General features: G+C 40.0%; 1 protein-coding gene and 1 pseudogene across 2 annotated transcripts; both read left to right on the top strand.

Moving 5' to 3' along the window:
* Positions 1-54791: 54791 nt before the first annotated feature.
* TMEM131 (transmembrane protein 131) lies at positions 54792-246906 on the top strand (the record flags this gene model as incomplete). Its single annotated transcript, XM_079721265.1, has 41 exons — positions 54792-54972; positions 108174-108235; positions 119907-119947; positions 129658-129726; positions 145095-145218; positions 164766-164882; positions 167342-167464; positions 172436-172516; positions 176670-176820; positions 176919-176975; positions 177913-177974; positions 186436-186544; positions 189579-189687; positions 190359-190512; positions 190604-190774; positions 191840-191950; positions 192042-192176; positions 194680-194784; positions 196099-196185; positions 199703-199855; positions 199958-200033; positions 200196-200313; positions 202167-202305; positions 203010-203119; positions 203570-203636; positions 210333-210484; positions 210889-211031; positions 211992-212178; positions 213232-213417; positions 214226-214384; positions 214772-215349; positions 229454-229629; positions 232088-232215; positions 238375-238499; positions 238699-238848; positions 241358-241523; positions 242339-242460; positions 242564-242660; positions 243509-243606; positions 244324-244484; positions 245844-246906. The coding sequence occupies 41 exons, from the start codon at positions 54792-54794 to the stop codon at positions 246126-246128; spliced, it is 5625 nt and encodes a 1874-aa protein (XP_079577391.1). The 3' UTR covers positions 246129-246906.
* A 10993-nt stretch (positions 246907-257899) lies between these two features.
* On the top strand, positions 257900-258310 carry LOC307064386 (ATP synthase F(0) complex subunit C1, mitochondrial-like; annotated as a pseudogene). The gene has a single exon. The product of its transcript is annotated as an ATP synthase F(0) complex subunit C1, mitochondrial-like (transcript).
* Positions 258311-288358: the final 30048 nt, after the last annotated feature.

Here is a 288358-nt window from a genome sequence, read left to right as displayed (position 1 = left end):
GTGTTCACAGAAAAAATTAAAGCACAAATGAAGAGCCTGCCTCTGTGGGGGACCCCGAAGTGACTGGAGGCTGCACCCACAGCCAAGCTCACTATGGCTACAGTCCTCCGGGTCCCTAGCAAATGAGCTCAGACAACTTAAGATACTTGCTTAACCCACTTCCTCAAGTCACAATAAAACAAATGCTCCAATGGGACTGATGCAAATGGGTATGAGGGATTTTACTGGGGTGATGGAAATCTTCTAAAATTGAATTGTGGTAATGGTTGCACAACTCTGTACCTTTGCTAAAAGGCATTGAATTGTACACTTAAATAGGTGACTTTTATGATACATAAATTATACCTCGATAAAGCTCTTTAAAGAAAAAAAGAGAAACATATACTTTCTCATTCCCTTGAGAATTCCTGTCCATTCAGATCCCAGCTCCAGATTGCATTTATGTTCTTGTTTTTAAATCAATTTTATGGAGGTATAATTTGCATATAAATAAATGTATAGCTTGATGAGTTTTGACAAGTGTATATATCTGTGTAGTCACTGTCACAATCATGATATAGCACATTTCTGTTCTCCCGAAAAGTTCCCTCTGACTGACTCACTGCAGTCAATTCAGCCCCAGCCCCAGGCCAACACTGATCTGTTTTTTGTCACTGTAGATTAGCTTCGAGTCTTCTAGAATTTCATATACATGTACTTTTTCGTGCCTGGCTTCTTTTGCTCAACATGTTTTTGAGAATCATCCTTTGCCCCTCTTTAAAAACCAAACAAAATAAACTTGTGTTGGTGGTTTCTTTAAAGTGAGACAGCATCTCTTTGATGTCTCTTTGATAAGATCAAGTTTTCTGACTAAGAAACAACTTTCCTTCGTTAGCCTAAGGCTCCTAGCTGATATTTTTCTTAGTACTGAGTTCGGAAGAGGAAATAGCACTTTTAATTTAGAATGAATTTTTATATTATCTCTGTTCAATTTTTTAAAAAGTGAAAGAGAAAAAGGGTCAGGTTGGAGGGAAAGAAACACACTAAGACAAAAGTATTTTAAACTAAAACACCTCCCTAAAGATGTCACACATTTAAAGCTTTCAAGCTAGGTGAGTAATTCCTCAGGAAAGGCAGAATGTTTCATGTTATGGCATGTAGTAGACATTGTTAAAGGTTGAATGAATTTGAAAAAATTTATAGTACTCACAGGAACAGACAATGTCTCTCCAAACCCGCCTAAATTGCTGAATGAAGCAGTCCGTGTGAAATCTGCCTTTCATCGTGGGCAAGTTTTGCTCACAAGATAGCAAGCGGTCACTTTGAAGATGCAGAGTGACGTTTAAAAATAGCCAAACCAGGGCTTCCCTGGTGGCACAGTGGTTGAGAGCCCGCCTGCCGATGCAGGGGACACGGGTTCGTGCCCCGATCTGGGAAGATTCCACATGCCGCAGAGTGGCTAGGCCCGTGAGCCATGGCCACTGAGCCTGTGCGTCCGGGGCCTGTGCTCCGCAACGGGAGAGGCCACAACAGTGAGAGGCCCGCATACCGCAAAAAAAAAAAAAAAAAAAAAAAAATAGCCAAACCAAATGGAACAAAATGTGGGTGTTGGCTGACGTAGAAGGAGTCTGCTGTGTCGAAAGTGAGGCCACGAGCTGTTATTGAAGCCAAAGGGTTGACCTCAAATGGTTTAAGCCACTTGGGGAAGGAGATGAGACCATGAGAATGAGCAGAAGTGGAGTCCAGGCAGAGCACACAGGCCCCCATCTCTGCCTCCCACCAGAGAAGAAAATCGTTCCATTGATACTTTCCAAAGAGGTTAGGTGTTTCTCTGTGCTGTACCCTAACAACACACTCCATCTCCAGAAGTTTCCAAGAATGTGCTCCCGGAAATCTGTTTCCATAACTAGCCCATATACTGGCATCTGAAGCCTCTGCTTGGGCTTCCCTCTCCCTGCCATTCTAACTAATTGTATCATTTTTTTCAAGTGTTTCAACTTAGAGGAGCACCTGGGAATCTAAACTCGCTGATTTATTTGCTTTCTTTGTTCCCTGCTGTTCCCAGCCTCCATTAGGGATCATCCTCCTTGGACAATCTAACTATTGTCTTTGATTCACTTTGGGTCACCCAGATTCCACAGCCTCCTTATTCCTTTTCCCATGACCACTTGGAACCACCACCTCACTGACTCATCCCATATCATCTCCAGGCCCAATCACTGCTGGCAGCAAGGGCAGAATTGTTCTCCACCTACATGAGTTTACACAGGCACTTTCTACCCAAAGAGCCTTTACCCAATCCAGGACCTGCTCCTGTTCTTCCCCGGGTATTGTGGATTGAATTGTGACCTACCCAAAGAAAATTTGTTGAAGTCTTAACCCCCAGTACTTCAGGGTGTGACTTTATCAGGAACGAAGATCATTGTAGATGTTAGCAGTTAAGATGAGGTCATGTTGGAGTTGGCTTCTAAACCAATGTGACTGGTATTCTTGTAAGAAGACAGCATGTGAAGACACAGACACACAGAGAGAATGCCATGTTATGATGAAGGCAGAGATTGGAGCTATGCAGCTGCAAGCCAGGGCACATCAAAGATTGCCAGCAACCCACGAGAAGCTAGGAAGAGGCAAGGAAGGATGACTCTCCTATAGGCTTCAGGGGTGCATGGCCCTGCCCACACCTTGATTTTGGACTTCTAGCTTCTAGAACCATGAGACAATAAATTTCTATTTTTTTAAGCATCCCAGTTTGTGGTACTTTGTTAGGGAAGCCCTAAGAAACTAATACAATGAGTAACTCTCATTTGCACCTGACTTTCACTGTAATAGGGAAGAAATAAATCTGACTCCAATTGGATCTGTTTCTTTTACTGTAATCTTTGTATTCTATTGCTTTTGCTACAAGTTAAAAATGTTGCCTATGGCCTGAAATATACAAGAGAGCCCATTCTCAAGGCTATAAACTTTAAAGGTGTAACATTTTTCCATCCTTACAGAGATAAAAAGTTGAAGAATAGAGAGTAACATATTTCTTGTTGTAGGTTTATAGGAACATCGTGACCTGACCTGTGTGGACAGCTGCAAGAAGGAAGGAGTCTGATGCCAAGAAGTTTGCAATAACCAACCCCACCCTCTCCCCTTTTAGTATAAAAGAAGCCTGAATTCTAACTCAGGTAAGATGGTTCTTTGGGACACAAGTCCACCATCTTCTCTGTCTGTTGGCTTTCCAAATAAAGTCACTATTCCTTGCCCCAACAACTCATTTCTCAGTTTATTGGCCTGTGGTGAGGTGAGCAGTATGAGCTTGGACTTGGTAACACACCTTCTCCAGGAAGCCAGTCAGGGTTAGGAGCCACTCCTCTGAAATTGTATTTTATCCTCTGTTTAACCCCCTAGTAAAATAAGATTTCTTAAATTATATATATATTATATATATAATATATATATATATAATATATATACATGCACATATATATATTTTTTCTTTTAAATATATATTTATCTTTTTTCACTTTCCTGGTAATTCCTTCCAAGTAAATGATCAGCCCTGATATGGTCAAAGGTATGATAGAATAGGGGAAAAAATACTAGCAAGGTTCTTCCCGACTTTTAGATTCTAAAGCCTGGGTCCTTAGGGGAATGTGGAGGACTGAAGCATAGACATCATGTTTGGGAGGAGTGAGGTTTGAGGAATGGTTCGAAAATATTCCCCCTGGTATGGAGGGAGGAGGATGAAGAGGGGAGGAGAGGAGAGCAGAGGGTTGGAGCGTTTCAGGGAGAGAGGCTGCAACTGGCTTCCCTAGAAGAGTCATCGGTAATGTTTGTCCAGGGTTGGGGAGGGGGAAGCAGCTCAAACCACTTTATAAGCATTTAATCTCCACAAATTCCTGAGAGGTGTTATTGTTTATAAATGAGGGAAGAGGTCTAGACAGATTAGTGACTTGCACAAAGACAAACCCCAGGTCAGTAGGTGTGGTAGCCTCCAGGGTGGCCTCCACTGAGCCCAGCTTCCTGGTATTCATGACCTTGCATGGTTACAATATTGAATCAGGATTAGTCCATGGGACCAAGACAATATGGCAGAAATGATGGTGTTTCACTTCCCAGGCTAGGTCATAAAAGAGGGAAACATGAGAGCAAGAGTTTGAAGGCTGGTTTTGGAGACACTTTCCCAAGGACAGAGGGATGACTTGAGGTGTCACAGGAGTCCTTGCCTCCCTGGGAAGTGGTACCTGGTCTGAAAAGATTGTGGAAAATTCAGTCCAAGAGGTAGAAAGCAAGTTCATATCTGGTGGGGGAATCAGGAAAGGCCTGTGGGGCTTTGAAGGATAAGCAGGATTTTTTTATTAGCAGAGTTGATAGGAAGAAAAGAATTCCAAGTGGAGGAATTAGCATGAGCAATGGACTGATATGGGAAAGTGTGAGGCATGCTTGCTGAGCAGCACACACAGTCATATATGGAGGGGGAAGAGGAGGGAGAATGCTATCAAATCATAGCAATGTCGACTGAAAAGAAAATGCATAATCTAAAAGTTGAGAATTATGTTTTATTAGGAGGACAAAACTGAGAACTTAAGCCTGGAAGACAGCCTCTCAGATAGCTCTGAGGGACAGCTCCAAAGAGGTAAGGGAGGAGCCAAGATATATAGGAGTTTTGCAGCAAAAACTAGGTAGTCAGAACATCCAAAGATTACTGTTAATTAAAGAAAACCAGGGTCTTCCCTGGTGGCACAGTGGTTAAGAATCTACCTGCCAATGCAGGAAAACTGTCTTCGAGCCCTGGTCTGGGAAGGTCCCACACGCCGCAGAGCAACTAAGCCTGAGCACCACAACTACTGAGCCTGTGCTCTAGAGCCCATGAGCCACAACTACTGAGCCCACATGCCACAACTACTGAAGCCCATATGCCTAGAGCCCATGCTCCGCAACAAGAGGAGCCACCACAATGAGAAACATGTGCACTGCAATGAAGAGTAGCCCCGCTCACCACAACTAGAGAAAGCCCATGTGCAGCAATGAAGACCCAATGCAACCAAAAATAAATTAAATTAATTAATTTTAAAAAAAGAAAACCAGACATCTCAAGTTAATGAATGTAGCACTTTTCTATGTATGGGTAGATGCAAGAGTCTGGCTCATTGAAATCGTTCCTTTTATATGCATCTTAGCTATCTAGGGCTAGTGTCCTGGCTTTTCTCCATCCTCAGGGTGCACAGTGGGGGGGGGCTGCAGTTGCTGATGGCTTGATGGATGTAGCATCCTTTGTTTACTGATATGGCAGGGGACATTCTTTGTCCATAGAATGAAAGAGATTTGACTGGTCATTTAACCCAATTCCTTCAGTTTAGTTTTGTCTTCATGGGGTAAAGGGCTTTGAATGACAGTCTGTGGAATGTAACCATTGTTCTATGGACAGTGAGAAGACAAGGTTTGTTGGACAGCTGGGGGTAGGCTTCATTCTGAGTTAAAGAATTGGTTTCCTATTCAATAGAAAAAGAAGTGTCATGTGCTCTAGAACTCTATTTTCCTTCCCATTTGGACTATGTGCTGTTTGATTCCTAAACCCACGCTAAAATTTCAGCCTTTGCAAAAATTGATGCTACTCCACAGAAGGAACTCACCTTCCTTACCAGCCAGTTGGATTCTAACCATTCTTCAGGCTCAGTTTAAATGTTATACACCATTTTTTCCAAATTTTTTACTAGCTTCCAGGCAGAGGATTATACTCTGATAGGATTGTCACTGCCTGCACCTATGCAAGTTTAGCCATGTGTGACTGTTTCTGATAATTTGATTGTCTCTTTGATTGAGTTATTTGCATTGGTAACACCAGGCAAGACTGAATTTAAAGTTGAATTCAGTTCCCTAAGCACCGTTTAATACAACTCTGAAAGATCATATGTGATGCAGAACTGAAACTAAAAATAATGTAGCATGCAAAAGACTCCCTGAGGGTGAGACTTCTGGTTTTAAAATGTGACATATAGAGGGCAATTTCCCTCTTCTCTGAGAAATCACCCAAAAGCAAGAAGGAGAATAAGAAACAGGAACAAAACTCTAGCTTGAAAGAAATAAAGAGACATCTGTAACCCTGAACCAAAATAGATGAAGTGCAGTGAAGGTCAAGTAGGCGTGTGGGAAGCTAATGAGAGAGGATAGCCACTGTTGGAAATGTCACTCAAACCCAGGAAAGCCTGGTTCCTCAAAGTAAGTGACACACCCTAAGGGACAAAACCAATGACCTCTTTTTGGAATAATGGGAACAGTACAGGTTTGTGGCTGGAAATTCTGTAGAGTGGTTAAATCTAAAGCCTTGACAAATAAGAAAGGTGGAACTGGATGAGGAAGGACACAGACGGGCCACGTTTGCATTCTGACCGTGATGCAGAAGGGTGTGAGCAATCTAATCTGACTGAGGAGAGATAAAGGATATAAGAACTCTCACACACAACCACGTTTAGCCTGGGAAATGGCACCAGCCCTTCAGCCATTTAAACCTCCAGGCAGACTCCATCTCTTTATGAAAGAGTATTAATTTTTTTTTAAGCCACAGAATCTAAACAAAGATAGCACATGAAGATAAAGATGAAAGTAACAGTGGGAAAGTGGCTGGTGAAAAACAATTACCAAAACGACTGTTGCCACAGAACAGGTGAAAAGTTTACTAAACATAGTTCCAGGAATTTCAGAAAGAAATGAGTGAAGTATTTCCTCATGAAAAAAGAAGAGCACATGGGCTTCCCTGGTGGCGCAGTGGTTAAGAATCCACCTGCCAATGCAGGGGACACGGGTTTGAGCCCTGGTCCAGGAAGATCCACATCCCATGGAACAGCTAAGCCCATGCACCACAGCTACTGAGCCTGTGCTCTAGAGCCCGTGAGCCACAACTACTGAGCCCACGTGCCACAACTACTGAAGCCTGCATGCCTAGAGCCTGTGCTCCACAACAGAAGCCACCACAATGAGAAGCCCACGCACCACAACGAAGAGTAGCCCCCGCTCGACACAACTAGAGACAGCCCATGCATAGCAACGAAGACCCAATGCAGCCAAAAAAAGAAAAAAGAAAAAAAGAAAGAGCACAAAGCAAGATTGAAGAGCCCAGGAAAGACAAGGTAAGGCACAGAGGAAGACGGAATATGAGTCAGCAAAGCATAGGCAACCAGAGGAATAAAAAGCAAAACCACTACAGAAACAAAGACTCAAACAGATACGACACACAAGAGAAGAGGGCTTAGCTGGAAAATACAATAAGGTAAAAGGAAGAGAGAATTGAGAAAAGCGAGCTAGTGAAATGAAAATAACCAAATAATTTTAAGTGATTCGGAGATATTGCCAGTATGATGGAGTAGTTTGTATCAGATCACCCTTCCCCACGAGAACAATAGCAGATTACACACAGAAGAGGGAATTAGGAAATTGAAAAATAAGTCAGTTGAAATTCTGAAAGAAAAAACAAAGAATAGGAGAAATAAGTGTAAGACACATACGGGACATGGTTAAAAAAAAAAAGAAGTCTCATGTACATGGAATTCAGGTCCCAGGAAGAGAGAAGAGAGAGGATGTGGCTGCAGAGAACTGGTTATTAATTTTCCAAAAGTGATGAAAGGTATCAAGTCATAGATACAAGAATCCAAGTAGGATAAGTACAAAGAAAACCACACCTAAGCCCATCATTAAAAGGCTAAAGGCTCCAGATTCTGTCTATGGAATGAGTATCTCTCTAAATAAATCCACTTCTTACCTTGAAAAAGAAAAACCAAAAACCAAAAAAAAAGAAGGCTGAAGGCCAAAGATAAGAAAAAAAATAGAAAGAAAGCATAAAAACACCAAAATAAAGATCCTGTAGACATTAAGGAGATAATGAAAAGATATTAAAAATAACTTTATGCCAATAAACTTAGACATTTAGATGAAAAGGGACAATTCCTTGAAAAAGAGACTTTCCAAGATTGTCTCAGAAAGAATGGAAAATATAGGGGGCGCCTTCAAGACGGTGGAGGAATAAGACGTGGAGATCACCTTCCTCCCCACAAATACATCAAAACTACATCTACATGTGGAACAACTCCTACAGAACACCTACTGAACAGTAGCAGAAGACTTCAGACTTCCCAAAAGGCAAGAAACTCCCCACGTACCTGGGTAGGGCAAAGGAAAAAAAGGAAAAACAGAGACAAAAGAATATGGACGGGACCTTCACCAGTGGGAGGGAGCTGTGAAGGAGGAAAAGTTTCCACACACTAGGAAGGCCCTTCACTGGCGGAGACAGGGCGTGATGGGGGGGAAGCTTCAGAGCCATGGAGGAGAGCGCAGCAACAGGGATGCAGAGGGCAAAGCGGAGAGATTCCCACAGAGGATCGGTGCCGACCAGCACTCACCAGGCTGAGAGGCTTGTCTGCTCACCCGCCGGGGCAGCTGGAGGTTGGGAGCTGAGGCTCGGGCTTCGGAGGTCAGACCCCAGGGAGAGGACTGGGGTTGGCTGTGGGAACACAGCCTGAAGAGGGCTAGTGAACCACAGCCAGCTGGGTGGGAGTCCGGGAAAAAGTCTGGAACTGCCAAAGAGGCAAGAGACCATTGAGAGGGGATTCAGAGCACCTCCTAAACGAGCTCCAGGGACAGGCACGAGCCACGGCTATCAGCGCAGACCCCAGAGACGGGTGTGAGACACTAAGGCTGCTGCTGCAGCCACCAAGAAGCCTATGTGCAAGCACAGGTCACTATCCACACCTCCCCACCCGGGAGTCTGGGCAGCCCACCACTGCCAGGGTCCCATGATCCAGAGACAACTTCCCCGGGAGAACACACGGCACGCCTCAGGCTGTTGCAACATCACTCTGGCCTCTGCCACTGCAGGCTCGCCCTGCATCTGTACCCCTCCCTCCCCCCTGCCTGAGTGAGCCAGAGTCCCCTAATCAGCCACTCCTTTAACCCCGTCTTGTCTGGGCAGGGAACTGATGCCCTCAAGTGACCTACATGCAAAGGCAGGGCCAAATCCAAAGCTGAACCCTAGGAGCTGTGCCAACAAAGAAGAGAAAGGAAAATTTCTCCCAGCAGCCTCAGGAACAGTGGATTAAATCTCCATAATCAACTTGATGCACCCTGCATTGGTGGAATACATGAATAGACATGAATCATCCCAAAATTGAGGTGGTGGACTTTGGGAGCAACTGTAGACTTGGGGTTTCCTTTCTGCATCAAATTTGTTTCTGGTTTTATGTTGCCATTTGCCTTAGGTTTCTGACTGTCCATTTTTTGTTCTGTGTTTTAGTATAGGTTTTAATGCTTGTTATCTTTGGTGGATTTGTTTTTTGGTTTGGTTGCTCTCTTCTTTCTTTCTCTCTTTTTTCTTTAATACTTTTTTATTATTTTATTTTATTTTATTTTATTTTATTTTTGTGGTACGTGGGCCTCTCACTGTTGTGGCTTCTCCTGTTGTGGAGCACAGGCTTCAGACGCGCAGGCTCAGCAGCCATGGCTCACGGGCCCAGCCACTCCACGGCACGTGGGATCTTCCCGGACTGGGACATGAACCCGTGTCCCCTGCATCGGCAGGTGGACTCTCAACCACTGCGCCACCAGGGAAGCCCCCATTTTTAATAATTTTTTTGTATTTTAAAAACTTTATTTTATTTATTTATTTATTTTCTTTCTTTCTTTCTCTTTTTTTCTCCCTTTGCTTCTGAGCTTTGTGGCTGACAGGGTCTTGGTGCTCTGCCTGGGTGTGAGGCCTGAGCCTCTGAGGTAGGAGAGCCGAGTTCAGGACATTGGTCCACCAGACACCTCTCAGCCCGACGTAATATCAAATGATGAAAGCTCTCCCAGAGATCTCCATCTCAATGCTAAGACCCAGCTACACTCAACGACCAGTAAGCTACAGTGCTGGACACCCTATGTCAAACAACTAGCAAGACAGGAACACAAACCCACCCATTAGCAGAGAGGCTGCCTAAAATCATAATAAGTTCACAGACACCCCAAAACACACCACCGGATGCGGTCCTGCCCACCAAAAAGACAAGACCCAGCCTCATCCACCAGAACAAGGCACCAATACCCTCCACGAAGAACCCTACACAACCCACTTGACCAACCTTACCCACTGGGAGCAGACACCAAAAACAATGGGAACTACGAACCTACAGTCTGCGAAACAGAGATCCCAAACACAATAAGTTAAGCAAAATGGGAAGACAGAGAAATACACAGCAGGTGAAGGAGCAAGGTAAAAACCAACCAGACCAAACAAATGAAGAGGAAATAGGCAGTCTACCTGAAAAAGAATTCAGCTTAATGGTAGTAAAGATGATCCAAAATCTTGGAAATAGAATGGAGAAAATAAAACAAATGTTTAACACGGACCTAGAAGAACTAAAGAGCAAACAAACAATGATGAAGGGCACAATAAATGATATTAAAAATTCTCTAGAAGGAATCAATAGCAGAATAAATGAGGCAGAAAAAGGGATAAGTGACCTAGAAGATAAAATAGTGGAAATAACTACTGCAGAGCAGAATAAAGAAAAAATAATGAAAACAATTGAGGACAATCTCAGAGACCTCTGGGACAACATTAAACGCACAAGCATTTGACTTATAGGGGTCCCAGAAGAAGAAGAGGAAAAAAAAAAAGGGACTGAGAAAATATTTGAAGAGATTATAGTTGAAAACTTACCTAATATGGGTAAGGAACTAGACAATCAAATCCACAAAGCGCAGAGAGTCCCTTACAGGATAAATCCAAGGAGAAACATGCCAAGACACACATTAACTAAACTATAAAAAATTAAATAAAAGAAAAAATATTAAAAGCAGCAAGGGAAAAACAACAAATAACATACAAGGGAATCCCCATAAGGTTAACAGCTGATCTTTCAGCAGAAACTGCAAGCCAGAAGGGAGTGGCAGGACTTATTTAAAGTGATGAAAGGGAAAAACCTACAACCAGGATTACTCTGCTCAGCAAGGACCTCATTCAGATTCAATGGAAAAATTAAAACCTTTACAGACAAGCAAAAGCTAAGAGAATTCAGCACCACCAAACCAGCTTTACAACAAATGCTAAAGGAACTTCTCTAGGCCGGAAACACAAGAGAAGGAAAAGCCTTACAATAACAAACCCAAAACAGTTAAGAAAATGGTATAGGAACATACAATCAATAACTACCTTAAATGTAAATGGATTAAATGCTCCACCCAAAAGACATAGACTGGCTGAATGGATACAAAAGCAAGACCCATACATATGCTGTCTACAAGAGACCCACTTCGGACCTAGGGACACATACAGACTGAAAGGGGATGAAAAAAAGATATTCCATGCAAATGGAAATCAAAAGAAAGCTGAATAGCAGTCCTCATATCAGACAAAATAGACTTTAAAATAAAGACTACTAGAAGAGACAAAGAAGGACACTACATAATGATCAAGGGATCAATTCAAGAAGAAGGTATAGCAATTGTAAATATTTATGCACCCAACATAGGAGCACCTCAATACATAAGGCAAATGCTAATAGCCATAAAAGGGGAAATCGACAGTAACACAATCATAGTAGGGAACATTAACACCCCAATTTCACCAATGGATAGATTATCCAAAATGAAAATAAATAAGGAAACACAAGCTTTGAATGACACATTAAACATGATGGACTTAATTGCTATTTTTAGGACATTCCATCCAAAAACAAAAGAATACACTTTCTTCTCAAGTGCTTATGGAACATTCTCCAGGATAGATCATATCTTGGGTCACAAATCAAGCCTTGGTAAATTTAAGAAAATTGAAATCGTATCAAGTATCTTTTCTGACCACAGCACTATGAGACTAGAGATCCATTACAGGAAACAATCTGTAAAAAATACAAACACATGGAGGCTAAACAATACACTACTAAGTAACCAAGAGATCACTGAAGAAATCAAAGAGTAAGTTAAAAAAATACCTAGAAACAACAATGAAAACACGAGTACACAAAACCTATGGGAAGCAACAAAAGCAGTTGTAAGAGGGAAGTTTATAGAAATACAATCCTACCTCAAGAAACCAGAAACATCTCAAATAAACAACCTAACCTTACACCTAAAACAATTAGAAAAAGAAGAACCAAGAAACCCCAAAGTTAGCATAAGGAAAGAAATCATAAAGATCAGATCAGAAATAAATGAAAAATAAATGAAGGAAACAATAGTGAAGATAAATAAAACTAAAAGCTGGTTCTTTGAGAGGATAGACAAAATTGATAAACCATTAGCCAGACTCATCAAGAAAAAAAGGGAGAAGACTCAAATCAATAGAATTAGAAATGAAAAAGGAGAAGTAACAACTGACACTGCAGAAATACAAAGGATCATGAGAGATTACTACAAGTAACTATATGCCAATAAAATGGACAACCTGGAAGAAATGGACAAATTTGTAGAAATGCACAACCTTCCAATACTGAATCAGGAAGAAATAGAAAATATAAACAGACCAATCACAAGCACTGAAATTGAGACTGTGATTAACAATCTTCCAACAAACAAAAGCCAAGAACCAGATGGCTTCACAGGTGAATTCTATCAAACATTTATAGAAGAGCTAACACCTATCCTTCTCAAACTCTTCCAAAATACAGCAGAGAGAGGAACACTCCCAAATTCATTCTATGAACACTCCCAAATTCATCACCCTGATACCAAAGCCAGACAAAGGTGTCACAAAAAAAGAAAACTACAGGCCAATATCATTGATGAACATAGATACAAAAGTCCTCAACAAAATACTAGCAAACACATTAAAAGGTTCATACACCATGATCAAGTGGGGTTTATCCCAGGAATGAAAGACTTCTTCAATATATGCAAATCAACCAACGTGATAAACCATATTAACAAATTGAAGGAGAAAAACCATATGATCACCTCAAGCAAAAGCTTTCGAAAAAATTCAACCCCAGTTATGATAAAAACGCTCCAGAAAGTAGGCATACAGGGAACTTACCTCAACATAATAAAGGCCATATATGACAAACCCACAGCCAACCTAGTTCTCAGTGGTGAAAAACTGAAACCATTTCCACTAAGATCAGGAACAAGACAAGGTTGCCCACTCTCACCACTATTATTCAACATAGTTTTGGAAGTTTTAGCCACAGCAATCAGAGACAAAAAGAAATAAAAGGAATCCAAATCAGAAAAGAAGAAGTAAAGCTGTCACTGTTTGAAGATGACATGATACTATACATAGAGTATCCTAAATATGCTACCAGAAAACTACTAGAACTAATCAATGAATCTGGTAAAATAACAGGATACAAAATTAATGTACAGAAATTTCTTGCATTCCTATACACTAATGATGAAAAATCTGAAGGAGGAATTAAGGAAACACTCCCATTTACCACTGCAAGAAAAAAAAAAACAAACTAGAAATGAACCTACCTAAGGAGACAAAAGACCTGTATGCAGAAAACTATAAGACACTGATGAAAGAAATCAAAGGTGATACAAACAGATGGAGAGATATACCATGTTCTCAGATTGGAAGCATCAACATTGTGAAAATGACTATATTACCCAAAGCAACGTACAGATTCAATGCAATCCCTATCAAACTACCAATGGCATTTTTCACAGAACTAGAACAAAACATTTCACAATTTGTATGGAAACACAAAAGCCCCCGAGTAGCCAAAGCAATCTTGAGAAAGAAAAACGGAGCTGGAGGAATCAGACTCTCTGACTTCAGACTATACTACAAAGCTACAGTAATCAAGACAGTATGGTACTGGCACAAAAACAGAAACATAGATCAATGGAACAGGATAGAAAGCCCAGAGATAAACCCATGCACCTGTGGTCACCATATCTTTGATAAAGGAGGCAAGAATATACAATAGAGGAAAGACAGTCTCTTCAATAAGTGGTGCTGGGAAAACTGGACAGCTACATGTAAAAGAACGAATCAGAACACTCCCTAACACCATACACAAAAATAAACTCAAAATGGATTAAAGACCTAAGTGTAAGACCAGACACTATAAAACTCTTAGAGGAAAGTATAGGAAGAACATTCTTTGACATAAATCACAGCAAGATCTTTTTTGACCTACCTCCTAGAGTAATGGAAATAAAAACAAAAATAAACAAATGGGACCTAATGAAACTTCAAAGCTTTTGCACAGCAAAGGAAACCATAAACAAGACGAAAAGACAACCCTCAGGATGGTAGAAAATATTTGCAAATGAAGCAACTGACAAAGGATTAATCTCCAAAATATACAAGCAGCCAATGCAGCTCAATATCAGAAATACAAACAACACAATCCAAAAATGGGCAGAAAACCTAAATAGACATTTCTCCAAAGAAGATATACAGATTGCTTAGCACAACAAACAAACACATGAAAGGATGCTCAACATCACTAATCATTAGAGAAATGCAAATCAAAACTACGATGAGCTATCACGTCACACCAGTCAGAATGGCCATCATCAAAAAATCTACAAACAATAAATGCTGGAGAGGGTGTGCAGAAAGGGGAACGCTCTTTCACTGTTGGTGGGAATGTAAATTGATACAGCTACTATGGAGAACATTATGGAAGTTCCTCAAAAAACTAAAAATAGAGCTACCATACGACCCAGCAATCCCACTACTGGGCATATACCCTGAGAAAACCATAATTCAAAAAGAGTCATGTACCACAATGTTCATTGCATCTCTATTTACAATAGCCAGGACATGGAAGCAACCTAAGTGTCCATCAACAGATGAATGGATAAAGAAGATGTGGCACATATATACAATGGAATATTACTCAGCCATAAAAAAGAAATGAAACTGAGTTATTTGTAGTGAGGTGGATGGACCTAGAGACTCATTCAGAGTGAAGTAAGTCAGAAAGAGAAAAAATATCTTATGCTAACACCTATATATGGAATCTAAAAAAAAAAAAAAAAGGTTCTGAAGAACCTAGGGGCAGGACAGGAATAAAGACGCAGAAACATAGAGAAGGGACTTGAGGATACGGGAGGGGGAAGGGTAAGCTGGGACGAAGTGAGAGAGTGGCATGGACATATATACACTACCAAATGTAAAACAGATAGCTAGTGGGAAGAAGCCTCATAGCATAAGGACATCAGCTCGGTGCTTTGTGTCCACCTAGAGGGGTGGGATAGGGAGGGTGGGAGGGAGACTCAAGAGGGAGGAGATATGGGGTTGTATGTATATGTATAGCTGATTCACTCTGTTATACAGCAGAAACTAATACACCATTGTAAAGCAATTATACTCCAATAAAGACTTTTTAAAAAAAAGAATGGAAAATATAAATAGCCCTTTATTTGTTAAATAAAATTGAACATATAATTAAAACTCCTTTCACAAAGAAAATTCCAAGCTCTAATGACTTCAATGGGAAATTTCTGCAAATAACAATAGGATCAATATTACACAGACTTGTCCAGAGAAAAGACAAAAAGTTGAGGCCAGCATAATCTTGATCACAACCTGACACTTCAATAAAAATGTTTATCACTAGAACAAAATATAAATGTTCTAATTACCAGAAAACACGTACACACACACAAACACACGAAGTCAGACAACATGGTGAAAGATTTCAAAAGGAGCAATCAAAACAAAAGCATAACATAAAATAGGACAGAATTGAGACCAAGGGTCTCAATTGAAAATTAAGTTGAAAATTCAGGACAAAAAGCATTTACAAGCTAAGGAAAAGCACTTCATTATAGCAAAATTGTGCAATTCACAAACTGTCATGAACTTCTGTGCTTCAAATAATATCATGTAGTCAGTGTTTCCAATTGACTCACTCAGCACAACCTCAGTCAACCTCTAGTACAAAAACAGCTAGAAAGCGTGGGACTTAAGTTCCTTTCATCAGACATATCGACAGGAGAATTGGAACACAAATGAGCAGCGGGAGATGATCAACCACGCACAGGGATTGGCATCAACTGGAAAGCAGCAGTGGAAGCATTTGGTTCTTCTGGGACAGCTGGTGGAGGTGTTCCTGTCTTGTCCCTGGCATTTTGCATAGCAAGTGTCAGATGGCAGCAGCTGTGGAGTTTGGGGCAGTGGTGCAGTGGGCATGCTCTTTGCCTATCCTATGCTTGTTCCCTCACTGTATTTAGTTAGAAGATAACTTGTTTTCTCATCTTCACAGGTCTACAGAGAGAGGAATTTTGCCCCAGTATGGACCATACCCCGGGTCTTACTCATAGATTTAGAGGTTTTAGAAGATGAGATTTGGGACTTTTTGATGAGATTTGAGACTTAAAGTTGATAGGGGAACAGGTCAAGACTTTGGGAATCTTAGGATGGGCTGAGTGTGTTTTGCATATGGAACAGACTTGAATTTTTTAGATGCCAGAGGGCTGACTATACTAGGTTGAATAGTGTCCCTCCAAAATTCACATTCATCTGGAACCTTAGACTGTGACCTTATTTGGAAATAGTCTTTGCAGATGTAATTACTTAAATTAAGATGAAGTCATACTGGATCAGAGTGGGCCCTAAGCCAATGACTGGTGTCCTTATATGAGGAAAAAACAGACATACACACATCAGAGAAGGCCACATCAAGATGGAGATAGAGATTGGTTTGATGCATCTACAAACCAAGGATCACCAAGGATTGCTAACGACCACCAGAAACTGGGGGAGACAAGGAAGGATCCTCCCTAGAGCCTTCAGAGAGAGCATGGCCCTGCTGATACGTCGCTTTCAGGCTTCTAGCCTCCAAAACTGTGGAAGAATACGTTTCCGATGTTATAAACCACCAAGTTGGAGGTAACTTGTTTTAGCAAATCTAGGAAACCATTATAGTGATCCTCTGGTCTTTTTTCTATACATACATACTTTTCTTGAATGTGTGTGTAAAATTAAGGTGTGTACACACTTTTTTAGATATAAAGTATCTTTCTATGTGATCAAGTAAACCCCATAGCTGCATACTTAATGGCCATGTGCATACCATTTCATGAATCCCACAGAATTTAGTTCACCTTTTCCTCATGGCTGGACATTAATATTCTCCTTATTGTCCCATCTAACATCTCTTTAAAGTTCACCTGCCCCTGGGACTTCCCTGGTGGTCCAGTTGTTAAGACTCCGCACTCCCAATGCAGGGGGCACTAGTTCCATCCCCGGTCAGGGAACTAAGATCCCGCATGCTTCATGGTGTGGCCAAGAGAAAAAAAAAGGTTCACCTGACCCTGTATGAGAGGTAGCAGCAGATGGTAGTTAGAGCTCAGAATCTGGAGCCAGACTGAGTTCAAATCACGACTCTACATCATACCAGCTGGCTAAGAGTGCCTGAGTTATAGAACCCCTCTGTGCTCCCGTTTCTTCCTGTATGAGGTGGGAACAATGTCTGTGCCATCCTCATAGGTTATTGTGAGGACTGCTGGGTACAGGGAAAGCCCTTAGAACAAATGGTGCTAACAACAAGTCAGGTGTTCTATCTAACCCTAACCCTAACCCTGACCCTAACCCTGACCCTGACCCTGACCCTGACCCTAACCCTGACCCTAACCCTAAGCCTGACCCTGACCCTAACCCTATCGGTACTCCTGCCCCTCCTCCTCCACAGTAATGACCTCACCTTTCTTCACACAGAACCTTCCATTGTGAGGAGGAGTGAGAAAGCCCTGGAGAGTGTGTGGTACAACTTTAATGCCCTTAAGTTCTGAGAAGACTTTCAAACCTAACTCTCTCCCCTAATTCCTCTGAGATGAGACCAACGTCCAAAGGAGCGGGAATGACACCATTCAGTGGAAACACCTTCTGGGAAAGACACACGCAGGTGGCCAAACTCTTCTCCAGCTCCTCAAATAGTTCTGTTCAAAGAATGCAACAGATTGGGCAGATTACAATCCAACAAAAATGTGTTGAGGGCCTACTACATGCTAGGCCCTGAGCTGGATGCTTTCACAGTTATTATCTTTTTAAAAAATTTTATTTTACTGAAGTATAGTTCATTTACAATGTCATGTTAGTTTCTGCTGTACAGCACAGTGATTGAGTTATACATGTATATATATATATTTTTTTTTCATATTCTTTTCCATTATGATTTATTACAAGGTATTGAATATAATTCCCTGTGCTATGCAGTAGGACCTTGTGGTTTATCCATTCTATATGAGTCTGCATCTGCTAATCCCAAACTCCCAATCCATCCTTCCCCACCCCTCCTCTCCCTTGGCAACCACAAGTCTGTTCTCTATGTCTCACAGTTATCTTATTTCATCCTCACAATAGCATCATCATCTCACAGCAAACAAATACACAAATCTATACTAAGCTATAGAGGCTAAACGTAAAAGCCAGAGGGAGTAAACCAGTGGTTCTCAAATTAACCACGCAACGGAATCACCTGGGGAGTTTGTTAGAACTCAGGTTGACGTCAGAGTTTCTGATCAAGTTGGTCCGTGGAGCCTGAGAATTTGCATTTCTAACAAGTTCCCAGGTGATGCTGATACTGCTGGCCCCAGGGGGCATACTTTGAGAACCACTGGAGGAAATGCTGCAGTCTCTCGGCGACCATCCTGAATGCCCCTCTTCCCCGCCGGGGATGTTGCGGTGCTCTCAGAGGGCAGGTGCTTTGGACGTCTACATGTCTGCTTATGCACCTCCCTTCTGCTGCTTCCTTCCTCGTCTAACCCAGTAGTGCTTACACTTGGGTGTCCCTGAGGGTTTCTGGATGGGGTTACAGAAATGGAACCCAGCGTGCGTGCTCTATGGCAGATTTAAGAGAATTTCAAGGGCAGTTTTTGTTGTACTTGATCTTGCCTTCTGTGCCAATTACAGAACATACTCTGCTCATAGATTCTGATGCCACTGCATAATAATACATGGGATAGACTGTGAGAAGAAAGGTTTTACATACACACACACACACACACACAAACTGAGGGGGAGGGGTGGGAGAGGAAGGATTTATGCCTGTGAAGGCATGTGTGCTTACACCTGAAGACGTCAGGAGTTCTTGTTACGGCGGGCATTCCAGGCAGAGAAGTAGCAAGTGCAAAAGCACAGAGGCAGAAATGCCTAGGTTTGTTTAGGGATTGATGAGGGGATGTGTCATGTCACCTATGTTCCTCTCTTTATTGAGAGGCATTAGCTCCTGATACTAATGGAGGGCTACACTGCTTACATTTTCTCTTTTGTTCCCAGGGCTAAAATGAGTTGGCATAGCTCTGATGGTCTAGGAGTGCAATGGACAAACACCAAGTGTATCCTGGCACTGGTTACACAATCCTCTTAGGCCAGCATTGTCCAGTAGAACTTTCAGTGATGATGGAAATGTTCTAGAGCTGTGCTGTCCCAGGTTAGTCATAGGTGGCCCATGAAACACTTGAAATGTGGCTAATGGAATGGAAGAACTGAATTTTTAATTTCAGTTAATTTAAATTCAATTTTAATTTTAGATTGAAATAGGTACATCTGGTGACCTGTGATGGCAGCTCCAGAGGCAGGCCACTAGGGATCATAACTGCTATGGTCTTCCAGCTACGGCTATGGCGACTGCCTGAAAGCAAGATTCTGAATTCGATGCTGGTGGGAATAAATGATGAAGGAGATATGGTCCCTGTCCTTGAGAGAGACAGAAATAAACATGTGACCGGAAAGTCAGGAGGTGAGTGCAGCAAGACAGGGAGCCCAGGATTCTGTGAGAACACATGGAGAGCCTCGTGGTCCTGTCTGTTGCTCAGAGATGGCGTCTCAGAAGGGTGGCGGCTGGGCTGAGGGTGAGGACGAGCTGGAGTTAGTGTGAGAGGCTGGGGAAGGGCCAAGTGGAAGCGGTGGTGCCCTGGGGTTTTCATGGCGACACTGAGGCCCTGGAAATCACAGCGTGCCCTTGGGCTGCTATTTAATTAAGCCACCAAACCATGGCAGGGAATTGCCATATATTTATTTTTATACTTTATTTCATCCCCAAAAGAATTAAGGAGGATTGTAGGAACAAACATAGAGCACAGCAGGATAAAAATAGAAAACCCTTAGAGTGAAGGGAAAGTAAGGGCAACTAGTAAGATGAACCCAGAGGGCTTCTGGGTTGTCTCCATCCTTGATGAGCTGTCAGCTGCTTTACTCACATGGAGGAGTCCCTGCCCGTGCTGACATCTGGGATCTAAGGCACTTGATATCACAGTAGCTGGGTCCTGGGCAGGCTTCCCCAGGAAGCGCCTGACCAAACAATTGTCCGAAGATGGAGGTGATTTTGAAGAAGGCGGCACCACGGAGCCCTCCCAGTTCCATAAGTGCAAGAAGCAAGAACATATAACTCAGATCTGTGACCTAACACCCTGCTATGGATTGGATTGTGTTCCCCCAAAACATAATTCAAGTCCTAACCCCCAGCAGCTCAGAAAGTGACCTCACTGGAAAATAGGGTCTATGCAGATGTAATCAAGTTAAAATGAGATCATGAGGGTGGGCCCTATTCCAATATGACTGATGTCCTTACGAAAAGGAGAAATTTGGACTCGGACAAACACACACAGAGGAAAGAGGGTCACGTGAAGACAGAAGATTGGAGTCATGCACTCATAATTTTAATGAGTGCCAAAGATTGTCAGCAAACCACCAGAAGCTGGCAAAAGGTTTAGGAAGGGTCCTTCCCCTACAGGTTACAGAGGGAGCATGGCCCTGCCAACACCTTGCTTTTGGACCTCTAGCCTCAAGAACTATGAGACAATAAATTTCTGTTGTTCTAAGCTACCTGGTTTTATGGTGTGCTGTTATGGCAGCCTTGAGAAACTAACACAGACCTTGACTCTGAACATGCTGCTTGAAAGGCAGTTAGAGTCAGAACTAGCTTGGGAATGTGTGAGGTTCCAGGTAGGGTTCTCAGGGGGACTGTGTATGGGAGAGGCCCTGGGTGAGAGGTGAGTGCTTCAGCAACAAGGAACTCTAGGAACGCTCACCATTTATTTAATTATTACTGCACCACATGGAACGGGAGCAGACCACGAGCGCACGCGCGCACGCGCACACACACACACACACACACACTTCAGTCCATACGCAATCTTAGAAAGACTTCCCATTTCCTGATTGATGTGCTACTTATTTCTGTTTTGGGTTTTGTCTTGTTGTTTTTTAGTTCCTAATGTCTTTGATTAACCATTTTTCTACATACTCTGTAACATTTTACTTTAAAATACAAACAGCCAATTATAACTAATGTGCACCTTTCATTCCACGTCAGGATTACAGCATCACTTGTCACACCTGACAGAAAGTTTAGACTTGCCCTTAGGTGACTAAATTCACTGAAAATGATACAAAGGAATAATAAAAAAATGTTTAAAGTGGGAGTAAGGCCAACTAGTCAGTTTGTCTTAGTGTATAAAAAAGCTTCAACATTCATTGTGCAATTTTTTTATTTCTAAATTTGTTTTGATAACAGCATTCCAATGTAAGTTGGCTTTGATTTTTTGAATACTTTTCTGGGCCTTATTTTCCTTATCTGTAAAGTAGGGATGATAATAACGCTATCTCTGAGGTTGCTGAGGCTTCACAGTTAACTTGGAAACATGCCAGGCACATACTTAGTGCTTCAGGGTGTTAAGTCTGAAAGGTATTTCAGGCCCAGGTCCTGCCCTCAAGGAGTTTATAGTCAACTTTGGGATACCAGCAAGTGAGGCAACACTGGGTTTCTTCCTCTCCCCAGCCGCTCCCCCTAGCCCTTCCTTTACCTGGGAGAAAGTCTTTTCTAGAAGGTTAAAAAGACAGAGACTGTGATAGCAAAAGAGTGTTAAAGATAGATTAGCATCTTTCAGGCTTCTCCTTAGCTCATTCTCACTACAGTTTACTAAACTTTACTGGAGCTCTTTGTTTCTTCACGTGGATCCAGGTAACTGTTTAGTGTCCTTTATTTCTGTCTGAAGGACTTTCTGTAGGCAGGTTTGATAGTGATGAATTTTCTCAGTTTTTGTTTATCTAGTTATGTCTTAATTTCACCTTCTTTTTTCAAAACTATCTTTAGAAAGACAGTTTGCTAGACACAGAATTCTTGGTCAACAGTCTTTTTCTTTCAGAACCTTTGACTATTTCATCCTACTGCCTTCTGGCCCTGTGGTTTCTGATGAAAAATCAATTGATCTTACTGAGAATTTCATGTTTATGATGAATTGCTTCTTTCTTCCTGTTTTCAAGATTCACTTTTTGTCTTTAGCTATCAATAGTTTGGTTTGATATTTGATATTTCTAGTTTGATATTTCTAGCTGTGGATGTTTTTAAGTTTATCCTGCTTGAAGTGCGTTGAGTTTCTTGGATGCGTAGATTATTTTTCATCAAATTTGGAAAGTTTTGAGCCATGGTTTCTTAATATATTATTTCCGCCCCTTTCTCTTTCTCCTCTTCTTCTGGGACTCCAGAAAATTCGGGGAGTCTCTGTTCATTTTTGTTCACTCTTTTTTCTTTCTACCCTTCAGAATAGATAATTTAAATTGGCCCATTTTCAAGTTCACTGATTCTTCCTTCTGCCTGCTCAAATTTGTCTAGCACTTCTAGTGAATTTTCATTTCAATTACTACACATTTCTATATTTTTTCATAATTTCTATCTATTAATACTTTGTATTTGGTGAGACATTATTGTCACACTTTCCATTAGTTCTTTAACAGGTTTCCTTTAGTTCTATGAACATATTTAAAATAGCTAATTTTAAACCATTATCACCATGATTCTGGGCACTTGGTTTTCAAGCCTGCCACAGAGCTGGGCAGGGAAATGGAAATAGGGCAAGTTAAAATGCCTGAAAAACCATTGTTCTTACTCTATTTCAGCCTTTAAAAAAATAAATAAATAAACACTACTTCTGGATTGCTAAAAGTCTTTGGTTAATTTCCAAAGTTCTGAAAAACATTGATTCGAAAAAGTTTGCCACTTTTTGCTTTTATGGAGTTCTGCCTATCCTTACTTTGCTATTTTTGCTGACATTACTTAATTTCATTGATTTCTGGTCTTTTATTATTTTTTTTTCTCAGCACTGCTTTAGAAGCATCCTGCAAATATTGATAAGTTGTATTTTATTTTCATTTAGTTACATGGACTTTTTTCCATTGAGACTTCCTCTTTAACCCATGGATAATTTAGAATTCTGTTGTTTTATATCCAAGTGTTTATAGATTTTCCTATTGACTTTCTTTTATTGATTCCTACCTTGATTCCATTATCTTCAAAGAACTTACTTTGTATAATTTAAAATCTTTTAAATGTGTTCAGGTTTGGGGATGGAAAAAGATATTCCATGCAAATGGAAATCAAAAGAAAGCTGGAGTAGCAATACACATATCAGATACAATAGACTTTAAAATAAAGACTTTTACAAGAGACAAGGAAGGATACTACATAATGATCAAGGGATCAATCCAAGAAGAAGATATAACAGTTACAAATATATATGCACCCAACATAGGAGCACCTCAATACATAACGCTAATGCTAACAGCCATAAAAGAGGAAATCGACAGTAACACAATAATAGTGGGGGACTTTAACACCTCACTTACACTGACGGACAGATCATCCAGACAGAAAATTAGTAAGGAAACACAAGCTTTAAATGACACAATACACCAGATGTAACTGATATTTATAGGACATTCCACCCAAAAACAGAAGATAATACTTTCTTCTCAAGTGTACATGGAACATTCTCCAGGATAGATCACATCTTGGGTCACAAATCAAGCCTTGGAAACTTTAAGAAAATTGAAGACATATCAAACATCTTTTGTGACCACAACACTATGAGATTAGAAATCAATTATGGGGAAAACAAGTGAAAAACACAAACACATGGAGGCTAAACAATTTGTTACTAAATAATCAAGAGATCACTGAAGAAATCAAAGAGGAAATCAAAAAATACCTAGAGACAAATGACAATGAAAACACAATGATCCAAAACCTATGGGATGCAGCAAAAACAGTTCTAAATGGGATGTTTATAGCAATACAATCCTACCTCAAGAGACAAGAAAAATCTCGAATAAACAATCTAACCTTACAACTAAAGAAACTAGAGAAAGAAGAACAAACAAAACCCAAAATTAGTAGAAGGAAAGAAATCATAAAGATCAGAACAGAAATAAATGAAATAGAAACAAAGAAAACAATAGCAAAGATCAGTAAAACTAAACACTGCTTCTTTGAGAAGATAAAGAAAATTGATAAACCTTTGCCCAGACTCATCAAGAAAAAGAGGGAGAGGACTCAGATCAATAAAAATAGAAATGAAAAAGGAGAAGTTACAATGGACACTGCAGAAATACAAAGCATCATAAAAGACTACTACAGGCAACTCTATGCCAATAAAATGGACAATCTGCAAGAAATGAACAAATTCTCAGAAAGGTATAACCTTCCAAGACTGAACCAGGAAGAAATAGAAAATATGAACAAACCAATCACAAGCACTGAGATTAAAACTGTGATTAAAAATCTTCCAACAAACAAAAGTCCAGGACCAGATGGCTTCACAGGTGAATTCTATCAAACATTTAGAGAAGAGCTAACACCCATCCTTCTCAAACTCTTCCAAAAAATTGCAGAGGAAGGAACACTCCCAGACTCATTCTATGAGGCCACCATCACCCTGATACAAAAACCAGACAAAGATACTACAAAAAAAAGAAAATTACAGGCCAATATCATTGATGAATATAGATGCAAAAATCCTCAACAAAACACTAGCAAACAGAATCCAACAACACATTAAAAGGATCATACACCATGATCAAGTGGGATTTATCCCAGGGATGCAAGGATTCTTCAGTATGCACAAATCAATCAATGTGATACACCATATTAACAAACTGAAGAATAAAAACCATATGATCATCTCAATCAATGCAGAAAAACTTTTGACAAAATTCAAAACCCATTTATGATAAAAACTTTCCAGAAAGTGTGCATAGAGGGAACCTACCTCAGCATAATAAAGGCAATATATGACAAACCCACAGCAAACATCATTCTCAATGGTGAAAAATTGAAAGCATTTCCTCTAAGATCAGGAACAAGACAAGAATGTCCACTATCACCACTATTATTCAACATAGTTTTGGAATCGTAGACACGGCAACCAGAGAAGAAAAAGAAATAAAAGGAATACAAATTGGAAAAGAAGAAGTAAAACTGTCACTCTTTGCAGATTACATGATACTATACATAGATAATCCTAAAGATGCCACCAGCAAACTACTAAAGCTAATCAATGAATTTGGTGAAGTTGCAGGATATGAAATTAATGCACACAAATCTTTTGCATTCCTAAAGACAAACAACAAAATATCAGAAGGAAAAATTAAGGAAACACTCCCATTCACCATTGCAATAAAATGAATAAAATACCTAGGAATAAACCTACCTAAGGAGGTAAAAGACCTGTACTCATGAAACTATAAGACACTGATGAAAGAAATCAAAGATGACACAAACAGATGGAGAGATATACCATGTTCCTGGATTGGAAGAATCAACATTGTGAAAATGACTATACTACCCAAAGCAATCTACAGATTCAGTGCAATCCCTATCAAATTACCAATGGCATTTTTTACAGAACTAGAAAAAAAAATCTTAAAAATTTTATGGAGACACAAAAGACCCCGAATAACCAAAGCAATCTTGAGGGAAAAAAATGGAGCTGGAAGAATCAGACTCCCTGACTTCAGACTATACTACAAAGCTACAGTAATCAAGACAATGTAGACAATATGGTACTGGCACAAAAACAGAAATATAGATCAATGGAACAGGATAGAAAGCCCAGAGATAAACCCATGCACCTATGGTCACCTTATCTTTGATAAAGGAGGCGAGGATATACAATGGAGAAAAGACAGTCTCTTCAATAAGTGGTGCTGGGAAAACTGGACAGCTACATGGAAAAGAATGAAATCAGAACACTCCCTAACACCATATAGAAAAATAAACTCAAAATGGATTAAAGACCTAAATGGAAGACCAGACACTATAAAACTCTTAGAGGAAAGTATAGGAAGAACACTCTTTGACATAAATCACAGCAAGATCTTTTTTGACCCACCTCCTAGGGTAATGGAAATAAAAACAAAAATAAACAAATGTTACCTAATGAAACTTAAAAGCTTTTGCACAGCAAATGAAACTATAAACAAGACAAAGAGACAACCCTCAGAATGGGAGAAAATATTTGCAAACAAATCAATGGACAAAAGATTAATCTCCAAAATATATAAACAACTCATGCAGCTCAATATTAAAAAAACAAATAACCCAATCAAAAACTGGGCAGAAGACCTGAATAGACATTTCTCCAAAGAAGACATACAGATGACCAAGAAGCACATGAAAAGCTGCTCAACATCACTAATTATTAGAGAAATGCAAATCAAAACTACAATGAGGTATCACCTCACACAAGTTAGAATGGGCATCATCAGAAAATCTACAAACAACAAATGCTAGAGAGCGTGTGGAGAAAAGGGAACCCTCTTGCACTGTTGGTGGGAATGTAAACTGATACAGCCACTATGGAGGACAGGATGGAGGTTCCTTAAAAAACTAAAATTAGAATTACCATATGACCGAGCAATCCCACTACTGGGCATATACCCACAGAAAACCATAATTTAAAAAGACACATGCACTCCAATGTTCATTGCAGTACTATTTACAATAGCCAGGTCATGGAAGCAACCTAAATGCCCATCAACAGATGAATGGATAAAGAATATGTGGTACACATATACAATGGAATATTACTCAGCCATAGAAACGAACGAAACTGGGTCATTTGTAGAGACATGGATGGACCTAGAGACTGTGATACAGAGTGAAGTAAGTCAGAAAGAGAAAAACAAATATCATATATTAATGCATATATGTGGAATCTAGGAAAGTGGTACAGATGAACCAGTTTGCAAGGCAGAAATAGAGACACAGATGTAGAGAACAAACATACGGACACCAAGGGGGGAAAGCGGTGGTGGTGGTGGTGTTGGAATGAATTGGGAGATTGGGATTGACATGTATACACTAATATGCATAAAATAGATAACTAATAAGAACCTGCTGTATAAAAAAATAAAATAAAATTCAAATATAAAAGAAAAATGTGTTGAGATTTGTTTTATGGCCCTGGATATCTATCTCTGTGAATGTTTCCTTGGCACTTTAAAAAGTATGCATATTTTGCTGTTGTTGGGTAGAGTGCTCCATAAATGTTAATTAGATCTTGTTGGTGGGTGGTAGTGTTCAGATCTTCTATATCTTTGCTGATTTTCTGTCTAATAGCTCTATCAATTGCTGAGAGTGGAGTGTTGATATCCCAAGTATATTCATGAATTTATTTTTAATATTCGTCTACTATATATATACATAACTTAACACACTCTATTGTTAAAGATGTTTAATTGCTTTTTTGGTTTTATTTCATTTTATTGTTTTATTGAAGTATAGTTGATTTATAATGTGTTAATTTTTGCTGTACAGCAAAGTGACTCAGTTATACATATATATATACATACTTTTTTGTATTCTTTTCTATTATGGTTTATCACAGGCTATTGAATATATTTCCCTGTGCTATACAGTAGGACCTTGTTGTTTATTCTGTATATAATAGTTTGCATCTACTAATCCCAAAGTCCCAAACCATCCGTCCCCCATCCCCCTCCTCCTTGGCAACCATGAGTCTCTTCTCTATGTCTGTGAGTCTGTTTTTGTTTCGTAAATAAGTTCATTTGTTTCATATTTTAGGTTCCACATATAAGTGATATCATATGGTATTTGTCTTTCTCTTTCTCTTTCTTTTTTTTTTTTTTTTTTTTTGTGGTACGCGGGCCTCTCACTGTTGTGGCCTCTCCTGTTGCGGAGCACAGGCTCCGGACGCGCAGGCTCAGCGGCCATGGCTCACGGGCCCAGCCGCTCCGTGGCATGTGGGATCTTCCCAGACCGGGGCACGAACCCATGTCTCCTGCATCGGCAGGTGGACTCTCAAACACTGCGCCACCAGGGAAGCCCTTGTCTTTCTCTTTCTGACTTACTTCTCTTAGTATAATAATCTCTAAGTCCATCCACATTGCTGCAGATGGCATTGTTTTATTTTTAATTAACTTTTTAGTTATAGTAAGAATACTTAACATGAGAACTATCCTCTTAATAGATTTTTAATGTACAATACTATATTGTTATCTATATGCATGTTGTATAGCAGACCTTTAGAACTGATACCATTGATTAGCAACTCCTCACCTCCCTCTCCCCCAGTCCCTGGAAACTACTATTCCTACTATTCTATTTTTTGCCTCTGTGAGTTAGACTATTTTAGATACCTCATATAAGTGGAATCATGCAGTATTTGTCCATCTGTGATTGGCTTATTTCACTTATCATAAAGTCCTCAAGGTTCATTCCTGTTGTCATATATTGCAAGATTTCCTTTTGTATGGTCAGGCCATTCAAGGTGACTGTTCTCCGAAATTTCACCCTTTGCAAAAACATGGGTGGACTTGGAGGGCATTATGCTACGGGAAATAAGTCAGAGAGAGAAAGACAAATACTGTATGATATCATTTATATGTGCAACCTAAAAAGTACAACAAACTAGTGAATATAACAAAAAAGAAGCAAACTCACAGATATGTAGAACACACTAGTGGTTACCAGTGGTCGGGGGGCCCGGGGGAATATAGGGGTGAGGAAGTGGGAGAAACAAACTATTGAGCATAAGATAGGTTCAGGGATATATTGTACAGCATGGGGAATATAACCAATATTTTGTAATAACTGTAAATGGAAAGTAACCTTTAAAAATTGTGTGGAAAAAATTTTTTAAAAAGATGTTCTCCTACTCTCTGTGCATCACTTGCTCAACCAGTCCCTGCTTCACTCACATGACTATCCAGTTCTCTTAATTATAGGGCTTAATCAGTAACTGCCTATGTACTTGCCCAGTGCCCCAGCTGCTGGTTCCCTGGTAACTGATGAGCCAACCTGATATCAATTCCCCCATAAATGGTAGGTTTCTTCTTCGCTCCCCATCCCGCCCATCAGTAGTGAAGATTGCTGCCATGTCCTAGCTGCCAACTGCTGTACTTGGTGGAGTATCGCCTCAGGACATTTTGCTTCAGACTGGTAAGCTTCCCTATCCAATAAACCATTGATGTCTCTGTCACTATAACTGGGCTCTTTCTTAGGTCTCAGACTGGGCAACTGCAAGGCTCACAGGCTTGCAGCGTGTAACCCAACACCTTCTTTTTTAAAGCTGAATAATATTCCTGTGTATGTATATACCACATTTTCTTTTGCCATTCAACATCAGTGAAAATTTAGGCTGTTTTCCTATCTTGACTCTTGTGAATAGTGCTGAACATGAGGGTGCTAATATCTCTTCACGATCTTGATTTCAATTTTATGAAAAAATAAATTCATAGAAATGGAATTTCTGTATCATATGGTAGTTCTATTTTTAATTTTTTTAGGAACCTCCATACTGTTTTCTATAGCAGCTGCATCATTTTACATTCCTACCAACAGTATACCAGGGTTCCAATTTCTCCACATCCTCATCAGCATTTTTTTTAATAGTGAAAACACTATTATTTTTTAATAATAGCCATCCTGACAGGTATGAGGTGACTCTCATTGTGGTTTTGATTCCATTTCCCTAATGATTAGTCATGTTGGTCATCTTTTCATATACCTGTGGGCCATTGGTCTGTGTTCTTTGTTTTTCCACTTTAAGAGAAGTATAGAAAACTTTCTTCTATCTATCCACTTAAAAATATAATTTTTTGCTATTTCCTCTATATACATGGAGCACTGCATCAGATAATATTATGATTTTTGCTTCAACCACTGAATATTATTTTTAAAACTCATGAGAAATAAAATAGCCTATATTTATTCCCCTCCCCACTTTGTGTGTTTATGGTTTTTTTTGTTTGTTTTTCGTTTGGGGTTTTGGGGTTTTTTTTTTTTCATTGTTATTTCCTTTCTACAGTTCCATGCCTTCTTCTGTTACTCTTTCCTTGAAAAACTTCTTTTGGCCTTTTTTTAAGGCTAGATCTGCTAACAAAAAGTTCTCTTCATTACTCTTTGTCTGAGAATGTCTTTATTTCCCCTTCAATCTTGAAGGATAGTTTTGCCAGATGTAGAATTCATGATTGACAGTTTTTTTTCTTAGCACTTGAAAAACATTGTGCCACTTCCTTCTGGCCTCCTTGGCTCCTCAGAAGAAATCTGCTGTCATTCGAATTGTTTTTCTTATGTAGGTAAAGTGTTTCTTTCTGGATGCTTCAGATTTTTTATTTGTTCTTAGGTTTGACTATGATGTGTCTTGGTGTGAATTTCTTTGGGTTTATCCTGTTTGGGGTTCACTCAGATTTTGGAATGTGTTGTTTTATGTTCTTTGCCTAAACTGGGAAATTTTCAGTCATTATAGCTTCAAATATTTTTTCATCTCCACTTTCTTTCTCTTCTCCTTCTAGGACTCCAATAATATGAATATTAGATTTTTTTCATTATGGTCCCACAGGTCCCTGAGACTCTGTTCTTTTTCTTTTTAGTGTATTTTCCCTGTGCTGTTCAGATTGAGTAATTTCTATTGTTATATCCTCAATCTCATTGATTCATTTCTCTGAAATGTTTTTTTCTGGCATTGAGTCCATGCAGTGAAGCTTTTTTTTTTTTAATTGGGTTATTGTATCTTTAGTTCTATAATTTAATTTCCCTTTGGTTCTTTTTTAAAACCTTCTACTCCTTTTCTTAGATTTTCTATTTTTTTCCTGTGTTTCAAACATGTATTTAATTGCTTGTTGAAGCATTTTTAAAATAATGGCTGCCTTAAAGTTCTTGTCAGGGAATTCCAACATGTGAGTCATCTCAGTGTTGACATCTGTTGATTGTCTCTCTAACTCAAATTGTGATTTTCTTGGTTGTTGGTATGATGAGTAATTTTCAGTTGTATTCTGGACATTTTTATTATTATATTGTGAGACACTGAATCCTATTTAACTTTTTCGGCAGACAGTCACCCGTTTTAGCATACAGGTATAGCATACAGGTCAAGGTGTGGGTGGGTTTTCAGCTCCCTGCTGGACCCTGTTGACAGCATCCTGACAAAGGCTGAGCAGTGACTCATACCTCCTGTGAGTACAAAGGAGTGGGGTGGAAGTTCAACAACTCTGTTAGCACTGACTCACACTACCTCATTGTCTCCAAGTGGGGTGTAGCTCAGCTCCCTGCTGAGCTGACACCAGGGTGGGGGATGTGATGGAGCGTCTAGTCCCCCCACAAACTGCCTCCTTGCATTTCACTGATTCCAGGTGGAAGTAGATGTGCAGCTCCCCACTGGGCCCCACTGACAGCTCCAAAGCAGGAAAATCAGAGGACTGCCTGCTTCTGCTGGGTTCAGATAGAAGGTTAGCTCCCTGTTCGGCCCTGCCAACACCACCAGCTGGATAAATCAGAACTTCACTCCTGTTTCCTTGAGGCTGTCAGGGAAATGGAAGACTAGCTCCCTTTTGGGCCTGGCAGAAAACTTGGGTGGGGATATTTATCCACTGTTGTTTGGCTGGAGTAGGGGAGGTATCATCAAAAAGGTTTTCTGTTCTCTTATGCATCTCTTTTCTTGGTCCTTTATTCAGGAGGAATAGGCTTTTCTTGGAGTCTTTTTTTTTTCTTTCATTGTTCTTGTTGGTGCTTCCATTTTTCAGGCTTCACCAATGCTCCATTCAGAATATATGGGAGGCAGAAAAAAAACCTATTGCTTTCTCAAGTCCTGTTGTTCTTAGGAAGTCTGCCTTCTATCTTTCAGAGTCTTTTTATGCTTGTTTGTTGTGTTGTGTGTAGGGATTTTTTAGTTGTAAGAGGGAAATCCTGGGAGGAATGTAACTATTCCATCTTGGGTGGAACCAGAACTCTGAAATTACTTTTTGTGAAGATCTGTAATGATGTGGGAAATGTTTCCTGTTAAGTAAAAAAGAAAGATATAATTTACATCTATTACATAACCTTGACCATGAGTGGATGAATGGAATTAACATTTGTTGGGCAGATGGATGAATTAATTCATTAATATCCTCAGTCAATGCTGTACCACCTGATCCCCCAAATTTGATCACTTTCTTACTCCAAGCCTTAACATTTTCTACAAGCCTCTGTATGTACACAGCTATGGTCTCACTGAAGTTTACCTTACAAATCCTGAACACCCTTGGAAATGTTATGTTTGTGAGTCCTGATTTTAATCTTTTGTCCACTTTTATAATATATATAGTAGGTAGTGAAATTTTAGGAATAGATTTTTAAATAAATTGGTTGGTCATTTTCCTGAGACTGACTAATTTGGTCAAATAATTTTTCCTGGCTAGGAAAAAAGGCAATCCTCATTACAATGAGGCATCTATTTATCCATCAAGTAGATATGAAGTGAATGAGAATTAAAAAGACAGCTTTTTTTTTAATTTTTATTTTTTTTACAGTAGTTCCTTATTGGTTATATATTTTAAATATAGCAGTGTGCACATGTCAACCCCAAACTCCCAGTCTATCCCTCCCCCCAACCCTTTCCACTGGTAACCATAAGTTCATTCTCTAAGTCTGTGAGTGTTTTTGTTTTGTAAGTAACTTCATTTGTGTCATTTTTCATATTCCGCATATAAGTGATATCATATGATATTTGTCTTTCTCTGTCTGACTTACTTCACTTAGTATGATAATCTCCAGGTCCATCTGTGTTGCTGCAAATGGCATTAGTTCATTCTTTTTAATGGCTGAATAATATTCCATTGTATATATGTACCACATCTTCTTTAACCATTCATCAGTCGATGGACATATAGGTTGCTTCCATGTCTTGGCTCTTGGCTATTGTAAACAGCACTGCAATGCATGTATCATTTTGAACTATGTTTTTCTCTGGATATATACCCAGGAGTGGAATTGCTGGATCATATGGTAGCTCTATTTTTAGTTTCTTAAGGAACCTCCATACTGTTCTCCCTAGTGGCTGTACCATTTTACATTCCCACCAATAGTGTGAGAGAGTTACCCTTTCCAGCATTTATTGCTTGTAGACTTTTTGATGATGGTCATTTTGACTGGTGTGAGCTGATATCTCATTGTAGTTTTGATTTTCATTTATTTCTCTAACACTTAGCGATGTTGAGCATCTTTTCATATGCCTCTTGGCCATTTGTATGAAGAGACAGATCTTAAAGCTCAGAACTATTGGCTGACCAGTGAAAGACCTTAGCAACATCCAGGGGGTGGTCAGGATCCACTACGGCCCCTTACCAAAGCCTATCTTCCCACTTATACCAAAAGGGTAGCATGAGTTGTCAGCATGTTCCTGCATGCATTTATCACTACATTCACCTAGAATGCTTTATGCATAGGCCCCACTTACCCCTCAAGGCCAGATTAGATCTGAATCTGCCCATGAAGCTTTACCAACTCTTAATTTTTCCCTTCCCTTCTGCAGTATTTGTCTGGTCCATATGATTTGACATTTAACTGCGTACTTCCATTATTTCATATATGTAAGTGCTCTTACCTCAAGAAAGAGTATGGTCCTTCTGAGCAGGGACCTCAGCTCATTCTATTTCCTTCTGTAATGACCTCCTAGATGCAAGATCCAGGAAACGGCCATTGCAGGATACTTGGAGTGCAATAGGGCATCAGACCATCTCTGTAGATGCCTTTTGGGGTCTCAATGATTGTACAGCAGAGGTTACACCCTCTCAGCTGCCTACAGAGTCCAGGCAGCAGGTTTGTGTGTGAGACTCTGAAGGTTTAGATAACTAAACATTATAAGTCAGTAGGGTCATGTGTTATCTAAAAAGGTTTGATAGTGTTAGACTACGTGAATAGAGGATAGGGTCTAGGACAAGGGCAAGAATTTTGTGTCCTCTCAGCTGGTGTGACATATTGTGTTTTATCCTTATACACTGATAGATTCTAGAGGCATTTCCAAGTGTATGCAAAGGAGGTAAGCAAGGATGTTTAGTAATCTAGAAATGGCATCAGAGGATGAACAGCTGGAAGAGTTGAAGATATTCAGTTAAGAAAACATACGGCTTAATGTGGTGTCCTTTGATAAAGATTGTTAGAGTTTTTTCTAACCCTTGAAATCTAGCCTTGGTAGTGACATGGCTATAACAACTTAGCAAGAGGCTCTTTATCAAATCACTGTTAATTGAGTGATTTAGAAAGGTTCTTTTGCCTCTGTTCCCCCATTCCAACCTTAATTATAGAAAAAACAGCCCACGGTATTCTCCCCAAATCAGAGCTTTAAAACAACATGAACTATCTCATACAAAATGGAGTTCTAGACATCAGTAAAACAATACTCTCAACTGAGTGTAGGAAGTGTAGTGAATGTTAAGTGTAGGAAGACAGTGAATATTATCCCGCAATATTGGCATTACGTTATTGCAGACATGTTATGTTACTACACACGTCTACTTGAGATCGTAAGGAAGTGACTCAGCAAACACTCCAACAACTAATGATCATAAAACAGTCTGAGAGATTTTAAATGTTCAAAAGGAACGAATGGAACTCACAAGGCAGGAAGAGAACATTAGGGAAAATAAGGACGCAAGTAGAAATTTTAGACATGAAATATATAGTCAGAAAAGTTAAGAACTCAATGGACAAGTTAACCAGTCTGGACGACTAGAGAGAGAACTAGTGGTTTGGAAGATGAGTCTGAGGAAGTCACACTGAAGCACAGAGAGAAGAACAGAGATTGTGAAAGTGAAATCAATATAATGTGAAGAATAGAATAACGAAATCCAATATGAATCTAATAGGAGATCCAGAGGAGAGAACAGAGAGAATGAAGGAGAGGCAACACATTGAAGAGGTAATGGCAGAGAATTTACTCTGGAGGACGATGAATGCTCAGATTGAAAAAGCACACTGGGACTTCCCTGGTGGCGCAGTGGTTAAGAATCCACCTGCCAATGCAGGGAACATGGATTTGAGCCCTGGTCCTGGAAGATCCCACATGGGGATGTATTTTGTATTGCAGGATGTTTAGCAGCAACTGTGGCCTCTACCTAATAGAAGCCAGTGGGAACCCCACCCACAGTTGTAACAATGAAAACGGTCTCCAAATCAATCTCCCATTGTTTCTCAGATTCCTTTGACTACGATCCACAGCTGGACATTCTCACATACCTGAAACAAGTTTCAGAAAACATTTCTTATGCTTAATGTTCTGGTCTTTTCCATCCTTTTCTATTTCTTTTCTTTCTTTAATGCTCATTGTGACTTACCTGTCACTTCAGTCTGACTTCTGCCTCAGAACTTCATCAAAACTGTTCTTGGTGAAGATCAGCAATGAGCTCCTCGTCCAGCAGACCCTTTGCAGTCCTCAGCTTACCTGTGCCCTCAGTGGTACTACACGGCGTGGCCCACACGCTCCTTCTGAAGTTGTCTCTTTCGTTAGCTACCATGACATCACGCCCCCTCATTTTCCTCTGCCTCCTCTGGTCTATTTGTCTTCATTTCTGGATATTCCTTCTTTGTCTGATCTCTATATTGTGAAGGCTCTTAGAGGTCTGTCTTGTCGTTTTCTCTCTTGCACTAGATGATCTTCCACATTCTATGGCTTTCAGTACCAACCATATGCCAAAGACTGCCAAATTTATGTTCAGCCCAGACCTCTCTTCTGAGCTTGACACCCACGGATCCAACTTCCTTCTTGACATCTGCCCTGTGATGTTTCACAGCATCTAAAACAAAAACTCTTGCCTTTTCTCCAAATCTTTTATTCTTCCAACTTTTTAAATCTCAATAAATGGTACCACCAATCCACACAATTTCATAAGCCAGAAACCTAGATGTCATACTTGACATCTCCCAGATGTCCAATGGATCAGGGTCTGTCAACCTGCAAAATACATCCTGAGTCTTTCTACTTCCCCCCGTCCTCAAGGCCTTCATCTTATCTCCATTATCTTTCACTGAGAGCACTACGATGGACTTCTAATGGTCTTCCTGTTTCATTCTAATCCAGTCTCCGGCCAAGAGAAAGCAATACTCTTAAAATATAAATTTGATCATATCTCCTCTCTGCTTAAACTCCTTCAGTGACTTCCCTTTACATTTGGAATCAAGATCAAAGATCTCATCCTGGTCTATGAAGGTCTCCATGACTTCACCCCTGCCTGTCTCCCTAGACCCACTTAGCACTGCTTACCTAGTAGCTCATCAGCTGTAGCCACACTGGCCCACCTTCTTTTCCTTCTATGAATCGCTGCCAATGCTCTTTCCTGCCTTGGGTCCTTGACTCTTCTTCCTCTGCCTGGAACACCTTTTCCTCACTCTTTGTAAGCCACTTCCCACTACTGCTTGAGGTGTCAGATTAGCTTCCACTTGCTTAAAGAGGCCTTCCTTGCTCATCACCACCCCCTCCAATCTAAATTAGGTCCCTATTATAATCTCTCCTGATGCTCTCTACTTTTCCTTGATTGTACCGAGTAAGTAGCTGTGTGATTAGTTGTGCTCCCCGTCAGAAAGTAAACTCTATGAGATAAGGACTGTCTTTTTTTTAAATTTATTTTTTATTGAAGTATAGCTGAACTACAGTGTTGTGTTCATTTCTACTGTACAGCAAGGTGGTTCAGTTATACATATGCATTCTTTTTCATATTCTTTTCCATTATAGTTTATCACAGGATATTCAATATAGCTCCCTGTGCTATACAGTAGGACCTTGTGGTTTATCCCTTCTATATATAATGGTTTGCATCTGCTAACCCCAAACTCCCCATCCATCCCTCTCCACCCCCCTCCCCCTTGGCAACCACAAGTCTGTTCCCTATGTATGTGAGTCTGTTTCTGTTTTGCTGATAAGTTCATTTGTGTCATTATTTTAGATTCCACATATAAGTGACATCACATGGTATTTGTCTTTCTCTTTCTGACTTTCTTCACTTAGTATGATAACCTCTAGGTCCATCCATGTTGCTGCAAATGGCATTATTTCATTCTTTTTTATGGCTGAGTAGTATTCCATTGTATATATATACCACATCTTCTTTATCCATTCTAAGGACTGTCTTTTATACTCACCTTGAGCCTAGGTCACTGTCTGGCACGAATTCAGCACTTTATAAATATTAATCAGATGAATGAATGAACAGTGTTATTTTGCAGAAAGAGATAGTGGGATGAGACCCAATGGGATGACTAATAGGTGTTGAGGAAATTAAGATGTCGAATTTGCACTATTCTTTTGAGAAAATTGACAGTAAAGGGGATGTTAGAAAATAACTGCTTGGAAAGGGGCAGCAGGGTCGAAGGAAGTTTCCTGTTTTAAACCATTCAAAGAATGACATCAATGGCATAGATGAGCCTGGTGTTGGCAGGCCTCTCTCTCTATCCATGTCCTCAAGGAACTCAGCCAGTGTGCCCTCAGGATGTGGCAAGTGCCTTTCTGAGTCGTGTCCTTTTCGGTTCAAACGTCTATGACAGAGTTGCTGGTCCCCTACTCTCAACCCTCTTCTAACCATGGTTGTGTCCACTGCTCATCTCTTACCCCTGTTGCCAACTCAGCCCCATCTTGGGTGGGACTGCAAGATGTTTTCTTTCTAGACAACTCTGGCAAAACGTTAAGTATGACCTTTGAGAAATGCTAGCCTGAATATTGGAGGGTTGGTTCCAAAAGAAACTAAGAATTTCTTCATTTTTACTTACAGAATTACAAGGTGATAATGAAAGTTGAGTTTTGTAATGAGTTTTAAATATCATCACCCAGAAAAGCTTTATCTCTGTCCACAGAGTCATAGCCTGTTGGAATATACTTGATGAACTGCCTCTTTCGCATGAGTGAGGTTGGATAAACCACTTTGTTTTTCTGAAGCTTCAGTTTCTTCAACAGTAAAATGAATGAGGGGCTGGATTAGACTCAGCTTGCAGTCAAGGATACATACATGTTCAGACCACATGATCCACCCTCCAAATCAGGGTATTTGAGGGTAGGACCAGGCCTATGTATTTTAGGAATGCTCTACAGATGATTCTGACATACACTGCTGGTTACTGGCTTAGATTCTTTTAATTTCTAACATTTTATATTAATACCCCCCATTTGCTTAAAGTAAAACCTGTCTAATAATAGCACTAAAATTTCCCTCACAAAATTTTGGCTACAATTGCATATAAATTGGGATTTTCTTTTTTTCTCAAGAGATACTTTATTCAGATGAATAATTCACTTATAATAAAAGAAAACCAAGTACTAATATCTCATTAGTCTATATGGCTATAATACATTCCCATGATTTAAATGAAATTAAGTACTTGATTTAGGGAGAATCCTACTGCAATAAATGAGATATCTTAATTAGGAAATGTCTATAACATTCATAGGAACAAAGGCAGTGTAAGAGTCTCCAAGCAAAACTACCTCATTTTACTACCAAACCTTTAGGCCTGAGAATCAGAGGAAAGTTCTCATACGGGGGATGAGAATAAAGAACTGAAACTTGCCATGGAATTGAAAACAGAAATTACAGGCATGGTTAAAAAGCAGAACATAGTTGTAGGGAAATCACCTTCTTGTAACAGAACCCAGTGGGTGAGTCAGAAAGCAGATGAATGAGAAATCCTGGTGGGACAGGCTCAGAACAGTGATGGGCCCCAGTCCCTCCAGTCCATGCAGACAGGCAGGAGCAGCCATCTGTGGATGAAGTCAACCCTCCACCCCACCGCAGGGAATATAGACCTCCCACTACTGGCAAAGGTGCAGCAGGACAGTAATTCTACTGCTGCTAAGTGCCTCCATCATGCCAAAATCAAGCCTCAAAATCAGAACTGGCCTGAGTTATAGAAAGTAAAGTTGTTTTTCTTGCACACTCAGGTTTGTGAACTGCAATCCACCCCTGCCACAGACTTGCTATTGTCATTACCTTCGTTACTGTTATCTCTGCCTTCATGTTGGGAACCTTTCTCCTCTGCTCTGTGGCTGGAGTGTAGATAACTAACACATCCTGAGTCCTTCCTTTTCAAGTCACCATCTCTCCTCCCATTTCTCTGGGTATAAATTGCCCGCCTCCCTTCCTCCCTTCACTAATAGCAGGAGAATTCATTTATTCTCTCCTTCATTTCATTCAGTCATTCTAAAAATGCCATGTGTTAGAGACCACTTTAGGTAACAGAAATATAGCAGGGAATAGACAAGCTCCTTCTCTCCTGAAGATTGCATCCTGAAGGTGAGGGACAGAGAGTAAACAAATAAATATATAATGTGTCAGGTGGTGACAAGTGCTCTGAAGATAAATATAGTAGGGTAAAGGAATGAAGAGAGACAGGAGACAGATGCTATTTTAGAGGTGGTCAGGGAGGCCTCTCTGTTGAGCTGACATTTAAGCAGAGAGTTCTGGGAACTTATAAAAATGCTTTATACACATGATAACCAGCCAACTGGCACAGTAGGGGAACTGTTCTCTTGACAGTATACCCAGAGCCCTGTCACAATCTAAGGCTAAATCAAATGACTTCTAAAAGACCGGTAAACGCCACCCAGATGCATGGCTTCACTGATGAAAGAGAAACTGACCAAAAATAAAAACTGTAGCAGCAGAAATGGGCTTCCATTTAGGGAACAATGTTCCCTAAAACACATGTAAAATTACTCAGCAAAAGAATAAGATTGTGACAAAACCTAAAAACCTAAAACTATCCAATTGGCATTTCCGAATAGTGTTTTCCCTTATGCAGTATTGATTTGGAAATGTTAAGAGAAGGTTGAGAAGTTCATGGTCCCACATTTTCCAAGCTTCCATAGGGAAATGGATAGTATAGGCTCTCAATTGCAAGTGAGGGAGGTGACTAGCTAAGAGTAACTAGAGATCCTCGTGGTGATGGAACAGCCCTGTATCTTGATTGAGATGGTGGTTACATGAATCTACATGTGATAAAGCTGGATGGAACTAAACACACACACAAATAAATAAATGAATGCATTAAAATTGGTGAAATCTGAATAGGCTCTATGGATTGTTCCAATGTTAATTTCTTACCTTTGACAGTATATATTCCTGCAAGATGTTACCATTGGGAGAAACGGGGTGAAGGGTACACAGAATTTCTCCTGGTTTTATTTCTTGCAACCACATGTGAATACGATTATATCAAAAACTAAGTTAGAAACAAACAAACAAACAATTCAGGCATTCTGAGCCCTGAGCCTAAGCCTTAACGATGATGTAGGGCCAGTGGTTGCGAATGTTTTATGTGTCAAGGGATTCTTTAATTAAACAATATAATCTTTTTTTATTTTTTATTTTTTTTTGCGGTATGCGGGCCTCTCACTGTTGTGGCCTCTCCCGTTGCGGAGCACAGGCTCCGGACGCGCAGGCTCAGCGGCCGTGGCTCACAGGCCCAGCCGCTCCGCGGCACGTGGGATCTTCCTGGACTGGGTCACGAACCCGTGACCCCTGCATCAGCAGGCAGACTCTCAACCACTGCGCCACCAGGAAGCCCAACAATATGATCTTTTAAAATTTCTGTTATTCTGAGATGTTCTGTTTATATCCTTTTTTTTTTTTTTTTTTGCGGTACGCGGGCCTCTCACTGTTGTGGTCTCTCCCGTTGCGGAGCACAGGCTCCGGACGCGGAGGCTCAGCGGCCATGGCTCATGGGCCCAGCTGCTCCGCGGCATGTGGGATCTTCCCGGACCGGGGCACGAACCCGTGTCCCCTGCATCGGCAGGCGGACGCTCAACCACTGCGCCACCAGGGAAGCCCTCTGTTTATATCCTTAATGGACAAGAAGAATAAATCTAATTTAAAATAGGTTTACATATATTATTTTAATTAAGTCCTTACTTTCTCATGACATAATCCACATAAAACATCCCAATTCAATGTAGGAGGAAAAAAAAAAAACCCAGACTCTAAAATATTGTATTCCTTCCACAATTTCCCATTAAAATACAAACTTCTATAGATAGAAAAGTAATCAAGAGGCAAAACAGCTTTAAGATGATTCCCAGTGTCCAGCAACACAGCTTGAACTCCCCCGCATACTGCTTGCACGCGCTGTGCACTCGGAAGCTTTAGGAAGAAAGAAGTATCTTTGCTCTGCGTCCCAAGAGCTTCGCTCCAAACCCATAGGAATAATTCCCTTTTGTTTACCTTTGTTGTTTTGATTTATCTGAAATTTACAAAATAGGCACTGGAGGATACTGCATCACATTTAATTTTTTTCACATTTATTTGTTTTTAATAATCTACACAAAATGTTATGCTTAATTGTGGAAAAATGGATTTTTGAAAACGTGCATTTGAAGAACAGATTGGTTTATCCCAGGATGATGACCTGGCTGCTGTCTGGATAGTGGTGGGCCGGCTCTGCAGGGACCACGGGCGGGGGGCAGGGGGTGGTCTACAAGACTGTGTCTGGGAACCGCAAACCCAGGCCTGAGAAGCTGGAGAGGAAATTTCCCAGGACACATCAGAGCTCAGAGCCTTGGGGAACTGGAGAGTAAGAAAAGGGCGAACCTGACCTCAGAACTCGGGGCAAGAGCTGAGCGGGGGCAAGAATCCTCTCTCTGCCGCAAAGTGCGGTGACCCAGGGACCATCCCACCCGTGCAAGAACCCAGCCAGTGAGGCTCTGGAAAGCCTGTTTCTCCTTCACCTCCTCTGCCTGACCCTTCCCTCTTTCTATGGTAGGAATGGACTAGTCGAGAAAAAATAGAAAGAATATTTTAACTGTAACTTTAAAAAATTATGGATTTCCCAGCCCAAGGTATATCATTATTATTATTTTTTTAATCAATGAGAAACATTTTCCTCGAGCATTTTCTCATGCCCTTGGGCCTTTGGCTGCTGCATGACCCATCTCCCAGGAGTCAGGTGCCAGGTGACAATGACAATAGCTTTGACAGGTGCAGTGGTGTCTCAGAGCACAGGAAAGGACAAATTTTGCAAAGATGTGAGGTGCAGCTAAGTTAACTTGCTGCTTTTTAGCGTTCATATTTGATTCTAGATTTTTCTGTTAAGTTACGCAGAACCCAAATCCGGGTGAACGTCACTTATTTTGTAGCCTCCAGCAGTAAGTCCAAACACTATCAGATTCCTGTTTGTGCAACCTAGGAAATTAGTATAATATTTAAGGTATCAACTCAGCTCACAGTGATCCTCTTACTGCCCCTCTTACCAGGGGTGGAAGAGCCCCAGGTAACCTTGAGTATCCCGAAATACTCCCCCACCCTTCCCATCCACCCCTGCACCCACCCAAACACATCTAATGGGTCCTGCTTCTCCTTCCTGAGAATTGACAGTCTGAAATTCTGGTTCTGTCTGTTCTGTGTTTTGAACAGACACCGCAGCCCAACATGTTTTATGCCATGGGGCATAACAGAACACACATCTTCAAGGGTAGGAGTGAAGCACACGAGAGGCACATAGAGGGAAAATGTCCTCCGAGACATTCCTCTTCCAACTCCCTTTCTGAAACCCAGCCGTAGCTCCAACTCGGAGGTCTATGAGACACTCCATTTTTCTTATAATAATGTCTGCCTTTCTGGCTAATCTGGCCTGAGTCAGTTTATTTTACCTTCATTGGAAGTGTACTAATGAACCCTGGTAGGGTCTGCAAGGTCAAAGACTGCTGATTTGCTGTCACAGTGCCTGGCATGTAGTAGGGACTCAATGAACATATATTGAATTAATGCATGAAGGATACCCTGGCCAAGCATGCCATGTGTGGGAGGAAATGTCAGGAAAGCAGCATTCCCCTGCTTTGTGGGAATGACGGAGGAATGGTGGAGCTAGTTATACAAGAGAACATACTCAGAGGAGAAGAACTGGCAAGCGGGAGTCTATCCAAAATCCTGTAAACATCCTCTCCATATTTTGATGATTTCCCAGATTGTGAATTTACCTTCAACTGTAGAAGCCAGATCTTAACTTTTCCAGCCTCCCTTTCCACTGGAGTACAGATATTTGACTTGTGAGACACCGCTTGGAAGCCAACTCCAAGAGGCAAGGGGCAGGACCTAGGGCACCCACATTGCCTGTGTGCTGGGCAGAGGCAGAGGCAGGTTCTGGGGATGGACCTTCCTGACCAGGTTGGTTCTGTGAACAGATTGTGGACAATGTCCATAAAAGTTCAGCCCAATATGTCCCTTTAGCTCTACTAAGGACACTGTGATCTTTCTAATACCTCTTAATAAACTGACTAGAGTGGATGCAGGGAATAGAAGCTGGAGTCTTCATCATGCAGTCACAGCTGAAAATCACGTCTGAGAGTCAAGATGAGAATCCAAGATGAAAGCGAGGAAAGTAGGCAGCCAGGAGAATGATCTTTTCTTCTTTTTAAAAAATTTTTATTGGAGTATAGTTGATTTACAATGTTGTGTTACTTTCTGTTGTACAGCAAAGTGAATCAGTTATACATATAACCACTCTTTTTTAGATTCTTTTCCCATATAGGTCATTACAGAGTATTGAGTAGAGTTCCCTGTGCTATACTGGATGGACCTACAGATTGTCATACTAAGTGAAGTAAGTCAGACAGAGAAGGACAAATATCGTATATCACTGATATGTGGAATCTAAAGAATGATCTTTTCAAACAACCAATTTTGAGATTAATTGATTTTTCTCTATTGTTTGCCTGCTTTCTATTTCATTAATTTTCATTCCTATCTTTATTATTTACTTCTTTCTATTTTTATGAGCTTGATTTTCTGTTTTTATAGCTTCTTAAGGCAGAAGCCTACATCATTGATTTGAAACTTTTCTTCTTTTCTAGTGTAAGCATTTAAAGTTATCCTCCTTCTAAGTGATACATAAACTTCATCCCACAGATTTTGATATGTTGGGTTTTCATTATCCTTTAGTTAGAAATATATTCTAAGATTTCCAGTTTGACGCATGCATTAATTAAAGTGTTTAATTTCCAAACATGTTGGGGTTTTCATATTCCTGATATCTTTCTATTATTGATTTTTATTTTAATTCTATGGTGGTGAAAGAACATACTCTGTATGATTTCAGTCCTGATGAACTTATCGAGGACTGTTTTATGGCCCAGGAGATGGTGTATCTTGATAAACTCATAAGCACTTGGAAAGATTGTGTGTTCTGTTCTTCTTAGGTGGAGTGTTCCAGAAACATTGATTAGGTCAAGTTGGTGGAAAGTGTTGTGTAAATCTCTGTTCTTATGATTTCTATTTACTTTTTCTATTAAATACTGATAGAGGAATATGAAAATCAGCTTGGTAACTTTGGATTAGTCTAGTTCTCCTTTCATTTTCATCAGTTTTTAAGATTTTCTTTTTCTTTTTAATATTCACAACCCCTTGTATCAGGTATCTATTGCTGTGTAACAAATTAGCCCCAACTTAGCTGCTCAAAACAACATGCGTTTGTTATCAGGAATCTGGGTATGGCTCATCTGGGTGCTTCTGGCTCAGGTTTCTCACAAGTCTGTCATCGAAGGGTCAGCCTGGCCTGTATTCACAGTCATCTCAAGGCTCCCAGTTATCTTCCAAGCTCACTCATGTGGCTGTTGGCTGCCTCAGGTCTTTGCTGGCTCTGGGCTAGAGCCTTGACTAGGGGGCCTATCCACAGAGCTATTCAAAACATGGCAGCTTTCGTCCCCCTGAGGGGACAGAGAGAGACTTTTGTAACCTAATCTTTAAGTAAAGTCATATCACGTTTGCCACATTCTGTTTATTAGAAGTGATGTTAGACTCAGCCCATACTCAGGGGTGGGGGGTACAGAAAGCTGTGAATAACAGAATGTGGAGATCATTGGAGGTAATCCTGGAGGCATCCCACACACTCTTCAAAGCATTCAAAACAGAAAGAGATCTCAATATATATACCTATGGAGACATATGTAAAAAAATACATGTACATACATAAAGATACATGTGTAAATATATACATATTTGGTGGTACTGGATTGTCTCATGGCCTCTGGAAATGCTAAGCAACCAGTCCTCAGGAGAGTGAGGCTCAAGGCAGCTATGGGGACTCTGCAGCAGGAGTTTTTCGATGGTCCTATGTAAGCTCTGTCATTTACATAACTCAGAATTCATCCTCCATGTCCACATTTCTTTGTCATAAATTTCAAGAGAATCTGATTGGACCAGCCTGGGATAGGAGTTCATAGCCAATCAACTGTGGCAGGGAAACAAGATCATGGAGGATAAAACCCATGACCAGAGGTCCACCCCTGTGGGCAAGGGAGCAGTGCTCATAGAGGGAGGATGGGTTATATGCCAGGTATCACCCTGGTGATGCTCACAAGTAGTGCTTCCGTCAGAATACATTGGCAGTGGCTGAAGCTGAGAGTGGACTGGCTCAGGGGAGAAGATCTGACCTGAAGACCAGGGCTCTTAGGGGGCAGAGGAACATTCATAGTAGCCCTTGTGTCCTACCCTGGGTCTTTGTGTGGCCCAGGCTCAGGCCCTACACCTTTCTGTACACCTCAAAGAGATCACAGGTCTCTGTGCACCCTGTTAATGACCAAAGGAACTTTGGTGTCCTGCCAGGGTCACAGAGTAACCTAAGAAGAGGAGTTTGGCTCAGGGTTGGACTCAAGTCTTAGGTGTTGGACTGTGCCAGCAACTGTGGCCTCAGGAGGCTCTGAGCACTTTGGCCTCCTCAGCAGGCAAGAGGAAGTGGTTCTGTGGTCCCACCAGATGTTTCAAGGCATGGGCATTATCTGCTGCCACCCTGGGTTAAGTTTGGTTGTTTCAAATATTTGGCAAGTGCAAGAATTCTTTGAATGAAATATGACCCAGGGCTTGATGACTTGATCTCTCTGGTCAGGCCTCACTGGCACAAGTGATGGTCTAGGATGCCTTCGTAGCCATATGTAGAGAAGCTAGATCTGGGGCTGAAGCAGCTGAAAGCCTATTATTGATTTTTTTAAAAAACAGAAAATTCCAAGCATACCTAAAAGTAGAGAGACTGGCATAATGAACCCCTGCACCAATCACCCAGCTGCAACTGATCAATTCATGACTAATCTTTCCTCTAAAACCCTACCCACTGCAGCCATTTACCCTGTAGATTATTTTGAAGCAAATTCCATCATATAATTTCATTCATAAATATTTCAGGATGTATGGCTAAAAGATAAATTCTCATTTAAAAAAATCAATAACCATTATCACATCTAAGATAATTAAAAATTCTTCATCAAAAATCCAGCCAGTATTCCAATAGTCCCTGTTATTGCCTTTTTAATGTACAAACTCTAAAAATTAACATTGGAATCCCCCCAACTGCTTTTAAAAGCATTCATTGGTGATAATATTCACAATAAAATATATTAAACCATGAAACAAAACAAAAAAAAGCATAAAGGATAAAAAGTTTAAGTTGTTCTTTACAATGTGATAAACCATGAGAAACTGAAACCAGTTTCCATCATCTTTTTTCAGGCTGCTGCTTCTTATTTTCCAAGAAGGAAAGAGAAAAAGGTTAAAGCCTGACGTTGTCATTAGGGCTATTAAATTGTCCCACCCTCTCTCCTTGCAGCCACAGGAAGAGATTACAGTTCGTCAGTCCCTTAAAGTGAGGTGTGGCCACATGACTTGTTCTTACCGAAAGCTGTGAGTGGAAGTGATGAAGTGTCAGTTCTCATCAGATAATTTAATTTCCATTATGAGCCCCTCTGAAGCATTCTTTTTACCGTGCTATAGTGAGTGACTCAGGTTACTCCATCACCTGGGGTCCTGGAGGAACAGGTAGCGGATGAGAGAAACAAATTTGTTGTTTGAAGTCACTGAGAGTTTGAGGTCGTATGTTATCGACGCATAACCTGGCCTGCCTTGACTCATGCCAAGTGTGTAGGCTTGAGCAGGTGATTTCAGGGAAGGTCAAGCTATGGCTAATAACCTTTTAGTGAGAACCCTCTTGAGGGATCATTGGATTCACCTCTTATGATTTTACTGAATTGATCTGTACTGTCGTTTAGGTAGAGCAGTGGAATCTTAATTCTTCGGGCTTTGACATTATTATAAGAGGAATACAATAATGAAAAGAGCACCCTGACAAATAGAACACCTTAGATGTATAAAATATTAAATGGACCTGAAATTGAAACAAAAGATGAAACCCTGGCCTGCAGTGTCATGTCTCTGCCCTTCCTTTACCTTGGACAGCTCCCTTCATTTCTGGGCCTCAGTTTCCTGTTCTGTAATGATAATCATTATTACAAAAGTGACACTACTGGGCATCTTACCCGGGCTAGATAGTTCCGTGGAACTTAATTTCTTTAATCCTTACAACTAGCTTTCAGTAGTTATTTTTTTGTACCATTTTTAAAAACACAAAACTGGAAACATATTTAGAGAGGCTGCATAATTGCCCAACAATAGCTGCACGTGGAGGGGGTACTTCCAAAGCCATCCTCAACTAAAGGTTTAAAGTCCATTTCTTGTTCTAAAATCCTGTGGATTTTTTGGTGTACGGCTATTCACAACTAGTAAAACCACATCGTCAAAAGGAGAATAATATTTTCTCCAACAAAAGGAATCGTTCTTTCATTTGCAATCATATTTTCCATCATGTGACAGAGCACATACTTTATGAAGATCAAGGACTCTGCTATTAATATTCCCTGGCCTGTGTACTATCAAAGGGGTTCAAAGCGTCAAATCTTTATGATAGAATTCAGATGCTGACCATAACGTAGACTAACTCTGAAACACAAATATTCCCCCGGAGAGCTTGCGCAGACTTTCTTTCCTTTTTTTCTTTTTCTTTCCTTCTTTCTTTTCTTTTCTTTCTTTTCCTTTTTTCTCTTTCTTTCTTTTCCTTTCTTTCTCTTTTTCTTTCTTCCTTCCTTCCTTCCTTTTTTTTGTAAATTCTTTTCTTTTTTATTGAAGTATAGTTGATTTACAATGTTGTGTCAGTTTCAGGTGTACAGCAAAGTGATTCAGTTATACATACATATATATCTACTTTTTCAGGTTCTTTTCCCTTATAGGTTATTACAGAATATTGAGTAGCGTTCCCTGTGCTATTCAGTAGGTCCTTGTTGTTTACCTGTTATATATATGGTCGTGTGTGTGTGTTAATTCCAAACTCCTAATTTATCCCTCCCCCTTTCTCCTTTGGTAACCTTAAGTTTGTTTTCTGTCTGTAAGTCTATTTCTGTTTTGTATATAAGTTCTTTTGTATCATTTTTTTAGATTCCACATATAAGTGACATCATATATTTGTCTTTCTCTGACACAGACTATTTCTTTGCTGACACTTTTCTTTTCAGAATAATTCAGAGACTTGTTAATTCATGGTCATAAAGACATTTTGCCAGCCACGTTGTATGGTTTTACAATACCAGACTTACAAGACCAAGTTTAACTTGTGGTTAAAATATTGGAAATTAAAGTAATGATGTTTAGAGAAGGTAGAATTCACTTTATGGAAAACACTGCTTAGGCGTGTGTGCATGTGTGTGTGTGTGTGTGTGTGTGTGTGTGTGTGTTACAGCTATGATATCTGCTCTCGGACCACCATTACCAGCTCCACACATAATGGCCAATTCTTGGTTCTCCATTTAGGGAACTCACACTAGACTTGGCAGAGAGAATTGTGTCTCTCCTGCATCTTCATCTCAGCTAATGTTATTATTTTACTGTCATACATTAATGTTTTAATTTTGTTTTTCATCATTTCTGGTCTCCATCTGAGCATCTTAAATATATTGGTCCTCATCTTAACTGAATATTCCTGAAATCTTTACTGTTAGGTTAAATAATAGGGAGAGGTAGGAACACCAAAGTCTGTCAATACATTGTTCAATGTCATTCCCCCCGCCTCCCAGCGGCTTTCCAAGGCTGCTAATTAACATCCGACCATAATATCTTAAGTACAGGTGAATGATTACTGAAATAGGTTTCTTTAATAATGGTGTTTAGGAAAGTTCAGAAAGTCAGGGCAGCCTAAAATTCCATATCAAAGTTCTTATTGAGTATGAGAGAGGACAATGGTACGGGAGGTGAGAGGAGCGGGGAAAATACCGGAGGTACCGTCTGTCCTCAAGAATATTATTTTCCTCCTTTGAATGGAAAGACCACCAAACCACATGAAACAGCTCAAAAAGTTATAGGATTAATAGTAATTCTAGGAGAGAAACAGGTACTGGAGTCTGTTGAGACTTTGAAACGGCAGGCTGAAATTTTGGTTTAATTCAGACTAGGCTGTTTGCCATGGAAAGGTTTTTTGAGAATGCTAGAAAGACGAATATAGGCTTGTAAAATGTGTCAGTCAGCTCGGAAGGAAAATGTTGAACAAAACCATAGTTAATTCTAGCATTTAATGCAAAATGCTTATTAGTAGAGCTGTAAATATGGTAGCAGTTACAGTCATCGATGAGGCCTTGGTTCAAGTAAATTTGGAAATTGCAAAGGCATCTAGTTTTCTTGGAATATCTGAGTAAAAAGCTTCCAATAGGATGAAATCCACATAAATAGTGGGCTCAACCCACCATCTTCCAAGCTACTATCCTCATCCTGCAGCATGAACCTGTCTGGGGTTTATTTGCCTTACCCTAGGCTACAGCAATTTACCTAATAATTGAACAGACTTAAACCTGGGGCTTCATGAATTGGGTTTTTTTCTTTTTAAGAATAATGCCATGGAAAACCTACGAAGGAATAAGGCACACAGCAGACAAAATGAGCAGATTACTCTGTATATTAAAGAAGATTGTCAGTACGCTACATTTCTTCTTATTCCCTTATTGCTGTGGGCTTTATTCATACTCTGAACTAGATGAAAGAGAACTGAAAACAAAGAAAAAACAGTAGAAGAAGTTGCAAAGGCTGGATAAATAAAGATATTGGTGGAACCCAGAGTTGCCTTCATTTAATTCTCCTCCTCATCTCTCCTTTGGTTCTCTCCCTCCTATTACATTTTGTACCTATCTATCTTATCCACTAAGACTTTAAGTTCCCTTGAGGGAAAGGACTATGTCCTACCGATCTTTACCTTTTGGTATTATTCATTCATCCATCCATACATCAGTCATTCCAGAAGTCTTACTGAGAGCCTAATATATTCCAGAAGCTTGGGATACATCAGTGAACAAAACAGATGGAGGTGAAAGACAGATCAAGACAACACATAATGAATAAGTAAATGAAATAGTATTATAGAAAGTGATAAATTGTATGGAAAAAGAAAAAATGAGCACAGGGTGAGGAGGATTGGGACTTGGGGTTGGATATCGTATTAAACTGCAGTATTAACAATGGTGATCAGAGTATGCTTCACTAAGAAGGTGATGACAGAGCTAAGACTGAAAGGAGGTGAGAAAGTGAGCCAAGCAGGGAACTGGGGGAGGAGAAAGCACTTCAGACAGAGGGAAGAGCTGGGACACAGGCCCTGGAGAAGAAGCATCCCTGGTATGTTTGAGGAACACAATGGAGGTGAGTTCAGCTGAAATTAACTGACCCCAGGGGAGTGCAGTAGAAATGGAAGTCAAAGTTCATGGGGGGCCAGGCTATGTAGAGCCACGTGGGCCAGCAGAAGAGCTTTGGTTTTTACCCTGAGATGGGAGCCACTGCAGGAGGGCCGGAGGTATCTTACGCTTTAAATTGTCATTCTGCTGATGTGTGGACAATAGACTATAAACATGCAAATTTATGTCAAAAAGGAAAGCAAATACCACCAGAACTTAAAAAAATAAAATCAAAGCTGAGTTTATGTACTTGTCAGGCAAGGAAACACATCAGTGAAAAAGTTTACTAATTCATGAATTGGGAAAAGTCAGGGTTTTTTAAGTGCTAGAAAGAGGAACGGGGGTTCACGGGGGTGATGCTAGTCCAAGATTGAAAACCAGCACCCTCACAGGAAAGAACAGTGCTGGATCAAACAGGGAACCTTGTTCAATGGGCAGAAACAAGTCTTCACTTAGGTCTAATAAGGGTCTGGCCTAGGGGTCACTCAAAGTTCACAGTCCTTTATCAGTTTCAGTTGGTTCGAACCAGTTGCGGTATAACATAGCATCCCATTTTGATATCCCCTAGGCAACGGCTGTAAGTGGACAATTTTCCTTTTACAGTTGGGCACAGAGAAACCTGTTAGGAAGTTCTTGCAGAAATCCAGGCAGAAGATGATTGGGCTCATCCCAGAGTATACCATGGAGGTGATGAGACGCAGCAACTGATGGTTGGAGTTGCCCTGGAGACAGGAAAGGCTGTGGGTGGAAACGGTTTGGGGAACAGATTAGGAGTTCATGTGAGTTTAAGATGTCAAATAGATGCAGTAACAGGGACAGTGAGGTCTGGCTGGTGACATAAAGTTGGGACTTGAAAATGAGTATAGATGGTGTCCAATGCCAGGAGCCCATGTGCAGTCAACCCGTGAGCCAGGGAGACGGAGCCCTGGGGACTCCAACAGTATTTTCCCCTCCAGGTCCCAATTTTTTTTTTTTTTTTTTTTGCGGTACGCGGGCCTCTCACTGCTGTGGCCTCTCCTGTTGCGGAGCACAGGCTCCGGACGTGCAGGCCCAGCAGCCATGGCTCACGGGCCCAGCCGCTCCGCGGCATGTGGGATCTTCCCAGACCGGGGCACGAACCTGTGTCTCCTGCATCGGCAGGCAGACTCTCAACCACTGCGCCACCACGGAAGAAGCCCCAGGTCCCAAATTTTAATTCATATATATTTTTATTACAATGAAAGTATTCTTGTAAACCTCCTCAAATATTTTGTGGAATGAAGTGGGAGTATAAATCAATGATCATTGGAACTTTCACTGTGCCTCATATGGTGTTTTAATTTCCCCCAATTTATTAGATATCATTTTACAGATAAGGAAACTGAGGCCAGAATAGTTGAGTAGTTTGCCTAGCATCATGTAGCTAATAAAGGCAGGGCTGGGATTTAAGCCTGAGTTCACCTGAGTCCCTTTTAACTCTGCTTCCGATAGTTTACTAATCTGGGTAGAGAACAAAGTTGACTAGAAGGTGAGGAGTCCCAACTGTTTGTAGTTCCTGGCATGTTCCAACTTAGTGCAATAGTCTTTAAACTTGAGCATGTATCAGAATCACCCAGTGGCTTGTTAAAAGACAGACTCAGGACCTCAACCCAGAGGTTCTGATTCCACATGTCCGGGATGTGGTCTGCTAATGTGCATGTCTGATAAGTTCCCAGGTGATGCTGATGCTGCTGGTCTGGGGAGGACACTGTGAGAACCACAGGTTTAGCTGCTTTTCGCTGATTCTGCCAGTGAAATAGCCTGCCAAATGCCCAGGTGTCTCTAATTCCCCATAGGGGATTAGAGGGGTGTCTGCTGCTAATTGGAACTTCAGAAGGGTCCTTGGTGATAATTCCTTCGCTTTTTTTTTTTTTTCTTTTTTTTGGCCGCACCGTGCAGCTTGCGAAATCTTAGTTCCCCGACCAGGGATCGAACCCGGGCCCCGGCAGTGGAAGCTCGGAGTCTTAACCACTGGACTGCCAGGGAACTCCCAGTTCCTTCAGTTTTAACGTAGTTCTCTCCTTCCCAAGGTACATGGCTGTTGGGGGGGAGGGGATGATGGGGTGATGGCTGTTCAACTCCAGGTGCTCTCCAACACAGTTTACCAAGCTGTCCAGTAAGTTCTTCTTTTATTATTATTCTCCCAGCAGTCTCGTTGCCCTTTCCTGGGAAGAAACTGCCATCATCACCCCTGTGACTCCCAACATCCATCAGGCACAGGGGGGGTTCAGGTATGGTGGGCCCTATATGCTTACACAGCTATTGGGGATGGGGGCCTTAAAGAACAAGAATACAAGCTTATAAGCACACAATTAGATGCAGGGCCTTGAAAGAAACTTGTGCAGGAGAGGGGCCCTAAAGCTTAAGCTTCATTAGCTTCATGGGGAATCAGCCTCTGATCAAACAGGTCTGTATATGTCTAGGCTCCAATTATAGCCATATGCTTAGTTCCCATGGGGCTCTTGAGCCTCAGGCTAATCAGAGGATGTGGTCGATTCCTGTGTAAGAGAACCTGAGCGTTTCATGGTTGAAGAGACTTGTCTGCCCTGAACCTGGTAGTCGGTGAAGGGCTGCTGAGTCCTTGTGCTGCACCTTGAAGGTAAGTTTTGACCCAGCTAAGGCACTCAGTTACTTATCCTTGGGCTTGATTTCTTCGGTGAGTTAAAAGCCTTCCAGATACAAACATGGAAAAGCCAACTTAGAGATAATACTAATTATACCTATTTAATTCTATCGAGAACAAAATTCGATTAAATTCTGACTCTAATATTCAGAAAAGTAAAAGTGCTTTTCAAAAATCAGGGTAAGGCTATTAAAATATAAAGTGCTTGCTTGACAAAGAAGACTACTGCATAGGGTAGCACTTTGAGTTTCTTTTGTAAGTCTTCCTGAAATTTTATTTTCCCATGTAGTTTGTTCCAAGACGTATTAGGGGTGGACTTGGCCTTCATACGAGGATTCACTCAACAAATCCTGCTAAGCATAAGCAAACGGCTCTGTAGTTAGGGGAAGTTACTAAGATAGTTACTAAATTAGGAATTAGGGGAAGTTACTAATTGATTAAAGAGGGAGTTTGTAGCGAACAGCCACGCCCATGAAGAACCTTGACCTAAGATGAAAAGGGCATCTAAGAGGCATGAGGTGGCTTCCTGAAAGAGACTAAAAGAGACCGCATTTGTGTTGAGCCTTGAAGGAAATATGTGAATAAAATGTCTTAAGAATTACTCCAAGACGGAGAAAGCCAGCATGAACACTGGACGCTGTTCTGAAGAACAGTCTGCCCTCTGCCTCCAGGGACACTGCTGCTTTACACACACACACACACACACACACACACACACACACACACACCCAAAGGGCTTTCCCGCAGCAAAGTGGGCACAATCCAAGGCAGGAGGAGTCCATTAAGCGTTCCTGGGTGCTGTGTCTTGAAGGATACAAAGATGAATAGAGCAGGTCCACGTCCCCAAGGCAGCGCCACCAGGAACTCAATCAGGCCATGGGTATTCTCGAAGCGGCTGAGAGGCGGAGGTGCGGCCAGGAGGAGTCACTGGAATGGATTTTCCGCGCTGGGCCTCGAGGTCTGGATGCGCACTCAGTCCTCTGGAAGGCTCTCGCATTGCAGGGATGCAGAGGTTTGTACCCTGCTCACAGCAGCGTCCCAGCCTGCCCCAGCGCCCAGCAGCCCCTCCCCCGGCCCCGCCCCCGTACCAAAGCGGCTGCGCAGCCAGGCCTCCCCGTCCGCACGTGATCGCCGTCACTGCCTCCGCGAAGCGTGAGCCGCCATCATAAGTCCTGGCGGCTGGGCCCTGGCCTGCCTCCGTCCTCCTCCTCTCGGCGGGCCAGCGGTGACAGGTTGGGGGTGTGCTGCCCTCGTCCCGCCTGGCCACTGAAGCCGTGGGCCTCCGAGGGCGGGACGAGGAGTTCCGACCCACGGACCCCGGGGCGTGCAACCGACGGGCGGGCCGCCCAGGTGACGACACGGCGGGGGCGGTGCCCAGGGCCGCGCCCCGCCCCTCGCAGGCCAGCGCCCAGAGCCCGCGGCCCGTGCCCGTTTCCAGTATGGCCGACCGCTGTGCTTGACCCGCGGCCTCTCCGCTTCGACTCTCCGTAAGCGATGCAGAGGCCGAGGCCGTGACTGACACTCTCGCTCACACGCACGCACGGACCCAGACCCACGCCCGGAGTCCGAGCCCTGGGCCCGGAACCGCTCTCGCCCCCGGCGCCGCGGCCAGAGCCCGGACCACGGCTCCCGCGCCGCCGCCGCCTAGCCGAGAAGGACCGCGCCGGATCTCGAGCGCGGCGGCCCGCGGCCGGCAGGGATGGGGAAGCGGGCCGGAGGAGGAGCAGCAGGAGCCGCCGCCGCCTCCACGTCCCCCGGGGCCGGTCTGGAGCCCGCGGCCAGCCGCGGCGGGGGCCCGCGGAGCGCGGCCGCCGGCTTTCTGGGAGCGCTGCACCTGGTGATGACCCTCGTCGTGGCCGCGGCGCGGGCCGAGAAGGAAGGTGGGTGTCAGCCGGCCGGCATCTCCCGGGCCCGGCCCCGCGGCTGTCACCGCGCCCTCGCTGAGGCCGCTGCCGGGCTGCGGCCGGGGAGGAACGGCCGCGGCTCTGGGCTCGGAGGGAGGCCGAGCGCGGGGCTCGGTCCGGCGCGAAGTTGCTTGGTCGAGTCCCGTCCCGAGCCGGGAACTTGCGGTTCGGATGCCAACTCGCGGCGTTGGCCGCACGGAGTTGCTCTTGTTCTCCGTGATTCCTTCCCCTCGTCTTCCCTCTTGTCTCCTGTCACTGCCGTTTCAAAACTTCCTGAGTTCTCATGTATTATTGCCACTTGGCTCACTAGGTAGGAGGGGCATATTTTTAGACTTGATTGCTGTTAATAGGCAAGTTTGAGGACACTTTTTTTTTGGTTGCGGTTTTAATAGCGGCGTGCGAACAGAGCTCACTTTAAAATGTAAAAATAGCGAGACTGGTGGAAAGGCTTCAAGACAGCTTACCGAATATTATTTTGCATTTGTTCAAACATTTTGGGGGGAGGAATCTTGTTTTTTCAGCTTCCTTTTTCAGTATCGCTTTGCAATATTGATGATTGTTTAGCTAACAATTCTCTCGTACAATTCTGCCTAGCTCTCTATTAAGCTATTGAAAGTCTGTTTATATTTTTTACATGTTTTAAGATACTTAATTGGGTGTCATTGTCTTTAATGTGAAAGACTTTAAAAACCAATGTCAAGTTTCTAGTTTGCAAACCTTTATCTATAATTTACAGTTAAGGGCTGACCCCTATTTTTAAAATTCTCGTTAGTATTGTATGACTGTAATACCGGTACTTTTACAGGGTTAAAAAATCATTTTGTAACCTAGAAGACCAGATCTGTAATTTTGTCATTACTACGTGTTTTTGAGCCTGGGGAAATGAGTGACCACAGAGCCTTCATGAAGAAATCACTAAAAGTGAATGGTTTTTAAAAAGCTAAGCAAAACTTGTTAGTTTAGCTTCTGTTTCACACTAAACTGCCACTGCAAAGAAAATAATTTCTTGCCACAGTGACTTTAGGGTTGATGTTCTACTTTATGACTGAAGTCACTTGCTTTTTATTGTTACTGAGGGCAACAGCAGAGCACACCAAATTAATGTTAAAGTGCAATGTGTTTCAGTTTACTGTTTATTTTTTTGCTCAAAACAGTACATTCTCTCACTTAACTCTAAGCAACCTTAGTCTGGGGTAACATAGGTGGAAGTTATTCAGAGAATTGCCATCTGTAGAAAGGATTAATTGACAGAGGCAAGATTATTTCCTGAATAAAATATTGCTGCTTTAGGACTAGTCAGGCCTGGGGTTGTCATAGTCCATCTTTGGTTACAGATCTGCAGGTGGTTCTTGTGTGGCCATGGTGCCCAGTACAGCCTGGCATGTAGTTGGTGTCCAATAAATCTGAAATAGTACAATAAGGTAATGTCTCCTTGAGTGTAAAGTAGTCCTTGGCAGGTATTGTGTCCTGCTTTTTCTCTGCCTTTGCTTACCTTGCACAGTGCCAGGCACACAGTAGGCATTTAACATTTGTTTGAGTGAGTGATTATATTCATGGGTCATTAGCACAGGGAAATAAAATGATTGAGTCTAGTAAAACATTAAGTTTGTATTGTCATCCTGCTGCTTATTTTTCCAACAACCATTTTATGTGCTAATTCTCAGTGTATAGTTAAGTAAACAAATCCCATGTTTGAGAAATGTCAGCCTAGGTTATATTTGATAATTTCCCTTTTGTGTGGTTTATAAGTTTTAGTACACCTCTTCTAATACCCATAAATGTAAGGGTTAGGGGAGGAGAATACGTGCCAAGGTGTACAAGGATGAAAAGATGTGGTCGAATCAGCCAGAGGTCCTGGCAGAATCAGACACCTTTTGTAGCCCATGTTTTGTCTGGATGAACAATTTGGATGGAGAAATTAGCTATTCAAGGTATTGATGGTAATTATACTAATATAGAACACAGGACTCTGTCCATCTTAAATGGATCTGGCTCTAATCAAATATTCCATGAAGGTAGCTCCAAAAATGGCCAGTGCTTTCAGCCTCCTTGCTGATCAGATTCTGGTAGTTTTTGTTTGAGTAGTAGTGAGATTGATTTTCTTACATGAATGTGATACCGCAAATTTGGCACCATTCACCCCGCAGAGGATGCTGTTGGGTTTTTTTTCCAGAAAATCTGGGCAGATTTCTGAAGGTAGCTGAGTCCACTTTGTCCATTTACATCCTGAGGACTTTTTGTGTTTATTTTGGCAGTATAAACCAGCATAATTTTTCAAAGTTAAGACTTACCTGCAATTTTAATGATGTTTCTCTGGGCATTTTGTGTTTTAGTATATTTCTATTGCAGCAGAATCTCACTAGAAAATCTTCAAAACAAAATAAAACTCATTGTCTTCGGAAGGAAAGCAGCAGAAATAGCTAGATTACCTAATGCAGTTTTTCATGTTTGGACTAGATGTTGTTAATTTTAAGTCAGAAGCGTGAGCCATTCTTTATCTTAACATCCTGTATGTCTTAACACTCCTGTATCTTAACATTTGTCTTCACTGATCTATGGGGGTGTGTTTCACTAGTCCAGAGAAAAGGGACCTTTGAAGATGTTTTGACTCTGCTCTGCAGTTTGTAAGGACCTCTGAATGAGTTGCCAGAGGTAGAAGTTACTGTAATTACTACAACTAACTTGCTTATTCTGGATTGGTGTCAAGATTTTTCTTGAAGCTAAGATCTAGATATTAAGAAGAATGAAAATAGGGGTGTGCGTGTGTAGTGAAAATATATTAAAATATATATAGTGAAGATATGTGTGTACATCTTAAATGTGTAACTTTTAGTGGTATTTTTATTTGTAAATCAGCCCATTCATTATTACAAGCAAATAAGAGCTTTTAAAAAAAAGCATCATAGATCATGTATAATATAGTTTCGTTGTGAAATGTGTTTTTGGAGGGCATGGTTGTCTTTTAATTTATTATAAATGAAGAGCTACATTTTATGCATCTAGTAAATATAAAGTTGGATAAATTTTCAGGAATGTGATTGTTTTAGTCTGTGACGGTTTATATTTGTGTCACATGTTTTATCATTAATTGGTGATTTATGGCAGGGCGAAGTTTGACAGTCTTTCTTAGGACTTTTAAATTTGTCTACCAGATACTTTAGTTTCGTTCACAAATTAAAGCTGTATTTGTGACAGAAGTGCAGAAGGAAGGTACAAAAGTGTTCTCTCTCCAAAGCATATGAACAAAGTGCTTAGGAATAAAGGCCAGAAGAAAAGAGATAAAAACCTAATTTGGTTAGGTTTTTTGTCTTAGGATGGTAGAATTGATCAGGAGCGGTATTTACTTTCTTCTAATCAAATTATTACTTCATAATGTAGAAATGATTTTTAAGAGTGATTTTTTTTTTTTTTTTTTTTTTTTTTTTTTTTTTTGTGGTACGCGGGCCTCTCACTGTTGTGGCCTCTCCCGTTGCGGAGCACAGGCTCCGGATGCACAGGCTCAGCAGCCATGGCTCACGGGCCCAGCCGCTCCGCGGTATATGGGATCCTCCCAGACCGGGGCACGAACCCGTATCCCCTGCATCGGCAGGCGGACTCTCAACCACTGCGCCACCAGGGAGGCCCAAAGAGTGATTTTTTTAAGAGTGAAATGTTTTAATCCTTGCATGGGGGTAGAGTGATTACTTTTTAATTTAGGGCCTAGTAAGTAGAATATTCATTCATAGTGCTTCACTAAAGAACTTTCGTTGCTTGCTTTTACGAAAAGCTGTTTGCTACCGCCTGGATCATTGGAATCCTCTAGCTGGAAAAAGTGTGTTCTCTCTTTCTCTTGCTAAGGACAGTTGTGCTTCTCTTTGTAATCCTTGCAGCCATCCCCATAGACACCTGCCAAAAAAATCAGCTTTTGGGAGTAGGTGTGAAATCATCTAATTTGTTATCATCCAGAGTAGTAATAAGCAAAACTACTCTTGGGGGAAAGTGAAATCATGGTTGGTGCTTGAGCTTTTAGAAATTCTCCTTCATCTGCATGTAGCTTGAGCTTTCTGATTGGCCTTGTCCGACTGAGAGGCCTTTTTTCTCTGGCTGAATTTTTCCTTATCTGCTGTAAGCAGCATCAGGCACTGTTGATAGCTGCTTCTTGGAACTTTGCTTCCTTCGTTTCTGTGACTTCGTACTTCTCGGTTATCATCCTGCTCTGTTGTCAGTGACTGCTCTGCAGCTGCGCGTTGGCTGTCTTCCTTCTCATGCACATCTGGCCACCAGCACACGCTGCACATGTCCAGAGCAGAATTCTCTGGCGCTACCTCTGGTTTCCCAGTTTTTATTAATGCCATGATTATTCTCTCTGCCACGTTGGTCTTGATTTTGACCGTTTACCGAGTAGCATCAGTGCCTGTTAACTTTCTTGGGCAGCTCTCCCACCGCCTCCGGCCTCCTGCCCGGGGCACTGCCCTAGGCCCCCACTTCCCAACTCTCTCCATGTCTCTGAAGTCCTGCAGTCGCCTCTCTGAATTTGCATTGTCTTTGTTACTCAGCTGTCATTCATTTTGACACTTAATCATATACTGCCTTGTTTAGCCCCTTAAACTGTTTTACGGGTGTCATTCTTCACCCAGGCTGGAATTTCTGTGGGGCAGAACCTCTATCAACATCTGCAGTATGTATTAATCCATAACAGGCATTCAGTTTTAAACAGAGGTTGCCTAGAATGACCTTATCCTCCTCTTCTCATATCTGAAACCTGGATTGAGAGTCCAGAGTACAGGTAAAACTCTGAACTTGGATGCAGGTGTTAGCAATTCTGCTACAGTAAGACATAGGGCAACACTACTTTTTTCTTCCCTACATGTTGCTTTCTCTTGTAACTAAAATGAGTAACATATACTTATCTAAACCATCACTTTTGTTACTTTTAGATTTTAATATTTCACATCCTCATAAAACCCCAATTTATGGATCATGAAGCAAGCACAGAGAAATTAAGTAATAGTCCCAAGGTAACAGAGCTGGTAGGTAGTTGAGCTAGGATTCCCTTGCAAGCCATCTCTCCCTAGAGTCAAGCTGCTTAATCCTGAATGAGTACTTAAGTTAGTAGATTCTGTTGTATACCAGCTGGATAAAGAACAGTCCTGCCAGTTCATGCAAAACCAATGTGTTAAGTATTCAAGTGAGGTGAATTTTTTTTTTTAAAACAACCGTAAACATCTATATCACTTTCTATTAACTTCTTAACCATTAAAATGATCACAGGCCATCTGGATCATGTACATTCTTAAAAGGAAACCAAGGAAACTCATGAATGGATGATCTATGGAACAGGTATTTGGTATTAGAAGCCATTGACTCGACTTTTAGCTCTTGATGATTTAGGTACCTGGTATATTGCTTAGGTTAAAATTACACTGCATTCTGTGAATTCATGTACTTCTTAGTTCTAGATTGGTGCGACAAGTTAGTGTAGACATGTGGAACAGTCTCAGAAACTGGCCCTGTCTTCAGAGGAAATGGAGATAATCCAAAGGTTTGTAGTGGCATCAGCTTTTGATAGCGGTGAAATCTCTTTCAGACTTCTGTGGGAAGTCTAGGAGCTCCAGAAGTTCATTTCTGGTGCTTTGTTCATTCTTATGAAGGTGTTTTTGGATTAGGCGGTCATTATCATCCATAGTAGATCAGTTTTTCTTTCATTCCTTTGTGATTACTTTAGAAAGATTTTTAGAAAACTATAACTCTTGATTCATTTTGTTGAATATAGCACTTAGGGCAAAGGTCTGAAAAATGTCTAAGGTCTAAGAAGATCCTTGACATGGTCTGTCATGATAGAGCATCAGACCCATTTTATTTATTTCTATATATAATTGTGGTAAAAAACAAAACACATAAAATTTACCATCTTAAACTTTTTTTTGGCTGCATGGCATGTAGGATCCTAGTTCCCCAACCAGTGATCGAACCTGTGCCCCCTGCATTGGGAGCGTGGAGTCTTAACCACTGGACAGCCAGGAAGTCCCTGCATCTTAACCATTTTTAAGTGTATAGTTCAGTAATGTCAAGTATATTCACATTGTTGGGCAATGGGTCTCCAGAACTTCTTCATCTTGCAAAACTGATACTCTCTACCCATTAAACAGCAACTCCCCATTTTTCTCTTCCACCCAGCCTCTGGAAGCCACTATTCTACTTTCTGTTTTTTGTGAATTTGATTCCTTTAGATACATTATATCAGTGGAATCATGCAGGATTTAACTTTTTGTGACTGGCTTAGTTCACTTAGCATATCGTCCTCAAGGTTCATCATGTCGTAGCATGTGATGGAGCGTCTTTCCTTTTTAAGGCTGAATAATCTGTTGTGTATATATATGTCATATATATATGATTATATATATGATATATATTTACAAAATATATATAATATATATTTATAAAATGATATATACATTTATATAATTATATATATATACACATATATGTATCATTTTTCCGTTTTGTTTGTCCATTTGTTTATCCATTGTCCAATGGACATTTGGGTTGCTTCCACTTCTTGGCTATTGAGAATAATACTTCTGTGAACATGGGTGGGCAAATGTCTCTTTGAGATCTTGCTTTTAATTCTTTTAGGTATATACCCAGAAGTGGGATTGCTAGATCATATAGTAGTTCTATTTTTAATTTGTTGAGCAACTGCCATACTGTTTTCCATTGCAGCTGCACCATTTTACAGTTCCACCAACAGTGCACAAAGATTTAGTTTCTTCACACCCTCGCCAACACTTCTTTCTTTTTTTTTAAATAGTGGCCATCCTAATAGATGTGAGGCGATATCTCATTGTGGTTTTGATTTGCATTTCAGTAATAATTAGTGATATTGAGCATCTTGTCTTTTTTTTTTTTAAAGACTTATTTTATTTAATTATTTTTGGCTGTGTTGGGTCTTCATTGCTGCGCGAGGGCTTTCTCTAGTTGCGGCGAGCAGGGGCTACTCTTCCTTGCAGTGCATGGGCTTCTCATTGCGGTGGCTTCTCTTGTTGCAGAGCATGGGCTCTAGGCACGTGGGCTTCAGTAGCTGTGGCACGCGGGCCCTAGAGCACAGGCTCAGTAGTTGCAGCGCATGGGTTTAGTTGCTCCACAGCATGTGGGATCCTCCTGGACCAGGGCTTGAACCTATGTCCCCTGCATTGGCAGGCAGACTCCCAACCACTGCGCCATCAGGGAAGTCCCGAGCATCTTTTCATATGCTTATTGGCCATTTGTATAGCTTTTTTGGAGAAATATTTATTCAAGTCCTTTGCCCATTTTTTAATTGGGTTATTTTTGTTGTTGAGTTGTAGTAGTTCTTTATATATTCTGGATATTAACCCCTTATCAGATAGATGATTTGCAAATGTTTTCTCCCATTTTGTAGGTTGCCTTTTAGGATTGTATTCTATGATGCACAGAAGTTTTTAAGTCTGATGTTGTCTATTTGTGCTTTTGTTGCCTGTGCTCTTAACGTCATATCCAAGAAAACATTGCCAAATCCAACGTCATGAAGCCTTTCCCTGTAGTATTTTCTTCTAGGAGTTTAAGTGTTTGGGGTCTTACACTTTGATATTCATTATGAGTTATTTTTTGTATATGATGTAAGATAAGGGTCCAAATTCATTCTTTTGCATGTGGATGTCCAGTTTTCCCAGCACCATATGTTGAAGAACCCGTCCTTTCCCCATTCAGTTGTCTTGGAACCCTTGTATAAAGATCATGTGACCATGTACATGGGAGTTTATTGCTGGGCTCTCTATTCTATTCCATTGGTCTATTAATCTCTCTTTATACTAGTACCACACTGTTTTGATTACTCTAGCTTTGTTATTTGTTTTGAAATCAGGAAGTGTGAGACCTCAACTTTTGTTCTTTTCTTTCAAGATTGGCTGTTGGGTTCCCTTGATAGTCCATATGGATTTTTTTTAACCTCTTTATTGGAGTATAATTGCTTTACAATGGTTAGTTTCAGCTTTATAACACAGTGAATCAGCTATACATATACCTATATCGCCGTATCTCCTCCCTCTTGCATCTCCCTCCCACCCTCCCTATCCCACCCGTCTAGGTGGTCACAGAGCACTGAGCTGATCTCCCTGTACTATGTGGCTGCTTCCCACTAGCTATCTGTTTTACATTTGGTAGTGTATATATGTCCATGCCACTCTCTCACTTCGTCCCAGCTTACCCTTCCCCCTCCCTGTGTCCTCAAGTCCATTCTCTACATCTGCATCTTTGTTCCTGTCCTGCCCCTAGGTTCTTCAGAACCTTTTTTTTTTTTTTTTTTTTTTAGATTATATATATATGTGTTAGCATACAGTATTTGTTTTTCTCTTTCTGACTTACTTTACTCTGTATGACAGACTCTAGGTCTATCCACCTCACTACAAATAACTCAATTTCGTTTCTTTTTATGGCTGAGTAATATTCCATTGTGTATATGTGCCACATCTTCTTTATCCATTCATCTGTTGATGGACACTTAGGTTGGTTCCATGTCCTGGCTATTGTAAATAGAGCTTCAGTGAACATAGTGGTACATGACTCTTTTTGAATTATGGTTTTCTCAGGGTCCATATGGATTTTAGGATGGATTTTTCTATATATGCAAAAAATGCTATTGTGGTTTTGATAGGTTTTGCATTGAACCTGTAGATTGTTTTGGGTAATATTGATACCTTAATAATATTACATCTTGCATTCCATGAACATGGGATGTTTCCACTTATGTGTGTCCTATTCATTTTATTTCAGCAGTGTTTTGTAGCTTTCAGTGTACAAGTCTTTCACCTCCTTGGTTATTAGATTTATTCCTAGATGTTTTGTTCTTTTTTTTTTTTTTTTTTTTTTTTTTTATGCGGTATGTGGGCCTCTCACTGTTGTGGCCTCTCCCGTTGTGGAGCACAGGCTCCGGACTCACAGGCTCAGCGGCCATGGCTCACGGGCCCAGCCGCTCCGCGGCATGTGGGATCCTCCCAGACCGGGGCACGAACCCGTTTCCCCTGCATCGGCAGGCGGACTCTCAACCACTGCGCCACCAGGGAAGCCCGTTTTATTCTTTTTTGATGCTGTTGTAAATCACACCTGCATTGTATGACTAAGGGTTGTGAACTAGTTTTTGATAAAAGAAACATGGTCTGCTTTTGAAACAAAAAATTCTGCAAGCTTAAGGTAGTTCCTTAGATTACTTGCCTATAAAATGAAATGTATTTTAAGCCTCTTAAGTTCTAACAATTTGTGACTATTTTCTTAATCAGTTTTGATTATAAAATGATGTGACAGTCTAACTTTGGTTCTTAAGAACTATTTTTTTTCCTGTGTAGTTATAGTATACATTTGAATCAAAACATGTGCTAATAAAAACCTATCTCAGCAGTAAATTTGAGATACAGCCTAAGCCAACTCTACTGGTACAAATTAATTAGCGTTTGCCTTCATGGTATGGCACAGGCCCTACTTAGATTTTATTTGGAGGGGAATGAGTAAATTGGAAGCAGAAGATTTTCCTAGGAAATTGTTTCTGGTACAAAGATGCTTTCTAAGACTTAACTGTACTTATAAAGAGCTTTGAAATAAGGTTCAAATTTGTCATTCTAAAGTTTTACTTGGTGTCTAAGAGAGGGTGGTGTGCTTTTCTAACTGGATCACTTTTGAAAAGTGCTTCCATGAATTTGTGACATGGGCTCATGTGAAGTATTGCTTCTTGATTTGCAAATGGATAATGGAGTAGTGGTTAGCACTATCAAGAGGTATTGCTTCTTGATTTGCAAATGGATAATGGAGTAGTGGTTAGCACTATCAAGAGGTATTGCTTCTTGATTTGCAAATGGATAATGGAGTAGTGGTTAGCACTATGAAGAGGTAATGTCTCTTTTTGGGGCTAGTTCAGCAGTAGTTATGTTTCACAAGTAAGGGAGTTATTTTATATTTAGAAGTTTACCTCACTGTACTGGGGGCTTCTCTTGGGTTATGGCTGGACTCGAAAATAGGTTACTGAGAATAGTGTTGACAAGAGAGGAAAGTAAGAAGGGAGCAGGCTGGCAATTAGATCTAATTTTATTGGAATCCTAATAAAAGAGGAATCCTTTCCTCTTCCCCAGTAACTTCAGAGGGCTGTCACTGGCTGATCAATTTTAGATGCAACTGTGCCTTTCAAGCCCGGGTCCTCTTTGAAAGTCAGGAGTAAATGATTGCCTGTTAAATTCTTGGGAAATTACCTCGAATCAGAAATGTTGCCATTTGAAGTTTCTGGCCATCCTGGCTGCAAAATCGTTTTCTTGGAATGGGGGAGTCTGAACACTTCAAGCCACTCGAATCCCGGGCTTTGGTTGAAAGCGCCGTGCACGTGGCCAGCCCTGTTCCTGAAGCTGGGCCCGGGCGTCGTCATAACATTTTTCTGTGTTAAAGGAAGTTACCTAAACGGAGCAAGACCTAAATTCTAACTGATGAGCTAGCGGGTCTTAAATCATCTTTCTGAATGTCTCATTTTAAAACCAAGTGTTCAGAAGTACAATTTGGTTTAAATAGCACAAAAAAGGGAAAACCCAATCCGTGGCTTTTTTCCAAGAGATTCTTGTAAATGGAAAATAATTTCTGAATATTGTCAGTTTCTTCCCAGCTGCATCTGGGTTTATTTATACTTGTATAGGATCTTGAGCTTCTGAAGGTTAGGGACTAGGTCATATTCTTCCTGGACCTAGCATTTTAAGGAGTTCAGCACATTGAGTTCTGTCTTGGTAGGAGAAGCAGTAAACCATAAAGATGGTCATAAAGATGAACCGGAATGAAGAAAAAGTATTTATGAAATGATAATATTTATACAAGTTTGATATTGTACCATTTCAGGAATATATTATGTAAGCAGTTATTGCCTATAATTGGTAATGCCTAGAATGACTTGATGATGACTGCTAATGTTTATCAAGTTCTTTCTTTGTGTCAAGCACTGTGCTGATTGCTTTGCATGCCTTACCTCTTTTTTTTTTTTTTTTTTTTTTTTTTTTTGCGGTACGCGGGCCTCTCACTGCTGTGGCCTCTCCCGTTGCAGAGCACAGGCTCTGGACGCGCAGGCTCAGTGGCCATGACCTACGGGCCCAGCCGCTCCGCGGCACGTGGGATCCTCCTGGACCGGGGCACGAACCCGCGTCCCCTGCACCAGCAGGCGGACTCCCAACCACTGCGCCACCAGGGAAGCCCTGCCTTACCTCTTTTAATCCTCAGATTAATGTTGTGCGGGGCCACAGTGCTTCTTCCTTCTTCTCCTAAATCTCTTTGTTCTTGGCTACAATTCCTCTGTGGCTGTCAGTACTGCTGGGGGTTGCTTGTTTGTGAGAGTATAATAAAGGATTTTAATTTCCAATAAAATGAGACAGTGTAGTTAATAATTTTTCTTTTGCATACAACTTAGAGGTCAGTTTGAGAAAACTTCTTAAATTCACACAAAAAAATTCACGTTGGTTGTAAAAATGAAGCATAAAATATGGATGAGTAAATTGAGAAAACTTTCTGTAATCCATCAGGTAGAAAGAACCAGCATCAGTCATCATCGCTCTTTCTTCTCCCCCATTTAAAAAATAGATACTGCCAAAATTGCCTTTGAAGAAAACTATCAATTCATATATTTCAACAGTACTGTGTGAAGGTGCCCGCTTTCCCACATTGGCTGTTATCCTTCTTTTAAGTCCTTGCCCACTTGGCAATTAAAGACATCCCTTTGTTTAATTGATTTTTAAAAATTGCTAGTGTTTCTTAGGCATGGTTTCATACCAGGTTGAGGGATGCACTTAGGTGTAAGATGTATCCCAAGTTCAGAGAGAGGAGGGTTAGAGCTCCAGCTGGGGTACTAAGATCACATAACCTTGAAAAATTCTGGGTGACGCAAGGCAGTGTTCTATTTATGGACCTAAGTCAAAGTGTGCATCAACAAGGAAGGAATTCTGGGAACCACCATTCCACTGTGCATGGCAAGGAGATGGGGTAGGAGGAACATACCAAACTCACCCCATGAGTTATCTAAGTTAATGAGAGAGAAGTCCACAAGAGGTAGGAAGTTGAGAAGTAGAAATAGTGATTCAGAGTGTGGGTCTGGGCTCTGGCCATCTCCTGCTTTCTGGCGATGTGACTGTAGGTAAGCAGCATTAACCACTGTCTGTCTCAGGTTCACTATCTATAGAGTAGGGGTAATAATAGCACCTCTCTCATGGAGTTATTGCAGAGATTTACCAAGGCTGTGGGTGTCAAGCCCTTAGCACAGTGCCTGGCACATTAAAAAAAAAAATTGCTGGTAAGACTGAACTCTTTTACACATTTGCTGGCTATTTGTATTTCTTTTGTGTTGTTTGATCACATCTTTGTCAATCTTTCTGTTGGTGTTTAAATTTTTCTTTTTGACTTAAATGAACACTTAATTAAGGATTTCATATTTTTCCTTTTTGACTTAAATGAACACTTAATTAAGGATTTCATATTTTTCCAAGTTTCCATTTGCATTTTTATGTTTTACTTTTCTATTTATTATTATTTTAAAATGTATTGGCCAAATCTGTCACTGTTTTCTTTATAATAGAATTTTTATAACTGTAGTCATGAGAGATAGTATTCTGTTTTCTTGTAATGTCTTTGCTTTTGGTAATAGAGAAATACTGGCCTCATAGAAATAGTTAAGAGGTATTTTTTCCTTTTTAGTTTTTTGAAAGAGTCAGTATGGAATTGGTGTTGTTTTCCCCAAAATATGTGGTTACCAATCGAAGAATTACAATTGAAACCATCTGGGCCGGGAATTTTTTTGTGGGTTTTTTTTTTTTAGTTATAATCTCAGCTTTTAAGATACAGGGCTGTTTAGGTTATCTGTCTTTTTCTGAGTGAGTTTTGGTAATTAAAATCTTTCAAAGAATTTGTCTACTTCATTTAAGTACATTAGATTTATCAAAAAAGTTGTACATAGTGTTCTATTTCTTGAATATTTGTAGAATCTGTAGTAGTGACACTTCTCTCATTCCTGATATTTATAACTTGTGTCTTTTGTAATTTTTCTTGATCTGGCTAAAGGTTTATTAATTTTAATATTCTTCTGGCAAACAGATTTCAGGGTTTTTTTTCTCCCTATTAATCTCTCTCTGTCTCTCTATTTCTACTAAGATTTTTATTATCTCCTTTCTTCTTTTTACTTCATTACTTCTAGTTTTTTAAGGTGGAAACTGAGATCTTTGATTTTGAGGCCTTTGGGGATTTACCAGGGATCTTTTTGTTATTGAGTTCTAACAATACATTGTTATGATTTTTGTTTAAACTGTCCTTTTGTTTAAACTGTCAATGATTTTTAAAAAATTTCCAAGAGATTTGCATACATATGTGTGTGAATATACATGTATATACATTTATTTATTTGTATATGTTTATATATATTTACATTTAGTTTATATAATTACTTATAGTTACCATTTCTAGTGATTTTCATTCTTTTGTATATTCCTGCCTGGTATCATTTTCTTCTTGAAAGATTTCCTTTAACATTTCTTGAAGTGTGTATCTGCTAATAATGATTTCTTTCATCTTTTATATGTCTGAAAATGTCTTTATTTTGCTTTTATTTTCAAAAGGTATTTTTGCTGTGTATAGAATTATAGGTTGATATGTTTATTTCATATGTGAAGTATCTACCTTCACTTTCTTCTTCCTTTCATTGTTTCCCACGAGAAATTTGATGTCATCTTTATCTTTGTTCCTCTGTATGTAATATATCTCTTTTGATAAATTTAAGATTTCATTTTTGTCACCTGTTTTGAGCAATTTGATTTGATGTCTCTTGGTGTAGTTTTTTTTCATGTTTCATGTTTGTTGAATTTCTTGATCTGTGGATTTATAGTTTTCATTAAGTTTGGGAAACTTTCAGCTATTATTTCTTTGACTATTTTTCCTATCCTCCTCTCCTCAAACCCAATTTGGGTACTCCGGGTATTCATGTATTAGGCAGCTTGAAGTTGTTCCCACAGCTCACTGTACTACTTAGTTTTTGCATTTTTCGTTGTGTTTCGTTTTGGTTGTTATTGCTATGCCTTCAAGTTCATCAGTCTTTTCTTTTGCAATGTCTAATCTGCCATTAATCCCATCCAGTGTATTTTTCATCTCATACATTGTATCAATAGTTTTCATCTCTAAAAGTGTGATTTCAGTCTTTTTTATATCTTTTATTTCTCTACTTATTAACATATGGAACACATTTATAATACTTTTTAAATTGTTTTGTCAGCTGATTCTAACATCTGTGCCAGTTCTAGGTAGGTTTCAATTGATTATTCTCATAGTAGTTCATGTTTTCTTACCTCTTTGTGTGCTTGATGATCTTTAATTGGATGCCAGACATTTCAGATTTTACTTTGTTGGGTGCTGTTGTTTTGGCTTCCGAAAAATACTCTTGAGCTTTGTTCTCAGATGCAGTTAATTGGAAACAGTTTGATCTTTTTTGGGTCTTGCTTTTAAGATTTGTTAGGTGGGTCAGGAGCAGGGCTCAGGCTTGGAATCAGTTATTTTCCACAGCTGAGGCAAGACCTTCCTGAGTCCTCTATCCAAAAGCCTGGTGGGAACAGGCACTGTAACTGGTTCTGTGAGTGCCCGGCACTGTTCCCTCTAATCCTTTTGGGTAGTTCTTTCCCACTTTAGGGACTGATCAGTACTTTGCTGAGTACGGTGACCCTCTGTAGTTCTCTGTGTGGCTCTCTCCTTTATGATATTCCGTCCTATGAACTCTCACTGCCTTGGTTTCCTTGGACTCTCAGCTCTGTCTCATCAACTCAGAGAGTCCACCAGGCTCTATCACAGTTTCCCCTCCCTGTGGCCTAGTAACTCAAGGCAGTGAGCCAGTTATAGGGCTTGCCTTGTTTGTTTCCCATCTCTTAGAGATTGTTTTCTTCATTGACTGATATTTAGGGTCTGAAAACTATCATTTCTTGTATTTTGTCTGAGTCTTTGATTGTTTTAGGTGGGAGGGTATGGTCCCTGTTACTCCTTCATGCCCAGAGGTAGAAGTCTAGCCATCTATATCAGTCATTATTCTCCAGTATAGCCAACATTGTTATTTTTAGGTGTTATTCCCAAACCTGTTGCTACAGCAAAAGTTTTGGTGATTTCAGATCAGATAGCATATTAGCATCCTATTGCTGCTGTAAGAAATAACCACAAGCTTGGTGGCTTAAAAGAACACTAATTAATTATCCTACAGTTCTGGAGATCAGAAGTCTGAAATGGATACCACAGGCTAAAATTAGGGTGTTGGTAGGGCCGTGTCCTTTATGGAGGCTCAAGGGGAGAAACTGTTAGCTTGACTTTTCAAGCTTCTCGAGAGGCTGCCACATGCCTTGGCTTCAGCCAAGTCCTTCTTATGCTGTTGTCTCTCTGGTCCTCCCTTTTCTGCTTCCCTCTTACACTTTACGGATATTGGGCCCACCAGATAATCCAGAATAACCTTATTGTCTTAAAGTCAGCTGATTGCAATCTTAATTCCATCTGCAACCTTAATTCCCTTTTGCTTTATGACCTAACATATTCACAGGTTCCTGAGATTAGGACATTGACATCTAGTGGGTGGGGGAACATCATTCTGCCTGCCAGAGATAGATGGCTTTCAGCATCCTTCTCATCTGCTGCGCACGTTTTTCTTTCTTTTTATGGCGAAGAAAAATGATCTACTAAGGATTTTCTTCTTAACTTACACACATTAAAAAAAAATTATTAGAAACAGTGAAACTCTGTAAACCTACATTTTAAAAAATGTGTTGTGTATAGCTTGTCTACCATACATAATATTTAGAGGTAGTTTATTTTAATTTCACGTACAATTCATATATTAATTTTTGTGGTTTACTTGCTCAACTTGTGAATTGAGAACTTTTCAGCTCGTTGTATCTGGCAATCTGTAAAAACTTCTTAAGTGTGTGAAGTATTGCCACAAATATAATTTTAGGCAAGTGTCAACCTACCTTATATTTCAATATTTTTTTCTCTTAAAATCATGTAATAGTATCTCTGTCCCCACCTCCTACCCCCACACACTCTTATCACAGTTAACTTCTTGTGTTGTTGCTTTTTATCATGTATAACAGCCTCAACTGGCTGAACATCTGTTCTTCCACCTGGCTGGGTTCTGCCTCGGGTCTCGTGCCTGGTAAATAGACAAGGTGAAGGCTTTGCAGATGGATGACTTTTCTTCACATATTAGTTTATCATTTACTAGCTGTTTGTGTCCTGGGGACAAATTATTTAATTGTGGACTTTTCTCATCTATAAAATTGGAGCACACACGCTTAATAGAGGTGTTAGGCACTTTACGTAGGTACTCAAATGTTAGTTTTTGATATCTTTACAGAGAAGACTTCCTACCTTCTTAAATTTTTTCTTCTTTTTCTAGGCTGTTTCCTCCAGCCTGCGTCTCTTATTTTCATCTTCCCACCACTCCCCGCCAGGTAAAGAAACTGTGCCTGGAGCTTTTGTCTCTTGGATCAGTTCTTAATTCCCTCTTGCCCCTTACTGAGCAAGGAAAGCGCAAGGACAAGGGAAGCCCAAGGACACACCCCAGAGAGGTAGCCATTTCTTTAAGGTGTCGAGTTTTATTTGAATGATATATGCAAATTTTGCATTCCATTCCATGCTGAAAACAATTTTTCCTAAGTGAATATTCCTGGAAGATATTTCGTGTTTCCTACTTCTTGTTCACAGCTGTCCATTCCTGGAAGTACTTTTTTTTTTTTTTTTTTTTTTTGCGGTATGCGGGCCTCTCGCTGCTGTGGCCTCTCCCGTGCGGAGCACAGGCTCTAGACGCGCAGGCTCAGCGGCCATGGCTCACGGGCCCAGCCGCTCCGCGGCATGTGGGATCCTCCCAGACCGGGGCACGAACCCGTGTCCCCTGCATCGGTAGGCGGACTTTCAATCACTGCGCCACCAGGGAAGCCCCTGGAAGTATTTTTTAACTGGCTACAGCAGCGCTATTAAAGTAGTTCTCAGTCAACAAGGAGAAAGGAATGGAATGTTGCCAGGGTCTTGGTTTGCAACGGTGGACTAACCTGGACCCTCCCGCGTTCCTGCACAACTTAGCATTGGACAAGTTATGAAAGGCGCTGAGTAAAATTAAGAGAAGTGGACAATTCTCCATCCCTTACGGCAACACCAGGCAGTCCACTGTTGCACGACAGACTGCTTTGGAAGTGAAGGCACACGAAGGCCACCAGCTACTTGCGGGAGGAAGGGTTTGGCTTTCAGTTTTATGGGTCTATTCCTGTAGATTCTTACTACATCAGTTTCTTTTTTTCCTTTTTTAAAAAAATTTGAGCAGGTTGTATACAGTGATATATGAGTAATTTTCACCAGATGGGTATGTAGATATGTTTCTGAATCATTGCAGACTGGGTACTCCAAGACTTTGGAATATCTATGCAGAAAGATACATTCAGAAATATCAGAGAAGGCCTGAAAGTGTCATTCATTAGATTTTGAAAAGGAGATGTTTTCAAAAATGTAAGCTAGGCATTTGGGTGTCTGCAGACAGAGTTAGGGGAAGAAAGAAGTAACAGGCTAGTGGAGGGAGGTCTGTGGATAGAGTTGGATGGGTGGCAGAAAGACCTAAACAAGGTGAGCTCGGCCTGGGGCCTGGAAGAAACTAGTAATAAAGCAACATTGTCTGTCTAACCTCCCCACCACGCCACCTCCAGGGGGCTGGTCTTAAGATGTACAGGGTGATTTTTCTTCAGAGCCTTTGTACAATTGCAAATAAAAGTCTTAATTTATACATACTCAGTGGTCATAACACATCAACAGATTACACTTGATTGAGTTAGGTCAGCTAATTCACCAACATAAGTGTTGTCATTTCCTTTTTGTTCTGGTGGGAAGGCTGTGCCTTTGAAACTGGCTTGGGAGGTGAGCTGGGGAAGGGTCCCCTCCCCCTGATGACAGCTCTCTGTCTTCAGCACACAAAGGCGAGTGGAAGCCGTTGGGAGTCACTCTTGCTTTGTGCAGGCTTCCCCTACAAGCACACACCAGCACTGCTTGGCAGACTTTCTGATTTATGTTTTGGTCTGAACGTCTCCTTTCTGGGGTGGAACTCGTTCTCAGAGGCCTGGTTGCAGGGAGATAGGAGTGCCCACTGTTATCTGCATTGTGCACGAACACAGCACGTGCTCAGTACATCTTGACTCAGTTGGAAATTGAATCACACACTGAAGGCTGGTTCATGACCATCTCTGTGTTCACCTCAGAACTTGATGTTGATTTCTTACAATGTTAATACTTAAAACGTTAAAACACCGCATTGGTTTCTTTTCTTTTTTTTTTTTTTAAAAACATTGCCCTTACATAGAAGTCATATCTCAGTTCTTATTTGGCCACCAGACTAGGCTGAACACTGGCAAATTAATTCATTAATTTTGACGCAGTGGGTGCCGTGTCCTAGGCTGGGTCTAGAAAGATAAAGATGCAGTTCTGGCCCTGCAGGAGCCTCCAGCGTGGTGAGGTGAGCAGGACAGCAGACAGATACTCACGTTACAGGTCACAAGTGCTTATCAGGATAGGCCAGTTACTTCGGGCAGGGCTCTCCAGGTGTACCCGTGAGGTGGGGGCACAGAGGACCTCAGCTGGGAACTGTGAGAAAAGACGTTCACTGTGATCCAGTTTACACGTCTCTTACCGGGACCATTTCTTCCTTATAAGCAAGATGCTGGGCTTCGAATAAAGCTTTTGGGGTCCATAAATAAACACATTTTGAACTGATCTTGTGCTTAGAATGAGTAACTCATATTGGGGTCTTAGGCTTGACACTGTAGCTTTGTTACGATGTGTCTCAAAGAGGGAGTTTTATATTTCTTTTCCTCCTCCCTTCCTCCCAACTTAAAAAAAGAAAAACCCTAAAAAATGATATAAGACATCCCAACAGGATGTTTCCTGTGGGAAGACAGCATGGTTTGATAAAAAGAAAAGCAGTGAAGCTCTAGTACTTAACTAGCCCTGTGACTTTGGTCAGGTTCCTTACCCTGTTTTCTCTTAGATTAAATGGGAATAAAGGCACTTTATGGAGAGGTTGAGGAGATTAAACTTTTGGTTTGAGGGTGCTTGATAAATCTGGCTGCCATCACCTTCCCTCCGCCAGTATCGACCCTCTTGAGAAATTCCCCACTGTAAGCTTTGGATTAGCGAGTATACAATCTTTAATGATAGGTAATTTGTCCATTACCTATTAAAATTCCTTATTTCCGTGTGGTCTTTATACTTTGAATTTTTATTCCCTTTTCCTTTCTGCCAGTTCGTTTGTACCAAGGAAAAGTAAATAGGTGGAACCTTTTCAAGCCTTCCTTCCTGTTGTCACGCGTGTGAACACATTTCCACACTGTCCCATTTCAGCTGTACTTCCCATTCCCTGTCAGTGTGCATCTTTCACGCAACCAGTGATCAGCGAGCCTGCCGCTGGGCTCTGAGAATATGTTTAGGAGTAAGACATGATCATTCACTTCCAGGAATTTCTTGTTAGAGAGACAGGCATAAACAAATAATTATAGTGTATCAAGGTTGTGTGTGCAAGCGGAGGGGCTTGGGTGGACTGTATAAAAAAGCCTGTGTTGTTCAGCCGTATATAGTGGAGAGAACATTACCAGTAAGGCTGTTTGGTCTGGTGGATGTAACCCAGGCTTACAGCGAGTCAGAACACCGCTCTGTAGTTCCATTCAGCTCATCTTGCCGCCTGTCTAACAAGTGTGCCCCTTAGTTTTGTTTTAAGTGGTGGGCAGGTGTGGCTGAATTCAAACCTGTGAACACTCCTGGGAGAAGTCTGATCACAGCAAGCTCCTGTCTTCCTGGTACGTGATCAGTCTTGTCATCTTGCCTGAGGAGCCTGGCTGCCTGTCTCGTGTAGAGACTAGACATACAGTTGACTTGGGAGTACCGCCCTGACTGTGACCTTGAGAGGGTCTTCCAGCCCTCATGCTTCGGCTTCCTCGTCCGCTTTAATGGAGATGGTTGGAGTACCTCCCTTCTAGGGTTGGTGCGAGGACGCATTGGGTCATCTTGGCAGGCAGTAAGTGCTAGATGAGTGCTGGCTCTTGTTGATGTCACACATTCATATTATGGACCAATCTGTATGACTCGTGTAATCCCAAGAGAGCCAGATTGCAATTATGTTCAGTTGGACCAGACTGACTCCTTGGTCTGAAGATATTCCGTGTATTCAGCTCAGCAAACATTTATTGAGGGCCAAGAAGGGTGTCAGACGCTGGCTTGGTCATTGAGGCCTCGGAGATGCATAAGAGGTGATTCCTATCCTCAGGTAGCTTATACTTTTCATTTGTAGCGTACTCTTTGCCAAAGTACTTTTAAGATCAGGACACTCAAAGAATTAGATTTTAAAAGTGGAAGAAATGAGAAAATTAGAAAAGTGTTTTCTCTTTCAAAGGAAAATATCAAGTAGTTTAAGTAAAATTGTCCCTTCCAGACTTTATTAACCACCCCAGAAGGACTTCATCTGAGTTGGATGCCAGACACTATGCGGGTTTAACATCTGCTGAATTAATGTTGCATTGAGCAGAGAACCAGTCAGCTTCCTCTGAGGTTTACATGTTCAGTATATGCGTCAGCTCTAGTAATCAGATAGTTTGACCTACTAGATATCCATGATAGAATTTTCTTTTATGACAAGGGAAGAAAAATATACCCCTGTCAACTTAATGATGACAGGTTAAATTAAAAGTTAAAGTTGATAATCTTGCTTGTAAAGTTTTTCTTTAGTTTCTAGTTTCACTTAAAAAAATTTTTTTCTTTAGGTTCTGCTCTCTCGCCCTTTACAGAATTTTCCTTACATTACTATTCTTTCTCTGCCGAATTAGATTTTTAGATCTAGTTAAAAGAGCCACACCAGGAAACTTGGCTAAATGCCACCTTTTCTTCCTTTATGTGAATTTCAGAATTATATTTAAATCATTTCTCCATGAGCAAACTAAAGAAGGATAGAAGCGAGCTTTCAAAGGTAGCCAAGTTACAATCTAAATTCATTGGAGAGTTTCTTCAGATTTCCAGAAGCAGTAATTTTCATTACACTAGAGACTGTTTAAACAGTCTGTGCTGTTTGTGAGATAAAATGAGTTGGTGCCCAGTCATAGGGCTTGTCACACCATTCAGATTCATTCTAACTGGTTTCCACTAGGTGCTTAGCTGAATGGCCCTACAAATGGCCCTGATAGTTGGTGCTTAGTAAGTGGTGGCTATTATGTGCCAGATACTGTACACAGTAGTGCCTGTTTAAATAGGAACTGTAAATGCATATTTTATAGATGAGGAAACTGGGGTTTCAAGACCATGAGTCAGTGTTTTCCCAAACTTTCCTGATAGTAGTTAATAGTATACATTTAATTTTACCATTTGATAATACCTCCCTATTTTAGAGATTAATATCTTCCTTACCAGGATTTGCTGGGATTAAATAAGAATAATGCATGCAGATTGTCTAGCTCAGTGCTCAGTATGTACAAGGCATTCAGTAGATGTTGTTAGATATTTTACTCTGGTTATTATTATTATTTTTTAAGATGTTGGGGGTAGGAGTTTATTAATTTATTATTTTTGCTGTGTTGGGTCTTCGTTTCTGTGCGAGGGCTTTCTCTAGTTGTGGCAAGCGGGGGCCACTCTTCATCGCGGTGCGCGGGCCTCTCACTATCGCAGCCTCTCTTGTTGTGGAGCACAGGCTCCAGACGCACAGGCTCAGTAGTTGTGGCTCACGGGCCTAGTTGCTCCGCGGCATGTGGGATCCTCCCAGACCAGGGCTCAAACCCGTGTCCCCTGCATTAGCAGGCAGATTCTCAACCACTGAGCCACCAGGGAAGCCCCTACTCTGGTTATTTTTATCTTGCAGTGTTTTTCTGTCTGGAAGTGAAGGTGTATATGGAAAAACAATCTGATTGCAAAAGGATTGATTTAGTCAAGGACATTATTTCTTAAGTATGTATTTAACAAGCTCCATTCTTAGTTACGTGTGACTTTTGCTTTCCTCGGCAACATTTACTTGACTGTTTTAAGGAAATGTTGGTAAATATTGACTTCTTCCTTAACTGTATTCCCCTGGGCTTTATATGCAGTGGAACTGAATTTATTCTAAAGGGGGAGGTGTGTGACTTGCATACCAATTTCAGTAATAGGAAGTGACATGAGCAAAATTGCAAGGAAATAGTCAAAGATCAGTCGTGAAAAAACCCAGTGTAAAAACAGTGCCGTAACAATTCTCCCAATTTCCTAAATTTAACAGCAGTACTTTTGAACTTGTAGATGGTGGTCTCCTTTATTTTCTTTTGTCTGAGGACAGAGGAGTTCTGATTGAGAAAGAAAAGGAGACCTTTAACTGCAGCTATATGTGGTAATGGTTGTGTAGGGATTGCTACCATCCTATTGGCAGAACGGTCAGGAATGTGAGTGCTTGGTTTGTCAGTTTTCTTGGAAGTAGTTGGAGTATTGTAGAACATTACTACCCTGTGTCACTTCTGTGTAAGTCTGTGGGTCAGAAAACTGGATTGACGAAAGTGTTTATATATGAAAAGATAACTTATTCTTTCAAATATTAATTCGGTATCCAAGTATCTTGGACTTTTTTTTGGTCTTTTTTTCACCTTAATTTTTTTATTGCTGGATGTAAGATTCTTTTTTATTAAATTAAATTTTATTTTTTTATACAGCAGATTCTTATTAGCTATCCCTTTTATACATATTAGTGTATACATGTCAATCCCAGTCTCCCAGTTCATCCCACCACCATCCCCCCCCCACCTCTTTCTCCCCTTGGTGTCCATACGTTTGTTCTCTACATCTGTGTCTCTATTTCTGCCCTGCAAACAGGTTCACCTGTACCATTTTTCTAGGTTCCACATATATGAGTTAATATACGATATTTGTTTTTCTCTTTCTGACTTACTTCACTCTGTATGACAGTCTCTAGATCCATCCACGTCTCTACAAATGACCCAATTTCTTTCCTTTTTATGGCTGAGTAATATTCCATTGTATATATGTACCACATCTTCTTTACCCATTCATCCGATGATGGACACTTAGGTTGTTTCCATCTCCGGGCTATTGTAAATAGGGCTGCTATGAACATTTTGGTGCATGTCTCTTTTTGAATTATGGTTTTCTCAGGGTATATGCCCAGTAGTGGGATTGCTGGGTCATATGATAATTCTATTTTTGGTTTTTTTTTTTTTTTTTTTTTTTTTTTGCGCTACGCGGGCCTCTCACTGTTGTGGCCTCTCCCGTTGCAGAGCACAGGCTCCGGACTCGCAGGCTCAGCGGCCATGGCTCACGGGCCCAGCCGCTCCGCGGCATGTGGGATCTTCCCGGACCGGGGCACGAACCCGCGTCCCCTGCATCGGCAGGCGGACTCTCAACCACTGCGCCACCAGGGAAGCCCAATATTTTTGGTTTTTTAAGGAACCTCCATACTGTTCTCCATAGTGGCTGTATCAATTTATGTTCCCACCAACAGTGCAAGAGGGTTCCCTTTTCTCCACACCCTCTCCAGCATTTGTTGTTTATAGATTTTCTGATGATGCCCATTCTGACTGGTGTGAGGTGATAGCTCATTGTAGTTTTCATTTGCATTTCTCTAATAATTAGAGAGCAGCTTTTTGTAGTTGAGCAGCTTTTCATGTGCTTCTTGGCCATCTGTGTATCTTCTTTGGAGAAATGTCTAGGTCTTCTGCCCATTTTTTGATTGGGTTGTTTGTTTTTTTAATATTGAGCTGCATGAGCTGTTTATGTATTTTGGAGATTAATTCTTTGTCCATTGATTCATTTGCAAATATTTTCTCCCATTCTGAGGGTTGTCTTTTCATCTTGTTTGTAGTTTCCTTTGCTTTAATATCTTGCACTTTTAATAGAAATTTACCACAGTACATTTGCTTAGAAGTAAAGCTTTGTAATACATGATGTAGTACAAACATTTTTCGAAGTGAAAATCATATTGTTCTAGCAATCTTAAAACTTTTGAAAGCTGACTACTTCCTAGGACCTTAAAAAAAAAAAGCCATTGAGAAGCCTCACTTCCTAGGACCTTAAAAAAAAAAAAAAAGCCATTGAGAAGCCTCACAACTCCTTTTCTCTCCCCTTAACACAGAGGAGATTAAGAAAAGACAGATACTAGGTGAAGCTGCATGCCCTAGGGGTATTTATTTAGAGCATATATAGCTGTAGTAATATGTACCTAAAACAGCCCTGTAAGGTGAGTGAACTTTATTGAACTTGTGCCAGCTTTCCTTTTTTTATGTTTAATGAGCTGTATTGAAGTATAATTTGCATACAATAAAATTCACCAGTTATAAAAGTGTACACTTAATTAGTTTCACAGACATACACAGTCATAATATAGGACATTTTCATCATCTCAAAAAGTTCCCTTGTGCCTCTTTGCAGTCAGTGCCATCTTCATATCCTGGCTCCAGGCAACCACCGATCTGCTTTCTGTCACTATAGTTTTGCTTTTTCTAGACTTTAAAATAAATGGACTCATACTGTGTGCAGTCTTTTGTGCTTGAGTTGTTTCCGTTTGCATAATGCTTTTAAGATTCATTCATGTGGCCACTATGGCAGTTTGTTTCTCTTTATTGCTGAGTAGTGATGGATATAGTACAATTTATTCACCTGTTGGACATTTCAAGTTTTGGTTTATTGTAATTAAAGCTTTTGTGAACATTCAAGTAAAAGTCTTTTTTATGAACAAATAATATCATTTCTTCTAAGTAAAAACCTAGGAGTGGGATTGATGAGTATATGGTACGATTATGTTTACCTTTATAAGAAACTGCCACACCGTCACCAGCCAAACGTGAGCTCCAGTTTTTCTTGCTGTACATCCTTGCCTACTTGGTGTCCTCAGTCATTTTAGTGGATGTGTGGTGGTATTTCATTATGGTTTTAATTTTCTTTTGTCTAATGGCTAATGATATGGGACACCTTTTCCTGTGGTTCTAGGCTATTTATATATCTCTTTTGTAATGTTTCTAGTCAAATCTTTTTGAGTTGTCTTATTAACTTTTGCAAGTTCTTTAATATTCGGGGTGTGTGTGTGTGTTTGTGTGTGTGTGTATATAGAGAGAGTAAAAGTGGCAAGAATGGACATCCTTGCCTTGTTCTCTATTTTAGGGGGAAAGCATTTAGTCTTTCACCATTAAGTATGATATCAGTTGTAGGTTTTTCACAGATGTTCATAGTCAGGTTGAAGATGTTCCTTTCTATTCTTAGTTCACGCAGTTTTCATCATGAATTGGTGAAGTTTGCCAAATGCTTTTTCCTTATCTGTTGAGATGGTTATATAGTTTTTCCTTTTCTTTCTTTTTTTTTCTTATTATGTTAGTACAGTGTAATACATTTTTAAAAAATGTTAAACCAACCTTGCATTCTTGGTATTAACCTCGTTTGGTCATTATATGTTAATTCACTTTTTTATATATTGCTGGACTCAATTTAGTAAAACATTGTTAGGGGATATGGATTTTAGTTTTCTTACAGTATTTTTTGTCTGTTTCTGGTGCCAGGATAATGTTGGCCTCATAAAATTAATTGGGAGGTATTTTCTTCTATATGTTGAAATATTTGTATAGAATTGGTCTTAAATCTTTCATGATGTTTTGGGAAACCATCCAGAGCTAAGACAGGAAAACTACAAGGCGATCCTGCTGAAACATTTTACTGTGACATAGAGCAAAGAACTACTCAAGGACTAATGGGAACATATCAGAAGGACACAAGAGCTGACTTGAAGGGGCACTAATTGGCCAAATTTGGAACATTTTGAGCATCAGAAAAGGAATAATAACAGTAATCGGTTATTGGGGGAAAAAATCCATGAACCCATAATGATATTCAAAAATGAAAAGGGTGGAAGGAATTGGAAATGGCATTACCAAAGAATGCCGTGTAGTAAAGTTATAAGGAATGGTTGAATTAGCAAAGCATCATTTTACAACCACCAGTGTAATAATTGATTCAGGCAAGAATCATCAGTGGATGCTAAAATCACTGGTGAAAGGTTGTTGGGTACATGCACACTATCTCAGTGTTCTCCCTATGGATTACTTATTAATTACCAAGGGAGAAAGACATCTTTATTATGGGAAGAGCTGGTGGATTCTACATTAACTAAATGATCCAATTTAGCATCACCAGTAATGTCAGACAGACTGGCATATCTGCCTGCTGATGGGATATACGATGTCATCTATGCATTATTCTTGCCAAAAATGTTTTATATGAATCTAATTATAAGGAAACAGTAAAGCAAATCAAGATTGTGGGACATTCTGTAGGGCTATTGTTTATTCTTCAGAAATATGTCATGAAAGACAAAAAAATTTGAGGAGACTTCTAATTTAAAGGAGACTAAAGAGACATTACAGCCAGTTGTAATGCATGATCCTTGACTGGATTCTGGACTGCAAAAAAATAGGACACTTTTGGGTGGACAATTGAGGAAACATAAATGCGGACTACATATTTTAAAATATTATGTATCAATATCAAACTACTTGTGTGTGATAATAGAATTGTGCTTACGTTGAAGAATGTCCTTATTCTTAGAGGATACATGCTGAAGTATTTACTGGGAAACATGATATCTGTAGCCTACTTTTAAATGGTTTTGGGGGGAAAAAAGTCAATGTATACAGAGATGGAGAGGAAGAGGGAGAATGTGCTAAAACAAATGTGACAAAATATTATTCTTTCAGTTTTTCTGGAGGTTAAAGTTTTCTACAGTAAAAAAAAATATGGCAAAACATGTTTTCCTGTTTGAGAATGAAGGCCTCAGCCTTCACCAGGAGCCTAGAGCAGTTGGCTCTGCAGCCCACCTGCACATTGACCTTGAGTCTTAGCTCATTGAAGACAGACCCTCCAGCATCATGCTCCTCCTCTTACCTCTGCCTTCTCCTCACCTCCCTTTGTGTCTCTACCTACATGTTTCTTCAAGGCTAGCCCTTCCACTCTTCTCTTGACCCTCTGAGGCAGCCACTTTACGGCCTGGCTTCTGCCTTGCCACTGAGAAACCTGTCTCAGGACTTAGCAGTGGCTTCCAGCTGGCCCAATCTGGTGGCTTAAAGTCTGCCTCCTCTTTCCCCCATGCTCTCTGTGTGACAGCCTTTGACACTGTTGAACCCTCCTCTCTCGGGGCTTCCACGATACATGCTGTGTTCTTCTGTTCCTCTTCTCAGACACCGTTACTGTCAGTAGTGCCTCTGCTGCCTGAGGGACGTTCTGCCGTGTATTAAACTGTAGGCTTCAGTTCATTTCTTCCTTGGTGGCTTTTTACATCTTACAGCCTCAGTTTTCATATCATTGTGGGTGTCTCTGGTTGTGACCTCTTTCCGCAAGTTCAAATACTGTTTTCGGACTGCTTGCAACAGCATTTTCATGTGCCTATTCCATTGTTATCTCAAGTCCTTTGTGTCTGAAGTTGGAACTGAGCCTTTTCCTTTCTTCATACTCTGCTCAAAGCTGGTCATCACCTGGCTCATTTGAACAGACATTTCAGTCACCATCCTGCAAAGCATCTGTGTATTACTATAAAATGCAAAATCCCAGAGAATGTGCTTCTTTAGAAGCAGGCCCCGAATCTCCATTTTACTGAGTATTGAGATGACTTGGTGCAGAGATCCAAGGATGCCACGTTGAGAATTGCTGTTTCAGTCATTAGTTTAAAGGTTAGTTATTGTACTAGTTCACTGTGGAAGAAGCCGGTCTTATTGAGAGATTCCCTCTAAGTATGGAAGATTGTTGAGAGGCAGCCTGGACTTGAACTTTGCACACAGGAAGACCTGAGCTCTCATCTTGACCTTGCCATTTACTTGCTGTGTGACCTTAGGCAATTACTAGACAAATGGGAAGAACAGCACACAACTTCTAGGGCTTCGCATGGGGGCATGGCTCGGCCTCGGCTTCCCTTTCCAGGCTCTTCTCTGATTCCTTCCAATGCTCCCTAAATTCCAGGCCTATGAAAATGACTGTTATCTTCTGAGAGTACCATAATTTCTTACACCTCCGGTGCCTCTGCCCTGTGGTGCTCTCCGGTAGGAAGGCCCTACCTTAACCTCCTCGCTCACCTGTCTGACTCTCACTTGTTCTTCACATGAAACCACTATTTGGAGACATCTGCAAACCCTTGTGGCTGAATTTGGTGCCCCTAGTTCTTGGTTTACTTGTGTCCCCTCTTAGTCTGTGAGCTCCTTGAGGACAGGGCAGTATCTAGCCCTATCCCTAGCACGGTGCCTGTGTGTAGTAGCTTCCTTTTAAAAATTCTCTCTCTCTTTTTTTTTTTTTAATAAATTGTCAGAGTACCTACTGTGGCATTAGCTAATTGTATTTTGGAGACCCAGTTTTGAAATTTTCTTCCTCATCTGTTTGTCAACATACTTGGTGGCCTTGCGAACAGGGAGGGAACTTTCCAGTACATTTTCAAAACAGAAAATGTATGTTCTTCTGGAATACAAGTTTTAACAACTTCAACACATTTTTCCCCTAATTTTGAAGGTTAACTTGTTTCTTTTTTTTAAGTTTAGGTCTGTAATTGACTCACCCCACAATGAGATCATAAGGTAACCTTGCCCCTCCCCATCCTCTGAGTTAGTCTTCTGTTTATAGCCAGTAGTTAACACCAAAAATGGTATCCCTAGAGCTTTGAAGCAAACCAGGGCAAAGTAGAAGTAAATTAAGATTTGTGCTTGGTTTCTAGAGAGGAAAGATATGTATAATGACATTTTTATATTCATGTAATCAAAAGTAAAACATATATGAATAAATATAAAAATAAGAAATAAAAATTCATAGTAATGCTAAAATTTATATTTAAGTAAAACATTTAATACTTGGGTACAATAGGTTTTTTTTGGAACCTGCCAAATTGGTGTCTTTTAATTTTTACTCCTTGTAAAAAGTTTCGCATTTATTTACATATCCAGTTTCATTTTAAAATTAATGCTGTTGGCCAATTTTTTAAACTTAAAATTTAAATCAGAGGTGGCAAATAAGCTATTAAAGACTAACAGTGAATAAAATGATTGAACCATACATTTACAAAAGTCATGTTTAATAGTAAAAAAGAAATCTAGTTTTTACTACTTACTGAAGAAAGGAGAGAAATATTCTCTAACTCTTTACTTCTAATTAAAATTCTCAATTTGACATCACTTATCTGTTTTCACCCCCAATTACTTCTATACCCGAGAAAATTTTCCAGCTTTTAAGCGTTTTTTTTGTTTACCACTTATGGAGTACAACTTAACTGTTACTTATAAGAGTTCCTTGAACGAAACTTGCAATTTTAAATTGCACCTGTAAATTGTTTGATCAAGGTATAGGAGATCAGTACCACATGAGTTAAAACAAAGAATGGAATTTTAAAAGTGTCATCTATATAATCACCAGATTATCTGATGGGACTTTGTAACTGTTTCACATTTCTACTCGGCACAAGCAAGAATGAAGTGGTTCTAAGATACTAGAATATTTGGCGTTTTTTTGCTTATGAGTGTCCAGTTGCTCTTTGTTGATAAAGGCTCTCCTTCTTCCCATGAAGTGCTTTCTGCACCTGTGTCTCCTTCTTCCCATGAATTGCTTTCTGCACCTTTGTCAGAATCAGTTGGGCATATTTGTTTGGGTCTGGTTCCGTTCTGTCCCTTTTATCTCTATGTATATATATCCCTCTACCAGTATCACATTGCTTTGAGGGTTCTAGCTATATAGGAAGCCTTAATATTGGGTAGAGCAATTTCTTACACTTTATTATTTCTCAGGATTCTTTTAACTATTTTAGGGAGTGTGCCTTTTATGTAAATTATATAATAAGCTTATCTATGTCTATAAAATATCTCTTGCTGAGATATTGATAGAAATTGCATTAAATCTGTATATTAATTTTGGGAGAATTGACATTTTTACTATGTTGAGTACTCTGACCCACAAATACAGTATATAAGTTCATTTATTTAGGTTTTATTTTTTAATTAGCATTTTGTAATTTTTAGCATACAGATCATATACATATCTTCTTAAGTATATACCTATGTATTGTGTTCTTTTGGATTGATTGTAAATGGTGTTTTTAATTTTAGTTTCCATGTGATCATTGTTAGTATGTAGAAATGTTTTTTGTTTGTTTGTTTTGGAGGTTCCAGTAAAATTTTAAAATAGGCAGTCAGACCTTGGGTTATAGATAAAGATAACCTTCAAAATGAATAAATTGATTGAGGGAAATTAATCTGTATGCCAGAATCAAGTTCAACACACTTTAAAGGAAGACAGCAATATTCAGACATTTGACAATGTGATATTCAACAGTGTCCTGTATCCAATTAAAAAAAAAAACTAGATGGAAGCAGGAAATTTTGACACATAGTCAGGTAAAGAGCAATCAATAGGAAAAAAAAAAACCCCAGAAATAATAGTTGATAAAATTAATAAAGATTTCAAAAACGCTGTTATCAATTCAACTGTTTAAAGCTAAATATAGACTTAGAGGGAGAAACAGAAGATATAAGACAACTGAACATTGTGAAGCTGAAAGCACAGTCTTTGAAATAAAAATTGCTAGGCTAAATAACAGATGAGATACTGAGAAAGAAGAACAGTGTATGTAAGGACATAGCAATAAAACTATCAATACAGAAGCAAACAGTAAAAGCAGGGGAAACTCTGAGTTTTGGATGCCTGTGGAACAATGTTATGCAGTGTAGCATATGTAAAAGTGGAACCCTAGAAAAAAGAAAAGGTGGTTAGAATGAGAAGAAATATTTTAAAAATTAATGGTCAGAATATTTCCTAATTTGATCAAAATTATAAATCCACAGATTAAAGTAGTTTAATGACCCTAAGCAAGATAAACACAAGGAAAATTGCATTGCAACAAATCATATTGAAATTGGTGAAAACAAATGATAAATAGAAATCCTAAAAGCAGTCAGAGAAAATAAACACATTTTATTTAGGCTAACAAAGAAAAGAACTGTCACTCATTTGTCATGAAAACCAATGCAAATTAGAAGATAATGGAATGAAGTTTCTCAAGTCCTGGGGAAAAACACATATTATCAGCCTACAGTTCTGTGTTCGGTGAAAATATCCTTCAAAAATTAAGATGAAATTAAAGACATTTTCAAACAAACTAAAGCTCAGATAATTTGTGAATAGCCAACTCGTACACAACAAAGGTTATAAGATGTTTTTCAGGCTAAAGGAAAACGAAGCCAGATAAAAACAGAAATGCAAGAAACAATGAAGAAGAACAACAAAAGTTTGTGGGTAAAAATAAATGAATATTATACAAAACTAATGACAATAATGTAGATTTAAAACATTTGAATAATTAAAAGGAAGTGCCAGAATTATGCTAATGGTGGCATGGGATTAAATGGCTTTAATAAGAGTTCCTAACTTTATTATTTAGAAAGTGGTAAATGTAATAATGTGTATTAGATTGTAGTAAGTAAAGGATGGCTATTCTATAAAGTAATCACTAAAATAATAGTAAAAATAGTGCATTAAATCACCTAACTATCCACATGGAAAAAAAATGAATCTTGACCCCCAACCTAACACCATGCATAAAAATCAATTCCAGATGGATTACCTATTTAAATGTTAAAAGTAACAAGAAAAGCTTTTAGATGAAAACATAGGAAACTGTCTTAATAACTTTGGAGTAAGCAGAGATTTCATATACAGGACATAAAACAAGCTCTTCATAAGGGAATGATGTGAAAAGTTGTGTTAAACAAAAAAAGAACACAGACTGAATACATTTTATTTGATACTACAGTAACCTTGATGTCAAAGCCAGCAAGTATAGCTCAAAAGGAAAACTATAGTCCAATCTTAGTCAATAATAGGGATGCAAGATATTAATAGAATATCAAATCAAATCCAGCAATTTATTTTTAAAAAGTATCTTATATTAGAGTTAATTTATATCAAAAGTGCAAGGCTAAATTCAGTATTAAAATACATATTAATATGTCACCACATTAACAAATTAAGAGAAAATTGCCCTCTCAGTAGATGCAAACAAACAAACAAAAATCTAGACAAAATTCAGCATCCATTCATGATTTAAAAAGTAAACCAGAAATAGACAAGAACTTCCTTGCCCCTAATAAAGGACTTTGTCAAAAACTCTACAGTGAACAGTTTACTTACTGGTAATACATTTAAAAGCATTTTTCTTAAAGTGAAAATAATGAAGGTATTTAAGTGGAAAAAAATGGAAATGATAGCTGTTGGGAAAACTAAAAGTCATTATTCTTTGACTATGTTTGTCTCCAGAGAAGACCTAAATAATATGCAAATTATCATTATTAATTTGGTAGTTTAGCAGGATTACTACAAAATTAAATTTCGTTTTTATGCGGAAATGTAAGTTTTTAAATGGTAGAATTTACCTCAGCAAGTTAAATTAAAAACTGGTACTTAAATCTGGGGAAAAAATGTGCAGTGCCTTTGACAGAATCAAAGTCGTAATGATGCCCGTTTTCCCCCATATAAGTAAAAAATGCAATAAATGTCATCAATAATACTGACAGACTTTTTTGCTGGAAATTTACAAGGGGATTCTAAATTATATCTGAGCACGCTAAAGATGAAGAGTCAAGAATTTGGGGGAGTATAAGAAGGAAGAAGCAGTGGAGGAGGAGGAGTGGGGAACGCTCTTTCAGATATCAAGATCTATTACAAAGTTAATATAATTAAGACAGCATACTGTGGATGCAGGGATAGAAACAGGCCAGAGGAACAGAATGGAGATTTCAGATAAGAAATCTCCATTCAGGCGCATCCCGGATGGTTTGGCTGTAGACCAGAATGGAGCTTTTCAGAAACAGACACGTGGATATGTGAGAAAGTGATATAGACGGAGGTAGCACTGCAGGTTGTGGGGGAAGGAACAGGCTCTCTCAGTCACTGTGCTGGGATGCCTGGTCATCAGTGTAGGAAAAAAATGGAAGTAAGTTCTGTCTCAAAGCATACACAAAAATTAATTTTAGGTAGATTAAGGAGTCAAAAATTAAAGGTTAAATTTTATTAATTTTATAAATATAGGGAATATAAAATAAAAGAACGACAGGATCGGACTGCACTAAGATTAAGCATTTCTCTTCATGAAAAGAAAACAGAGAAGAATGAAAGCACAAGCCACAAGCTGAGAGAAAGTATCTGCAGAAGGTATAGCTAACTTCAGTGAATCACAAGACCAAAAATAAATATGAACAGAAGATTTGTGACAAAGCATTTCACAGGAAAGGAAACATGAACAGCCAATAAACATATATTATTCACAGATTTCTTCATAATCAGAAAGATCCACATTAAAAACAAAGATACATCATTGATACCCACCAAATTAAAAACAATTATTAAAATTTTATCATTAAAATGTGTGAATTATTTTCTCATTCCAAGTAAATATACACTTCCATTCCTAATTTGGGACTGTTCTTTAAAATAAGGTCCCTATATTGTAAAAACTTCAGACCTACAAAACTCGGATCCATTTTTTACCTTGGTGTATACCCAAGAGAAACTCATGCACACACAGAACGAAAGACATGTATGAGAATGATCATGGTAGTACTGTATGTAACAGCACATAATCAAAAACAATGCATATGTCTACGGGCAGAAGAGTGGGTAAAAACAGTGATAAATTCATATATTTGAATATAATGTATATTATAGTGAATAAACTTCAGCTGCATGGATAAATCTCAAAACATACCCTTAAAATAAAGACCGTGAGTTGGAGAAATAAATATTATGGCATGATGCTATTTATAAAAGCTTCAAAAACAGGAAAAACTTAAAATGATACTTTTTAGAGATACATATATATGTGTTAAAACTATAAAGCGTAGCAAGGTAATGGTAAACACAAAATAGAGGATAGTGGTTACCTTGGTGGTGCGGGTAGCAAGGAACACAGATGGGGGAGAGCAAATGAGTGATGGCAAAAGTTAATTTTTAATATTTAATTTCTGAAGCTGGATGGTGGGTATACTGGTGGCTTTATTATCTTTAAACCATTCATATTATTTCATAATGAGAATTTCTAAGAGTTCTAAAAACCTACAGCTAAAACTCAGTAACCTCATTAAGGGGAGTGTCTGGCAAAATAGCCCTGTTCTCATTTCATGCATTTCCCTTGGTGATGATGAGACAATTATATTAATAAATGTTATTTAAGCTATTCTTATAAATCCTTCAAGTTAATTTCTGGAGCCTACTAGAGTAGGAGTAGATTGGAGCCCTTGAAATAGTCACAGTTATTTTGAATATATCTTAAATTTCTGTTAAGGTTGTCAAGTCTTGAGGGGTTGAGATGTGAAAAGTGAAGCTGTTTGATGTCGGAGAAGTTACTTAACATTTCTGTGTCCCAGTTTTCTCAAAAATGTTTATTATTTATGTCCCATTGACTTCCTGATATCCAAACTTGTTCCTCTCTCCTTGCTTAAGATAGAAAACATAGGGACACATAAAGGACAACCGTGGTCCAGGAGATGTCGTTATCATTGCATCCACAGTAGGCTGCAACTACCTGGAGTGGAAGCATGCTCACAGACCAAGAGATCAGCCACTCAGGCCACTGTCACCTCTGACAGAAGTCTTGAATACCCAAAAGGGAAGCACACCCAGGTTCATGACACCATTTAGGCTGGAGCTAGAGATAGAGAACCTTGTGTCCTTCTTATCTTTCCTTTTGGTTCAGTACCTAATAAATGAACTTCTTTCCTTCAAGAGCCTACCAATTTCTGACGCTTAATTTAGTATTAGGTGAATTAGGGACAAGTGGACCAGGATGCATATGTATTTTTGAAGCAAACCCATATAATCCATTCTGCAAAAACCCTTCCCAGGAGTGTCATAGAATGAATCAGACCTATCTGTGTCTTTCCTGCCCTCTATCAGAATATTAAGGACCATTCCAGAATCAAATTTTGAAGTAGAGGTCTTGAATGCCTGCCATGGTTCTCTCCCATAAAATGTTATTAAAACACTTTAGCTTGTTGAAAACACAGAATATTTCCCCTCACCCACCTCACCCCACCTTAACTATCTCTGTGGCTTTTGGTAAGTGAATTAATCTCTCTGGATACACTTTTTTCACGTAACTTGAAACAGTTGAATTATAATTCTCTATACGTTCAGTTAAATAGAAATCCTCCCTCTGATCTTAAAGGGAATTAATATAAAATTTAATGTTTCTCTTGCTTTATTAGCAAATTTGTTTTACCATGGTGCATTCCTTGTGTGATAGAGTACTGTCTTTGAAAAAATATATAATTTGTTTTCTAAGACCTATGGCTAACATTAGCTTAAACTACTTTTTATTTTACCCTTGAGCTAGATTCACCTAAATAATATTTTCTTTGCCAACTTCAACAGCCTGACACAGTATTACTTTTTGAGTCACTGTCCTCCTTTTCATTTCCAATATTTTCTTAGCCATAAGTTTAAGAAAAGGCTTTTGTAAAGCCACATTCAATACTGCTAGCTCTTTATTTCCTTTTCTTTGGAAATTGTAAGTATTGTAGTTAAATTAATTATGGGGCTCTTACTCTTTGCCCCAGAGACTTGACTCCATCCGTATTCATTTTCTTTTTTCCTTCTCTCAACTCTAGGTTGTTTTTAACACTGTGGGTGTCCAGTTTAAAAATCCAGCTTTCCACCAACATGGAGGATTTTCTTGGTATCTCTTTCACGAATTCTTTCTGTGGTCTACGGAAAACCTTGGCCAAGTGTGAACTTAATGAATTTCTAGTTTCTAAAATCTCTAATTCCCACTCTTGCCATAAAATACACTTTTCTCCTCAGTGCCCCAATCCAATTGAGTTTCTGCTCTGATCCTGTAGCCTAAAATAGATGGCAAAAAGAACATAAAAGCAGTAAGTAGATGAATCCATTGAAAAAGGAAGAAAGAAAATGATGACAGTGAGATCTCAGAGCAAAAATGTGAAGAAAAATTTAACAGAAGTGGGGCTTTTTTAAAGCAAAGAATAAGGAAGGAAAACACTAAACAAAATAGATGAAAGCAGTTCTGCATATAGCAAATACTTTTTAAAAAATACCATACCACCAGGGGATGAGTTAAATCTCAGTAGCATGAGACATAAAGATTCTAGATTAAAAAGTATCTGAGAAATGGGATAGAGAGAGGGAAAGGACAGTTGACCTGATCATTCAGGGCAAAGAGATGATGTCCACTCTCTGCAACAGAAGGGAATGAATGATATGTCAACCTAGTAGGACCAGGCAGTGGTCTTCAGCCCCACTCCCAGAGTTTGGGGAGAACATAAGAATAGGAGAGAGAATAAAGATCTTAGTCCTGCAAAAACTAGAGTATATCTGCACCTGGTGTGTAGGTAGAGTCATCTTAATATTCGCAAATAGAAATGCCGTTAATTCTAAAGTTAATCACAACATGCATGTAAAACCCTAGTCTTATGTTAGCCAGCAGTCTCCCTCAGGGAACTTTGGGTTACAAACATCTAACACCATATTGTCTGGGATTCTGACCACTGAGAGAGAGTGATTGCTGGATAGGATGTGCTATCATAGGAAGAGAAATTGGCTAAAATTTTGATAGGATCAGAGTGTGCAACAGAGATAGCTAATCTGAATTCCTCTTCTACTTACTAATTTCTTCTAAAATACGTGTACTTGTTTCTACGTGCAGCTATTGGATGCAACTATTAAAAACATGCGGTTTTAAGTCACTGGAATCTAGAGAGTGTGCTAGGAGTATTTTTGGAATGAAGATCTCTATTAGGTGGGTATTATAATAATCGTCTTACGACAAAGATATTTATTAGAAAACAATATTTGCGAGGTAATCGATTCTTCTTTTCCTTCTCCTCTCCTTCTTCCTTTTTTCTTCTTCATCAAATACTTAAAATTGATTTTAAATTAACACCTATTATCTCCTTTCTCCAACTAGGAAACTATTCTAAAATAAGATTTAAGGAAGATTTTAGAAAATGGAAGTTATGTATTTATATAAACTTACAATTTTGGAGAATACACAAGTATTTGTCATTAAAAGGACTAGTTTATATTAAGGTTATCGTCTTTTCCCCTATACTTAGAATGAGGATTAATTTTAAACATTACATAAATAGGAGAGATTTAATTAAAACTTGAAAAAATGTGTTACTGTTAATGGAATTCTTGCTGCAGTTACCTTTGCAAACCAGTGTTAATGAAACTGTAGTTCAAAGTGGGTTTGGGGAATTGAGATAGCTATTTATTTTCTTACCTGAGATGCCATGATAGTCATCTTAGTAAAATAAAGAGCCCAATTAGGAGTGTTCTCATTTGCAGGTATTGATGAAGTTTACACAAACTGCTAGGATTTTTCATTTCAGAGCCCATTAAACAAGGTCAGTGAGTGAGAAAGGGAAGTACTTCTTTGCATTTTGAAAGCCTTTCACCTGTGGAGCCAGAGAATGGACTTGCTCCTGTGGCGGAGCCAGGTTCTGCTCTTGCCCTCACCTGGCTCGTGGTCCCTTCCCCCCAGTTTGGTATCTCTAGGTATTGCCAAGCTATAAATTGCCCTAGAGAAGGGAAGAGCTTCTTCAAATGTAATTGATTTTTGTGTGTTGATCTTATATCCTGCTACCATGCTGAACTCACTTATTCTAGGAATTTGGTGGTTTTTCTTTTTCTTTTTTTTTTGTAGATTCCTTTGGGTTTTGTACATAAAACATCGTGTCATCTGCAAATAGGGACAGTTTTATTCTTCCTTCCTGATCTGTATGCGTTTTACTGATTCTTCTTATTTCAGTAGCTATGATTTCTAGTACTGTGCTGAAAAAGATTTGTGAAAGCAATATCCTCACCTTTTCCCCAGTCTTAGGGGGAAACCATTCATTCTTTCACCATTAAGTATTGAAGTTAGTCATAGATTTTTGCGGATGCTCTTTATCAAGTGGAGGAAGTCCCATTCTGTTCCTAGTTTGCTGAGAATTTGTATCATGAATGGGTGTTGGATTTTGTCACATGCTTTTCCTGCATCAATTGTTTTGATCATGTGATTTTCTTATTTATCTCTTGGTATGGTGGATTCCATTGATTGATTTTCAAATGTCTTGCATATGTGAAATAAATCCCATTCAGTCATGATATATTGTTATTTTTACGTATGTCTAGACTCAGATTGCTAGTATTTGAGAGTTTTTCTGTCTAAATTAATGAGGGATACTGGCCTGTGGTTAAAAAAAAAAAATTGTCTGTATTTTTGTCTGGCTTTGATATCAGGGTAATACTAGCCTTATAAAATGAGTTGGGAAGTATTCCCACTTCTATTTTTTTGGAATAAATTATGTAAAACTGCTGCTCACTCTTCTTTCAGTGTTTGATAAAATTCTCCAGTAAAGCAATCTGTGCCAGAGGATTTCTTTTTCTGGGGAATCTGTTGCCAAATTCAGTGTCTTTAGTGGCTGTAGGTGTATGCGGGCCTTCTAGTTGATCTTGGTTGAGTTTTGGTAGCATGTGGGTTTTGAGAAGTTGGTCCATTTTCTTCTAAGTTGTTGAATTTATGAGCATAAAGTTCATGGTATCCTCTTACTAATCTTTTAGCGGCTGCAGCAATTACAGTGTCCTCCGTCCCCTGCTTCATTCCTGGTGTTGATGCCTTGTGTCTTCTCTTTGTTTCAGTCTTGCCTAGAGGCTTGTCAGTTTTGTTGATTTTTGCTTGACTTTTGTTTAATTCATTTTTCTGTTATTTACCTATTTTCAATTTCATTGACTTATGCTTTTATTTTTAGTATTTCCTTCCTTTTATTTGTTTTGAGTTTATTTGTTCTGCTTTTTCTAGTTTCTTGAAGTGGGAACACAGATTATTAATTTGAGACCTTTTTCTCTTTTCTAATGTGAGCATTTTAGTGCCATAAAAATTTCCTCTTAGAACTGTTTTTGACGTATTACATTTTTATTTTTATTCATTTCTATGCGTTTTTTTTTTTTTTTTGCTGTACGCGGGCCTCTCATTGTTGTGGCCTCTCCCGTTGTGGAACACAGGTTCCGGACGCGCAGGCTCAGCGGCCATGGCTCACGGGCCCAGCTGCTCCGCGGCATGTGGGATCTTCCCGGACTGGGGCACGAACCTGTGTCCCCTGCATCGGCAGGCAGACTCTCAACCACTGCACCACCAGGGAAGCCCTCTATGTGTTTTTAAAATTCCTTTCTTTCTTGGCCCATGATTTGTTTAGAAGTGTATTGTTTAATAAAGAAGTGTTTGGATGTTTTTATTTTGTGTTTCTGTTACTGATTTCTAATCTGATTCCATTGTGATTAGAGAATGTAGTCTGATTTCCGTGTTTTTTAAGTTGTTGAGGTTTCTTTTATGACCCAGGATGTAATCTATCTTGAGGAATTGTCCAAGGTAGCTTAAAAGGAATATGTATTTTGTTGATGTAGGTGGAGTGTTCTATAAATGTCAGTTAGATCCTATTGGTTGATGGTGTTCAGGTTTTCAAATATTGGGTCGACCGAAAAGTTCGCTCGTGTTTTTCCATAACATCTCATGGAAAAACCCAAAGAACTTCTTGGGTAACCCAACATTTTACTTAGGTGTGTATTCTTTTATATCTTATGTCTCTTTTAGTTTTACCAGTTGCTGACAGTGGGATGTTGAAGTCCCCAAATACAGGATTTGTTTACTTTTCCTTTTAGCTTTACCAGTTTTTGTTTCATTATTTTGCAACTATGTTGTTTGGTACATACACATTTGGGAACAGTATTACTTCTTGGTAAGTTGATTCTTTTATCTAATGATAAAATGATACTCTGTTCCTGCTCTGAAGTCTACTATATCTAATACATAGCTCTACCTTAAAAAAAAAGTTAGCATGATAAATCTTTTTCTAACCCTTTAATAATATAAAACCTATTTATGTTGTGTTTGAAGTATATGGTTGTGGATAATCATTTTAATCATTCTGCAGTTTCTGCCTTTTAATTGATGTGTTTAAACCATTTACATTGAAAGTGATTATTGATATGTTAGAGCTTAATTCTCCATTATATTATTTGTTTTCTGTTTGTTTCTTCTTTTTCTTGTTTCTGTATCTCATTTTTCTTATCTTTCTGTGAGTTACTTCAACGTTTTTTAGGATTCATATTGTTTAGTTTATATTGCTTTGTGTATTTCTTAAGTGGTTGCTTTATACATCACAGTATATATATAACAGCATAGCCTCCTGATATCAGTGTTTTACAGCTTTGACTACAGTGTTAAAACCTTGATTTCATTGAGAGTCCATGGCCCTTACCACTTTTAAAAATATAATTTCCTAAAGTATTTCTTCTCCATACATTGTGCTCAACTGATGTCATTATAATTTTGTTTCAGCCATCAAGTATGATTTAAGAAACTCATGAGGAAGAATAGTCTATTATGTTTACCCCTGTTTTTTTAATCATTTTCTTTATTCTTGTTTCCTTTATGAAATTCCAAGCCCTCTTTATCACTTTCTTTTTTGGGGGGGAGGGACTTCCCTGTGTTTTTACTTCTGTACCAGTATCTTTTAAAGAGTAAAAGTTTTCAAAAATTTTAATCAAACTCAATTTACCTTTTTTTTTAATAGTTCATTTTTTCTTTTTTCTTTTTTTTATTTTTTGTATCCTATGTAAGAAATCTTTGCCAAACCCAGGGTCACTATCTTTCTCCTATGTTGATGTCTAGGAGTTTTAGCTCTTACATTAAGTTATGTCAGTAATTTCAAGTTGATTTTTGTAAGTGCTGAGGCATCTACGTTCTTTCTTTTTTTTTTTTTTCTCTCTCCTTTCCCACATGACTGACCAGTTGTACCAGCATTACATATTGAAAAGATCGTTATTCCCCTGATTGAATTGCCTTGGTACCTTCGTCATAATCTATTGGCCATATATGTGGGAGTCTATATCTGGAGTATCTATTCTATTCCATTATGTATTGTTTTTGTGTCAATATTATGCTGACTTGATTACTGTGGCTTTATTTTAAGTCTTAAATTCAGGCAACGTTAGGTTTTTCCAATGTTTATGTTTTTTAAAATTATTTTTACTATTTTGGGTCCTTTGCTTTTCATATACGTTTTAGAATCATCTTGTAAATTCCTACAAAAAAGCCTACTGAGATTTTGATTAGAATTGCATTGAATGTCTAGATCAGTTTGAGGAGAATTGCTCTCTTAACAATACTGAGTCTTTTGATTCACAAACACGGTATATCTTCCTATTTATTTAGGTGTTCTTTAATTTCTCCCAGCCGTGTTTTGTCAGATATATCCCTTAGGATATCATATGTTTTGATGCTATTGTAAATGGTTTTTAATTTTTGTTTCCATTTGTTCCTTGCCAATATTAGAAATACATTTGATTTTTTATATTGCCCTTGCATGCTGCCACTTTGCTAATCTTGCTTATTCTGCTACAATTTTTGTAGATTTCTTAGGATTTTCTACATTGAAGTTGATGGTATTTTATTTTCTCTTTTCCAATCTGTATGCTTTTACCTCTGTTTCTTGCCTTCTTGCATCGGGACTTCAGATATGATGTTGAATAGTAGTAAGAGGGAATATCCCTTACTTTGTTCCGATCTTAGAGGGAAAGTATTTTGTCCTTCACCATTTAGTATGATTGTTAAGCTGTGTCTTTTGTAAATGGCTTTTGGAAGCTTAAGGAAGTTCCTTTTGTTCTTACTTTCCCAAGATCTTTTTGTCATGGAGGGATGATGAGTTTTGTCAAATGCTTTTCCTGCATCTTTTCAGATGATGATGTGATGATGATTATTATTTTGTTGTTGTTTTTAATGTTTGGTGGAGATTTTTTTGTTTGTGTTTTTAGTTTTATAGGTTGGGTTGCTTTTTTTTGAATGTTAAACAAATATTGCATTTCTTGGATAAACCCTATATGATGATGATGTATTTATCCTTTTTATACATTAATGGGTTTTATTAGCTGAAATTTTAATGAGAATTTCTGCATCTATAATAATGAAGAATGTTGGTCTGTAGTTTCTCTTTTCTTTTAATGTCTTTGTTATTGGTATCAGAGTAATGCTGGCTTCATAAAATGAGTTGGGAAGTTTTTCCTCTTCTGTGTTCTGAGAGAGTTTGTGTTGAATTGGTTTTTTTTTCTTCCTTAAATATTTGGGAAAATTCATCAATCTATGGGGGGTGGGCCTACAGTTTTCTTTGTAAGACTTTTAACTATGAAATAACTTCTTTAATATATATATAGGGCTATTCAAGTTAACTTTTTTTTTGGACTGATATTTGGCATTTTGAGTCTTTGAAGGAATTTATCCATATCATAATCTGAATTGTTGACTATACTGACAGAATTTTTAATGATATTCCTTTACCGGACTTATGTCTATAGGAAGTGTAGTCATGTCCAGTCTCTCATTTCTTACGTTTCTAATATGTGACTTCACTTTACTGACAGGTCTGGCTAGAAATTTATCAACTTTATTCATCTTCTCAAACAAAAAGCTTTTGATTTCTTTGATTTTTCCCTATTTTCTGCTATTTTGTCAGTTTACATTTCCTTTATTTTAGGTTTAATTTGCTGCTCATTTTCTAATTGCTTATATTGGTCACTTCTTTGAGCATGTGGGATAAAAACTACATTAATAAGATATGGATGATTCTCACCTAATATTTAGAATATGATGTTACGTATTGTATACATATATGCAGTGCAGATATTACATATGTACACCATACATCTCATAATATATGATTGCATATTGGACATACAAGGTAAAATCCCTGCACAATAATTGAATTGGCATATCATTTTAACTGACAGTTTTAAGATGGCTATAATACCACTGTAGTCATAGACACTTCAGCAGTTTATCATTTTTGTCACAGTTAATCTGTGACAGCAGGTGGGATACTAAACACCTCTACAACCAGTATTTCCAACTTGGCATAATTAGGTAAGGAGATTTACTATAGCTCAGTATGTGGTCTTTTTAAAGACTGAGTGTGTTTAAACATTCAAATTTTTGTAAGTCTTGTGTAAATGATTTTATTTTTTGTAAACTTTTTATTTGGAATATTTTCAAACTTTCAGGAAATTTCTAAGAAAACAAAATAAACACATACCTTCACCCAGCTTCACCTATTGTTGACAATTTACCCCATTTGCTTTAGCAACTGCTCTGTATTCTCTCCTCCCACACACATGTGCACACTAAAGAGTGAATTTCTATACATGAAAGAACTGTGAAGCTTAAAGCTCTTCTGGAGTAGGTATCACCTTTTGTCCCATGGCTCCACAGTATTTAACATGCCATACAGGCAACCTTTTAAGAAAAAATTTAGGGAATAGAACACAAAATCATGCAATATCTTTTTGTTTTTGTTGAATTTTAAAATACTGAGATATAATTCCCATATCACAAATTCACCCTTTTAAAGTGTGCAGTTGAGTGGTTCTTTTAGTGTGTTCACATTTTAGTATGTTCACAATCTAATTACAAAATATTTTCAGCACCCCCAAAAGAAACCTCATACATATTAGAGTCACATCCCATTTCCTCCCAGCCCCTAGCAACTGTTAATCTACTTTTATTTCTGTGGATTTTCCAATCTGAACATTTCATATAAATAGAATCATAAAATATGAGTCTTTAGTATCTGGCTTAGTTCACTTAGCATTATTTTTCAAGGTTCATCCGTGTTGTAGCATGTCTCAGTAATTCATTCTTTTTTTTTGTGGCTGAGAAATATTCCATCATATGGATTCATCACATTTTGTTTATCACTCATCAGTCAGTGGACACTTGGGTTGTTTCTACTTTTTGGCTGTTATGAATAGAGCTGCTATGATATTTATGTAGAAGTCTTTGTACTCAGGTTTTCAGTTCTCTTGTTTATATATATGAGTAGAATTGCTATGTCTATGGTAACTCTATATTTACCTTTTTGAATAACTGCCAAACTGTTTTCCAAAGTGGCTACTCCATTTTTTTTTTTTTTTGCGGTACGTGGGCCTCTCACTGTTGTGGCCTCTCCCTTTGCGGAGCACAGGCTCCAGACGCGCAGGCTCAGCGGCCATGGCTCATGGGCCCAGCCGCTCCGCGGCATGTGGGATCCTCCCGGACCGGGGCACGAACCCGTGTCCCCTGCATCGGCAGGCAGACTCCCAACCACTGCGCCACCAGGGAAGCCCCATGGCTACTCCATTTTCTACTCCCACCAGCAACTTATGGCTTTCCAATTTCTCCACATCCTCACCAATACTCGTTATTATCTGTCATTTTGATTATTGCCATCCTAGTATGTGTGAAGTGGTATCTTGTTTTGGTTTCAATTTGTATTTCCCTGAGGACTGATTTTGAGCATCATTTCATGTGTTTATTGGTTATTTGTATTCTCTTCTTTTAGAGAAATGTTTATTCAGATCCCTTGTCCATTTTTTAAATTGGAATATTTGTCTTTTGGGGGGATGAGTTCTATATATTCTATGTACCTAACCCTTAACAGATAAATAATTTGCAAGAATCTTCTATTCTCTGGGTCATCTTTTCACTTTCTTGATAGTGCCCTTTGAAGCATAGGAATTTTAATTCTGATGAAGTCCAATTTATGTGTTTTTCTTTGCTTGCTTAGCGCTCCTAGCTTAGAAACATTGCCTAATCCAAGGTTATAAAGATTTACCCATGTTATCGTTTAAGAGTTTTATAGCTTTAGCTTTTACACCAAAGTCTTTTCTCCATTTTTGAGTTAATTTTTACATACAGTGTGGGTTAGGGTCCAGCTTCATTCTTTTGGATGCAGATATCCAGTTGCCCAACACTACTTGTTGAAAAGACTATCCTTTCTTCTTTCTTCCATAAAAGAATTGATCATAAGTGTGAGGGTTTCTTTCTGGATTCTCAATTCTGTCCTATTGATCTACACATTTATCTTTATTCCTAGTACCATGCTGTCTTGATTAGTGTAGCTTTGTAATAAATTTTGAAATCAGGAAGTGTGAGTCCCCTACTGTGTTCTTCTTTGTCAAGATTGTTTTGGCTATTATGGGTTTCTCGCATTTTCTTAAGTGTTTTAAGATCAATTTGGAAAAAAACAAGGTGGGATTTTGATAATGATTGCATTGAATCTAAGATCAATTTGGGGAGTATTACAATCTTTATTTTACATTGTTAAGTATTCCAACCTATGTCTTTCCATTTCTTTAGATCTTTCATTTGTTTCACTGAAGCTTTGTAGTGTAAAAAGTATATTAGTCTTACACTTGGTCATGGTGTTTAAGCCTCTTTATATGTTGCTGGATGTGTATTTTTTATTTTGTTGAGGATTTGATATCCATATGCATAAGGGATATTGAGCTGTAGGTTCCTTTCTTGTGATAACTTTATCTGATCCTGGTATCATAGAATAAACCTCATAGAATAAGTTGGGGAGTGTTTTCTCCTCTGTTTTATTTTGGAAAAGTTTGTGAAGCATTGGTGTTAATTCTTCTTTAAACGTTTCATAGAATTCACCAGTGAAACCATCTGTCCCTAGGCTTTTCTTTGTAGGAAGATTTTTGATTACTATTTCAGTCTCTTGTTATAGGTCCATTCAGATTTATTCTTGAGCTAATTTTAGTTATTTGTATTTTTCTAGGTATTTGTCCATTCATCTAATTTGTTGGTGTACAGTTGTTCCTAGTTGTTCTCTTATAATCCCTTTATTTCTATAAGCTTGGTAGGTCCTTTTTATTTCTAAGTCAATAGTAATGTTCCCTGTTTCATTTATGGGTTTTTTCTTGGTCAGCCTAACTAAAGATTTGTCATTTTTGTTAATCTTTTCAAAGAACCAAGTTTTTGTTTTACTGATTTCTCTGTTTTTTGTTGTTCTCAATTTTATTGGTGTCCACTCTAACATTATTTCCGTTTTTGTACTTGTTTTGGGTTTAGTTTCCTCTTCTTTTCTCCTATTTTGTGAGAGTTTTTACCATGACTGGGTGTTGGCTTTTGTTAAATACTTTTTCTGATTCCGTTTATATGACCAAGTAATTTCTCTTCTTCAGCCTGTGGATAGTGGTGAATTATATTGATTGATATTTAAATTTTGAACCAGTCTTGCACAACTTGAATAAATCCCACTTGGTCATGGTGTGTAATTTTTTATACATTGCTGGATTCAATATATTAAACTTTTTTTTTTTTTTTTTTTTGCGGTACGCGGGCCTCACACTGTTGTGGCCTCTCCTGTTGCGGAGCACAGGCTCCGGACGCGCAGGCTCAGCAGCCATAGCTCACGGGCCCAGCCGCTCTGCGGCATGTGGGATCTTCCCGAACTGGGGCACGAACCCGTGTCCCCTGCATTGGCAGGCGGACTCTCAACCACTGCGCCACCAGGGAAGCCCTATTAAAATTTTTTTTGCACATTTTTTTTGGGTCTAAGTTAATGAGATATATTCTGTAGTTTTTTAAATAGTCTGTGTGATTTTTTTTTTAGAAAAAAATTTAGTAGCATATGTATGTAACATAAAATTTACCACTGGGCTTCCCTGGTGGCGCAGTGGTTGAGAGTCCACCTGCCGATGCAGGGGACCACGGGTTCGTGCCCCGGTCCGGGAAGATCCCACATGCCGCGGAGCGGCTAGGCCCGTGAGTAGCATTAATTACATTCACAGTTATGTGCCACCATCATCATCTATTTCCAAAACTTTTTCATCACCCCAGAGTCTCAGTAATCATTAAGCAGTAAGTCCCACTCCCCCTCGCTCTAGTGCCTTGTAACCTCTAACCTACTTTCTGACTCACTGAATTTACCTATTCTAGACATTTCATGTAAGTGGAATCACAATATTAGTCCTTTGTTGTCTGACTTATTTCACTCAACATGTTTACAAGGTCCATGTGTGTTGTAGCATGTGTCAGAACTTGATTCCTTTTTATGGCTGAATAATATTCTGCTGTATTTATACACCACATTTTATTGCTCCATTCATCTGTTGAGAGACAGTTTATCATACAGATCCTGTTGTGGGCTATGGTTCCAATAACCAGCTTAATTTTCAGAGCCCTGGTGGTGGTATTTTGATCTGCTTGTTTTGTTTGTTTGTTTTGGCCACATTGCGTGGCATGCGGGATCTTAGTTCCCCGACCAGGGATTGAACCCACACCCCGTGCAGTGGAAGTGCAGATACTTAACCACTGGACCTTCAGGGAAGTCCTTGGTCTGCTTGTTTTGTGTGGTGCCTTCGGTGCTCCCACTGACTTTGGCTTGTGCTAGGGATGAGGGAGCACAGTAGGGTGAGCTTCAGTGTATTAGTGATTTTCTGTTGCTTGTTTAGAGTAATTGGTGGTTCTCAGCCATTCATTTTGTAACAAGTTTGCTGATCTTTTTATATAAATTAAGCACTTTAGGATAAAATAAAAATTATGGTGTTTTATCATAAGTTATAACATTAATTTTGAAAAACATTTGTGACTCACCATTTTAGATGTGTGGTGTATGTCCAACACATCTGAGTCACGTAAAACTATATTTTGAGTTTTAGTAAACAACATGGACACAGCCTTTCTTTAGGAAGTTGGTAATACTGAGTGGTCTTGATAAAATTGGAATTTGACTTATGAATTCCTTTGCACTTTTAATGTGGGAAGAAGATAACAAAGTAGGTGTATATTACTTCTTTCAGATAAGAAAATTAATGAGGAAAGAAACAAGGTTCCAGTCATAAAGTATCTTTATGGATAGAAGGGACCCATACAAACCTAGTCCAGAATGTTTAAAAATATTTGTTACTGAGCCTTTTGTTGAAATAAAATCCTGAACAAGTGTAACTATAAAAGAGACATTAATATCATTAACAATAATTAATTCTGAGATAGTAATGCCATTATTTTAACCAATATTTCTTTTCTTCCATTTTCCAGACTCTGTGCTAGATGACAAGCAAACCAGAAACTGTTTACAGGTTGTGATAAGAGTTAAAATAGGGCATGGATAGAGGGGACAGGGAGTGGCTTGGAGCAGTCACTGGGGGTCCCCTCTGAGGGTACTGTTGAGGCTGAGACTTGAAGGGGGAGACACCAACCATGAGAAGAGGTTCCAGGAAGGGTGGCTCTTTGACGCAGGATTTGGGAGTCCTTTCAAGTCCTGCCTGTGTGCCCCTTTCTTCTCTTGATTTTTAAAAAAATCATGGATTTCACTAGTCCAGCCTCCTCCCCTCATGTGAGGAGACTGTGAAGGCCAGAAAGTAAAGACTTGATGGTGACAGCCTAGGATCCTGATGCCCAGTACACACCCCTGCACCCCCATACACACGCCCAAATGACATGTATTCCTACTATTTACAACATTCATTGTTTTCATGAATTATTATAAAAGATGTCTGAAAACAAGCATTGCATCTAGTCATCATTTGCAGTGTTCAGAAAAAAGAATCTCTACCTAAAAGAAAAAAAACCCTAATTATAGTAGAGAAAGATTTGCCCTTAAAGTGAAGATATTTTTGTCTTATAAATGTCATTCTTATAAATGTCATTCTTTTAAATGACATTTAAATGTCATTTAAATGAGATAGGGAAGTAAACTCAATTTCTGATCTTCTGTTTTGAAAGTAAGTGATAAATAACTGACACACTGAGATTTTTCCGCTGAAAATAAATGTCTTTGTTACTCTCATACATCATGGTGATATGGGTGAATATGAGGCGCTTAAAGTAGGTCTTACCAAGCCCAGCTGCACAGAGTAAATGCCCATAGAATCATAAAAGCCAGAACTGAAACCTCTTGTGTTTATATGTCCTCCTTTCCTCCCTTGTTATTGGAAATACATGGCTGACTTTTAAAATTAGGTTGCTTAAAGGTACTGTTGGTTGTGAGCATTAGTGTCACTTTACTTTGAAAGTAAATAGTGATGGGTTTAGAAGCATAGGCTCTGGGGTCCCATTGCTGAAATTTATGGCCCCTCTCTAGCCACTTGCTTGCTGAGTGACTTCGAGCCTAACCTCGCTGTGCCTGCTTATCTTCAAATGGAATCCATAAAGTCTATGTCATAGGATGTTTGAAGTTTAATAACACAGTGATTGATAATTATTAGATAGTATTCTTATTTCTGATACATCAGATTGCTGCTTTAACTGGGGAACACTGAGACAGTTTGGGATTCCTTTAGAGTGTAAAATAAGGGACAAAAATTCTTGGGAGAGGAAGTAGCTGTCAGTTGTGGTTTCAAATCTAGAGATATGGAGATGTGTGAACTTGACTTGCTTTGGTTAGTTTTTGTAATGTATAGCTTAATAACTGTTAACACATTAAATGATTAAGTACATATTCTGTTTTTCTAGGCATATAATTTGAAGTTACTATGATTGATCATTTAAAGCAAAATACTCTAATTTGTTTTATGCCAGAGTTGAATCCTGTTCATTTCTACATATTTTAAGGAAAGCTGTTGATGTATAACACAATATTTCCCTTTCAGGACTTTATAAAATAGCTGCTGCTCTTAATTTTTTTCAACTAAGGTAATTCATGTTTTTGTTTTTTTTTTAAGCTCCTAATTAAAAATACAATACACCCAAATTATATTACTGCTTTTCTTTCTTTAGTAAAGTTCTCATCAGTTAGATAAAGGTCTGATCTAGCTTGATGGTGAGAACTTATGTGATGGTCATTATATCATAACTCGATTTGCAGGCACCAGATATAGCACATTTCTGTTACTTTTTTTGGTCTGTTTTCTCTGCTAACTAGATGGAAAGCGTCTAACTGGGAGCTAGACTTTTTGTACATTGTGAGCATCTGACTGTTCAGTTAATTCTTGTTCATTGTGTTCTTACATCAGTAAATCTGTATTCAACAGGAGTATAACAAAACGGTTTTCTGGATCATCTAAAATTTCACTTTATGTTAAAAGGGTGGGGGATGGGATGAGAAATGGGATGGGTGAGCTGGGCAGAGCCTTTTACATTCACAGTTCTTTTTTCTTAATGGTTTATCACTTTATTTGGAGACATTTTTGTGTACTCCACATGTACTCTATGTCAGTAATTCCGTTGGAGCCATTAGCTCTGACCTCACTTTTGAAAGGCAGCTACAAGCTAAGACTAGAGGTAACCAGAAAGAGTTCGTTTGAATCAATGTGTGCAAATACCAGTACTTACACCTGAGCAGAAAGGTGGGATTTCATTCACGCACTCAGTGTTACTGAATGTTCTGTATATACGAAGAACTGGTGGGGAATGAGCAGGGTAGAGCAAATTGGAGCTGTGGTTGAAGAGAAACACAAGAAATGGAGGACAGGGCTTTTCCAAAATAAAATCAGGGTGTGATTAAGAGAATAAGAGGAAATCGATGCTCAGCAGGCAGGAAAGACACCATGCTAGTAGGTGAAGTGATCTAATTAGCTGGCATCTCATCTGCTGCGTGACTTTCAGCTTTGGTCATACTGAAAAAGCCAGGTACATGGGATTAGACAGTAGGCTTCTTCGTGGACTACCCAAAGACCAACAAAAAGGAGCCAGTGAGGGTCATGTTAAGCCAAGTGAAGCACCATGGTTTCATGCGTTTTAAAAAATAAGCTTTTCATTTTAGAACAGTTTCAGATTTATATAAAAATTCTAAATACAGTACAGAGTTCCCATATTATACCCCCCTCCCAGTTTGCCCAATTATTAACATCTCACATTAATATGGTACTTTTTTTGCAATTAATGAACCAGTATTAGTATATTATTATTAAGTACAGTTCATATTTTATTCAGGTTTCCTTAGTTTTTACCTGATTTCCTTTTTCTTTTTTAGAATCCCATCCAAAATAGCATATTACATTTAGTAGTCATGTCTCCTTAGACTCCTCTGGTCTGTGACAGTTTCTCAAACTTTTCTGGTTCTTGATGACCTTGACAGTTTTCAGGAGTGTACTGGTCAGGTGTCTTGTAGAATGTCCCTCAGTTGGGATTTGTCTGATGTTTTTCTCATGATGAGTCTGGAGTTATGTGATTTGGGGAGGAAGACCACAGAGATAAAGTGCCATTTTTGTTATGACCTATCAAGGGTACTGTCCACATGACCTTTCCCTGTGGATATTGACCTTGATCATCTGACTGAGGTAACGTTGGTCAGGTTTCTCCATTGTAAAGTTACTCCTTTTTTCCTCTTTTCCATACTGTTTTCTTTAGGAGTCACTCACTATATGCATCCCATGCTTAAGGAATGGGGAGCTATGTTCCACCTTCTAAGTGGAAGAGTTTCTATATAAATTGTTTGGAATTCTTCTGCCTGAAAGTTTTGTCTCTTCTCCCCCATGTTTATTTATTCATTCATTTATACCAGTATGGACTCACAGCTGTTTATTTGATACTTCGGGTTTTAATCCAGTACTGCTTGACGTATGTTATTGCCCGAGTTGTTCCAGCTTTGGCCATTTGGGAACACTTACTGTTAACTCTTACATCTGTTTGACATATTCCCATCAATGTAAGCCTTTTTTTTTTTTTTTTAAGCACTTTCTGGCACAAGTTGCTCCCATTTCATCTTGTGTATCTCCTGCCCCAGTCCTAGATTCAGCCATTTCCCCAAGAAGCCCCAGTTCCTTTTATTGGGGAATGGTAGTAGAACCCAAGATCTAGGTGGTAGATGTGCTTTTTGCTACTGGCTTGTAATCCATGTGTGTATACTAACCTGTGTACATGCACATCTGTAAATATTTCTATATGCAACCATCTGTATCTGTATTAAGCTCAACATGAGTTTGTACTGATGTTGCCAACTCTAATCCATTACCACATAGATTGTTCTAGCCTCCTTCCCTTGCTTTTGTGTAAACTCTTATTCTGACAGTGAGAAATCTCTCACCATCCACCATCCATATATTTAGTTGTTCAATTCCAGTGTACATGTATAGCAGCGTCAGGATGGTTAAACCCAAAACCCCTGTGGAAAATAACTTTATTAACTAGAGATAGTGCTTATGTACAGTTTTTGTTGCCTTTAGTCTTACAGATTCCACTCATTTCCAAATTACTTAGGTCAGCACCTTTCCCCACTCCACTCTACTTCAGGGAGATGGTTTCATACCTTTGCTATGTAGTTAAATTGTTTTGTCATATTCTGTAGTCTATCTTGGGATTCCTGATCTCCTAAATGATTTTTTTTAATTGCATACAGTAGGTTCATGCTTTGTGCTGTGAAGTTCTGCTTTTGACAAATGCATAGAGTTAATTGCATCTACCATTACAGTATCATACAGAAGAGTTTCACTGCTTTGAAAAATTCCCCATGCTTTACTTATTCCACCCTTCCTTTCTCTCTCCAAACCCCTAGCAACCACTGATCTTTTTACCATCTCTATAGTGTTGCCTTTTCCAGAATGGCATATACTTGAAATCATAGAGCATGTAGCCCTTTCTTTTACTTTTTATCACTAATATTCCACTGTATGGTTAATCTACATTTGTCTCTTTATTCAGCTATTGAAGGACATCTTGATTGTGTCCAGTTTTTGATGATTATGAAAAAAAAAGCTGCTATAAGGAAATGCTTGCAGATTTTTGTGTGGGCATAAATTTCCAAATCAGTTGGGTAAATATTTAGGAGCACAATTGCTGGATTGTATGGTAAACGTACGTTAGCTTTTTAAATACCCTGTCTTTGCATTGTACTCAGTTTCTTGGAATGGAATAATCTCCTTTTGCCATTCTCCTTGCCCACTCCCCCACCAAGTGAGTTTTGACCATTGATCCCAGGTCCCGTCATCACTACAAATGAGCAAATGATATAGAACTTCAGCTTACCATTTTTGGGGGAAATAAAATCCTCTAGTGATGTTTCCTATGTGTTTATGTTATTTACAGTTAATCTATCAGTGAAAATAATCAGCTGCATCTAGTTGAATTTTACTGTTTTGTGCTTTCTGGCAGTATAGCAGGAGTAAATATTTTGTGAGTGGCTTACATAGCCTGTAGGTTGTTAAAAATACTTTCAATTGGGTTGTATTGTTTTGGTTTCATAGTTACTAAAATCCTGAAGAACTAGTCAGATTTTTCTCTTCAACCGTCACCATCAAGCAGTATATTTTCAAAATATTAAGTTGTAGTAATTAACTTTAAAAGATTTTATTTAAATGAAATTTATATTCCCATTAAGTGATAATATGTTTTGTTTCCTTCACAGCATTTATTCAGTCGGAGAGCATAATAGAAGTACTGCGTTTTGATGATGGAGGGCTTCTACAGGTATTTTATTTTAAGCTTGAAGAATTATCTCAGTGTCAAGCCTTGAATAACATCTGATTATTATTTTTCATTTAAAACATAACTGGTTCATATGAAATATATTTTATGAGCTTCATATGCAGACAGGGCAGTAGAGTCATTGGTAATAATAAAAACCTTCTTAGCTGTATGGATTACCTTTTAAATAAAATATTTCTGGGGGATGTTGAGAGGTTAGGTGGGGAGAGTCAGATCAGGAGCAATGGAATTGGTGGTAAGCTCTATTAGTATGGAGCCAGTGAGTGAAACACTGAATTCGGATGTTGGACCTCAAAATATTTATCTGGAAGAGAACTTCTCCAGAGGATATAAGTTCTGCAGATTTACATCTATATCATCCTTCCACTAGCCATTCTAAGCCATGTCTTTATATATATATTATACATAAAATTAGAAAGTGTAATCTGATAAAAATCCTATTCTGCCTTTCAGATGTAGCTCACATATCACCGTGAAGCCTATTTTAGTCTTCTCAGCTAAAAAGCAGTTCTAGAATTTCAGAGCCGAAAGAGACAGTAAAAGCCATCTTAACCAACCCTGATTTTTGTGGCTGATTTTCTCCTTCCAAACTTTTTTCATATTCTATGCTTGTCTTACAGTACTCACCACCTTTGTAATAATAACATGTGTTTTTTTTTTTTTTTTTTTTTTTTTTTTTCTGTACGTGGGCCTCTCACTGCTGTGGCCTCTCCCGTTGCGGAGCACAGGCTCCGGACACACACAGGCTCCGCGGCCATGGCTCGCGGGCCCAGCCGCTCCGCGGCATGTGGGATCTTCCGGGATCGGGGCACGAACCCGTGTCCCCTGCATCGGCAGGCGGACTCTCAACCACTGCGCCACCAGGGAAGCCCACATGTGTTTTTAAATACCATGTTATTTGATAGCATGGCTGATAATTTTTTTATTCATGTTATATTCAGGGGAAACCAAGGTTTAGATTAAGAAAGTTGCCCACGATCCCATGACTTTGCAGTAATGGCATGGGTATTAGAATTCTGGTCTTCTCACTCCAGGTGTGATTGTTAGTCTCTTTGTTACATGATGCTGCCTATGATGTATTTGTTTACTTACTTATAACTAAATACATGACTTAAATAGTTCTCCTATAGCTTATAATAAAGGCAGGAAAGTGAAAATTAAAGTTAGATCAAGGCAATAGAGAAATAATTCTGCTAGGGACTTGGAATAAGATTTGTGTTTTAGCATAAATTTAGATTTCAGACACTAAGCCAAACAAAGTAAGCAAGGAAAAAAGTGATGGGTTGTAAGGTTCTTTTTCTCTGACAATGAAGCAAATAAATGTTTCGGATGAAAACTTTTTCCCTGTTTCTAAATTTTTTAATAAATTTATTATTCTACTTTTACATAAGAGATGTTGAGAAACGCAGCAGGCAGTGGCTGCATGGTACTTGCAGAAAGTCTTTGTATGGCTTTTTATATTTTAAAAGTGAATAACAACTGAAGATATATAATGATCTCTAGTTTTGTAAAGCCACCTTGCTAGAAAATGATCTTAGTCTCTTATTCTAGTTCTTTAATCTGTTGCAAGGTGAGAACTTGGAGAACCTATAGAAATCACTGTTTTAAACATCTCCCTTTTGGTGATTTGCAGGATCTAGAGAGCAGGCAACTCAGGACTGAATTTCTAAAAAATTCTCTGAGTGTAGTTATCCTTTACTGACTGAAAAAGGATTTATTATGTCCTTCAGGAACTAGACATCTAGGTTGCAAGTTGATAATCCATTTTGAAAATTCTGAAGCTTGACATGTGTTTTTGCTGGGGGAGGCTGTCAATTCACATCTTAAAGGACTTGGGTGTGGAAGAGCTCGTCAGCTGGGATGTCATTTGCTCATCCTCTTTGGATCTGCTGAAATGCTTGGACCAGAGCTTGGGGGAGGCCTCAGAGTTTTATAGCTAAGGTAATTTTAGACTGGAGTGTTAAGGGCAGGTATTACCACTGGTTACCTCAGCCACAGTGAAACCTCACTAAGCCTCCTGCAGAATGCCTAATGTTGAGATGCTGTATATAGTGGATTATATATCTGCAAGTAACAGAACATAAGACCCCTCTGAATAGAAATTTATAAAAATCATTCATTTTAATGTTGAAGAATGTTTCCTAGGAACAACTGTTCTAATTTTGACATAATGTCATTCTTTCTGGCGATAATTTGCCAATAAGTTCAGCTATTTCTTAAACAGCTCCTGGTTTCTTGTGATTAGAAGAGAAGTATGTTAATGTAGCATTTCTGTGGCAGAATATTTATTGGGTTTCTCCAAATTAAATTAAAGCTAAAGCAGGAAGAGAGTCAAAGCAACAGCCTTGTTTTACATTATTTAAAATTAGAATTTTGCTTGAGAGCATTCGTTCCCAGATTGTGGAATTTATGTTACATTCATGTGGCTTGGCTCATGGTGATTTTTTTAAGTCCTAAAAATTAATTGATGGTAAGTCAGTAAAAATTGTAAAAACATTAAAAATTTGCTAGAAAGTTTGGACTTGATTTCCTATTTTATTTTTAAAGAAAAGGAAAACGAGGCTCATAGAATATTCAGTTGCTAGAGTGAGAATCCAGCATCCAGTAAGTACTCAGCTTCCTGGTTCCAGAGCTCTTTCCACAGTATGATGCATGTGCATTTCTTTCCAGTGCATTCCATGCGTTATCACTAGTAATGTTAGGATATGATTAGAAACCGTAGCAATCCTCTTAGCCCATGTTTTCTTTAGTTGGTATTTTGACCATTGTAATTCCTGCTTGGCAAGGCTACTAAGATTTGGTATATAGAACGTAGGAAGCTGAGTCAGTTCTTAAGGTGAGCAGACACTGAGGATTCTGCCTCAGGATCTTGCGGAGAACTCCAGCTGACACATATAATAAAGGATATCTATTAAGGAGGAGGGGTGTGGAAAAAACTATGGTAAACAACATACTTAACAGTGAAATGCTGTAAGTTTTATCTCTGAGATGAAGAATGGATCAAACAAAGATGCCCACTAAATACCACTTATATTCAACATCATGCTAGTTGTAGCCAATAAAGTAAGACAAGAACAACTACTGAAACTCACGCACCTAGAGCCTGTGCTCTGCAACAAGAGAAGCCACCACGATGAGAAGCCCGTGCATCGCAACAAAGAGTGGCCCCTGCTCACCGCAGCTGGAGGGAGCCCGCACACAGCAACGAAGACCCAACGCAGCCATAAATAAATAAATAAATAAAATTTAAAAATAAATAAAGACAAGAAAAAGAATTAAAAACTAAAAGGATTGGAAAGGAAGAAAAAAATGTTATGCACCTCATATTATGATAGTTTATGGAGGTCATCCAAAGCATCTACAGATAAGTTACTAGATTCAATAAGCAATTTAGCAGGATAACAGTTGATACATAAAAAACAACTGCATTTCTATGTTTATGTTGAGCCGTATGAATTTTACCACTTCTATAGATCAGAAAAGGCAACAGAGTCTAGCCAGACTCACACATATATGGATACTTGATTTATGAATAAAGTGTCGCTGAAGAATATTGGGGAAAGAAAATATTGGGGAACAGTCAATAAAGGATGCTAGGACAAGTGAATATCTATATGGGAGAAATAAAACTTTGACCTCACACCAATAACAAAAATAGTATAACTGTTTTGGGACTCTGGAGTCTTTTGAAGGCTTATAGCTTCAAGCGGAAGGCTTGAGGTAAATTAAAGTAAAATATGGTCCATTTCAGCTCTTAGCCTAGAAGCAGTTACCCACCCTCACCCTCTGCCCTGTGGCAAGCAGCTCTGCATGTTCATCAAACAGCTTGCACACAGCTTGCAGAAGCCTGTGGGCAGAAAAGGATTCTGTCCTCCAAATATTGGGGATCCATGCCCTGATTGCTGCTTTTGATCGCAGAGGTTTAGACAGAGAGGCAGGCGGCCATTATTGTTGCAACTCCCCCATGGTTAAAAGTTCCTCACCCTGAAGTGAACCAGAAGATTTAAAGGGCTGACAACCTTCAAAAGCCACTGCATATATGGGGGAAATTAGAAAATCACTTTGAATGTTCAGGGAGAAACCCAGGTTCATAAAACACCTGAGAAGACCTTAAGTTTACACCTCAGGCTTATCTTTGGCACAGACATAACCTACATCATAAAACCAAAAACAATAAACAGAAGCAAACAGATAGCAAACTCTGGAAAAGGAGGAGAATCTGACACCCAGAGTTACTACATTATTAAATTCAAATATCCAGTTTTAGACAAAAAATCACAGTGTACAAAAAGAAACAAAGTATGGCTCATTCAAATGAAAAAATTAATCAACAGAAACTATCTCTGAAAAAGAGCTGATGGCAGTTCTACTATACAAATTTGAAGTAGATCTACTTTAAAACAGTCACCTTAAGGATGCTCAAAGAACTAAAGGAAGATGTGAAGAAAATCAAGAAAACAGTGTATGAATAAAATGGAAATATCAATAAAAAGATAGAAAACCTTGATGGGTGACATCATCAAGATGGCAGAGTAGGCAGCCCTAGCTCTCATTCTTGTACAGAAACACTGACATAAAAGTAAATATTGGTACCAGAATACTTTGAAGAGAAATTCAGAATCCATCCAAGAAGCAGAAGTACCCCTAGAAGGGCACAAACTGAGAGCAGTCAGATTTTGCTGGTAAGAGGAATACTGACTTTTCTTTAATCTTTCATCCTTTTGTTCCTCAGAATCGAGAATTTCCACTGTCTTATCTTCAAGTTTGATAATTCTTTCTTTTGCCTGCTCAAATCTGCCTTTGAATCGTTCTAATGAATTTTTCATTTCAGTTTTTGTACAATATTTCAGTTTTGCAAGATGAATAACTTCTAGAGATTTAGTGTACAACATGACTGTAGTTATAATACTGTATTGTATACTTGAAATTTGCTAAGATAGTAGTTAATTGCTCTCACCAAGAAAAAAGTATATGAGGTGATCATTTCACAATGTATATGTATATCAAAACATCACATTGTATACCTTAAATATAAACAATTGGGCCTCCCTGGTGGCGCAGTGGTTGAGAGTCCGCCTGCCGATGCAGGGGATACGGGTTCGTGCCCCGGTCTGGGAGGATCCCATATGCCGTGGAGCGGCTGGGCCCGTGAGCCATGGCTGCTGAGCCTGCGCATCCGGAGCCTGTGCTCCACAACGGGAGAGGCCACAACAGTGAGAGGCCCGCGTACCACAAAAAAAAAAAAAAAAAAAATATATATATATATAAACAATTTTTATTTTCCAACTATACCTCAGTGAAGCTGGGGGAAAAAGAAATTAAAAAGAAAATTGAGCTGGAAATACAGTAACTGAAGTGAAAAATTCTCGATGCTGAGGAACAGAAAGATTAAAGAAAAGTCAGTAGAGCCTAAGACCATCAGGTGAACCAACATATGCATTGTGGGAGTCCTGAAAGGTAAAAAGAGAGACAGAATACTTGAAGAAATAATGCCTGAAAATATCACAAATTAATGAAAGACATGAATATAAGCATCCAAGAAGCTCAGTGAACTCCAAGTAAGATGAACTCAGAGACTCATACTGGGACATGTTAAATCAGACCTTAAAAAGGCAAAGAAAATCTTGAAAGCAACAGGAGCAACGGGACTCATCACATAAAAAGGATCCTTGATAAGTTACTAAGAGATTTCTCATCACAAACTTTGGAGACCAGAAGGCAGTGGACCCATATATTCAAAGTATTAGAAGGAAAAAACTATCAACCAAGAATCCTATAACTGACAAAACTGTTCTTCAAAAGTGAGGGAGAAATTAAGACATTCCCAGATAAACAAAAGCTGAGGAAGCTCTTTACCATTAGACCTGCCTTGCAAGAAATGCTGAAGGGAGTCCTGCAGGTAAAAATGAGAGAACACTAGACAACAACGTAAGGCCATATGAAGAAATAAAGATCACAGTAAAAGTAAATACATGGGCAGTTTAAAACTTGGTATTATTGTAACAATGGTTTGAAACTCCACTTTTTGTTTTCTACAAGATTTGAGACTAATACATTAAAAAAATAGTCTAAAAGCAAGGATTATTGTCACTTTGGTTTGTAACTCCACATTTTGTTTTCTATATAATTTAAAGACTAATGTACTTAAAAGAATTATTAGTTTGTTTTTGGATACAAAAAGAAGAAATTCTGTGACATTATCAACCAAAAGAAGTAGGGATGGAGCTGTAAAGAAGTACACATTGAGTGTGATTGAGTTAAATCTGATAAAAATTCAAATTAGAGTGTTATAACTTTAAGATGTTAGATTAATCCCCATGGTAACCACAAAGAAAATAATATAGGAAATACACAAAATGAATTTAAACATTTCACTACCAAAAAATCAACTAAACCAAAAGATGACAGGACTATAGGAAATGAGGGAATAAAACAGTATAAGGCATATAGAAAACAAATAGAAAAATGACAGAATTAAGTATACTATTGAAGCTGAGCTGGTAGGAATTCAAACAAGTTTGTTGTAGATTTAAGATATAAATTATAATCTCCAGGGTAACCACTAAGAAAATAATGTAAAATATACATAAAAGGAAATGAATGGCCAACTTCAGCTTGTGTAAGCTAAAAGAAGTCAGTTTTAGGCATGTACAGTCTTATCAAGGGTATGTTGGGAAGTCCCTGGCGGTTCAGTGGTTAGGGCTCCACACTTTCACTCCTGAGGGCATGGGTTCAATCCCTGGTTGGGAAACTAATATCCCGCAAGCCACAAAGCCAAAAAAAAAAAAAAAAAAAAAAAAGGATATGTCATAATAAGTGTGTAATAATTACAGATAAGAGCACAAGATTTGAATTCTGACATATACTGTTTGATCCTGGACTGGTAAATATAATTTGAGTGTCTCCAGTGTATTAAGAACTGCAAGGACCACTAGAGATAGAGACAGTTGTGGCAGTTATGCACTTTGAATTATAATGTAAGGAGATGTTATTACAAATGAAAATTAAATTATTGATATGTCTTTATAAAATTCAGGTTACAGTAGGGTTTTCAGTCTTGGCAATATTTATATTTTGGACCAGGTAATTCCTTGCTGGGAGATGAGGAAGGAAGACTGTTTTATGTGTTGTAGGGTGTTTAGCAGCATCCCTGGCCTCTACCCTCTAGATGCCAGTAGCCCTTTCAGTTGCAACCATCAAAAATGTCTCTAGACATTGCCAAATGCCCCAGAGGACAAAATTGCCCCCAATTGGAACCACTAGGTTATAGGGATAGACTTATATATTATTTTTGTGGTAAGAGAATTTAATACTGTTTGAGAATATATCACATACTTATTTTTGCAGTCTTTTCCATTTGAGTGGAAGAATAGTTCGTTTTCCTCCTTTATATCCCTTTGGGGTGGTCTCTGAGAGAGGCTGTGCTCAGACTGGTCTGGAATGTGGAGCCTAGCAGTGAGCTAGGCTGAGACTGGAGCCCTTAAATGCAACAAAAGAATGGAGTCTGACTTGTGGGTGGGAATTGTGCTTATCTTTGTAGATGCACAGTGAAAAGATCATTTGCAATACGTCAAGCGTTACCAACTTTAAGTATCTGTGATTCAGTGAAGTTTACTTTGAAATATTGTAGGTATGTCTTATATTTGATAGAAATACAGAAATACATGGCACAGGCATTTTCTAGGGCCCTGAGTACTCCTGACAGACCCTTATCTCTGAGCATAAAGTTCAAAGGTTTCCACTAATCAGATGGTGAAATTGGAAATCTCAGTCTCTTCTAGGGATTGCTTCATAGTTTGGTGAGCTGACCATCTTTTTTCATATGATTACTAGCCATTTATTTTTCTTTAAGTGATTTGCCTCCTTTTCTTTGCTTATATTTCAATCACAGTATTCTTTTCCCCAGTTTCTTTCTTTTTCTTTCTTTTTGCTGTTCAGTTATAAAATACTTAAATAGCAGATCTTTTCATTGTTACTAATGTAACCCTTTTTTTGCTTGATTTTTCTCTTCTTTTCTGGGGGGTGGGGTGGGAGGAGGCATTTACCTTGTTTATTTTTTGCTCATTCTTCGGCTTTCAACATTTTTGAATCATTTTGTGTTAGGTATTTACAGTCTATAGTTGGGCTTTGTTTTTTCAACATGATCCTTTTGTCTTTCTTAATAGATGAGTTTATCTCATTTAAATCATGCTATATATGTGTTTAATCTATTCCACCTAATTTTTATGCTTTCCTTTTTGTTTTCTCTCAATTTCGGGGCTTAAGTTTCAGATACGTATTTAAGATATGTTTAAACCTTCATTTCTCAAATTACTTCAGAAACAAAATAGTGTCTATTGTGATCTTTCCTTTTCTCTCAATATTTAGGGTTGTGCTGAGATTTTTATTCTAATTATAGTTAAATGACTTTTCTATTTTGTGGCTTATACTTCAAAAACAACATTTACTTTCTGCTTTTCTAACCTTATTTCCACAGTTCCTTTACTGTGTCTGCTTATCTTTCACAAGACAGCTTCCTCATTTGCAATTCTTCATGAGTAATCATCTTGGCCAGATTGTCTTCATGAAGATATTTTTTTCCCCTCCAGAAAGTATACATGGGTGCTATACTTCCTGAGTCTCCTTTCTGTCAGCTCCAGATGGGGACCACAGTTTAGCATGTCCTAGAATTCTTAGGTTGTACTTTTTATTGAAGTAAAAGTGACACACAGTAAACTGTCCATGTTTAAAGTGTACGATTTGAAAAGTTCGACATATTATACACCTGTGAAAGCATTACTGCAATCAAGATAATAAATATATGTATCCATGGCCCCCAAAAGTTTACTTGTGACCCTTGGTAATCCCTCTACCCTCACTCTCCATCTCTAGGCAACCACTGATTTGCTTTCTGACACCATCAGTTTATACTTTAAATCATGTTATATAAATGGAATCATATAGAATGTACTTTTTGGGAATTTGACTCAGCATGATTATTTTAAGAGTTATCAATGTTGTTGCATGTATCAGTAGTTTATTCCTTTTTCCCCATTCAAATGTTATTTTCTGTTCTTTTAAAAATATTTTTTCTAAAATAATAAAGAAATACTTAATAGAGAAAAAGAAAGGTTCCTAGTCTTTGAGTTTACTCTCTTTTTATTGCTGAGTAGTATTCTACTGTTCTATCCCATACCACAATTCATGTGTCACTTCATCTGTTGATGGAAATTTGGGTTGTTCCAGCACTGACCTATTACAAATAAAGCTGCCATAAACATTCATGTATAAGTCTTTGTATGGACTTATGCTTTTGTTTCCCTTGGGCAAATATCTCAGAGTGGTCATATGGTGGGTGTTTTAAGTTTAACTTGTAAGAAATTGCCAAGCTTCTTCTAAAATGGTGATTCTGTTTTACATTCCCACCAGCAGTGTATGAAAGTTCCAGTTACTGCATATCCTTGCCAACCCTTAGTATCGTCAGTCTTTTCCATTTTGGACATTATTGTAGGTTGTAGTGTATCGTTGAAGTTTAAATTTACTTTCCCTTGATAACTGGTGCTGAGCATCTTCTCATGTGCTTAACTGACATTTGTAGAATTGCTCATTTTTAAAAACTGGGTGGTTTTCTTATTATTCAGATTCATAAGTTCTTCATATGTTCAAGATACAAGTCCTTCATCAAATAGGTGATTTGCAAATATTTTCTCTCGGTATGTGGTTTGCCTTCTCATTTTCATAGCGATGTCTTTTGGTGAACGTATTTTAAAAAATTTGTTGAAGTCCAATCCATCAGTTTTTTCTTTTATGACTAGTGTTTTTTTTGTCCTGTTCATGAAATCTTTGTCTGTTTGAATGTTGCAAATATAATCTATTTTTTTGTCGAAGCTTTATAATTTTAGTTTTTATGCTTAGAACTATGATTTATCTAAAATTAATTTGAGTGCATGGTGTGATACAAGGGTAAGGGTTCATTTTCCCCCAAGCTTTGTCCAGTTGTTCCAGCACCATTTGTTGAAAAGATACATGTTTCTCTACTGAATTACATTGATGCCTTTGTTGAAAATCAAGTTGACTATAAATGTGTGAGTTCGTTTCTGAGTTTTCTCCAGTTCTGTTGATCTGTTTTGTCTGTCTTTATACTGGTGCCACACTGTCTTGATTGCTATACCTTTTTTTTCTATTGTAGTAAAATATGCATAACATAAAATTACAATTTTAACCATTTTTAAGTGTACATTTCAGTGGCATTAAGTACATTCGCATTTGTTTCTGCATCACCACCATCTAGCTCCAGACCTTTTATTTTCATCCCAAACCGAAACTGTGTGCCCATTAAACAACAATTCCCCATTCCCCCTACTGCAGCCCCTGGCAACCAGCATTCTACTGTCTGTCTCTATGAATTTGTCTACTCTAAGTACCTCATGTAAATGGAATCATATAGTTTTTGTCCTTTTGTGACTGGCTTGTTTCATTTAGTCTAAGTGTAGACTTAGTTTTCATGGTTCATCCATGTTGTAGCATATGTCAGAATTTCCTTCCTTTTCAAGGCTGAATAATATTCTTTTGTATGTATACACCGCATTTTGTTTCTTCATTTATTCATCAGTAGGCACTTGCGTAGCTTCCATGCTTTGCAATTGTGAATAATGCTGCTGTGAACATGGATATCTAAATAACTGTTGAGTCCCTGCTCTCTGCATTCAGTTCTTTGGGGTATAAACCTAGAAGTGTGATTGCTGGATTTTCTAATCCATATCCTACACTACAGCCAAAATAATGTCTTTAGCACTTAAATCGTCTAGACCATGTCTGTGTCTCTGTTTCTCTCCTACAACTTCAGTCCCCTTGTACTGCATTTAGAGTACAACACAGTCCAGACTTCTTAGCATGGCTTCTTACCAGGGCACAACATAACAGGGCGCTGCCTCACCTCCAGCCCCATTTCTGCTTCTCTCCCCCTTCTCTCTAAACTCCAGCCAAATAGACCTGCCGTCTGTTTGTTGAGCATCCAGGCTCTTTCCTGTACTAGGACCTTTTCACGTGCTGTTTTCTCCACCACCACAAAATCCCACCTCCAAACACAGCTCTTCTTTATCCTTTAGGTTTCAGTATAAATGTTATCTCTTCAGACAGGGCTTCCCTCATGACATATTTAAGCATGTCACCTATTTATTCTCTTTCATAACATCTTTCCAATTTTTCCAAAGTCCTTTATTCAATGTATAAACACATTTATTTAGTTTTTAAATAACTGACTCCCCCTACCCCTACCCCGCCCCATGCCTCAAGCTCCATGGTGGCAGGAACCATAGTAGACCAGCACCTGCACACAGTTGAGAAGGAGTGAACAGTGAGAGACACGTGTAGCCTTACAAAGTAATTGGAAAGAGGACTCTTCTCATAGGATGTATTGGTTTGGCAAGCTTCTAAAAATCAATCCTATTACTTTGCATTACTTCCATGTGTGTTTAAAATTTAATCCAAATTATTCTCTCATTTGAATTATATGGTATGACAAATCATTTCATATGATTTAGGGAACAGGTTTAACCTGAAAGTAAGTATAAGGTCAAAGTTGAAACTGTAATCAAATATGTTGGATATTCTGTATGTCTGTAGTATAAAGATTTGGTTTCTGTGTTTTCACCATTGTTTTCTTCCTTCACAGACTGAGACAACACTTGGACTCAGTTCATACCAACAGAAAAGGTAAGGCAGTAATAGGTATATATATATATTTTTAATATATAAAATTTTATGTATTTAGTAAGATACTGACATACTTTTAGGTCTTTCTGGGGGATTCCTGTTCTCCGTTTTCCCCATACTTTTTTTGGTGAGGAGGGAAAACAAATAGTAAATCGCATTATATCATGTATTTCAAGTATTGTGTATGGAAGACCAAGTTTAAATCTGAATTTGCATGTCATGCATTGTGTAGCATTCCTTCTGCATCACATGCAAAAGGGTTTACTTGTAGCTGAAACTCCCCTTGCTTTGGAAGAGTTTCGGCTTTATAGCTCCCAGTGACCTCTCCCGTGGTCCTCCCTGCTTTTTATGGGCTGAGCAGTGCTGCCCTCAGTTGTCATCAAGGGTCTACCTGCAGGCCCCTGGCAGAGGAGGTTACCGTATAAGGAGAGATGATTCTAATTACAGGAGACCCTAACTGGTTGTCTTGTTGACCCCCCTTGTTTGACACATGAGGACTCTGAGATTCTTAGAACCAAGGGATGTGCTAACAAGGTTAGACTGGCAGAGTTTCGGGTAGAATTCATTATCTTCTGATCACCAGCCCCGAGTTGCATTCCCTTTGATATTCTTATATCAAATATGGAATCCTTCAGTGTTCACTGTATTTTCTCTCTTTAGCCAGAAGAGCAATATAGAGTTAGTTAAGAATTAGAGGGGAAATGCTTTGAAAGAGGCATAGGGGAGCCAGTGGAGGCACATGAAGGAAAGTAGTCGTGATGGAGCTTACTGCACAGTCTGCTCTGTGCTGGGGCTGTGGATACACTCCCTGCCTTGAGATGTCTTGAAGGACAGTAGAGATACAGCTTCTGATGAGGTTATAAAGCATATGTGTTGATGAAACGACAAAGGCAATCTGCTTTCTGAAAGAAGGCAGCTCACTTGAAGAGTATATTATAATCCAATGATAGAAGCCTCAGGGCTTAGTTGTAGGGGATCAGCTACCTGAGACACACGGGTGTGCCTCACATGGTGTCTCACTTTCATCATCAAAACAGTCCACAAGGCCTAAGGCACAGCTGAGGTGAAGTTAGCCTCTGACTGCAGCTCCTGGTCTCCACTACTGGCTGCCTCTACCAGCTTCTCCTTGGGGGTACCCCCGTTTCTGCTAAGCATTAGAGATTGCTGAGATGGACACTTTGTGGCTTTTGAACTCCTGTAGTCATTTGTACACCAATTTCTGACTTCTTGTACTCCCCAGTTGTATAGTCCATTTGCTGCCCTGTGACTTTTCTAGTAAGCCAAGAGATTCAGCCCCATCCTTTCTTGTATTGCCTATACATGATCTCCTGAGTGAAAACTCTCATTCTGTAAGTGAAACTTAACCTGCTCCAGGGAAATTTATATCATGAAAAGCTTAGTTACAAAATGATTCTGTAGCTAATGGTGGTGAAGCTAGTCTCTGGCTACCATTTGCTCCGTCTCCACCACAATGGTTACTATCTGCTTCAGCCCCAAGGGCTTCCAGGACATTCTGCAAAGAGAAGAGCTGCTGCTTTCACGACCTCAGGATCATGGGAAGTAAAACTATGAAAGAATTTTCCAAGATACTCTTTTTTATATTTCTCTCCTACCTTCTGGTTCACCCTTTCTAATTTGTTTTAATACAGTTATCAATTACATGATAATATTTTGTTTAAAAAGATGCCAGCTACATAATATAATGGTGGATAATGTGCACATAGTGTTCCATCAGTGTTTATTTTAGTTGAACACCAAAATGTTATAATGAGTACCAGTAATGATTTAATATTTTGGGATGTGAAGCCACCTTTTATGAATGTCTTTTCCTAGGGTTGTAGAGCCCTATGGTGGGAGATTAGGAATTAAAGAGACCTGAGTTCTGTGTTCACCAGATGTGTAGCCTGGAGAAAAACTATTTAACTGCTCTGAGCATGACTTTCATTTGCATACTGGGGAAGATCATTTCTCAGCCTGATGTATCTTATATGTGATATAAGGTTATGCATTATATAAGGTTGCTGTAAGGACCAAATGAGAGATTTATTTGGGTAACAGTAGTTTGCAAACATTAAAATGTTACATAAGTTGTGGGTGTTTGTTAATTTATTTGTTCAGTCATTCAGCAAATATTTACTGGAATCTTTACATACACCAGGCATTGTTCTAAGAACTAGTGATTCAGTCATTGTGTTTGTTATCTATTGCTGTGTAATAAATTACCTCCAAACCTAGAAGCTTAAAACAGCAGACATTTATTATTTTTCTGTTTCTGTGAGTGAGAAATTTGGGAATAACTCTGCTAAGTATTTGTGGCTCAGGGTCTCTCGTGAGATTTCAGCCAAGACATCAACCGAAGCTGCAGTCATCTGAAGGCCTGGGCCCGGTGGGTCCTCTCCAAGATGGCTCACTCACATACCATTAGCAGAAGGCCTCAGTTCCTTACTGGCTGTTGGCAGGAAACCTTAGTTCTTTGCCATGTGGAACTCTCCGTAGGGCTGCTTGAATGTTCCCGTGTCACAGCAGCTGGAGACCCTAGAGCAGGAGATCCAAGAGGGAGCACAAGGAGGAAGCCACAGTGTCTTTTGTAATTGAGTCACACAGTCACTTTTACCATATTTTATTCATGGCAAGTTACCCCCAAGGAGAGCAGAATTAAGCCCCCCACCTCTTGAAGAGATGCAGATCAGAGAATTTGTGAACACATTTTAAAACTACCACAGTGCTGGCTGGGCCAGATAGTCAAGACTCCTGCCCTGGTAAAACCTGCGTGCTAATGGGGAAAACAGACAATAAGCCACCAAATAAATGAACAAAATACCAGCTAGAGAAAGGTCTGGGATCGACAAGACTCCATTGCTTCTTTAGATTTGACCATAACGAAGCCCTCTCTGAAATGATGTTTCAGCTTACCTGGTGAAAGTCTTAGGGCAGAGCATTTCAGACAGAGGAACAGCTAGTGCAAAGGTTTGATATTGGGAGCAGTGTTGTTGTTATTATATTATGTTGTCATAAGAGCTGGAAATGTTGGTGTATACAGTTAGTTAAGAAGGATACATGTGTATATCTGTGTGTGTATGTGTATACACAGTGTCCACAAGAAGAACCAGAGTCTTCTGATCTTTAAGTTTCCTGGTATCTCTAGGATATAAGCCAAAAATACTGGGCTACGGAGTACTTTTCAAATTAAGGTGGTTGAGGTTCTTTAATTGACTGTATAGTTTGCTTTTTATTAAGTACAACCATTTTGGTTGCCTACAGTTAACCATAAGCATCTAGAAGATTATAGTTAGAGCCAGAACTTGCTAATACCTTAATGGCAGATAAAGTCTGCTCACAATTGCAGTTTGTCTAATATCTGTTTTAAATTTTGTGAAAAAGTTAAAGGGAATGTTCTTAAGTTGTTTTTTAAGATTCCATTTGGGTTTATACTTAGATTTATTTTCTAGCTCTGAGCTTTTAGCCACACATGAAGTGACATATATGCAAAAATCAGTACTACTTTGCATAAATCTTGAAGACTAGTAATTTTGATGGTAGACTTGAACCCAACCATATCAAATATTATAATAACTGTGAATGGTTTCAACACCAGTTGTCAGACTATATTAAGGAAAGATCTAAGCATATATTGTCTATAAGAAATGTACTATATTTTTCAATTTATATTTAATTTTTTTATCATTTGTTTTGAAATAACTTTAGAGGATAGATGCAAAAAGAGTACAAAGAATTCCCATATATATCCCATGTATATATTGACCTAGATTGATTCCCCATTTAACATTTTACCACATCTGCTTGATCATTCATAATCTCCCTCTCCACCTCATCTTCCCTTCTTCTCTCTCTCTTCCCTATCTTTCTGTATATAGGTATATACGTATATGTAATTATTTTTCTGAATTTTTTGAGAATCACTTGTAGACATGATGCTCTTTTATTTTACCCCTAAAAACTTCTATAAATATAGACATTATTTTACAAGCCACAGTAAAATCAGGAAATTAATACCTACATATACTACTTAATCCACAGACCTTATTTTAATTTTGTCAATTGGTCCATTAATGACTTTCAGTCTAACAAGTAAAGCAATTCTTGATCCAAGCTTTTACTTCTCACCCTCACATTTTATTTATTTTTTAATTATTTTTAAAATTTTATTTTATTTTTTAGCTGCGCCGTGGAGCATGTGGGATCTTAGTTCCCCAACCAGGGATCAAACCCATGCTTCCTGCATTGGGAGCACAGAGTCTTAACCACTGAACCACCAGGGAAGTCCTTCCCCTCACATTTTAATTCATTGTGTTAAAATTTACACATTTTTTTAATCGTCCATTCAATAGCAATTTTTTGTAATTTATTTTTAATATGTTTTTTAACTTTTAAACTAGAGTGGTAAGTGAATTATGTACTATCATCACAATATTAGAGAATCTGAGTTTGACTGTATATTTACCATTACCAGTGAGTTTTACACATATATTCATATGTTTTTTTGATGTCAGTTAGCATCCTTTTATTTCTGCTTGAAGAACACCCTTTAGTATTTCTTGTAAGTCGGAAGTGGCTATGATGAACCCCCTCAACTTTTGTTTGTTCAGTGAAGTCTTTCTCTCTCCTTGATTTCTGAATGACAGCTTTGCTGGGTATAGTATTGTTATTTGACAGTTATTTTCTTTCAGTAGTTTGAATGTCATCCAACTCTCTCTTTGCCTACAGAATTTCTGTTGAGCAATCCACCTGTACGGTACCTTCTTCTTATCTGCGGGGCATACATTCCAAACACTACACTATTACTGATAGTACCAAACACTATATATACTCTGTTTTTTCCTATACTGACAGTGGGTCACATATACAGCAAGGGTACAGTGGACAAAGGGATGATTCATGTCTCGGGCAGGGCAGAGCAGGACAGCATGAAGTTTCATCATGCTACTCAGAAGGGTGTGCAGTTTAAAACTTATGTATTTTTTATTTCAGGAATTTTTCATTTAATATTTTCAGACCATGGTTGACCGCATGTAACTGAAACTACAGAAAGTGAAACCATGGATGAGGGGGGACTAATGTAGTCTTATGGGGTGGGGAGTGGGGTATTCCTTGTATGTGATGTGTCACTTTTGCTGCTTTCAGAATTCTCTCTTTGTCTTTGACTTTGACAGTTTAATCATAATGTGTCTCATTGTAGGCCTTTTCAAGTTCAACCTGTGTGGGGTTCTTTGGGCCTCATAACTCTAGATGTCCACTTACCTCCCCACAACACTGGGGAGCTAGATGCCCACTGTGGGATCTCTCTTTCCCATTTGAGAAACTGTAGGTGCTAGGGGGCCCTCTCAGTGCAGCGCTGTACCAGTCTGGTAGAGAGGTGATATGACCAGAGTATAACCATTTCTCTTACCTTTCTAATACAGTTCTTTTTTTTTCTTCTTCTTCTTTTTTCCTGCTCTCTGTGGTCCAAGGATGTTCTTGAGCCTCACCCCTGTGTTTTGGGATTCACAATGGTATCTCATCTATGGGTAGTTTGTTGGTTGGTCTTCTTGTGAGGGGGACTGAAGTCAAGAATGACCTATGTCACCATCTTGATGATGTCACTCCCCAAAAGACATCATTGATAATAGGAAAAGGAGGGACAGGGAGAAAATATTCACAGTACATACATTTGACAGAGGACAGGTATCTGGAATATATAAAGAACTCTTACAACTCAAAATTAAGACAGACATCCCAGTTAAAATACTTTGAACAGACACTTTGCAAAAGAAGATATTTGATTGGACAGTAAACAAATGAAAAGATGTTCAACATCATTAGTCCTTAGGGAAATGAAAATTTAAGCTAAAATGTATTTATTGAAAAATATTGATATTGGAGTAATCTGTATCTTTTCTCTTAAGTCACTATATAGCTGTCTCTAATAAAAGTCATATTGGGGACCATTTTAAACTGTTGGTGACTTTTTAAAAAGTTTTACTTGTTAAAGTGCTTTTATTCCCCTCTTATTTCTGCTTGCAATGCTTATTGTGGATCAAGCTACAAAAGAGTCATTCCCAAATGTGAGAGTGTACATAAAAGTGCCAGTTTCTGGGCTCCATACTAGATGTAAGGAATCAGAATCGAGAGATGCGGGGCCCTGGAATCTGCATTTCTATAAGCATCCTAGATGATTAAGATGTAGGTAGACCAGAAATCATTCATTATGAAATATTGGGCCAAAGAGAACCTTTTGTTTAGGTAGTAATTGCCCCTAGGAAAATATTTTAAATTTCACAGTTTAAACAAATTCCCAAAGCTCCAAGAATGTCTTGTATGCTTCATTTGGGAAGGTCTTGTGTGCTTAATTTCGACCTAACAGTTCACCAAGCAACACAGATTTCATGTATCTCTCCAGCTGCTCCCTCGCTTGAAGTCAGAATAGTCCTTATTCATCTCCTTCTCCCCAAATAAACAGTTAATGTTTTAGTGAAAATAAAATATTGTATTGAAAGTTTCAGAAAAAATACAATCACTGCTGAAAACATAAAATCATGTTATTTTATAATGTCTAAGATTCTGTCTCTTTGAAATTGACAAAGGGCACCATTTTTCATATTGCTTCTTCCCCAGTTTATTTTTCAGCGTTATGGATTTGTAGACATTTGCTTTCTGTTAATAAAGCACTAAACAGTGTCATAGCCATTCTAAATAAACAGTAGCAGCCATTTAAATCAGTTGTAGGTATGTGATAGCTGTGTTATTGAATTTTTGGTTTTGTTAAAATAAGATTATACCTATGACAATTTGTGTTGTACCCACTCAAATATTAAATTGGTCCTTAGATATAGATCTGCTGTTGTTTTGAAAATATGCGTTTACTTATGAGGGAATTATCTGTTATGTATTGTCCCCTCTATCTCATATTCTGTGGGCATCCTGTAAATGTCACGATAACAATTGCTGGACACCACTTCTTTGGAACATTTTATGGGAGGTCTTAGCCCACATAAGGCATGAAAAAGGAAAACAAGTTCTAAGGATTTAAAAGGAAGAAACAGAATTGTTACTTGCAGGTGATCTGTCTACAGAGACAACCCAAGATAGTGATCATTTTAGCAACACATATAATGGCAGGGGGAAATCTAAGAGAATCTATAGACAGACTGTTAGAATTAACTCACCAAAATGCCTGGGTTTAAGATCAGTACCCCCAAATCAGTAACTTTTTAATATAAAGCAATAACCATGTATATCTGTCTGCCTACTTGACATCTCCATCGAGATAAGACATCTCAAGTTTAAATGTCTAAAACAATACTCTTGAATCCCTACCCAACTACCCTTCCCCACTTCCAACCCACTCTTCCATGTCATGACTACGTATCTAGTTTCTCAGGCCAAAATGTTAGAGTTAAGTCATCTTGATGCCTCTCTTCTTTCTCTTACACTCCAAAATCAATCCATCAGCCTGATGTCTCTAGCTTCCAGAAATATTCAGAAAAGAGCCACTTCTCACCACCCTCCCTTGCAGTCATCCTGGGCCACAGTGGCTGTCCCCTCCTCTCTGGACAACTGCAGGGCTTTCCTGCTTCACTCTTGGGCTCATGCAGTCTCTTCATACAGCAGCCAGATTTGACCTTTTAAATGTGTTAGATCATGTTACTTCCTTGCTCAAAACACTGTAGAGGCTTATTGTTACACTTAGGATAAAATCCAGACTTCTGCGAGGAGACCTGGCCTCTGTACCGCTCTGGTCTCAGCTCCGGTCTCCTCCCCCTCCTTCCTGCACTCTGGCCACTCCAGCCTCCTGGTTCCTCATCATGCCAAGGACATTCCTGCTTTCTTCCTCCAGATTGCTACCAGTCAGGCCTCAGCCCCAGTGTCCCTCCTCAGAGAGACCTTCTATGTTCCTGCTGTGTTTGATTTGTCTTTATATGTTGGACGTCATCACGTGATGTGTTCTACTTTTGTTTTCCCCATTGGCATGTTAGTGCCATGAGAACAGGCTCTTTGTTCTCATGGCCCCAGCCACTAGACAGCCCCTGACATTCAGTATATTTGTGTTGAGTGAATGGGGTGTGCACTGCACTTTTTTCCCTTGCCTGGCCACTTTAAACATTTCCACTTGAAATTGGGGGATTAGACTCTCAGTTCTGTGAGAGAAAAAAAACTGTATCTTAATCTCCTTTGTATCTCTAGCATCTAACACAGTCATTGTTTATATATATGTGGATTACTGACTTAGACACATTTACTTTATGCATTACACTTTTTTTTTCTTGATTGGATGGAGATTTTATGTAAGTTTGAGTTTCACACTGTTAAAACTGATGAACTGATCAGTATCTATTGTTTTAAAGGAGCTGAAGAGTATCCTCGTTATAGTATGTCTAAGAAGGGCAGAAATCAAGAGGGAGTAGATTCTGTACCTTGGGCTACATGTGGCAGCTGTCTTGTGAGGAATTGTGCCTTCGTTGTCCCAGTGTCTTTAGTTTTGTGCTTTAGTAAAGTATAATCTTACATTTGGTCTTTTCCTTCTCGTGTTTGTCATCTTTAATGTTCAACATATGTAGAAGGATTGTCAAGCAGCACAGAGTAATACTCTTAATTGGTAAGGCTAAAAACACTTTTAAACCTTATTTTTTTAAGCTCAATTATTCCACTGCTCAGACTATTTAATCTTTATTGAATTGAGTTAAATCTAGATCTTCCACATTTTCTGTATGTCCTTGTCTATTTCTATTGTATTTCCTGAATGAAGTTACTATATCATGTGAAGCTTGTGCTCTTTTGAATTGCAGAGATGATGGAAATAAAGTAGTCTCACAAAATGGGTTTTGCTCTTACATCATTTCTTAAAATACAACAGAAAGATAATCTACTGTTTAGAAACTTTAGTGTCTGAATGACTTTCTCCCTCTCTCAGTATGTAAACAGATGACTTTAGGTATGTGGACCTCCTCTCCAAGGTTATTTATACTTTGCATCAATGTTAGGTCATGGTGATGTCTAGGAGGTTTGCTTATTCAGGAATCTGTTTTAGTGAGAAGTTCTAGTATCAAGGGGGAATAGTTAGAAATGATACTCAAATATTTAGGCCAAGACATCATAGATCAGTATGTTCCAAACTCTCAGATTAAAAAGATATTTCAGTTCTTGGAAATTTTTATCCCCAAACTGACTTTTGTTTAGTTCTTTGACACTCTAGTTACAATGGGATCATGAGTTTTTGTCTCTATAAATTTCCTTCCAAGTACAAGTAATTATTTATTGTTCATTGTACATGTATTAAAAATCCAAATGAGACAGTTCCCTGGCAGTCCAGTGGTTAGGACTTGGTGCTTTCACTGCGGTGCCCCAGGTTAAATCCCTGGTTGAGGAAATGAGATCCCTTAAGCCACGTGGTGTGGCAAAAAAAAAAAAAAAAATCCAAATGAACATATTAAGGGATATTGTTATCAATTATATCAACTAAATAAATTTCGGCAGTCTATTTGAGCAGTTTCTGTTTTTGAATACCTTTGAATAGGAAAAACACTCCTTTTTTCCCCCATTTTTAAAAACAAACGTTTATTTATTTCCTCTAATAAAAAAGTAACACATATTTCTAATATAAGACTCCACTTTTCTTAAACTTTATGATGACAAAACTCAAGTGTCTGACTTTGGTTTGGGGAAACATATATGTTGAAGAATTGCTTCTTAGGCTGTTTTCTTTTTACTTACAGTATATCTCTGTACCGGGGTAATTGCAGACCTATACGATTTGAGCCACCAATGCTGGATTTTCATGAACAGTAAGTTTAAAAATTTCAGACCATAGCAATATTATATGTATTTTATGCATGCATTTGTCTTGCCTTTTGCCTGTGTTATCTTGTATGAGAAAGTTACATGTTTTAGTCATCAGGAAAGTAAATAATGTTGAATACAGTTTGAAAATGGGAAGTAAGTATCTATTATGAATCTAACATATAATATTAAATTTTGAAGTTTGAAAAATATCCACATTTTGGAGTCTCTGGTTCAGAGGATCTTATCTTCAGAAGCAGCATTAAACTTAGGGTTACCTTTCTGATCAGCACTTCATTTCCATTTTTATTATTTAACATTTTTCCTTGTGGATGTAGAAGAATATATCAATTTGTTTGATGTATATGCTTTTAAAGTACAAACTTTTATACATCATCAAATAAATAATATTATCACCAACCCAGGAGGCCAAACAAAAGCAGATCCTACAGGAAGACAAGGTCCAACCACAGAGTACTTCCTCAAACCATAGTTCTGCTTACCTTCTGCCTCTGGGTCTCAGGTTTTGCACATCTCAGGTACACTGAGGGGAAGACAAGTCTTCACCCATATTTGGTTCCAACCCAATTTAGCAGGTAGGTAAAGAGAACATCTTAAATGATATAACTACTAGAGTAATGCCACTCTGGTAAGTTAGCAGAAGAAAAGATGTTTTTTTAAATTTTTTTTGTTCTTTTTTTAAAATAATTTTTATTGGAGTAAAGTTAATTTATAATGTTGTGTTAGTTTCAGGTGTATAGCAAAGTGAATCAGTTATGCATATACATATATCCACTCTTTTTTAGACTCTTTTCCCATATAGGTCTTTACAAAATATTGAGTAGAGTTCCCTGTGCTATACAGTAGGTCCTTATTAGTTATCTATTTTATATATAGTGGTGTATATATGTCAATCCCAATCTTCCAATGTATCCCTCCCACTCCTTTACCGCCCCGGTGACCATAAGTTTGTTTTCTACATCTGTGACTCTGTTTCTGTTTTATGAATAAGTTCATTTGTACCATTTTTTTAGATCCCACATACAAGCAATATCATACGATATTTGTCTTTGTCTGACTTCACTCCGTATGACAATCTCTGGATCCATCCATGTTGCTGCAAATGGCATTATTTCATTCTTTTTTATGGTTGAGTAATATTCTATCATATATATGTACCACATCGTCTTTATCCATACCTCTGTCAATGGATATTTAGGTTGCTTCCATGTCCTGGCTATTGTAAATAGTGCTGCAGTGAACATTGGGGTACATGTATCTTTTCGAATTATGGTTTTCTCTGGATATATGCCCAGGAGTGGGATTGCTGGATCATATGTTAGCTCTATTTTTAGTTTTTTAGGGAACCTCCATAGTGGCTGTACCAATTTACATTCCCACCAACAGTGTAGGAGGGTTTCCTTTTCTCCACACCCTCTCCAGCATTTATTAGAAGAAAAGAATTTAAAAGGGAATTGGTAGGGGGAGCTGTATGCAGGTCTATTCTGATTCAATAAATGAAAACTAATTTTTTTAACGTTGTCAAAGTTGTAGTTAACCGTTTTCTACTAGTGAAGACATTAAATTTAAATAATTTCTGTTTAATATTTCAGGGTATTTTTAAATTTGGAAGTGTATTAATCTTTTTATTTGAAACCAGGTACCTGAAACTGTTCTTCTACACTAAGATGTTAATGTCAAGTTTTCGTTTAGTTTTTATGTGCACCACAGTAGGCAGCCTTGCATTCTTTAACATTCTTTAATTAATTCTGTAATAATTTCTTTACAATCTCAAACCTAGAATAATCAAATATATCAGTTATACTTGTACAAAACCATGGTAGAGTAGTCAGCATAAGAAGAGCTATCTGATAACAACTCCATCTTTTCAGGTGTTTACAGAGATCATGGATTTTTGGGGTGGGGCTGCAGAGAGAAGTTTGTGTGCTTCCTTTTGTACCTGTAGATGGAATCAGTATTTGCAAGTAGTCGTTATATAAATAGTAAAATTGACTTGTGGGTGTTAGGTTTAAAGACCATAATGTTCAGATAGGAAATACATCACTATTGTTTCTGTCCTATAAAAAGGTTTAGATACGATGTTGAGATGGCAGAAACATAGAGTTCTTAATCCAGTCACAGTAATATATCACCCATAGTCTCCTTCTGTCAAATGCCAAGATATTTAATGAAACATGGCATGCATTTTGATCTTTAGCAAGAAGGTTCATTATTTTTAAAATAATGATGAGTTCTATCTCTCTGATGAACTCCAATCTAGGACTATGGCATGGGCCATGTTTATGATGACACCATGAGCCTGGGGACAGAGGATATCAGGGTACAGTAGCAAAACTTTAAGTCTAACATAGTGAGTATTCTTACTTTGAAAAGCTTAGCAGTAACCATTTTAGAGAGATTGTTTCAAAAGTTATATCCAATGTTTTTCACCTCATTTTTTCTTTAAGGGAGTTTTGAAAATTTCATGCATCCCCTGAGATAAAGAAATTTTCAGGTGTGCAAAATATCTGAATCGAAATTGGTAATTCCTGTTCCAAATTATCTGCCCCTCAACGCTTTACATAATGAATGCCCCACCCCCAAATAGGAGAAATTGAGATAAGGGCAAGCAAAATTCTGGACTGGTAGTTTTAACCTTTTTTGGATCATGGTTTTCTTTAAGAACAGATGAAAGCTGTCAGAACCTCTTCCTTCCTTTTCGCAAATGCACACACACACAGTTTGCACATACAAATAACATTTTGCACATAGGTTCAAGGGTTTTATAGCCATCCCCATCAAAGTCCATATCTGGATCCTTAAGGGCTAGTAAAGAATTCCTGTTCTAGGCCACAGATTATTAAATCACCACTACAAAATTTACTGGGGTTTTGCCCAATATGCTAGCAGTACATGCTCACTGTGGTAAACTTAGAAAATGCTTATCAAGAGAAAGAAGTAAAAATTTACCAGTAATCCAACCACCCGGAAACATAAACATTGAACTTCTATCCTTCAAATTCTTTTTCTGTGTATCTGTATTTATTTATTGAGTTACAAAAATATAACAGTATTTTCTGACCATAAACTATTTTATAACCTTTCTTTTTTTAAAAATAAATTTATTAATTAATTAATTTATTATTGGCTGCATTGGGTCTTCGTTGCTGCCCACAGGCTTTCTCTAGTTGTGGTGAGTGGGGGCTACTCTTCGTTGTGGTGCATGGGCTTCTCATTGCGGTGGCTTCTCTTGTTGCGGAGCACAGGCTCTAGGCACGCAGGCTTCAGTAGTTGTGGCACGTGGGCTCAGTAGTTGTGGCTCGCGGGCTGTAGAGCGCAAGCTCAGTAGTTGTGGCTCACAGGCTCTAGAGGACAGGCTAAGTAGTTGTGGCGCATGGACTTAGTTGCTCCAAGACATGTGGGATCTTCCCAGACCAGGGATTGAACCCATGTCCCCTGCATTGGCAGGTAGATTCTTTTTTTTTTTTTTAACATCTTTATTGGAGTATAATTGCTTTACAATGTTGTGTTAGTTTCTGCTGTATAACAAAGTGAATCAGCTATATGTATACATATATCCCCATATCCCCTCCCTTTTGCCTCTCACTCCCACCCTCCCTATCCCACCCCTCTAGGTGGTCACAAAGCACTGAGCTGATCTCCCTGTGCTATGCGGCTGCTTCCCACTAGCTATCTATTTTACATTTGGTAGTGTATATAAGTCCATGCTACTCTCTCACTTCATCCCAGCTTACCCCTTCCCCTCCCCATGTCCTCAAGTCCATTCTCTACGTTTGCGTCTTTATTCCTGGCAGGTGGATTCTTAACCACGCACCACCAGGGAAGTCCCTAACCTGCTTTCTAAACATATACACTGTGCATTTTTTTATTCCATAGAATTTTCTGTTACATTATTTTGTGGTATCAAAGAACAGCAAATTGTATGGATATATTTTTTAAATTCATTTATTGTTTTAAACTCTTTGTTCTTATAATCAGTGCTGAAACTAATGCTTTAAGCACAACCATGACTAGTTCCTCAGGAGAGTCCAAAAAAATGGAATTAAGAGGTGAAAGGATATGCAGAATGTAAAACATTTTTAGTTAATATTTAGGCTAGAGAGTAACTAGGTGTCATGTACAAGGAGCACTGATAGAAATCAATGAATTAATCTATGACTGGAGAGGACGATGTGCTGAAGATGTGCGAACAGACAGATGCACTCCAGGACAGACGAGGGTTGGGTTATATGATGAAGAAAATTGTTTGAAGCAGAGTGTGAGCTCTTGGCTACAGCACAGAAAAGGGATAGCGGAGTTAGACTGGACTGTTCCCCAAAGCAGCAAATTTATATGCTGCTGCAAAAGAGCAGAAGCAAAAGGAAGAAAAATTTACCCTTAATTTAAACTTCTCTGTGTCCAGCCTGAGAGCACTGAACAGAGTTTGTTTTTATCTCATAAAGGTAGAAGTGGATCTATAGAAGTAAGAGTTGGGAGAAGATGTGGACACATGTATTAGGGTTCAATCAGAGGAACAGATCCAGTCAGATTTGTGGTGTGTGTGTGTGTGTGTGTGTGTGTCCGTATATGTTTATGTGTGGAGTTTTTATAAGGAATTGGCTTATATAATTGTGGGAGCTGGTTAAGCAAGCCCAAAGTGTACAGGGGCAGGCACTCAGGAAGGGAAAATTGCGAGCAGGCTGGAGCCTCAAGGGCAGGACCTGAATATTGATGTCCACGGGCAGGCACTTGGGGAGGATCCCAAGGAAGCACGGCAATCTCACATCCAGCTGTTGTTGGGAGTCTCTTAGCTCAGGTGATGGCCAAACTCTCTTTGAAAGCTCCAGGCATGTTATACATACTTTAAGAGGCTCCTCTCCAAAAAGAATTTTTCATGGAAGGTTTCATGCAGTCATACAGAAAAATAGAATAGATAGTGAATATATTCTTAAACTAAATTCAGTAATTAAAAATTTTGCCATATTCATATTTTTGTTGATTTTTTAAATCATTTGTAGCACACATAATGACATTTCATGCCTACATTCTGCATAAGTACAGTGCCATTATTGGTATTGTAAGAAAATTAACAGTAATTACAGAGTGCCGTAATCCCTCTGTTTTGGTCAGTGCTGTCGTTGTTTGGTTCTAAGTGATAGAAATCTAACTGAAAGGACTTGAGCAAAAATAAGGATATACTAGAAGGAATTCCAAGGACTGTAATATACTTGCAGAAAGTTCAGAGTTGCAGTGGGACCTGGGAACGACAGGATGCGCGTTATCCAGCACCACTACGCCTTTCTTCCCCGCCCCCCATCTCTTATCTCTGCCCCACTTGCTGTTGGCTTCTTCTCTCCCACTGCCCATGTCTTTTCCCTACAATGATGAGAGCAAATCTACTGACTGTTCTTCAGACCCGCATTCTCTAGCCTCCCTCCCTCCGGGAATAATAGGTTCTTTTACTTTAGTTGGAAAAATCTCAGAGTAGTACAGTCATTAGCCTCGCTTAGGTGAGGTGGCTCCCTCACCACTCAGATAAGGACGGTGTTTGGTAGTGGATGTGTCTTCCAGGGGGTGTCTCTGTAATTATCAGGGTTTCACCCAGAGAAAGGAAAGTCGTGCAGTGGGCAGGAACTCCAGCTGAAGCCCGTTACAACCTCCCTGGCCCGTTGAACCCCCGATGACCTTCAGTCCTCTGTAAAGCACGCCTTCCCCAGCCTGCCTAGCAGAGGTAGAAACTGCCTTCCTCCCTGCTTCCATGGTGTGGTGTTCACTCCACAGAGCTGGGATGGATCCACATCCAAAATTTGATTTAGGTGTCAAGACTGATTCACACACCACGAAGGGCTGAAAAGATTTGTTATCCTCACATAATGAAGCTTTCTGGAGAGAGCAGGGAGGGATCCCAAGGTCTGAAAAATGGCTTGAAAGAGCAGAGAAAGGAAACTGGCTTGGCTCTTATGCTTAGGGGGTGAGGCTGGGCAGGCTTGCTTGCATGGTCTGAACTTCTTAGTAGACTGGAGAGAGAGTGTGCAGGCTTCCCTGTGGGCTTGCCCAGATGTGGGGCATAAGGTGAAGGGACATTGTGGGGCTTGAAAACTGTCAGCAGTGAGACATCAAAACTGGAATTGGGTTCTTCATCACACCTGACATCCTCTACTAACTTCTGTCAGTGCTGGTTATTGCTCTAATTGTTTCTTTTGATGTCTGCTTCCCTACTAGACCCGACTATCAAGATAAATACGCACTATTTATCTTTATGTATCTGGCTTTCACACTTACCACATGACGTATGTTGTCTTTAAGTTCAGCAAGATTACCTGCTGATTTCTTCTGCTACAGTAAAATTCGTTTTGCATTTTCAAGCGTTTTTGCAGCATTTCATTAAACATTTGCTATACCTTTTCTTCTTGATCCAGCAATGTACTGATTTAATTAATGCCCATGCTGTAAATGTTTCATTAGCTTCATATGTCTAGCAGTAATCTTAGGACTTGAGAAGTAGCCTTAGCAGAACACACTTCATAATATTTTTTCCAGAAATTGTAAGTAATCAGAAATCATTGCTCACTGTACCTTGACTTATGCACTGAAGTTTTGCCTTACGTTTTCTGTGAACTACTTCTACTGCTTGTGGTCATTTTTGCTAAACCAGAAGCCATTCTTAATTTTAAAACACCCTTTGCAGTAACTGGAAGAACTTTTGAGTCGGATGAAATTTATCACTCCAGGTTGCATTCAGTTGCCAACCAGGGTCTCCAAGACGGTTTCCTGTCCTTTAGCAAGGATGCAGCTCTAGTTCCATGGCTACTTTCGAAACCGCCGTGGCCTGACTCCTCTCACTACCCTGGCCGTCCCTACCGCCCTCTAGAATGTCTTTGACGTTTGATCCAATTAACTTTCTTGGAAACTAGGCTTTCTTTGTTTACATCCATTTTGTTTAACTTTCTTCTTTGCTTCTACTTTTTGCCCCTTCCCTCTCCCTCCCTCTCCCTCTCCCTCCCTCTCCCTCTCCCTCCCTCTCCCTCTCCCTCCCTCTCCCTCTGCCCTTCTTTTCTTCCCCCCCTTCCCCCCACCCTCTCTCTGTAGCAGTCAGCCTGGAGCAATGTTGGGCCTGACCACCACCTTCCCCCCACCCCCTGCTTCACTCACCCCCCGCAGTTATTTATGCCAGTGCTGTTAAATATTTTTCTGTTTCCATAACAACTGCTTTTTTCAAACATTTATGGCAGATTTAAAAGATTCTTTGGGTGGGAACTTGTTTTACTGAGTTCTTTGGTTTATATAATTATTAAGTGCAGAAAATCTTGATTTCAAATCTAAAAGTTTAAAACAGAGACTTAATGGCTTTTAAAAAAGTGGAAATTGAATAAACTTGCTAAAAATGGAGGTGTTTATTGTCAAGTTCAGTTGATGAGAGGCATTTCTCCCTAATCACTTTTTGGTATTCCAAGAAAATCAAGTAGGCCCTCTTTTCTAAAGGGATGTTTGGTGCTTTTTAGCTTTCCAATTTCTAACTGTTCAACCAACACTCCAGCTCAGCCCTCAGTCTAAAATGTGTTTGAGACGATGGTCAGATTTTGTGGTAGTCGAGTGGTCAAAGTAGTGCATATTGATTTGGCCCAAATTCCTGCCAGAAGTTGTGTTTAATAGACTGCTGTGTCACTGCCATTCACAAAGTTTGCCTGAGGGCAGCTACTCAGCCATTTCTTCAGCTGTTTCGTGGCACTGCATTGTCATCTTTCTGTGGCTAGAAAAATTGCCATTGACCACAAAATCGCAGCTTACTTTCCAACCTAGTCTCTAATTCATGAGTGCTTCTTCCTAATTCTTTTGAGCCTCAGACTCTTGTAAAATATGGACAGTTAGTCAGAAGCCCTGCTCTTGACAGCCCAGAGAACAGCTGTATATCTCAGCTTGGTTTGTCTATAAATAATTCACACTAACCCCCTTGGCCCTCCTTCTGTCTTTGGAGCAGCTGATAATGGAAACAAACTGGACCAGCACTAGCAGGCATTTGAAAATCTTTGTCTTATTTTTAAATCTTACCTGTCTAGCCAAGTAGTCACACATGATGCTTATGACAGGCAGGATTCTAAGATGGCCCCCAGCTTCCTGGCCCCTAAGGTGCACATTCACCTTCTCCCAATTGTATTCAAGCAAACACTAATCTAGATGTTGCTGTAGAATTTTCAAAGAAGTTTGAAAATGTAATTAAGGTCCCAAATCAGTTGACCTTTAAGATAGGGAGGTAATCTGGTCACCTGACCTAATCACAGGAACCCTCTACATCTGGCTGTGGCAATCAGAGACAGAAATGTCGGAGATTTGAAGCATGAGGGGTATTTGATGCAAGGGAGTTTCTTTGTGTTGGTTTTGGAAAGGGCAGGGGCCATATGGCAAGAGGCTGAGAGCAACCTAAACGTTGCCAGCAACCTGCATGAGCTTAGAAGGGGACTTTGAGCCGTGATGTGTGAGACCCTGAGCAGATACACCAGTCATGCTGTGCCTGGATTTCTACCGTACAGAACTGAGAGATGATAAATGGGCATTGCTTCAACCCTCTCGGTTTGTGGTACTTTGTTAGGCAGCATAGAAAACTGATGCACTGCTTATTTATTTACAAGTAAACTTGTATTAGTACTTGAGCATAGTTTTCCATGGTTCAGTGTGACTTCTCTCCTCAGTCTTCCACTTGGTCAAGGGAACTGAGGAAAGGGAGAGGCAGGGGAAGCTGTTTGTATGAGGTCTGTAAACTGGTCCATCCAAGGAGACCTCCTTCTGCTTCCATGGTCTGGACCACCTGGAACTTCAGGAAGCCTGCTCTGTGTGTGCATGAGTGACTGGAATAGCCTGCTGACGCCTTCCCTCAGTTCTTGTTACTCCAGACTTCTCTCAGCAACGTAAGTAGATGACCCTTCTCCAAGGGTTCATTTCTGGAGGGTGTGGCTTAGGGCCTTTCCTCTTTGATCCCTAGAAGAAAGGGTAAGGCCAGCCTCACCAGCATTGCAAACCAAGCTTTCTGATCCACCCCTGCTTCGAGGCTTCGAGGCTTGTTTCCTTACCCCAGAGCCCTCTCCTGTAGCAGGCCATCTTCAGTCCTGTCTTCTTCAAGGATCCCCCAGAGTTCCTGTCTGTCTTATACCCTGTCTTCTTTATCTAAACTGAGATCGATTGCACTGAGGTCAGTGGAGGAAAAACATTAAGAACAAATTCATAGGGAGGAGAAACACTGGTTGCCAGCTAGCCTCTGGGACATTTGAATTGTAAAAGAGCATGTTTGTTGAGAAAAGCACATAATCGGTGAACTTACAGGGTGGAAGGAGGACATTTTTATTTCTGTGTACTGTTACTCTACTTATATGTGTATAAAGCTTGAGGAAGAAGAGTTTTATCTTCCATATTGTCTTTGTAAAGCTTCTTCCTGCAGCATCATGGCCATAGTTTGAAGTCCCAGCTGGATCTGTACCTACTTCCCTAATTATTTTAGGGTCCCGTGACCCTACCTGAGATCGATGAGCCTGGTGGTCAAGAGGTCTAGCTCCTGAGAACGTCTCTATCTGAGCAGGAGGAAGTCCACGCACTGGGGGCTCCCGAGGGCACTCAGCTTCTTGCCTCCTGACCCTAAACGCGTTGTCGCAGACCTGCCTCTGGATGCCCCCTGTCCCCTCCTCAGGGCCCAAGTCTTGGTTCACCTTTGGGTTTTTTCCTCATGGCTGAACTGTAAGCCACAGAAAGGGTCATGGAGCATTTTGTGATGGCGGGGCTGTAAGCCACGGAGCAGTTCTGGACCAGGTTTTTGCTTTCCTGCAAAGCAGGAAACTCGTCTGTGGGGTCCTGCCTCTCAAGGGCGGTCTGTGGGTGCAGCCTCTTTGTGACCGCTAATGCCGCAGAATCACCTGCTCTCTGCTGAGAGGCTTTAAGGGAGTTCATCTTCTCTACAGCCTTCCCGCTTCTGGCAAGAGCTGGTGGTATCTGCAGTGATGAGCTCTCAGAAGGGGAATATGTCTTGGTTTAAGCCTTAGAGGCACCAGAAGACATTGAACCTCAGCAACAACAAAACTTCATGTCAGCATTATAAAGAAATTCTCAGATGGTGTGTAAAATAAAAAGCAGCACAACCCATTTTCAAAACCTTAAAAATGTGTTAAATGTTTACAAAAGACAGTGAAGAGTTCTTATTTATATAGTTTGTGGACCTTATGCATAGGAACGTGACTTTTTTGGGTAGTATGGAAAGAAGGTATTGTTATCCCATTCTAGAAAAGACAGAATGTTTAAAACAACTCAAGAGTCAACTGTAGATGAAGCTGCAGAAGAAACGAATAAGTGGTGCTGAGTTACATTTGATGTTGATTTAGGTGATACAGAATATGAGAATCAAGTGAAATAATGTGACTGTGTTAAAAGTCAGGTTGAGTGCATGTAATTCTGCCCAACTTTAGACTTTGAGGGTTTTACCCCCAAAAGAAGTCCTAATAAGGAAGTTAGGCAAACCTCTAAGGAAACAGACTAAAACTTCTGCTTGGACGATAAAATGAGCTTTGAGTTTATTTATCATAATGTTTAATTATAACACTTCCACCCTAAGTTCTCTAATATTCTGTTTAGATAAAATTTGTTAAAGTACTTTTCAAATTGAATTATTGAGGGATCATATCACAACATATGGGGCTTACTGTCTGACTAAACAGGATTCAGCATTGATGGCTATATAAGAAGCACCTGTAAAGATAAGGTAGCATTGTTACAGTGGTGGCTCAAATGTAGGTCCTCAGCAAATACCTTTTGATTCATTGACCTCAAGTAAACAACCCACATAGCAAAGCCATCTGGACTGATGTGGTCACTCTAAAGCAGAAGGAAAAATAAAAGACTCTGAATGCTTTATTTCACTTTTATATGATGATGCTTAACAATTATAGGGCAATGTTACTTTCCAGAGTATTTTCATTACTTTACCACATTATTTTCACCTTTTTTCTTTTTTATGAAATATAATATACAGACAAATGAATAAGACATATGTATAGTTTTGTATCTGCCACCCAGTTAGAAATTATTCTTACGTAATTTTAATGTATGTAATTATATTTTAACATATAAATAATATTGTGATATAGCTCATTCAGTTTTTTTTCCAACTTTGAGATATAACTGATAAATAACATTGTAAGTTTAAGGTATATAGCACGTTGATTTGACTTACACTGCAGAATGATTACCACCATGGCATTAGCTAACACCTGCATCACATCACATAATTACCATTTCTTTTTTGTGGTGAGAACATTTAAGATCTTAGCAACTTTCAAGCGTATAGTACAGTATTATTAACTATAATCACGATGCGGTACATTAGATCACCAGAACTTATTCATCTTCTAACTGGAAATGTGTGCTCTTGGACTGACATCTCTCCTTTACCCCCACCCCCTAGTCCCTGGTAAATACCATTCTAGTCTTTGTTTCTATGAGTTCGGCTTTTTTAGATTCCACATATACGTGATATCATACAGATTTGTCTTTCTCTGACTTAACTTCACTTAGCATAATGCCCTGAAGTCCATCCGTGTTGTTACAAATGGCAGGGTTTCCTTTTTTCCCATGGCTGAATAATGTTCCATCGTGTATATATACACCACAGCTTCCTTATGCATTCATCCATCGATGGACACTTAAGTTGTTTCCATATCTTGACCATTGTGAGCAGTGCTGTGGTAAACCTGAGAGTGCCATGTATCTCTTCGATACCCTGTTTTCATTTCCTTCAGATGTGGGAAGAAGAGGGGGTTGCTGGATCATAAGGTAGTTCTGTTTTTAATTTTTTGAGGAACTTCCATACTGTTTTCCGTAGTGGCTGCATAGCTCATTCTATTTCTTACCTTTTTAAAGGTCTGTTTTTGTTAGATTATTTCTCTGCTCTCTTATTTCTAACCACAGGAGTAAAATAGTGAGTACTTACTCTACCGTTAACTCCCCCTTTGATGGCTACACATATTGCCTCTCCTGCCTTACCACTACAGACAACCCTACAGTGAAATCCTCTTACAGGGTCACTTACGGACCGTCATGAGAATTTCTTTGGAATTATAAGCGCAAAGTGGAATGCATAGGTTACAGAGTGTGAGTACACTTCACGTATCTAGGTATGGCCTGATTGCTCTTGTGAATGGCTCTTCCTCTCTGTACTCCTCCTAGCAGTCCACAAGCATTCCTGTATTGCCGTGTCCCCTGTATTCGCACTTAACATTAGCCAACTTTCTAATTTTGCTAGTTAAATAGGGATAACATGATGCCTTGTTAATTTTGCATTTCTCTGATCACTAGTAAGTTCGAATATCCATCTCTATATGCTTATTGGCCTTTTGTGTTTCCTCTTCCTATAAATTGCCGGTTCATATCCTTTGACCATTTTTCTTTTGGGGTTCTTAGTAATTAGAAATTCCTCTTATAGTCTAAAAATAACCTTAAAGTCTAAAAGATATTTAGACACTGCAGATATCTTTTCCCAGCTTGTCATGTGTCTGTTAAATTTTCCCATCTGGTATTTTGTTGAACAGAAAGTCTTAATATTTTCCCCAGCTTCTGAAAAATTTTAAAGTACAGAGAAGTTGGAAGAACAATATGGTGAACACCTACATAACCTTTATCCAGATTCACCAAGAGTTAACCTTTTCTGTCTCTTTTTCTTTCTACACACACACAAACTCCACTTCTTTTCCCGAAAGTAAATGTACATACACATCATATTTTACCCCTGAGTTCTTCAGTGTGTGAATCCTAAGGGACTGGTCCTATGTAGCCACAATTCCATTATCACACCCAAAGAATCTAATATTGATACAGTAACATTATCTAATATATAGTTTACATTCAAATTTCCCTAATTGCCAAAAGCAATATAGTCTTCCATCCTCTAACCAGGTTTAAATTAAGGATGACACATTACATTTGGTTGGTAGGTGTCTTTAATCTAGAACTGTTTCCTACCTTTTTTCTTTTTTTTATTCATAAGATTGAAATTTTTGTAGTCCAGGTCAGTTGACTTATAGAATAGCCTACAAACTGGATTTGCCTGATTATATCCTAATGATTAGATTTCAGGCTAAACATTTTTGTCAAGAACATTACATAGATAATGTTGTATTACATTATATCAGGGTAATGTAATGTCCATATTTCTAATTATTGTTGATGCTGAGTTTGAGCACTCATTGGTGTACTATCTGCCAGATCCTGTAAATTGTAAAGATGGCTTTTCCTCTTTGTAATTAATAAATAATCTGTAGGGTTGCTATCCTGTTCTCCATCAGTCTTTCATCTAATAGTTTACCTCATCACTACCCATAGACTCTTACCTGAATCAGTCATTACATCGATAGTTGCAAAATGGTGATTCCTTTTTTCCCCTTCAAATTCTATCATTGTTTTTTTCATTTAGGAATCAAGATTCTTCTGTAAAGAAGTATTCCCCTCTTTTCTTTGATCATCACTATAGACCAAGGGTTAGCAAATTATGGCCCTTGACGCCTGTTTTTATATATAAAGTTTTACTGGAACATAACCATACCCATTCATTTACGTTTGTCTATGCCTGCTTTTTGCACAACAGTGGCAGACTGGGTAGTTGTGACAGAGATTGCATGGTCTGTAAAGCCTAAAATATTTACTGTCTGGCCCATTAGAGAAAAAAGTTGTTGATCTCTGCTATAGACTCATGGGTTTTGTTTTTTAATCAGTGTGTTATAACCCTTTACTTTCACTGTTCTTTTTGCTCCAAATTTTACAGATTTTGCCAGTAGGAGCCTGTTTAAGCTGATTCCTTTTTCTTTTTTTGATATGTCCTATTATCTTTAAACAATTCTTTGCTTTCTGATACAACAAACGTTCTAGACTTCCTTATGTTTGCTTTGTCCAAGACCTGGAATTAGCCAAAACTAAAGAAGTCCTGGTTTCTTCAGTGGGAAATGACATTTAGAAACCCAGATCTGGGCACTGAATGTGCTCATTGCCCCTATATGTCATTGCTTCTGTGCTCATGTGGACCAATCTCTGGAGGAATATATACATGTATATATACATATGCATTATGTATGTATATATTGATATGTATACATGCATAAATCATGGCCCATACTGGTAAGTCCAATTCATATTTTCCCAATTCAAATCCAGCCTCACAGAGTCCTTTCTCATCTTTCCCCATTTTGTATCAGCGTCTCTCTTTTCCGCAAAGTGTTTGGTAGAATAGTCCCTTTAAATATTTGGTAGACTTTGCCAGTCAAGTCCTTATGGACTGGAGTTTTATTTGTGGGGAAGTTTTAAATTGCAGATTTAGGGCTTCCCTGGTGGCGCAGTGGTTGAGAGTTCGCCTGCCGATGCAGGGGACACAGGTTCGTGCCCTGGTCCGGGAGGGTCCCACATGCCTGTGAGCCATGGCTGCTGAGCCTGCGCGTCCGGAGCCTGTGCTCCACAACGGGAGAGGCCACAACAGTGAGAGGCCCGCGTACCGCAAAAAAAAAAAAGACAGGCGCCAATTAAATAACTAGAGAGAACTCTGAAAAAAAGTAATTTATTTGCAGAATTCTCTTAAGCTGTCAAGCTAGGAAGCCTGTGCAAATATGATTAGCAACGTAAGTACTTAATGGACTACATACTGAGGAGGTTTCACTTTTCAGACAAACTGTAATGTGGATGCCATGGAGAACATTAAAATGAATCTGTGGATATCAGACCTCGAGTGTGTGCTTTATACTGTTCCTTTGAGAGGGTTAGAGCAGGGACTAGAGCCAGATGGCCTGGATTCAGAGTGAGGTTCCAAGTAGGACTTTAGGCAAGTTAATTAAGCTTTCTGTGCCTTGGTGTCCTCATCTATAAAATGAGTATAACAACAGCCCCTAACTCATAAGGCAGATCTGCTCACATAATGTTGCCACTAAACTTCTTCTAAATTGAAGAGCATCTATCAGTGGAATTTGGGGAGAGGAGGATAAGATTCAGAATTAGTAGAGAAGCAGGCGATAGGTGGTATTACAGAAAGTAATTAAGGGATCTGACCGTTTTGTTCCCTGCCTGCTTCCTCACTAGATTGCAAGCTTCATCCGGGTGGAGACTTGCCTCCTTACATCCCAGTACCTGGCTCAGTGTGTGACATACAGTTGGCACTCAATAATTTTATTTGCTGAATAGCTAATGCATGCATTTTATGTGTAATTTTAGATATAAACTAATTTAATATATAATTTCATACATTTGGGTATGTATTTGTCTAAATAATTTTGATGTTTAATTTTTTAACAACTAGAGGTTAACTCTAAAACTAGAAATTGTCTTTGAAGTATTTGTAACAGTTTTCTTTTTGTTTTTACAGACCAGTTGGAATGCCAAAAATGGAAAAAGTTTACTTACATAATCCTAGTTCTGAAGAAACTATTACTTTAGTATCAATATCTGCTACAACATCACATTTTCATGCATCATTTTTTCAAAATAGGGTAAGCATCTCTGCCGTATTTGATTTCTCTTGAGTTTGAAGTTGAAATGTCTAGGGTTTTTAGTGTATAATTTTACTTTGCTGTAATTAAAATCTAGTTTGAATGTTTCACATTTATTCTGGACTTTAGTTTGCCCCATTCCCTGAGAATTATCACTTCTACTTTTCAACACACATTGTTTTTCTCAACATGAAACAGCCTAACAAATCAACTTTGAAACTTAAGCACTCTGAAAAATGTAACATTCATACATTCAGTTGGTTTTCTTGTCCTTCCTAATAATAGGTAATTCCTCAGCATTCTGTTAGTTTTCTATTGCTGTGTAATAAATCACCACAAACACCCACTTATTAGCACATGGTTCTGTAAGTCACAAGTCCAGTGGGTCCTTTGCTCTGAGTATCTTAAGGCTGTAACTAAGATGTCAGCTGGGCTGAGTCCTTGACTGGAGACTCAGGGGAAATCCACTCCCAGACTCATTCAAGTTGTCAGCAGAATTCAGTTCCTTGTGGTTGTAGAACTGAGGTCCCCGTTTCATTGCTGGCTGTCAGCCAGAGACCTCTCTCAGTTCCCTGAGGTACCCACACTCCTTGTCACCATCTTGAAGCCGGCACTGGTGCATCACATCTCCCTCACGCTTTAGAAATCTGACCTCCTCTCCTACCACCAGTGGAGAAAACTCTGCTTTAATCATGTCATTGGGTCAGCATCCCCTGGGTAGTCTCCTTTCTGATTAACTCAGAGTCAGCTGACTAATAATCTCATTACATCTGCAAAATCCCTTTTATCAAGTAGTGCAGATCACAGGTGTGGTATCCTTCATATTCACAGTCACAGAAATTAGGGCAGGAAATTTGAGGGCCTGTTTAGGGTTCTTCCTACACAGGTGTCCTATAAAATTTTACTTATAATCATTTTTGTAGATAGTATGCAAACTTGTTACTATAAAAAACTTTTATCTGGCAAAAAAAAAGATCTTAATAAATTTTGGATTTGAGAGAATGCATTAAGCTTTAATATATAGGCTTCCAAAATAATTAGCCAAATAGCAAATGTCAGAGAGAAGTAAATGAATGGAGCCTGATTTCATCTTCCGAGGGTTTTCACTGACACCTTTGAAGAGACATGACTAAATAACTAATTTTTAGCATATAAATTTATATCAGTTGTTTCGATTTTTACATTTCTCCTTTCTAAAATCCTGGCTTCATCGTACGTTGTCATTAAGTAGCAACTTCTAGGATAAATAATGGCATATAAGTTTGGCTTTTTTAAAATTTAAAGCTATTTTGTAAACAAAGAATGGATAAGTCAGCATATTTTGATGATAAAGTTTTAATTTTCTTGTTGTACTCTTGGAAAGCATCCGTTTTCTAAAATATTTTCTAAAACAAGTTTCCCTTGAGTTATTACTTGTTTTACCTAAAAGATATTTCCACAATTTTTATAAATGTGCTGATGGTCTCAAACAGTCAAATCCCAGTCTAAGAGAGACCTAGTCCAGTACCCTCATTATATGAATGAAGAGCTGAACCCCAGAGGGCTTTGCCTGTGGCCATGCAGTTAGGGACAAGAGCCAAGGTGAGGGTCTAGGTGTGCTGTTGGCCTCCCCACGGATTTGTATCATATTAAGCTACAGCATGGGTCATATACGTTACAATCCGTGTATGGAGACACACTTAGGTGTAAATGGAGTCATCCAGCTTTCAGGCATTGCCAAAGTGTAGAGACATGTTGGGTTAAAAGGCAAAATAGTGAAGTGCAATGGAAACAGTTTAAAAGTAGTTCACAACTACACTACAGATTTTATTTTTACCTTGTTAACTTACTTTGCTAATTCAAGCAATGTTTTGTTGTTTCTAAACATCAAGCTTCACCCTTGTTAGAGACCAGGGTTTTTACTTTTATCATGTTCCTATCACAATACAAAGAAGACCAAATAAATAGCAGAGTTACAAATAGATCCTTTTTTTTTTTTTTTTGCGGTACGCAGGCCTCTCACCGCTGTGGCCTCTCCCGTTGCGGAGCACAGGCTCCGGATGCACAGGCTCAGCGGCCATGGCTCACGGGCCCAGTGGCTCCGTGGCATGCAGGATCTTCCCGGACCGGGGCACGAACCCATGTCCCCTGCATCGTCAGGCGGACTCTCGACCACTTCACCACCAGGGAAGCCCACAAATAGATTCTTACAGGGGCTAGCCAGGTAGATGATGCAGACGAAGTGGAATGGGGGGTGACCTGGAAGAGCACATGTCCCATCCAAAGGCAACAGCCCCCACTCGGCTCCAGCCACTGGTGGCCACGTGGGAATGTAAGCTCATGCACAGTTCTTCTGATTTTCCAAGAAGAGTCGGAAATAGGAATTTTTATAAGATAATATCTACTGATTTTACAAATTAAAAATGAATTTGACTTTAGAAAGACAGATAGTGTGGACCAAAGAAAGCTAGTTAAAGGACACTAATTTGACATTTCTGACCTAGGCTTTCCCAGGGACTTATTTCTACAAATGAATCTTATGCAAAGAGAAGTCTTTCTGAAAAATTCTTCAAATGATAATCTCGATCAAGGGATCAATCCAAGAAGAAGATATAACAATTGTAAATATTTATACACCCAACATGGAGCACCTCAATACATAAGGCAAATGTTAATAGCCATAAAAGGGGAAATCGACAGTAACACAATCATAGTAGGGGACTTTAACACCCCACTTTCACCAATGGACAGATCATCCAAAATGAAAATAAGGAAACACAAGCTTTAAATGATACATTAAACAAGATGGACTTAATTGATATTTATAGGACGTTCCATCCAAAAACAGAATACACTTTCTTCTCAAGTGCTCATGGAACATTCTCCAGTATAGATCATATCTTAGGTCACAAATCAAGCCTCAGTAAATTTAAGAAAATTGAAATCGTATCAAGTATCTTTTCCGACCACAACGCTATGAGACTAGACATCAATTACAGGAAAAAAATCTGTAAAAAATACAAACACATGGAGGCTAAACAATACATTACTAAATAACCAAGAGACCACTGAAGAAATCAAAGAGGAAATCAAAACATACCTAGTAACAAATGACAGTGAAAACACGAAGGCCCAAAACCTATGGGATGCAGTAAAAACAGTTCTAAGAGGGAAGTTTAGAGCAATACAATCCTACCTCAAGAAACAAGAAACATCTCAAATAAACAACCTAACCTTACACCTAAAGCAATTAGAGACAGAAGAACAAAAAACCCCAAAGTTAACAGAAGGAAAGAAATCATAAAGATCAGGTCAGAAATAAATTCAAAAGAAATGAAGGAAACAATAGCAAAGATCAATAAAACTAAAAGATGGGGCTTCCGTGGTGGTGCAGTGGTTGAGAGTCCGCCTGCCGATGCAGGGGACACAGGTTCGAGCCCCGGTCCAGAAAGATCCCACATGCCGCGGAGCAGCTGGGCCCGTGAGCCATGGCCGCTGAGCCTGCGCGTCCGGAGCCTGTGCTCCACAACGGGAGAGGCCACAACAATGAGAGGCCCACATACCGCAAAACAAACAAATAAACAAAAAAAACTAAAAGATGGTTCTTTGAGAAGATAAACAAAATTGATAAACCATTAACCAGGCTCATCAAGAAAAAAAGGGAAAAGACAATAGAATTAGAAATGAAAAGACTCAATAGAATTAGAAATGAAAAAGGAGAAGTAACAACTGACACTGCAGAAATACAAAGGATAGTGAGATTACTACAAGCAACTCTATGCCAATAAAATGGACAACCTGGAAGAAATGGACAAATTCTTAGAAAAGCCCAACCTTCTGAGACTGAACCAGGAAGAAATAGAAAATACAGACAGACCAATCACAAGCACTGAAATTGAAACAGTGACTAAAAATCTTCCAACAAACAAAAGCCCAGGACCAGATGGCTTCACAGGCGAATTCTATCAAACATTTAGAGAAGAGCTAACACCTATTCTTCTCAAGCTCTTCCAAAATATAGCAGAGGGAGGAACACTCCCAGACTCATTCTGTGAGGCCACCATCACCCTGATACCTAAACCAGACAGAGATGTCACAGAAAAAAGAAAATTACAGGCCAGTATCACTGATGAACATAGATGAAAATATCCACAACAGAATACAGGTAAACAGAATCCAACAACACGTTAAAAGGATTATACACCATGATCAAGTGGAGTTTACCCCAGGAATGCAAGGATTCTTCCATGTATGCAAATCAATCAATGTGATACACCATATTAACAAATTGAAAGAGAAAAACCATATGATCATCTCAATAGATGCAGAAAAAGCTTCCAACAAAATTCAACACCCATTTATGAAAAAAACCTTCCAGACAGTAGGCATAGAGGGAACTTTCCTCAACATAATAAAGGCCATATATGACAAACCCACAGCCAACATCATTCTCAATGGTGAAAAACTGAAACCATTTCCACTAAGATCAGGAACAAGACAAGGTTGCCCACTCTCACCACTCTTATTCAACGTAGTCTTGGAAGTTTTAGCCACCACAGTCAGAGAAGAAAAAGAAAAGGAATCCAAATTGGAAAAGAAGAAGTAAAACTGTCACTGTTTGCAGATGACATGATAGTATGCATAGAGAATCCTAAAGATGCTACCAGAAAACTACTAGAGCTAATCAATGAATTTGATAAAGTAGCAGGATACAAAATTAACGCACAGAAATCTCTGGCATTCCTATACACTAATGATGAAAAATCTGAAAGAGAAATGAAGGAAACACTCCCATTTACCATGGCAACAAAAAGAATAAAATACCTAGGAATAAATCGACCTAGGGAGACAAAAGACCTGTATGTAGAAAACTATAAGACACTGATGAAAGAAATCGAAGATGATACAAACAGATGGAGAGATATACCATGTTCCTGGATTGGAAGAATCAACATTGTGAAAATGACTATACTATCCAAAGCAATCTACAGATTCAATGCAATCCCTATCAAACTACCAATGGCATTTTTCACAGAACTAGAACAAAAAATTTCACAATTTGTATAGAAACACAAAAGACTCTGAATAGCCAAAGCAATCTTGAGAAAGAAAAATGGAGCTGGAGGAATCAGGCTCCCTGACTTCAGGCTATACTACAGAGCTACAGTAATCAAGACAGTATGGTACAGGTACAAAAACAGAAATATAGATCAATGGAACATGATAGAAAGCCCAGAGATAAACCCACGCACATATGGTCACCTTATCTTTGATAAAGGAGGCAACAGTATACAATGGAGAAAAGACAGTCTCTTCAATAAGTGGTGCTGGGAAAACTGGACAGCTACATGAAAAATTAGAACACTCCCTAACACCATACACAAAAATAAACTCAAAATGGATTAAAGACCTAAATGGAAGGCCAGACACCATCAAACTCTTAGAGGAAAACATAGGCAGAACACTCCATGACATAATCACAGCAAGATCCTTTTTGACCCACTCCTAGAGAAATGGAAATAAAAACAAAATAAGCAAATGGGACCTAATGAAGCTTTAAAGCTTTTGCACAACAAAGGAAACCATAAACAAGACCAAATGACAACCCTCAGAATGGAAGAAAATATTTGCAAACGAAGCAACTGACAAAGGATTAATCTCCAGAATATACAAACAGCTCATGCAGCTCAATATCAAAAAACAAACAGCCCAATCCAAAAATGGGCAGAAGACCTAAAGAGACATTTCTCCAAAGAAGATATATAGTTTGCCAATAAACACATGAAAGGATGCTCAACATCACTAATTATTAGAGAAATGCAAATCAAAACTACAATGAGGTATCACCTCACACCAGTCAGAATGGCCATCATCAAAAAATCTACAAAGAGTAAATGCTGAAGAGGGTGTGGAGAAAAGGGAACCCTCTTTCACTGTTGGTGGGAATGTAAATTGATACAGCCACTATGGAGAACAGTATGGAGCTTCCTCAAAAAACTAAAAATAGAACTACCATACAACCCAGCAATCCCACTACTGGGCCTATACCCTGAGAAAACCATAATTCAAAAAGAATCATGTACCACAATGTTCACTGCAGCACTATTTACAATACTAGGACGTGGAAGCAGCCTAAGTGTCCATTGACAGATGAATGGATAAAGAAGATGTGGCACATACATACAATGGAATATTACTCAGCCATAAAAAGAAAAGAAATTGAGTTATTTGTAGTGAGGTGGGTGGACCTAGAGTCTGTCATACAGAGTGAAGTATGTCAGAAAGATAAAAACAAATACCGTATGCTAACACATGTATATGGAATCTAAAAAAAACTGGTTCTGAAGAACCTAGGGGCAGGACAGGAATAAAGACGCAGACGTAGAGAATGGACTTGAGGACATGGGGAGGGGAAGGGGTAAGCTGGGATGAAGTGAGAGAGTAGCATGGACTTATATACTACCAAATGTAAAACAGATAGCCAGTGGGAAGCAGCCACATAGCACAGGGAGATCATCTCAGTGCTTTGTGACCACCTAGAGGGGTGGGATAGGGAGGGTGGGGGGGAGACACAAGAGGGAGGAGATATGGGGATATACGTACATGTATAGCTGATGCACTTTGTTATAAAGCAGAAACTAACACACCATTGTAAAGCAATTATACTCCAATAAAGGTGTTAAGAAAAAAAAAAAGATAATCTCAATGTGTATATAGTCGAAGAAAAGTTAAAAGCCAGTCTGTGTTTTCCAGTATCAGGAGATAGAATTAAACAGTAAAATAATCTATACCTATCAAAATCTACATTTAGGTACTCTAGATTTAGCTTTAAAACAGATAGCCAAAATCTATGCTACCTTAAGTTTTTTTTTTTTTTCTTATTCTTCTTCTTGCTTTTCATTTTTATTCCCTACAGTAAGATACTGACTCCAGAAGCTCAAGAAGTGGAGAGGAGAGATGGAATTAACTCTTGGGAGAAGAAATAACCTTATTTCCCCTCCACTTAATTTTATGCCTATCATAAGAGCCTTTGGGGAAAAATGAAAAGAGTTTCTCATGTCCAAGAGAGCAAAACCTTTCTGTATGTTTATCCTAACTCTAATTGCCTTGTCATCTTTAGAATTCCTGGTCAGATCATATTTCTTTGAGAGTAAAACATTTCCTGTAAGTCACTTAAGTTGTTGATTATTTACCAGTATCATCTCTACATTAACTAACCAGTAGGAAATACAAAATAGAATAGTTATTATTTAAAAGGCTAAGTGTTACATAACTGTATTTTAACACATACACACATACAAATAATACCCCTTACTAAGGTTTTGATTTTAAGATCACCTGGAAATCAAGAACAAGGGTAATAAAAGGAATGTGGTTGTGTGACAATTTGTTTTTCTATATATAACTCCTAATAATTGTGGTTTATAATTATCTGTTGACTAACAATAATTGTCTAATTAATTATAATTAAAATTACATAATATTAAGACTGCAGTTTAGGCCTATTCATCTTCATGGCTATACTGCATATTGGCCATAAAATATGTAATGTATGGCTTGTGACAAAAAATACAGATTTTTTTAATACTCTATAATAGTCAAATTTTAATTACCATAGAATTGTGGAAATGGGTGCCTTATAGACATTGGTGAGCAAACAAAAAGTATTTTTTCCTTGATTCTGTAGAGCCTTTTGTTTGATTACCTTTTCAGGTGAACTGAAGATTAATTAGGATAAACTTTGTTTCAATCAGTGGCTAAAATGAAAATGTTTTTACCCATTTATTTTAGTATGCTTAATATAGTAAACAATCTCTTCTCATAGGTTGAAAGTCATTAATAAATATTAATGATTATTTTTTAATTATATGTAGAGACCTGGACATATTTTGTTCTATTTCTGATATCCATACATGTTAATGGGAATTGAACAAATGTGATATAGCAGTAGCAATGATATAGCAGGGCAGCCTTTCCTTATTGAGTGTTCTTGGCTCCCATGTCAAATATTAGATAACCATATATGCAGAGGTTTATTTCTAGGCTGTCTATTTGTTCCACTGGTCTACATGTTTTATTTTTATGCCAGAACCATACCGTTTTAATTTCTGTAGCTTTATAGTATGTTTTGAAAGCAGGAAGTTTGCTGCCTCCAGTTTTGTTGTTCTTATGATTGTTTTGTGTTTCTATACAAATTTTAGGTTTGTTTTATCTGTGTTAAAAATGCCACTGGGATTTTGATAAGATTGCATTGAACCTGTAGATGGGTTTGCTTAGTATGGATATTTTAAAAATATAATTCTTCTGAGCCATGAATAAAGGATATCTTTCCATTTGTCTTCTTCAACTTCTTTTATCAGGGTCTTAACAGTTTTCATTATACAGGATCTTTCGCCTCCTTGGATAAATTTATTACTAAGTATTTTATTGTTTTTGATGCTATTGTGAGTAGAATCTTTTTTTTTTTCAGATGTTTCATTGTTAGTGTGTAGCAACACAACTGGTTTCTGTGTGTTGATTTTATATCCTATAAGTTTACAGAATTTTTTGATTAGTTCCAACAGTTTTTTGGTTAAGTCTTCAGGATTTTCTATATATAAGATCATATCACCTGCAAATAATGACAGCTTTTCCTTTCCACTTCTGATGCCTTTTATTTCTTTGTCTTGCCTTAATTGCTTTAACTTAGACCTTCCAGTACTATGTTGAATAAGAGTGGTGAGAGTGGGCACCCTTGTCTTGTTTCTGATTTTAAAGGAAAGCTTTCAGATTTTTATCATTGAGTGTGATGTTAGCTTTGTGTGTTTGTATATGGTCTTTATTATGTTGAGGTGTGCTCCATCTATACCCAATCAGTTGAGGGTTTTTATCATGAAAAGATGCTGTATTTTGTCAAATGCTTTTTTATTGTGTTGCTGAATTCACTTTGCTAATAGTTTTTGAGAACTTTTGCATCTGTATTCATCGGGGATATTGTTTATAGTTTTCTTGTAGTGTCCTTGTCTGGCTTTGGTATCAAGGTAATGCTGACCTCATAAAATGAGTTTGGAAGTGTTCCCTTCTCTTACTTTTTGGAAGAGTTTGAGAAAGATTGACATTAATTCTTCCTTAAGTATTTTATAGAACTCACAAGTGAAGCCATCTGGTCCTGGAGTTTTCTATTTTGGGAGGTTTTTGATTACTGAGTCAATCTCCTAACACATTATTGATCTATCGAGATTTTCTATTTCTTCCTGATTCAGTCTTGGTAGGTTGTGTGTTTCTAGGAATTAATCCATTTCTTCTAGGTTATACAGCTTGTTGGCATAGAATTGCTCATACTGGTATTTTATGATCCTAGGTATTTCTGTAGTATGTCTCCTCTTTCATTTCTGATTTTCTTGGAGTCTTCTTTTTTCTTGGTTAGTGTGGTTCTTGATCTGTCAATTTTGTTTATCTTTTTGAAAAACTGGCTCTTAGTTTTGTTGATTTTTTTTTCTATTGTTTTTCTGGCCTCTTACTTTTTTTTTTTTTTTTTTTTAGATGTTTGGGGTAGGAGTTTATTAATTAATTAATTTATTTTTGCTGTGTTGGGTCTTCGTTTCTGTGCGAGGGCTTTCTCTAGTTGTGGCAAGCGGGGGCCACTCTTCATCGCGGTGCGCGGGCCTCTCACTGTCGCAGCCTCTCTCGTTGCAGAGCACAGGCTCCAGACGCGCAGGCTCAGTAGTTGTGGCTCACGGGCTTAATTGCTCCGCGGCATGTGGGATCTTCCCAGACCAGGGCTCGAACCCGTGTCCTCTGCATTAGCAGGCAGACTCTCAACCACTGCGCCACCAGGGAAGCCCTGGCCTCTTACATTTTATTTCCATTTTGATTTTCGTTATTTCTGTCCTGCAAACTTTGGGCTTAATTTGTTCTTTTTCTAGTTCCTTGAGGTATGAAGTTAGAATGTTTATTTGAGATCCTTCTGTTTTCTTAAAATATGCATTTATTACTATAAGTTTATCCTTTTCAGAATGCTTTTGCATCATTCCATAGATTTTGGTATGTTTTGTTTCCCTTTTCATTTGTTCAGTGTTATTTTTTTATTTCTCTTTTGATTTCTTCTTTGACCCATTGGTTGTTCAAGAGAATGTTGTTTAATTTCCACATAATTATAGATTTTCCAGCTTTCTTCTTGTTGATTTCTAGTTTAATACCAGTGTGGTCTGAAAAAAATACTTGATATGACGTCAAACTTATTCTTCTCTATGTGCACTTGAGAAGAATATGTATTTGCTGCTATAGGATGGAATGACCTATAAATGTCTGTTAGGTCCATTTGGTCTAATGTATGGTTCAAGTCCAGTGTTTCCTTGTTGATGTTCTGTCTGGATGATCTATCCATTGCTGAAAGTGGGATATCAAAGTCCCCTACTATTATTGTATTCTTGTCTATTTCTCCCTTCAAACCTGTTGATATTTGTTAATATATTTAGGTTCTCCAATGTTAGTGTATATATATTTATAATTATTACATCTTCTTGATGAATTGACCCCTTTATTATAATGTAATGACCTTTTTGTCTCTTGTTACCATTTTTTACTTAAAGTCTATTTTGTCTAATATAAGTATAGCTAACCCCATTTTCCTTTGGTTTCCACTTGCATTCAATTTCTTTTTTTTCTTCCTTATTTATTTATTTTTTTGGCTGTGTTGGGTCTTCATTGCCGTGCGCGGGCTTTCTCTAGTTTTGGCGAGCGGGGGCTGCTCTTTGTTGCCGTGCACGGGCTCCTCATTGCAGTGGTGACTTCTCTTGTTGCAGAGCATGGGCTCTAGGCACATGGGCTTCAATAGTTGTGGCATGTGGGCTCAGTAGTTGTGGCTTGCGAGCTCTAGAGCGCAGGCTCCGTAGTTGTGGCACACGGGCTTAGTTGCTCCGCAGCATGTGGGATCTTCCTGGACCAGGGCTCAAACCCATGTCCCCTGCATTGGCAGGCGGATTCTTAACCACTGTGCCAGCAGGGAAGTCCTGAATTTCTTTTTCTATCCCCTCACTTTGAGCCTATGTGTTTCATTAAATCTGAAGTGAGTCTTGGAGGCAACATATAGTTGGGTCTTGTTTTTTTATCCATCCAGCCTCTCTGTGCCTTTGATTGGTGAATTCAGTCCATTTACATTAGAGTAATTATTGACATGTAAGGACTTCCCAGTGCCATCTCATTAATGGCTTTCTGTTTGTTTTATATTTCCATTGTTTCCTTTCCCCTCTGTTAACACCTGCCTTTGTAAATTGGTGATTTTCCACGGTGTTATATTCTGTTTCCCCTTTCTTTACCTTCTGGGAATCTACTCTAGGTTTTTGCTTTTTGGTACCATGAGGCTTACATAAAATAGCTTTAGATAAAATGGTCCATTTTACATTGATAGCAACTTAATTTTGATGTCATGCAAAAGTTTTACCCTTTTACTCCCTCCCTTTAATGTGTTTTGGTGTCATTATTTACCTCTTTTTATATTGTGTATTCCTTAACAAATTATACTCACTGTAATTATTTTTAATAATCTTCTCCTTAAACTTTATACTGTAGGTAAGTGCTTAACACACCATCCTATTACAGAACTAAGTTTTCTGTGTCTGATTGTACATTTACCTTTACTAGAGTGTTGTATACTTTTGTATGTTTTCATGTTGCTGATTAGCATCTTTTGATTTCAGCTTGAAGAAAAATCTTTTCAGCATTTCTTGCAAGGCAGGTGTAGGGGTGATGAAATCCCTCAGTTTTTGTTTGTCTGGGAAAGTATTTCTCCTTCATATCTGAAGTATAACTTTGCTGAATAGAGTATTTTTGGCTGGCAGGTTTTTTTCAACACTTTGATTTGTCATTCTACTGTCTCCTTGCTAGTAGGGTCTCTGCTGAGAAATTGCTGATTGCCTAATGTGTTTTCTTTGTAGGTTACAATCTTTTTTTCTCCGACTGCTTTTAGGATTCTCTCTTTATCTTTGATTTTTGACACATTCATTATAATACATCTTGGTGAAAGCCTTTCTGCTTTAGATAATAGGGTAGTCTGTTAGCTTCGTGAACTTGGATGTCCAAGTCTCTCCCCAGGTGTGGGAAGTGCTCAGCTATTATTTCTTTAAATAAATTTTCTGCCCCCTTTCCCTTCTCTTCTGGAGCTCTGATTATTCTAATATTTTTTGATGGAACTCCATAGATCACATAGGCTTTCTTCACTCTTTTTCATTCTTTTTTCCTTTGTTCTGTGCTGTGTTATTTCAAAATTCCTGCCCTCTAGCTCACTTATTCTGTTTTCCATTTTATCTAACCTACTGCAGATGTTCTCCATTGCATTTTTCGTTTCATTCATTGAAATCTTTAGCTCTAGAATTTCTGTTTGGTTCTTTTTTGTGATTTCTTTCTCTTTGGTAAATATCTCATTTTGATCATGTATTTTTTTTAATTTACTTATTTTATTTATTTGTTTTTGGCTGTGTTGGGTCTTCGTTGCTGCGTGTGGGCTTTCTCTAGTTGCGGCGAGCAGGGGCTACTCTTCGTTGCCGTGTGAGGGCTTCTCATTGCGGTGGCTTCTCTCATTGTGGAGCATGGGCTCTAGGTGCGCAGGCTTCAGTAGTTGTGGCACGTGGGCTTATTAGTTGTGGCTCATGGGCTCTAGAGCACAGGCTCAGTAGTTGTGGTGCACAGGCTTAGTTGCTCCACGGCATGTGGGATCTTCCTAGACAGGGCTTGAACCCATGTCCCCTGCATTGGCAGGTGGATTCTTAACCACTGTGCCACCATGGAAGCCTGATCATGTATGTTTTTGAGATTTTGTTGGATTATCTTTCTGAGTTTTCTTGTAGCTTGTTGAATTTCTTCAAAACAGCTATTTTGAATCTTTTATCACCTAGACCACAAAATTCTGTAACTTTGAGCTCAGTTGTTGAATTACTGTTCTTTTGGTGATGACATGTTTCTTTGATTTTTCACATTTCTTACAATTTTGTGTTGCTTTTACATTTGAAGTAGCAGTCACCTCCTTAAATCTTTACTAGTTGCCTTCAAATGGGGTGTACTGTTCATTGGTGCTGTTATGTGTCTAGGGTTTTTCAGAAGGTGGTGGTGCTATAGCTCAAGTTTGCGCTTTCTCCCTTGCCCACACATCCTGGTATGTTTTTCTGATTGCAGTCCATGTACTGGACTTGCTGTTGCTCACTTGGGAGTGCACACAAGGAGCCGTCTGCAGAGTTAGCTCTTGGGGCATTGGGGGGGCCTGCAGGCCTAGTGGGGCGATCCTCCAGTGAGATACTCCAGAGACTCCTGGATGAACTTCCTGCTGAAGTCCTGAGCACAGTCAGCAGGAACTGCCTACCTTTAATGCCCTTTGATATTTTTATCTGCCTCTTTCCTGATCTCCTACCTCCCCCAATTATGGAAGTCCCACCTCAGTACTCTGGGTGCTAGTGGAGAGAAACAGGATTCCCAGCCACGTCCTGCACAGCCGGAGGAGCTGGGCACTCACTCGCTCAGGGTGCCCTCCTACCCCCCACCCCCTCACCCCCGCCCAGGAGAGGTCACCATCCCGTGCAGTGTTGCCTTAGCATGGGTGGGGGAGTTGGCCCTGGGAAAATTCCTCTTACTATCTCCACTGCAACCAGACTTTTTTTTCCCCCCTCCAATGGCATGCTGGAATATCTCCTTGGGAAAGGTAGACTTCTGCAAATTATCTCTTGTCCTTCAGTATCTGCCCAGGTCAGCACTCTCCAGGTTTTTTCCCAGCTGCAGTGAGAGGGTTTGGGGCAGGTTCATTGGTCCCACGGCCTGTACAGAAGTCTGTCCGCCTGTTTCCAGATGCACAGGCGGGCAAGACAGCTCCCAGATCCTCAGGCGTATGGTGCTGGATTCCACAAGTCCCACAGAGGCACTTCTGTTTGTCGATGGATATCTAACCCGTTGTTTTAAAAGGAGGGCAAAAAGGAGGAATGTCTTATACCACCATGATGCTGACGTCACTCCTCCAGTTTTAAATAGGATGGTCAGAGTAGGCTTCCTTCAGAGGGTGGCATTCGAACAGACTTGACGGAGGTAAGGGAGAAGATGTAGGGAGGGAAATGGAATATATGGAAGAAGAACATTCCAGACAGAGGGTTCAGGCAGTAAGGTCTCCAGTGTGGAAACATGACTGGTGTGCAAAGAGGACAGTGTAGCTAGACCAGAGTGAGCAAGGGTGAGAGGAGAAGTAAAGGGGGGGTGGCAAGGGACAGACTGTGAAGGGCCTTAGAAGCTGTGATGAGGATTTGGGCTCTTAGCCTGATTGAAATGGGAGGCCAGCACAGATTTCAAGCAGAGGAATGAATGCATGATAGCTTATGTTTTCTAGGGATCACTGTTGATTAGAAATAGACTGAAGAAGGGTAAGGGGAGAATCGGGGACCCTAGTTACCTTGGCTGTTGCAGGACTTCAGGGCAGGATTACTCTGAGCAGAGAGTGAAGAAGTGAAGAAAGCTGCATTTGGGATATATTTTCAAGATAGGAATAGGATTTTCTGAAGTGGGATTGAGAGAAAGAGAATAGTCAAGATGGACTCCAGAGTTTTTGTCCTGAGCAACTAGGAAGACAGAGTTGCCATCAGCTGAGATGGAAAAAGCTGAGGGTGGAGTAGGTTTCGGGAGTGTGGTCAGTAGTTCAGTTTTGGATGTGTTAGATTTGGCATGTCTCCTAGACGTCCAGCTGGGGGTGCCAAGCAGGCAATGGAAGTCTGGTGTATGAGGGAAAGGACTAGACTCGAAATAGAAGTAAAGATGTGAATCCATGGACCCAGGTGAGATCACCAAGGGAGCAAAAGGCCAGGGACTCTGATCTATGGTACAAATATGTGAGACTTTGCTGCAGATAATTTAAAACTAAAGTTAGCACACCTTGTGTCGTCTTCATTACTTTTTCCTACTGTTTTTTTTTTTTTAAATCAAACTAAATTTATTTTATTTAGGAAGTTTGTTGTACCAGAGGGAACAAAAGGATGAATTGTAGCAAATCTGATGAATTCTTATGGGAAGATTACATTCCTGAGCCTGAGTTTATTGTTCTGTTTCATCACTGCTTTTGTTACATTGTTAATTGTCATTTGTAAGTAGATTTTCCCTGTTATTAAAAAAAAGAGAGAGAGAGAAAAGAAAAGATTTGTTTTGTGTATCTCAGCATCTTCTTAAAGTATTCCAGTCTTTAAGTTATAAAAAGTTGATTGGATATTGGGAACTATCAAAGAGAACCTGTACTCGTATCCAGGCTCTTTTTTCTCCCAGGATATAATGCTTTTAACAGCTTTCAACAAATACTGAAATCTGTTTTCAAAGAAATCTTTGTACTAATGTATGTTTGTCCATGTAATAGACTGAAGACAGCCACATCTGGCATTCTCAAAGAAGCACATAGCTACTAAATGTAATGCTGCAACTCAACTTATTTCTTTTAAAACTTCACTAAATAATTCCAAGGAGTACAACAAGCTTCCTTATCATATATGTGATTTGCAGATCTTTTCTTCTAGTCTGTAGCACATCTTTTCATCCTCTTCATAAAATCTTTCAAAGAACAGAAGTTTTTAATTTCCACGAAGTCCAGCTTATCAAATTTTTCTTTTATGGGTTATGCTTTTGGACTTGTAGCTAAGAACTGTTTGCCTAAACTGCAGTCACAAAGATTTTCTCCAATTTTTATTCCAGAAGTTTAATAGTTTCAGATTTTACATTTAGGTCTGTGATCCTTTTTGAGTTAATGTTTGTTTATGGTGTGAGATATAGATCAAGAGTTATTTTGTTTTGTTTTGCATATGTATATGCAGTCGTTACTGTACTGTTGGTTAAAAAGACTATCCTTTCTCATTGAAATACTGCTGCATTTTGTCAAAGTCAGTTGACATTGAATATGTGGGTCTGTTTTTTTGGACTTCCCATCAGTTTTCCTTTTTTAAAATGGTTTTGCTTTTCTTATTCCCTTTTCTTGCCATCTGAATTTTAGAATCAGCTTGTCACTTTCTTTTTAAAAACCCCTTGCTAAGATTTTTTTTAACATTTTTTTGAATTAATCTTAAACATATAGATAACTAAGTACAGATAATCTTGTATTCCTCACCCAGTTTCTACTAATGCTAACTTCTTATATTGTATAATCATAGTATAATTATCAAAACCAGGAAATTAACATTGGTAACGTACTGTTAACTAAAAACATATGAATTTTAACAGTTTTCTATCAATGTACTTTTTCTGTTCTAGGATCTTATTTCACATTGTATTTAGTTTCTCCTTAGGCTGAAATTTTTATTGCAGTTACGGTGGATACATAAATCAATTGGGGGAGAATTAACATCTGAACAATATTATCTTCTGATCCATGAACACAGTACATCTCTCCATTTTTTTTTAAGTCTTCTTTTATAACTTTAAGCAATGCTTTGTCATTTTCCGCTCACAGAACTTGCACATTATTAGATTTATATTTTTGTGTGTGCGTGTTATTGTAAATGATACTTTTTTAAAAATTAGAATTCCAGTGTTTATTGCTAAGATAGGGAAATACAATTGATTATTATATATTGACCTTGATTCCTGCAACTTCATTAAACTCTTATTAGCTCTTATGAGCATTTTTGAAGTTTATTTTTGGGAATTTTTATATAGGCAGCCATGTTGTCTGTGAATAAAAACAGACCTTTCTTCCTTTCTAATGTATATGCTTTCTATTTATTTTTCTTGTCTCATTGTACTGGCAAGTACTTCCAATACAATGTTGAATAGCCGTCATGAGAGAGGACATCCTTGCCTTGTTCCACATTGGGGGTGGGGGAGAGTAGCATTCAGTCATTGACCATTAAATCTGGTATCTCTAGGTCTTTTGTAGATGCTCTTTATATGGTTGAGGAAGTTCTCTTCTATTGACCTAGTTTACTGAGATTTTTAATCATGAATGGATGCTGAATTTTGTCAAATTATTTTATGCACCTACTGAAAGGATTTTTCTTCTTTAGTATGTTGATAATATCAATTACATTGGTTTGATTTTTGAATGTTGAGCTAGAATTTCATTGTCATGATAAAAACCACTTGATCATGATGTGTTACCTTTTTTATATGTTGGCTGGATTCAGTTTGCCAATACTTTGTAAATGATTGCATGTCTACATTCATGAGGGATGTTGGCTTGTAGTTTTCTTTTCTTGTCACATCTTTGTCTGGTCTTGGTATAAAGGTAATATTAGAGTCATGAAATGAAGTGGGAAGTGTTCTCTTCTGTATGCTGAAAGTTTATGTAGATAGGTGTTATTTAATGGTTGGTATAGAACTCTACCATTCTACCAGTGAAACCTTCTGGGCTTGGGCTTTTCCTTGTGGGAAGGTTTTTTGACTACAAATTAAATTTTTTTTAATGGTTGTAAGACTGTTCTGGCAATTTTGTTTCAAATGGGCTTTAGCAGATTGTTTTTCAAATAATGTGTCTATTTCTTTTAGCTATTAAATTTATGGGCATAGAGTTGTTTGTAATATTCCTTTATCATCTTTTGTATGTGTAAAGGTTGTATTATGATGTCCACATTTCAGTTTCTTATATTTTCATCTTCCTCCTTTTTACTTTTGGTCATTTTGTGTAGGGTTTTATCAGTTTTATGGACCGTTTTGGTTTTACTGATTTTTCACTATTTTTCCATTTTCTATTTCATTATTTTAAGCTCTTGTCTAATATTCTTCCTTTTCCTTATTTTGGGTTTAATTTACTCTTTTTCTAGTTTCTCAAGGTGGAAACATAGATTATTGATTTGAGACATTTCTTTTCAAGATAAGTGTGTAATACTGTAATTTTCCTTCCAAGTATTGATTTACAGCAGCATAGCCTAGGGAGATCAGCTCCATGCTTTGCGATGACCTAGAGAGGTGGGATAGGGAGGGTGGGAGGGAGGCTCAAGATGGAGGAGATATGGGTATATATGTATGCATATGGCTGATTCCTTTGTTGTACAACAGAAACTAACACAGTATTGTGAAGCAATTATACTCCAATAAAGATCTATTTTAAAAAAAAAGAGTATTGCTTTAAATTTTGATACGTTGTGTTTTCATTTCCAATTGATTCAGAATAATTTATAATTTCCTTTGTGACTACTTATTTGACCAGTGGGTTATTTAGAAGTGTGTTGTTTACCAGTATCCTATTACTGATTTTTTGGCTCAAGTGTGACCTCCATCTAGCATCTATAGCTTCTAGGGATTCTATGCACCAGAGTTCTGTAGCCCACACTCGGCATTTAGCAGTGTGTGAAAATTTTAGCTGAATTTATTTTACTGTCTTGTACGTTAGCCTCATCTTCTTCCCATTCTCTGTTGTGGGTGAGCCGGTACTCACAGTCTATCTCTTCTCAAAGGTGCTTGTCTTTCCTTAAATTTGGGGCTAGTTGATACACAAACTGTGATGCGTTCAAGAAAAGTTACAATTTTGCAGATTATTCTTTTTGTTTTTGATAATGCAGGAGAAATTCCCAGCTTTCTACATCCAAAGGTAAAGACAGACATCTCAGTGCCATATATTTTAAGCTATAATTTGGGGAGCATTTTAGAGTTCTAGCCACAGAGGCAGAATGAGAGAAGTTAATGACTTTACACATTAAAATGCATTTTAAGGCTTCATTGCAGGCAGAACTGCATTTTCAGTCTCTCAAACTTTATGAAGCAGCCCTTTTGTTTTGTTGTAATAAGATTTTAATTTGCTAACCACCAGTGACATTCTCAGTCTTTGCACAAGGTAACAAGAAGGAGTTCCTGCATGTATTATCACCACTCCCTTCTTTTTTAATGTAAGTTGCTGGCACATTTTGTGCCCTGTGTGAATGGATGACAGAGGTCAAGGGGTTGAGGCTGGGCTTATTTGTTTATTCGAATAGTACAAGTGGCTGCTCTGTAGTAGAGTAGAACATCTGTATAAGAAGCTCAGCTTCAGCTCAGCTCCTCCTTGATCATCTGATGTTGGAAGAGCCTGTAATTAGGTACTTCATTCCAGCCTGGTTATTGTTGAATGAACAGAATTCAAGGGAACCATCTGTTGTACAGGGTTTTAGAATCATGATTGACAAAGATATGTGACATCCAATATGAAGACATCTTTTTTTTCCCATTGCAAAATAGTTTGGCTAATTTAAAACTTAAACCTTTAGGAGGAAAAGGCTAGTTTATGCAAATGATCTAAGATGTTTTAGAAGACTTTAGCTATCTTTTTTTTTTTTTTTTTGGCTGCGTCGGGGCTTAGTTGCAGCACGCAGGATCTTTCGTTGAGGCACACAGGCTCTTTGTTGCAGCACGTGGGCTTCTCTCTAGTTGTGGCATGCAGGCTCTAGAGCACACAGGCCCAGTAGTTGCGGTACGCGGGCTTAGTTGCCCTGCAGCATGTGGGATCTTAGTTCCCTGACCAGGGATTGAACCCGCATCCCCTGCATTGGCAGGAAGATTCTTAACCACTGGACCACCAGGGAAGTCCCGAGACTTTAGCTATCTAATTGTGGTCACCATGATCTGACTTTTTGGTTACTAATTTAACTTTATTTATTGCTTTTCTTTTTCAGAAAATTCTTCCAGGAGGAAATACATCATTTGATGTAGTTTTTCTTGCAAGAGTAGTAGGAAATGTAGAAAATACTTTATTTATTAATACATCTAATCATGGGGTATTCACTTACCAGGTAAGAATCAGAATGAAAACCTTATTTATAAAATACAGTTATCATCTTCAGCCTGTCATATGACAACCTTTTGGGAACTCTTTTCAAAAATTCAGGGGATAAGGGAAAATATAAGAGTTTAGATTCAGAGAATTTTTTTTAAACTTCTAATTTTATATTAGAGTATAGTTGATAAACAGTGTTGTAATAGTTTCAGGTGCACAGCAAAGTGGCTCAGTTATACATATACGTGTATCTATTCTCTTTCAAATTCTTTTCCCATTTAGGTTGTTACATAATTCTGAGCATTTTTATACTTACAGCTGTGTTTGTGAATATCCCTGTTCACATCAGACTGTGAACAAATGCTCTTAAAGCTACAGCTAAAGTGTTACTATAAGATTGGTTGGCAAAAGAACAGTTAAAAATATTTTCACAGTGACTCTAGATTTTTTTTTTTTTTTTACTTTTTGCACGCTTACGAAGTGATAATAGTTTCAGGATCAAAACTTATGTGCCTGCTTTTCTTTGGTAATTATATTGTTTAAAATTTTTGATTAACTCTTTTCTATGTGCAATCATTGTTTGGGTTATTAAAGAAAGTGAATGTTTTGTGAATCAAGATTTTTATATATCAAGATTACTAAGAATAATTACTTATTTGACACTGTGCTACACACTTTACATGCACTTCTGCCTGCATTACAGATACTGTTATTCTCACTTTTTTAGATGAGTAAGGTGAAGTTGAGAAAGGTTAAATAATTATGCTACTAGTAAGTTACTGAGCAGGGATTCAAACCCATGTCTTTATAACTACAAAGACCATCCTCTTAAGCACTGATCTGTACTGCCCATGGAACTCAATTGTTTAAATCCTTACTTGGCTAGTGTCTTACTTTACAGTTTTTATGCTTTTGTTTTTGAACATTTCTTCTCCGCTACCCAGGGCACTTCATGTATTTTGGAAATTAGTGTCAGAGTAAACATTCCATTTTAGTCAAGAATCATATCTTATGCTTATTTATGGTGAACAAGTCTTTACTGGTCGTTTGGTAGGCAGTATATACTTTTGAAGCCAGTACAGATGAATAACTTGGACATGCTGCACAGAGCACTTGGCATACACTTGTTGAGTAAATGAAAAGACCACCATGAGAATAGGAAGGCCTGTGTCCTACAGTGGTGCCCCCAACTGACCTAGGTGTTTGTGGCCCACGGGTGACCCGAGGGTCATGATCAGGTGGTTCTCACGGTGAGCCTCAGTGCCAGGTGTCTTCACCTCTTCGCATCTAGTCTTTCCCCACGTCTTTCTCTTAAATGTACCTCGAGTCTGTCTCCCTCTCTTCACCCCCACTGCTCCCTCCCAGGCCATCCCCACCTCTCCCTGGACGACGACACAGGAGCCCCCTGACTGCCCTTCCTCTCCTCCACAGCCCCTCCTACAGTGCATTGTTCACTCTGTAGCCAGAGTGATCTTCTCTGAGCATAAATCAGATCCAGTCAGCTCCTCACGTAGATCCTTATGTTTTCCCATTGCTCTCAGAGCAAAGTGAAAGCTTCTGACCAAGGCCAACAAGGCTCTAAGGATCTGACTCCCATGTAGCTCTCCCACCTCATCCCATTTGACCATGGTTCTCATCTTATTCTTTGTCTTCAAACAAGCCACACCCTTTCCTGCCTCCTGCCCTTTGCCTGTGTACTTCCCCGTGCGGAATACACTTTCACTGTTGGCTTGTTCTCATCTATCAGGTGACGTCAGTTCACGTCATTTCCCCATCCACCCTCTCTTAAAGAATATTCCCACCCTCACTCCAACCAGTTACTCTGTATCACATTACCCATTTTTCTAAACCTTTTTATTGTTATCTAGGCTGTCCCTACTACTAGGATGTGCGTTTCATAAGAGCAGGCACATTATCTGTCTCGTTCACTGTCGAATTGTTCAGCAGTGCCTGTGGTTGTACCTAGCACGTCATAGGCACTTAATGAATATTTGTCATTTGAATGACTGGCTCACCCTGTTTGGTCAGCCCACATTCCTATGGAGGAATGACCTGGGACTGTGCTTGGTATTTAAGAGATTGTCTGGGCCCTACATCCATCTTCTGATGGTTGGAACAGGGAAATCTTTTAATTCCCTGTTTCCTCCTTTTGTCTATCCCATGACCTCGTGAAGGACTACTATCATTTTCATTTCTAATGTAGAAATCATTCCAAATGTATATATGTGTGCATTTATATATATATATATAAAAGAATATATATATATTCTTGATGTATATCAAGAATTTTATGTATATCAAATAGGTAGCCAAACAAGTATAGAAACTACATGTGTGTTCCTTTTAAAGGGAGTTAAGATTTTTTCCATAAGTTAACCTCACCAGTTTTCCCTAGATCAATCAGTTATAACTATAAAAATGTTATATAACTCTAAAAGCAACTAAAATTGCATTTTTTTTCCTCCTTGGAATCAGGTATTTGGTATTGGAGTTCCAAATCCATACCGATTGAGGCCGTTCCTTGGGGCCAGAGTCCCTGTGAATAGCAGTTTCTCACCTATAATAAACATACACAATCCTCACAGTGAGCCTTTACAGGTGAGTTTATGGTGGTGATTTTGAATGTGTTTAACTTTAGTGGAAATTAATGCTTAGCACGAAATCTCAGTTTGTTATAGTTTTCAAGACTATTTAAAATAACGCGGTACTGAATAATAGTACTAAAGAGATATTCTTTTACTGCAGCTTGTAGTCTGAATTTGGGGTTATATCAGTCCAGTTATCGAATTTTTGGAACCATTTTTAAAATGACTATGGTTTCTCTGGTGTTAGTTTTAAGCACCTGTACCTATAATTTAAGAAGAGTTTTCATCTATACAAGGCCACTGCTTTTCTTGCCTTCAGCTCCTTCTGGCCCAGTATAAATTTTTAAAACCACTATTCGTATTTATTTCTAATAATAATAAGTTTTTGGTGATGGCAGCCTGGAAATTAAAATCCAAGGAAAGGGTAATATAGAACCATTGATGAAAAGCCAACTTATTTTTTTATTTTAAAAAATGCAGCTCCATATCTTACCCGGTGTTTTTTTTTTTGTTTTTTCTTTTTGTGGTACGCGGGCATCTCACTGTTGTGGCCTCTCCCGTTGCAGAGCACAGGCTCCGGACGTGCAGGCTCAGCGGCCATGGCCCACGGGCCCAGCCGCTCCGCGGCACGTGGGATCCTCCCGGACCGGGGCACGAACCCGTGTCCCCTGCATCGGCAGGCAGACTCTCAACCACTGCACCACCAGGGAAGCCCTTACCCGGTGTCTTAGTAGTAATTATTTTCACATTTGAAATCCCTCCTCACTCGTCCCTTGTCTCTAAGACAGTGGGCGTGACTGGCGTCACTCCTTCAAATATTTCCTAAAATTAAAATCCCCACCCCATGCCCCCAGTGACTTCCAGCCGTGTGACATTTGCTGCCACTGTAGCTTCTAGTTTTGTTGTCTGCGTTGGAAGGAGATGTGGATGCTTTCCAGAACAGTCCTTAATGTCCACACCCAGGACCTGTAGAGTTCTTTAGGACCCCCATACTGCAGAACTTAGTGGTGGCTTGAAAATGGCAGGTGGAGGGAAAATACCATGCATTGTGGTAAGCCACAGCGCTTTGGCAACCGAAATGGTTTTTGCCATCCTAGAACCCCCTGGTAGAAGGGCTCATAAACAGTGAAGGTGAAAACAAGAAAGAACGAGACAAGATATTCAGAGCTGGGATTATGAAATGCTTAGGAATTATATTCTAAAGTAGCAAGAAAGGTTTCACCCCCAAACTTGGCTGACACTGGGTGAAGATAGCTATGAATAAAAATACTCCACCCAAATTTTGATTACTTGTAGCTGGATATCTTGATCATAAAAGAGGAAAACGCTCTTGTCTCCTGCTTTTACAAGTGAAAAGTATTTCCTCTCCATCATCAGTCTGTCGTTTATATCCTCTTGCTACTTTGGATAATGGTGAATTTTCCCCGTTCTGGCTAACTTTTATTACAAATCTATACAGAAACGTCATAAATTCTTGCTACTTTTTTTTTCTTGACTGTTTTCAGTCCAAGACATAAAAACTGTCCTCTCATTCTCTCAGAGCCTGCCGCATGAGTTGCCACACCCTTCTGTAGCAGCAGTGTCACAAAGCACCCAGGGATGCACCCTCTCTGTGGTTGCCACACCACGGACTGAGGGTCTCGCTTCCTGCTTGGAAGGATGGAGGTTACAGACTCAGCAGATGTTGGCTAATCTACAGTTTAGTAGCCTTACAGTCTGTGCCTTTGCTCCTCAGCCTTTGGAGTCATCAAGCTATAATCTAGAAAAATTATCTCTGAATTCAGTAGCGATTTTTTTCTTTTGTTCATCTAGTCTTTTTCAGTTATATAACATCTCAATTCAAGATTTACCACAATGAACTTTTCATCAGCGCACAGGAGAGCAAATGGGAAGCCAAAGTTAACCTCTTAGAAGCAGTAAATTGTTTATCTGGAGTGCTTTTTTTTTTTTTTAAAGGGAAAATCCAAGTCCCTACCTGATGGGCGCTTTTTTAATTGAGGTATAACTGACATATAACATTATATCAGTTTCAGGTATACAGCATAGTTTAACTATAGTCACTATCATGTCTGTCACATTCCTGTGACTTAATTGCCTTTATAACTGGAAGGTTGTGTGGAAGGCACTCTTAACCTGGGAGTCCTATAATATGTGTCATGAGTCTTGTCCTTAAATTTAAGATAGTATTGTAAAGCAAGAAATTACATCTGATTTGTTCATTATACAACACAAACACACAAGTATGTTCTCATTGAAAAAAGAATGTTAACAATTCAAACGTGTGTGAGGCAAAAGTCCCTTTGAACTTGCTACCTTCCGGTCCACTGCTGTCCAGCAGAACTCTCTGTGCTGATGGAAAAGTTCAGTGTCTGCTGTGTCCAGTACAGTAGCCACCAGCCACAGGTGGCTGTTGAGCACTTGAACTTGTGGCTGGGGTGGCTGAAGAACTGAACATTCAGTTTTATTTTATTTCGATTAATTTCAATTTAAATAACCACATGTAGCTGGTGACTGTTATATTAGCACAGCTCCAGCCCTGAGCCCTTCCTCGGCGATACCCTTCATGTGATCTCCGTGTGTCCCATCAGGCCTTTTTCTGTGTGCTTGTGTGCAGATATGTGGGCACACAAAAATTAACATTCTTCATGGGAATCTTTTTACATAAATTATATTTTGTACATATTGATGGCTTCCTTTTTTTCTCTAAACTTTATTAAATTAGGATAACGAGCACTGGACTAAAAATCAGGAGTGCGTTGTCCTAGTTTTAATGTAATCTGTCCTTTGATCTTATAGTTCAGCCTCTATCTGTCCTCATTTCCGTATTCCCTTTCCTGTTATCAGTACCTTTTAATCTTACATTTCCAAACATTGTTAGGCTTGTCTCCTTAATACCTTGGAAGATTAAATGAAATAATACATGATGTTTTCTGGTCTTTAGAAAAAGTTCTGCAGTCACCCCTTCAGCTAAGGTGCTGTTACTGTTAACACAGTACTGTGGGGAACACTACTAAATTGGAAGGCAAGTGATAGTACTCAGAGAAAATCCTAGCTCATTAGTCTTTGCTAAATGCATCACTGTAATGACAACACACAAAAAAACAAAAACAAAAACCTTTAAGCATATGCTAAAGTATTGCTGTTTTTCCTGCTTTATCCTTTTTGTGTGTACTCCTAGAGGACTTTTGTGATAAAACAAGTAAAGGTTTTCTACCCATTCTCATACTTCACCCCAGATTTGCATTTAATTAAATATATTCTTTATTTTTAAGAGATAGGGTTACCTGCCTTTAAAGAAAAGTCTCCTGCCACATGACCCTTCTATTCCTTGGTATTTACCCAAGAGAAAGGAAAGCACGTGAAAACCCAAAGACTTACACAACGTGGTGTTCATAACAGCATTGTGACCAAACATCTGTAGTGACCAAAAACTGGAAACACCCCAAATGTCCATCAACAAGTAAATGGGTCAAAAATTGTGGCATATCCATAAAATCAAAAAGAAATGAACTATTAGTACATAAAACAACATGGTGGATCTCAGGATAATTACACTGAATAAAAGTAGCCAGACACAAGAGTACATACTGTATGATTCCACTTATATAAAACTCTAGACACTACAAACTAATCTAGAGTGGCCAAGAGCAGCTCAGTGGTTGCCTGGGGATGGGAGAGGGCAGAGGGCGACAGGTGGATTGCAAAGGTCATGAGGAAACTCTGGGAGGTAAAGGGTTTATTTAATATCGTAATTGTAGTGGTAGCTTCATGCCTGTATACATGTCAGAATTCATCAAGTTGTACACTTTAAAAATGTATAGCTTAGGGCTTCCCTGGTGGCGCAGTGGTTAAGAACCTGCCTGCTAATGCAGGGGACACAGGTTCGAGCCCTGGTCTGGGAATATCCCACATGCTGCGGAGCAACTAAGCCCGTGCGCCACAACTACTGAGCTTGTGCTCTGGAGCCCGCAAGCCACAACTGCGGAGCCCACGTGCCGCAACTACTGAAGCCTGCGCACCTAGAGCCCGTGCTCTGCAGCAAGAGAAGCCACCGCAATGAGAAGCCCGTGCACCACAAGGAAGAGTAGCCCCTGCTCGCTGCAACTAGAGAAAGCCCGTGCGCAGCAACAAAGACCCAATACAGCCAAAGATAGATGGACAAATAAATAAATAATTTTTTTAAAAATGTATAGTTTATTGTACATGAATTATACCTCAGTAAACAGTTTTAAAAAATTATGAGTTGGGACTTCTCTGGTGGTCCAGTGGTTAAGACTCCGCACTCCCAATGCAGAGGGCCCGGGTTCGATCCCTGGTCAGGGAACTAGATCCCGCATGCCGCAACAAAGATCCCACCTGCTGCAACTAAGACCCGGCATGGCCAAATAAATAAATAAATATTTAAAAGAAAAAATCATGGGTGTAGGTACAAGCCACAGAGATATATTAATAGTAGCTGTGATTTTGCTACAGAAGACTTCAGATATTTTCATACTGCGCTGATATTGTTGCATATGCTGAAGAATGATGTGCTCTTCACTGTGTCACAATTACAGTAGTTATTAGATCTGCTGCTAGATCTTGTTATAAATGTGTGAATAAAGAAGCATTTGTGTTACTATAAGAACTGTAAAATTTGTATTTCTAAAATATGATACTTTCCATAAACTGTTTCCTTAGGAAAAAATAGAAATAAATGTCCTACGGTTGGATTTCCTAAAATCCGGTCTCTGAAACAGCTACACTATTTCCGAGTTCAATATTTCAAAGTTACCTTGTTTTAATTAAATACACCACCATTGCTTACCCATATGAGCACTGCCTCTGGTGATGTGACAGCACACTTATCCTACATTTATATCCGTAAACGTCTTTAATTTTTTTCTGATGAACAATTAGGGTGTCAAACGTTTCTGTATAACAGCAAATCACTTGCATTGAAAACATGATTTTGACTTAACCATCATGTGCTCCTTTGTCACAGGTTGTAGAAATGTACTCTAGTGGAGGAGATCTTCACCTCGAACTTCCAACAGGTCAGCAGGGAGGCACCAGGAAACTGTGGGTGAGTGCTGACGTGTTCTTCTCCCTTGTGAGCTCACATGAGACCAGTTATTCTCTTAAATACACCAGAAAATACTTAACTCCTCATCACCCGAAGAAATACGGGTGACTTTTCTGTAATTATTGTCTTAATATTAAATTTATATCAAACTAACACAACATTGTAAAGCAACTATACTCCAGTAAAAATTAATTTTAAAAGATAAATAAATTTATATCAAATATACTTGAAAATTGGAGAGACACAGAGAAATAGAATAGTAATTTTTGGAAAGAGCAGTGAACAAAAATTGGTGTCAGCTCTAACCCACTGTGTGGAAAGAAAGAGGTTTTAACTGTTCTTCCTCAGAATAATATTAGTAAAGTTGTCTCTGAATCTAATCATTTATAATATGCTTTACACTAATATTGAAGAAGAAGGAAAAAAAAAACCGTGAGAAGGACCTGCTACATTTTTTAAGGTAAAGCATTGAACACGCATACTTACTATTGTTGGAGGAGATGCCATTTGCAGAGGGAACATAGTCAGGCCCTCCTGATGACTTAGAAACTTTAAATTTTTAGGCGGTCTATAGCCACGTTTAATGCTATTTAATATTTGACAGTACTCTGTGTCCATGGTTAGAGAACCACTTTTTCTTGGAGAATACTAGCAAATATTAACAGATTAATGAATACATAGTAACTACCTTATTTACAAAGGTTCCTGCCATAGGAGGGTTGTTTTTATTTTTTTTAATGTTGCCTACCCAGCTTTAATCAAAGAAAATGCAGTTCTTGTACCGAGGTCACTAAAATCGCTGCTCATTCGTAACTGAAGACACACAGACCTGACCATTATGAATAGGTTCCAAACATCAAAGTTTCTTTGTTAATTGCTCTGTTAAACACACACAGCCTCTAGATTCTGTCATCTGACCAGTCTCAGCCAGGGAAGGGACATGGAGGGGACGTTTTTAGGATATTGACTTGAACATTTAGAAACCAATTTGTCAGTGACTAGGTTAACTTCTAAGATGTAGAAACACTCTAGCAGGTAGAAATATGTAATGGATGGTCTTTTTATATCCTTTCACAAAAATGATTTACCTTGAAATTATGATATTGTTTGAAAAGCCTTGGGGAGAAATAGTGTATAAAACAGTGCTTCATAGAATTAACTATAAGCAATTAAATTTTTTTTTTTTTTTTTTTTTTTTTTTTTTTTTTTTTTTTTTGCAGTATGTGGGCCTCTCACTGTTGTGGCCTGTCCCGTTGCGGAGCACAGGCTCTGGACGCGCAGGCTCAACGGCCATGGCTCACGGGCCCAGCCGCTCCGCGGCATGTGGGATCTTCCCAGATCGGGGCACGAACCCGTGTCTCCTGCATCGGCAGGCGGACTCTCAACCACTGCGCCACCAGGGAAGCCCAAGCAATTAAATTTGTATTACAATTCTAGATAGAAGAACTAAGAATTTACTATGAAATATAACCGGATTCTAATAAATAAACATTAAAAAATTCAGATTTCTAGTTAGTTAAGAACTGTAATGAAGGGTAGCAGACATGGCAGATTGTTTTAATACTCCTAGCAGCTACGAGAAAAGATACAGTGACTTACTCCTACAAATCTAGAGTGAGAAAAAGTCAATTGTCCTTGACCTCACCTCCAGCCCATTTCAGTGTACATGAGAAAACCCCAGCTCCTAAAGATGGGGAAGTGGATGGTCTATCTCTAGTGGCCCCAGGAGGGTTCCTGTCACCTCTTTCCTACTTTGGGACTAAGAAGTGAAGAGGCAAGTGAAGACCAGTAAATTCTAAACCATGAGGATTTCTTAAAATAGGCCAAAAAGTGTGTGCAGAAAAACTCTGGTGGTCCCAAGGGAGCCAGATAATTCAAAAACCAGGAAAAGAATTATACCTCAAAAACAAAATTTTTTTCCCAATGAGTCTTCCTTCTAGTCCTTCCTTCCTTCCTTCCTTCCTTCCTTCTAGTCTTCCTTCCTTCCTTCCTTCTAGAAAAAAGTGTTCTCTTTTTGTGAGCCTAAAAAGTTATGTTATCTTACATGCTCAGAGCCTTACTGAACGCAGTTGGTGAACTGTGGATTTGCTTGGGAAGCTTTGTTTTGTTAGGTTTTAAATGAAAGGAGAGCAGAGTCTACGCTCTCTTGGTTAGCATTTAAAGAGAATCCTAAATGGGCAGAAGACCTAAATAGACATTTCTCCAAAGAAGATATACAGATGGCCAACAAACACATGAAAGGATGCTCAACATCACTTATCATTAGAGAAATGCAAATCAAAACTACAATGAGGTGTCACCTCATACCAGTCAGAATGGCCATCCTCAAAAAATCTACAAACAATAAATGCTGGAGAGGGTGTGGAGAAAAGGGAACCCTCTTGCACTGTTGGTGGGAATGTAAATTGATACAGCCACTATGGAGAACAGTATGGAGGTTCCTTAAAAAACTAAAAATAGAACTACCATACAGACCTAGCAATCCCACTCCTGGGCATATACCCTGAGGAAACCATAATTCAAAAAGAGTCATGTACCACAATGTTCACTGCAGCTCTGTTTACAATAGCCAGGACATGGAAGCAGCCTAAGTGTCCATCGACAGATGAATGGATAAAGAAAATGTGGCACATATATACAATGGAATATTACTCAGCCATAAAAAGAAATGAAATTGAGTTATTTGTAATGAGGTGGGTGGACCTAGAGTCTGTCTTACAGAGTGAAGTATGTCAGAAAGATAAAAACAAATATATGGAATCTAAAAAAAAAAAAACTGGTTCTGAAGAACCTAGGGGCAGGACAGGAATAAAGACGCAGACGTAGAGAATGGACTTGAGGATATGGGGAGAGGGACAGGTAAGCTGGGACGAAGTGAGAGAGTGGCATGGACATATATACACTACCAAATGTAAAATAGATAGCTAGTGGGAAGCAGCCGCATAGCACAGGGAGATCAGCTCAGTGCTTTGTGACCACCTAGAGGGGTGGGATAGGGAGGGTGGGAGGGAGACGCACGAGGGAGGAGATATGGGGATATATGTACATGTATAGCTGAATCACTTTGTTATACAGCAGAAACTAATACACCATTGTAAAGCAATTATACTCCAATAAAGATGTTTAAATAAATAAATAAATAAAACATTATTTAGCTAAAAAAAAGTATATTCTGAAACTATTGCATATGAAGAGACAGTTAATGAGTATGCCGCTAAAAAGTGTAGGGAAAAAAGTATTTTTTTTTTTTTTTTTTTTTTTTGCGGTACACGGGCCTCTCACTGTTGTGGCCTCTCCCGTTGCGGAGCACAGGCTCCAGATGCGCAGGCTCAGCGGCCATGGCTCACGGGCCCAGCCGCTCCGCGGCATGTGGGATTTTCCCAGACCGGGGCACGAACCCGTGTCCCCTGCATCGGCAGGCGGACTCTCAACCACTGCGCCACCAGGGAAGCCCGGGAAAAAAGTATTTCAGAGATGTATCAGGCAGTCCATCAATTAAAAGAATTTTGTTTAAAAAAATAATAGATAAATTATTTTAAAAAAGAATCCTTTTTGCAATGACCTAGAGAGTTAGGATAGGGAGGATAGGAGGGAGGCTCAAGAGGGAGGGGATGTGGGGGTATATGTACGCATATGGCTGATTCACTTTGTTGTACAACAGAAACTAACACAGTATTGTGAAGCAGTTATATTCCAATAAAGATCTGTTAAAAAAAAAAGAGAATCCTGTAAACTTCTGGAAAAGCAGTTTCCCTCTGATGGTGATGTCTCTGTTGTTTAGAGAATTTCAGGACTGAATTATATACCCAAGCACCAGCAATACATCAAATAATAATTGATTTTTATAGATTAACTCTACCTCTTAATGATGATTTTGCCGCTGACAGTTTGTTTTCATATAGTTTTATTTCTTTCATTTTGCTCAGTTTTACACACCACACTTCATTAGTTTTAAGATATGTGTGTTTTTATCATTTAACATCCTCCAAAATTGGACTGTGTGTTATAATCAGTGGAATGAATATATTTGTTTAATTGGCAATATGTTTTTTTCTTCGTAAGTTTATAAAATAATAATGCATCTTTTAGGTGATGTCATCTTATTCAGTAAACTATAGTGGTTTTGCTACATTATGGTCTGTTAACTTGTCAGGAAATTCCTCCTTATGAAACCAAGGGAGTGATGAGAGCCAGTTTTTCATCTAGAGAAGCAGATAATCACACAGCTTTCATAAGAATAAAGACTAATGCTTCAGACAGCACGGAGTTTATCATTCTTCCAGTTGAGGTGGAAGTTACCACAGGTGAGTGGATGACTAAAGGAGCTGCAAGTTTGTTTTGGTTTCAGTACATCCTACTCTGGCGAAGTGAAATATAATTGTTTACTTTTCTTTTTTCCAAGCTCCTGGAATTTATTCCTCAACTGAAATGTTAGATTTTGGTACACTGCGAACACAAGGTAAAAAAAGAGTGTCTTTATAGGTCTTTTAAAAAACCCCTGTATTCATTGCTGAATGGCTCTACTTTAACTCCTTTGTAATTAATTCAGCTTTGAAAGTTACTTCTCAATGGGTTACATGATCTTGTAGAAATCTGCTTTTGGGAACTCAGAGCCCTTAGTGATTTATACCCCATTCCTCTGAGGGATACCACTGCTTAACAAGATGGGAAAGCAATGTCATGGGTAACTTAAGGCTTCTAAATGGAAGATTGAGGCATCAAGTAGTTTCTTAGTTTCTTAATCCAGTTTCTCACCTATTTAGTTATGCTGAATCTTTTCTTTTAATAGTAAAATAAAGGAAGTAGAAAGATTGACTTCTGGATTTTTGTTTAGATATGGATTATTCAATTGCATTATAATAACGTAATGTTAGAAATTGGTCCCCAATGGTCAGAGAAAGAATTCAAATTCTAAAATTGAAAATAACCAAAAAAGGATTTATTAAGAGAAAAGTAAGAGTACCTGTAATATGGGATTCCTGTGGGCCATACGTAATTAAAAATTTGGTTGTTTAGGAGTGAAAACCCATTTTTGAAAATTAGATTTGGTTTTAATATAATAATTTTATATTGTACTTTACTGAATTGCTTCATTATGCTTTGCTGGAAAACTAAAAGATAGTGATAATAACATCAATTTCATTGAAAATTTTTGTTTTGTTTTGTTTTTTGGTCTGATTGTTTAGGAGGGGGCAGTTCCTATAGTACTCACTGTCCTTAAGAGTAAGGCAATTCTTGTCTAGGAATGTGATTGTCACAGTCTTTTTATAAATGTGATTGTTACTCTAGCTCACATTCTAAAATACATTCCGTCTGATATCTAAGAAGAGAAGGATTCTAACTTGCTATAAAGCATACCATTTTAAGAAATATTTTCTTTTCCTCAATTTTAACAGATCTACCAAAAGTTTTAAATCTTCATTTATTAAATTCAGGAACAAAAGATGTACCAATAACAGTAAGTTTTTACCTTTTTTTTCCCTAATTTATATATTCTTTGTTTTTAAACTTATGACAAAGTTTAAAATGATTGAACTCTTGCTCTAAAGGAATTCTGTTTTGTGGTGACCTGGTGACACTTTGGTTCAAAGCGTGATACAAGAAACCTGTTGTGCCTCTCTAATCACCAGATTTTCAGGATGAGAAGGGCATGTGGACAATCCTCTCCAAGCTAAGTGTGAAGCAAAGTTCATGAGGTTCCTGTTTAGGCCTGTAGAGTCTGATAAATCCTAGGATCTGCATGCCATATGCAAAGAAAAACGGGTTGTTAGACTTAAGGTACGATTAAGTAAAAAGAGAGAAGAAAAGATTCAGATGAGTTGGAAAGAGAAATAAGGAAGCAAAGAAATATGGTAGGTAGTGGTTGAGTGCTGTTAACATTTGTCTCTGGTACCCCTTCAAACCCGCAGCTGCCGTGGTTACCCTTGACAGCACACTGTAAACTAGGGTCCTCTCTCCCCCTCACACATACTCGCAGAACAGGTGACTTTGATGCCTTGTAGTGGAAGTGGAGTGTCATGAGATGGTGAGCAAGGTCGCTGTGCATTAAAATGAGGTTACCTGGGATGACCATCTCTCCCATCACTTGGGGTTTGTCTACTCTCTTCTCTTTGGTCTCTATTCCACCAGTTGGTGGTAAACTCTGGGTTTGGGCAGGGGTGGGCAACAGTCTGTGAAGTCTCAAAGCCCATCTGATCTATTTCATTTTATCAGAGTTCTCTGAATTTAGGTTTTCTGACATCAGCACAGGTTATAATAAAAATACACTGCTTTCCTCTTCCCTTACTCTCTTTGTAACTTGGGAGCCTCACCAAGAGGTGAGGTTGTGAGCTAAAGCAAAATCTGGGTAGACCTTGCTCACTAGTAGAGTCATAGTCTAAGCAGTGTCCTGCCATATGACCTAGTATTTCTTCCTGCTAGGTAGGAGAATTGGGGGTGGGTTAGGGGAATGGAGTCTGGTAAAGCAGCGGTCCCCAAACTTTTTGGCACCAGGGACCGGTTTTGTGGAAGACAGTTTTTCCACGGACCAGGGTGGGTGGGTGGTGGTGGGGGGATGGTTCGGGCGTAATGCGAGCAACGGGGAGCAGCAGATGAAGCTTCGCTTGCGCACCGCTCATCTCCTGCTGTGCGACCCAGTTCCTAACAGGCCGCAGACTGCTTCCGGTCTGCGGCCCGGGGGTTGGGGACCCCTATGGTAAAGAACTTCCCCCAATCTGCAGTGGAGCTGAAACTACCCCAACCTGAGGTTCCTAGCACTCCAGTGTTAGGCCGACTGAGAGGGACCTGCTCTGCAGGTGACTGAGTCTGCTGGGGTTCATGCCCCTGCTCCTCGGTGAAGTCTTCAAGGGCCTGGGACCCTTCCACAGATGACAAGGAACAGCTCCTTTGACCTAGCCATAGCCACTCTGATACTGTATTTTTCTTTAAAAAAAAAAAAAAACACATAATGCTGACTGTTACTGCTATATTGAGGGGTTAGTGATTGTTTTTGCCTCTTTAATCTGTATTGAAATTTTCACAAGTCTATAGAAAAATGAGCAAAATAAGAGCAGTATAAATATTTATTAAAATATGAGTGTGTATATGTTAACATAATTAACATAAAGTTGTAAACACCCTTTCTGGACAAGGACTATTCTGAGATAATGTCGTTGTTTCTTTGACATTAAAATGCTTGTTGTTTTATTATTAAAGGTAGTAGATAGTTGGGGGAGGGTTGTTTTTGTTTTTTTAATAGAATAAGTGGGCAAGTGTTCTTTCCTCTTCTGTTTTTAGGGAGAGTTTTTGAAGGATTGGTGTTAATTCTTTAAATATTTGGTAGAATTCACCAATAAAGTCATCTGGGCCTGGATTTTTCTTTGTGGGAAAATTTAAAATTATTAATTCAATCTCGTTACTTGCTACAGGCCTGTTCAGATTTTCTTTTTCTTCTTGAACCAGTTTCAGTAACGTATGTCTTCCTAGGAATTGTTTCATTTCATCTGAGTTGTCTAATTTGTGGGCATACCATTGTTCACAGTATTCCCTTATAATACTTTTTTTTTTTTTCCTGTGAGGTAGGTAGTAATGGCCCATCTTTAATTGTTGATTTTAGCAATTAGAGTCTTCTCTATATTAAAAAAATTTTGGGGGAGGCTTCCCTGGTGGCACAGTGGTTGAGAGTCCACCGGGGATGCAGGTTCGTGCCCCGGCCCGGGAAGATCCCACATGCCACGGAGCGGCTGGGCCCATGAGCCATGGCCGCTGAGCCTGTGTGGCCGGAGCCTGTGCTCCGCAACGGGAGAGGCCACAACAGTGAGAGGCCCACGTACCGCAAAAAAAAAAAAATTTTTGGTCAGTCTAGCTAAAGGTTTGTCAATTTTGTTGACCCTTTCAAAGGACCAACTTTTGGTTTTGTTAATTTCCTTTTATTTCTTTTTCTTTGGTTTGATACCAAAATACCCTTTGTTTTATGAATAAAGGTAGTAGATAGTAGGAATTTCTCCTTCCCTGCCACCAACATCCTCACATTTGCAAAATAAAAAGTTAGAAAACCTTTGTTAGACTTCCACACACACACAACACACACACACACACACACACACACACACATTTTAGATTTTACCAGTGAAATGCAAAGGCCTAAGAATCACTGCTCTGTTACAACATTTTAAAATCTCACTTTGTACTCAGAATTGTGATTCATTTTGTTTAAATTTTCTAGTTTACTATATCAGACTTTCCTCTGTAATGGAGCGTGATTCCTTCTGCTAGATTTGTCCAGCTTGCTTTGGCTACAACCTCTTTATGTTCTTTGAACTTCTTGGTCCTGGATTTGTTCTTGAGCCCAGTTGGCAGCATGAAGCACAGTTACTGCATACATGATGATGTGCACACAACTCTCTTCCCAGCCCTTTCCTGCCCGCATGCTCAGGGCACTAACCTCCACGAAGGAAAACTCCTGAAGCACACCGTCTGGCTGTACGTCCTGGGATTCAGCAGCACATTTGCCTGTAGGGCAGACGCTGCCTATTGGTGGATCACTTGCCATTGCCTCAGTTTGAGATGTCAGATAATTTTTACTTTTTATGTGTTCTGCACGCTGTTTGTCTCTTACTGGTTTCTTCTGTCTGTGGGATGCCTTGTACAGAGGAGGAACTCTCATGCTTTTGGGGCAGACTTCAGGCCTTGAAGTCACTTCTCCAAATGTGAGGGCTTAGAGATTTGATGGGAAAGTGCATTTACTTAGCCCAAGCATTCTGGTCTAACTTTATACATACAATAAATGGACTCAAACAAATGTCTTTTTCAATAAACATTTTCTAGAAAAATGAAATTAGCAATTCTAAGAATGTGAATGAAAAAATGTAATTCATTTGATAGGTAATTAAATATAAATAGGCCCATGTTCCTCCTTTTCTCTTTTATTAAGGAGTTTTAGAATACATTGTAAGTGAACATTTTTGTTCTTACCGTGGATTACACATATCTAGGTTCTTTACACAGATTACCTTGTTTGATACAACTCTCTTGTAACGTACACAGGTCCTTGTTTTCCAAATAGGGAAAATGAGCCAGACCTTTTTATTTATTTATTTATTTATCTATCTATTTATTTATTTATTATTTATTTATTTATGGCTGTGTTGGGTCTTCGTTTCTGTGCGAGGGCTTTCTCTAGTTGTGGCAAGCAGGGGCCACTCTTCGTCGTGGTGCACGAGCCTCTCACTATCGTGGCCTCTCTTGTTGTGGAGCACAGGCTCCAGACGCGCAGGCTCAGTAATTGTGGCTCACGGGCCCAGTTGCTCCGCGGCATGTGGGATCCTCCCAGACCAGGGCTCGAACCCGTGTCGCCTGCATTGGCAGGCACATTCTCAACCACTGCGCCACCAGGGAAGCCCAGACCTTTTTATTTTTAAGTGACTTAATTCGACTGTAAAATGTACAAGTTACATGAAAGTATATTAGGAATATAATGATACTTATTAATCCAGTCTTTATGAATATATCATTTTATATTCAATATTCCTATTAACCTATTGATTTATGTATATGTGTTTAGATCTACATTTGTATCTACCTATGTATGTATTTTCTTCTAACATCTGAAGCCTGTGCTCTGCCAGTGTTTTGGTAGTTTTATCTCATTCCCTCATTCATTCCTTCATTCACTCATTCAGTAAATATTTAATAAGCATCAACTATATGCTAGCTTCTGTGCTAAGTACTGAGAATACAGAAGGGAATCAGACAACCAAGGTCTTTGTCCTTACTGAGCTCATTTTTTAGCTGGGAGACAGACAAACAGGTATGCAGCATAATTGTAAATTGAGAAATAAACAGAATGGCATGTAAGTCGGGGAGGGAGTTGGTTTAGATAGAGTTGTCTCTGAAGAGCTGACGTTTGCAGTCATAACTCAAGAGTGAGAGGTAGGTGCCCATAGGAAAAGCTGGTGGCCAAGTGTTCCCATCAAAGGGATCAGCAAGTGCAAAGGAATAGCTTTGATGTCAAGGGAAGCAGGGTTGGGGGGCTGGTTTGAATGGAAAAGGTGAAGGCTGGAGAGTCAAGCAGGGCTTCCTGGGGCCCTGGGAGGGGTTTAGATTTTATTATAAGTGCAATGGGAAATTACAGAATTGTAAGCAAGAGAGTGATGTCATTTGATTTATGCATTGTAAAAAGTCAGTGTAGCTGCTTGTGGAGAATGAACTGCAGAAGGTTAAAAATCTGTTGCATGGTCCACTTGAGAAATGATGGTAGCTTGGACTCCTCGCCTTATCAGCCAGGGGATGAGCCCATCTACCATGGAAACTGAGTTTTAAGAGAGCTTCCCAAGGTTTTTCCTGTATTTTTCTCCATAATATGCCAGACCTAGAGACTGGTACATTTTTTTAAGGGTCCCTCGCTCCCTCCATTTCACAAATATATAGAATTTTAGGATGAGCTCAACAATGCTAAAACCCAGAGAGTTTTTAAAAATTCCCCTTCAGGGAATTCAGTCTCTTCATCTTTCAAGATATAAGACCACTAAAGGAAGCAGCTCCAAATATAAGTTCCTCACCTGTCAGTGGACAAGATGCCCAGGTCCAAGCCTTCCTGACATTGTCTATAATGCAACTTTGAGAATATGGTTTTCCTCAATATTTACAAAGCATTAATACTATATAAATGATGGAATAAGTTTGCCTGAGATGTCTTAAGGCACCTTTGTATGAAGTTTCCTTGCTAATTAGTGAATAAGAATCACAGCTGTACTTAATTAATTTTACCAATGTCAACTTGACCTGAACCTTAGCTCATTTGTGCACCTACTGTTAAAAATACAATCCCTATATACTGAAAGGTTATTTTTCTTGCTTGCTCAAAGTAGTTGAGTAGTTTCAGAATGTCCTGAGCCTTGAGTTTCACTTGAGAGTTACGGAGCATTAGTTGGGTATGAATGTCGTGAGAAAGGCTGGAACTATTGGGTTGGCCCAAAAGTTCGTTCGGGCTTTTCCGGAACAAATTTTTTGGCTAACCCAGTATACTTCGAACCTGTGCAAACTGCCTTTCCTGGGAATCTTGCCATATTTTTTCCACTTCTTGATTACCTTTAAGTAAGCAACAGTTAGTGACTGGTACTAAAATATATTGTTAGTATAAATATGCTTATTACAAGTTAATGATTATTTATTATTTTTCATTTAAAACCATCAGAATGAGCCAACTATTTAAGTGTTTTGCTTGTTTATCTCTCTTTGTCTTTGTTTCCTTGGAAAACAGGTTTTAACTGATTGGGGGATTTTTTTTCTTTTAATGGTAACAGGTGAACAATTTAATTTAGACCATTTGTATAAAACATGAGTCAGTTGAATATTATTTTACTGTTAGTGTGACATGTTTTAAGGTAATAATACTGAATGTAAAGTTTTCCTCTGGTAAGAAAAATCCTAAAGTGTGTTTTATGTGAGAAAAACATTTTTTTCATCAAATATTTATTCTTAGTTCTTACTACTTACTGTGACTATCTATGGTAATAGATACCATTGCTTAGCTGTTTCTGGCATGGGGTTGTGCTTGTTACTGATGAACCACCACTTACATTCTTTAAGTGTGTTTGAAAATGGTCAAGGTTCCCTTGCTGCTGTATCATAATCAATAGAGCAAGTGAAAGAATTAGGAACCGTATGTGTCCTCTGTAAACTGTAAGGCTTTATACGGTCATCTCTCTAACAAATCCTGACCTCAGGATAAATGTGGCTAATTCAAAAAAAAACCCAGCATAATTAGGGACTTCCCTGGTGGTCCAGTGGTTAAGACGCTGCACTTCCACTGCAGGGGGCCCGGGTTCAATCTGGGTTCCTGGTTAAGGAACTAAGATCCCATGTGCTGTGTGGTGCAGCCCCCCACCAAAAAGACAGCAAAATTAATAGAATCACAAAATTTTTCAGATAGGTGGAAACTTAGAAAAAAATCTAATCCCATCCCTAGGATTTTATGGGTGGGAGAAATAAGGCCTAGAGTAAATGGGCAGCTTACTCAGACTCACACTGCTGCTTAAATAGTTAGTATCCTTCTGTTGTAAACTCATCACTCTGGGTCTCACATGTACTTCTATACTGCTTTCCTTTCCTTCGGAAAAAGTTTTTAGTGTAGTGTGATGAAACCAAATGAACCTTTTGTCCAGTTTGTAGTTTATCTTAAAGTCAAACTGCTTTGTTTTACTGTTAAAAATACACACACACACACACACACACACACACGTATATACATATATACATACATACATACCCTTCAAGGAATGAAGAGATTCATACTTTAAATGATTGCTAATAACAGGAAGCTTATTGATAGTAAATATATTGATATGAACCAGTCAACTCCCAGCTCCATTAGAGATTCAAAAGCAAATGAGGGGCTTCCCTGGTGGCGCAGTGGTTGAGAGTACGCCTGCCAATGCAGGGGACGCAGGTTCGTGCCCCGGTCCGGGAGGATCCCACGTGCCGCGGAGCGGCTGGGCCTGTGAGCCATGGCCGCTGAGCCTGCACGTCCGGAGCCTGTGCTCCGCAACGGGAGAGGCCACAACAGTGAGAGGCCTGCGTACCGCAAAAAAAAAAAAAAAAAAAAAGCAAATGAGGAGTTCTCAAAGAAGAAGAAAGAAAAAGAGTTAAAATGCTGGGAGAGCCTGAGACCAAGAGCTAAGGCAATTAAGATTTCTAGCACTGGAGACTGCAGGGCTATCATCCCAGGCCTAGTAAAGACACCCGAACAGCTGAGGACTAACAGCAGTGGGAAGGGAGGCGCCCTGCTGACTGGGACTAAAAAGCAGTGTCTGTCATCACTCTGTATGTAACCAACTTTGTTTCCTATGATTGAAACACAATGCAAGAGACTGCTTTTCCTCACACTCTTCTGAGGTGCTTCTTGTGCCTTCAAAGGACTGTCCTTATTCTCTATAGGCAGATTCCACCTTTATAAATGAGCAGAAAAGGTGGGTGGGGAGCTGGGGGAAGAACCTGGTGGCTCATGGGAATCTGACTGTGCCCATGTTAGCGGGATTGCCTGATGAGTGTTCCTTTCTCCTGGAAACATCTCGCTTTGACAAGTTTATAAAGCCCCTGAAAATTCAGCAGAAATCCCAGAAGTGTTCTGAAATCAAAGTAATATTCAAATTGCATTCTAAAAGAAGATTTTTGATCAAGACTTGTGTTCGATACCATGATTTTCATTAGTATATGTTTGGGCAGTAGGATGCCAGGTGAAGGGCCCTGGACCAAGTCAGGACAGCTGGTTTCCAGTTCTGTCTCTGGATGCCAAGCTGTTGAAACATCGCTCAATATTGCAAGATGTCCTTCATCTGTAAAACAGGGAAGGAAGTTGGTATCTTTAAGGGCCCTTCCCATGAAAAATGCTTTGTGTCAGTGCGGATTATCATATTAAAAAAGTAACTGCACTTAAATAGTATTTATTTTTTAAGCTTGCTCAAAAAGTGCAAGCTTTTACTGTTTTGTTGTTGTTGTTGTTTTAGGTTTAGTTGTTTGAACAGAAAGCTCTTACTTTGTTAAGTTGAAAGCGTTCTGACCTCTTCCAGGTTGCACATCCCTGCCATCCGCCTCCTCACGGTTCACCCCACAGGGGAGTGCAGACCCTACCATAAGTCCTCATGTCCCCTTCTCTTATACATAAGTTAGGCATTCATTTAGCAAATAAATACCTTTTCTTCTATTTTATGTATTCATACCCATTGTACTTTTTACAGTCGCTTTATCATTTTCCTTCTGGTCATCGTTTTATTTCATAAAAATAGTCTAATGAAGTTAATTTGAGGTCTTAACAGCTTAGCCAACTCTATTTAAAGGGACCACATAAAGTTAAACTTTTCAAGTTTTGATTCTGCTTTACTTTTCACTATAAACTGAAAGACTAGACTAAAATAATGCTATGTAAATTTTTCTCTTTGCAGAGTGTTCGACCTACACCACAAAATGACGCCATAACGGTACACTTTAAACCAATTACATTAAAAGCTTCAGAAAGTAAATATACCAAGGTTGCAAGTATCAGCTTTGATGGTAAGTATTCAACTTTTTCTCTCTGATAGAGTCCTCTTATTTTGATAAATTAGAAGGCATCTATGTTGACATCTTAATATAGAAACCCATACCATTTTACAGTCAGATTTTATAGTACTGGTTAGGTTGGTTTTTCTTGTAAATCATCACCAGCTCTTATTTGATTGTTTCATGAAAGAAAATATTATAACTTCATAAACCTAAATTAATATTAGCAAATACATTAGGATTGGAGTTAAATTTTTGTTATCTGGGCTCTTTCACATATATACCTATTATGCTTTGCCTTAATTATGAAGTCATTAATTTTTTTAATTAAGTGAATATTTGAATTTCAGAAGCATGTTTGAATTTAAGAGCAGAAATAAAATATTTTTTTTTCTTTAGAAATAAAGTATTTTCTGTAACATTTCCATATATTGGCTTTTGTTAACAAGGCAGACTGTCCTACCTAAACTAACTGCCTTCATGATAGAATTGTCAAATTAGATAACAATTATTTCAAACATGTATATTGTGTATTTTGACATTTGAAATATTAACCCAGACTTTAACATATTTTAATAGCATGTTTTTATTCAGTTTTGCCCACTTTACTAGAACATTTACTGAATTTGCTGTCATAAAATTTTTTGAGTAGTGATGTAATGGCTGTCTAACTGTATATGTAATTTAAATTTAATGAAAGCTGAAACTCCAAGTGGGACTTTTCTCATAAGGGCACGGGCAAGTGAGGAGCCCTGAAGCTTAAGCTTTGGCCTCATGATAAAGCCATCTTTGCTCATAGTCCACATTTTACAACTAAGCTCCTCATCAGAAGAGAATATTTGGTCACTGAGTGACCTACTGAGTGTGGCACAGTGTTTGTGAGAGCATCTGTGCTCACTCCATGCACATGGAGAGTCTGGGGAGAATCTGGAGCAACTGCACAGTTGGCTGCCAGCACAGTGTTCATCCTGTGAGCTCAGAGAAAACTCCCAAAGAAGTTAAGATTAAATACATGACATACTTCCATAGTCCAGCTGTCAGGAAATAATCAGTATTGTAGAAGGCTTGATAGCACAGATATTTCCAAATGTGTGATAAATTGTCTTCTGTGTTGCTAAGATACCAGCCATGACCACCAGTATCAGTGTCAGTATCAGCAGGTACATTGTCTTCCCTTACGGAGAAACAGAGAAACCAGTAATAATTTCTAACCCCAAGAACCACATGTAGGACCTACCCTTCTGATAAATCCAAGGAGTGGGGGGTATACACTGGGGCAGCTGTGCTGTGTACTTCCCCCCATTCTTCTTTTCCAGCTCCTGTATTGACAATACAGTGACTGTTTCCACTGAGATAAATGAAAGTCAGGAATGGTGGTTCTGAGATCACAGACTCCAAAATAAGTGTTTCTTAAAGAATGATGTAAAATTTAACACAAAGACAAGGGAAAGCATCTTTTAAAGCAGGTGCTACATTTCTTAAAAGTGGTTTTTATTATCGTGGGAAAATCCCCCCACCTTTCACCTCCCACCTCTCCCATCACCACCCCGGATTCCAATACAAATGGTATTACCCTTAAGATTGCTGTGAAAATCAATCAAGAAATGCTTGTTTTACTTAACTTTTAAAATTTTCAGGGGAATTCCCTGGCGGTCCACTGGCCTGGGTTCAGTCCCTGTTAGGGGAACTAAGATCCTGCAAGCCGAGAGAGAGGCGTGGCCCAAAAAAATAATTAATTAATTAATTTAAAATTAAAAATTTCAGAATGTGCCATGAATATTAACTCCACAGTGCTCACTTACCAAGCAGGCATGTCTCATCAAGTCATGATTCTTTATGATTTTTAACTGAATTTTCTTGAGGTTTTGACCACTTCATTGCTAAAATGTAACTTGATAAGATGCTATGAAATGCCTAAATTATGGCCCTTGTTATCAGCCTTATGTCAGAATAAATAGCAAAAAAAAAAAAAAAAAAAAATTAAAGTATCCAGAAACGGCTCTACAGTAAGCAGAAAGAAACGAAGTTTAATGGGAGTTTCAAAAATCTGAATCTGCACCATCTGTACAGAGCCGCATACTAGGTGTCATACCAGTCTTTTTGTTGTTCTTTTTTTGTGCTCAAGTTGGATAACAAACATTTGCAGAACTTACATATAAATTCTTCTCATAAGTGGAAGTGTTCCTGAAGTACTTAAAGGGGATAAAGATACACAGCTTCTTTATTTGCTTTGGAAAGAACATCTGATGGGTACACAAATTGGATCCAACTGACTCTTTTCTGTAATTCCAGATGGAATAATTCAGAAGTGCTACAAAACTTAAAGGTTTTACTTCATCTGTGAGGACAATATGATGGCAGGGAGGGTATATGCCTCCTCTTACACTATAGGTTAGGGTTGGCTAATATAAAAAGTCAGAGCTCATAACTCTTGACATTTTTTTGCACCAGGCTACTTTATTGGTATTTATAGCAAGACTCTGGCCACACAAGGAATGTTATTTCTTAATCCAGCTGTAAACTAGCAGTTCTCAGTTTGGGGGCCTGGGCAGTTTTGCCTCCCAGGGGATGTTTGGCAATGTCTACAGACACTGTTGGTTGTCACAGCTGGTGTCTAGCAAGAGGCCGTCCTGTGCACCGCCCGACATCCCGCAGAGCACAGGGTCAGCCACTCTGCCACCCAACAGCGAGTTTACCTGGCCTAAAATGTTCGTAGTGCCAAGGTTGAGAAACCCTGCTGTAGGTAAAGCCAAAGCTTATGGCTGTAGAGAAGTAGCTCAGATATAGTGCTTTTCCTCCTGAATTGTGTTCACTTGCTAATTCCTTTACCTGTTTATCCCATTACAGAAAAATTAAAATATCTTTCCATTTTTGTATGAAAAATGTGATATTTCAATTAAAATGTTGTAAAAGTATTCTTTGTGCCAGTTTGAAAGCTCAGCTTCTTAAGATTTTGTCAGTCCACATGCAAAGTCACTCTCATCCTCCTCTGTATAAACTCTTCGGTAGCAAAAGGTGACAGATTATGTTTTATGCTTCCTTTCAGCATCAAAGGCAAAAAAACCATCTCAGTTTTCTGGGAAAATAACTGTTAAAGCAAAGGAAAAGAGTTATTCTAAACTTGAAATACCATATCAAGCAGAGGTTTTAGATGGGTGAGTTTTTCTTTAAAATAAACTTTATAACTTTGTATTAATCAGTAAATTAACTTTTTATTAATCAGTAAATTCATTGATCTTAGCAAAAGTAGTAGCCAAATTCATATAAACTCCATGGAATTCGTGTTGAGAAGAACAACTTCAACTATAAAGGAGAAAAATCTCCTGTATTTTGTTTATTTTTTTTACTTTTTTAGAAGAAAGAGGTAAATGGGATGATATGATTTGGGCTTAAATGAAGTCTTAATGATTCCATAATACAATAGAAAAATGAATCTGTGATTTTTAAATCATTTGAACCATTTCCTTTCTGTAATTCTTTTTGTAACATGCAAGTGGCTCTGGCTTGTTATTAAAGTATATTGTCACTTGAAACAAAATCGTTTATATTCCTTTATAGACTCGTTAAAACACTGTTCTAGAATTACAGCTTTTTATAAATGGGCAATAATATATGTAGTTCATTTTCTAATTATACTTTAACCAATAATAGTTTAATGTCCAGCATGGCAGGGACTCCATGTGGTCAAACACTAAAATGTTTATAGTCTTAATTCTTTAATAACAGTCCTAATGCTGAACGTATTACTCACAGCAAAAGAACTTGGATTTTAAATTAACACGTGGAAATAAAAATAATTTATTTTGTTTTTGTTTTTTTCAAATAGTTATTTGGGATTTGATCACTCTGCAACACTATTTCACATCCGAGACAGTCCTGCTGATCCTGTGGAAAGGCCAGTTTACCTCACTAACACTTTCAGTTTTGCGATCCTCATTCATGATGTGTTGCTACCAGAAGAAGCCAAAACAATGTTTAAAGTATGTCTGGGAACCCTTATACTTTTAATTTTACTGATCTGCCAAGCAAATGATGCTGACACATTGTTTTTTCTCTCCCATCATTTCCTAGGTTCACAACTTCAGCAAACCAGTCTTAATTCTTCCAAATGGATCAGGATACATTTTTACTCTGTTTTTTATGCCATCCACATCATCCATGCACATAGATAACAATATTTTACTTATTACCAATGCCTCTAAGTTTCATTTACCTGTGCGGGTATACACAGGTTTTTTAGATGTAAGTATCCTATCTACCTTTAAAATTTAAACTCCCTACACGTCTTTTGTGTTTTCAGCTACTGTCAGGCAGTCGTGTTGCACACACTTAAATTTTGCTATTTCTGTGCTTTACAAGTTGTCCTAATTCCTCCCTCGTCAGTACTTACAAGATTTTCACCCTCCCAGCGGCCATGTCTCCTCACGATGCAGTTGACTCCTCTAGTTACGCCTCTATTTAGATCTTTTCCACATTCCACTTTCTCTTGGTTTTGCTTTTAAACTGTCATAGTCATGGAGAAGCTAAAAACGAGCTAAGTGGAAGAAAGATCATAAGCAGGGAAGAAATACTATAGGGCGGGTGAAAAGAAAACTCTGTAGGGAAGGGATGACCAAAACCAGGAAGTGCAAGAATGAAGAAGAGAACCAGATAAGAAAGAGGGAGTAGGTGGGAAAGACACAGCTGGAATCGTCCCCTAAATACGGCAGGAAAGGAAATAAAGGTCTTTCTAGTACAGAAAATAAGCCAGGTAAAAAAATCCAAACAAAGCTGTGCCTGAAATTATCAATGAAAGAAGTTTAGTTAAGAAAGAAAACTGATAGGAAAGATATAAAAGAAAAAAAGAAAGTGAAAACAGAGAAAGGTAGTTCTCCAAAAAGCTAGCATCAATAAGAATTTTAGAGCTGAAGGGACCGTCACTATTATACCACTCCTTCTGCATTTCTTTTGCTTAAATGATTACTGGTTTGTAGCTGCTTTCATGAATGTGTGATGTTTGCTGAGACTGAGGACTTTTTGCCTAATTCTCCAGGGCTCCACTTAACCTAACCTAGCACTTTAGTTTCCTGCTGCTTTTATGTGCCTTCAGAGGAGAACTAGCAATTCAGTAGAGGCCATGAGTGTTTTCATTTCTGAGTAATCAAAATATTTCCATTGTCCAAAGCTCTTAATTATATATTATGTATGTGTATATTTACATAAAATATAGGAACCTTAGTGTATCTTAGTACAGTTACTTTTTCTTGATAACATTCTCTTACATAAGTGTGACTTTACATTTAATCTAGTTCTTTTATATCTTTCCAGTACTTTGTATTACCCCCCAAAATAGAAGAACGTTTCATAGATTTTGGTATACTGAGTGCTACAGAAGCAAGTAATATTTTATTTGCAATTATAAACAGCAACCCAATTGAGGTAAAAAAAAATTTGTTTTTATTCTAAGTCACATTTAAGGATTTTATGCTAGTGCCGCAATAATCACTTTCATATCTTTCTCTTTTTTAAGTTGGCTATAAAAAGTTGGCATATCATTGGAGATGGTTTATCAATAGAACTCGTAGCTACTGAAAGAGGCAATAGAACTACAATAATCTCAAGCCTTCCAGAGTTAGAAAAATCCTCTTTATCAGACCAGTCATCGGTAAGTTAACTTTTTTATTGTTTCCTTAAACTTAGATGTAAACCTCAAATAGAAGACTAGTCATCGTAATATTTTTATGAGAGTTGCAATAGCACTGGCTATTTGATGCTGAAAGGACCTTATAGGTAGTCTACTGGAACCCCTTCCTGTCATGGTGAGAGAGCCCTTGAGACTCAAAGGAGTTAAGTTGTAACACAAGTGTCCTTACAGGAGAAATTCCCATGGGTAGTAAACTAATCCTGTGTTCACTGAATTCACGAGGCAGAAGAGAGAGCCCTGCACATTGATAGACGGTGTTTTCAATTATACAGTAATATTTCTGGTCAATTCTCTGTACTGATTAGAAGAGAGTATCAGTGAGGCAAACATCGTTTGGTGGACCTCTGTGTGGATCTCCCTATATACTTTTACTCTATCTTATGTACAGTTGGTCATAAAAGAGCATGAAACAAGAGTAAATGAATATAGCAGTCTAAGCCCTGACCACTACTGAAAAGAGAACTTGGAGTTTATACCTACTCAGAACAGAATTAGTAGAATCACCTTGTATGACTTCGAAGGAGCAGAACATATGTCATCTGTAGGTTAGCATAGAACTTCTCGTGGCAGTTTTACAAAAGGAAAAGCAAATGTCCTTATGCACAGAGGTTATTGACAAATATGCTTCCATGGAATGCCATAGGTCATAAAAATTGACTTAAACATTTAAACATCCCCCAAAATAGGTTTTTTGGAGGACAATCTGGCAATATATACCACCCCTGGGAATTTTTCCCATGGAAGTAATTTGAAGAGCCAAAAGCTGTGAGAATGCAGATGTTTGTGATAGCATTATTAATAATTCCAGATAACTGGAAACAGCCAAATGCATAAAGTCATGATTGTATGATTGAATATTAAAGCAAATAAAAAGCTGTAAATACGATTGTATGTAGAAATTTGGAAAAGGATTTCTGAAAAAGTGGGAAATAGTACTAAATAATGTGTATTCTAATTGCAGTTGTGTGGCATTCAAGCTACATAATCAGATATTGTGGTCGATGTATGGGTGTTTGCATTTTAATAATTTATAATGTTTTAAATTTGATTCATAAATAAAGCCTCCTTTTAAAACAAAAAAGGATATGCCCATGAGAAGTAATATTTGTCACCCTAGCTGAGGTTTTATTTTTAATATGAATAGAGTGCTGGAAAAGGATAATAATGAGACCAGCCATTAATGTGTTCATTTCAGTAATGAAGTTACAGTAAAATTGTATGTATATCTAATCTGAGATGGTTGAATTATACTGTTTTTTATAAGACATTATAAATTAATAATTTTAGGACTCTGGATCATTTCCTCGTACTAAATAACATGTGTTAACACTTACTACTTAAATATGAGAGGTCCACTCAGTAACATGAAGCCTGCTTGAAACTTTAGGGTTTTAGAATTAGGTTTTATATAAAACTGTATAAACAAAAACAAGGGGCAGAAAGATGAGATCACTGTGATGAACGCTTACTTAAAAGAGGAAGTTGTCGTGAGTTGCCAGCTTCAAAATAGCAACTCCACAATATGTGTTTTTTTAAGTTTGTAATGCCTAAACTTTGAACTGCTTTCCACCTGTTTTCCAAAAAGCCAAACCTATGAACTAAATAAGGATCCTGTTCCTTATGAAACACACATTGCCAACAGCTCTCTGCGCTCTTGAGACACATGCTCTTATTTGGCTGGTTAGAGTCATGATGAAAACGTTAGAATTGCACAAAACCAGCACAGAAATGCTTATAAAAGGGGGAAAGTGAGTATGTTTGGCATATCAACATTTGTTATTTTGAGGTAAATGTGAACTCTAGGTAAAATATAACTACTACAAACTAAAGTACAACTTCACAAATTGACTTTCATGTTTTTTGGAAGTGTCATGATTGAAAAGGTTAAGTGCCAGAAACATCAGCAAATAGCTTGAGAAAACAAGATCCACATTCTCCTTTCTTTCACACTTTTATTGCTTAACTTTTCCTTCTTTCCATGATTTTTGATGTTGCCGTATGATGCAATCTCAGTGGATCTGAAGACATGGTTATTAAAACATGACAGAGTTAAATTCAGAACTTGAAGCATAACCAACTTTGCATGTATTAATACTTGTGCCCTAATGCGGCCAAAGGGTGAGTGGAAGGCTGTGTCCCTCTGCTGCAGCCCTCACCCGCTTTGACCCTGCACGTACACGGTTGGGGTGTGAGGGCCACACCCCTCCCCAGCTTTGCAGCTGAGAAGTCAGCTGTTCCTCAGGGAACCAGTTTTCTCAGTGGCCCATGGAATAAGTATAGTAGATAAACATCCAGGGATGGGCATTATTTTGAGATATTTGTATGTGATGATATGGTAATTCAGTGTTACACTGGTACAGGTTAGGATTTTGAAGTCAGTTTATCACTGTAGCTTTCTTTTCCATTTTAATAGAAAACTTCAGCCAGCAAGGCTGATGAATGATTTCATTTCTCCTACATACAGGTAATATTAGCTTCAGGATATTTTGCAGTGTTCAGAGTCAAACTTACTGCAAAAAAACTGGAAGGGATTCATGATGGGGCCATACAGATCACAACAGACTATGAGGTAAGGACTTAATTTACAGGGATTCATGTCAATGGGGTCTTTCTGAATAATTCAGTCTTTTTTTGTTTTTATAGAAACAGAGAACTAAGTTTACTCAGAAAGTTACAGTTTACCACTTTCATGCCTTAAAAACTGAGCTTTTGAGAATAGTTTACAGAATATTGGTGTTCATTAGGTCATAGTTTTCTGATAAAACCGAAATCTTTGGACTAAAAACAACTTCAGAAAAATGCATTTGGCACATTTAGAATTGCTGTTAGAAGCCTGCTTACAAATAGTTGTAGCATTGCACAGACCCTGACTGAAATTCCTGAGACAGGTCTCTCTCTTTTCTGAGGTCATAAATATCCTCCTGTGTAACATTTCCAAAAAGGAGGATACAGTCAGGAAATCCCATCTTAATTTGAGTTCTCACAATCATATTTACATGTCATTCTAAGTCAAGGAACCAAGTGAAAATCAGTGAACTTTTTAAAGGCTTTTTGTGGGGTTTGACATGTTGCATTCAATGAGACTTTGAAGAGGCATATTTCTGCCACACCTAAATATTTTGATTTATTATTTCAGAGCTCTTTGGGACGTCGAGCACTGCTAAAGTCAGCAAGTTGCTACCCTTGTTCTCCTATCTGTTCAGTACATACAACCCCCGCATGAAAGAAAACTAATTCAGAATAAACAGAATTGGTCATTTAATAATAAATGATATGTTGGGAGTATGTCAAACTACCTCCAAAAATAAGGAATCCACGTTTATCACTTTTGATAGGATTAAGTACACTTCATATCTTAGCAAAGCATCAGTATCTTTGTGAATTGCAACTAAGTATACAAGTTGAGATTCAAAATCTGGAACGTTCAACTCACTTTTTCAAATTAGCTTGATGTTAATTTATTGCTGAGTACAAAAAGTAGAGAGCTATGTAACTTTAGAAAATGCTGGATTTTTCATTCATTGTTTTAGGAGAATAATTGAACTTTACTTTTTAAATTAATAATCTACAAAATAACCTATATTATGAAAAATCTGTTCTTCATTCCTTCCCTATTGTTTGGTCTTGTTTACCATGTTTTCATCGAATCATTGAGAAGTACATGGAAATTTATTGTATTTCAGTGCATTTTATGAAGCACATGGATAGATTAAACAGTATCCATGGGTGATTTTAATTTTGCTTATCAGTTGGTTAATGCTAATATACATCCCAAGATTGGTTCTTTTAATCCCCCAAAATAACTGTCCCCCTGCAACAACTGTCAGTGTCAATCGCAGACTGAAACACTCATTTCTCTGTGGTTTGCTTCTTCCCTCCACAGATCCTAACAATTCCCGTGAAAGCTGTGATCGCAGTGGGTTCTCTGACTTGCTTCCCAAAGCATATGGTTCTTCCACCTTCTTTTCCAGTAAGACAGTTCATTTGTAGCCTTCTTCTTGCTAATTTTTTTCTCTTTGCCTTTATGTTCCTAGAATTCAACAATAAAGTCAGTTACTCTTTATTAATCACTTATTTTAAGGTAAGAAGACATTGAACCAACTTCTTTAGGAGACATTACGAAGAGTAAGAAATAGTCCCTCCTCTCAAAAAGTTTTCAATCTAGAATGAGAAATGGGCCCATGATTCATAGACGTAGAGCAGGATGTAGAAATTGCCCTAAGAGGTGAAAAATAACATGCTATGGAGAAAATACGTATCTAATTGATGAAGGTGCCATGTGAATTGGCTTGGAATTTCTCCTGGCAGGGAGAGACAAGGGGTAGCAAGAATGGCATTCAGGGCCCAGGGAACAACCTGAATAGAGACACAGGCAGCAAAGTCTGAGATGGCTTTAGGCAGTGGTGAGTCGTCCAGTTTTACAGGAATGCAGGGAAGTTTCAAGAGAGAAGATGGAATGGTACCTTGGAGTGATAGCATGAAAAAAATGCAATGCACTTAAGTCCATGAAAATCTAAAGCTTTTGAGCAGAGGCTGGACATTGTCAGAGTTAAGCTTTCAAGACTGGCTCTCTGGCAGAAGTAAATGTAGGACACGTCTGGGAGTAGCACTAGTGTGCCTGGAAGCCAACCCAGAGACTCTGGCCAGGGTCCACAAGAAAAGCGTCAAAGGGAGGTTTGAGCTTAGGGCGTTGGCAGAGGCAGTAGATCGCTTTCATACCTCCACACCTTTGCTGCTCACCTGCCTTGGCTGCCCTTCCTCCTCTCCTACCTTCAAGAACTCCTGCATGTCTTTCAAGATCCAATTCCATTGTCATCTCCTCTCTGAAGATTTCTTCACTAGACAGTACTAGTTACTTCATGTGTGCTTCTGAAACAGTTTGAGATTACTTCTCTTGCAGCAAGCCTCACATTGTGCTGCCAATGTTGCCTTATGTGTTGGTCTCCCCAACAAGACTCTGAGATCCGGTGGGAAAGAGATGAGGGATCTTATACCCCAAGTAGCAGATATCTAGTAGATAATGGGTGGATGAAGGAGCAAAATAATGAAAAAGAGAACATAGGCAAGAGACATTTCAGATGAACCGTTTGAACTGTACTTGAATTTCTTGAGGAGGTCATACTAATGGAAACAGGTATGGGTAGGTAGGTAGATAGAGGACTCCAGAATATGACACAGAGTTTGAGCCTGGAGAACAGGGAGGAAAGAAACGGGGAAACCAGGAGGCCACCTTTTGCAGGAAGATAGTGTAGTCGATTCAGGGTGCCTTGGAGCAGATGGAAGTGTCTCTCAGCTGTGGTAGGAGACCTGACAGGTTAAGAGAAACAGTACATTGCAGATTCTTAATGCTATATACGATAAAACCTAAATTCAAAATTTAGCTCCTTAAATATACATTAGCTTCAAATATAAATTTGAATTAATAGGTTCAGCACCCCTAAGTTTGGGTCTTAATTAAATCTTTGTCTTCTTATCATTCCACTTTGTACGACTATACAGAACTCTTGACTTCATTATTTATCCAAAAGAACCTTCAATTTCCTTTTCAATCCATGATCTCCTTGATCCCTGCATAAATCCTGGAAGGGAATAATTCAGTAGATGACAATGTGAAAGGCTCATGGACAGAGTAAATGAGAAGGCATCTATAAAAACAAGGTGTTGGTTTTGCAGTACTTCAGATTAAGCTTTCAGGTATCTTCAGATGGCTTATAGGATCAGATATTTGCTTGGAATTACAAATTAACTTGATAATTGGTCTTAATTGGGCTGCTGTAACAAATTACCATAGATTGGGTGGCTTAAACAACAGACATTTATTTCTCATGGTTCTGGAGGCTGGGAAGTCCAACATCAAGGCACCAGCAGATATGGTGTCTGGTGAGGGCCTACTTCCTCGGTTTGCCGATGGGCATCTTCTCATTGTATCCTTGCACAGCCAAAAGAGCAGACAGGGAGGGCAAGCTCTTGTGTCTCTTTTAAGGGCACTAATCCCGTTCATGAGGGCTCTACCCTCATGACCTGATCACCTCCCGAAGGCCCTGCCTCCTGATACCATCACACTGGGGGGTTAGGATTTCAACATGTGAGTGTGGGGGAGCACACAGACATTCAGCCCATAACAGTCATGAAATTCTGTAAAATCTCTTATCAGATGGAGACTACTAGAGCCAAGTGATGAAAACTTGGTACTTCAGAATGAACATTTCAAATAACTCACAGTTTAATACTTCGTATTTGAATACCATTATAAAATGAACTTCTGTATCTGTTACCTCTTTTGATCCCCACCATACCCCTGAGAGACAAGACGTGGACACAAGAATAGTAGTTATTACAGGTGCATGAAGACCAGGTAACTGCCGGGAAGACACAACTGGTTGGAGGCCAAGCCAGGACTCAGCATAGGCTTCTGCTTTCTTCTCTTATGTGCTTATCCTCACAGCAGCGTCCCCACCCTCTAACATCTTTCTACTCTGGTTAGACTGTAAATGTTGAGTGTTAGTCTTAACTGCACCATCATTCAACTCCTTTTACTGTTCATTTTCTTAACTTCTTTGTCTTTTTTTTTTTTTTTTAACGTTTATTTATTCAGCTGTGCCAGGTCTTAGTTGCAGCACGTGGGATCTTTTAGTTGTGGAATGTGGGATCTAGTTCCCTGATCAGAGATCAAACCCAGGCTCCCTGCACCGGGAGCGGGAGTCCTAACTGCTGGACCACCAGGGAAGTCCTGACTTCTTTGTCTTTCAATACCAAATATTAGACCAGCAGGTCTGGTCATTTTAGAGAGTTCTTCAAATGGCTAGGAATCAGGTTATAGGATTCTGGTTCTGTATTCAAACAAAAGAAAGTAAAATATTATAATATGATTCTTACTGATGATTATTTGAATCATGTAATTTTTTATTTAAAATCTGGTACCCTGTCATAGGGAGAAGCATGTAGCTGATAAGAGCAATCATTTGTAATTTAATGATTTAATCTGTATGCTGTTTTAATATGATGCTTGATAACCTGTGTTTTTAAAAAATGTCTAATTTCTCTTTGGCACAAATAGTATTTTTCTTTTATAAAGAAAATAGCTTTGGATTTTGGAGTTCAGTTATTTCATCCCGAATTTGGATACTTTTAAGGCACCCCTGGCCTTCGTATAATCAAACCTTTCTTAACAAACTGACAGTGACTGCTTCCTTTATTCAAAGCTAGCTCTGTACCTTTGTTAGTATGTGAACATTTTTACTTTAATTCATTTTTACGAGATTGCAGAGATTTGTCCTGCCAATTTATCTGTAATAGGCCATAAAAACAACAAAATACATATATTGGGAGGAGGGGCTCTGGTTACAAATGTAAAGTTTATCAACTTTTGAAAATTCTAAATGTCCTTTGAACTTTGGTTTCCTAGAAATATGTCTGTCAGCTCTAAAGTGTGTGTTCTGTAGAAAATCTACCATTTACAGATGAGTTTGTTTGTTTTCTTCCTTCAGGGGAAACTAGTTCATCAGAGTTTAAATATTATGAATTCCTTCTCACAGAAGGTAAGGATCCAGCAAATACGCTCTTTGTCAGAAGATGCACGATTTTACTACAGACGATTACGGGGCAATAAGGAGGATTTGGAGCCAGGGAAAAAATCAAAGGTTTGAAAATGTTGTACTTGCAAAAATTCCCATCCATTAGTACTTTGTTATTGTGACCTTCTGTGGATTTGGGATTCATGGTTCTCCTGTGCCTCTTTCTAGATTGCAAACGTTTATTTTGATCCCGGACTGCAGTGTGGGGATCATTGCTACGTTGGCTTGCCTTTTCTGTCCAAATGTAAGTTATCTTGCCCTTCTCTCTCATGCGCTTCACTCCCTCCCCAGAATACTCTTTAATAAGAAAAAAGACGGCCACTTTTAAGGTCCATCCCTATCTCTTGATGCTATAGAAATCATTTGAAGGGCTGAGTATGTCATACCATTTGTCTCCTTGGTTTAGCTGAACCCAAAGTACAGCCTGGTATAGCCATGCAGGAAGACGCTTGGGATGCTGACTGGGATTTGCATCAAAGCCTGTTCAAAGGATGGATGGGACTAAAGGAAAATTCAGGCCATAAGTAAGTGGTTTTGCTTCATTTAAGTATTTGAGCTATCTTTACCAGTATGAAACATGACTTTCTAAAGTTATTCTTATATTAGGTTATTTTATTTCTCTGTAGGTAAGAAAATATGCCTGATCTTCAGGAAATTATAATGAGGCATCTTGAATTGCCATTGTAATTGTTTGTTTCTCCGAAGTATGCACACTACCATTTTTATCTTTTTTCCAATGTTCTAGATGCTTCCTTAAAGTCAAAGAAACTCGATGAAGTTGTCCTTGTGTAGGATAACTTCATTGTTTACCTTAGACACATCCATTTGCATAAGAAAGAAAGTTTCTACCTACCACTGACCTCTGTTAAAGGCTAGGAAAACACTTTGTAGGTTTAACCTCACAGGAGGAGGAGTGTCTCTGCTCCTCCTGAAAAGAACTGCTTCCTCCCTTTCCAGAGCTGAGCTGTTAGGGGTGCATGGCCCGTTCACTTGGGCGCCACCTTATGTCTGTGGCAGGTAGAAAATGTCCCAGCGACAAATCAGTACCGCATCTGGATTCAAAAGCAAAGACACTTATGTGGCAGTATAGAAATTTGATCTTTCTGTGTACTTCAGAAGAGAATTTGACTAGCAAACTGATGAAAACTGTTCTTCTCCACTGGCTGATTTGAAATGTATTTGTCAGTATCATCAAGATCTTCCAATTTATAGTACTGTAAGATTTTCAAGCCATGAATGATTAAATCTGCAGGTTTCTATTTGAACTATCTGCTGTGAAAAGTTCTCTTAAGGCAAAAGAGAGTTAAATTTTAACTTTAAAATGGTTTAAATTAGTAGAGACTACTTCTAATGAACTCACTAAGAGAACACTAATTCAGACACTCCTTGGTCCTCTACAGTTCCGTAGCGGACACCGTAAGGTACAGGTCGCCTCCACAGTTTAGCATCTAATTATGAATAAATAACTTGCACTGCTGCCCTAGGTTCATCTTCCAAGGAACCTCTTCACGCCCCGCCCCCTGAAACCCCTGCTCTCCTCTCTGTGAGCCTAGTGTTTCACTCCTAAAGACCCAGGCTCCCTGCCTGCCCTTTGCCACTGTGTCCCAGTTGCACAGTGAATGTGGCATTTTCCCTGCCCCTGCCTTTGTCTTACTTTCTCAGCGTGCATGTTACAGAGAATTCGTTACTCGTCATACAAAACCGGTATTCTCACCAATATTAGGGTGTCATAATTCAGTAGTCTTATAGGATAAAACAGGCTTCAGTGTTTGTGCCCAGGCACTTTAGCCCCATTTATAATATTGTTTCCTTAGGGAATGTGCTCTGAGTTCTTGACAGCTGGCTTATAAATACTCATAAGTAGGGAAATAGTCAAATGAGGCCCTGAAAATTGCTCTTAACTATATATATCTGGACAGAATCCTCATATGTGTTACCTGAAGGGGTAACTGATGTCTTCATTGTGTATCAGGATTTTGTTTTGTTTTTTTATCTCAAGTGGGGAAAAAGCCATATGCCAAGCAGTGCACTGCCTTCTTATTAGTTCTACTGAAAATATTTGCCTGCTGTTGGTGTCTGGATCTTTCCACTAAACATGCAAGATCCTTTAGGATCCCCATAACATCATGTTATCTGAATATCCCTGCCTTTTCCCTTTTGTATTCAGTACGAAAACAATACTGTACAGGTGACCAGTGATACTTTGGCAGCTCTTTGTGCCAAAATAGAGACATCTTCATACATGTCTCTATGAAAAGCATAGTTAAATATTAGAGCAAATAAAATTTCTCAAGTACACAAGCCTAATAGAATTTCCTGTATTCAGAAAACTCAAATATTTCATTTTGTTACAGTGACTTACAAATTGTTTTTCTAGATTGAGCGCTATATTTGAAGTAAACACAGACCTTCAAAAAAACATACTGTCAAAAATCACTGCCGAGCTCTCCTGGCCGTCCGTCCTCAGCTCACCCCGTCACATGAGGTTTCCCCTTACTAATACAAACTGCTCTTCAGTAAGTATTCAGAGTGACATCAGTTCTGGGAAATCTGTAATAGGGTTATGAAGTATCTGCTCTTTTTTTTTTTTTTTTTAACATCTTTATTGGAGTATAATTACTTTCCAATGTTGTGTTAGTTTCTGCTGTATAACAAAGTGAATCAGCTATACGTATACATGTATCCCCATATACCCTCCCTCTTGCGTCTCCCTCCCACCCTCCCTATCCCACCCCTCTAGGTGTTCACAAAGCACCGAGCTGACCTCCCTGTGCTATGTGGCTGCTTCCTACTAGCTATCTATTTTACATTTAGTAGTGTATATATGTCAGTGCCACTTTCTCACTTCGTCCCAGCTTACCCTTCCCCCTCCCTGTGTCCTCAAATCCATTCTCTACATCTGCGTCTTTATTCCTGTCCTGCCCGTAGGTTCATCAGAACCATTTTTTTTTTTTTTAGATTCCATATATATGTGTTAGCATACGGTATTTGTTTTTCTCTTTCTGACTTACTTCACTCTGTATGACAGACTCTAGGTCCATCCACCTCACTACAAATAACTCAATTTTGTTTCTTTTTATGGCTGAGTAATATTCCATTGTATATATGTGCCACATCTTCCTTATCCATTCATCTGTCAGTGGACACTTAGGTTGCCTGCATGTCCTGGCTCTTTTAACGGTGGCAATCTTTCACTTACTGTGTCTTTACTTTGTTTAAGGAAGAAGAGATTACGTTAGAAAATCCTGCAGATGCTCCTGTCTACATTCAGTTTATTCCTCTGGCCTTATATTCCAACCCTTCCGTCTTTGTAGATAAGTTAATATCAAGGTAGGCATTGCTGGTAGATTATCAGAATGTTTTCATATTAGCAATGAATTATTATTTTACACATTTAAAACTATTTCAGCTCATACAGTAATAGATTGGGCTTAGAGAAATTCTGCATCTGTAATTGAAGTTGAGAGAAGGTTCTGGGGAGAGAGATGGATATTATATTAAGCATCTAGAAAAGCTCCCAGTTTAAGACAAGAAAAAAATAATATAGAACTACTTCCTAAAATCTTATAAAGAGGAAGCAAGTGGTGGAGCCTTTCAAATATTTTAGTTTTAAAAAGTGAACAAAATATTAACTGTAAGTTGTAGCTATTTTTTGAAGGCTGTTAATCTGATAACATTGATCTCAAAATCTGCCAAAAGATAAGCACAACCTTAGTATTTATAACCCCTTTAATTATGATGCTGTTTACAAAGAAATATGTGTATGTTTTTTTATTTCAGGTTTAACTTAAGTAAGGTGGCAAAGATAGATTTAAGAACACTAGAATTCCAAGTCTTCAGAAACAGTGTAAGTATTCAAACTTCATACTATTCCAAAGAAGTGATTCTACGATATGATCAATGCAAATGTGAAAGAAAAATATTGACCATCCTTAAATTGGTTGAAGGGCCAGTTACTGAAGAAGTCAGAACGGTCTAGTAATTATTTTAGAGGCAAAAAGCCCCAGAAGAATGGGTGGGATTTAGATTGCCATGAGGCACCCTGGATAGAAGGTCCTGTTTGTGGGCATTAAACATTAAGCTCATGAAGGTTCATAATAATGGTTGCCAGAACCTCTGAGATTATGTAGATAAGGTATATACTGATAGATAATGTTTTTTTTTTTTATTTAGCCTCAAAATATTGAGCTTGGCCATTTAAATTTTTATTTTGGATACTTTCTAATAAAATTGTAAGCTCCACGAAGGCCAGACCCACGGCTAGCTGTGTTCATACTTAGCGCAGTAGTGAGCATAGTTATAACTCAACAAGTATTTTTAAACTAATAAATGTATACACAAACCGGTTTGTTCTAGGACCAAATATTCTCTCTCATACGGGCCAGGCTGAGCAGCCACTAACCACTCATGATTATATAAGAACTTAATGTGTAGGATCTGTGTCAGTCAGGAAATTAGCACTTGGAACTAAAGCCACCTGCAAACTGGCCCAAGGCTCTTGGCCTCGATGCCCTTCCCAGCCACTCTCATCCAGCCTTAAACAGCCTGTTCACACCAGCCCTGATGGCTGTGGAGCGTGCACTGATTCGGCTCTCTGGCTCTCCCTGAATCTTCGTTTGCAAGCATGTTAACGGTGTTTTTTGTTTTCTTCTTGACATATGGTAGGTACCTTGTTTCCCAGTTCTGGGTATAAGCTCCTTGAGGGCTTGTCTTCTACTTATATGGTTTCCTTCCCACATTTATAATACAAATGGTGTTGAGTGAATGAGAGTAGGAATCTAGTTAATCCTCCATCATCTGAATTACTTTGAAAACAGTAAACGACCACCTCCTTTCTCTCCTTTTGCTGAGCACGGTCCCAGTCTGTCAAGTAGCCACGGGATGCCTTCCTGCCATGCTGTGGCTTTGCTGCTTCCCATTTGGAATAAGGGGGGTTGGCTCCTAGAATAACCATGGCTTTGTACCTACTAACTTGGTCACCTCGACCAAGTAAATAAACCTTTCCAAACTTCAACTTCTTCACTTGTAAGTGAAGTTAATAATTTGTATATTACAAAGTTTTTGAACAGGTTAAACAGACCAACATGGAAGCCCTTAGATGGGTTGCTTGGGACATAGGAAGCCCTCAATGAATGTTGACTGGATGAGTCAATCTGTGGCTCACCAGGTGGGAAAGAAGGGCAATACGAAGGTTTTCAGTATTTCATGAGCACCTACTATGTATCAGCATTATGCCAGGTGCATTCACATTTATAATTTCATGTAATCATTACAGTGGCTAGGCTGAACTATTACTAACCACCCTAAGAATAAGTATTTCCCTTGTTCTGCTGGTGGTGGAAAAACAAAGCTCAGAGAGAGGAAGTAACTTGCCCAAGTTCCTACCTGTGATAACTGGCAGGGCCAAATTCAAATCTAGTTCTCTCAGAGTCCAGAACCCTTGCCCATACTTCCGTGACACATGGTCATTACTGTTAGGAGTCACTGATTAACCTGTCCAACTAGATGTTTTGTACTTCTTGAAGGATTTGTGTCCTTTCCCATAGCTTTGTGTTTTAATGTATAAGGCATAAGTTAGCCAAACCTTTATGGAATTGTTTTTATGTCTATTTTTAAGTAAATCTTATATAAGAAAGTAATTTTTTTAAAAAGAGAAAGTAATTTTCAATGTTGTGTTTTTATTTTCTGCTGAGTAATAGGTAGAATACTAGACTGAAATTTAGACAGTCTCATATTCTAGTCCATGCCCTTCTCTTGGAATCTTTTTTGCTTTGCTTTTTCCATCCATAAAGTGCCAACATAATAAGTTCAAGGCCATCTAGACTGCAAATATCTAGAAAGCTCAGTGACCAGAAATTCCTTTCACTCTGCTTTTATAAGAGAGGAAATACTCATAAGAAGTAAATGACCTAGTATTTACCTTTTTTTATCTTACCAAATCTTTAGTGGTACCTACAAGATGTAGGTACTGTGAGAGATAGGAAGATGAATAAGAATACTCTAGACCTCAGGAATTTATTCTAAATAAGAAATGCTGGAGGAGGTCTTAGGGTGAGCTTAAGATAAATACCATCACAGTTCTCTACAGTGCTATAAAACTGTGGATCTCAGAATATTTGGTCTCAGGATTCCTTTACAGTCTGAAAAACAATTAAGGATTTCTACTTTATCTCAATTTTTAAAAATTATTAAGGACTCCAAAGAGGTTCTTTGTTTATGTGGTTTGCATCTATCAATATTTACCATATTAGAAATTAAAACTGAGAGATCATTAAAATATTAATTTAATTCATTTAAAATAATAATAAAATAATAAGCCCATTCTATTTGACATAGATAATATAAAAATGAAAAAATAGATATATATTTTTTTAAGAACCATTTTGCAAGAAGAGTAGATTGTTTTACATTTTTACAGAGCTCTTCAGTGGCTCTCTGACTTAATATACAGATAGATTCTCCTGTCTGCTTCTGCATTTGGTCTCTTATGATACATTGTTTTTGATGAAGTATATGATAAATATCTGACGTGACCTGACACATTCATGTAGTCGCAAAAAGGAGAGTCTTAATTGCCTTTTTAGTTATCATAACACCATGCATCAGTCATTTGGAAAATATTGGTTCACTAAGATATGAAGAGCTTCCAAATGTTGACACAATTCACTCTGCGGTATCCAGAAAATCATATTCATTCTTATAACCATTAATCTCATCGGGGAGTTCTTTAACTATTGGCTCTAAAGCTCACAGGACCAAAACTCTAAATTTTGCTCAAACACCCAAATTTTACCATTGGCAACGAATGCTTCAGTTGTTTCCCTTAAAGGAACAGATGCACTTCATTTTCATAAAAATGTCTACTAACTACTCCAGTCTGAATAACCATATATTCACTGTCAATCGTCTTTTCAAATATAAATGGTGTTGTGGAGGCAGGAACTAGTTCAGTTGGCATCTGAAACGACAGCTCTTCCAGACAGCATGGTCCAGCATGCTGCAAGGGCTGCTGCGTGCGTACTCCATTTTATCACATGGTATTGAAAAGGCACGTGCTCAGTAAATAGCCTCACCCTCCAGAGAGCAGACAGCAGAAACAAGAAGAACTACAGTTCTGCAGCCTGTGGAATGAAAACCACATTCACAGAAAGACAGGCAAAATGAAAAGGCAGAGGACTATGTACCAGATGAAGGAACAAGATAAAACCCCAGAAAAACAACTAAATGAAGTAGAGATAGGCAACCTTCCAGAAAAAGAATTCAGAATAATGGTAGTGAAGATGATCCAGGACCTTGGAAAAAGAATGGAGGCAAAGATTGAGAAGATGCAAGAAATGTTTAACAAAGACCCAGAAGAATTAAAGAACAAACACCTAGAAGAATTAAAGAACAAACAAACAGAGATGAACAATAATAAGTGAAATGAAAAATACACTAGAAGGAATCAGTAGCAGAATAACTGAGGCAGAAGAATGGATAAGTGACCTCGAAGATAGAATGGTGGATTTCACTGCCGCAGGACAGAATAAAGAAAAAAGAATGAAAAGAAATGAAGACAGCCTGAGAGACCTCTGGGACAATTAAACGCACCAACATTCACATTATAGGCGTCCCAGAAGGAGAAGAGAGAAAGGACCTGAGAAAATATTTGAAGAGATTATAGTTGAAAACATCCCTAACATGGGAAAGGAAATAACCACCCAAGTCCAGGAAGTGCAGAGAGTCCCAGGCAGGATAAACCCAAGGAGACACATGCCGAGACACAAAGTAATTAAATTGACAAAAATTAAAGACAAAGAAAAATTATTAAAAGCAACAAGGGAAAAATGACAAATAACATACAAGGGAACTCCCATAAGGTTAACAGCTGATTTCTCAGCAGAAACTCTACAAGCCAGAAGGGAGTGGCATGATATACTTAAAGTGATGAAAGGGAGGAACCTACAACCAAGATTGCTCTACCCAGCAGGGATCTCATTCAGATTCGACGGAGAAATCAAAAGCTTTACAGACAAGCAAAAGCTAAGAGAATTCAGCACCACCAAACCAGCTCTACAACAAAGGCTAAAGGAACTTCTCTAAGTGGGAAACACAAGAGAAGAAAAGGACCTACAAAAACAAACCCAAGACAATTAAGAAAATGGTAATAGGAACATACATATTGATAATCACCTTAAATGTGAATGGATTAAATGCTCTAACCAAAAGACACATGCTCACTGAATTAATACAAAAACAAGACCCATATATATGCTATCTACAGGAGACCCACTTCAGACCTAGGGACACGTACAGACCGAAAGTGAGGGGATGGAAAAAGATATTCCATGCAAACGGAAATCAAAAGAAAGCTGGAGTAGCAGTACTCATATCAGATAAAATAGACTTTAAAATAAAGAAGGTTACAAGAGACAAGGAAGGACACTACATAATGATCAAGGAAGCAATCCAAGAAAAAGATATAACAATTATAAATATATATGCACCCAACATAGGAGCACCTCAATACATAAGGCAACTGCTAATAGCTATAAAAGAGGAAATCGACAGTAACACAAAAATAGTGGGGGACTTTAACACCTCACTTACACCAATGGACAGATGATCCAAAATGAAAATAAATAAGGAAACAGCAGCTTTAAATGACACAACAGACCAGATAGATTTAATGGATATTTATAGGACATTCCATCCAAAAACAGCAGATTACACTTTATTCTCAAGTGCACACAGAACATTCTCCAGGATAGATCACATCTTGTCACAAATCAAGCCTCAGTAAATTTAAGAAAACTGAAATCATATCAAGCATCTTTTCTGACCACGACGCTATGAGATTAGAAATAAATTACAGGAAAAAAAATGTAAAAAACACAAACACATGGAGGCTAAACAATATGTTACTAAATAACCAAGAGATCACTGAAGAAATCAAAGAGGAAATCAAAAAATACCTAGAGACAAATGACAATGAAAACACAGTGATCCGAAAACAAAAAAAAAGGCATGTGCTCAAGGGTTGAGATTTAATAAAATTAATATTTATTACTGTTTAATCAGTAACAGTTTTTTGGGTTTTTTTTTTTTTAACTGCAAGTGCATGGCAGTGAGGAAGACAGTGGCTACTAGGGAAGTTTGATGCCACTGCCTTGCTTCTAGTTAAAGGGTCAGCAGTTTTACCCACCATTGCTTTTGCTGACCAGCACTGCAAAGGTCAACACTGAAAAAGGCAAAGAACGTCTGTCGGTGTTCTGAAAATAGTTTTGACACCTGAAAAGACCTCTGAGATCCCCAGGGGTCCATGAATCCCTTTTTAAGAACCACCACTACAACAATTATTGAGAATTATTGAGGGCCTTAGTGATATTCCAGAGGCATTACAACATCCTAAAGTATTTTCCAAGTCATCGGAGTTTAAATTAGTTGTTTTGTGAAAATATGTATAATGTATAATGTGTTCATCAATTACTCAGAATAGTTCACTTAAAAGGGAACCTATTTACCAACCATTTTGGAGCAGTCGAAACATTGTTGTCCTAGTTAGTAGACATGGACAGAGAAGAATTTTTGATGTAGGAAAAAATATTTGCCTCAGAAGTGAGAATTAAAAAGTAGTGTGCTTCACAAAGTCTGTTGACTATGAAGTTATGTTTGTAGAATCATGCTGTTGAAGTAGATAGATCTGTATATAGTAGAAAAATCATACAAAATGCACTCTCCTTTCACAAGTTAGCAGAGCCATGTAGAGCCATGGACATTTATACCCAAGTATTACCAACCCTTCCCCCCCAAAAGTTTAAGATTAATGTTACTTGAAATCAGAACAGTGTAGCTTTATATGTGAACTATGATTTTTTTTAAAAATAATAAATGTTTTTTAATTTTATCTATAACTGTTGGGAAGTCATATTTTGATTATTGAACTAAGCTATTACTTGAACTTTAAATCATCAAGTGTTTATGAAATAGTAATTATTTGGGCTTAGCTTTCAAAATAAAATTCAAAGATAGATTGATATGAATTGGAAATACTTTTACAAATAAAATGATGCAACCTTAGGATGCTCCAGCTGATATCTGTCTGAGGGGAGGGGCAGAGAAACAGCGACTGAAAGTGGGGACAGCACTGGTGGGACTTCGGGGTGCTGGATGTTCAGTACACAGCTGTTTGCTTTGTGCTAAAACACTGAGCTACTCATCTCTTAGGTTTGTGTCCTTTTCTGTTTTTGTGTCATGTTTCAAAACTTTTAAAGTTAAAAATAAAAGGATCTGTACACAAAAACAAGTGCTTAGTACAAACATGAAGACTTCGGTGACCTGGGGAACAAAGCCCTTTCTGGGACTTAATGCAGACTATAAAGTGTCATCATTAGTTGCCCAGCTCTGCTTGCCAGCCATCCAGCCTCTAAATCATCAGGGATAAAATTGTTTATATAGTTGATCAATTCGAGAAACTAATACTGGGCTGTGGATGGGGTAAAGGGAAAAAAATTTTTCCAGAGAATATACTAATGACTCCTGTTTGTTTACCCAATGATTCAAGGCTCATCCACTGCAGAGTTCAACAGGATTTACAGAGGGCCTCTCCCGACATTTAATTTTAAACCTAATTTTAAAACCTGGAGAAAAGAAATCTGTCAAAGTAAAGTTTACTCCAATTCACAATAGAACTGTTTCTTCCCTAATCATAATCAGGTATGTTCTGTGATTTAAGTGTGGATTGACTTTTAGTACTTGCATAGAGCCTTTTCTTGATTCGTTTCAATATTAATATTTGCATTAATTTATTTATGAAATAGGGTATTCATTTTCCCAAAATACACACACACATACCACGCCTCATGAAACATACCGTTGTGATTATATTTTTAGCTAAAAGACCTGAATACTGTCTTCCTGTACCACGTGTGACTCTTCAGAGTGAAAAACTCTTGCTCCTCTTCGTGTAAACATTTCAAAATTTTCCAAGTGTAAATGTTTCACCATTAAATTTAGTGTATTAATTTTTACATGGTTTATAAAGTAACAGTAAAAATTATAGATCAAAAGATTGTGCAAATTTAATGGGAGGAAAATCTGTGGTTCTTGTTCTTACGTAGAAATAACCTGACTGTGATGGATGCTGTGATGGTCCAAGGACAAGGAACAACTGAGAACTTGAGGGTGGCCGGCAAGCTTCCAGGTCCAGGGAGCTCCTTGCGCTTTAAAATCACAGAAGCATTATTAAAAGACTGTACAGACAGTGAGTATTCCTGTCATATCCAAGGGCACAAATTTCAGCGTTTGTTGTCAACAGTAAATAATTCCAAAAACAAGAACGGTATTTCTACATGTACACATGTGTATATTAATGATGGATACTTAAGATTTTAAGAAAACACCCTGACTTGCTTTCAGAGTTGTTTGGTTTGGATCTTAAAAAATTTGAAGTGTCAGTATTCATTGCATGCCTTAGATGGTTTACTCTGAATGTGAAAAATAAAGCACAGTAAGTCCCCTACATATGAACCTTCGAGTTGCAGACTTTCAAAGATGCAAACATGCGTTTGCATGTCCAATCCCGTAAGTTAGTTCACGTGTCTGGCACACATTGTCACGTGTGTGCATCCTCTACAAGTGATTGTACTTTTGTGTACTTTACAGTACTGTATAGAGTACAGTAGTACAGTACCTTTATTTCAAGCCCAGGATGTCCAGAAGCAACCATAAAAGCAGCAGTGATGTAGCGAGTGCTGCAGCCAGCCCCTGTATGCCAGCTGTTTACTGCACTACTGTACTTTTCAAGGTACCGTACTGTAAGATTAAAAATGTTTTATTTCTTGTGTTTGTTTGTTTTTTATGTATTATTTGTGTGAAACGTATTATAAACCTATTACAGTATGGTACTATATAGCCAGTTGTGTTGGTTAGGTACCTAGGCTAACTTTGTTGGACTTACGAACAAATTGGACTCACGAACGCACTCTTGGAACTAAACTCGGTCGTATGTAGGGGACTTACTGCAAAATTAAACTTCTGCCATCTAAAATGACTTAACAAAGTAGAGTACTTCCTGATGAAATCTGGGTAATGGCTGATCTCTTTGCCCTGAGGGGCTCGTTCATAATCTCTGGGATACATTCATGAAGAAGGTATTATCATTACTTGGACCTGGAGCACAGGACAGCAAGATTCATACTCACTCCTCATTTTTTTCCTTTAGGTTTGAAACTAAGAGAACCAAATTTCACATTGAAAAGAACATTTAAAGTAGAGAATACAGGACAACTTCAAATTCACATAGAAACCATTGAAGTCAGTGGGTACTCATGCGAGGGATATGGCTTTAAAGTTGTCAATTGTCAAGAATTTGCACTAAGTGCCAATGCCTCTAAAGACATAATCATTTTGTAAGTATTTTCTCATAAGATAACGACTCACTAACTTCTCATTAACTTTTTATACTGGAGTTGTTCAAACTTTATACTGAAATTGTTTTCATACTCACAGAAAAAGGTCTTTATCCACAAATATATTCATTTGATTTTTTTCTTCACTTAATCTTTGGTTATTTCTTCATATCTTTGTTTTCAAAATTGTGGAACTCCAAAGTGGATCGGATAGTCTTAGAAACCAGTTTCAAAATTATTTTCAAGATTGTGTAGGAAACTGACTATGAATTCAGTCTCAGCAGCAGAGCAGACACCTGTGTTACACACATGCAGTTTTTCTATGTTGTGCAGTGTATACAAATGTGTGATATTTTGGTCAGAAGACAGTTTTAATGCCTACTTCGACAATAGTTGCAGCATATTTTAACAATTGATAACTTGTTATTTTATAAAGTTTATATAATAAAATGTAACTTCTGTCCCCTTAGTGGAGTGATAATTTCATGACCTTCAGTGGACACTTACTTTATAAGTAACTGCATTACTCCATGTAAGCCATAACACTTGGCACCTAAAGGTACAGTGAGGGATAAGACACCTTTCCTCAACGTGCAGATCGTGTGCTTGCAGAGCGTACAGTTAACAAAATAAAAATAATATAATTAGGGCAGAAAGCGGTGCTGCAGGAGATGCACATCAGTAGGGCTAGGGTGGTTCTCTACACACACACACACACACAGGCAGTGGGAATGCATCGTAGGAGAAGAGTGTGGATTAACTAAAGGAGGAAGGAGGAGGGAAGGGAAGGAAGCTCAGAGACTACTTTCCTAGTTAATAATCATGGGAAGCTGATTGTTGTTCTCTTTTTATGTAACTTCTCCAGTTATCCACAGAATATAGTTGTTTTGGTTATTCACCCCATAGGGCAATACTTTGTCCATCCTAAAATGAGAAAGTTGAATAAAAGTATCAAGCTCTAAAATTCTGTGTTCGGTCTCAAAGGCATTATCTTTAAACTGTTCGCCGTATATTTTTAAAAACTTTAGTCTCACTGCCATCATTCCGTTTTAGGTTTACTCCTGATTTCACAGCTTCTAGAGTCATTCGTGAACTGAAGTTTATAACAACCAGTGGCTCTGAATTCGTATTTGTATTGAATGCATCCCTTCCTTACCATATGTTAGCAACCTGTGCAGAAGCCCTGCCCAGACCCAACTGGGAGCTGGCTCTGTACATCATCATCTCAGGAATAATGAGGTACTTGTGTCTTCTTTCGAGATTAGTATTTAGGCATCACTTGACACTGTTTATCATGGGCCCACTACGTGCCAGTCACTGTTCTGAGTGCCGGGGATTCACCAGCGAACAAAGCAGGCAGACCTCTCTCGTCAAGCCTACGTACACCAGTGGGAGCAGTCAGAACTGAACCCTTCTTGGGTGGCATATACGAGAAACCAGAGTCTTTTCTACCTTTGAAATTTGTTATACAAATTAAGTACAGGTTAATTTCTTAAAGGAAAAAAACATGCATAATTTACCAGGTAGTTGCTCGATTTGGGCATTTGTAATGTACTCAACATAATAGTTTATTCTTCCTGAGTCATACCTAAGCAACATAAAACTGATGAGAAATATTTTTTAAACCCTCACCATCCTCATCTTTTTTTCAGCATAGTTCTTTATGTTTTTTTAAGAATGAGATATACTCGCCTCTGAATTAACTTACATAGTTACCCTGCACATCCTTTAAGGGAAAAGAGTTGGCCTAGAGAGTTAGAACTAAAAGAAAAGATAAGAGCTCCTTCTTCTTGGTAAAAGAAAAGCTACCCTCCAGTGTCAGTTCTGATACAAATAATTATTTCCTCCTTACGAGCCTCCGTGTACGTTGGCATTCTAGAAAAGTCAGTGTGCAAACTTTCATCCATAATGCTTTTTTGTCACGTCACAGGCATTTTGTTTTTTATATCATATTGTACTTTACCAAGAAACTTGCCTTTAATGTCACGTTTTGTTACTCTTGCACTCACAAATGAACCCTGATTCTCCAACTTCTGTACCCCTGCAGTGCACTGTTTCTTTTGGTAATTGGAACAGCCTATTTAGAAGCTCAAGGAATTTGGGAGCCATTTCGAAGGCGACTATCCTTTGAGGCCTCGAACCCGCCCTTTGATGTGGGAAGACCATTTGATCTCAGGAGAATCGTTGGTATTTCATCTGAAGGAAAGTATGTTCACCTGCCGGAAATAAATTCTCCAAATATATAGATTTGGCCGATATAATTAAAAGAAAAAATAAGTTTCTTCTTTTCATCTTTGCTCAGGGGGAAAAATCTTCAATACCCTGCGTATAGTGCTCTGTTACTAAGAACTCATAGCAAATGCCATGTTTTTATTATATTGATAAGGGTTAAAATATTCTCAGTTGTATCAATACCGCAATTCCTATACTGTCAGTTGGAACAGACCCAGTCCAGTTGTGGAAAGTATCCTATTCCTTGCTGTTTTTTCCTTTGGGTAGTTCATATTTATGGTGGCTCTACTGGTGAAGTGATGTTTTTAATCTTAGATCTTGTAGGTTGCTATTACTGACCTGCAGTTGGTCCTTTTTTCAGCTTGAACACACTCAGCTGTGACCCCAGTCACAGTAGGGGCTTCTGTGGACCAGGCGGTTCGGCGTCCCGACCCAGCGCAGGGAGTCATAAGCAGTGTGGCCCACCAGTCCACCCACACAGCAGCCACGGCAACAGAAACTCAGCTGACGTGGAAAACGTCAGAGCCAAAAGCAGCGCAAGTACCTCTAGCAGGACTAACGCCCAGTCGGCGAGCAAAGCCAGCGCCCTGGCCTTAGATTCACATGCCGTGGCCCAGGGTCACACAGCGGGCAGGAAGTCCAAGGGGGCAAAACAGAGCCAGCACGGCAGCCAGCACCACGCCCACAGCCCGCTGGAGCAGCACTCGCCACCACCACCGCCAGTGCCTCAACACCAGGAGCCACAGCCCGAGAGACTGTCCCCCGCACCCCTCGCGCACCCTTCCCACCCAGAGCACCCCAGCAGCACACGGCACAGCTCAGAGGACTCGGACATCACCAGTCTCATCGAAGCCATGGACAAAGACTTCGACCACCACGACTCCCCACCCCTGGAAGTGTTTGCAGAGCAGCCGCCTTCACCACTGTCGAAAAGCAAAGGTAATCATGGGTTCTCACGGCCAGGAAAGCGTGACACGTGAGGGGAGAGCCAGCACGTGTTTAAGGGGCTACTGTGATCGTAGTTGTGATGAGCAGCTAATTTAGTAGGTGTTCTTCTGGCTCAAGTTCATCTCTGCTCTTGGACTTGAGCTTTTCCATATCAAGATGCAAATAGAGGTATCCATTTGTCGTGAAAGATATTTGTATTTCTTAGATTACTTGCCAAATTCAGGAATTTATTGGACATCTACTGTTTTCCTTTTCAGCTGTGTGTGATTACTGTGTTACTGTGGCAGGTTGAGCTTTTTTTTTTTTTAATTGTTAAAATAATTTTAAGAGAACGGAGACCATCTGCCTTTTAACTCAAAAATAGGACTTCTGGGCTTCCCTGGTGGCGCAGTGGTTGAGAGTCCGCCTGCCGATGCAGGGGACATGGGTTCGTGCCCCGGTCTGGGAGGATCCCACATGCCGCGGAGCGGCTGGGCCTGTGAGCCATGGCCGCTGAGCCTGTGCGTCCGGAGCCTGTGCTCCGCAACAGGAGAGGCCACAACAGTGAGAGGCCCGCGTACCGAAAAAAAAAAAAAAAAAAAAATAGGACTTCTGCACAACCTGTGCTTTAGAGCAGGGGTTGGCAAACTACAACCCGTGGGCCAAGTCATCACCTGTTTTTGTAAATAAAGTTTTATCAGGACCCAGCCGTGCTCACTCGTTCACACACGGTCCATGGCTGCTTTTGTGCTGCAGCAGTAGCAGAGCTGAGCAGCTGCAACAGAGGCTGTAAGGTCCACAAACCAGAAAATATTTACTGTCTAGCCCTTTCCAGAAAAAGTTTGCTGACCCCTGCTTTAGAGCTCTTCATGCTGTATTAGTTTTCCATTTCTCAGTAACAGTTACCCCAAAACCTAGTGGCTTAAAACCCCACCATTTACTATCTCACAGCTTCTGGGGGTCAGGCATCTGGGTGCAGCTTAGCCAGCTTCTCTGGATCTCACAAGACGGCAGTCAGGGTGTTGGCCAGGGCTGAAGCCTTTGTAAGGTTCAGCTGAAGGTGGATCTGCTTCCAAGTTCACTCAGGTGGTTGATGGCAGGATCCAGTTCTTCACGGCCTGGTGGACTGAGGGTCTGGGTTCCTTCCTGACCGTGGCCAGCCACCTCTGCATAGAGCAGCTCAACGCTGTTGTTGGCTTTACCAGAGCAAGCAGGTAGGAAGGCAAGAGAGAGAGCAGGCTGGCAGGACAGAAGTCATGGTCTTCTGTGACCTACTCTTGGAAGTGACCCCCCATCACTTCTGCAGTGTTCTCATTAGGAGTGTGGTCCAGCCACACTCCAGGAGAGAGAGGTCCACGAGAGTAAAACGTGGGGCTCCCTTCTTCGAAGTCTACGCACCACACATACATAGGCGGGCTGATTTGTAACTTCCAGAATCAAAATGTGAAAAACAGTGAATGGCCTCTGGCTATATTTCAGTTTATTCCCTTTACAGCCTGAACTTTTTTGCATCTTCCTCTCTCTCCTGTGGCAGCCATGCTAATACATTACTCTAAGCTTATTTAAGTCCCTCCCTCACTGAGGTACCAAGGAGTTTTTGCCTTTGGTTTGCACAGGGAATAGGGAACCTGGCAGCCCTGAGAGGCCAGAAGAAACCTGACGCCCCAGAATCCGGGAGTTTTCTTTTAGAGAATTTCTTAGTTCCAGTGATACGAAGACTAGTTCTATATGGTCTTCTTAGAATTACTTGCATTTGGATTTGTAAAACAGTAGAAAGTCTTGAATAATATTTAACTTCTTCCACAGAAATCTTTTTTGTTGTTATCTCATTTTAATAGAGCTTACATATTTTAGGGTAATTTTTATAGTAATGTTAAATGAATGCTTAAAGTTCCTTTTATAAATTAGATCAAGCTACATAATGTGTTTTTCTCCTATCGAGAGCATGAATAAAATAAACATATATTATCCTTTCTTACCACAAAGAGAGGCTCTGGCAGTCAAAGTGAGCACCTTGTTGCTTGTGTCTAAGATAGTCCTCTAACACCACCATAGGCCCGTTTTTCTTTTCAGGGCCATTCATCTAGAACATAAAGTTTAAAATTTTTAAATGTTTTTTATTGTTCACAGTGGTCCGAGAGTCGACCTACTAAAAGCTGTGTAATGATGGAGCGTGGGTACCACGTTATTAGTGATTCTTGAGCCCACAAGGAGGCAGTGATTACCAGCTTCACATGAGCGGCCACCCCACTTGGTAGCCTTCCCACTGCTGCTGTGTGGGAAGAAGGAAAGAGCCAGATCTTAGTTTTTTTTTTTCTTCTTCTTCTTCAATAAGTGGTTTTATTGAAGTATAACATACATGTAGAAACTCAGTCTTTTTTTTTTTTTTTTTTTTGCGGTATGCGGGCCTCTCACTGCTGTGGCCTCTCCCATCGCGGAGCACAGGCTCCGGACGCGCAGGCCCAGCGGCCACGTCTCACGGGCCCAGCCGCCCCGCGGCACGCGGGATCTTCCCCGACCGGGGCACGAACCCGCGTCCCCTGCATCGGCAGGCGGACTCTCAACCACCGCGCCACCAGGGAAGCCCGAAACTCAGTCTTTTAAAAGAACTTGAAAAGTTGGGCGTTGATCTTGGGGTTGCAAAATAGTGATAGATGATAAAACCATAGGCTCTTAGCCAGGTGGAACCTTTATCATCTCTCTAAAGCTTACCCCAGCGCCCCTGCTAAAATAGTCTCGTGTTTACATTAAATATGAACCCTCTCTTTTCAGAAGTACCCTGTTCTCTCCCCTGCCCTCGTAGCTCAAAGAAATCTTCCTTGTAGTGAGCTTCAGTGACGCCTGGCTTTTGGAGACTGTTCAGAAAGACCCTTCTTCATATGAACGGGGTCTCCCTGCTCTTGCCCTCTCTGGGTAGATGGTTTGCAGGCCATCCAGTCACTTCTCTAGTCATCCCAGCAGTCACTTTTCCTCCCGGGAGATGGGACCCAGAAATGCCCTCTGTTCATGGTTGCCTGAGCAGGGCCCCTACAGCTGGACAGTCATTAGATTCTGTACTTCTGTGGCTTCTCCTCCTGTGACACGTGAGTCCTGGGGACTGGACAGGGGCCATTGCTGGATTGAGGGTTAAAACCTGAGAACGCACTGAGCCTGGTGCAGCCATTTTCAGTGTCTGCGTTCGCTGCAGAAACAGTGGGATCTGCCGCCACCCTCGTTTCTGCCGTTGGCGGTCTGAGGGGCAGCTTTATCTCAGGTGGGGAGAAGCCGAGTGGTGTGGGCTCACAAGGCCAGGCTCTACCTTCAGGCAGACCCAGATCAACTCCTGGCTCTGCCACTTACTAACTGTGTGATTTGGAGAAAATTACTTCTCTGAGCCTCCGTTTGTTACCTTTAAAGTGGAGAGAATAGCTTCTACTTACATGTTAGGGGGTAGGCACTGCTGTGATTTTTAGGGCAGGAAATGGCGCTGCCATCACTAGGCTGCTGGGTTGCAGTTGGCTGTGGCACATCCCAGCGGGAATGGCTGCTTGGAACTCGGTCTTGAGGGTGAGGAATGGGATAAGCAGAGAGCTGAGGACAGAATCCCGAGGACAAGGCCAGCAGACAGTGTGGCAGGAAGCAGGTGGCAGGTGCGGTTGGCATGTCCCAGCAAGGCCAGAGCAGAGGTAGAACCGAGCTCCACAGAGCCTGGAGGACCTGGGCAGGAATAGTCTCTGTGAAGTGAGCCTAGAAGCCAGGTAACTGTGGCTTGGAGAGCACACCTGGCACACCAGACCGTTACCAGTGGCCGCTTCTTGGTGTGCATGTGAGGGGCCAGTGAGTGAGGGGTGGAGGTTACGCTTTAATCTGTAGTTTCCATGTTCTTTGATTTTTAACCAAAAAAAAAAAAGGATGCGTATATCTTGCAGTAGTATTTTTTTTTAATTTTTATTTATTTATTTATTATTTATTTATTTATGGCTGTGTTGGGTCTTTGTTTCTGTGCGAGGGCTTTCTCCAGTTGTGGCGAGCGGGGGCCACTCTTCATCGCGGTGCGCGGGCCTCTCACTATCGTGGCCTCTCTTGTTGCAGAGCACAAGCTCCAGATGCGCAGGCTTAGTAGTTGTGGCTCACGGGCTCTAGAGCTCAGGCTCAGTACGGGCCTAGTTGCTCCACGGCATGTGGGATCTTCCCAGACCAGGGCTCGAACCCGTGTCCCCTGCATTGGCAGGCAGACTCTCAACCACTGCGCCACCAGGGAAGCCCAGTAGTATTTTTAATGAAGGAAAAAAAAATAGGAGAACATGTTGCTTGAAAACATCTGTGGGCCAAGGACAGAAAGGGGGGTAGAGCTGAGATCAGCGGTGTTGTCAGCGCTTCCTGGCGTTCCAGACACGACCGCAAGTGCCTCGGGCACCTGGTGATGGGCATTGTGCTGACCCTGTTTGCAGGGGGGAAGCCCAGTCTAAGCAGGGTCACGTCAGGCAGACACAGGAGCCAAGCCCAGGCCCCACCCGAACCCTCCGCTCACAGCTGCACGATACCATGTCCTCCACAAGGAGGAGCCGCATTTGAGTCGGTAATTGGTGCGGCCCAGTGCCCAGGGAGGTGGGTGGGTGGGTGGGACCCAGCTCCGCAGAGTATGCAAGGGCACGTGTTCCACAGGCGTGTGGACGCAGAGGGATTGGTAGCTTCTGAGGCCGAAGGGGAAGCGGTAGGGTGCAAACAGAAGGTAGAGGAAGTCTGGAATAATCAGACCTCAAACAGCTGAGATTTCTGTAGGCTGGGAGTCCATAGGACATGGGAATTGGATTTGCAGAGCAGTCCCTCGGGCAACATCGGGGACCCAGCTGAGGGTCACTGTGGCCTCCCTCACGCTTGTGCTGCTCTTCTCCATTGACTGTGCAGCCCACGGGTGAAGAGTGAACACGGAGGGGTTGGCACCCTGCAGGGCAGGGACAGCAGAGAGACCGGGGCTGAGAACGTCGTGGGGCGTTGGCAGGAGAACAGTGGGCGTGCCACGCTGTGCAGAATTAGCAGGACCTTAACACAGAAGGAGCCTCACTGACAGGGAGAATGGACAAGTGAAGTTACAGGGATGATGGAAGCAAGGGGATGAGAGGAGACCAAGGTGTGAAAAGGAGGCGTGAGGGTTTAGGGTTTGGGAGTAAAAGCAGTTCCGGGCAGTAACAGGCCCTCAGGTGCAGCCTGGAAGTGAGGTATGGGGGTGTAACGGAAGTAAAGCCCGTCAGCACCAGCGAGGCCGCAGACCTAGAGGTCCACCGTCCTTTATACAACACTCGAGAGCCACCTGTGTTGGAATTCAGGTTTTCAGAAAGGTATACGATGATGTGCCATGAGATTAATGAGACCGTAGAAGCAGCTTCATGTCAGTTCAGTTCAGTTGTGCCACCAAAAGAGGTTTTGCTTCTAAATGAGTTGGGGAGAAAAAGCTTTGAAAACTTTTGGGATTTCAGAGTGACTGATAAGAGATTGTCATCCCGACCTACACCAGTCCTGGGCCTGGATGATGGGAGCTTGAGAGTCCAAGGTGTCCATGAGTCACTGCCAGGCTCCTCAGTGAACGCTGGGGGGTGTGCAGGCTCCACTGTCGAGGCTGGACAGAGTGTGTGTAGAGGGTCCTAGGGGTGCAGATCTGATGGGTCCCCCCTCCTGCCTCTGGGCCGCCCGCCAAGGGAACAGACAGACTGGATTTAGAGCTGAAACTAGAATCCACTGTAAACACTCCTCACTGCAAAGCAGGGCAGCTGCTGAGTACTGGTGGAGCCCGGGGCTTGGCTGATGAGCTTTCTGCTCTCTCCCCTGTTACTGTGTACAGCCCCACAGGCCAAGGTAGTTAGCACTTGGAGTGAAGGGAACCTGATTCGCCCAACAAAGGCAGAGACGCTGGACGAGAGTGAGCAGAGAGAAGGGCTGGCGTCGGCCCTGGGGAAGCAGGCCCTCTGGGGTCAGCTTGCCACCGGGACAGGGAGTACGTACGGTGGCTGCCCCTACATAGAGGAGCCCTCCCCACCCCGCCCTGGAAGAGAGGGTATTGGGTAAGTGTTTTGAGGCCTTGCTGCCCAGAGTTGAAGTCCAGGGATCAGCAATAGTGACGTAACTTGAGAGCTTTTAGAAATGTCAAATCTTGGGCCCCAACCCAGACTGCCGAGTCAGATTCTCTATTTAACAGTATCCGCAGGAGACTGGGATAACGTGTTGAGCCATTACAACCCCACTCACTAGGGGAATGTAACCAATGAATGTTTTTGGAGGGTGGTTTGGGGCTGGGCTCATCTAGTAGGTTTTTTGTTTTTGTTGTATTCAAACAGAAAGTCACAAAAATTATAATCTTCCTCATCAGTTCACTCAGTCCCATGTAATTAATTTTTTTTTCATCTTGATCTTTTGTTAGCACTTTTATGAATTCATCAGTTTTCCATTAGAGTTCTGAAAATGTTTATTCATTCAGTTCAGCAGTATAGTCAGTTACCAGAAACCTGTACTTGTCAGAGTCTTTTCCATGAATTCCTTGAAGATGAAACCCTTTTATAGGAACATTTTTGCAAAAGCATCAGAGTACACCCAGAACTGTCTGTAAATGACAAAAGACTTAAAAATGACCACAGTTAAAGATTTGATGAAAGTTCATAATAATGCAATTGACAAGGAAATTTAGTTATTTCTGAGATATACATTTTAAAGTAATAACTAGAAATATGACTTACAACATTATACCAGAACATATAAGATTTTTAGGAATTTCATGTAATGTCCATCTAGTGGGTTTTTGGGCAGCTGGGAGTTGCCCTTAAACATAGTGGAGAGAAATGCCTAAATGGGAAGACAGAAGCTATCCTTTCCCAGCACTGAGTTGTATTAAGTTTGCCCTAGAATATCCATGATATTTTATTTCTAGAATAAAGAAATCCAAAATCTAATCGAACATAATACTTTTATGAAAACCCTAAATAATTGAACTCTGTATGCTGCATAAGTTTTTGGTTGTGCAGCCTTTTTGTCTCAGTCCCGTGTACCTTATTAGTTCTGCTTAGTGCTTCAAAAGGTATGTACAGCCTTCTAAGGATACAAGGAAAACTAGAACAAAAGAGAATATGGGTCTGCCCGCAAATTCATAGGTAATTCCTTTCCTGGGATAGATGTAAATTTTTTTCACTTAATAAAAATTCTTTTCTACCTTCTAGTGGGCTAAACCAGTATCTTCACTATCTAAGCACAGAACTTAATCTGACAAAATAAGACGGTAATTGCTACTGATTTTTGAAAACAATATTTACTTTAGCTTAAAGGACTCCTGAAGAGTTCCTTCATAGGGACCTTTTGGTATGTTTTAGGTTATCATAGTCATATTGAGGTATCACTTCAGAACAAGTAGGGAGAAGTAAACTTACATGACCAGTACTGACCCAAATAAATCATATGTTGGTCTGTACTGTTTATTGGCCTCACTTAGACCTTTTAAACAGGCAGAAGATGAGGAGAAAGACAGATTCCTGTCAGAATGGATGATCCTCTAGAGACTCTTCCGAACCTTCAGTCAGCTGTAACTGTCACTGCCTGGCTTAGGTCCACAGCTGCCGGGCACTGCACACGTTCAGAGAAACCATTTGCTAGTAATTGAAATTGTCTTGAAGTAATTCTTTTGGGTGGGCATTAAGTGAAACGATTTAAAGTTGGAGAGAGACAACCAAAGCAGCTTGCCCCAAACTAGTGATTACAAATTCCTTTATTCGCTTCTTAGTGAAGACAAAAAAGTAAATGAGTAGGGCATATTTTTTTAAATTGATAATTCATAGTTTGCCTACTTTTAAAATGATTAGTGGTGGTTTAAAGGATTAAAGCACATGTAAAACAGTGAATCAAAGACAGAAAGTAGTTTTCGATGTTTTATGTGTTTGTTTTTAATTATGGTGCTATCTCAACAAAAACCTAGAATAAAGTTCATTGTTACCATTCAGTGTTAAATTGAGCTGCAAATTTCCTGGCAGCTAAGTCCAAAGGGAAGCATCGTTATATAGTTCTCCTTCAGGAAAAGGAGGCAGGAGAGTTCATCTGAAAAACCAGACTTTGCTGGCATTGAAGTCCTGCTGAGGAATCTGAGGACACTGGGTGATAGACTGGGCGTTGTGTCTTTGTTGCAGAGAGAATGGGAATGTTCTTCACACAGATGCTTTATATTGGCCGTGTAACGTTGAACCTTAACTCCCCACCGCATCATGCCTCCTAGATGTACGCTCAGCCTCACCCACATGCACAGCATCTGTGGGGCCTGTGGGTGTATATACAGTCACTTGTGGTTGGATTATCTCATAAGGGTCAGAGCATCACTGTTAGGTGAAGATGCCAGACCCGTCAGCAGCAGGTGGTGTGGTGCTCGGTCGCAAACACTTAGCCTGCCTCGTGTTCTTGTACCCACTGAGGTTAGCTCCCAGGGGTCCTGCAGGTGGGGACAAATGGTTTTTGTCAATAAAGAGTTCTGAATACTCTCAACTGTTAGGAAATATATACTTAATTAGGCCTTAAAGTAATGAAGAAACTATTTCATTCTGACCATTTATAAGAGCATCCACCAACCGGATACCTCATTTTGAGGAGAGCTGACCCTGTCATCTCACCAAGATGCAGTAGCTGCAGAAAGTAGCCCCTGTCCGAGTTGGGTGGCAGGGTTTCATACTCGCCCACTGAGTCTGGATGAGTGCTTGTCACCTGTCAGCAGTGTGAGGTGGGTTTTGGGGCCCACTTTCTGACTTGCACCTCTTGTTTACTCTCAGGCCTCCTACCCCAGAAGCACACACACAAGGAGCAATAAAGTACCACTTCTCACAGTCGCCAGTTAGGCATCCATAACCTCTCCACCACCTTCCTGCCCATGATGGAACTTAGGTGGAGAAGAAGCTTATGCAGAGAGTCCAAGCAGGACCGCCTGCTTCCCTTCCAGGTCTGAAACTTCATAACAGAACTTGTGTGTTTGGGGATGGCAGCTTGAGATAGATGGTTAAGGCTTCGGAAGGCACCCCAGGTTTACTTTTCCAGCCAGCCATGGCCAACCCTTCTTGGGGGGAAGGATGCACAGGGACATCAGGCCTCTTCTTGCCCCCTGGAGTCAGGACATGAAGACCAGGGCAAGAGAGCTTGTCACATAAGAGCACTGGCCAGCCTCTCATGGTCATTGTCATATCCTTAGCAGGCTTATCTTCTGATTTCTAGGTCATTGTTGATGATTAGAATTTAACCTGTCAAATGACTTTCCTCACTTTCTCTAATTTGGGCATTCAAATTATGTATCTCTAGAAGTATCAGTAGCCTAGGAGCCATAGATTATATACAGAAAAAAATTTTTCAGTGGTAGCTATGTTAAAAAGAAGTTTGTGTATTCATGGATTGCAGAAAGCAGCCAGTTTTCTAAAGTATGTCAAAAGCCATAAAAATAAAATAATGCACGTGCGTCCTTTGAAAACCAGTAAGCTCATATCTGGAAATTTAACATCAGGAGATGATCTTACATACCTCATGTTTTATAATAGTGAAAACTGGAAACTAAGTGTCTAAGAATAGGGGATTTGTAATTAATGCAGCCTGTCATTTCAGGTAATTATGCCTAGAGTGTCTGTGTTATAAGAATTGGACAGAAGATCATTGTCCACTTCCGTGAACTATGTTCCTTTTGTTTGTTTCAGTGAGTGGAATAGGGTGGACCAGTGGTCAGTTGTGAGGTAGACATTTGTAAATCTCCCATTTTTCACGGATGGACAAGAGGTTAGAATGAGAGATCCAGTCCTTGGCATGTTGAGAAAAAAGTTGGAATAGAGTTTGGAAGGGTGGCTTTCAGGCCAAATGGACCTGTTATTTGCAAAAGAAAAAAATGTGTTTAGCTTCTTAGAAGTAAACAACACTTGATGTGTTCTGAAGGATTAATGTACTTAGCAAGGATTAGTACCCACGCCATGAACATGCCATGACTTGGTCACATGTGACCTCTTGGGGACTTTTTGCTTTTAAATTTCAGTGAGACATACACACTTTTTTTTTTTTCACTTTTGAGGTAATTATAGATTCACATGCAGTTGCAGATAATAATGCGGAGAGATCCCTTGTACCTTTTACCCAAGTTCCCCCAATAACATGTTGCAAAACTGCAGTACAGCGTCACAACCAGGATACTGATGTTGATGCCGTCAAGACACAGGGATCCCTTATGGGCCCTTTTCTAGCCACACCCGCTTCCCTCCCACTGCCCCCTTCCCCCAGGCCTAAACCCCGGAGGAGGTTTAATCATTTCTCCAGTCTGATAATTTTGTCGCTTCAAGAATGTTATGTAAATGGAGTGAAGCGTGATTCTGGATTGAAACCTGGGTAAGTTGTCCTGAAGGATTGAGATGGAGAAGCTTCTGGACTTGGGGCAGCAAGTCTCAGAGCAGGTCACGCTGCTGGTGTATTTCACTGTTCAGAAAGGCACGAAACTCACGTCTGCGGCTCAGCAGACACTGGCTGAGCGCTTGCTGCATGCTGAGCCTTGTAAGGCTCTGGGGATGGAGAGCTGCGTGCGGCCTAGTCTCTGCCCTTCAGGTGCTAAGACTGTACAGGGAATGGAGCCTAGGGGTGAGCGTTGACCGCAGTAGGTCAGCTAGCAGCCTCAGCCAGGAGTCTGCTCGCCGATGCTGGTGGGGGTAGATGTAGGGTGAGTGGCCTCGGGGACAGTTTATCCAGGCAGCGGTGTGAAGCCTGAGGAACCTTTCGTTCCTGTCGGGTATACTTCTCCTTTGGTCACTGCTGGAAACATACTCTTGAGTTTACTAAGCTGCTTCTCCCTTCAGCTTGTACCGTCTTTACTTGGATGGGTTAATTTTCTGTTACTGATCACGCATCAGTTAAGTCATGGTTCCCATAAGGCTAGGAGACCTCCAGTCTCCTCCACTGTGTATTGAGTTAATTTGTCTTCGAGAGGGCAGTCTCCCTCAGAATTCCTATTCCCACTTCCCAGGTTCCTACTCCTGCTTCTGTGCCCAGCAACAGCACGGGGGTGTGAACTGGTAGCTTGGCCTCTGGAAACTGAATGTTCCACGATGGGCCAAGGGCTAAGGAAGGGCTCGGGACAAGGCTAGAGCAGACCTGGAGAGACAGATGGGTCCAGACTGTAAAGGAGTTTGAACGTCATCCTGTAGAAAACAGAGAGAAGCAAGTTTTTGTATTTAAGAAGTGTTTCAAAAGGAAAGTAATGCTGTCGGCAGGGTGGAAGGAGAGACAACAGGAAGATGAGTCCGTGACAGTAGGCCAGGCACAGGCAAGCCCTGAGCTGAGGAAGGGGCAGTGGGAGTGACGTAAGAAAGGAATTAGAGGTTTTAGAGGTGGAATCCACTTGAGTGGCTACGTGATGGTGGAATTGGGCTGTTTGGACCATTTCATCCAGGTGGCTCGGAATTGCCCAAATTCTACTCTGTACTTCGGGTACCTTTCCTCCTGAGACTCCCATGGGAGGTCACGAGAAACCGGAAACAAGGCAGCCGATCCTGTGCCTGCAGTGCCCAGCTCAGGTCTCATAAATCTGTGTGGAATTTACAGCCCAAGCCAAGGATTCTCAGATCAGCCCTGCATTCCAGTCCCCAAGAGGGCTTGTTGACACCGATTGCCGGGTCCACCCCCCGGGGTTGGTTCAGTACACCTAGAGAGGGGCCTGAGAATTTGCATTTCCAACACGTTCCCAGGTGATGCTGATTCTGCTGGTCTGGGAAAACACTTTAAGAACTGGGGGCCCTGAGGAAGAGTAGAGACCCGTGGGAACAAGCTTGCCAGTGGCAAGAGGGAGACAGACGCCACCCCCGAGCGTGCAGCCTCACAGGGAGCAGGGACTGCTTACGGGTACATGTGGGCCTGTCCATCTGATCCACTCAGATCATTAGTCCTTTCTCTAGGGAAGGAGCACTCTCTCCTGTCCCACCAACTTTTGAACTTGGGAAAGAAGCAGCAGCAGAAATCCTACATGACAGTGAGGTAGCCACTAGCCTGGGTGATTGGACTGATGCTGGTACTGTAGAGCAGTGATCCTCAGCCTGGCTGCATAGTGGAGCCACCAGAGTAGCTTGTTCAAAATATACCCACGCCCAAGCCCCACCGAGAACCACTTAATCAGAATCTTGCGGGGTGGAGCCCTGAGCAGTGTTCGTTAAAAGCTTCCTAGGTTGTTCTAAAGTGCAAGAACCATTATTTTAGACTGAGAACCCAAGAGATGTTTCTAGAATGTTTAACTCAGTTTGGGACGTTTTAGATTTGAATTGCTTATGTCAAATTAATTAAAGCTCAGCCCCAAAGGAGAATATGAAAGGAAAGGGAAGAAGTTCCAAGGGCAGATTTCCAGGGAACACCAGCAAAGACGAAGCCAGGTGTCAGAAGAATCACAGTACCGGAAGAGGGTGATGATGTTGGGCTCCAGCAGGGACAGGGAGGGGGATAATCCAAAGAGTCCAGTGGAACCGAGAGGTCTTGTAGAATGAGAGGGGCTAGAGGTCACCCGCACTGACAGTTGGGCTGTTGCCAAAATTACATTCTATAAGGTGCTGGGGACAGACGTCCACGGGCAGCGTATTAAGAAGTCAGTAAAAGATGGGGATTTGGAGGTAAAAGTGTAAACTACTCTTTCATGAAATAAGATTTTTTAACTAACTACTGGTTTGCTGTTTCCTTTTCTCCTTTATTTGTACATCTGTGGCTTCAAAATTTGAGTCCAGTTTTTTTTTTTAAATCACTTCCAGATCTTTTCTGTTTATTAAGGAGGTTTCAGGTTATTGTGAATACAGATTATTTCTACAGGTAATGAACCTGATCATGATAAAAAAGGTATAATTTCCGGTGAGAAATACATTGCACGGGGGTTAATGTCGGCCATGCGGGAAAATTTGAAGTGCTTTCAGCATGAACTGCTGGACACTCAGACTCTGAGAAATCCGAGGGCTCTCAGGGCCAGAGCAGGACAGGCGCCTTCCCTTCTGCCGCAGACGAGAGGGCTCTTGGCGTTATGTTATTGGTGTTCACCGCTGTGTTCCCAGGACACGCAGCACTGCCTGGGAAACGGCAGGCACTCAGATGTGTCGAGGGTTGTTTTCTCATCTGTCTTGGGAACATCCACATCTTTTAAAATAATAGGACTTCCCTGGCAGTCTAGTGGTTAAGACTCTGTGCTTCCAATGCAGGGGACGTGGGTTCGATCCCTGGTAGGGGAGCTAAGATCCCACATGCCACGTGGCCAAAATAATAATAATAAAAAAATATATAAAATGCTAAGGTTGAAAAAATTAAAATAAAATAATAGGCTTTTCGTAGTTCTGTTTTACCCTCTGTTCATATATAACATTAGCTGGTTCTTATATGCCTGGCACTGTCCTAAGGGCTTCATGTAATTCCTCATCACAACACTGTGAGGTCGTCTCCCCCAGTCTGCAGATGAGAGACCAAGGTCACGCTGCTAGTTAGGGAAGAACCGGGATTTGGACCCAGCTACCGGGGTTCTCAGCACCCTGCAGGTGACATACATGCAGCTCATCGCGTGTCACCTTCAGGCTCCCATCTCCAGAAAGATTTGAAAGGATCTCTAGTTTTCACGTCTGTGACTTTTCAAAGCTACATCACCCTCCGGGATATAAAAAAGTACAGGTAACCCTTGAACAACAAGGGTTTGACCTGCACGGGTCCACTTATACATGGATTTTTTTTTTTTTCAGCAGTAGAGACTGCAGTACTACACGGTCCCTGGTTGGTTGAACCTGCGGGTACAGAGGGGCCCACTCTAAGTTATACAGCGATTAACCCCCGCAGTTCAAGGGTCAGCTGTCTTCTGAGAGACGTACAGATTTGTCACAATTTGTGGGTTTGCCAAAGCTCATGGAACTGTACACTTAAAATGGGTGTATCTTACTGTATATAACGCACGCCTCAAGAAAGCTGGTTTTTTAAAATATTCTAATCAAAAAGTCAAACATGATTTCAAAAGCTTTAGAGAAGAACTGAAGTAGAGAAAGAAACAGTTATTAATCAGAGTTCAGTCTCTTCAAAAAAAGTTTTAATGGCTTTGTTTTCCAAGCTGTTTAAAAATCAAGTGTCATTTTACATTGGTTGTCATCCCCAGGGAAAGGAAAGCCTCTTCAGCGCAAGGTAAAACCACCTAAAAAGCAAGAGGAAAAGGAGAAGAAGGGAAAGGGAAAGGCCCAGGAAGACGAGCTGAAGGACTCCTTGGCCGACGACGACAGCTCCTCCACCACCACAGAGACCTCCAACCCAGACACAGACCCGCTCCTCAAGGAGGTAGGACGGCCCATAGATCAGGGTTCACACACAGTGAACGTGCTGTGTTCAACACGCGCACACGTTCTGAGGGCTAGTGCTCAAGAGTGCACAGACACGCCCAGGCAGTCACTCCCCTGCGGAAGCTCCACAGCGCTGGGCGTGAATGTCTTCACTTCCCCCGGGGAACAAATTAGGAAGCCTGCTAATAAGGTGAAATAGTTAGAAATTGGAAACACAGCTTGAAAGTTAGGGACCATCTGGAATAGTAACGACCCTGGCTCATGCAAATTGTTTCAGATTTTAAGTATCAAAAGAAGATGAGGAGAAATTCTGTCACTTTGATGGATTATATTGGCCATGTCCTGTCGGATCACCGCTGCTACAGTGGGCCCCGGTAGTAGGTAGAGCAGGGACTGCGGCCTCCGGCGCCGGGCACCCACCCAGCGCACCTCAGCATGCCGGGAGGCCGCCTCACTCCTCATCCTCCACTCCCGGGGGTGGGGGGCCTCGAGCATCAGAGGTAACACTGCAAAATGTCCAGACACCGTGGCCATGAGATAAATGGAGGGTAATGTTACTGTTGTGACTGTGTCAGGGAGTGTGAGTTATAAGTGGTATGCAGAAAAGTGAGGCTGTACTTGTTCTGGCATTTCTAGTTTTAAATAACTGTATTTCAAATTTAAAATGATCCAAATAGAGCCTTTAATATTGTAGAGCAGAATTCTTTATCAGTTGTAATCTAGTGGCTTAAGAAATCATTTCTTAAAGATATCCAGCAGTGTCGTCCACATATATTAATTTTTAAAATAAAATGTACACGTGACACTTTCTGGCCAGCCGCCCTCCCCTGTGCATCCCTGGCGTTTGGCGGGTGCTCTGGGCCAAATGTCAGGGATGGGGCTGGCGCTGTGTCCCGTATCTCCTCTGTGACAGATGACTGCAGCGGAGCAGAATGCCAGCTACTGATCCTCGAGTGGGGTCCCAGCCATCTCTGATATGAATAAGCATTTGGAAAGAGTTCTCAGCACAGACTTGCTCCACAGCTTTGCCCCACTTCCTTTCTGCCTTTCCGGCATTTTCCTAACCACTCCTCAGTGGCCCCTCTCCAGCGGACCCCCTCTGTGCACCCACTGGCATCATTCTCCCTTCTCTGCTGTTGGTTTTCTCCTGGTTGTCCCATCTCCTGCCCTGTCATTTGCTTCCTTACAGACGCAGCTCAGGACTGGCGGCCTCCGTGCCTGTTACCCTTCTCCGACTGAGCAGTCTGTACGCCTCCCCCTCAGCACTCTTGTGTAGAGTTCGTGTGCTCTTGTCTCTTTGTGACTGATCTGTTTGCCAGTTTTCTGCATTTTCTTCCCAACTGGATTTCAATCTTGGGAGGTCATTTTCTCTTGGATGTATGTCTTTTCCAATCCTATTCTACCCATGAATTCAGCAAATACATGTTGAGTACCTGAGTGCTGGGTGCTTGAGAAGCAGCCATGGACAAAAGAACCAGGTTCTTGTCCTGTAGGGGCTCATGGTCTACAGAGTTCTTGACGAGTCGGGTGTTCCGGAAATACTTACCGCATGACTCAGAATAGTCTCAAAAGGTGTATGGGCAGGAGGCTGTTTTACCCTTTCTCTGCAGTTAAATAGATCGGTCTGTGTGACCTGTTAAAATCCAGGCTGCCAGAACCGTGCAGCCGGATGCTGTCGGGTGGACGCTCATCTGCCCAGTGTTGGGAGCCCTCCCCATACCCACAGCTCTGCCCTTCGGCCGGGTATGTCTTCCCCGGATTGGCCCTATGCACCCTGAACACAGAACCACGTTTCTGTTTTCTTCATTTCCCATCTGTACTGTGTGTGGTCCTTCTGCGCATGAGCAGTGCACGCCCGCTCCACAGGCGGCTCCCGGGCGGGGTCACCAGTGCCTGAACCGATACCTGCCCTGTTTAGAGACAAGTCCCCCGGGGCTCACGCCTGGGTGTTGCGGCAGCATCACCTTACTCTGAAACGCACGGTATGGTCTCCGTGCTCACCTGGTCAAGGACCCAGGGGCAGCAGTGCTCTGAGATGCAGCTGGTCTGTGGCCTTCTCAGGCCACATCGCCAGTGGTGTGTAACTCTGTATTGTAGTCCTGACTTAACTTTTCTTGTACAAAAGGCAAGGTTTTGCTCCCCAGTGCTTAAAAACAAGAAGCTACCTGTCTGTTGCTTCCACTGTCAGCACCCACCCCAGTCAGGATATGAGTATAAGTTAAAGTGACATTCGTTATAACTCACACTCACCAAAAGATAATTTATAGTAAATCAAAGACTGAAAAATTGACAGACCCACAATAAAGAGAGATTTGAAGAAAGGAGCTTATCATTTTTATACATGTGATGTGTGTATCTACTACATGTTTGGTTTTGTGTCTCTGCCTTCAGATAGGACTATATATCAGGCATTTTTGTTAATCCTTCTCAGCAGTTGTGTCAATTTTTTTTTACAGGATACAGAAAAGCAAAAGGGAAAACAAGCCATGCCTGAAAAACATGAAAATGAAATGTCTCAAGGGAAACAGAAAAGCAAAAAACTCTTCAATGTTAAGAAAGAAATCCCAACAGATGTGAAACCCAGGTAAGAAAAATGAGTTCAGAGAAATGAGGCATGTAAAAGAAGTTACTGGTGAGAACCAGGTAATGTTTTCGTTTGCTTGGTTGGTTTTTAGGGGGTTTTTTGCAACAAAAGCTTCATACCTCATGACATTCCTCTGGGGTTTTTTCTAATGCCCAGCGTTCGCTGTCGCTGGGGAGGGACAGCCACATGCTTCCGATGTCAGAAGTATAAAAGTCAGGGTTAAAGCTACTTGTGAAAATGGAGGAGGAAAATGTACTTTGGTGATCTGTTCCCAGGCAGAGAGCCGTTTCACTTCTGCACAGAGATGGCCTTGGTGCTTTAGCCGCAGGTACGAGCATAACTTCTCTCAGCTAGAGCCCTGAGTCTGCTCACTAACCCAGAGCTGCCATTGGGATCTAGAATTCTGTTCTGTAAAACTTGGGAGAACTTATTCTTAACCTTAAAAAAAAAAAAACAGTGCTCAGGGCAGATGTGACTATCAGACAGTTCTACCATGAAGTAGTTCCCGTCCAGTTCCCGTGGGGCAGGTCCTGTGGGCCTCACAGGGAGGGCGACCTGCAGAATGTTTCCCCAGGTCAGGGAATGAGTTGAACTATGGGGTTATTCGTTACCAAGTTTACTTCGTACTTTTACTAAACTTTGGGTCTGTCTAGTAAACTAATCCTAGTTTGAGTGTGGTTAATAATGCCCTTTCTAGCTCACCATCTAAAATGGCCATCTGCGTGGAAGCCAGTATTTGCCTTCTTGTGTGGTAAGTGGGCATCGACCCAGGAAGTTGAGGGAATTAGGTATAAATTGATAAAGGAAGACATTTATCATTAGAATTGCCCTTAGCTTTGCGGGTCTGTTCTTACTCTGATTCTAGGAATAAAACTTGAGCTCTGCAAAAACATCAATAAGCTAGACTCTGTCCCTAGATTATACAGCTTAAGTTGACAGGGGCCGTCTGTTATGTAGAACCAGAAGCTAATAAGAAATTAGTGATTACTGCAGTAAAATTTAACCTTGTCCCTGAACTTATGAAATAACACAGGATATGGCAGTGATTAATAACAGAGTATTTATACCTAAAAGTTACCCTTTTGTGCAAAATGTCAGTTTAAGTGACCTCACCCCACGATTCGTTGAGAACGATCTGACCCAGTTAGAAGCAATGTCAAGTGGAGTAATGGCTGATACACTTGAGTCTCCCCTGAGAGGAATCAGCCTGAGGTACTTTGGTGCTAATGTTCTGGCACCCCAGGACAGGAATTAACCCTCGTCTAGTGGCGAGGGATTATTCTTCTAGGCCTTTTTCAGGCTTAGTTGACTGATCAGGTGTTTTAAAGTAACTGAGGCAAAAAATCCAAATTATGAAAAACTCTAGTTTCTACATATGCTGAGATTTTGTGAGAATGGACAGTCATGCTATCATTCTTATAATCATAAATTTTAAAACCCAGCTTCTAAGAATTATCTTAATGAAACCATTTCATAGGCGGCTGTCACCAAACCTGCCCTGTTTATTCTCCTTGATGCCTGAGGTCAGTATTTTTAAGACAGATCGTACGTACATGTTAATCCTCTCATCCCTCTTCCATTGATTTCTGTCATATTCTGATTTTTTTATGAAATAAGTTGGCCGTTAGCAGATTTGACTTTGAAAGTTTGTAAACGACTCCGCTTGATGCCCCTGACTTTGCAGGGATGTTGAGTTTGCTGGTAAACCCAAAGCCAGAGCTGCCCGCTCTCCAGCCCCCGTTAGGAGGCAGTTAGAGTGGTTAACTCATGTCCTTTTGATGTATAGTTAACAGAGAAATCATTACCAGAAGACAGTTTAAGCAGCGTGCTCTAAATTGTCTTTTGTAACTGGAGAAATCTATATCAACCCTGGTCTTCTCATCTCCTGTATCTAATCTCTTTAAACTCACTGATCTTGTTTTGTGTTTTTCTGAATTCAGGGATAAAAGTTTTGAGTCAGAATCTTTTAGTACATCAGTCAAATTCAGAGTTCAAGAACTTTTTTTTTTTTTGCGGTACATGGGCCTCTCACTGTCGTGGCCTCCCTCGTTGCGGAGCGCAGGCTCAGCGGCCATGGCTCACGGGCCCAGCCGCTCCATGGCACGTGGGATCTTCCCGGACCGGGGCACGAACCCGTGTCCCCTGCATCGGCAGGCAGACTCTCAACCACTGCGCCACCAGGGAAGCCCAAGACCTTTTTTTAATAACCAGAAAGGTGGCCTCTGAATAGAGCCATTTGCTGTCTCCACTCGGTTGTGACAGTAAATGCCCTGTGCTGTCCTGTGCTGGTCCCGCCCCAGTGACACCTGACGTTCCTGTCACCTAAGAAGTGCTCTCAGCGCGTTATATGTGATTCCACATATCTGAAGGAAATAGGTGCACACTTTTAAAAAAGATATTAATAAGGCATATATTATGACTTTCTTTTGGAAGATTTACCTGGTGGGGAAAAAGCATTTATATATCAGTTAGCCAAAAAGCTGATGTTCTAAATAGTAAAATCTGTGGGTTTAGCTCACATTCGCTTTATCAAAAATTAGTCTTTAAATGTTATCAGTATTGTTGGAACATTATATCACCTCCAGGCCAGAAGACCCAAATCCTTAAATGCTGAAGAATTCATTTCCCAATACGTAAGTGGTAGTAAGCCAGAGGAGTGGCTCCCACGTGGTCTTTGCCTGTGTAGCCCCATCCTCCCTAACTCCCAAGAGTTGGCTTCAAAAAAACCACTAGGAGTGAGTGTGGGGCAGAGGGTTACGGGGCAGAGATCTGGTCTCCCCCTTTTTTTCCAGCTTATACGCTGTAGAAGTGGGTCTGTAGACCTCCAGAAGACTGTATTTTAGGTCAGAGATGCCAGGGGATGAGACATGTCGGACACTAAAAGGACTTCAGGAGACCAGGAAAGGCGCAGGGCCCCCTGGTTTAGGATACCAGCTATCCATTGATTCTTTTGTTTTCTGTTTATCAACGTATGTTTACATAACTTAAATGTAATCATCTAAAATAAGCAAAATGTGTTATAGAATCATTGTACCCTCTGTCAGAGTCTGCTTGAACAGTGCACTCGGCTCAGGGCCGTGGGTGCCACAGTGCACACACCGGCCTCCAGGCCCTCAGCACTGGGAAAGCCCTCACCTTGCCCTCAGCTGTCTGCCTCCCCTCTTCCCCCAGACGGGGCAGGGACTGAGTATGACACAAGCAGCAGGAAACTTAGGAGCGTACGTCAGCATCCCAGCTAGCTTTCTGTTCTTCTCTCTTCCAAGGAATCACCTAAATTAAGTTGGCCCTTATCCATTTTATTCAGAAGCCTCTTGGGGCTTCCCTGGTGGCGCAGTGGTTGAGAGTCCGCCTGCCGATGCAGGGGACATGGGTTCGTGCCCCGGTCCGGGAGGATCCCACATGCCGCGGAGCAGCTGGGCCCGTGAGCCGTGGCCGCTGAGCCTGCGCGTCCGGAGCCTGTGCTCCGCAACGGGAGAGGCCACAACAGTGAGAGGCCCGCGTACCGCAAAAAAAAAAAAAAAAGGCTTCTTGGTGGAGATGATCTGGTTTAACTTAGGAAAGTATGAGTCAGCAGAAGTAAAGTCATTGTCTGGCACCTTTTTTCTTAAAAACCAACTAACTCCACAGTGGTGCAGAGTGAAGCTTTGTATAGACAGTCCCCAGCCCCACACTTATAAACGACTTGCTTACAAAGAGTTCACACCCACCCAGTTCCACCACCACCACTACCAGAGGTCTGGGTGTCTCTGTCAGGGGAGCCTTTGTTTTTTAAAAGGTGGCGTTTTTAAATAACCCTGTCAGTCAGAAGTAGCAAGGGCAGACGATTTCTAAAACTGCAGCATTAATAGCCTCGCCCGTACACGGTGGATTTTTTCATGTCAGTTTGTTATCCCACCTAAAATTCTACTTATGTGGGTTAACCGAACCCTTCGAATTTTTGGCTAGCTCTTACACTAATTCCAAATATACTAACACTTTATTATAGAAAAATTATGAAATATAAGGAAACAAAAGAATGAAAGTGACCTTTGACCTCCTACCTTATAAAATGTTTGTAAAGAGCCTCTGTTAAAATTTATCTGTTTAACAGACCTACTAGAGAATGGACTTGAGGATATGGGGAGGAGGAAGTGTAAGCTGTGACAAAGTGAGGGAGTGGCACGGACATATATACACCACCAAACGTAAAACAGATAGCTAGTGGGAAGCAGCTACATAGCACAGGGAGATCAGCTCCGGTGCTTTGTGACCACCTAGAGGGGTGGGATAGGGAGGGTGGGAGGGAGGGAGACACAAGAGGGAAGAGATATGGGAGCATATGTATATGTATAACTGATTCACCTTGTTATAAGGCAGAAACTAACACACCACTGTAAAGCAATTATACTCCAGTAAAGATGTTTAAAAAACTATATTTAAAAAAAAAATTTATCTGTTTATGAAGTCATGCTTCACGTACTTACCACCTTTGCGGGGGGCCGGGGGGGCGGTGCTGGTGGTGCCGTTGGATCTAGAAAGCCTGACCCGTTCTGACCTTTGCACTCTGGTGTGGACCAGCGTGGTCTGTGCCTGGCCCCAAGCCCAGCAGAAATTGGCTGCCCCCCAGGGAGTGCGAACTTGGAGGGGCAGCAGAAGGAACCTGAAGGCTGGGGGCAGCGCGGCACGTGGAAGTCACACGCCTGAGGGCTGGGGCAGGACGTGCGCTACAGTGGAAAATGCCAGACACGTACCCGTTTTAAGAACATCTGTGTCGACCGGTGAACTTTGTAAGATTTTCGATGAAAAGCAAGCTATTGGCTCAGCCTTAAACTGACAGCTTTGCAGCCATCACCAGGAGCCCGGTGGAGACGCGTGATGATTTTTGGAAGAATTCTCATTGGGCCACTGGGTTCTGTCAGCTGTGTCCCACTGTTCTCCGGGAAGACATCCTTTTCCTGGACTGTGTCAGCCCACCTCCTGTCAGAGGCCTCCCAAGCCTGCGACTTGATCTTGGTGGGCAGCACAGAAGCAGCTTTGTAAAAAAGGTTTTTAGGGTCCATGCATTTCCATTGTTCACCAGGCTACTTTATGAGGGCCATCTCCCCAAGTTCATTTCTCCTAGAGATTGCTTATCTCGGCACATTTTAATGTTTTCTTCATCAGGCTGTGGAAACTCAAAATAGCCCAGCTGCCTTGCTGACAGGAAGGTCAGAGCCAATTCATTGTCCTCTTTATATATGTTTATTATGTTAAGCTTACCTCTAAATATTTTAGAAGAAATATACTCTAAATAGATTAATAAAAATAATATTTAAGTTTTTGCCTAAGATGAACCCTGAGTTCAAGAATAAAGAAGAGGGCTTCCCTGGTGACACAGTGGTTGAGAGTCCGCCTGCCGATGCAGGGGACACGGGTTCATGCCCTAGGTCTGGGAGGATCCCACATGCCGCGGAGCGGCTGGGCCTGTGAGCCATGGCTGTGGAGCCTGTGCGTCCGGAGCCTGTGCTCCGCAGCGGGAGAGGCCACAACAGTGAGAGGCCCGTGTACCGCAAAAAAAGAAAAAAAAAAAAAAAGAATAAAGAAGAATATTCATCTCCCCCACTCAACCTACACCTTAGGCAAATAAAGCAGTCCTGCTATTCTGCCATGGGCTCTTGGGGTTTTGTAGGTCACCCAGGAACTTAGCCCTGGTCAGTACACAGTGTCTGTGAGAAAAATGCGTTCAAGGTTTTGAGTAGCAGAACCTTTGGCATTTCTAGGCCTGAGACCCTTCAGAATCTCCATATTTCGGAGTCCCACAGGCAGTCTGGCTGCCAGGTGAGACTCACTCACCAGCAGGATGACTGCACTTAGTACCTCCTAAATGGCTAGTCTGTGCCAACAGCGTCATACACCTTATCTGACGCAGGTGTTCCCACGCATTACATACTATTAAACAATGGACCTCAGTTCCTTGTCCACACTCAGAATAGCAGAGGATAAACCTGCAAGTGCGAGTCTCCTGAACAGTACTGGAGGTGCTTGGAATGCGGCCAGCCCTCAGGACTGTGGGTTGATAATGCCTCAGGAGGCCAAATGAGTAAAAGAAGGTGTTGAAATTGTAGCGGGATCAGTGGCTTCTCCTCTCTGCTCTGAAACAAAGGGCTGCGTTTGAATGTTCCACCTTTGATTGTCTTTCAGTTCTTTAGAGCTGCCATATACCACCCCTTTGGAAAGTAAACAGCGTCGAAATCTCCCAACCAAGATTCCTCTTCCAACTACATTGACAAATGGATCCAAACCACGAAATTCCCAGAAAACAAAAGGTATTTTCATTTTTCATCATACAGATGCCCTCATGATCCGTTGTGTTAGTAGTTGTGAGTTGGCAGTAATCGGTCAGCAGTTACCAGTCATAGGACGGCTACGGTTGGGTTCTCACTAGAAGACAATGGGTTCTTTGAAATTGGCCCGAAAGAAAGGAATTATCCTCCATAACAGCCTTCTTTTCTGAATTCTGTACAGGTGCAAATAAGTTAATGGATCACAGGCCACCTGCCCTAGCAAAATTCCTCCCAAATAGTCAAGAACTAGGCAACACCAGTAGCTCAGAAGGTGAAAAAGACTCTCCACCGCCAGAGTGGGATTCCGTGCCCGTTCACAAGCCCGGCAGCTGTAAGTATGGTGACCTGGAGACCACGGGCTCTCCACACCCACAGCCCACCCAGCTCTGGGCCGGAGAACCGCGGCGGGGATGGCCGGGGCACGTATTGCTTTAGAAGGAGACCCAGCGTCTAGTCTGCCGGAGCCGGCTCGTAGCAGCCAGCAAAAGCTGCTGTTATATAGTCTGCTAGTCGTTAAACTGTTGTAGCTTAATCGGCCGTGGTGGGAGTATTTATACCAGAGAAATCAGCAGACGATTCAGAGGGCTGGTCAGCCAGCACCCCAGTGCCGAGTGTAGGGCATGGAAAGGTCTGCGCAGAGCAGTGAATCATCCAAAGTACCGCCTCCTGAAAGCGTCACCTCAGCAGCCCCTCACCTGACTAGTTTCTCGTACATTTACAGTGTAACTGCTTTTTGTAAAAATGCAGTTTATTCCCAGTTTACCCACATCTTTTCCATGAACCCATGTTGGTTCTCTCACTAGCCCCTTGACCTCGTTCCTCCGGTCAGGCCTGCAGGAAATTGTGAAAGTAGCACCGTCTCCTAGAAGAGGGTGGAGGTCCTCGCCCTCTAGAAACTTAAGACCTGGAACAGAAGATGACAGAGACCAGCACAGTGAGGGCCTGGTGGCAGGGCTTGGGGGCCAGGCCCTTAGGGCTGATTTGTCTACCCACACCGAGGTGTCAGCATGGCCTCCGTTTGGCCCATTTGTGCCAAAGGGAGATGAGGTCGCGCACCAGGTTTGAGGCGAAGGATGCTTAGAGCAGAGGGGGTGGTGAGTTGAATGAGGGCGAGGAACTCGGAAACTCGGGTGAGGTGTGCGGTAAACACGCACCTTTGTAAATACATACTGGAAAGAGATGCTCCAGATGGGTTAGAACCTGCAGCCCTGTAATTGCTGTGAAACTTTCTGGTGCCTTATAGTACTGTTTTTTTTGCCTGAGATGAGAGATATATTCCAAAATCCCTGGTCATTCAAGTAGTGTTGAACAAGTCTCTGGGTTGTCCCGGTGTCCAGGCTGATGCTTTGGAGTCCTTGGGTCCCCTCTGAGGTTTCAGCTGGACATTGGTCCTCAGCTTATACCCTGGGACTGGGGTGGTTCCTGCACAGAGGAAGCTGCATTCCAGTGTAGGGAGTAAATACCACGTGCCCAGGGAGCCGGTTTCATGGGGTTGTCTGGGGCCCAGTGAAGTAAACGCAAGCCGTGCCGGCATCAGCACCGACACAAGCCCGAGGGGTATCCTGCAGGGAAGAGGGTGTGGGCATCAGGCCAGCACACCCCGGAGCAGGTGAAGAAGGGGTTCTCCACGTAAGTGGGGCAGGTGGACATGGGTCGTGGATAGGTGCCAGGACCACGGGGCAGGGGCAGAGAGTCACCAGGGCGGGTGCACAGTGGCGCTGGAGATGAGACAACTCCGCCTTCGAAGAGAAGGGTGCTTTGTTTGGCGGTGCTGGGCGGGCCGGGGCCTTGACACAGCGCGGAACGCGCGTAGCCTCACTCAGGCCCCAGCCCCCAGGCTGTTGGGAGAAGCACCTGGTGCTGGAGGGAATGGTCTGGGCAGGGGAACCACCATGCAGAGCCGGCTTGGGTTCTGGAAGTGAGGGGGACGGGCCCTCCCACGGGGGGAGAGCAGAGCTGACCACCCTCACTGTAAAGGCTCGAGAGGCCCGCCAGGAGGGGGCCAGGGGAATAGGCCCCGAGCTGGGCAAAGCCTGCTGGGCAGGGAGGAGAAACGAGGGGGACGGCCGGCCGGGTGTTGGCCAGGGTAACGGGCGAGTGGGCAGCCGTGCAGTCTGGGGGCTCCAGAGGCCGAGCTCGTAGAGGCCGGGCCCCTTCCTCACACTTCGCATCACAGTAGCTGGAGCAGCACCCAGGTGCGCACCATAGATGTGCGAAGTGGTACCTTTTTTGGATACAAGTTATATGTTTCCATTCGGTGAGTGCAGAATCAGTATTATTTTGTGACACTGAAAGTTTTTCTGTTTTAAATTTTTAAAACAGCTGTGCCTTAAAGGGCAGTAGGAATATAGTAGGAGTTCCTATCCTTGTAAAACAGGGACCGGGAGCGGCACCGCACCAGGCGGGCCCACGGAGTGCGGGGGTCATCCTGGAGGAGCTGGGGGTGTTCTCCTGGGCCCCGCACCTGCGCAGTTCAGACCTGTGTGGAAGCACAGAGGCTTTCAGGTCCCGGCAGAGACTCCACCTGCCCGTCCCTGAGGGGCGTGGAGAGGCCTCCTCCCAGCCTGAGGTGTGGGAGGGAGAGGACCGCGCCCTCTGGCAGGGCCTGCAGAACGCAGCCAGGAGGTGGGTCACATCGGTGATTCCCGGAAAGGCCCAGAATGCAGAGAGAGACACGACTTCCCTTTTTTTCTTTAAACAGAACACGTATGACAGCTGTAGGTTTTTCTTGTTAGAAGCAGTTGAGTCCTGCATAGCACCAGCTAGAACACCAGAAGTAACCGAAACTGAAGGGTAAAAATCCAAGTATCACATTGAGACCCTTTGTTTTTAACTTCCAGCTACCGATAGCCTTTATAAACTCTCTCTGCAAACCCTCAACGCAGACGTCTTCCTAAAACAACGCCAGACCTCGCCGCCGCCCAGCTCCCCGTCACCACCCGCCGCGCCCTGCCCGTTCACGTCCAGGGGCAGCTACAGCAGCATCGTCAACGGCAGCCCCAGCAGGTAGGCCCGCGGCCCCCGCCTGTGCCGCGCTAACCCGGTGCTGCTCCCCGTAGTTGGGAATCCTCGGTGGCCGCAGACGGCCATCCCTTCTCGCCTCTTCCCTCGGCGGGCTCAGCGCCCTCCCCACGGCGCCGCCTTCCCACTGGTCACCCGTGCCCGAGGGGCACCAGGGTCATGCTCTAGGCCAGGAGCCAGGAGCATACTCAGCGAGGGCTGAAGACCCACAGCAGCTGCGCTGTGGGCAAGGAAATGGGTCTGCGGGTCGTTCCCTCTGACCTGTGGCGGGTGAGCGTAGCAGCCTAAGGGCGGGACCTGGAGGAGGGCTCCTGCCAGGCAGTGACAGTGACCCCAATGGTGATGACACTCGAGCAGGGGCCACCTGTTCCCACACACGCAGCAGCGCCCGGCCCGGCCCACGGCCACCCTGCCCGTGTGGGAAGAGGTGGGAGGCCCCGGGCCTGGTGGGCACTGGCCGCCCGGGCCCTCGCACAGAGGCTGCCCACACGCTCCACTCCGTCCCACTGCCCGGCCTTCCCTCCAGGACGGGGCTGCCTCCTTTCCGGGCCCCTGCCTCTGTCCCACACCTGGAATTTTACCTTTCTCCCACATTCCTTCCCCCTCCCAACCCATCCCCCCAGGCTACACAGCCTCAGGCCACAGAGCATTTCCTGAGGGCTGGCCAGGCCCTGTGGGCTGCCCAGGGCTGTCCCCCGGCTCCCTCGCAGGCCCTGGGACACGTGCCCCGGGGGGCCCCCTTGGGGGCGGGGCATTGCCCACGAGGACTGAGCTGTTCTCTCCTTGCTTCTTCCCTCAAGCGACTCTAAAACAAAGCAGTCAAATGGAAGCAAACACAAACTGACAAAAGCAGCCTCGCTCCCGGGCAAGAACGGCAACCCCACTTTTGCTGCAGTCACGGCCGGGTACGACAAGAGCCCAGGTGAGCGGCTTGGCACTGGGAGACCAGGCTCCGCTGGGCCTCGGGCCTGGTGGAGGTCCCTGCGGCCTGGCTGCTTTGATTGATTCGGAGCCCGTTGTTTCAGGTGGGAACGGCTTTGCTAAGGTTTCTTCAAGCAAAACAGACTTTTCCAGCAGCCTTGGCGTGTCACACACTCCCGTGGACAGCGATGGCTCAGACAGGTGCGTTTGGCTCTTGTTAACAGGGGAAGGCAGGAGGGTTTCCCAGGCCAGTTTAGCATCTTCTATCGTATGTGTGCTTCGAGGCGTTTGCCCCTAGGCGACAAGCAGGTGTTTGTCGGAGGCGGTCAGGAGCCTCTCCGCTGGGTGGGGCTGAGCCCTGAGTGGTGCTCCCACCTGGCTCCCTGAGGAGGAGGGGCCGCGACATGTTCCGCCCCAGCGGAGAGGGAGACAGACGTGTGTTCCACCTTCTGAGTCTCTTCTGAAATCCGTTATCATGGTTGTTGTGAAAAGGATGTGATCCGATCATTAGAACTAGAAGAACAAAAACGCACTCGAGAGGAAGGACACGGAACAAATTCTAGGCAGTTTATTGTAAATTATTGGACAGGCCACTTCTTTGACCCAGAGCAACCACAGTGGCCTGGTGGCATGCAGCGACTGCCTCGGTTCATTTTCCCAGATAAAGAACGATGACAATAAGATTATAACTGTCAGTAGAGTCCCAGTTTTACCTGCTTGACACTAAAAGGAAATTAATCCTAGATTTGAAATCATTTTTTAATAAATCTTCCGTTACCAAAAGGGAAACGAGGAAGAAACGCCTCTTTTCTCTGCATGACACTTGCTCTGAGCCAGGCCGTCAGCTCGCGACAGGGTAGCCTGGGCTCTGAGCTCCTCCGTGCCCCCCTCCTTTGTGTTATGGAAGGCGTTTCCAGTCCCCACTTCTGCCTGTAATACGTGAGCCCCCAGCTGAAGCCGCGCCTCCTGTGTGTGAAGCCGTGCGTGATGGATCTCCTCCACTAACCATCACATTTTTGTGTGTTGCATTTTCCTCTTATAACGTTCAGCTCGGGTTTGTGGAGTCCCGTCAGCAACCCCAGCAGCCCTGACTTCACACCCCTCAATTCGTTCTCGGCCTTTGGAAACTCTTTTAACCTAACTGGTGGTGAGTGTTTAACTTTAACACTAGACCCGTGACTAATGAGCCTGTGGACAAGGACGGAGGGAGGATAGGGTCCACTTTCACGTGTGGAGGAACGCACGGCGGTCACTTAGTGGACACGTTTAAAGGATGCGTTTCCCTGTATCAGTGCAGTCAGGCGGCAGCAGATGGGCCGACTCCAGGGAAGTGGGTCTGTCCGTGCTCTCCTGGACGGGGTCTGGCACAGCCGCCCAGGTGCGAGGAGGCCCAGTGAGAGGCCCTCAGAAGGGTCCCCTGTCCGCTCGGCACCCCAGCCCGTAGGTGCGGTGGTCTGCTCGATGCTCTGCGGGTCCCAGCTGGCTCGTGTTGCGCAGAACTGACTTAAGAGCTGCAAGAAAGGCTTCTGCGTCTGAGATGTGACTCCTGGCCATGCTGGGGCTCTTTATGTTTCTGCTGTCCAGAATTAGGGGCAACCGTGTGAATTTCACATTAGCTGTGATCGTGATGTTTGCACTTGACCGTCCAGTGATAGGTGTGGGTGAGGTCTTCAGACCGCGTGTTGGGGTCTGGAGAAGAGCCCCCCGCATCCTGTTTTCCCCGAATGTGGTGGGAGCTGATGGAGGGGGTGGGATGGCTCCAGGTGAGCAGCGGTGGGATGCAGACCCCTGAGTGGACGCCCCACCTGCCGGGGGGAGCACGGCCAGATCCAGCACGGACTTGCCTTTGCTTCCTCACCTCCAGAAGTTTTCAGCAAGCTCGGGTTATCGCGATCGTGCAATCAGGCCTCACAGAGGAGCTGGAACGAGCTGAGCAGTGGCCCCTCATACCTCTGGGACTCTCCAGCGACCGAGCCCAGCCCTTCTTGGCCAGCCAGTTCCGGTTCCCCGACCCACACGGCCACAGTGAGTACTGGGCTTGGGCCCCACCTGCTCACACGTCATCACTGCTGTCACTGTCCCTTGGGTGGTGCTGACAGGTATAAATGACAAACAGCAGCTCGGAAGGCGTGGGTTAGCACTTTCACCATCTCTGCTGCTGTGTCTTCATTTCTGCCAAAGTGACCTTCACTCTTCAGAGCCGTGACGGTCAGGAAGTTAGTTACAGGAGGAAAGGCTGAGCAGCCGGGGGTTGACGTCTGAATCCTCTCACTTCAGCCTCTCCCGAGTGAATGAGACCGCAGGGTGGCTGGTCGCCCGTCTCAGGTCCCACCACCTCCAGAGTCAGACGGTGCCAGAGCTTGGCATATGCCTGATCCCGAGAAGCACCCGTGTCTCGGCTTGAGCTTTTCTAGAGTGCATCTGTTTGCTTCTCAGCTAAACTGTTCTGCAAAGATCATGCTCCAAAATAGTGTTCTTACCAAGGAAAATGATTACTGGTTTCGGCTTTTACAAAATCATGACAGACAAATATGACCCCACTGTGATTACTTCTTCATCCTCAGGAAAACTAAATTAATTAGATGTGCACGGTTTAATGGTAGATATTTTAGCTTCATAGATTCCAAAGTTTGTCTTCACTTGTAATCATTCTGTTCTCAGTTTTACAGTCATCTTAACCATTCTTTAAAACGGGGTCAGTCACGGGGAGGGGGAGGGGGAAGCTGGGACGAAGTGAGAGAGTGGCGTGGACATATATACACCACCAACTGTGAAATGGATGGCTAGTGGGAAGCAGCCACATAGCACAGGGAGATCAGCTCGGTGCTTTGTGACCACCTAGAGGGGTGGGATAGGGAGGGAGGGTGGGAGGGAGACGCAAGAGGGAGGGGATATGGGGATATAAGTATATGTATAACTGATTCACTTTGTTATAAAGCAGAAACTAACACACCATTGTAAAGCAATTATACTCCAGTAAAGATGTTAAGAAGAAAAAAAAAAACGGGGTCGGTACCTGTTGAGACTTTGCAGGCCGTTATTTCTGGTGCAGCCTGTCCAGCTCCGCCCTGGGTGCACAGGTGGCAGGGCGGCCCTAAGCACACCGGTGAGGCCGCGTTCCCCGCCCCGCCTCCCGCCGACTTCAGCCGCAGAAGCGGGCGGCTGGACTCGGCCCCCCGGCTGTGGCTTGCCGCCCCATCTTTAAAACATCAGAACCGTCCGCCCAGACTCTGAGGTGGCTTCATGTATAAAACATCTGTTTTAAAATAACTAAAATGAAAGAACCATGCGGTCTAGCCCATTCTTAGCGTAACCGTCGCCGCTTTACCACCTGCCTGCCTCCCTCGAGCCTGACGCTCCCTGTTGTGTGTTTTGTTTCGTCAGCCGATCCTCGGCAACACCAGCAGCCTGTGGTCCTCCACTCCATTCAGCAGCTCGATCTGGTCCAGCAGCCTGCATAGCACCCTCCCCTTCACCAGCCCTGCCAACGCGCTGCCAAGCATCGGCCTCATGGGCCCCGAAAGCCCCTCCGCTCCTCACACACCCTCCGCCGCCAGCCCTGCCGATGACCTGGGCCAGACCTACAACCCGTGGCGGATATGGAGCCCCACCATCGGAAGGAGGAGCTCCGACCCCTGGTCTAATTCGCACTTCCCTCATGAGAATTGAAATTAGGCAAAAAGAAAAAGAAAAAAGTGAGGGCCCCTCGTCTAGATCATGATATGCCCATTTTCGAGACATCTTTTTAAGGCTCTTTCTTAACGCTGGAGCTTCCCACTCGCGACCCTCATCTTTGCAAAACAGACTCCATCAGGGCAGGCTTGTACCACTCGCTTCTTTCAGATCTTTCTTGCAATTATAATAATACGAGATTTGCTGTTGTGCTTTTAGAGAAAAGTCTGGACTCAGCCACAAACTCTAATAAGACCTGTACATCTGAAAACCTTAACTGTTATCAAGTTTCCACCACTTGTCTTCTTCCATTCTTTATTTATCTGTATGAACACAAATTTGACATTACAGCTAAGGAAATAACTTGAGTTGATTCAGAAGTCCTGGCATGTGACAATTTCATTAAATTACCAAGTTTGGTTTTTAATAATTTCACAATATGCGCCAAGATCTAATTTTAAAAATGTATGAGGACTTTGTGCTGAAAAATAATAGAGTATTTTTTTAAAATAAGGCTGTCTCGGTTTAAAAGCAGATTACAGAAATGTAAGTCAACTTTAAGAACAGTAAATGAATGTGAAAACATTCGGTTGAGACCATACGCGTTTTCTGTGCTGTTTGTACTTGAGGTCTGTAACATTTGTACACCTGAATTTATTTTAAAGATAAACTGAAATGCACATAGCCAAGTCTTGAGATACAAGATTGAATGTGTATTTCTTAAAAATACAACTTTGTGTTGTACTTTGAAATAAATGATGCTTTTTTCAAAAGCCTTGAATTGTTGTGTCTTTTTTTTTTTTTTTACACACAAGGTGCATGTATTTAGATTCTCTCACACCAAAGTAAGCCATTCTGTCATTGCCTTATCCTGTGGAGTTGGACTTACCGTGGCTAGAAGCACTGTGGTCTAATTAAATTCTGATTATTTCGATAGTATTCCCTAAAGGCCCTTGATAGGGACTTCCCTGGTGGCGCAGTGGTTAAGAATCCACCTGCCAATGCAGGGGACACGGGTCCGAACCCTGGTCCAGGAAGATCCCACACGCCGTGGAGCAACTAAGCCCATGCGTCACAACTACTGAGCCTGCGCTCTAGAGCCCATGAGCCACAGCTACTGAGCCCACGTGCCACAGCTACTGAAGCCCGCGCGCCTAGAGCCCGTGCTCCACAAGAGAAGCCACCGCAATGAGAAGCCCGCGCACCGCAACAAAGAGTAGCCCCCGCTCGCCGCAACTACAGAAAGCCCGCGCACAGCAACAAAGACCCAATGCAGCCAAAAATAAATAAATTTATATTTAAAAAAAGGCCCTTGATAGAAAAAAGTTCACACATCTGAAAAGAAGCATGTTGACCCTTTTCCAATTTCAAAACTCCCACAGCTCCTCCAAGTGGTGCTTGTAGAGACCATACAGATACCAGGCAAGTTCCATGGGCAGTTGGTTTAATCTCTCAGAAAGTGTTGCCTGCTCCAGCTGCCTTTACTCATCCTCCTTTTTCCAATCTCTAAAGCCAGTCTTTGCTGGGTAACCAGAGACGCCAGACATAAATGTTCCGTTTGAGGTCAATTACACGATGAAGAAATCCACCCGTCCAGCTCAGAGTGGTTTAGTTGAAGCATCGTACAGAGAGATTTTAAGTCTGACCTTTTCTCTGCTTTGCAGCAAAGCTCAGCAGAACCAGCCCCATTGCTTTCCCAGCCTATGCTCTGCCTGAGACTTGGGACACCAGCTTCCTGTCCACTCAGAGCTCCGGCGCGTCGGCCTCATGGCAGACCTGGGCCTTGTACAGTCTCACTAGCAGGGGCTCCTGTGTGCAGTTGCAAAATCGAGACATGTTTAAGGCTTGGGATTTTCTTTGTACACCAAAGCAGTTCATAAGGTGACAAAGCCACTGAACAGCTGAGTTTCATATAAACCCTCATTTACAAAATAAAAGATTTTGTTGGCAGACTTTACCTCAGAGTATCTCAGAGATCCTAAACTTGCTCCTTTGGAAGAATCACCTGAAACTCCCAAACACCTTCCTACTTTCACCCCACGGGACCCTCATCTGCAGGCTTAAGAAACACCATACACCTGGAAAAGGGAAAAAAATACAAACAGGTTTCTGCTGTTACCTGGGTTTTCCAGATAACTCTTAGGGCAGGTATTTGAGAGGCAACATACCAACCAAACCTGAAGTTTTGACGGGATTCAGCCTAACAATTTACAGTGAAAAACTGGTTAGCACAATAGTTTGCTTTGTACTAGGCCAAGGCTGAATCTAAAAGCTATATATATAGCTTTAAAAGATATCCATTATTTTATTTAAATACGACATATATAAAAATATAAATTTTTATACTTTTATAAATAGTATTTATATTACATTACTACAATTCATGAAGACAATATGTTAATAAAATTTTAATGTGCAGATTGTTAACTTTAAAACCTTAGACCTAAATTAATCTTTAAATATTTGTTACAGTTTTTGAAAAGAAAAAACTGATAGAGAAAGAATTTTAATTTACCCTTATTTCTTAAAATATCAGTTGAGTAACAAAATATGCAAATGATTTTGGATGATAATATATTTTTGCCATGTCAAAACTTTAAAGTAATATGAGTACTCATAAGATATTTGAGTTTTTATACTTCTGTCTAGAAGTCTCATGTCTAAAGAAAAAAGGACAAGTTGATTACTGTTGTAAGTCATAATTAACACAGTTATACTGGGTACAGTAATTGCAGACACATTCGGGTTATGTGCACAGGATAATTTTGGGTGGGCCAAAAAGTGCCTTCGGTTTTTACATAAAAATAAAAGACACATTTTTCATTTTCACCAAGAACTTTAATGAACAACGTATTCACCCTTTTGTTCTACTACCTTCTGCCATTTTTCAGGCAACTTCATAATTCCATCTTCCCAAAACTTTTTATCTTTTTGAGCAAAGAACTGTTCCAGGTGCCTTTTACAGTCTTCCAGGGAACTGAAATTTTTTCCATTAAGAGAATTCTGTAAAGACCGAAATAAATGGAAATACAAAGGTGCAATGTCTGGTGAATATGGCGGAAGAATCAGAACTCCCCAGATGAGCTGCAACAGTTTTTGCCTGGTCATCAAAGAAACGTGTGGTCTTGCGTTATCCTGATGGAAGATTATGCATTTTCTGTTGACTAATTCTGGACACTTTTCATTGAGTGCTGCTTTCAGTTGGTCTAATGGGAGTGGTGGTTTTCCAGAAGGAGCTCATAATAGAGGAGTCCCTTCCAACCTCACCATATACACAACATCACTTTCTTTGGATGAAGACCAGCCTTTGGTGTGGTTGGTGGTGGTTCATTTCACTTGCCCCACGATCTCTTCCGTTCCACATTATTGTACAGTATCTACTTTTCATCACCCGTCACAATTTGTTTCAAAAACAATATTTTCATTACGTTTAAGTAGAGAATCACATGTAGAAATACGGTCAAGAAGGTTTTTTTCACTTAACTTCTGTGGAACCCAAACATCAAAGCGATTAACATAACCAAGCTGGTGCAAATCATTTTCACTGCTTGATTTGGATATTTTGAGTATGTCTGCTATCTCCTGCGTGTTATAATATTGATTGTTTTCAATTAATGTCTCGATGTCATCGCTATCAACTTCAACTGGTCTACCCGACTGTGAAGCATCATCCAGTGAGAAATCTCCAGCACAAAACGTCACAAACCACTTTTGACACATTCAATCAGTCACAGCACCTTCTCCATACACTGCACAAATCTTTTTTTGTGTTTCAGTTGCATTTTTACCTTTCTTGAAATAATAACGCATAATATGCTGAAAATGTTGTTTTTCTTCCATCTTCAATATTAAAATAGCTACACAAAAATTCACCAATTTTGATAAGTCTTGTTTTAAATGCACATTGCTATGACAGCTGTCACATACAATCTAACAAAATTGTTTCGAGGGCTTCCCTGGTGGCGCAGTGGTTGAGAATCTGCCTGCCAATGCAGGGGATATGGGTTCGAGCCCTGGTCTGGGAAGATCCCACATGCCGCGGAGCAACTGGACCCATGAGCCACAACTACTGAGCCTGCACGTCTGGAGCCTGTGCTCCACAACAAGAGAGGCCACAACAGTGAGAGGCCTGCGCACCGCGATGAAGAGTGGCCCCCGCTAGCCACAACTAGAGAAAACCCTTGCACAGAAATGAAGACCCAACACAGCCAGAAATAAAAATAAATTAATTAAAAGAAGGCTCAATATTAAAAAAAAAATTGTTTCAAATGAAGTTGAAGACAACTAAGTGCTACTAGAGGCATCTTATGGAAAAAAACAAACAAACCTCTTGACCAACCCAATATTTTCTTCATTTCCTTTTTGGCTTGTTCATTATTGTGTAGAAATACAACAAAGTTTTGTGTGTTAATCTGTATCCTGCAAGTTTGCTGAACTGGTTTATTCTCTCTCAAAGGTGTGTGTATTTGTGTGTGTGTGTGTGTGTGTGTGTTTCCAATTCGGAAACTTTCATTTCTTTTTCTTGCCTAATTTATCTGGCTAGTAAGTCCTGTCCAATGTAGAATAAAAGTGGCAAGAGTATACATCATTGTCTTGATACTGATATTAGGAGGAAAGTTTTCAGTATTTATTTATTTATTTAGGCTACGCCGGGTCTTAGTTGCAGCACATGGGATCTTCATTGTGGCATGCAGGGGGCGGGATCAAACCTGGGCCCCCTGTATTGGGAGCGCGGAGTCTTACCCACCGGACCACCAGGGAAGTCCCAGGTTTCAGTCTTAAACCATTAAGTATTATGTGAACTGTGGATTTTTCATAGATGCTCTTTGTCAGAGGAAGTTCCTTTCTACTCATAGTTTGTTGAATGTTTGTATCATGAAAGGTGCTGGATTTTTGTCAAATGCTTTTCATCTATTAAAATGATCATGTGGATTTCTTTCTTTATTCTGTTGATGTGGTGTATTACACTGATAGATTTTGTATGTTGAATCAACCTTGCATCCCTGGAATATATCTCACTTGGTCATGATGTATAATCCTTTTAATGTACTGCTGGATTGGTTTGCTATGTTTTTTGTGGCTTTTTTTGAGGATTTTTGCACCTATATTAGTAAGGGATATTGGTCTACAGTTTTCTTTTCTTGTGATGTCTTTGGCTTTGGTTTCAGGGTAATAGTGGTCTCAAAGAATGAGTTAAGTATTCTTTCCTCTTTTTTGAAAAAGTTTTAAAAGAATGTGTTAGTTTTTAACAAATGGGAGCTAATTAAACCTAAAAGCTTTTGCACAGCAAAGGAAACCATAAACAAGACAAAAAGAAAACCCTCAGAATGGGAGAAAATATTTGCAAACGAAGCAACTGACAGGATTAATCTCCAAAATATACAAACAAACAGTTCATGCAGCTCAATGTCAAAAAAACAAACACCCCAATCATAAAATGGCCAGAAGACCTAAAGAGACATTTCTCCAAAGAAGACATACAGATGGCCAAGAGGCACGAAAAGATGCTCAACATCACTATTAGAGAAATGTAAATCAAAACTACAATGAGGTATCACCTCACACCAGTCAGAATGGCCATCATCAAAAAAATCTACAAACAATAAATGCTGCAGAGGGTGTGGAGAAAAGGGAAACCTCTTGCACTGTTGGTGGGAATGTAAATTGATACTGCTACTATGGAGAAGAGTATGGAGGTTCCTTTAAAAACTAAAAATAGAACTACCATATGACCCAGCAATCCCACTGCTGGGCATATACCCTGAGAAAACCTTCATTCAAAAAGACACATGCACGGGAATTCCCTGGTGGCACAGTGGTTAAGAATCCACCTGCCAATGCAGGGGACACGGGTTCGAGCCCAGGTCCAGGAAAATCCCACATGCTGTGGAGCAACTAAGCCCATACGCCACAACTACTGAGCTTGCACTCTAGAGCCTGTGAGCCACAACTATGGAGCCCACGTGCCACAACTACTGAAGCCCACGCACCTAGAGCCCATGCTCTGCAACAAGAGAAGCCACCACAATGAGAAGCCCACGCATCACAACAAAGAGTAGCCCCCACTCGCCGCAACTAGAGAAAGCCCGCGTGCAACAAAGACCCAAAGCAGCCAACAATAATTTTTTTAATTAAAAAATTAAAACTTTTTTTAAATTAAAAAAAAAACCAGACACATGCACCCCAATGTTCACTGTAGCACTACTTACAATAGCCGGGACATTGAAGCAACCTAAATGTCCATCAACAGAGGAATGGATAAAGAAGATGTGGTACATATATACAATGGAATATTACTCAGCCGTTAAAAGGAACAAAATTGGGTCATTTGTAGAGATGTGGATGGACCTAGAGACTGTCATACAGAGTGAAGTAAGTCAGAGAAAAACAAATATCATATACTAACGCATATATGTGGAATCTAAAAAAATGGTATAGATGATCTTATTTGCAAAGCTGAAATAGAGACACAGACATAGAGAACAAAAGTGGGGGGTGGGATGAATTGGGAGATGGGGATTGACATATATACACTACTGATACTATGTATAAAATAGATTACTAATGAGAACCTACTGTATAGCACAGGGAACTCTACTTAATGCTCTGTGGTGACCTAAATGGAAAGGAAATCCAAAAAAGAAGGAATATATGTATATGTATAGCTGATTCACTTTGCTGTACAGTAGAAACTAACACAACATTGTAAAGCAACTATACATCAATAAAAATAAATTAATATTTTAAAAAAGAATGTGTTAGTTTTTCTTTGAGTATTTAGTAGAATCATCAGTGAAGCTAGTTGGACCAGGGCTTTTCTTTGTTGGAAGTCTTATTACTGACTCAATCTCTTTACTTGTTAGAAGTCTATTCAGAATGTTTATTTCTTCTTGAGTCAATTTGGTAGTTTATGTGTTTCTATGAATTTATCCATTTCATCTAGGTTATCTAATTTGTTGACATACAGATATTCATAATATTCTCTTATATTCCTTTTTATTTCTGTAAGGTTGGTAATAAGGTCCCCACTTTCATTCCTAATTTGACAACGTTCTAACAGCACCGAATCTGCAACAAACCTCCAAATCATAGACATACCCTCCAATGACCTAATCAGAGGTCAAATCCTGTAATAGGTTTATTTTTCACACACTATTGCTGGAACACAACAAGGTTCACGATGGTGTGTATTCTCCCTCATCAACAAAGCATATGCTCAAATTGTACAACTACAAGTATGCTCCTGGTGGTCTTTGGCTGAAGGGCATTGAGAAGTGGAATATACAGTGGGTACAGGGACTGTGGAGTTGGTCTGGACTGGATTTCAATCCCAGCTCTGCAGTGAACATTTGGCACACTCACTACTGCTCTCTTCGCCTTGGTTTCCCAACATGAATACAGGACCATCCTATCTCAGAGGAGGCTGGGGAAAAACAAATGAGGTGAGGCCAAAAAAATTATAAGTAAATGGTGCCTGTTCCAGATACTGCAAAGATAGTACTGAGAGTTGCCATACACCCCAGTATTTATATCTTACATCATTTATATCTTACATTAGTATGGTAATTATAATTATTATTATAATTAAGGAACCAATATTGAGACATTATTATTATTAACTAAAGTCCATATTTCATTCTTATTTCCTTAGATTTTACCCAGTGTCCTTTATGTGTTCCAGGATGCCATCCAGGATTCCATATTACATGTAGTCATCCTGTGTCCTTAGGTTTCTCTTGGCTGTGACACGTTCCCTGACTTTCCTTGTTTTTTATGACCTAGACAATTTTGTGAATACTGGTCAGGCATTTTACAGAATGTCCCTCAATTTGGATTCTTCTGATGTTTTTCTCATGATTAGACTGTGTTCCTGGGAGGAACACTACAGAGGTATACTGCCATTTTCATTACATTATATGAAGAGTATATACTATTAAGATCACTTATCACTGTTGATCTTGACCTTCATCCTGGTTGAGGCAGCGTCTGTCAGGTTTCTCCACTATAAAAGTTACAGATCTTCCTCGACTTATGATGGGGTAACATCCTGATAAACAGATCGTGAGTTGAAAATATCATGTCAAAAATACATTTGATACACCTCACCTACCGAACACCATAGCTTAGCCTAACCTATATTAAACACACTCAGAAAACTTACATTAGCGTACAGTTGGGCAAAATCACCTAACACAAAGCCTATTTTACAATAAAGTGTTGAATGAGATATGTAATTTATTGAATACTGTGCTGAAAATGAAAACCAGGGTAGTTGTCTGGATACAGAATGATTCTAAGTGTGTCTGTTGTTTACCCTTGTGATCACACAGCTGACTGGGAGCTGAGGCTCGCTGCCACTGCGTAGCATCATGAAGGAATATTGTACCAAATATTGCTAGCCAGGAAAAAATCAAAATTCAAAGTACAGATTCTACTGAATATGTATCATTTTTGCACCATCATAAAGTAGAAAAATCGTAAGTCAAACCGTTGTATGTCAGGAACCATCTGTATTCTTTTATTCCTCGTTTTCATGCTGTAGTCTTTGGAATGAAGTCACTATCTACAGCTCAGACTTAAGAAGTGGGAGTTTTGCTCTACCTCCTTGATGATGGAATATCTACATAAATTATTTGGAGTTCTTCTGCCTGGGAGTTCTGTCTCTTCCATTTATTTATTTATTCATTTATTTATTTATTTAGTCAATTATTTATTTGTATCAGTATATACTCATGGAACTTTATTTTATGCTTTGGGTTATAATCCAGTATTACTTCATTTTATTGTGCAAAAATGTTTCAGCTTTGGCCACTGGGAACTCTTTCCATTGGTTCTGTGCCCTGTTGCCCACTACCATCAGCGTGGGTTTTTTTTGGCAGGGGTCGTCTGAGCACTTCCTTATTTTCTGGCACTACAATAGTCTCCAGTCTGATCTTATATATTTTCTGCCCTCATCAGTGATTTCTCCAAGGACCCCAGTTCCTTTTATTGGAGAATGGTATTGGAAACCAAGATCTGAGTGCGAGGTATGCTTGTTGCTACCAGAGGATCATTGCTTCTAGGCCCTCTCAGCTGACAAGGCAAGGAAATATACATGTGCATACTAATTCATGTATATATACATATCTATAATTATTTCTATATTTATCTATCTATGTTAAGCTAAACATGAGTCATACTAATATCTCTAATTAATTATTATATGGAACATCCTAGCTTCCTCCCTTCGTGTATGTGTAAACTCCCACTCCACCAATGAGAAAACTGGACCCCACCATCTGCTATCCATTTACTAAATTATTCAATTCCAGTATACAGTATCAGAATTGTTAACCTGAACTCATATGGGAAACAACTTTATCAACTAGAGTAGAGTGCTGATACACAGTTTCTTTTGCTTTTGGTCTTACAGACTATACTCATTTCCAAAGTTATTTAGGTCAGCAACTTTTCCCCTTCAATGAGGTTGTTTCATACACCGGTAATAAAGCTACATTGTTTTGTCCTATTTTTCATTCCATCCTGGGATCTTCCTAAATGATTTTTTTTTTTAATTTTTGTACAGTAAGGTTCATTCTTTTTTTTCTAATATATTTTTTAACATCTTTATTGGAGTATAATTGCTTTACACTGTTGTGTTAGTTGCTGCTCTATAACAAAGTGAATCAGCTATACGTATCCCTCTTGTGTCTCCCTCCCACCCTCCCTATCCACCCCTCTAGGAGGTCACAAAGCACCAAGCTGATCTCCCTGTGCTATGCAGCTGCTTCCCACTAGCTATCTATTTCAGTAAGGTTCATTCTTTGTGGTGGAAAGTTCTACAGGTTATGACAAATGCATAGTGTCACATATCCACAATTACAGTATCATACAGAATATTTTCACCACCCTAAAAAAACCCTCTGTGCTTCATTTATTCAACCCTCCCACCTTCCCCCCAAACACCTGCAAACCACTGATCTTTTAACTATAGTTTTCCCTTTTTCAGGATGTCGTATGATGCAAACAATACAGTATGTAGCCTTTTCACACTGGTTTCTTTTGGTTAGGAACATGCACTTAGGATTAAACTATGTCTTTTCATGGCCTGATAGCTCATTTCTTTTTATTTCTGAGTAATATTCCATTGTATAGATAGACCAAAGTTTGTTTATACTTTCACCTATTGAAGGACACCTTGATTGCTTCCAGTTTGGGTTGATTATGAATAAAGCTGCTATAAACCTTTATGTACAGATTTTTGTGGACATAGATTTTCAAGTCACTTGGGTAAATACCTAGGAGCACAATTTGCTGGGTTCCATGGCAAGAAACTGCCAAATTGTCTTCCAAATTGCCTGTACCATTTTGCATTCCCACAGCAGTGAACAAGAGTTCCTTCTACTCTGCACCCTTGCCAGCAACTGATATTGTCAGTTTTATGACTTTTATCTAATAGTTGTTATCTCAATGTTGTTTTAATTTGCAATTCCCTAATGACAAATGATACTGAACATCTTTTCTTCTGATTATTTGACATATTCTTTGGTGAGGTGTCGGAGCAGATATTTTGCCCACTTTTAAACTGGGTTGTTTGTTTTCTTATTGTTAAGAATTCTTTGTATAATTTGGATACCTGTCCTTTATCAGATATGTGTTTTATAAATATTTTCTCCTGAACTGGGGCTTGTCTCTCAATTCTCTTAACAGTGTCTTTCTCAGAGAAGAAGCTTTTAATTTTTTTTTTTTTTTTTTTTCTTTTTGCAGTACGCAGGCCTCTCACTGCTGTGGCCTCTCCCGTTGCAGAGCACAGGCTCCAGATGCGCAGGCTCAGCGGCCATGGCTCACGGGCCTAGCCACTCCACGGCATGTGGGATCTTCCCGGACCGGGGCACGAACCGGCGTCCCCTGCATCGGCAGGCGGACTCCCAACCACTGCGCCACCAGGGAAGCCCCAAGAAGCTTTTAATTTTAAGAAGGTCTAACTTATCCATTTTTTCCTCCATGGACTGCTTTTTGTGTTGTATCTAAAAACTCTTCACCAGGAGTGATGGTGGACTGTGAAGCTCCAGGCCATTTTTCCTGAGGGGGAACATTAAACAAAACACTACAGACCGACTAAAATAACTTTACAGGAACTCTGGAAACCAGTCAAAGATCTACAGCAACCAAGCAAATGCCCCATCAAGAAAAAAACCACATTCAGAATGGTAGGAAATTTCACAGCATTTTTACTCACCCTTATCCCACCCAGTATAGCACAGTGTGATCAGAATGAAGTGGCCTGGTTCCCAGTTCCATTCCTCAGGACAGAAGGAGCAGAGAATAACTTGTTTGCAATATTTTGATCTGTAGACTGACACAGAGACTGGCTTCTATCTCACCTGACTTGGAGCTCAAAAAGGGAATGGTGGCATAATTTGGATTTCAGACTGGGAGAGGCCACAGAAGACAGTAGTGGGTGCCATGATATGTGAAAACCGCAGAGGAACTGCATACATGCAGATGCTTGGGGGAAAGACACTACAAGTAATAATATTTCTCAATAATAATAGAAAAATAAATAGAGCATCTAAGGCTCTGAGAATAAGTTGGAGTGAGGCTCTTTGGAAAATTAAGACATTTGAAATCAGCTGTGTATATAGAAGAAATTTTTAAAAAGCACACACACAAGCCCAGACAGAATACATGCATAGAAAACATCTGATAATATCTTCAGCCTCTGCCCAGGGATGACCACAAAACTCAAGGGCTCAGAGTCCTAGAGCTAAAGCCGGGAGACTGAAAAAATGCAGACCACCGGGGCACTACTCATTCCTCCTGCTCTGATCCACTCTTGTACCAGGGGCCTGATCAGGCCTGGGTCTGCCTCCTTACTGAGGAGGCCAGAGATCCCATCTGAACAGCCTTCCTACAGCAGTGTCCCACTTCAGGTGGCCAGGCAGGAGTTCTAGACCAGTGTAGTCTCCCAGGACACTGACACAGCAGTCAAGTTTATTGGCGCTGGGGCCACCACAGTTGGTGTGGTTGGTTCAGGGACCGGTACTGGAAGAGCGTTTGGCAGCTTGATCATTGGCTATGCCAAGAACCCATCTCTGAAGCAGCAGCTCTTCTCCTATGCCATTCTGGGCTTTGCCCTATCTGAGGCTATGTGGCTCTTCTATCTGATGGTCGCCTTCCTCATCAATTTCGCCATGTGAGGCTTCATGGAGGTCTCCTACCCACCCCTGCTGCTTGGACTCCAGGCCATGCCTGGTGCTGGAGTGTGCTAAGCTTTACCATTAAACACAATGTTTCTCTAAACTCAAAAAAAAAAAACCTCAAGGGCCCATAAATTAGCAAAGTTCTTCCATATTGGTCTACAAATATTGGAGATGCAACTATTTTTTCAAATGCCAAATTTTCAATGATCACAAGGCATACAAAGAAACGAGGAAATACTCATTTAAAGAAAGAAAATAAATCTCCAGAAGCCATCTCTGAAGAAACACATGCATCAGTTACTAGACAAAGACTTTCAAAGGAAACTACCTTAATATAGTACAAGCCATATCTGGAAAACCCACAGCAAATGTCATATCAATGATGAAAACTGAAGGTGTTTCCTTTAAGATGAGGAACAAGGCAAGTATGCCCACTTTCACCACTTCTATTCAACCAGGTACAAGAAGCTCTAGTTAGAGAAATTAGGCAAAGAAAAAAATAAAAGTCATCTAAACTGGAAAGAAAGAAAATTATCTGTTTGCAAATAATATGATCTTATATGCATAAAATCCTAAAGATTCTACCAAAAACCTGTTAGAACTGATAAATGAATTCAGCAAAGTAGCAGGATACAAAGTCAATACACAAAAATCAGTTGCATTTCTAAACACTAACAATGAATTACCCAAAGAGGAAATAACAAACACAATTCCATTTACAATAGCATCAAAAAGAATAAGATACTTAGGAATTAACCAAAGAGGTGAAGACTTGTACAATGAAAATGACAAAACATTACTGAGAGGAATTAAAGATGTATATAAATAAAGCACATCCCATGTTCATGGGTTGGAAGACAATATTGTTAAGATGTCAATAGCATCCAAAGCAACCTACAGATTCAATACAATCACTGTCTAAATCCCAAGGACATTTTTTTACAGAATTAGAAATGCCATCCTAAAATTCATATGGAATCTCACAGGACCTTGAATAGCCAAAATAATCTTGAAAAAATAACAAAGTTGGAGGCCTGATTTCCAAACATATTACAAAGTTACCATAATCGGGACTTCCCTGGTGGCGCAGTGGTTGAGAGTCCGCCTGCCGATGCAGGGGACACGGGTTCGTGCCCCGGTCCGGGAAGATCCTGCATGCCATGGAGCGGCTGGGCCCGTGAGCCATGGCCACTGAGCCTGCGCGTCCGGAGCCTGTGCTCCGCAACAGGAGAGGCCACAACAATGAGAGGCCCGCATACCGCAAAAAAAAAAAAAAAAAAGTTACCATAATCAAAACACTGTGGTACTGGCATAAAGACAGACATATAGACAAGTGGAAAGGAATAGAGAGCCCAGAAATACACCCTCATGCATATTGTTAAATAATTTTTGACAGAGGTGCCAAGACCATTCAACGCGGAAATAACAGTTTTTTCCAGAAGTGGTGTTGGGAAAACTGGATGTCCACATATAAAAGAATAAAGTTGGGAAGATGGCAGTGTGGAAAGACACAGAGTTGGCATCCCCCACAACTAGGGCACCTGCCAGCCGCTGGTGGGGTACTCCAACGCCCAAGGAGATGGGAGGAACCCCAAAGTGAACCGGTAGGACATAGGGAGACTGGGGGGGGGGAAGGAGAAGTGGAGGCCAGAAAGGAACGGCACCCCTGAGGCTGGGGAGATCAGGAGAGGCAGGTGGAAGGGGACCTCTGGGAGGAGCAGGACAGGAGCGGAGGGCATTTGCCCTGCCCACTCAGACCCAGGGAGCCTGCTGAGCTCCCAGGCCAATCCCCTACCCTTCAAACCCCCCTCCAGGCCATGAGGGTCCTTGGGGACATAGAAGGGAGGCCCAGAATATAAGGACAGGCAGGCGGGAGGGGCCGTCCAGGAGGAGCAGGAGAAGAGAGGAGGGTGTTAGCCCCGCCCACTAAAGCCCAGAAAGCCTACTGGTGTCCCAAGTGACATCCTCTGCTCTCTGAGACCAGGGGTGGGGGGCAAGCCTGGGGCCCTTCTGTTCCTTGAACCTAAGCCCCAACCCCCCACAGCACCCAGGGCCTTTTTCAACCCTGTGGGTCCTGAGCATTGGCCCCGCCCACCACCCAAACCTTGCCCTGCTTAGGCTCCACCCTCCACAGCCAAGATCTTTTCTCCTTTTTTTCTTTTTCTTTTCCCTCCCCCTCTTTTTTTACTATTGTGGTACTGATGTAGTTTCCAGTTACTGATTCATCTATATTTTTATTTTTATATTCTTTCTAACATATCTGTTATTTTTCTAGTCTAATTTTATTTTTTACTTTGTTATTCTTTTTTGTATTTTGTTTTTTATTTTTGCCACCCCACGCAGTATGTGGGATCTTGGCTCATGAGCCCAGGGTCAGGCCAAAGCTCCTGCAGTGGGAGCTCCAAGTCCAAATCACTGGACTAACAAAGAACTTCAGACACCAGGGAATATTCATCAGAGTGAGGTCACACGGAGTTCCTCATCTCAGTACCAAGACCCAGCTCTACTCAATAGCCTACAAAGTGCCCTGTTGGAAGCCTCAGGCCAAACAACCAGTAAGACAGGAACACAATCCCACTCATAAAAAAAAAAGAGAGAGAGAGAGAGATGGCAAAACAGTATGTCACAGATGAAGGAGCAAGGTAAACACCTACAAGACCAAATAAATGAAGAGGAAATAAGCAATCTACCTGAAAAAGAATTCAGAGTAATCATAGTAAAGATGATCCAGAAGCTCAGAAATAGAATGGAGTCACGAATTGAGAAAATACAAGAAATGTTTAACAAAGATATAGAAGAACTAAAGAACAAACAGAGATAAACAACACAATAACTGAAATGAAAAATACACTAGAAGGAATAAATAACAGAATAACTGAGGCAAAAAAATGAATAAGTGAGCTGGAAGCCAAAATGGTGGAAATAACTGCCGAGGAATAGAATAAATAAAAAAGAATGAAAAGAATTGATGACAGTCTCAGAGACCTCTGGGACAACATTAAATGCACCAACATTTGAATTATAGGGGTCCCAGAAGAAGAAGAGAAAAAAAAGCATCTGAGAAAATATTTGAAGAGATTATAGTGGAAAACTTCCCTAACATGGGAAAGGAAATAGTCACCCAAGCCCAGGAAGCACAGAGAGTCCCATACAGGATAAATCCTAGGAAAAACACACCAAGACACATATTAATCAAACTAACAAAAATTAAATTCAAAGAAAAAATATTAAGGCAGCAAGGGAAAAACAGAAAATAACATACAAAGGAATCCCCATAAGGTTATCAGCTGATTTTTCAGCAGAAACTCGGTAGGCCAGAAGGGAGTGGCAGGATATATTTAAAGTGATGAAAGAGAAAAACCTACAACCAAGATTACTCTCCCCAGCAAGGATCTCATTCAGATTCAATGGAAGTCAAAAGCTTTTCAGACAAGCAAAAACTAAGAGAATTCAGCACCACCAAACCAGCTTTACAACAAATAATAAAGAAACTTCTCTAAGCAGGAAACACAAGAGAAGAAAAAGACCCACAGAAACAAACCCAAAACAATTAAGAAAATGGTAATAGAAACATACATATTGATAATAACCTTGAATATAAATGGATTAAATGCCCCAACCAAAAGACACAGACTGGCTGAATGGATACAAAAACAAGACCCATATATATGCTGCCTACAAGAGACCCACTTCAGACCTAGGGACACATACATACTGAAAGTGAATGGACAGAAAAAGATATTCCATGCAAATGGAAATCAAAAGAAAGCTGGAGTAGCAGTAGTCATATCAGATAAAATAGACTTTAAAATAAAGACTGTTACAAAAGATAAGGAGGGACACTACATAATGATCAAGGGGTCAATCCAAGACAAAGATATAACAATTATAAATGTTTTTGCACCCAACATAGGAGCACCTCAATACATAAGGCAAATGCTAACAACCATGAAAGGAGAAATCGACAGTAACACATTAATAGGAGGGGATTTTAACACCCCACATACACCAATGGACAGATCATCCAAACAGAAAATAAATAAGGAAACACAAGTTTTAAATGGAACAATATACCAGATAGATCTAATTGATACTTATAGAACATTCCACCCAAAAGTGGCAGAATACACTTTCTTCTCGCATGCATATGGAACATTCTCCAGGATAGATCACATCTTGGGTCACAAATCAAGCCTCAAAAAATTAAAGAAAATTAAAGTCATATCAAGCATCTTTTCTGACCACAACGCTATGAGATTAGAAATCAATTACAGGAAAAAAAACTGTAAAAAACACAAATATATGGAGGCTAAACAGTGCACTACTAAATAACCAACAGATCACTGTAGAAATCAAAGAAATTAAAAAATACATAGAAACAAATGACAATGAAAATACGATGTCCTAGAACCTATGGGACACAGCAAAAGCAGTTCAGGGAATTTTTTAGCAATTCAATCTCACCTCAAGAAAAAAGAAAAATCTCAAATAAAGAATCGAACCCTACACTTAAGACAACTTGACAAAGGAGAACAAAGAAAACCCAAAGTCAGTAGAACGAAAGAAATCATACAGATCAGAGCAGAAATAAATGAAATAGAAATGAAGAGAATAATAGCAAAGATCAATAAAACTAAAAGCTGGTTCTTTGAGAAGATAAACAAAATTGATAAACCCTTATCCAGACTCATCAAGGAAAAATGGGAGAGGACACAAATCAATAAAATTAGAAATGAAATAGGAGAAATCACAACTGCAGAAATACAAAGGATTATAAAAGACTACTACAAACAACTATGTGCCAATAAAATGCACAACCATGAAGAAATGGACAAATTCTTGGAAAGGTACAATTTTCCAAGACGGAACCAGGAATTATTAGAAAATATAAAACAGATCACAAGTAATGAAATTGAAATTCTAACTAAAAATATTCCAGCAAACAAAAGTCCAGAACCAGATGACTTCACTCGCAAATTCCATCAAGCATTTAGAGAAGAGCTAACACTGATCCTTTTCAAATTCTTCCAAAAAATTGCAGAGGGAGAAACACTCCCAAATTCATTCTACGAAGCCACGATCACCCTGATACCGAAACCAGACAAAGATATCACAAAAAAAGGAAATTACAGACCGATATCACTGATGAACATAGATGTAAAAATCCTGGACAAAATACTAGCAAACAGAATTCAACAGCATATTAAAAGGATCGTACACCATGATCAAGTGGGATTTATCCCAGGGATGCAAGGATTCTTCAATATATGCAAATCATCAATGTGATACACCATATTAACAAATTAAAGAATAAAAACTATATGATCATCTCAATAGATGTAGAAAAAGCTTTTGACAAAATTCGACACTCATTTATGACAAAAACACTCCAGAAAATGGGCATAGAGGGAACCTACCTCAACATACTAAAGGCCATATATGACAAACCCAGAGCAAGCATCATAATCAATGGTGAAAAACTGAAAGCATTTCCACTAAGATCAGGAACAAGACAAGGATATCCACTCTCACCACTCTCATTCAACATAGTTTTGGAAGTCCTAGCCACGGCAATCAGAGAAGAAAAAGAAATAAAAGGAATACAAATTGGAAAAGAAGAAGTAAAACTGTCACTGTTTGCAGATGACATGATACTATACGTAGAAAATCCTAAAGATGCCACCAGAAAACAACTAGAGCTAATCAATGAATTTGCCAATAACATGATACTACACATAGAAAATACTAAAGCTGACATTAGAAAACTACTAGAACTAATCAATGAATTTGGTAAGGTTGCAGGATACAATATTAATGCACAGAAGTCTCTGGCATTCCTATACACCAACAATGAAAAATCAGAAAGAGAAATTAAGGAAACTCTCCCATTTACCACTGCAACAAAAAGAATAAAATACCTAGGAATAAACCTGCCTAAGGAGGCGAAAAACTTGTATTCAGAAAACTATAAAACACTGATGAAAGATATCAAAGATGACATAAACAGATGGAGAAATATACCATGTTCTTGGATTGGAGGAATCAATATTGTGAAAATGACTACACTACCCAAAGCAATCTATAGATTCAGTGCAATCCCTATCAAACTACCAATGGCATTCTTCACAGAATTAGAACAAAAAATTTTACAATTCGTATGGAAACACAAAAGACCCCGAATAGCCAAAGCAATCTTGAGAAAGAAAAATGGAGTTGGAGGAATCAGGCTCCCTGACTTCAAACTATACCACAAAGCTACAGTAATCAAGATAGTATGGTACTGGCACAAAAACAGAAATACAGATCAGTGGTAGAGGACAGAATGCCCAGAGATAAACCCATGCACATGTAGGCACCTAATTTATGACAAATGAGGCAAGAACATACAATGGAGAAAAGGCAGCCTCTTCAATAAGTGGTGCTGGGAAAACTGGACAGCTACATGTAAAAGAATGAAATCAGAACACTACCTAACACCATACACAAAAATAAACTCTAAATGGATTAAAGACTTAAATGTAAGACCAGACAGTATAAAACTCTTAGATGAAAACATAGGAAAAACACACTTTGACATAAACCACAGCAAGATCTTTTTTGAGCCACCTCCTGGAGTAACAGAAATAAAAACAAAAATAAACAAATGGGACATAACTAAACTTAAAAGCTTTTGCACAGCAAAGGAAACCATAAACAAGACAACCCTCTGAATGGGAGAAAATATTTGCAAATGAAACAACAGACAAAGGATTAATCTCCAAAATATCCAAACTACTCATGGAGCTCAATATCAAAAAAAAAAATCCAGTTAAAAAATGGGCAGAAGACCTAAATAGACATTTTACCAAGGAAGACATACAGATGGCCAAGAGGCACATGGAAAGATGCTCAACATCACTAATTGTTAGAGAAATGCAAATCAAAACTACAATGAGGTATCACCTCACACCAGTCAGAATGGCCATTATCAAAAAATCTAGAAACAATAAATGCTGGAAAGGGTGTGGTGAAAAGGGAACCCTCTTGCACTGCTGGTGGGAATGTAAATTGATACAGCCACTATGGAGAACAGTATGGAGGTTCCTTAAAAAACTAAATATAGAAGTACCAAATGACCCAGCAATCCCACTCCTGGGCATATACCCTGAGAAAACCATAATTCAAAAAGAGACATGTACCCCAGTGTTCATTGCAGCACTACTTACAATAGCCAGGACATGGAACCAACCTAAATGTCCATCGACAGATGAATGGATAAAGAAGATTGGCACATATATACAATGGAATATTACTCAGCCATAAAAAGAAACGAAATTGAGTTATTTGTAGTGAGGTGGATGGACCTAGAGCCTGTCATACAGAGTGAAGTAAGTCAGAATGAGAAAAAACAAATACTGTATGCTAACGCATATATATGGAATCTAAAAAAAAAAAATGGTACTGATGAACCTAGTTTCAGGGCAGGAATACAGAGGTAGACATAGAGAATGGACTTGAGGACATGGGGTGGGAGGGCGAAGCTGGGATGAAGTGTGAGTAGCATCGACATATATACACTACTGAATGTAAAATAGTTGGCTGGTGGGAAGCAGCAGTGTAGCACAGGGAGATCAGCTCAGTACTTTGCGATGACCTATAGGGGTGGGATAGGGAGGACGGGAGGGAGGCTCAAGAGGGCATATGGTGACATGTGCATGCATATGGCTGATTCGCTTTGTTGTGCAACAGAAACTAACACAGTATTGTGAAGCAATTATACTCCAATAAAGATCTATTTTTTAAAAAAAGTAAAAGAGAAAAAGAATAAAGTTGGGCCCTTATCTTATACCATATACAAAAATTATTCAAAATGGATCAAAAACCTAAATATAAGAGATTAAACTATAAAACTCTTAGAAGAAAACCAAGAGGAAAAGCTTCAGGACACTGGATTTTGTAATAATATTTGGAATATGATACTAAGAGTAAAGGCAATAAAAGATAAATGGACTTAATCAAAATTAAAACCCTTTGGGGACTTCCCTAGTGGTCCAGTGGTAACGAATCCACCTTACAATGCAGGGGACACGGGTTCAATCCCTGGTCAGGGAACTAAGATCCCACATGCCGCAGAGCAACCAAGCCCACGGGCCACAACTACTACTGAGCTCACGCACCTCAACTAGAGAGCCTGCGTGCCACAAACTACAGAGCTCACGCACCCTGGAGCCTGCATGCCACAACTAGAGAAGAGAAAACCCACACACCACAACTAGAGAGAAGCCCGTGCACCACAACAAAGAGCCCGCATGCCACAACTAAGACCCTACGCAGCCAAAAATAAATAAAATAAATAAATAATAAATCTTTTTTAAAAAATTAAAACCTTTGTACATCAAAGGACACTAATAACAGAGTGAAAGGCAATCCATGGAGGAGAGGAATATATTTCCAAATCAGGGATTAATATCTAGATTATACAAAAAACTACCACAACTCAGCAACAACACAGACATACACACACACACAAAACTGATTTTAAAATGGGCAAGATGGGACTTCCGGGTAAGATGGCGGAAGAGTAAGACGCGGAGATCACCTTCCTCCTCACGGATACACCAGAAATACAGCTACACGTGGAACAACTCCTACAGAACACCTACTGAACGCTGGCAGAAGACCCCAGACCTCCCAAAAGGCAAGAAACTCCCCACATACCTGGGTAGGGCAAAGCGGAGAGATTCCCGCACAGAGGATCGGTGCCGAGCGGCACTCACCAGCCCGAGAGGCTTGTCTGCTCGCCCGCCGGGGCGGGCGGCGCTGGAAGCTGAGGCTCGGGCTTCGGTCAGAGCGCAGGGAGAGGACTGGGGCTGGCGGCGAGAACTCAGCCTGAAGGGGGCTAATGTGCCACAGCTAGCCGGGAGGGAGTCCGGGAAAACTCTGGAGCTGCCGAAGAGGCAAGAGACTTGTTCTTCCCTCTTGGTTTCCTGCTGCGCGAGGAGAGGGGATTAAGAGCGCTGCTTAAAGGGGCTCCACAGACGGGCGCGAGTCGCGACTGAAAGCGCGGAGCCCAGTGACGGGCGTGGGACGCTGGGGCTGCTGCTGCCGCCGCCAAGAAGCCCGTGTGCGAGCGCAGGTCACTGTCCACACCGCCCTTCCGGGAGCCTGAGCAGCCCGCCACTGCCGGGGTCCCGGGATCCAGGGGCGGCTTCCCTGGGAGAACGCACGGCGCGCCTCGGGCTGGTGCAACGTCACGCCGACCTCTGCCACTGCAGGCTCGCCCCGCACTCCGTGCCCCTCCCTCCCGCCCGGCCTGAGTGAGCCAGAGTTCCCGAAGAGGCTGCTCCTTTAACCCTTTCCTGTCTGAGCGAAGAACAGACGCCCTCCGGCGACCTACACGCAGAGGAGGGGCCAAATCCAAAGCTGAGACCCGGGAGCTGTGAGAACAAAGAAGAGAAAGGGAAACCTCTCCCAGCAGCCTCAGAAGCAGCGGATTAAAGCTCCACAATCAACTTGATGTACCCTGCATCTGTGGAATACATGAATAGACAACAAATCATCCCAAATTGAGGAGCCAGGAGTCAGTGCTGTGCCTCTGAGGTGGGAGAGCCAACTTCAGGACAGTGGTCCACAAGAGACCTCCCAGCTCCACATAATATCAAACGGCGAAAATCTTCCAGAGATCTCCATCTCAACACCAGCACCCAGCTTCACTCAACGACCAGCAAGCTACAGTGCTGGACACCCTATGCCAAACAACTAGCAAGACAGGAACACAACGCCACCCATTAGCAGAGAGGTGGCCTAAAATCATAAAAAGTCTGCAGACACCCCAAAACACACCACCAGACGTGGACCTGCCCACCAGAAAGACAAGAGCCAGCCTCATCCACCAGAACACAGGCACTAGTCCCCTCGACCAGGAAACCTACACAACCCACTAAACCAACCTTAGCCACTGGGGACAGACACCAAAAACAACAGGAACTACGAACCTGCAGCCGGCAAAAAGGAGACCCCAAACACAGTAACATAAGCAAAATGAGAAGACAGAAAAACACACAGCAGGAGAAGGAGCAAGATAAAAACCCACCAGACCTAACAAATGAAGAGGTAATAGGCAGTCTATCTGAAAAAGAATTCAGAATAATGATAGTAAAGATGATCCAAAATCTTGGAAATAGAATAGACAAAATGCAAGAAACAGTTAACAAGGACCTAGTAGAACTAAAGATGAATCAAGCATCGATTAAAAACACAATAAATGAAATGAAAAATACTCTAGATGGGATCAATAGCAGAATAACTGAGGCAGAAGAACGGATAAGTGAGGTGGAAGATAAAATAGTGGAAATAACTAATGCAGAGCAAAATAAAGAGAAAAGAATGAAAAGAACAGAGGACAATATCAGAGACCTCTGGGACAACATTAAACGCACCAACATTCGAATTATAGGGGTTCCAGAAGAAGAAGAGAAAAAGAAAGGGACTGAGAAAATATTTGAAGAGATTATAGTTGAAAACTTCCCTAATATGGGAAAGGAAATAGTTAATCAAGTCCAAGAAGCACAGAGAGTCCCATACAGAATAAATCCAAGGAGAAATACACCAAGACACATATTAATCAAACTGTCAAAAATTAAACACAAAGAAATCATATTAAAAGCAGCAAGGCAAAAACAACAAATAACACACAAGGGAATCCCCATCAGGATAACAGCTGATCTCTCAGCAGAAACTCTACAAGCCAGAAGGGAGTGGCAGGACATAATTAAAGTGATGAAGGAGAGAAACCTGCAACCAAGATTACTCTACCCAGCAAGGATCTCATTCAGATTTGATGGAGAAATTAAAACGTTTACAGACAAGCAAAAGCTGAGAGAGTTCAGCACCACCAAACCAGCTTTACAACAAATGCTAAAGGAACTTCTCTAGGCAAGAAACACAACAGAAGGAAAAGACCTACAATAACGAACCCAAAACAATTAAGAAAATGGGAATAGGAACATACATATCGATAATTACCTTAAATGTAAATGGACTAAACGCTCCCACCAAAAGACACAGATTGGCTGAATGGATACAAAAACAAGACCCATATATATGCTGTCTACAAGAGACCCACTTCAGACCTAGAGACACATACAGACTGAAAGTAAGGGGATGGAAAAAGATATTCCATGCAAATGGAAACCAAAAGAAAGCTGGAGTAGCAATTCTCATATCAGACAAAATAGACTTTAAAATAAAGACTACTAGAAGAGACAAAGAAGGACACTACATAATGATCAAGGGATCGATCCAAGAAGAAGATATAACAATTGTAAATATTTATGCACCCAACATAGGAGCACCTCAATACATAAGGCAAACACTAACAGCCATAAAAGGAGAAATCGACAGTAACACAATCATAGTAGGGGACTTTAACACCCCACTTTCACCAATGGACAGATCATCCAAAATGAAAATAAATAAGGAAACACAAGCTTTAAATGATACATTAAACAAGATGGACTTAATTGATATTTATAGGACATTCCATCCAAAAACAACAGAATACACATTTTTCTCAAGTGCTCATGGAACATTCTCCAGGATAGATCATATCTTGGGTCACAAATCAAGCCTTGGTAAATTTAAGAAAATTGAAATTGTATCAAGTATCTTTTCCGACCACAATGCTATGAGACTAGATATCAATTACAGGAAAAGAGCTATAAAAAATACAAACACATGGAGGCTAAACAATACATTACTTAATAACGAAGTGATCACTGAAGAAATCAAAGAGGAAATAAAAAAATACCTAGAAACAAATGACAATGGAGACACGACGACCCAAAACCTATGGGATGCAGCAAAAGCAGTTCTAAGAGGGAAGTTTATAGCAATACAATCCCACCTTAAGAAACAGGAAATATCTCGACTAAACAACCTAACCTTGCACCTAAAGCAATTAGAGAAAGAAGAACAAAAACATCCCAAAGTTAGCAGAAGGAAAGAAATCATAAAAATCAGATCAGAAATAAATGAAAAAGAAATGAAGGAAACAATAGCAAAGATCAATAAAACTAAAAGCTGGTTCTTTGAGAAGATAAACAAAATTGATAAACCATTAGCCAGACTCATCAAGAAAAAAAGGGAGAAGACTCAAATCAATAGAATTAGAAATGAAAAAGGAGAAGTAACAACTGACACTGCAGAAATACAAAAGATCGTGAGAGATTACTATAAGCAACTCTATGCCAATAAAATGGACAACCTGGAAGAAATGGACAAATTCTTAGAAATGCACAACCTGCCAAGACTGAATCAGGAAGAAATAGAACATATGAACAGACCAATCACAAGCACTGAAATTGAAACTGTGATAAAAAATCTTCCAACAAACAAAAGCCCAGGACCAGATGGCTTCACAGGCGAATTCTATCAAGCATTTAGAGAAGAGCTAACGCCTATCCTTCTCAAACTCTTCCAAAATATAGCAGAGGGAGGAACACTCCCAAACTCATTCTACGAGGCCACCATCACCTTGATACCAAAACCAGACAAGGATGTCACAAAGAAAGAAAACTACAGGCCAATATCACTGATGAACATAGATGCAAAAATCCTCAACAAAATACTAGCAAACAGAATCCAACAGCACATTAAAAGGATCATACACCATGATCAAGTGGGGTTTATCCCAGGAATGCAAGGATTCTTCAATATACGCAAATCAATCAACGTGATACACCATATTAACAAATTGAAGGAGAAAAACCATATGATCATCTCAATAGATGCAGAGAAAGCTTTCGACAAAATTCAACACCCATTCATGATAAAAACCCTGCAGAAAGTAGGCATAGAGGGAACTTTCCTCAACATAATAAAGGCCATATATGACAAACCCACAGCCAGCATCGTCCTCAATGGTGAAAAACTGAAACCATTTCCACTAAGATCAGGAACAAGACAAGGTTGCCCACTCTCACCACTCTTATTCAACATAGTTTTGGAAGTTTTAGCCACAGCAATCAGAGAAGAAAAGCAAATAAAAGGAATCCAAATTGGAAAAGAAGAAGTAAAGCTGTCACTGTTTGCAGATGACATGATACTATACATAGAGAATCCTAAAGATGCTACCAGAAAACTACTAGAGCTAATCAATGAATTTGGTAAAGTTGCAGGATACAAAATTAATGCACAGAAATCTCTGGCATTCCTATATACTAATGATGAAAAATCTGAAAGTGAAATCAAGGAAACACTCCCATTTACCATTGCAACAAAAAGAATAAAATATCTAGGAATAAACCTACCTAAGGAGACAAAAGACCTGTATGCAGAAAATTATAAGACACTGATGAAAGAAATTAAAGATGATACAAATAGATGGAGAGATGTACCATGTTCTTGGATTGGAAGAATCAACATTGTGAAAATGACTCTACTACCCAAAGCAATCTACAGATTCAATGCAATCCCTATCAAAATACCACTGGCATTTTTCACAGAACTAGAACAAAAAATTTCACAATTTGTATGGAAACACAAAAGACCCCGAATAGCCAAAGCAATCTTGAGAACGAAAAATGGAGCTGGAGGAATCAGGCTCCCTGACTTCAGACTATACTACAAAGCTGCAGTAATCAAGACAGTATGGTACTGGCACAGAAACAGAAAGATAGATCAATGGAACAGGATAGAAAGCCCAGAGATAAACCCACGGACATATGGTCACCTTATCTTTGATAAAGGAGGCAGGAATGTACAGTGGAGAAAGGACAGTCTCTTCAATAAGTGGTGTTGGGAAAACTGGACAGGGACATGTAAAAGTATGAGATTCGATCACTCCCTAACACCATACACAAAAATAAGCTCAAAATGGATTAAAGACCTAAATGTAAGGCCAGACACTATCAAACTCTTAGAGGACAACATAGGCAGAACACTCTATGACATAAATCACAGCAAGATCCTTTTTGACCCACCTCCTAGAGAAATGGAAATAAAGACAAAAATAAACACATGGGACCTAATGAAACTTAAAAGCTTTTGCACAGCAAAGGAAACCATAAACAAGACCAAAAGACAACCCTCAGAATGGGAGAAAATATTTGCAAATGAAGCAACTGACAAAGGATTAATCTCCAAAATTTATAAGCAGCTCATGCAGCTCAATAACAAAAAAACAAACAACCCAATCCAAAAATGGGCAGAAGACCTAAATAGACATTTCTCCACAGAAGATATACAGACTGCCAACAAACACATGAAAGGATGCTCAACATCTTTACTAATTAGAGAAATGCAAATCAAAACTACAATGAGATATCATCTCACACCAGTCAGAATGGCCATCATCAAAAAATCTAGAAACAATAAATGCTGGAGAGGGTGTGGAAAAAAGGGAACACTCTTGCACTGCTGGTGGGAATGTGAATTGGTACAGCCACTATGGAGAACGGTATGGAGGTTCCTTAAAAAACTACAAATAGAACTACCATATGACCCTGCAATCCCACTACTGGGCATATACCCTGAGAAAACCATAATTCAAAAAGAGACATGTACCAAAATGTTCATAGCAGCCCTATTTACAATAGCCCGGAGATGGAAACAACCTAAGTGTCCATCATCGGATGAATGGGTAAAGAAGATGTGGCACATACATACAATGGAATATTACTCAGCCATAAAAAGAAATGAAATTGAACTATTTGTAATGAGGTGGATGGACCTAGAGTCTGTCATACAGAGTGAAGTAAGTCAGAAAGAGAAAGACAAATACTGTATGCTGACACATATATATGGAATTTAAGAAAAAAAAAGGTCATGAAGAACATAGGGGTAAGACAGGAATAAAGACACAGACCTACTAGAGAATGGACTTGAGGATATGGGGAGGGGGAAGGGTAAGCTGTGACAAAGTGAAAGAGCGGCATGGACATATATACACTACCAAACGTAAGGTAGATAGCTAGTGGGAAGCAGCCGCATAGCACAGGGAGATCAGCTCGGTGCTTTGTGACCGCCTGGAGGGGTGGGATAGGGAGGGTGGGAGGGAGACGCAAAAGGGAGGGGATATGGGAACATATGTATACATATAACTGATTAAATTTGTGATAAAAAAAAAAAAAAAAAATGGGCAAGATATTTCAATAAACACTTCTCTGAAGATATGCAAATGACCAATAAGCACATAAGAAGATACTTAATATCTTAGTCATTAGGGAAATGCAAATCAAAACCACAAGGAGACACAACTTTGCATCCATTAGGATGGCTGTGATAAACAAAAATAAAGGAAAAGAAAAGAAAATGTAAATAGCAAGTGTTAGTAAGGATGTGGAGAAATTGGGACCTTTTGTGTTGCTAGTGGGATGTAAAGTGGTATGGCTGCTGTGGAAAACAATTTGGTGGTTCCTCAAAAACTAAACATAAAATCAGCATATGATCCAACCACTCCATTCTGGGTATACACCCAAAAGAAATGAAAGCAGAGACTCAAACAGATACTTTTGCACCCATGTTCACTGCAGCATTAATCACAGCAACCAGAAGGTAGAAGCAATCTAAGTGCCCATGAACAAATGAATGGATAAGCAAAATGTGGTTTGTACATGCAAAGGAATATTATGCAGCCTTAAAAAGGAAGGAACTTCTGACATATGTTACAACATGGATAAAGCCTGAAGATAGAATGCTAAGTGAAATAAACCAGAAGGAAAGATATTATTCCAATTATATGAAATATCCGTAACAGACAAATTCATAGAGACAAAGTACGATAATGATGCCAGAGGCTGGGGGTAGGGAGTAATGGAGAGTTACTGTTTATTTGGGTACAGAGTTTCAGTTTGGGAAGATGAAAAAGTTCTGGAGATGTGTGGTAGTGATAGTTACAGAACAATATGAATGTGCTTAATGGCACAGAACTGTACACTTAAAAATGGCTTAAATGATAATTCTAATGTTATTTACATTTTACCATGATAAAAAAATTAACTCCTTATCAAATGCAAAGTTATCTAGATTTTCTATGTTTCCCTCTAGAAGTTTTATAGTTTCGTGTCTTACATTTAAGTCTATGATCTATTTTGACTTAATTTTTGTGAAAGGTGTAAGGTGTGTCTAGGTCCTTTTTTAAAGATGTGAGATTTATATATATAATGGAATACCACTAAGCCATAAATAGAATGAAATTTTGCCATTTGCAGCAACAGAGATAGCCATGGAGGGTATTACACTAAGTGAAATATGTCAGAAAAAGAAAGACAAATAATGTATGATCACTTATATGTGGAATCTAAAAAATACAACAAACTAGTGAATATAACAAAAAAAGAAGCAGACTCACAGATACAGAGAACAACCTAGTGGTTTCCACTGGGAGAGGGAAGGGAGGACGGGCAATATAGGGGCAGGGGATTAAGAGGTACAAATTATTATGTATAAAATAAGCTACAAGGATATATTATACAACATGTGGAATATAGCCAATGTTTTATAAAATGTACATTGAAACTGTCAAAGTATAAAATAAAACAAAAATAAAAGAATTCTAAAAAGAAAGAAGGTACAATTTTCCAAGACTGAACCAGGAAGAATTAGAAAATATAAACAAACCCACCACAAGTAATGAAATTGAAACTGTAATTAAAAATCTTCCAACAAACAAAAGTCCAGGACCAGATGGCTTCACAGGCAAATTCTATCAAACATTTAGAGAAGAGCTAACACCAATCCTTCTCAAACTCTTCCAAAAAATTGTGGAGGGAGAAACACTCCCAAATTCATTCTACGAAGCCATGATCACTCTGATACCAAAACCAGACATCTTTTTCACAAAAAAAGAAAATTATAGACCAATATCACTGATGAACATAGATGCAAAAATCCTGAACAAAATACTAGCAAACAGAATTCAACAGCACATTAAAAGGATCATACACCACGATCAAGTGGGATTTATCCCAGGAATGCAAGGATTCTTCAATATACGCAAATCAATCAATGTGATACACCATATTAACAAATTAAGGAATAAAAACCATATGATCATCTCAAGAGATGCAGAAAGAGCTTTTGACAAAATTCAACACCGATTTATGATAAAAACTCTCCAGAAAGTGGGCACAGATGGAACCTACCTCAACATACTAAAGGCCATATATGACAAACCCATAGCAAACATCATTCTCAATGGTGAAAAACTGAAAGCATTTCCACTAAGAGCAGGAACAAGACAAGAATGTCCACTCTCGCCACTCTCATTCAATGTAGTTTTGGAAGGCCTAGCCACAGCAATCAGAAAAGAAAAAGAAATAAAAGGAATACAAATTGGAAAAGAAGAAGTAAAACTGTCACTGTTTGCAGATGACATAATACTACAGATAGAAAATACTAAAGCTGCCACTAGAAAACTACTAGAACTAATCAATGAATTTGGTAAACTTGCATGATATGAAATTAATGCACAGAAATCCCTGGCATTCCTATACACTAACAACAAAAAATCAGAAAGAGAAATTAAGGAAACAATCCCATTTGCCATTGCAAAAAGAATAAAATACCTAGGAATAAACCTCCCTAAGGAGGCAAAAGACCTGTACTCAGAAAACTATAAAACACTGATGAAAGATATCAAAGATGACATAAACAGATGGAGAAATATACCATGTTCTTGGATTGGAAGAATCAATATTGTGAAAATGACTATACTACCCAAAGCAATCTACAAATTTAATGCAATCCCTATAAAACTACCAATGGCATTCTTCACAGAACTAGAACAAAAAAATTCACAATTCGTATGGAAATACAAAAGACCCCGAATAGCCAAAGCAATCTTGAGAAAGAAAAATGGAGCTGGAGGAATCAGGCTCCTTGACTTGAAACTATACTACAAAGCTACAGTAATCAAGACAGTATGGCACTGGCACAAAAACAGAACTATAGATCAATGGTACAGGGTAGAATGCCCAGAGATAAACCCACGCACATATGGGCACCTAATTTATGACAAATGAGGCAAGAACATACAATGGAGAGCAGACAGCCTCTTCAATAAGTGGTGCTGGGAAAACTGGACAGCTACATGTAAAAGAATGAAATTAGAACACTACCTAACACCATACACTAAAATTAACTCCAAATGGATCAAAGACCTAAATGTAAGACCGGACTCTATAAAACTCTTATAAGAAAACATAGGAAAAATACTCTTTGACATAAGCCACAGCAAGATCTTTTTTGACCCACCTCCTAGAGTAATGAAAATAAAAACAAAATAAACAAATGGGACCTAATGAAACTTAAAAAGCTTTTGCACAGCAAAAGAAACCATAAGCAAGACAAAAATACAACCCTTGGAATGGGAGAAAATATTTGCAAATGAAGCAACTGACAAAGGATTAATCTCCAAAATATACCAACAGCTCATGGAGCTCAATATCAAAAAAAACAAACAACCCAATTAAAAAATGGGCAGAAGACCTAAATAGACATTTCTCCAAAGAAGACACACAGATGGCCAAGAGGCACATGAAAAGATGCTGAACATCACAAATTGTTAGAGAAATGCAAATCAAAACTACAATGAGGTATCACCTCACACCAGTCAGAATGGCCATCAACAAAAAATGTACAAACAATAAATGCTGGAGAGCGTGTGGAGAAATGGGAACCCTCTTGAACTGTTGGTGGTAATGTAAATTGGTGCAGCCACTGTGGAGAACAATATGGAGGTTCCTCAAAAAACTAAAAATAGAACTACCATATGACCCAGCAATCCCACTACTGGGCATATACCCAGAGAATACCATAATGCAAAAGGACACATGTACCCCAGTGTTCAGTGCAGCACTATTTACAATAGCCAGGACATGGAAACAACCTAAATGTCCAATAACAGATGAATGGTTAAAGAAGATGTGGTACATATATACAATGGAATATTACTCAGCCATAAAAAGGAACGAAATTGGGTTTCTGCAGCCAGAGACCCCAGGACCTAGTTCTGTCTACCAGCAAGCTGACACCTGCTCTGAGACACCATGGACCCCCTCAGCTAGCCACCCCAGGATTCAGTCCCACTCACCAGTGGGCCAACACCAGCTTTGGGACACATCTGACGCCACAGCCAGCCATGTCAGGAACTGGCCCACTCACCAGCAGGTGGACACTAGATCCGGGACTCCTGGCCTGCAACCACCCACCCCAGAACCTGCCTCTGCCCACCACTGGGCCGGCACGAGCCCCTGGACACCTCAAGCTTCACAACCAGCCACCTTGTGACCTGGCCCTGCCCACCAGAGGCCTCCACACAAGGCAGGGCCTGGCAACCAATCAGACTGGGGGCTGGCCATGCCTACCAGACCACCCACAGTTGTCGGCTGGCCACAAGAGAAGGACTCATGCGGCCTCCATAGGGGGCACCCCTAGAGCATATAGCTCTACTGAAGAGAGGGGCAAGCACCACGGGGAGGTATAGGATGTCTCCTACAAAAGCCCACTTCTCCAAGGCTGGAAAATGTAACCAACCTACCAGATACATAAAAATAAAAACAGCAACCTAGGCAAAATGAGGTGACAGAGAAACATGTTCCAAATAAAGGAACAAGATAAAACCCCAGAAGAAATAAGTGAAGTAGAAATAGGCAATCTATCCAATACAGAGTTCAAGGTAATAATCATAAAAATGTTGAAGAACTTGAGAGAAGGTTGGATGAACAGAGTGAGAAGTTAGAAGTTTTTAATAAAGAGTTAGAAAATATAAAGAAGAGCCAAACAGAGATAAAGAATAAATAACAGAAATGAAAGATTCTCTAGAAGGAATCAACAGTGGATGAGATGATATAAAGGAACGGATCAGTGAGCTGGAAGATAAGCGTAGTGGCAATCATTGCTGCTGAACAGAAAAAAGAAATAAGAATAAAAAGAAATGAATTGGGATATTGGGATTGAGATATATATGCCAATGTGTATAAAATAGATAATAAGAAACTGCTGTATAAAAAAATTTAATTTAATTTGAAAAAAAAAAAAAGAAGGGCTTCCCTGGTGGCACAGTGGTTGAGAGTCCGCCTGCCGATGCAGGGGACACGGGTTCGTGCCCCAGTCCAGGAGGATCCCACGTGCCATGGAGCGGCTGGGCCCGTGAACCATGGCTGCTGAGCCTGTGCGTCCGGAGCCTGTGCTCCGCAATGGGAGAGGCCACAACAGTGAGAGGCCCGCGTACCGCAAAAAAAAAAAGAAAAGAAAAGAAATGAGGACAGTTTAAGAGACCTCTGTGACAATGTCAAGCATGCTAACATTTGCATTACAGGGGTCCCAGAAGGAGAAGAAAGAGAGAAAGGCAGGGAATATACTTGAAGATATCATACAAACACCCCTAACCTGGGAAAGGAAACAGACATCCAGGTCCAGGAAGCACAGAGAGTCCCAAAAAGGATGAACCCAAAGAGGACCAAGAAACAGAGTAATTGAAATGGTAAAAATTTAAAATAAAGGGTAAATATTAACATCAGCAAGGGAAAAGCAACAAGTTCCATACAAGGGAACTCCCATAAGGCTACCAGCTGACTTTTCAGCAGAAACCCTGCAGGCCAGAAGAGAGTGGCAGGGTTTAAAGTTATGAAAGGGAAAAACCTACAACCAAGAATACTCTGCCTGGCAAGGTTTTCATTCTGATTTGATGGAGAGATCAAAAGTTTTACAGACAAGCTAAAGCTAAAAGAGTTCAGCACCACCAAGCCAGCTTTAAAAGAAATGTTAAGGAACTTCTCTAAATGAAAAAGAAAAGGCCACAACAAGAAATATGAAAATTATGAAAGAAAAAAATCTCATTGGCAAAGGCAAATATACAATAAAGGCAGTAAATCAACCATACAGAATGCTAGTAGGAAGGTTAAAAGACAAAAGTAGTAAAATCATCTATATCCACAATAAGTAGTTAAGGGATACACAAAACAATAAGATGTAAAATGTGATGTCAAAAATAGTAAACAGGAGGGTGGGAGTAAAAATGCAGTGTTGTTAAAATGCTTTTGAACTTAGAGATCATCAACTTAAAATAATCCCATATAGGGCTTCCCTGGTGGCGCAGTGGTTGAGAGTCCGCCTGCCAATGCAGGGGACACGGGTTTGTGCCCCGGTCCAGGAAGATCCCACATGCCACAGAGCGGCTAGGCCCGTGAGCCATGGCCACTGAGCCTGCGCATCCGGAGCCTGTGCTCCGCAACGGGAGAGGCCACAACAGTGAGAGGCCCGCGTACCACAAAAAAAAAAAAAAAAGTCCCATATATATGTAGATTGCTATATATAAACCTCAAACCAAAAATCTATAATAGATGCACACACAGAAAAGAGAAAGGAATCCAAACATAACACTAAAGCCTCATCAAATCACAAGTGACGAGAACAAAAGAAGAAATAGGCAATAAATATGTAATATCTTAGTATGGTATCAAATGGTAACTAGACTTATCATGGTGGTCATTTTGAAATGTACAGAAATATTGAATCACTATGTTGTAATAACATAGTATTGTAGGTTAATTATACTTCAAAAACAAACTCATAGCAAAAGAGATCAGATTTAAAGTTACCAGAGGTTGGGGTAGGGGAGGGAAATTGGATGAAAGCAGACAAAAGGTATAAACTTCCAGTTACAAGATAAATAAGTACTACAGATGCAATGTAAAACATGATAAATATAATTAACACTGCTGCATGTTATCTGTGCAAGTTATTAAAAGAGTAAATCCTAAGAGTTCTAGTCACAGGAAAAAAATTTTTTTTATTTCTTTAATTTTATATCTATGAGATGATGGATGTTCAACAAACTTATTGTGATACTCATATCATGATGTATGTAAGTCAATTCATTATAGTGTACCTCTTAAAATTATATAGTGCTATATGTCAAATATTTCTCAATAAAACTGGAAGGAAAAAAAAAAGAAAAGACCATCATTACCCGCCATGGAATTGTCAGTCTTTGCTCCTTTGTGAAAGATCATTTGCCTGTAGTTGTGTGTATCTACTTCTCAGCTCTCAATTCTGTTCCATTAATTTATGCACTTATTCTTTTAACACCATGCCATCTTAATTATTATAGCTTTCTAGTTAGTCTTAAAACTGGGTATTGTGAGTCCTCCAACTTTGTTCTTTTTATTCAGTATTATTTTGATTACTCTAGGTCTTTTGCCTTTCCATATAGACTTTATTTTATTCTTTTTATTTATTTTTATTTATTTATTATTTTTGACTGTGTTGGGTCCTCATTGCAGTGTGTGGGCTTCTCATTGCGGTAGCTTCTCTTATTGCAGAGCATGGGCTCTAGAGCACGCAGGCTTCAGTAGATGCGGTGCGTGGGCTCAGTAGTTGTGGCTCACGGGCTTAGTTGCTTGGTGGCATGTGGGATCTTCCTGGACCAGGGCTTGAACCTGTGTCCCCTTCATTGGCAGGCGGATTCTTAACCACTGCACCACCAGGGAAGCCCTCCACATAGATTTTAGAATCATAGCTACAAAATAGCTTATTGGGGTTTTGATTGGGATTGTGTTGAATATATAGATAAATTGACAGACTTATGGCATCTTAACAATATTGCATCTTCCAATGAACAAGGAGTATCTATTTATTTAGATCTTCTTTGATTTATTCTATCAGAGTTTTGTAGTTTTCCTCATATAGATATTATACATATTTTATTACATTTTAAATTCTGTGTGCTATTATAAGGGATATTGTTTTTTAATTTCAAATTCCAAGTGTTTATTGCTGGTATATAGGAAATCAATTTACTTTTGTATATTAATCTTGTATCCTGCAACTTTGCTATACCTCCTTATTAGTTCCAGGAGTTGGGGATGGGGGGCGGCTTTTTGGTTTATTCTTTGGGATTTTCTGCGTAGGGAATCATGTCGTCTGTGAAGAAACAAAATCTGTATATTTTTAAATTTCCTTTCTTTGTGTTGTTACACTAATTAGGAATTCCAGTATAAGAGGAATATGAAAGATGAGAGAGGACTTCCTTGCCTTGTTCCCCATCTTAGGGGGAAAGCATCCAGTTTCTCAACATTAAGTTTGATGTTGCCTCTAGGGTTTGTTTGTTTATTAAGATTTTATTTTTAGGGCAATTTTAGATTCACAACAAAATTAAGGGGAAGGTATAGAGATTTTCTGTATAACCCCTGCCCACACATGCATAGTCTCCCCCATTATCAACATCCCCGACCAGAGTAGTACATTTGTTACAATTTATAAACTTGCATTGAGGGCTTCCCTGGTGGTGCAGTGGTTAAGATTCCACCTGCCAATGCAGGCGACAGGGGTTCAAGCCCTGGTCCAGGAAGATCCCACATGCCGCAGAGCAACTAAGCCCATGTGCCACAACTACTGAGCCCACGTGCCACAACTACTGAAGCCTGTGCACCTAGGGCCCGTGCTCTGCAACAAGAGAAGCCACGACAATGAGAAGCCCGTGCATCACAACAAAGAGTAGCCCCTGCCCACCACAACTAGAGAAAGCCTGCGTGCAGCAGCAAAGACCTAATACAGCCTAAATAAATAAATAAATAACCTTAATTAATTAATTAATTAAAACTTGCATTGAGACGTCATAATCTAAGTCCATAGTTTACATTAGGGTTTACTCTTGCTGTTGTACATTCTATGAGTTTGGACAAATGTATAATGACATGTATTCATCATTATAATACCAAAGAGTATTTTCACTGCCTAAAGATCTTCTGTGCTCCACCTATTCATCCCTCCCCATCCCCTACCCCCTGGGTAAAATTCTTACTCTCTCCATAGTTTTGCGTTTTCCAGATGTTGGAATCATACAGTATGTAACCATTTTAGATTGGTTTCTTTCACTTAATAATATGCATTTAAGGCTCCTCTATGGCTTTTTTTTTTTTTTTTTTTGGCCATGCTGCACGGCTTGCAGGATCTTAGTTCCCAGATAAAGGACTGAACCCGAACCCTCAGCAGTGAAAGCACAGAGTCCTAACCACTGGACTGCCAGGGAATTCCCAAAGCTCCTCCATGTCTTTTCATGTCTTGATAGTTCACTTCTTTTTAGCACTGAATAATATTCCAATGTCTGGATGTACCACGGTTTATCCATTCACCTACTGAAGGACATATTGGTTGCTTCCAAGTTTTGGCAATTATGAATAAAGCTGCTATCAACATCCATGTGCAGGTTTTTGTATGGACATAAGTTTTCAACTCTTATAGGTAAACACCAAAAAGTGTGACTGCAGGAAGGTATGGTAAGAGTATGTTTAGCCTTGTACAAAACCACCAAACTGTCTTCCCAAGTGATTGTACCACTTTGCATTCCCACCAGCAATGAATGAGCGTTCCTATTGCTCCACATCTTCACCAGCACTTAGTGTTGTCAGTGTTCCAGATTTTGGTCATTCTGATAGGTGTGTAGTAGTATCTCATTGTTGGTTTTATTTTATTTTAATTTTTTGTTTTTTCAAATTTTTATTTATTTTTTGACCATGCTGTGTGGCATGCAGGATCTCAGTTCCACAACCAGGGATCAAACCCACACCCCCTGCAGTGGAAGCGCGGACCACTGGACCACCAAGGAAGTCCCTCATTGTTGGTTTTTTTTTTGTTTTTTTTTTTTAAGGATTAAATCGAAATCTAATTTATTTTGTCTCTGTTGGGGCCCATGTAAGGAGCTAGACACATGATAACCCCTTCGATCTGTAACATAAAATTTTTTCAAATATCTTTATGTGCATCTTAGTTATTTTTTTTTTTGAACAGGTCATCTTTATTTTTTTTTTTTTTTTTTGCTTTATAACAAATTTAATCAGTTATACATATACATATGTTCCCATATCCCCTCCCTTTTGCGTCTCCCTCCCACCCTCCCTATCCCACCCCTCCAGGTGGTCACAAACCACGGAGCTGATCTCCCTGTGCTATGTGGCTGCTTCCCACTAGCTATCTACCTTACGTTTGGTAGTGTATATATGTCCACGCCGCTCTTTCACTTTGTCACAGCTAACCCTTCCCCCTCCCCATATCCTCAAGTCCATTCTCTAGTAAGTCTGTGTCTTTATTCCTGTATTACCCCTATGTTCTTCATGACATTATTTTTTCTTAAATTCCATATATATGTGTCAGCATACAGTATTTGTCTTTCTGACTTACTTCACTCTGTATGACAGGCTCTAGGTCCATCCACCTCATTACAAATAGCTCAATTTCGTTTCTTTTTATGGCTGAGTAATATTCCATTGTATATATGTGCCACATCTTCTTTACCCATTCATCCGATGATGGACACTTAGGTTGTTTCCATCTCCAGGCTATTGTAAATAGGGCTGCTATGAACATTTTGGTACATGTCTCTTTTTGAATTATGGTTTTCTCAGGGTATATGCCCAGTAGTGGGATTGCTGGGTCATATGGTAGTTCTATTTGTAGTTTTTTAAGGAACCTCCATACCGTTCTCCATAGTGGCTGTACCAATTCACATTCCCACCAGCAGTGCAAGAGTGTTCCCTTTTTTCCACACCCTCTCCAGCATTTATTGTTTCTAGATTTTTTGATGATGGCCATTCTGACTGGTGTGAGATGATATCTCATTGTAGTTTTGATTTGCATTTCTCTAATGAGTAAAGATGTTGAGCATCCTGTCATGTGTTTGTTGGCAATCTGTATATCTTCTTTGGAGAAATGTCTATTTAGGTCTTCTGCCCATTTTTGGACTGGGTTGTTTTTTTTGTTATTGAGCTGCATGAGCTGCTTATAAATTTTGGAGATTAATCCTTTGTCAGTTGCTTCATTTGCAAATATTTTCCCTCATTCTGAGGATTGTCTTTTGGTCTTGTTTATGGTTTCCTTTGCTGTGCAAAAGCTTTTAAATTTCATTAGGTCCCATGTGTTTATTTTTGTCTTTATTTCCATTTCTCTAGGAGGTGGGTCAAAAAGGATCTTGCTGTGATTTATGTCATAGAGTGTTCTGCCTATGTTTTCCTCTAAGAGTTTGATAGTGTCTGGCCTTACATTTAGGTCTTTAATCCATTTTGAGCTTATTTTTGTGTATGGTGTTAGGGAGTGATCTAATCTCATACTTTTACATGTCCCTATCCAGTTTTCCCAGCACCACTTATTGAGGAGACTGTCCTTTCTCCACTGTACATTCCTGCCTCCTTTATCAAAGATAAGGTGACCATATGTCCGTGGGTTTATCTCTGGGCTTTCTATCCTGTTCCATTGATCTATCTTTCTGTTTTTGTGCCAGTACCATACTGTCTTGATTACTGCAGCTTTGTAGTATAGTCTGAAGTCAGAGAGCCTGATCCCTCCAGCTCCGTTTTTCTTTCTCAAGATTGCTTTGGCTACTCGGGGGCTTTTGTGTTTCCATACAAATTGTGAAATTTTTTGTTCTAGTTCTGTGAAAAATGCCAGTGGTAGTTTGATAGGGATTGCATTGAATCTATAGATTGCTTTGGGTAGTAGAGTCATTTTCATAATGTTGATTCTTCCAATCCAAGAACATGGTACATCTCTCCATCTATTTGTATCATCTTTCATTTCTTTCATCAGTGTCTTATAATTTTCTGCATACAGGTCTTTTGTCTCCTTAGGTAGGTTTATTCCTAGATATTTTATTCTTTTTGTTGCAATGGTAAATGGGAGTGTTTCCTTGATTTCACTTTCAGATTTTTCATCATTAGTATATAGGAATGCCAGAGATCTCTGTGCATTAATTTTGTATCCTGCAACTTTACCAAATTCATTGATTAGCTCTAGTAGTTTTCTGGTAGCATCTTTAGGATTCTCTATGTATAGTATCATGTCATCTGCAAACAGTGACAGCTTTACTTCTTCTTTTCCGATTTGGATTCCTTTTATTTCCTTTTCTTCTCTGATTGCTGTGGCTAAAACTTCCAAAACTATGTTGAATAAGAGTGGTGAGAGTGGGCAACCTTGTCTTGTTCCTGATCTTAGTGGAAATGGTTTCAGTTTTTCACCATTGAGGACGATGTTGGCTGTGGGTTTGTCATATATGGCCTTTATTATGTTGAGGAAAGTTCCCTCTATGCCTACTTTCTGCAGGGTTTTTATCATAAATGGGTGTTGAATTTTGTCGGAAGCTTTCTCTGCATCTATTGAGATGATCATATGGTTTTTCTCCTTCAATTTGTTAATATGGTGTATCACGTTGATTGATTTGCGTATATTGAAGAATCCTTGCATTCCTGGAATAAACCCCACTTGATCATGGTGTATGATCCTTTTAATGTGCTGTTGGATTCTGTTTGCTAGTATTTTGCTGAGGATTTTTGCATCTATGTTCATCAGTGATATTGGCCTGTAGTTTTCTTTGTGACATCCTTGTCTGGTTTTGGTATCAAGGTGATGGTAGCCTCGTAGAATGAGTTTGGGAGTGTTCCTCCCTCTGCTATATTTTGGAAGGGTTTGAGAAGGATAGGTGTTAGCTCTTCTCTAAATGCTTGATAGAATTCGCCTGTGAAGCCATCTGGTCCTGGGCTTTTGTTTGTTGGAAGATTTTTTATCACAGTTTCAATTTCAGTGCTTGTGATTGGTCTGTTCATATTTTCTATTTCTTCCTGATTCAGTCTTGGCAGGTTGTGCATTTCTAAGAATTTGTCCATTTCTTCCAGGTTGTCCATTTTATTGGCATAGAATTGCTTGTAGTAATCTCTCATGATCTTTCGTATTTCTGCAGTGTCAGTTGTTACTTCTCCTTTTTCATTTCTAATTCTATTGATTTGAGTCTTCTCCCTTTTTTTCTTGATGAGTCTGGCTAATGGTTTATCAATTTTGTTTATCTTCTCAAAGAACCAGCTTTTAGTTTTATTGATCTTTGCTATCGTTTCCTTCATTTCTTTTTCATTTATTTCTGATCTGATTTTTATGATTTCTTTCCTTCTGCTAACTTTGGGATGTTTTTGTTCTTCTTTCTCTAATTGCTTTAGGTGCAAGGTTAGGTTGTTTATTCGAGATGCTTCCTGTTTCTTAAGGTGGGATTGTATTGCTATAAACTTCCCTCTTAGAACTGCTTTTGCTGCATCCCATAGGTTTTGGGTCGTCGTGTCTCCATTGTCATTTGTTTCTAGGTATTTTTAAATTTCCTCCTTGATTTCTTCAGTGATCACTTCGTTATTAAGTAGTGTGTATTGTTTAGCCTCCATGTGTTTGTATTTTTTACAGCTCTTTTCCTGTAATTGATATCTAGTCTCATAGCATTGTGGTCGGAAAAGATACTTGATACAATTTCAATTTTCTTAAATTTACCAAGGCTTGATTTGTGACCCAAGATATGATCTATCCTGGAGAATGTTCCATGAGCACTTGAGAAAAATGTGTATTCTGTTGTTTTTGGATGGAATGTCCTATAAATATCAATTAAGTCCATCTTGTTTAATGTATCATTTAAAGCTTGTGTTTCCTTATTTATTTTCATTTTGGATGATCTGTCCATTGGTGAAAGTGGGGTGTTAAAGTCCCCTACTATGATTGTGTTACTGTCGATTTCTCCTTTTATGGCTGTTAGTATTTGCCTTATGTATTGAGGTGCTCCTATGTTGGGTGCATAAATATTTACAATTGCTGTATCTTCTTCTTGGATCGATCCCTTGATCATTATGTAGTGTCCTTCTTTGTCTCTTGTAATAGTCTTTATTTTAAAGTCTATTTTGTCTGATATGAGAATTGCTACTCCAGCTTTCTTTTGGTTTCCATTTGCATGGAATATCTTTTTCCATCCCCTTACTTTCAGTCTGTATGTGTCTCTAGGTCTGAAGTGGGTCTCTTGTAGACAGCATATATATGGGTCTTGTTTTTGTATCCATTCAGCCAGTCTGTGTCTTTTGGTGGGAGTATTTAATCCATTTACATTTAAGGTAATTATCGATATGTATGTTCCTATTCCCATTATCTTAATTGTTTTGGGTTTGTTATTGTAGGTCTTTTCCTTCTGTTGTGTTTCTTGCCTAGAGAAGTTCCTTTAGCATTTGTTGTAAAGCTGGTTTGGTGGTGCTGAACTCTCTCAGCTTTTGCTTGTCTGTAAACGTTTTAATTTCTCCATCAAATCTGAATGAGATCCTTGCTGGGTAGAGTAATCTTGTTTGCAGGTTTCTCTCCTTCATCACTTTAATTATGTCCTGCCACTCCCTTCTGGCTTGTAGAGTTTCTGCTGAGAGATCAGCTGTTATCCTGATGGGGATTCCCTTGTGTGTTATTTGTTGTTTTTGCCTTGCTGCTTTTAATGATTTCTTTGTGTTTAATTTTTGACAGTTTGATTAATATGTGTCTTGGTGTATTTCTCCTTGGATTTATTCTGTATGGGACTCTCTGTGCCTCCTGGACTTGATTAACTATTTCCTTTCCCATATTAGGGAAGTTTTCAACTATAATCTCTTCAAATATTTTCTCAGTCCCTTTCTTTTTCTCTTCTTCTTCTGGAACCCCTATAATTCGAATGTTGGTGCGTTTAATGTTGTCCCAGAGGTCTCTGAGACTGTCCTCTGTTCTTTTCATTCTTTTTTCTTTATTTTGCTCTGCAGCAGTTATTTCCACTATTTTATCTTCCACCTCACTTATCCGTTCTTCTGCCTCAGTTATTCTGCTATTGATCCCATCTAGAGTATTTTTTATTTCATTTATTGTGTTTTTAATCGATGCTTGATTCATCTTTAGTTCTTCTAGGTCCTTGTTAACTGTTTCTTGCATTTTGTCTATTCTATTTCCAAGATTTTGGATCTTGGAAATAGAATCTTGGATCACCTTTACCATCATTATTCTGAATTCTTTTTCAGGTAGACTGCCTATTACCTCTTCATTTGTTAGGTCTGGTGGGTTTTTATCTTGCTCCTTCTCCTGCTGTGTGTTTTTCTGTCTTCTCATTTTGCTTATGTTGCTGTGTTTGGGGTCTCCTTTTTGCAGGCTGCAGGTTCGTAGTTCCCGTTGTTTTTGGTGTCTGTCCCCAGTGGCTAAGGTTGGTTTAGTGGCTTGTGTAGGCTTCCTGGTGGAGGGGACTAGTGCCTGTGTTCTGGTGGATGA

This window comes from Hyperoodon ampullatus (assembly GCF_949752795.1).
Source record: "Hyperoodon ampullatus genome assembly, chromosome: 15".
NCBI classification, from domain to species: Eukaryota; Metazoa; Chordata; class Mammalia; order Artiodactyla; family Ziphiidae; genus Hyperoodon; species Hyperoodon ampullatus.
The sequence above is the reverse complement of the archived record's forward strand: the minus strand, read 5'-3'. Positions and strand labels throughout refer to the sequence as shown.